The 211,284-nt window shown below is 48.5% G+C and overlaps 13 protein-coding genes across 25 annotated transcripts; 6 read left to right on the top strand and 7 right to left on the bottom strand.

Annotated features, from left to right (window-relative positions):
- Positions 1 to 224: 224 nt before the first annotated feature.
- On the bottom strand, positions 225 to 7,873 carry LOC141943739 (transmembrane protein 209-like). The gene is made up of 10 exons (XM_074869395.1): positions 7,742 to 7,873; positions 6,260 to 6,399; positions 6,085 to 6,143; positions 5,197 to 5,328; positions 3,987 to 4,225; positions 3,429 to 3,623; positions 3,187 to 3,301; positions 2,998 to 3,095; positions 1,206 to 1,279; positions 225 to 717 (listed from the first exon to the last, which is right to left on the bottom strand). The coding sequence occupies exons 2-10, from the start codon at positions 6,394 to 6,396 to the stop codon at positions 663 to 665; spliced, it is 1,104 nt and encodes a 367-aa protein (XP_074725496.1). The 5' UTR covers positions 6,397 to 6,399; positions 7,742 to 7,873; the 3' UTR covers positions 225 to 662.
- Positions 7,874 to 13,888: 6,015 nt separating this feature from the next.
- On the bottom strand, positions 13,889 to 21,515 carry LOC141943740 (transmembrane protein 209-like). The gene is made up of 10 exons (XM_074869396.1): positions 21,406 to 21,515; positions 19,924 to 20,063; positions 19,749 to 19,807; positions 18,862 to 18,993; positions 17,652 to 17,890; positions 17,093 to 17,287; positions 16,851 to 16,965; positions 16,662 to 16,759; positions 14,870 to 14,943; positions 13,889 to 14,381 (listed from the first exon to the last, which is right to left on the bottom strand). Exons 2-10 carry the CDS (start codon positions 20,058 to 20,060, stop codon positions 14,327 to 14,329), a joined length of 1,104 nt encoding a protein of 367 aa, XP_074725497.1. The 5' UTR covers positions 20,061 to 20,063; positions 21,406 to 21,515; the 3' UTR covers positions 13,889 to 14,326.
- A 6,377-nt stretch (positions 21,516 to 27,892) lies between these two features.
- Positions 27,893 to 34,915, bottom strand: LOC141943741 (transmembrane protein 209-like). The gene is made up of 10 exons (XM_074869398.1): positions 34,858 to 34,915; positions 33,374 to 33,513; positions 33,199 to 33,257; positions 32,311 to 32,442; positions 31,101 to 31,339; positions 30,537 to 30,737; positions 30,301 to 30,415; positions 30,112 to 30,209; positions 28,436 to 28,509; positions 27,893 to 27,947 (listed from the first exon to the last, which is right to left on the bottom strand). Exons 2-10 carry the CDS (start codon positions 33,508 to 33,510, stop codon positions 27,893 to 27,895), a joined length of 1,110 nt encoding a protein of 369 aa, XP_074725499.1. The 5' UTR covers positions 33,511 to 33,513; positions 34,858 to 34,915.
- A 346-nt stretch (positions 34,916 to 35,261) lies between these two features.
- On the top strand, positions 35,262 to 69,273 carry LOC141943915 (carboxypeptidase A2-like). Its single transcript, XM_074869637.1, has 12 exons — positions 35,262 to 35,299; positions 58,532 to 58,620; positions 61,966 to 62,047; positions 62,937 to 63,071; positions 63,858 to 63,956; positions 64,559 to 64,660; positions 64,830 to 64,931; positions 65,684 to 65,794; positions 66,159 to 66,249; positions 66,638 to 66,837; positions 68,156 to 68,240; positions 68,971 to 69,273. The coding sequence occupies exons 2-12, from the start codon at positions 58,556 to 58,558 to the stop codon at positions 69,156 to 69,158; spliced, it is 1,260 nt and encodes a 419-aa protein (XP_074725738.1). The 5' UTR covers positions 35,262 to 35,299; positions 58,532 to 58,555; the 3' UTR covers positions 69,159 to 69,273.
- On the bottom strand, positions 38,661 to 51,958 carry LOC141943914 (transmembrane protein 209-like). 2 transcript variants are annotated; one of them, XM_074869635.1, is made up of 15 exons: positions 51,805 to 51,958; positions 50,322 to 50,461; positions 50,148 to 50,206; positions 49,260 to 49,391; positions 48,038 to 48,276; positions 47,469 to 47,673; positions 46,683 to 46,858; positions 45,930 to 46,001; positions 44,877 to 44,973; positions 44,098 to 44,223; positions 43,554 to 43,651; positions 41,513 to 41,627; positions 41,324 to 41,421; positions 39,647 to 39,720; positions 38,661 to 39,157 (listed from the first exon to the last, which is right to left on the bottom strand). In XM_074869635.1, the coding sequence occupies exons 2-15, from the start codon at positions 50,456 to 50,458 to the stop codon at positions 39,103 to 39,105; spliced, it is 1,683 nt and encodes a 560-aa protein (XP_074725736.1). In that variant the 5' UTR covers positions 50,459 to 50,461; positions 51,805 to 51,958; the 3' UTR covers positions 38,661 to 39,102. The 2 variants fall into 2 exon arrangements, with proteins under 2 accessions (XP_074725736.1, XP_074725737.1); XM_074869636.1 differs by lacking the exon at positions 51,805 to 51,958 and adding an exon at positions 50,638 to 50,696.
- Positions 69,274 to 71,912: 2,639 nt separating the features above from the next.
- Positions 71,913 to 77,059, top strand: LOC141943657 (carboxypeptidase A1-like). Its single transcript, XM_074869307.1, has 11 exons — positions 71,913 to 72,016; positions 73,187 to 73,268; positions 74,003 to 74,137; positions 74,293 to 74,391; positions 74,898 to 74,999; positions 75,080 to 75,181; positions 75,319 to 75,429; positions 75,659 to 75,749; positions 75,909 to 76,108; positions 76,700 to 76,784; positions 76,872 to 77,059. Exons 1-11 carry the CDS (start codon positions 71,913 to 71,915, stop codon positions 77,057 to 77,059), a joined length of 1,299 nt encoding a protein of 432 aa, XP_074725408.1.
- Positions 77,060 to 77,853: 794 nt separating this feature from the next.
- LOC141943746 (carboxypeptidase A1-like) lies at positions 77,854 to 81,595 on the top strand. The gene is made up of 11 exons (XM_074869405.1): positions 77,854 to 77,933; positions 78,159 to 78,240; positions 78,462 to 78,596; positions 78,683 to 78,784; positions 78,922 to 79,023; positions 79,101 to 79,202; positions 79,345 to 79,455; positions 80,282 to 80,372; positions 80,734 to 80,933; positions 81,178 to 81,262; positions 81,408 to 81,595. Exons 1-11 carry the CDS (start codon positions 77,869 to 77,871, stop codon positions 81,593 to 81,595), a joined length of 1,263 nt encoding a protein of 420 aa, XP_074725506.1. The 5' UTR covers positions 77,854 to 77,868.
- A 3,212-nt stretch (positions 81,596 to 84,807) lies between these two features.
- On the bottom strand, positions 84,808 to 97,003 carry CEP41 (centrosomal protein 41). 2 transcript variants are annotated; one of them, XM_074869638.1, is made up of 11 exons: positions 96,924 to 97,003; positions 96,279 to 96,342; positions 94,502 to 94,549; positions 90,318 to 90,379; positions 89,175 to 89,244; positions 88,571 to 88,712; positions 87,455 to 87,606; positions 87,055 to 87,122; positions 86,366 to 86,480; positions 85,992 to 86,207; positions 84,808 to 85,516 (listed from the first exon to the last, which is right to left on the bottom strand). In XM_074869638.1, exons 1-11 carry the CDS (start codon positions 96,954 to 96,956, stop codon positions 85,377 to 85,379), a joined length of 1,110 nt encoding a protein of 369 aa, XP_074725739.1. In that variant the 5' UTR covers positions 96,957 to 97,003; the 3' UTR covers positions 84,808 to 85,376. The 2 variants fall into 2 exon arrangements, with proteins under 2 accessions (XP_074725739.1, XP_074725741.1); XM_074869640.1 differs by lacking the exons at positions 86,366 to 86,480; positions 87,055 to 87,122.
- Positions 97,004 to 97,208: 205 nt separating this feature from the next.
- MEST (mesoderm specific transcript) lies at positions 97,209 to 106,100 on the top strand. 4 transcript variants are annotated; one of them, XM_074869646.1, is made up of 12 exons: positions 97,209 to 97,266; positions 98,131 to 98,285; positions 98,909 to 98,988; positions 99,436 to 99,513; positions 99,935 to 100,071; positions 100,420 to 100,478; positions 100,737 to 100,777; positions 101,163 to 101,233; positions 101,790 to 101,891; positions 104,151 to 104,227; positions 104,748 to 104,811; positions 105,281 to 106,100. In XM_074869646.1, exons 2-12 carry the CDS (start codon positions 98,132 to 98,134, stop codon positions 105,396 to 105,398), a joined length of 981 nt encoding a protein of 326 aa, XP_074725747.1. In that variant the 5' UTR covers positions 97,209 to 97,266; position 98,131; the 3' UTR covers positions 105,399 to 106,100. The 4 variants fall into 4 exon arrangements, with proteins under 4 accessions (XP_074725747.1, XP_074725745.1, XP_074725746.1 ...); XM_074869644.1 differs by having other exon boundaries at positions 101,231 to 101,322; XM_074869645.1 differs by lacking the exons at positions 104,151 to 104,227; positions 104,748 to 104,811; positions 105,281 to 106,100 and having other exon boundaries at positions 101,790 to 103,108.
- Positions 106,101 to 106,787: 687 nt separating this feature from the next.
- Positions 106,788 to 128,790, bottom strand: COPG2 (COPI coat complex subunit gamma 2). 2 transcript variants are annotated; one of them, XM_074869642.1, is made up of 24 exons: positions 128,686 to 128,790; positions 127,447 to 127,499; positions 126,615 to 126,695; positions 125,656 to 125,727; positions 124,404 to 124,483; positions 123,495 to 123,570; positions 122,973 to 123,065; positions 121,740 to 121,826; positions 120,534 to 120,691; positions 119,724 to 119,857; positions 118,945 to 119,012; positions 118,133 to 118,321; positions 117,175 to 117,270; positions 116,534 to 116,777; positions 115,206 to 115,281; positions 113,348 to 113,451; positions 112,335 to 112,460; positions 111,556 to 111,618; positions 111,297 to 111,436; positions 110,762 to 110,933; positions 109,674 to 109,771; positions 108,804 to 108,942; positions 108,308 to 108,406; positions 106,788 to 107,312 (listed from the first exon to the last, which is right to left on the bottom strand). In XM_074869642.1, exons 1-24 carry the CDS (start codon positions 128,720 to 128,722, stop codon positions 107,182 to 107,184), a joined length of 2,616 nt encoding a protein of 871 aa, XP_074725743.1. In that variant the 5' UTR covers positions 128,723 to 128,790; the 3' UTR covers positions 106,788 to 107,181. The 2 variants fall into 2 exon arrangements, with proteins under 2 accessions (XP_074725743.1, XP_074725742.1); XM_074869641.1 differs by having other exon boundaries at positions 109,674 to 109,792.
- A 22,878-nt stretch (positions 128,791 to 151,668) lies between these two features.
- Positions 151,669 to 159,783, top strand: LOC141943748 (uncharacterized). Its single transcript, XM_074869410.1, has 9 exons — positions 151,669 to 151,688; positions 151,733 to 151,829; positions 151,933 to 152,257; positions 157,674 to 157,874; positions 158,012 to 158,086; positions 158,758 to 158,991; positions 159,165 to 159,194; positions 159,465 to 159,522; positions 159,647 to 159,783. Exons 1-9 carry the CDS (start codon positions 151,669 to 151,671, stop codon positions 159,744 to 159,746), a joined length of 1,140 nt encoding a protein of 379 aa, XP_074725511.1. The 3' UTR covers positions 159,747 to 159,783.
- FBH1 (F-box DNA helicase 1) lies at positions 159,226 to 191,915 on the bottom strand. 5 transcript variants are annotated; one of them, XM_074869651.1, is made up of 23 exons: positions 191,055 to 191,239; positions 190,732 to 190,900; positions 189,878 to 190,264; positions 189,049 to 189,213; positions 186,472 to 187,043; positions 184,991 to 185,115; positions 182,596 to 182,731; positions 182,157 to 182,347; positions 180,343 to 180,462; positions 178,605 to 178,696; positions 175,047 to 175,215; positions 174,154 to 174,382; positions 173,212 to 173,299; positions 172,459 to 172,545; positions 171,239 to 171,375; positions 169,000 to 169,099; positions 168,704 to 168,825; positions 166,896 to 166,971; positions 165,548 to 165,745; positions 164,908 to 165,033; positions 164,193 to 164,299; positions 163,201 to 163,335; positions 159,226 to 161,968 (listed from the first exon to the last, which is right to left on the bottom strand). In XM_074869651.1, the coding sequence occupies exons 3-23, from the start codon at positions 189,888 to 189,890 to the stop codon at positions 161,849 to 161,851; spliced, it is 3,108 nt and encodes a 1,035-aa protein (XP_074725752.1). In that variant the 5' UTR covers positions 189,891 to 190,264; positions 190,732 to 190,900; positions 191,055 to 191,239; the 3' UTR covers positions 159,226 to 161,848. The 5 variants fall into 5 exon arrangements, with proteins under 5 accessions (XP_074725752.1, XP_074725749.1, XP_074725748.1 ...); XM_074869648.1 differs by lacking the exon at positions 191,055 to 191,239 and adding an exon at positions 191,815 to 191,915 and having other exon boundaries at positions 160,516 to 161,968; XM_074869647.1 differs by lacking the exon at positions 191,055 to 191,239 and adding an exon at positions 191,772 to 191,806 and having other exon boundaries at positions 160,516 to 161,968.
- ANKRD16 (ankyrin repeat domain 16) lies at positions 191,912 to 210,625 on the top strand. Of its 3 annotated transcripts, none has more exons than XM_074869654.1 (9): positions 191,912 to 192,019; positions 193,882 to 194,229; positions 196,243 to 196,463; positions 200,909 to 200,951; positions 201,970 to 202,078; positions 203,711 to 203,872; positions 206,971 to 207,049; positions 209,510 to 209,697; positions 209,947 to 210,625. In XM_074869654.1, exons 2-8 carry the CDS (start codon positions 193,892 to 193,894, stop codon positions 209,668 to 209,670), a joined length of 1,113 nt encoding a protein of 370 aa, XP_074725755.1. In that variant the 5' UTR covers positions 191,912 to 192,019; positions 193,882 to 193,891; the 3' UTR covers positions 209,671 to 209,697; positions 209,947 to 210,625. The 3 variants fall into 3 exon arrangements, with proteins under 3 accessions (XP_074725755.1, XP_074725756.1, XP_074725754.1); XM_074869655.1 differs by lacking the exon at positions 191,912 to 192,019 and adding an exon at positions 193,191 to 193,782; XM_074869653.1 differs by lacking the exon at positions 191,912 to 192,019 and having other exon boundaries at positions 193,828 to 194,229; positions 209,974 to 210,625.
- The last annotated feature ends 659 nt before the right edge of the window (positions 210,626 to 211,284 follow it).

Below are 211,284 nucleotides of genomic sequence, written 5' to 3' on the forward strand. Positions count from 1 at the left end.
CGCAGAAAAACCCGCAAAAAAAACGCAAAAAAAACCAAACCCCCCCAAACCACCCCAAAACCCAAACCACCCCTAAAAACCCCCCAACCCCCCCCCAAACCCCCCAACCCCCCCCCCAACCCCCCCCAACCCCCCCCCAAACCCCCCCCAACCCCCCCCAAACCCCCCCAACCCCCCCCAACCCCCCCTTACCCCCCCCCATTCCCAAGGGTTCCCATCGGCCCTCGGTCCCCTCTGGCGCCGGCGGCTCCTGCCCTGCCCAGATCCCTGGGCCCTTCCTCGCAGCTGCGCACACCCTCGGCAGGGCCCGGCCAGCCCCCGGAGGCAGGGGGGGGTTAGTCCCGGCATCAGTTCAACTCGGTTCTGCGGGGACCCAGAACGGAACAGAAACGGCAAAAGGCTTTGAAACAGGAGCCCTTGGGGCGAGGAGCCGGGAAGAGAAAACCCGCCGGGGGTTTGGACGCGGGGTCGTCCCGGCAGCAAAACATTTTAAATAATATCGTCCCCAAACCCGCCCGGGGAATGCCCAATGCTTCCCCTTCCGCCCACAAAATCCAACTGAAATGGTCCATTTTCGTAGTCAGTCCGTGTCAATCCACAACGGAACGATGCTGCTCGGTTCCTCTCGCCATCGTTCCTCGGAGCCGCGGCCTGCGGGGATGTTACTCTCCAAAAATCCACAGGACGTTGACACCGGATAAACCCAGATTGACACGCCTGCAGAAATGAACAGGGTCGGAGTGAACGGCACGGAAATTTAAGCGTCTCTTTCAAATACTACATGAAAAACTATCCTTCGTGCACCACCAAAAACCCAAAAAACCCACCGAAACCACCAAAACTACAAACAACCCCCCAAAACCCGCCAAAACCACAAAAAAACGCGAAAACCACAAAAACCCCACCAAACCCCCCCCCCCACCAAGCACCTGTTTCAAACATTCAATGAAAAACTCCCCAGGGGGCACTTCACCGCGCAGCATCGGGCTTTGCCGTGACTCCAGCGCGGCTCTTTGAGGCCGAAGCGGAATCTGGACGTCGCTGGTCGCTCCCACCCGTTCACATTTCTCCGATTTTACGAAAAAGCCGCGACCGTTGCAGACGCGAAGGTGGTTTTAGCCCCGTTCCCGTCCCCCCGCTGGAGCGGTTCCAGCTCGACGAGGAGCCTCGCGGCAGGATGTTCCCCTCACCCCGGCACTGCTCACCCCAGCATCCCCGACTCCTTGGTCTTGATGATGTACAGGAACATGAGCAAGGTGTGGAACAGGTTGTTTCTGCCCTGAAGCCACAGAGAGAGAAAAAAACTTTGAAGTCAAGTCCCCGAGGAGAAATCCCAGCGGGATTTTCAGGCGGAGGAAGCGGCCGTTGAGAAAGCCACCGCAAAATGGCCTCACGGGGGGGCTGGCGGCGTTTTTGCCTTCATCCTCGGCTCTTTTCAGTGAGAGAAATACCAGGAAAAAGACCAAACGTGGGTTTTGGCTGGGTTATCACCTCTAAATACTTGACGTGCTGGAGGTTTTTGGAAAGCAGAGCAGGGGTCGATCGAAAATTAAAATTCACTGGAGAATTTTGCTAGTTTGAGAGCGGAAGCTGCGCTGGGGCTGTGCGTGTGGTGGGGTTTTGGGGGTTTTGGTGGGTTTTGGTTTTTGGTGTCCTTGGGTTTTTGGGTTTCTTGTATTTTTGAGGTTTTAGTGGTTTGTTTTTTTCAGGGTTTTTGGTGAGGTTTTGGGGGTTTGGGGGGTTTTGGGGTTTTTTGGAGTTTTGGGTTTTTTGTATTTTTGAGGCTTCAGTGGTTTGGTTTTTTCGGGGTTTTTTGGTGGGGTTGGGCGGGTTTTGGTGGTTTGGGGGGTTTTGGGGGTTTTTGGAGTTTTTAGGGGTTTTGGGGGCTTTGGTTTTCTTTTGGGTTTTGGGGTTTTTTGGGGTTTTGAGTTTTGTTTTTTGGGGGGTGGGGGGGGGGTTTCGGGATATTTTGGCGGTTTTGGGTATTTTTGGATGATGGGGTTTTTGGGGGTTTTGGTGATTGTTTGGGGGACATAAAAAGGCCTGAACCTTAGGCCTCAAACCAAAGCCTGACCCACAGGCCTCGCACCAGAGTTGACTTCTGAGTGAACCTCCCGACAGCACCCTATCCGCATGAAATACGACCAGATTTCCTCTGAAAACTAGATAAAGAATATCTCTTTTTGGACCCTAAGCCAGCTGTTTCCTACAAGACAGGAACTCCTCGGATGCGCCCCGGATCCTGGCCAGATCCGGGATGCGCCCGAGTGAAGCCGATCTACCGGATGTTTCCACGCCCCTTTTTTCCATTTTAATAGGATTTGTTTGTTAAACTGTATAAAAGCAGGACCCTCAAACAAAACTGAGCCCGGGAAGAAGGGAGGGGTGAGGGGAGGTGTTTTGTAATGCTTCTCTCTGTCCCAGTCTGCCTGTTAAGTGTTGGGTTTGTGAGTGTTTGAATCAAAGCGATGTTCTTGTTCTCCTTCCCCTAACGAGTCTGGGGTTTTGCCTGTTTTAACGGGTGAGGAAACCCCTCCCTGTCCTCATCTCAATTCCTGAGCCTTTTTGTTTAAATTTTTCTCCTTCCCAGCGCTGAGGGGGAAGGAGCGAGTGAAGGGCTGCGTGGAGCTTAGTTACCCTCCGGGCCTAAACCAGGACAGAAGCTTCCCCCCAGGATTCTTAGGGACAAGCCCCGGGTGACAACACACATCAAGGATTACGTGATGTGGTATTTTAAAATAAGTTGTTAGAAAACAAACAAGAGGAAGCTACTGCCTAGGTATGTATGGACCTTAAACAGATACTAAATCTACTATTCAGGAGCAGACTAAGTACAACATCATGGTCAAAGGCCAAGCTAAGGTTTACTGCCTGCACTGAGCCAGCCTAAGTGTCAACAGTCAATAAATGTGGCTAAATTGAGAAAAAAAAAAAGCCCCAAATCAGACCCCAATCAGATTTCCTGACAGCCGGAGGACACCGCTACCACCACCGTACCTTGGGCAGGTTGTAGACGTGGCGCCGGTAGATCAGCTCGTGGTGGGGCGGATTGATGCTGCTCTGGTAGATGCAAAATACGTTTTCATTCGAAGTGTCTGCAAGTGAAAAGTTCCAAAGGTGTCGGGGATTTCAAGGGTGCTGACGTGATCCCAGAGGCCAAGGGCAGCTCAATGTGAGCGCCGGTACCTGGTTTATCCGGTGTCTGAATGAAGTGTTGGGAAGTGAAGGTTTTGCCGTCGGGATATTTGGGGTGAGGCGGCAGCCTGGAGTCGAGGTAAGTGCAGAACACGTGCGTGACGATCTGGAAAAATTAAAACAGTCCTTTGCGACTTGTCTCATCCATAAAAGCCAATCTCCGATAAACCCAACCCCTTCTCCTGACCAAGCTTTTCCGATCAAATCAGTTTGGTTTTTTTACCTAGTTGAACTCTCTGCTGCTTCTGTTCTTCGTTCCGAAGGAAGGTGTGCAGTGCCTTGAGGTCTGTCGTATAATCTTCTTCGCCCGTAGGAGAATTACACAGACCGGGGGAAGAGCAGTAACGAGACCTTAAGCTGCTGCTTTCCACTGGCCCAATGCCAGTGGGGGACGGTGACCCGCTAGGAGAGCAGCTGCAGCTGGAAACCTTGGGCAAATTAAAAAAAAACGCTTGTATCACATAAAGAAGACAGAATTCCACCTTGATTTGTAAATGACATGAATATAAAAGACTCTTGTTTGGGGTTTGGGTTGGGTTCTTTTGGTCTCCTTTGCGCTGACAGTTTGATTTCTTGTTTTTGCTTTGTTCCGAAACAAACCAGCTGCTCCAACCCAATGAGGTGACACGAGGGAAAAAGGACAGATCCCGATAGGACAAACTGAGATCTGCTTTGCCAAAGGAGCAAAGACACACACAGACAACTCTCCGCTGGCTGCTGCTCCCCTTCAGCGGCACAGGGCACAAAGCACAGACCCAAACCGTACCCTCGGGAGCTGGCCTGGTCCTTACCTGACTGGAGCTGCTGCCTGGGGAATAGGTTCCAGCACCGCCGTAAGCAGCGCTGGTGCTTGACAGAGCCTGTCGTTGAGGGCTGTACCCTGGGGTACAACCGGTAGTAAACTTTGGACTGGCGCTTGGGCAGCGGGACGGGCTGGAACTCAGCACACTCTGGCCCTGGATCGGAGGAGAAGGTGTCAGAGACGGGGCTTTCTTTGCCGCCAGCTCACGCGCTGGAGTTGTTTGTACCGCTGCAAGGAGGAAAAACAGAATTAGCATTGTGGATGCAGCAGCCCCAAACTCTCCTCCCCCCTTCAAACGCAGACACAACGCTATCTTAAGGCAATTTAAAGAAGATGCTAGAAGGGACGCTAGAAAAACCAGTGTCCCTACAGAACTCCGCAGTCAAGCCACTGACAGAAAAAAAGAGAAGACTGAGACACAGGACCACAACTCAGCACGAATCCTGCAGCTTCAGATTTCAGTTCAGTGTTACCAGGCACCTTGCGTAACCCAGGGGGGTTCTCTATTCCATCAGCTCCTCCACCTGCCTACTCTGGGCATCTTTAGGCATTGAATGTCTTAATTTATCTCTGCAAATAAACACAGGAGATGCTTGAACCTTGTTGTTGCAGCATTATAACCACCTGCTGCCCATTTCCTAGGGGCAGACCAGCAGAGTGCAATACTACCGTGCTAGCATTTTGCTTTTGGTCTATTTACCTTGTCAGGCTCTTTTCAGAACTTTGCTTGGATCTTCAAAAGCTTTATGAGCGTCCACTCTCTAGGCTCATTTTCTGACGAAGGTCTGTCTGCCCCTCTCATTTGGTTCTCGTTACCCAGCGTGACAGCAGTAGGACATCAAAATAAAATACAAACCTGCGCTCTCTGCCTTGCTCCTAGTTCCATGGATAAGTCACAAATTCCTTGTCACACCTCACAGTGTTCAAGTCTCTCTCTGCCCTTCAGCAGCCGCTCTCATCCTGCCCTTGTTCACCGTCTCTGTGTTTGTTTCCCCGCCAGTTCTCCCCACAAACACTCATCAAATTATCACTTGACACTGTGAATTTTAATAGGCTGCAGGTAATTCAGTTCACCGCTCCTGTCAGATGAGGCCATTCAGAACTCACTCCACTAAAGAATCCCACCGCTGAGAGAGACACCATCTTGAAACAAAAAAGAAGAACTAAAAAAGATTGCCGGAGATGTTTATTGCACCCACCTGCATTCTGCAACCCCAGCAGGGTCTGCTGGCGAGGACTCATGACCAAGCTGGTCGGTGCCACCGTGTATTTGAAGTACACCCAGAAATCAAATAAGGCATTCAGGCTGAACAGAGATGCAAGTGCAAGTTCTAGAAGAAACAGAGAAGTTTTTACTGTAGCTTGAGCGTGGGGAATAACAAAAGTGGGTTGTTTGCAAACATGGGCATATGCCTACTACAAACAGGTCATTATTAGTGCTGTCAAGAAGTACCAGTTTGGGCAATATCTAAGATTTCTTCACCTTTTTATGTAAGAACCTTCGGAGATAATTTTCCTTTCTATATTGAGATTAATTTATACTGCTACAATTGAATTTTTAAAGACAGACAGTCATTTTCCAAATCTACTACAATTAAGTTTCACAGTCTTTCTCAAAAACCATCCTCTGTCAAATCATCTGTCACTCATCTCAGGATTTTTCTCCTCCTCTTGCTTCATCCTCTAATCACGTTTGATGCAGCTGGCTTAGAGTCTGCTCCTCCGAAACAAACTTTAATTCTTGTGAAATGCCATCCACGCCCACGGTACGACACGGCAGTAAAATCTGCCGTGTTCCCCAAAGCCTCACTCCACACATTAAACAGATTTAATGCACCAAGTAAGTTCTCCATACCTAAGAAAGCTGTTAACACTCCTTACCTGTCACTAAAACGGAAGAAATTCCAAGTTTCAAGGGAGATGGCAGAAAGCAAACCAAAGTTTTGGTTTAAATTTAAAACTAACAAAAAAACCCAATTTAAAAAAAAAAAGAGCTGGTTTAAAGACCACCTCTCCAGCAATAAAACTGAACAAGTGAATAAAAGAAAAGAACCCTGAAAACTAATTTAAATGCTGCAGCAACTCACCAATATACCAGAGTGGCCAGTATGTGATGTCGTAATAGGAGCTTATGAGTTTTCCAGACCTGAGAAGAAAACAAAGAAGTTATCCTTTTGCAACTATTCAGTCCCAGGAAACATTCAGGCAGATACAAAGGAGGAGGCTTTGCTTGTTTGACTCAGATGTAACAAATTAACGTACATTTCAGTATAGATCATGCCTGCGAGAGACACATTAAGGAGCCCCCAGGCCAAGACCACTTTCCGGGCTTCCATCTCCTTCCTCATCTTGACGGCCCTGTCGATGACGGAACTTGCTGGACTCTGCTCTGCTGCCATGATCTGCAACAACAAACACAGAGAAATGACAGAATTTGACAACTTTTGTACAGTAAGACCCTCAGTCAGCACACGATTAAAGAAAAAACAGCAGTAGTCTAAAACAGACTATGTAAATGGACTTTTCCTTTAGCCAGAGTCATGTTTAGCATATTTAAAAAAAAACAGATTCTTTTTACCAGGAAAAATAGGTCATATTTCTTCAATGAACTCTACTGTCAGCACTGTCACCTCATCACCTGACTTTTTCTTCTAGTCCCATCACCAAAATATGCGACTCTTCCTTCCTGCCACTCACTGAAAAACTTCTCACATCATTCTGCACTAGATGGGAACATAAAGAATTTGCTTTCTGGGACAAATACTGCACCTTTACATTACTGCCTTCTTACTGGTACAACGATTCAACGGTGAAATAGTGAACATCAGGATTACCGGGAGAATTCTACAAGAGCACATTGCCTGGTAGGTTTTTTGACAGGTTTTTCACACGCTTTCAGCCCCAAGACTTCCCTTCCCACGCTGACAAATGGAGCAGCCCTGAGCAGAGATCCTCTCCCCGACCCTCACACTCCCAACCTCTCTCCCTGAACCACGTCCTCCTGCAGAAGCAGAAGCTGCACTGTTAGGACACTGAAATCAAAGGGACATTTGGTCCCTTTCTACTCGCTGAGGGGGGCTGGCTGTGGGGTGTTCACCTCCAGACTGAACTACGTCCTGCCCCGTCCCCTGCCCTCTTCTGCTAAGGCACAGGCATGAGGGGAGGCCTCACCCTGACACCCCAGCAGGCGCTGACCCCAGGGCCACACAGGGAGGTCCCCCACACCTCCCCTTGCCCCAAACCCCCCAGCTTCCCCCCACGCCATCCCCTCTGCCACACACAGCCCCAGCTTCCCACACCCTCGGCACCTCCCCCCCAGCCCTGTCACACACAAACAAGTGCCACAGCTTCCCCTGCCACGCACAGGGACCCTCGGGGCTCCCCCTGCACAGACCCCACTGTCACACGCAGGCAGCCTCCACAGCTCCCCCCAGACACCACCCCCCCACACCACCCCGGGGGGGTCTCCACAGCTGCCCCCACTGTCAGAGAAGCTGCCTCACGGCTCCCCGCAACCACACCTCACCGTTACACACCGGCAGCCCCACAGCTCACACCGCCCTCACACAGAAGAGGCCCGACATGTCCCCCCCATCCCGACCCCTGTCTCACGGAGGTGGCCCCGCATCCCCCCCAGTCCTGACCCACCACACACAGGCGGCCCCAAATCTCCCCCCTCAGACCCCCCCGACCCTGTGCAGGCCCCAGGCGCCAGGCGGTGCCGGCGCGGGGCAGCCACAGTACCTGCCGCAGAGCTCGGGCTCCGGAGAGGTGAGGAGACACCCCCTTCCCCTCAGGCAGCGCAGGGGGTCCCCTTTTTCCAGTCGAGACGGAGGCGGCGGGTGCCGGCAGAGCGCGATCCTCACACCCCTCAGAGCCGCCGGCCGCCCCGGCTGCGCCTGCGCGAGTGTCGCCGGGGCGACCCGGGCTGCGTAACACGGGGGGACGCGGAGCCTGTTGCCGTGGAGACGGGGAGGGGGGCGGGACCGCGGGGAACGCTCGCGCCGCGGCCATTGGGCGGGGGCGGCCTTTTGGCGGGAAGAGGCGCGTGAGGCGGGCGCCGGGGCCGCCGCGTTGGCCGCGCTGGGGAGAGGGTGAAGATGGCGGGGAAGGGGTGAGCGGCTGGCTGGCTGTGCTGGGCGCCCTTGCTGTGGTGCAGAGCCACATGTTGCCGTGCTTTTGCTGAGGTATCTTTATAGCTAAATGTGCTGGTTGTTGGCTAGGGGGAGAGTTTTCTTCACAGTAGCTAGTATGAGCTCGGTTTTGGATTTGTGCTGGAAACAGTGTGGATAACGCAGGGATGTTTCAGTTATCACTGAGCAGCTCTTACACAGAGCCGAGGCCTTTTCTGCTCCTCACCCCACCCCACCAGCGAGTGGCTGGGGGTGCACAAGGAGTTGGGAGGGGGTGATACGGAAAATCCGGTCGAGGAAGAACTCTCTAAGACTCAGAATCAGAGTATTAGAAAGCAGGCATTGTTTATTACAGCGCTGGGTGCACGGGGGATTGCTCCTCCACAAGCGTGCACCCCTTGGAGCGAAAAGCGGCTCCTTTCTATAGTGTAAAGCGTTTACCTAGTCATTATAATTCCGAGAATAGGGAGAGATATTACAATCAGTTTTGAGAAATCACTGACATAAATGCCGCCCCAAGTCCCTCTCCGTTGCGCCTGCGCAGTGGCTCCTGGTGGTCTTGGGCGGGGGTCTGCAGGATGAAGATTGAAGATGCCTCCTCTGCCTCTCGTGACTTTTCACCTAGTTAGCATTTCTATAGTCATGACAACTTAGCCTTCGTTGAGTCCCCATTCCTTATCTTGGGACTCAGTAGTTGCAGCTCCTTCCTTATCTCCAGAGCCCCTCCTGCTGAGAGCCCGCCCTTTTATTGCGTTATCCCGCCTGACCAGTGTCTCTCTTCGTTGTCTTGCATCCGTTTTGTTAAGGTTCCTCACTTCAGGGGCACAGCCGGGACAGCTGACCCCAACTGACCCAAGGGATGTCCCAGCCCATACGGCGTCATGCTCAGCCTGTAGAACTGGGGGAAAAAGAAGGAAAGGGGGGGACGTTCAGAGTGATGGCGTTTGTCTTCCCAAGTTGCCGTTACGCGTGATGGAGCCCTGATGTCCTGGAGGTGGCTGAGCGCCCGCCTGCCCATGGGAAGTGGGGAATGAATTCCTCCTGACCTGCCACGTTAACGGGTGAAGCATCGCTACAAGTCTTCTCTCACGTGGGGTACGCAACAGATTTCAGATTTCTACAAAATATTACAGAATTAAACCGCACTCATGCCACTCCATCTGCATTTTTCCCCTCTATCCATTAGAGCAAAGGAAAACGAGACAAGGTGAAAGGTTTTCCTTGCATTAGAAATTGTTGGGTTAAGGCAGACGTTTGGCTTTTTAAAAAGAATACAACAAGAGAAGCATCTCAAGGAGATCCCCACCTGCCAGGCTGCTCCTGTAGTTATCTGACAGACATTTCAGAGGAGTCTAAGAGCCCGGCCTAAGGCTAAGATGTGCAATTGCATTTTTGGGATCGACGCAACGTCCAATCCCCAGGGAACCCCACTGACTGCAACGGGATTATCTGTGGAAATGACGCAAACAGGATTTTACCATGTTCCTCAAAAGACTGACAGGCTACTCCCTCCAGAAAACCTCTGCTGAAAGGCAACCCGCTTTAAGCTGTCGTATCAAGACGGCTGCGAAAACTTACAGAGGGGTCGGTGGGCAAGTCAGTGTACCACTTGCGGCCTTTGAATTCCCCTCCTCTGTTCTGGGGGGTACACAGTGTATTGGGGTACCCAGGGAGCAGGGTACATGGTATATTGGGGGTACCCAGTATATTGGGGTACACAGAGTATTGGGGTACCCAGGGTGCGGGCTACACAGTACATTGGGGTACACAGTGTGTCGGGGTACACGGTGTATTGGTGTACCCCGTACCTTGAGGTACACAGGGTGTGTGGTTTATGGGGGTGCCTGGGGACCAGGCGCAGGGTATTATCGGGGTGCAGAGTTATGGGGGTGTGCAGGGACCTGGGCCCCGGGGCTGCTTCTAGAGAAACACCCAGGTTTAGGTCCAAAAAAAGAGAATTTCTGCCCATCAAGAGCCTTTTGCAGGCGAGTAACGGGGTACAGCTGGGGAGGGGGGAGGCGGGGGGTCAAGCCCAGCTAAACCCGGTTCTTCCAAGTCCCCCCTTGGTACGGCGATGGATTTAGGGGTGCTGAACCCCAAGAAAAACCCAAACGAGCGTTTGCTAAAACAAACTCCTTTAATACAGGGAAAGCCCGGCGGCTTCCGGGGGAGACAAGAATCACCAATAACGGTCGGTTCACACCAATAACCAGCAGCTCCCCCGGCCCCACAGAGATAAAATACAGTACAAAAAATACATTTTCTCATCCCAAAACACGTGGGGTTCCCCGCCCCCGCTGGAGTTCTCACAGCTTTTATGTACAAATGGGGGGGTTTTGGCAGTTTACGACTCAGAGACCTTCAGCATGGGGGGGGGTGGTGGTTTAGTCCCTGCTGGGGTCTGAGACCACGCGGCCGCTGCCCCTCCCCCACAAAGGGAGTGAAAGGCAAAGCCCCGGGCTGAGATAAGGAAAGGTTTAATACAACAGTGCAACAGCAACACAACAAACAACAACAATAACAATAACAGTGATAACAATGAACAGAGCAAAATATCTACCAATACAGCAGTGAGAAGCGCGATGGCACAACACACGTGTTAACCGACCCCTCTGGCTTCCGCGCCAGGATGTGATGTCAGTCCCAATGGTATCTGAGTAACCCGTCCCAATGGTATCTGAGTAACCCGTCCCAATGGTATCTGAGTAACCCGTCCCAATGGTATCTGAGTAACCCGTCCCAATGGTATCTGAGTAACCCGTCCCAATGGTATCTGAGTAACCCGTCCCAATGGTATCTGAATAACCCGTCCCAATGGTATCTGAGTAACCCGTCCCAATGGTATCTGAATAACCCGTCCCAATGGTATCTGAGTAACCCGTCCCAATGGTATCTGAATAACCCGTCCCAATGGTATCTGAGTAACCCGGCTAGAGCTCCCCCCCCACTGCGGGGGAAACTTAACCCTATCCTGGCTAAGCCAGGACAGGAGGGCTTATGGATTTTTATTCCCCTTAATATTTTTTTTTTTAAACCATACAATTCTAAAGCCTTCATTTGCCAGAATTTACAAGAGATTCTCCTCTCCCATATATAAAATATAAAAATACTTTTTTGGCAAATATTGAACAATTCTTCTTTGAAACAAACCCAAGTAGGTTTTTTTGCCCCAAAAAGCCTGCGGGTTTATGGAGCCCGGGCTCCTGCCGAGGTGCTGCAGCTGCGTGTCAGTCCGTGAGGCTCCCAAATCAGAGGTTATGAGCCAAAAAGCCAGTGAAAAGATCACTGGAAAGGTAAAGGAAGGGCAGAGCTGTGGTTGTACTGGAGGCATGGGCCAGGGCAGAGCTCGCAAGGCTGCCAGAGGTGGATGGTGGGCTTACTTTGAACAAAAAATTTTAAAAAATTTAACCCCCCCCCCAAAATAAAAAAATTAAAAACCCCAAAAATAAACCCCCCAAAAACCCCTAAATAAAACCCAAAAAACCCCACAAAAATCCCCAATCCCCAAATCCAAAATACTGCAAAAATCCCTCCAAAACACCAAAAAACAACTGAAAAACCCCAAAACACCAAAAAAACAAAAAACCCAAATCCCCCCCAAAACCAAAACACCCAAAAACCTGAAAACCCCCAAACTCCAAAACCCCCCAAACCCCCCAAACCCCAACCCCAAACCCCCCCCCACCCCAAAACCCCCCAACCCCCCCAAACCCCAACCCCAAACCCCCCCCACCCCAAACCCCCCCAACCCCCCCAAACCCCCCAAACCCCCCCAAACCCCCCAAACCCCCCCCACCCCAAACCCCCCCAACCCCCCCAAACCCCCCAAACCCCCCACACCCAAACCCCAACCCCCCCAAACCCACCAAACCCCAAAACCCCCCAAACCGCCCAAAAAAAACCGCAAAAAAACCCGCAAAAAAGACGCAAAAAAACCGCAAAAAACCCGCAAAAGACGCAAAAAAGACGCAAAAAAGACGCAAAAAAACCCGCAAAAAAGACGCAAAAAAACCCGCAAAAAAACCCCGCAAAAAAGACGCAAAAAAACCCCGCAAAAAACCCGCAAAGACGCAAAAAACCCTACAAAAAAATCTCCCAAACCCCTGTAAAAAAACCTCCCAAACTGCGGCAAAAAAACTGTAAAAACCTGCAAAAAACCTCCAAAAAACCTGAAAAACAACCCGCAAAAAAACCACGGAAAAAAACCTGTAAAAAACCCACAAAACAACCTGCAAAAAAACCCGCAAAAAAATCTGCAAAAAAAACCCTGCAAATAACCTCCCAGACATCGGCAAATAAACTGCAAAATCCTCCCAAACCTCGGCAAAAAACCTGCAAAAAACTGCAAAAAAACACCCGCAAAAAATGCCCGCAAAAAACCCTGCAAAAAGCGCACAAAAATCCCGAGCAAAAACGCACAATAAAACCCCACGTAAAAAAACCCGCAAAAACCGCAAAAAAACGCGCAAAAAACCCGCAGAAAAACCTGCAAAAAAATCTGAAAAAAACCCTGCAAAAAACCCTCCCAAAACTCGGCAAAATACCCGTAAAAAACCGCGCCAAAAAAAGCGCAAAAAACCGCGCCAAAAAAAAGCGCCCAAAACTGGGCCAAAAACCGCGCCAAAAAAAACCTGCGCCAGAAAAAAAACCTGCGCCAGAAAAATAATCTGTGCCAGACAAAAAAGGTGCAAAAAAAAGGCGCAAAAAAGGCGCCAAAAAAGGCGCAAAAAACACTGCGCCGAAAAAAAAAGGCACCAAAAAAAAAGGCACCAAAAAAAAAAGGCACCAAAAAAAAGGCACAAAAAAAGGCACCAAAAAAAAAGGCACCGAAAAAAAAAGGCACCAAAAAAAAGGCACAAAAAAAGGCACAAAAAAAAGGCACCGAAAAAAAAAGGCACCAAAAAAAAGGCACAAAAAAAGGCACCAAAAAAAAAGGCACCAAAAAAAAGGCACCAAAAAAAGGCACCAAAAAAAGGCACCAAAAAAAAAGGCACCAAAAAAAGGCACCAAAAAAAGGCACCAAAAAAAAAGGCACCAAAAAAAAAGGCACCAAAAAAAGGCACCAAAAAAAAAGGCACAAGAAAAGGCACCAAAAAAAAAGGCACAAAAAAAAGGCACAAAAAAAGGGCACCGAAAAAAAGGCACCAAAAAAAAAGGCACCAAAAAAAGGCACCAAAAAAAGGCACCGAAAAAAAGGCACAAAAAAAAGGCACCAAAAAAAAGGCACCAAAAAAAAGGCACCAAAAAAAAGGCACAAGAAAAGGCACCAAAAAAAAAGGCACAAAAAAAAAGGCACAAAAAAAGCGTCAAAAAAAAGGCACCGAAAAAAAAAGGCACCAAAAAAAGGCACCAAAAAAAAGGGCACAAAAAAGCGCCAAAAAAGGCGCAAAAAAACACCGCGCCAAAAAAAAGGCGCAGAAAAAAGCGTCAAAAAAAAAGGCGCACAAAAAAAAACGCGCCAAAAAAAAAAAGGTGCCAAAAAAAAAAGGTGCCAAAAAAAAAAGGTGCCAAAAAAAAAAGGCGCAGGAAAACGGCGCAGAAAAACCCGCAAAAAAAACGCAAAAAAAACCAAACCCCCCCAAACCACCCCAAAACCCAAACCACCCCTAAAAACCCCCCAACCCCCCCCCAAACCCCCCAACCCCCCCCCCAACCCCCCCCAACCCCCCCCCAAACCCCCCCCAACCCCCCCCAAACCCCCCCAACCCCCCCCAACCCCCCCTTACCCCCCCCCATTCCCAAGGGTTCCCATCGGCCCTCGGTCCCCTCTGGCGCCGGCGGCTCCTGCCCTGCCCAGATCCCTGGGCCCTTCCTCGCAGCTGCGCACACCCTCGGCAGGGCCCGGCCAGCCCCCGGAGGCAGGGGGGGGTTAGTCCCGGCATCAGTTCAACTCGGTTCTGCGGGGACCCAGAACGGAACAGAAACGGCAAAAGGCTTTGAAACAGGAGCCCTTGGGGCGAGGAGCCGGGAAGAGAAAACCCGCCGGGGGTTTGGACGCGGGGTCGTCCCGGCAGCAAAACATTTTAAATAATATCGTCCCCAAACCCGCCCGGGGAATGCCCAATGCTTCCCCTTCCGCCCACAAAATCCAACTGAAATGGTCCATTTTCGTAGTCAGTCCGTGTCAATCCACAACGGAACGATGCTGCTCGGTTCCTCTCGCCATCGTTCCTCGGAGCCGCGGCCTGCGGGGATGTTACTCTCCAAAAATCCACAGGACGTTGACACCGGATAAACCCAGATTGACACGCCTGCAGAAATGAACAGGGTCGGAGTGAACGGCACGGAAATTTAAGCGTCTCTTTCAAATACTACATGAAAAACTATCCTTCGTGCACCACCAAAAACCCAAAAAACCCACCGAAACCACCAAAACTACAAACAACCCCCCAAAACCCGCCAAAACCACAAAAAAACGCGAAAACCACAAAAACCCCACCAAACCCCCCCCCCCACCAAGCACCTGTTTCAAACATTCAATGAAAAACTCCCCAGGGGGCACTTCACCGCGCAGCATCGGGCTTTGCCGTGACTCCAGCGCGGCTCTTTGAGGCCGAAGCGGAATCTGGACGTCGCTGGTCGCTCCCACCCGTTCACATTTCTCCGATTTTACGAAAAAGCCGCGACCGTTGCAGACGCGAAGGTGGTTTTAGCCCCGTTCCCGTCCCCCCGCTGGAGCGGTTCCAGCTCGACGAGGAGCCTCGCGGCAGGATGTTCCCCTCACCCCGGCACTGCTCACCCCAGCATCCCCGACTCCTTGGTCTTGATGATGTACAGGAACATGAGCAAGGTGTGGAACAGGTTGTTTCTGCCCTGAAGCCACAGAGAGAGAAAAAAACTTTGAAGTCAAGTCCCCGAGGAGAAATCCCAGCGGGATTTTCAGGCGGAGGAAGCGGCCGTTGAGAAAGCCACCGCAAAATGGCCTCACGGGGGGGCTGGCGGCGTTTTTGCCTTCATCCTCGGCTCTTTTCAGTGAGAGAAATACCAGGAAAAAGACCAAACGTGGGTTTTGGCTGGGTTATCACCTCTAAATACTTGACGTGCTGGAGGTTTTTGGAAAGCAGAGCAGGGGTCGATCGAAAATTAAAATTCACTGGAGAATTTTGCTAGTTTGAGAGCGGAAGCTGCGCTGGGGCTGTGCGTGTGGTGGGGTTTTGGGGGTTTTGGTGGGTTTTGGTTTTTGGTGTCCTTGGGTTTTTGGGTTTCTTGTATTTTTGAGGTTTTAGTGGTTTGTTTTTTTCAGGGTTTTTGGTGAGGTTTTGGGGGTTTGGGGGGTTTTGGGGTTTTTTGGAGTTTTGGGTTTTTTGTATTTTTGAGGCTTCAGTGGTTTGGTTTTTTCGGGGTTTTTTGGTGGGGTTGGGCGGGTTTTGGTGGTTTGGGGGGTTTTGGGGGTTTTTGGAGTTTTTAGGGGTTTTGGGGGCTTTGGTTTTCTTTTGGGTTTTGGGGTTTTTTGGGGTTTTGAGTTTTGTTTTTTGGGGGGTGGGGGGGGGGTTTCGGGATATTTTGGCGGTTTTGGGTATTTTTGGATGATGGGGTTTTTGGGGGTTTTGGTGATTGTTTGGGGGACATAAAAAGGCCTGAACCTTAGGCCTCAAACCAAAGCCTGACCCACAGGCCTCGCACCAGAGTTGACTTCTGAGTGAACCTCCCGACAGCACCCTATCCGCATGAAATACGACCAGATTTCCTCTGAAAACTAGATAAAGAATATCTCTTTTTGGACCCTAAGCCAGCTGTTTCCTACAAGACAGGAACTCCTCGGATGCGCCCCGGATCCTGGCCAGATCCGGGATGCGCCCGAGTGAAGCCGATCTACCGGATGTTTCCACGCCCCTTTTTTCCATTTTAATAGGATTTGTTTGTTAAACTGTATAAAAGCAGGACCCTCAAACAAAACTGAGCCCGGGAAGAAGGGAGGGGTGAGGGGAGGTGTTTTGTAATGCTTCTCTCTGTCCCAGTCTGCCTGTTAAGTGTTGGGTTTGTGAGTGTTTGAATCAAAGCGATGTTCTTGTTCTCCTTCCCCTAACGAGTCTGGGGTTTTGCCTGTTTTAACGGGTGAGGAAACCCCTCCCTGTCCTCATCTCAATTCCTGAGCCTTTTTGTTTAAATTTTTCTCCTTCCCAGCGCTGAGGGGGAAGGAGCGAGTGAAGGGCTGCGTGGAGCTTAGTTACCCTCCGGGCCTAAACCAGGACAGAAGCTTCCCCCCAGGATTCTTAGGGACAAGCCCCGGGTGACAACACACATCAAGGATTACGTGATGTGGTATTTTAAAATAAGTTGTTAGAAAACAAACAAGAGGAAGCTACTGCCTAGGTATGTATGGACCTTAAACAGATACTAAATCTACTATTCAGGAGCAGACTAAGTACAACATCATGGTCAAAGGCCAAGCTAAGGTTTACTGCCTGCACTGAGCCAGCCTAAGTGTCAACAGTCAATAAATGTGGCTAAATTGAGAAAAAAAAAAAGCCCCAAATCAGACCCCAATCAGATTTCCTGACAGCCGGAGGACACCGCTACCACCACCGTACCTTGGGCAGGTTGTAGACGTGGCGCCGGTAGATCAGCTCGTGGTGGGGCGGATTGATGCTGCTCTGGTAGATGCAAAATACGTTTTCATTCGAAGTGTCTGCAAGTGAAAAGTTCCAAAGGTGTCGGGGATTTCAAGGGTGCTGACGTGATCCCAGAGGCCAAGGGCAGCTCAATGTGAGCGCCGGTACCTGGTTTATCCGGTGTCTGAATGAAGTGTTGGGAAGTGAAGGTTTTGCCGTCGGGATATTTGGGGTGAGGCGGCAGCCTGGAGTCGAGGTAAGTGCAGAACACGTGCGTGACGATCTGGAAAAATTAAAACAGTCCTTTGCGACTTGTCTCATCCATAAAAGCCAATCTCCGATAAACCCAACCCCTTCTCCTGACCAAGCTTTTCCGATCAAATCAGTTTGGTTTTTTTACCTAGTTGAACTCTCTGCTGCTTCTGTTCTTCGTTCCGAAGGAAGGTGTGCAGTGCCTTGAGGTCTGTCGTATAATCTTCTTCGCCCGTAGGAGAATTACACAGACCGGGGGAAGAGCAGTAACGAGACCTTAAGCTGCTGCTTTCCACTGGCCCAATGCCAGTGGGGGACGGTGACCCGCTAGGAGAGCAGCTGCAGCTGGAAACCTTGGGCAAATTAAAAAAAAAACGCTTGTATCACATAAAGAAGACAGAATTCCACCTTGATTTGTAAATGACATGAATATAAAAGACTCTTGTTTGGGGTTTGGGTTGGGTTCTTTTGGTCTCCTTTGCGCTGACAGTTTGATTTCTTGTTTTTGCTTTGTTCCGAAACAAACCAGCTGCTCCAACCCAATGAGGTGACACGAGGGAAAAAGGACAGATCCCGATAGGACAAACTGAGATCTGCTTTGCCAAAGGAGCAAAGACACACACAGACAACTCTCCGCTGGCTGCTGCTCCCCTTCAGCGGCACAGGGCACAAAGCACAGACCCAAACCGTACCCTCGGGAGCTGGCCTGGTCCTTACCTGACTGGAGCTGCTGCCTGGGGAATAGGTTCCAGCACCGCCGTAAGCAGCGCTGGTGCTTGACAGAGCCTGTCGTTGAGGGCTGTACCCTGGGGTACAACCGGTAGTAAACTTTGGACTGGCGCTTGGGCAGCGGGACGGGCTGGAACTCAGCACACTCTGGCCCTGGATCGGAGGAGAAGGTGTCAGAGACGGGGCTTTCTTTGCCGCCAGCTCACGCGCTGGAGTTGTTTGTACCGCTGCAAGGAGGAAAAACAGAATTAGCATTGTGGATGCAGCAGCCCCAAACTCTCCTCCCCCCTTCAAACGCAGACACAACGCTATCTTAAGGCAATTTAAAGAAGATGCTAGAAGGGACGCTAGAAAAACCAGTGTCCCTACAGAACTCCGCAGTCAAGCCACTGACAGAAAAAAAGAGAAGACTGAGACACAGGACCACAACTCAGCACGAATCCTGCAGCTTCAGATTTCAGTTCAGTGTTACCAGGCACCTTGCGTAACCCAGGGGGGTTCTCTATTCCATCAGCTCCTCCACCTGCCTACTCTGGGCATCTTTAGGCATTGAATGTCTTAATTTATCTCTGCAAATAAACACAGGAGATGCTTGAACCTTGTTGTTGCAGCATTATAACCACCTGCTGCCCATTTCCTAGGGGCAGACCAGCAGAGTGCAATACTACCGTGCTAGCATTTTGCTTTTGGTCTATTTACCTTGTCAGGCTCTTTTCAGAACTTTGCTTGGATCTTCAAAAGCTTTCTGAGCGTCCACTCTCTAGGCTCATTTTCTGACGAAGGTCTGTCTGCCCCTCTCATTTGGTTCTCGTTACCCAGCGTGACAGCAGTAGGACATCAAAATAAAATACAAACCTGCGCTCTCTGCCTTGCTCCTAGTTCCATGGATAAGTCACAAATTCCTTGTCACACCTCACAGTGTTCAAGTCTCTCTCTGCCCTTCAGCAGCCGCTCTCATCCTGCCCTTGTTCACCGTCTCTGTGTTTGTTTCCCCGCCAGTTCTCCCCACAAACACTCATCAAATTATCACTTGACACTGTGAATTTTAATAGGCTGCAGGTAATTCAGTTCACCGCTCCTGTCAGATGAGGCCATTCAGAACTCACTCCACTAAAGAATCCCACCGCTGAGAGAGACACCATCTTGAAACAAAAAAGAAGAACTAAAAAAGATTGCCGGAGATGTTTATTGCACCCACCTGCATTCTGCAACCCCAGCAGGGTCTGCTGGCGAGGACTCATGACCAAGCTGGTCGGTGCCACCGTGTATTTGAAGTACACCCAGAAATCAAATAAGGCATTCAGGCTGAACAGAGATGCAAGTGCAAGTTCTAGAAGAAACAGAGAAGTTTTTACTGTAGCTTGAGCGTGGGGAATAACAAAAGTGGGTTGTTTGCAAACATGGGCATATGCCTACTACAAACAGGTCATTATTAGTGCTGTCAAGAAGTACCAGTTTGGGCAATATCTAAGATTTCTTCACCTTTTTATGTAAGAACCTTCGGAGATAATTTTCCTTTCTATATTGAGATTAATTTATACTGCTACAATTGAATTTTTAAAGACAGACAGTCATTTTCCAAATCTACTACAATTAAGTTTCACAGTCTTTCTCAAAAACCATCCTCTGTCAAATCATCTGTCACTCATCTCAGGATTTTTCTCCTCCTCTTGCTTCATCCTCTAATCACGTTTGATGCAGCTGGCTTAGAGTCTGCTCCTCCGAAACAAACTTTAATTCTTGTGAAATGCCATCCACGCCCACGGTACGACACGGCAGTAAAATCTGCCGTGTTCCCCAAAGCCTCACTCCACACATTAAACAGATTTAATGCACCAAGTAAGTTCTCCATACCTAAGAAAGCTGTTAACACTCCTTACCTGTCACTAAAACGGAAGAAATTCCAAGTTTCAAGGGAGATGGCAGAAAGCAAACCAAAGTTTTGGTTTAAATTTAAAACTAACAAAAAAACCCAATTTAAAAAAAAAAGAGCTGGTTTAAAGACCACCTCTCCAGCAATAAAACTGAACAAGTGAATAAAAGAAAAGAACCCTGAAAACTAATTTAAATGCTGCAGCAACTCACCAATATACCAGAGTGGCCAGTATGTGATGTTGTAATAGGAGCTTATGAGTTTTCCAGACCTGAGAAGAAAACAAAGAAGTTATCCTTTTGCAACTATTCAGTCCCAGGAAACATTCAGGCAGATACAAAGGAGGAGGCTTTGCTTGTTTGACTCAGATGTAACAAATTAACGTACATTTCAGTATAGATCATGCCTGCGAGAGACACATTAAGGAGCCCCCAGGCCAAGACCACTTTCCGGGCTTCCATCTCCTTCCTCATCTTGACGGCCCTGTCGATGACGGAACTTGCTGGACTCTGCTCTGCTGCCATGATCTGCAACAACAAACACAGAGAAATGACAGAATTTGACAACTTTTGTACAGTAAGACCCTCAGTCAGCACACGATTAAAGAAAAAACAGCAGTAGTCTAAAACAGACTATGTAAATGGACTTTTCCTTTAGCCAGAGTCATGTTTAGCATATTTAAAAAAAACCAGATTCTTTTTACCAGGAAAAATAGGTCATATTTCTTCAATGAACTCTACTGTCAGCACTGTCACCTCATCACCTGACTTTTTCTTCTAGTCCCATCACCAAAATATGCGACTCTTCCTTCCTGCCACTCACTGAAAAACTTCTCACATCATTCTGCACTAGATGGGAACATAAAGAATTTGCTTTCTGGGACAAATACTGCACCTTTACATTACTGCCTTCTTACTGGTACAACGATTCAACGGTGAAATAGTGAACATCAGGATTACCGGGAGAATTCTACAAGAGCACATTGCCTGGTAGGTTTTTTGACAGGTTTTTCACACGCTTTCAGCCCCAAGACTTCCCTTCCCACGCTGACAAATGGAGCAGCCCTGAGCAGAGATCCTCTCCCCGACCCTCACACTCCCAACCTCTCTCCCTGAACCACGTCCTCCTGCAGAAGCAGAAGCTGCACTGTTAGGACACTGAAATCAAAGGGACATTTGGTCCCTTTCTACTCGCTGAGGGGGGCTGGCTGTGGGGTGTTCACCTCCAGACTGAACTACGTCCTGCCCCGTCCCCTGCCCTCTTCTGCTAAGGCACAGGCATGAGGGGAGGCCTCACCCTGACACCCCAGCAGGCGCTGACCCCAGGGCCACACAGGGAGGTCCCACACACCTCCCCTTGCCCCAAACCCCCCAGCTTCCCCCCACGCCATCCCCTCTGCCACACACAGCCCCAGCTTCCCACACCCTCGGCACCTCCCCCCCAGCCCTGTCACACACAAACAAGTGCCACAGCTTCCCCTGCCACGCACAGGGACCCTCGGGGCTCCCCCTGCACAGACCCCACTGTCACACGCAGGCAGCCTCCACAGCTGCCCCCAGACACCACCCCCCCACACCACCCCGGGGGGGTCTCCACAGCTGCCCCCACTGTCAGAGAAGCTGCCTCACGGCTCCCCGCAACCACACCTCACCGTTACACACCGGCAGCCCCACAGCTCACACCGCCCTCACACAGAAGAGGCCCGACATGTCCCCCCCATCCCGACCCCTGTCTCACGGAGGTGGCCCCGCATCCCCCCCAGTCCTGACCCACCACACACAGGCGGCCCCAAATCTCCCCCCTCAGACCCCCCCGACCCTGTGCAGGCCCCAGGCGCCAGGCGGTGCCGGCGCGGGGCAGCCACAGTACCTGCCGCAGAGCTCGGGCTCCGGAGAGGTGAGGAGACACCCCCTTCCCCTCAGGCAGCGCAGGGGGTCCCCTTTTTCCAGCCGGGACGGACGCGGCGGGTGCCGGCAGAGCGCGATCCTCACACCCCTCAGAGCCGCCGGCCGCCCCGGCTGCGCCTGCGCGAGTGTCGCCGGGGCGACCCGGGCTGCGTAACACGGGGGGACGCGGAGCCTGTTGCCGTGGAGACGGGGAGGGGGGCGGGACCGCGGGGAACGCTCGCGCCGCGGCCATTGGGCGGGGGCGGCCTTTTGGCGGGAAGAGGCGCGTGAGGCGGGCGCCGGGGCCGCCACGTTGGCCGCGCTGGGGAGAGGGTGAAGATGGCGGGGAAGGGGTGAGCGGCTGGCTGGCTGTGCTGGGCGCCCTTGCTGTGGTGCAGAGCCACATGTTGCCGTGCTTTTGCTGAGGTATCTTTATAGCTAAATGTGCTGGTTGTTGGCTAGGGGGAGAGTTTTCTTCACAGTAGCTAGTATGAGCTCGGTTTTGGATTTGTGCTGGAAACAGTGTGGATAACGCAGGGATGTTTCAGTTATCACTGAGCAGCTCTTACACAGAGCCGAGGCCTTTTCTGCTCCTCACCCCACCCCACCAGCGAGTGGCTGGGGGTGCACAAGGAGTTGGGAGGGGGTGATACGGAAAATCCGGTCGAGGAAGAACTCTCTAAGACTCAGAATCAGAGTATTAGAAAGCAGGCATTGTTTATTACAGCGCTGGGTGCACGGGGGATTGCTCCTCCACAAGCGTGCACCCCTTGGAGCGAAAAGCGGCTCCTTTCTATAGTGTAAAGCGTTTACCTAGTCATTATAATTCCGAGAATAGGGAGAGATATTACAATCAGTTTTGAGAAATCACTGACATAAATGCCGCCCCAAGTCCCTCTCCGTTGCGCCTGCGCAGTGGCTCCTGGTGGTCTTGGGCGGGGGTCTGCAGGATGAAGATTGAAGATGCCTCCTCTGCCTCTCGTGACTTTTCACCTAGTTAGCATTTCTATAGTCATGACAACTTAGCCTTCGTTGAGTCCCCATTCCTTATCTTGGGACTCAGTAGTTGCAGCTCCTTCCTTATCTCCAGAGCCCCTCCTGCTGAGAGCCCGCCCTTTTATTGCGTTATCCCGCCTGACCAGTGTCTCTCTTCGTTGTCTTGCATCCGTTTTGTTAAGGTTCCTCACTTCAGGGGCACAGCCGGGACAGCTGACCCCAACTGACCCAAGGGATGTCCCAGCCCATACGGCGTCATGCTCAGCCTGTAGAACTGGGGGAAAAAGAAGGAAAGGGGGGGACGTTCAGAGTGATGGCGTTTGTCTTCCCAAGTTGCCGTTACGCGTGATGGAGCCCTGATGTCCTGGAGGTGGCTGAGCGCCCGCCTGCCCATGGGAAGTGGGGAATGAATTCCTCCTGACCTGCCACGTTAACGGGTGAAGCATCGCTACAAGTCTTCTCTCACGTGGGGTACGCAACAGATTTCAGATTTCTACAAAATATTACAGAATTAAACCGCACTCATGCCACTCCATCTGCATTTTTCCCCTCTATCCATTAGAGCAAAGAAAAACGAGACAAGGTGAAAGGTTTTCCTTGCATTAGAAATTGTTGGGTTAAGGCAGACGTTTGGCTTTTTAAAAAGAATACAACAAGAGAAGCATCTCAAGGAGATCCCCACCTGCCAGGCTGCTCCTGTAGTTATCTGACAGACATTTCAGAGGAGTCTAAGAGCCCGGCCTAAGGCTAAGGTGTGCAATTGCATTTTTGGGATCGACGCAACGTCCAATCCCCAGGGAACCCCACTGACTGCAACGGGATTATCTGTGGAAATGACGCAAACAGGATTTTACCATGTTCCTCAAAAGACTGACAGGCTACTCCCTCCAGAAAACCTCTGCTGAAAGGCAACCCGCTTTAAGCTGTCGTATCAAGACGGCTGCGAAAACTTACAGAGGGGTCGGTGGGCAAGTCAGTGTACCACTTGCGGCCTTTGAATTCCCCTCCTCTGTTCTGGGGGGTACACAGTGTATTGGGGTACCCAGGGAGCAGGGTACATGGTATATTGGGGGTACCCAGTATATTGGGGTACACAGAGTATTGGGGTACCCAGGGTGCGGACTACACAGTACATTGGGGTACACAGTGTGTCGGGGTACACGGTGTATTGGTGTACCCCGTACCTTGAGGTACACAGGGTGTGTGGTTTATGGGGGTGCCTGGGGACCAGGCGCAGGGTATTATCGGGGTGCAGAGTTATGGGGGTGTGCAGGGACCTGGGCCCCGGGGCTGCTTCTAGAGAAACACCCAGGTTTAGGTCCAAAAAAAGAGAATTTCTGCCCATCAAGAGCCTTTTGCAGGCGAGTAACGGGGTACAGCTGGGGAGGGGGGAGGCGGGGGGTCAAGCCCAGCTAAACCCGGTTCTTCCAAGTCCCCCCTTGGTACGGCGATGGATTTAGGGGTGCTGAACCCCAAGAAAAACCCAAACGAGCGTTTGCTAAAACAAACTCCTTTAATACAGGGAAAGCCCGGCGGCTTCCGGGGGAGACAAGAATCACCAATAACGGTCGGTTCACACCAATAACCAGCAGCTCCCCCGGCCCCACAGAGATAAAATACAGTACAAAAAATACATTTTCTCATCCCAAAACACGTGGGGTTCCCCGCCCCCGCTGGAGTTCTCACAGCTTTTATGTACAAATGGGGGGGTTTTGGCAGTTTACGACTCAGAGACCTTCAGCATGGGGGGGGGTGGTGGTTTAGTCCCTGCTGGGGTCTGAGACCACGCGGCCGCTGCCCCTCCCCCACAAAGGGAGTGAAAGGCAAAGCCCCGGGCTGAGATAAGGAAAGGTTTAATACAACAGTGCAACAGCAACACAACAAACAACAACAATAACAATAACAGTGATAACAATGAACAGAGCAAAATATCTACCAATACAGCAGTGAGAAGCGCGATGGCACAACACACGTGTTAACCGACCCCTCTGGCTTCCGCGCCAGGATGTGATGTCAGTCCCAATGGTATCTGAGTAACCCGTCCCAATGGTATCTGAGTAACCCGTCCCAATGGTATCTGAGTAACCCGTCCCAATGGTATCTGAGTAACCCGTCCCAATGGTATCTGAGTAACCCGTCCCAATGGTATCTGAGTAACCCGTCCCAATGGTATCTGAGTAACCCGTCCCAATGGTATCTGAATAACCCGTCCCAATGGTATCTGAGTAACCCGTCCCAATGGTATCTGAATAACCCGTCCCAATGGTATCTGAGTAACCCGGCTAGAGCTCCCCCCCCACTGCGGGGGAAACTTAACCCTATCCTGGCTAAGCCAGGACAGGAGGGCTTATGGATTTTTATTCCCCTTAATATTTTTTTTTTTAAACCATACAATTCTAAAGCCTTCATTTGCCAGAATTTACAAGAGATTCTCCTCTCCCATATATAAAATATAAAAATACTTTTTTGGCAAATATTGAACAATTCTTCTTTGAAACAAACCCAAGTAGGTTTTTTTGCCCCAAAAAGCCTGCGGGTTTATGGAGCCCGGGCTCCTGCCGAGGTGCTGCAGCTGCGTGTCAGTCCGTGAGGCTCCCAAATCAGAGGTTATGAGCCAAAAAGCCAGTGAAAAGATCACTGGAAAGGTAAAGGAAGGGCAGAGCTGTGGTTGTACTGGAGGCATGGGCCAGGGCAGAGCTCGCAAGGCTGCCAGAGGTGGATGGTGGGCTTACTTTGAACAAAAAATTTTAAAAAATTTAACCCCCCCCCCAAAATAAAAAAATTAAAAACCCCAAAAATAAACCCCCCAAAAACCCCTAAATAAAACCCAAAAAACCCCACAAAAATCCCCAATCCCCAAATCCAAAATACTGCAAAAATCCCTCCAAAACACCAAAAAACAACTGAAAAACCCCAAAACACCAAAAAAACAAAAAACCCAAATCCCCCCCAAAACCAAAACACCCAAAAACCTGAAAACCCCCAAACTCCAAAACCCCCCAAACCCCCCAAACCCCAACCCCAAACCCCCCCCCACCCCAAAACCCCCCAACCCCCCCAAACCCCAACCCCAAACCCCCCCCACCCCAAACCCCCCCAACCCCCCCAAACCCCCCAAACCCCCCCAAACCCCCCAAACCCCCCCCACCCCAAACCCCCCCAACCCCCCCAAACCCCCCAAACCCCCCACACCCAAACCCCAACCCCCCCAAACCCACCAAACCCCAAAACCCCCCAAACCGCCCAAAAAAAACCGCAAAAAAACCCGCAAAAAAGACGCAAAAAAACCGCAAAAAACCCGCAAAAGACGCAAAAAAGACGCAAAAAAGACGCAAAAAAACCCGCAAAAAAGACGCAAAAAAACCCGCAAAAAAACCCCGCAAAAAAGACGCAAAAAAACCCCGCAAAAAACCCGCAAAGACGCAAAAAACCCTACAAAAAAATCTCCCAAACCCCTGTAAAAAAACCTCCCAAACTGCGGCAAAAAAACTGTAAAAACCTGCAAAAAACCTCCAAAAAACCTGAAAAACAACCCGCAAAAAAACCACGGAAAAAAACCTGTAAAAAACCCACAAAACAACCTGCAAAAAAACCCGCAAAAAAATCTGCAAAAAAACCCTGCAAATAACCTCCCAGACATCGGCAAATAAACTGCAAAATCCTCCCAAACCTCGGCAAAAAACCTGCAAAAAACTGCAAAAAAACACCCGCAAAAAATGCCCGCAAAAAACCCTGCAAAAAGCGCACAAAAATCCCGAGCAAAAACGCACAATAAAACCCCACGTAAAAAAACCCGCAAAAACCGCAAAAAAAACGCGCAAAAAACCCGCAGAAAAACCTGCAAAAAAATCTGAAAAAAACCCTGCAAAAAACCCTCCCAAAACTCGGCAAAATACCCGTAAAAAACCGCGCCAAAAAAAGCGCAAAAAACCGCGCCAAAAAAAAGCGCCCAAAACTGGGCCAAAAACCGCGCCAAAAAAAACCTGCGCCAGAAAAATAATCTGTGCCAGACAAAAAAGGTGCAAAAAAAAGGCGCAAAAAAGGCGCCAAAAAAGGCGCAAAAAACACTGCGCCGAAAAAAAAAGGCACCAAAAAAAAAGGCACCAAAAAAAAAAGGCACCAAAAAAAAGGCACAAAAAAAGGCACCAAAAAAAAAGGCACCGAAAAAAAAAGGCACCAAAAAAAAGGCACAAAAAAAGGCACAAAAAAAAGGCACCGAAAAAAAAAGGCACCAAAAAAAAGGCACAAAAAAAGGCACCAAAAAAAAAGGCACCAAAAAAAAGGCACCAAAAAAAAGGCACCAAAAAAAGGCACCAAAAAAAAAGGCACCAAAAAAAGGCACCAAAAAAAAAGGCACAAGAAAAGGCACCAAAAAAAAAGGCACAAAAAAAAGGCACAAAAAAAGGGCACCGAAAAAAAGGCACCAAAAAAAAAGGCACCAAAAAAAGGCACCAAAAAAAGGCACCGAAAAAAAGGCACAAAAAAAAGGCACCAAAAAAAAGGCACCAAAAAAAAGGCACCAAAAAAAAGGCACAAGAAAAGGCACCAAAAAAAAAGGCACAAAAAAAAAGGCACAAAAAAAGCGTCAAAAAAAAGGCACCGAAAAAAAAAGGCACCAAAAAAAGGCACCAAAAAAAAGGGCACAAAAAAGCGCCAAAAAAGGCGCAAAAAAACACCGCGCCAAAAAAAAGGCGCAGAAAAAAGCGTCAAAAAAAAAGGCGCACAAAAAAAACGCGCCAAAAAAAAAAAGGTGCCAAAAAAAAAAGGTGCCAAAAAAAAAAGGTGCCAAAAAAAAAAGGCGCAGGAAAACGGCGCAGAAAAACCCGCAAAAAAAACGCAAAAAAAACCAAACCCCCCCAAACCACCCCAAAACCCAAACCACCCCTAAAAACCCCCCAACCCCCCCCCAAACCCCCCAACCCCCCCCCCAACCCCCCCCAACCCCCCCCCAAACCCCCCCCAACCCCCCCCAAACCCCCCCAACCCCCCCCAACCCCCCCTTACCCCCCCCCATTCCCAAGGGTTCCCATCGGCCCTCGGTCCCCTCTGGCGCCGGCGGCTCCTGCCCTGCCCAGATCCCTGGGCCCTTCCTCGCAGCTGCGCACACCCTCGGCAGGGCCCGGCCAGCCCCCGGAGGCAGGGGGGGGTTAGTCCCGGCATCAGTTCAACTCGGTTCTGCGGGGACCCAGAACGGAACAGAAACGGCAAAAGGCTTTGAAACAGGAGCCCTTGGGGCGAGGAGCCGGGAAGAGAAAACCCGCCGGGGGTTTGGACGCGGGGTCGTCCCGGCAGCAAAACATTTTAAATAATATCGTCCCCAAACCCGCCCGGGGAATGCCCAATGCTTCCCCTTCCGCCCACAAAATCCAACTGAAATGGTCCATTTTCGTAGTCAGTCCGTGTCAATCCACAACGGAACGATGCTGCTCGGTTCCTCTCGCCATCGTTCCTCGGAGCCGCGGCCTGCAGGGATGTTACTCTCCAAAAATCCACAGGACGTTGACACCGGATAAACCCAGATTGACACGCCTGCAGAAATGAACAGGGTCGGAGTGAACGGCACGGAAATTTAAGCGTCTCTTTCAAATACTACATGAAAAACTATCCTTCGTGCACCACCAAAAACCCAAAAAACCCACCGAAACCACCAAAACTACAAACAACCCCCCAAAACCCGCCAAAACCACAAAAAAACGCGAAAACCACAAAAACCCCACCAAACCCCCCCCCCCACCAAGCACCTGTTTCAAACATTCTATGAAAAACTCCCCAGGGGGCACTTCACCGCGCAGCATCGGGCTTTGCCGTGACTCCAGCGCGGCTCTTTGAGGCCGAAGCGGAATCTGGACGTCGCTGGTCGCTCCCACCCGTTCACATTTCTCCGATTTTACGAAAAAGCCGCGACCGTTGCAGACGCGAAGGTGGTTTTAGCCCCGTTCCCGTCCCCCCGCTGGAGCGGTTCCAGCTCGACGAGGAGCCTCGCGGCAGGATGTTCCCCTCACCCCGGCACTGCTCACCCCAGCATCCCCGACTCCTTGGTCTTGATGAGGGACAGGAACATGAGCAAGGTGTGGAACAGGTTGTTTCTGCCCTGAAGCCACAGAGAGAGAAAAAAACTTTGAAGTCAAGTCCCCGAGGAGAAATCCCAGCGGGATTTTCAGGCGGAGGAAGCGGCCGTTGAGAAAGCCACCGCAAAATGGCCTCACGGGGGGGCTGGCGGCGTTTTTGCCTTCATCCTCGGCTCTTTTCAGTGAGAGAAATACCAGGAAAAAGACCAAACGTGGGTTTTGGCTGGGTTATCATCTCTAAATACTTGACGTGCTGGAGGTTTTTGGAAAGCAGAGCAGGGGTCGATCGAAAATTAAAATTCACTGGAGAATTTTGCTAGTTTGAGAGCGGAAGCTGCGCTGGGGCTGTGCGTGTGGTGGGGTTTTGGGGGTTTTGGTGGGTTTTGGTTTTTGGTGTCCTTGGGTTTTTGGGTTTCTTGTATTTTTGAGGTTTTAGTGGTTTGTTTTTTTCAGGGTTTTTGGTGAGGTTGGGGGGTTTGGGGGGTTTTTTGGAGTTTTTAGGGGTTTTGGGGGCTTTGGTTTTCTTTTGGGTTTTGGGGTTTTTTGGGGTTTTGAGTTTTGTTTTTTGGGGGGTGGGTGGGGGTTTTCGGGATATTTTGGCGGTTTTGGGTATTTTTGGATGATGGGGTTTTTGGGGGTTTTGGTGATTGTTTGGGGGACATAAAAAGGCCTGAACCTTAGGCCTCAAACCAAAGCCTGACCCACAGGCCTCGCACCAGAGTTGACTTCTGAGTGAACCTCCCGACAGCACCCTATCCGCATGAAATACGACCAGATTTCCTCTGAAAACTAGATAAAGAATATCTCTTTTTGGACCCTAAGCCAGCTGTTTCCTACAAGACAGGAACTCCTCGGATGCGCCCCGGATCCTGGCCAGATCCGGGATGCGCCCGAGTGAAGCCGATCTACCGGATGTTTCCACGCCCCTTTTTTCCATTTTAATAGGATTTGTTTGTTAAACTGTATAAAAGCAGGACCCTCAAACAAAACTGAGCCCGGGAAGAAGGGAGGGGTGAGGGGAGGTGTTTTGTAATGCTTCTCTCTGTCCCAGTCTGCCTGTTAAGTGTTGGGTTTGTGAGTGTTTGAATCAAAGCGATGTTCTTGTTCTCCTTCCCCTAACGAGTCTGGGGTTTTGCCTGTTTTAACGGGTGAGGAAACCCCTCCCTGTCCTCATCTCAATTCCTGAGCCTTTTTGTTTAAATTTTTCTCCTTCCCAGCGCTGAGGGGGAAGGAGCGAGTGAAGGGCTGCGTGGGGCTTAGTTACCCTCCGGGCCTAAACCAGGACAGAAGCTTCCCCCCAGGATTCTTAGGGACAAGCCCCGGGTGACAACACACATCAAGGATTACGTGATGTGGTATTTTAAAATAAGTTGTTAGAAAACAAACAAGAGGAAGCTACTGCCTAGGTATGTATGGACCTTAAACAGATACTAAATCTACTATTTAGGAGCAGACTAAGTACAACATCATGGTCAAAGGCCAAGCTAAGGTTTACTGCCTGCACTGAGCCAGCCTAAGTGTCAACAGTCAATAAATGTGGCTAAATTGAGAAAAAAAAAAAAGCCCCAAATCAGACCCCAATCAGATTTCCTGACAGCCGGAGGACACCGCTACCACCACCGTACCTTGGGCAGGTTGTAGACGTGGCGCCGGTAGATCAGCTCGTGGTGGGGCGGATTGATGCTGCTCTGGTAGATGCAAAATACGTTTTCATTCGAAGTGTCTGCAAGTGAAAAGTTCCAAAGGTGTCGGGGATTTCAAGGGTGCTGACGTGATCCCAGAGGCCAAGGGCAGCTCAATGTGAGCGCCGGTACCTGGTTTATCCGGTGTCTGAATGAAGTGTTGGGAAGTGAAGGTTTTGCCGTCGGGATATTTGGGGTGAGGCGGCAGCCTGGAGTCGAGGTAAGTGCAGAACACGTGCGTGACGATCTGGAAAAATTAAAACAGTCCTTTGCGACTTGTCTCATCCATAAAAGCCAATCTCCGATAAACCCAACCCCTTCTCCTGACCAAGCTTTTCCGATCAAATCAGTTTGGTTTTTTTACCTAGTTGAACTCTCTGCTGCTTCTGTTCTTCGTTCCGAAGGAAGGTGTGCAGTGCCTTGAGGTCTGTCGTATAATCTTCTTCGCCCGTAGGAGAATTACACAGACCGGGGGAAGAGCAGTAACGAGACCTTAAGCTGCTGCTTTCCACTGGCCCAATGCCAGTGGGGGACGGTGACCCGCTAGGAGAGCAGCTGCAGCTGGAAACCTTGGGCAAATTAAAAAAAAACGCTTGTATCACATAAAGAAGACAGAATTCCACCTTGATTTGTAAATGACATGAATATAAAAGACTCTTGTTTGGGGTTTGGGTTGGGTTCTTTTGGTCTCCTTTGCGCTGACAGTTTGATTTCTTGTTTTTGCTTTGTTCCGAAACAAACCAGCTGCTCCAACCCAATGAGGTGACACGAGGGAAAAAGGACAGATCCCGATAGGACAAACTGAGATCTGCTTTGCCAAAGGAGCAAAGACACACACAGACAACTCTCCGCTGGCTGCTGCTCCCCTTCAGCGGCACAGGGCACAAAGCACAGACCCAAACCGTACCCTCGGGAGCTGGCCTGGTCCTTACCTGACTGGAGCTGCTGCCTGGGGAATAGGTTCCAGCACCGCCGTAAGCAGCGCTGGTGCTTGACAGAGCCTGTCGTTGAGGGCTGTACCCTGGGGTACAACCGGTAGTAAACTTTGGACTGGCGCTTGGGCAGCGGGACGGGCTGGAACTCAGCACACTCTGGCCCTGGATCGGAGGAGAAGGTGTCAGAGACGGGGCTTTCTTTGCCGCCAGCTCACGCGCTGGAGTTGTTTGTACCGCTGCAAGGAGGAAAAACAGAATTAGCATTGTGGATGCAGCAGCCCCAAACTCTCCTCCCCCCTTCAAACGCAGACACAACGCTATCTTAAGGCAATTTAAAGAAGATGCTAGAAGGGACGCTAGAAAAACCAGTGTCCCTACAGAACTCCGCAGTCAAGCCACTGACAGAAAAAAAGAGAAGACTGAGACACAGGACCACAACTCAGCACGAATCCTGCAGCTTCAGATTTCAGTTCAGTGTTATCAGGCACCTTGCGTAACCCAGGGGGGTTCTCTATTCCATCAGCTCCTCCACCTGCCTACTCTGGGCATCTTTAGGCATTGAATGTCTTAATTTATCTCTGCAAATAAACACAGGAGATGCTTGAACCTTGTTGTTGCAGCATTATAACCACCTGCTGCCCATTTCCTAGGGGCAGACCAGCAGAGTGCAATACTACCGTGCTAGCATTTTGCTTTTGGTCTATTTACCTTGTCAGGCTCTTTTCAGAACTTTGCTTGGATCTTCAAAAGCTTTCTGAGCGTCCACTCTCTAGGCTCATTTTCTGACGAAGGTCTGTCTGCCCCTCTCATTTGGTTCTCGTTACCCAGCGTGACAGCAGTAGGACATCAAAATAAAATACAAACCTGCGCTCTCTGCCTTGCTCCTAGTTCCATGGATAAGTCACAAATTCCTTGTCACACCTCACAGTGTTCAAGTCTCTCTCTGCCCTTCAGCAGCCGCTCTCATCCTGCCCTTGTTCACCGTCTCTGTGTTTGTTTCCCCGCCAGTTCTCCCCACAAACACTCATCAAATTATCACTTGACACTGTGAATTTTAATAGGCTGCAGGTAATTCAGTTCACCGCTCCTGTCAGATGAGGCCATTCAGAACTCACTCCACTAAAGAATCCCACCGCTGAGAGAGACACCATCTTGAAACAAAAAAGAAGAACTAAAAAAGATTGCCGGAGATGTTTATTGCACCCACCTGCATTCTGCAACCCCAGCAGGGTCTGCTGGCGAGGACTCATGACCAAGCTGGTCGGTGCCACCGTGTATTTGAAGTACACCCAGAAATCAAATAAGGCATTCAGGCTGAACAGAGATGCAAGTGCAAGTTCTAGAAGAAACAGAGAAGTTTTTACTGTAGCTTGAGCGTGGGGAATAACAAAAGTGGGTTGTTTGCAAACATGGGCATATGCCTACTACAAACAGGTCATTATTAGTGCTGTCAAGAAGTACCAGTTTGGGCAATATCTAAGATTTCTTCACCTTTTTATGTAAGAACCTTCGGAGATAATTTTCCTTTCTATATTGAGATTAATTTATACTGCTACAATTGAATTTTTAAAGACAGACAGTCATTTTCCAAATCTACTACAATTAAGTTTCACAGTCTTTCTCAAAAACCATCCTCTGTCAAATCATCTGTCACTCATCTCAGGATTTTTCTCCTCCTCTTGCTTCATCCTCTAATCACGTTTGATGCAGCTGGCTTAGAGTCTGCTCCTCCGAAACAAACTTTAATTCTTGTGAAATGCCATCCACGCCCACGGTACGACACGGCAGTAAAATCTGCCGTGTTCCCCAAAGCCTCACTCCACACATTAAACAGATTTAATGCACCAAGTAAGTTCTCCATACCTAAGGAAGCTGTTAACACTCCTTACCTGTCACTAAAACGGAAGAAATTCCAAGTTTCAAGGGAGATGGCAGAAAGCAAACCAAAGTTTTGGTTTAAATTTAAAACTAACAAAAAAACCCAATTTAAAAAAAAAAAGAGCTGGTTTAAAGACCACCTCTCCAGCAATAAAACTGAACAAGTGAATAAAAGAAAAGAACCCTGAAAACTAATTTAAATGCTGCAGCAACTCACCAATATACCAGAGTGGCCAGTATGTGATGTCGTAATAGGAGCTTATGAGTTTTCCAGACCTGAGAAGAAAACAAAGAAGTTATCCTTTTGCAACTATTCAGTCCCAGGAAACATTCAGGCAGATACAAAGGAGGAGGCTTTGCTTGTTTGACTCAGATGTAACAAATTAACGTACATTTCAGTATAGATCATGCCTGCGAGAGACACATTAAGGAGCCCCCAGGCCAAGACCACTTTCCAGGCTTCCATCTCCTTCCTCATCTTGACGGCCCTGTCGATGACGGAACTTGCTGGACTCTGCTCTGCTGCCATGATCTGCAACAACAAACACAGAGAAATGACAGAATTTGACAACTTTTGTACAGTAAGACCCTCAGTCAGCACACGATTAAAGAAAAAACAGCAGTAGTCTAAAACAGACTATGTAAATGGACTTTTCCTTTAGCCAGAGTCATGTTTAGCATATTTAAAAAAAACCAGATTCTTTTTACCAGGAAAAATAGGTCATATTTCTTCAATGAACTCTACTGTCAGCACTGTCACCTCATCACCTGACTTTTTCTTCTAGTCCCATCACCAAAATATGCGACTCTTCCTTCCTGCCACTCACTGAAAAACTTCTCACATCATTCTGCACTAGATGGGAACATAAAGAATTTGCTTTCTGGGACAAATACTGCACCTTTACATTACTGCCTTCTTACTGGTACAACGATTCAACGGTGAAATAGTGAACATCAGGATTACCGGGAGAATTCTACAAGAGCACATTGCCTGGTAGGTTTTTTGACAGGTTTTTCACACGCTTTCAGCCCCAAGACTTCCCTTCCCACGCTGACAAATGGAGCAGCCCTGAGCAGAGATCCTCTCCCCGACCCTCACACTCCCAACCTCTCTCCCTGAACCACGTCCTCCTGCAGAAGCAGAAGCTGCACTGTTAGGACACTGAAATCAAAGGGACATTTGGTCCCTTTCTACTCGCTGAGGGGGGCTGGCTGTGGGGTGTTCACCTCCAGACTGAACTACGTCCTGCCCCGTCCCCTGCCCTCTTCTGCTAAGGCACAGGCATGAGGGGAGGCCTCACCCTGACACCCCAGCAGGCGCTGACCCCAGGGCCACACAGGGAGGTCCCCCACACCTCCCCTTGCCCCAAACCCCCCAGCTTCCCCCCACGCCATCCCCTCTGCCACACACAGCCCCAGCTTCCCACACCCTCGGCACCGCCCCCCCCCAGCCCTGTCACACACAAACAAGTGCCACAGCTTCCCCTGCCACGCACAGGGACCCTCGGGGCTCCCCCTGCACAGACCCCACTGTCACACGCAGGCAGCCTCCACAGCTGCCCCCAGACACCACCCCCCCACACCACCCCGGGGGGGTCTCCACAGCTGCCCCCACTGTCAGAGAAGCTGCCTCACGGCTCCCCGCAACCACACCTCACCGTTACACACCGGCAGCCCCACAGCTCACACCGCCCTCACACAGAAGAGGCCCGACATGTCCCCCCCATCCCGACCCCTGTCTCACGGAGGTGGCCCCGCATCCCCCCCAGTCCTGACCCACCACACACAGGCGGCCCCAAATCTCCCCCCTCAGACCCCCCCGACCCTGTGCAGGCCCCAGGCGCCAGGCGGTGCCGGCGCGGGGCAGCCACAGTACCTGCCGCAGAGCTCGGGCTCCGGAGAGGTGAGGAGACACCCCCTTCCCCTCAGGCAGCGCAGGGGGTCCCCTTTTTCCAGCCGGGACGGACGCGGCGGGTGCCGGCAGAGCGCGATCCTCACACCCCTCAGAGCCGCCGGCCGCCCCGGCTGCGCCTGCGCGAGTGTCGCCGGGGCGACCCGGGCTGCGTAACAGGGGGGACGCGGAGCCTGTTGCCGTGGAGACGGGGAGGGGGGCGGGACCGCGGGGAACGCTCGCGCCGCGGCCATTGGGCGGGGGCGGCCTTTTGGCGGGAAGAGGCGCGTGAGGCGGGCGCCGGGGCCGCCACGTTGGCCGCGCTGGGGAGAGGGTGAAGATGGCGGGGAAGGGGTGAGCGGCTGGCTGGCTGTGCTGGGCGCCCTTGCTGTGGTGCAGAGCCACATGTTGCCGTGCTTTTGCTGAGGTATCTTTATAGCTAAATGTGCTGGTTGTTGGCTAGGGGGAGAGTTTTCTTCACAGTAGCTAGTACGAGCTCGGTTTTGGATTTGTGCTGGAAACAGTGTGGATAACGCAGGGATGTTTCAGTTATCACTGAGCAGCTCTTACACAGAGCCGAGGCCTTTTCTGCTCCTCACCCCACCCCACCAGCGAGTGGCTGGGGGTGCACAAGGAGTTGGGAGGGGGTGATACGGAAAATCCGGTCGAGGAAGAACTCTCTAAGACTCAGAATCAGAGTATTAGAAAGCAGGCATTGTTTATTACAGCGCTGGGTGCACGGGGGATTGCTCCTCCACAAGCGTGCACCCCTTGGAGCGAAAAGCGGCTCCTTTCTATAGTGTAAAGCGTTTACCTAGTCATTATAATTCCGAGAATAGGGAGAGATATTACAATCAGTTTTGAGAAATCACTGACATAAATGCCGCCCCAAGTCCCTCTCCGTTGCGCCTGCGCAGTGGCTCCTGGTGGTCTTGGGCGGGGGTCTGCAGGATGAAGATTGAAGATGCCTCCTCTGCCTCTCGTGACTTTTCACCTAGTTAGCATTTCTATAGTCATGACAACTTAGCCTTCGTTGAGTCCCCATTCCTTATCTTGGGACTCAGTAGTTGCAGCTCCTTCCTTATCTCCAGAGCCCCTCCTGCTGAGAGCCCGCCCTTTTATTGCGTTATCCCGCCTGACCAGTGTCTCTCTTCGTTGTCTTGCATCCGTTTTGTTAAGGTTCCTCACTTCAGGGGCACAGCCGGGACAGCTGACCCCAACTGACCCAAGGGATGTCCCAGCCCATACGGCGTCATGCTCAGCCTGTAGAACTGGGGGAAAAAGAAGGAAAGGGGGGGACGTTCAGAGTGATGGCGTTTGTCTTCCCAAGTTGCCGTTACGCGTGATGGAGCCCTGATGTCCTGGAGGTGGCTGAGCGCCCGCCTGCCCATGGGAAGTGGGGAATGAATTCCTCCTGACCTGCCACGTTAACGGGTGAAGCATCGCTACAAGTCTTCTCTCACGTGGGGTACGCAACAGATTTCAGATTTCTACAAAATATTACAGAATTAAACCGCACTCATGCCACTCCATCTGCATTTTTCCCCTCTATCCATTAGAGCAAAGAAAACCGAGACAAGGTGAAAGGTTTTCCTTGCATTAGAAATTGTTGGGTTAAGGCAGACGTTTGGCTTTTTAAAAAGAATACAACAAGAGAAGCATCTCAAGGAGATCCCCACCTGCCAGGCTGCTCCTGTAGTTATCTGACAGACATTTCAGAGGAGTCTAAGAGCCCGGCCTAAGGCTAAGATGTGCAATTGCATTTTTGGGATCGACGCAACGTCCAATCCCCAGGGAACCCCACTGACTGCAACGGGATTATCTGTGGAAATGACGCAAACAGGATTTTACCATGTTCCTCAAAAGACTGACAGGCTACTCCCTCCAGAAAACCTCTGCTGAAAGGCAACCCGCTTTAAGCTGTCGTATCAAGACGGCTGCGAAAACTTACAGAGGGGTCGGTGGGCAAGTCAGTGTACCACTTGCGGCCTTTGAATTCCCCTCCTCTGTTCTGGGGGGTACACAGTGTATTGGGGTACCCAGGGAGCAGGGTACATGGTATATTGGGGGTACCCAGTATATTGGGGTACACAGAGTATTGGGGTACCCAGGGTGCGGGCTACACAGTACATTGGGGTACACAGTGTGTCGGGGTACACGGTGTATTGGTGTACCCCGTACCTTGAGGTACACAGGGTGTGTGGTTTATGGGGGTGCCTGGGGACCAGGCGCAGGGTATTATCGGGGTGCAGAGTTATGGGGGTGTGCAGGGACCTGGGCCCCGGGGCTGCTTCTAGAGAAACACCCAGGTTTAGGTCCAAAAAAAGAGAATTTCTGCCCATCAAGAGCCTTTTGCAGGCGAGTAACGGGGTACAGCTGGGGAGGGGGGAGGCGGGGGGTCAAGCCCAGCTAAACCCGGTTCTTCCAAGTCCCCCCTTGGTACGGCGATGGATTTAGGGGTGCTGAACCCCAAGAAAAACCCAAACGAGCGTTTGCTAAAACAAACTCCTTTAATACAGGGAAAGCCCGGCGGCTTCCGGGGGAGACAAGAATCACCAATAACGGTCGGTTCACACCAATAACCAGCAGCTCCCCCGGCCCCACAGAGATAAAATACAGTACAAAAAATACATTTTCTCATCCCAAAACACGTGGGGTTCCCCGCCCCCGCTGGAGTTCTCACAGCTTTTATGTACAAATGGGGGGGTTTTGGCAGTTTACGACTCAGAGACCTTCAGCATGGGGGGGGCTTATGGATTTTTATTCCCCTTAATATTTTTTTTTTTAAAATCATGCAATTCTAAAGCCTTCATTTGCCAGCATTTATGAGAGATTCTTCTCTCCCATATATAAAACATCAAAATTGTTTGGCAAATATTGAACAATTCTTCTCTGAAACAAACCCAAGTAGGTTTTTTTGCCCCAAAAAGCCTGCGGGTTTATGGAGCCCGGGCTCCTGCCGAGGTGCTGCAGCTGCGTGTCAGTCCGTGAGGCTCCCAAATCAGAGGTTATGAGCCAAAAAGCCAGTGAAAAGATCACTGGAAAGGTAAAGGAAGGGCAGAGCTGTGGTTGTACTGGAGGCATGGGCCAGGGCAGAGCTCGCAAGGCTGCCAGAGGTGGATGGTGGGCTTACTTTGAACAAAAAGTTAAAAAAATTTAAAAACCCCCCAAAAATAAAAAAACTTAAAATACACCAAAAAACCCCCAAAATAAACCCAAAAAATCCCCAAAATAAAACCCAAAAAACCCCACAAAAATCCCCAACCCCCCAAACCTCCAAATCCAAAAAAGCACAAAAGTCCCTCCAAAGCACCAAAAAACACCCGAAAAACCCCAAAACACCAAAAAAACAAAAAACCCAAATCCCCCCAAAACCAAAACACCCCAAAACCTGAAAACCCCCCAAACCCCAAAACCCTACAAACCGCCAAAAACCCGCAAAAAAGATGCAAAAAAAAGCCGCAGAAAAAGGGCGCAAAAAAACCACCGCGCCAAAAATAAGGCGCAAAAAAAGGTCAAAAAAAAGGTGCCAAAAAAAAAACCATGCCAAAAAAAGGCGCCAAGAAACACCGCGCCATAAAAAGGCGCAAAAAAGGGGCGCAAAAAACCCGCAAAAAAACCCAACCCCCCCCAAACGACCCCAAATCCCAAACCACCCCTAAAAACCCCCCAACCCCCCCTTAAACACCCTCAACCCCCCCCCAAATCCCCCCCTTAACCCCCCAACCCCCCCTTAAACCCGCCCCTTACCCCCCCTTACCCCCCCCCATTCCCAAGGGTTCCCATCGGCCCTCGGTCCCCTCTGGCGCCGGCGGCTCCTGCCCTGCCCAGATCCCTGGGCCCTTCCTCGCAGCTGCGCACACCCTCGGCAGGGCCCGGCCAGCCCCCGGAGGCAGGGGGGGGTTAGTCCCGGCATCAGTTCAACTCGGTTCTGCGGGGACCCAGAACGGAACAGAAACGGCAAAAGGCTTTGAAACAGGAGCCCTTGGGGCGAGGAGCCGGGAAGAGAAAACCCGCCGGGGGTTTGGACGCGGGGTCGTCCCGGCAGCAAAACATTTTAAATAATATCGTCCCCAAACCCGCCCGGGGAATGCCCAATGCTTCCCCTTCCGCCCACAAAATCCAACTGAAATGGTCCATTTTCGTAGTCAGTCCGTGTCAATCCACAACGGAACGATGCTGCTCGGTTCCTCTCGCCATCGTTCCTCGGAGCCGCGGCCTGCGGGGATGTTACTCTCCAAAAATCCACAGGACGTTGACACCGGATAAACCCAGATTGACACGCCTGCAGAAATGAACAGGGTCGGAGTGAACGGCACGGAAATTTAAGCGTCTCTTTCAAATACTACATGAAAAACTATCCTTCGTGCACCACCAAAAACCCAAAAAACCCACCGAAACCACCAAAACTACAAACAACCCCCCAAAACCCGCCAAAACCACAAAAAAACGCGAAAACCACAAAAACCCCACCAAACCCCCCCCCCCCCCCAAGCACCTGTTTCAAACATTCTATGAAAAACTCCCCAGGGGGCACTTCACCGCGCAGCATCGGGCTTTGCCGTGACTCCAGCGCGGCTCTTTGAGGCCGAAGCGGAATCTGGACGTCGCTGGTCGCTCCCACCCGTTCACATTTCTCCGATTTTACGAAAAAGCCGCGACCGTTGCAGACGCGAAGGTGGTTTTAGCCCCGTTCCCGTCCCCCCGCTGGAGCGGTTCCAGCTCGACGAGGAGCCTCGCGGCAGGATGTTCCCCTCACCCCGGCACTACTCACCCCAGCATCCCCGACTCCTTGGTCTTGATGATGTACAGGAACATGAGCAAGGTGTGGAACAGGTTGTTTCTGCCCTGAAGCCACAGAGAGAGAAAAAAAACTTTGAAGTCAAGTCCCCGAGGAGAAATCCCAGCGGGATTTTCAGGCGGAGGAAGCGGCCGTTGAGAAAGCCACCGCAAAATGGCCTCACGGGGGGGCTGGCGGCGTTTTTGCCTTCATCCTCGGCTCTTTTCAGTGAGAGAAATACCAGGAAAAAGACCAAACGTGGGTTTTGGCTGGGTTATCACCTCTAAATACTTGACGTGCTGGAGGTTTTTGGAAAGCAGAGCAGGGGTCGATCGAAAATTAAAATTCACTGGAGAATTTTGCTAGTTTGAGAGCGGAAGCTGCGCTGGGGCTGTGCGTGTGGTGGGGTTTTGGGGGTTTTGGTGGGTTTTGGTTTTTGGTGTCCTTGGGTTTTTGGGTTTCTTGTATTTTTGAGGTTTTAGTGGTTTGTTTTTTTCAGGGTTTTTGGTGAGGTTGGGGGGTTTGGGGGGTTTTTTGGAGTTTTTAGGGGTTTTGGGGGCTTTGGTTTTCTTTTGGGTTTTGGGGTTTTTTGGGGTTTTGAGTTTTGTTTTTTGGGGGGTGGGTGGGGGTTTTCGGGATATTTTGGCGGTTTTGGGTATTTTTGGATGATGGGGTTTTTGGGGGTTTTGGTGATTGTTTGGGGGACATAAAAAGGCCTGAACCTTAGGCCTCAAACCAAAGCCTGACCCACAGGCCTCGCACCAGAGTTGACTTCTGAGTGAACCTCCCGACAGCACCCTATCCGCATGAAATACGACCAGATTTCCTCTGAAAACTAGATAAAGAATATCTCTTTTTGGACCCTAAGCCAGCTGTTTCCTACAAGACAGGAACTCCTCGGATGCGCCCCGGATCCTGGCCAGATCTGGGATGCGCCCGAGTGAAGCCGATCTACCGGATGTTTCCACGCCCCTTTTTTCCATTTTAATAGGATTTGTTTGTTAAACTGTATAAAAGCAGGACCCTCAAACAAAACTGAGCCCGGGAAGAAGGGAGGGGTGAGGGGAGGTGTTTTGTAATGCTTCTCTCTGTCCCAGTCTGCCTGTTAAGTGTTGGGTTTGTGAGTGTTTGAATCAAAGCGATGTTCTTGTTCTCCTTCCCCTAACGAGTCTGGGGTTTTGCCTGTTTTAACGGGTGAGGAAACCCCTCCCTGTCCTCATCTCAATTCCTGAGCCTTTTTGTTTAAATTTTTCTCCTTCCCAGCGCTGAGGGGGAAGGAGCGAGTGAAGGGCTGCGTGGGGCTTAGTTACCCTCCGGGCCTAAACCAGGACAGAAGCTTCCCCCCAGGATTCTTAGGGACAAGCCCCGGGTGACAACACACATCAAGGATTACGTGATGTGGTATTTTAAAATAAGTTGTTAGAAAACAAACAAGAGGAAGCTACTGCCTAGGTATGTATGGACCTTAAACAGATACTAAATCTACTATTTAGGAGCAGACTAAGTACAACATCATGGTCAAAGGCCAAGCTAAGGTTTACTGCCTGCACTGAGCCAGCCTAAGTGTCAACAGTCAATAAATGTGGCTAAATTGAGAAAAAAAAAAAAGCCCCAAATCAGACCCCAATCAGATTTCCTGACAGCCGGAGGACACCGCTACCACCACCGTACCTTGGGCAGGTTGTAGACGTGGCGCCGGTAGATCAGCTCGTGGTGGGGCGGATTGATGCTGCTCTGGTAGATGCAAAATACGTTTTCATTCGAAGTGTCTGCAAGTGAAAAGTTCCAAAGGTGTCGGGGATTTCAAGGGTGCTGACGTGATCCCAGAGGCCAAGGGCAGCTCAATGTGAGCGCCGGTACCTGGTTTATCCGGTGTCTGAATGAAGTGTTGGGAAGTGAAGGTTTTGCCGTCGGGATATTTGGGGTGAGGCGGCAGCCTGGAGTCGAGGTAAGTGCAGAACACGTGCATGACGATCTGGAAAAATTAAAACAATTCTCACTTTAGTGTCCTTAAAAATACAGCAGCTTTCTTGCCATAATCTCAGGTATTAGTTAGTTTTTGTAATTGCAACGTTGACTCAACCCCTGTGTGTTCAGGAGCCTGAGGCAGTTTAACGCTTAAAGCGGAGATTTCAACGGGCCCGGCACGCCACGGCCGTGAAGGCCGGTTTGTTTTTTCCAGTAAGTGAAACAGCATCAGTCACAACACTAAGAACTGATGCTGCGCGTCAGGAGCTCGGTTCCCCCATGAGCAACTCTCGCTGCATCCTGCAGAATTTGGCAGAGTCATAGATTTAGCAGATTTAGGCCATGAACTCCAAGCAAATTGTTTTAGCCACGGGTTCTGTGCTAGCTGTGAGGATTCGGCTCAGAAGGGCAGATGAAACCAAATTACAGCAAATCTCTTCCCTCACAAAGGCCAAACAAAAATCACTGGAAAAACCTGAGCTGGCCACGAGTCTTACTGAGAATGCCAAAATTTGGAAATAAAATCCTAAAACAAGTATCCAGAAAACCACGCTGCAGCCTGCTATTGGTGGTTTAACCCTTCCCAGGGAGTTCTCAACATTTTATGTGAGCAACATCACCCAATTATCTGTAATCTGATACTTTCTGTGTTTGTTCTATATAACGGGATCTGTTTCACATAAAAAACAAGAGTTTCTCTGGGCTAAACGGCCAAAGTCTAAAGAAATCTGGGAGATGCACCTTGGATAGTATAGCTTTGTATTACCTGCAGTGTGATCAACAAAAATGCAAAATTGTATTTTTTTTGTTATTCTTACAGTAATTGTTTTGAGTAATTTAATGTCAGAACTTCATGGCAAGTGTTTCTTTTAATCTCTTAGATCAGAACTTCTTTCCCAGAATTCCTGGAAGTTTCATTGCAGGGTGCCCTCCTCTGTCTCATGATCTTTAAACACTTTTGAGCTGCTCACCCCGCTGTGGATCAAGACACTGAGAGTTGCTCTGTGGCCAGTCACTATCAAATATTTAATCATCTTCAGAAATAGAAAATCAAATCCTATTTCAAGATGGATTTTGTACAACTTCAGCTTCCAAGCAACTGACTCTTGTTATATCTTTGTCAGCAAAGCTGTGAAGCTCTGACATTCAGATCTCCTGGGTTTTATTCTCCCAAGTAACTGAAAATCTCTTGATAGTGGGGAAAAAATAAATAAATCACCCTAACTCGACTTTCAGATACAGAGTTCAACTGAAGACTCACACTGTAAAGCTTCTTTTTTCCATGAATTCAATTTCCATTCATTTCCCTGAATTGTTCTGTGGTCTTCCTTTTAATACTTTTTATCACCTCAGTTGAATTTTCAAGTCATTGTTTACACTGAGGTGCTGTTCCTCCTGACCTGCCACGTTAACGGGTGAAGCATCGCTACAAGCCTTCTGTCACGTGGGATATGCAACAGATTTCAGATTTCTACAAAATATTACTGAATTAAACCGCACTCATGCCACTCCATCTGCATTTTTCTCCTCTATCCATTAGAGCAAAGGAAAATGAGAACAGGTTGAAAGGTTTTCCTTGCATTAGAAATTGTTAGGTTAAGGCAGACATTTGGCCCTTTAAAAAAAATACAGCAAGAGAAGCATCCCAAGGAGATCCCCACCTGCCAGGCTGCTCCTGTAGTTATCTGACAGACATTTCAGAGGAGTCTAAGAGCCCGGCCTAAGGCTAAGATGTGCAATTGCATTTTTGGGATCGACGCAACGTCCAATCCCCAGGGAACCCCACTGACTGCAACGGGATTATCTGTGGAAATGACGCAAACAGGATTTTACCATGTTCCTCAAAAGACTGACAGGCTACTCCCTCCAGAAAACCTCTGCTGAAAGGCAACCCGCTTTAAGCTGTCGTATCAAGACGGCTGCGAAAACTTACAGAGGAGTCGGTGGGCAAGTCAGTGTACCACTTGCGGCCTTTGAATTCCCCTCCTCTGTTCCATCGGAATGAACTCATGCATCCTCCCTGAGAAAGCTCTGCAAGCAACAAGATTTATGCAGTTACTGGGGGTTGAAAGTGCATGAAAGCAGAATTCTGTGCTAGTTTCAAGGGCTTCATACATGTTTCCGGTGTAGAAAACAGGAAAAGTTCGGCTAATGAAATGCTTGTAAAGATGGTAATAGAGGGAGGTAAATTTACAGGATAATTTCTATTTTTAGTTAATGAAGAGATTAACTGGAGCACTTTGCACCCTGAGCATGCAGGAGGGAAATGAGAAATAAAGCTTTTAAAAAACATTCCCAAAGTTACATCCAAATCTCGCATCATTCCATCGCTATAAAAAATTGCGAAGAAACATCTCTGCTGCTGCTCTCATCCCCACCATGACTCTTCAAACACGTCCGCTGAAGGAACATCTGACACCACCAACACTTGACTGGTCACGGGAGAGTTTTAAAGTCAGTCCGGTGACACCACGTACCTTTGATCCTCTCAACCAAATACTCCTGGTTTGGGGTAAGATCCAGATACTGCACGAGAGCGTTGAGGGTTGGAATGAGTGGAGCTTTAACGAGCGCTGCCTGCTTCAGACTGCTGATGCTGGCTTCTGCAAGAGAGGAAGAGCCAGCGCAGGTCAGCCCCGAGCACCACAGGACCCCCAAGCACCTCCCATGCCATGCGTTGCTACAAAGAGCTCCCCTTTCTGGTGCATCACTTAAAGTCCTAGAAACACTGACCATCTGACACTACCCCAAACACTCATTTCAATTCCAATGAAGTAGCAGATGTCGCCTTTACATCACAGAATAGAAAAACTACAAGGAACCAACATCGACTTTGAAGAGCAGAGGGAGAGTAACAAAGTGGGGACAAGAGTGGCACTGACCAGTTTTTCTAGAGGCATCACAAGAGCTGCGGCTCTTGAGGAGACGCAGCAAAGAGCCCCCAAAAGGTGGGTGTAATTTAAATGCAGCCTATCAAATCCACTTCTCGGTTAAGGACATATGGATTTGAAGCAAGAAGAGAAGCAGTTCTTTCAGAATTGTATAGTGACAGAAAAACCAGAACTGGAATTTATCAGAATTTTAAAAACCAGTTTTTTAAGGAAGCATTTGGAAACAGCCGTAGTAGTGAAGACAGTGAGACTTTGTAGGGAGACACTGTGAATTTACAGCACACTAAATGGGGCTGGGGTGGGGGGGTAAAAAGGGGTGGGGATGAAAGGGGGGTGAAGACAGGGGCTCCAAAGCCTCATCCTACCTCCGATCTGCAACTCCGGACACCCCATTCTTCGCAGCTGAGTGCTCACAGACTCAATCTCCTGGACAAGTGGCACTAGAATAGTCTCATTAATCCACTAGGAAAGAAAAAGGTGAAAATTCAAGATGTCAGAAGCAAGAAAAATGTTTAAAAAACCCCAACCTTTAGCTTCCATCCTACTAATCATCACCGTTACAATCACAAAGAAGCTTAACAACAGAAATACTGAAGCCAACCAAGGAGAAAAGTAATTAAATTAGAATATCAAGTTAGGCGGAGTTTAAATGACTAATACTTTCCAAAAGACCAGAAAATTCAATATAAAAATGGACTAAAACATGTAAAAGACCTAAAAGGTCTAAAAGACTAGAGGTCTAAAAGACCAGAAAATCCAAATAAAGGAGTCAGGAAAACAAATCTCTAGAAAGTATCAGATAAAGCTTTTCTTTCTAAAGCTTTTCTGAACAATGAGGAAATGGGTGTTATAAAGTACAGCCCTCCAACCATAAAGGGAATTTATACTTTGATGAGGCCACTCCCCCTCACAATTGTTTGAGGAAATCAAGAAGCTGATAAACACTATTTTGTGTGGGATTTGTATGCGACAGCAGTTGGGAACTGAAGCGTGCTGGCCCTGGGTTTAGGAACAGATGCTCAGGAATCTGGCATGGATCTCATACTCATCTTTGCTTTTCACCAATCTTACTAAAAGCCAAAAAACCACACAAAACACACAAGCAAAATTATATACCTGATAGATGCTATGACTGATGGGGCAATTCAAAGCTAGATTTACTAATTATTTTGCCGTTGTGCGCAATTAAGTTTCCCCTGCTCTAGCAATTCCTATTTCTAAGATCAAGGTTTTTTATTTTGCTTTTATTATGCTGCTCAGGACAGTCAGAAAAAACCCAACCTTTGGGTTGGAATTTTCCACACTTTGAGCCCAGGAGAGTGAGTTAGAAATACTGCAGAAATATCAATTTGGGTTACAGCAAGGAAAACCAGACCTCACCATAGAGACGGGACGTCTTGTCCTAAGACGGGACTTACGTTTCTGAACTTTGCGGTCCAGGAATCCATGTGATCAAGGAGCTGGCGGTTCATCGTCACCCGTGCCCAAACCTATGGAAAGGTTTATTAAGCACATGTAGGAACTTAAGAGAACACCAAGAGTTTTTAGGGTCTGTGACAATTTCTGATACGAACTACATCATTCAAATCGCATTTTTCCCTTATACATCTGCTGGCTGTATCATGTGACTTCTACAGCAGCTTCACATACAACGCTCTCACTCTCCAGTCACGCTACAATCATCCTGCATGAGTCCAAATTCAGTTCGAAGCTCTCTGCTCTATTAGGACAAAATTGCTCTGAACTGTAGGAAGTTTCATTAGGTTAACGTAGGAAATAATCGATCAAATTTAATTGAAGCCATGTGAATTGTATTCCTTGGCATCAGACTTCTTTCAGACGCAAGCGTAAAGGCTTTATGCTTTATATCCTCCAGCTGTTCCACTGGGTTAAATACAGATCCGTTTCAACTCCATTTTTAGATCAGAAATGTATTTTATCCAGTGTAAGCCTTGCTCTCCAAGGGAGAAATACTTTTCCCACTACAGTTCAGAGTTTGAAATGGCCATTTACAGTGACAAGAAGCCTTGCAAGCTGTATGAAGACAGCTCAGTGCTAGAGGATTTCTCTCTCCCACATTTTTGATGCAGCTCAAATCCAAACCTTTGCACAAAGCTGTGTACTTTAGAGCCCCGGTTCTCTCTCCTGACCACTTTTGCTGTGGAATTTACCTCTTCTGCAGCCTGTTTCGAGCTCAGATCAGCTTCATCCTTGTGTGCTGATGGTGCCTGGGACCTGCAAGCCAGCTGATACTGGAACTTTCTCAGCATCTGTGCGCAGTCGGCTATGGAACGGCTGTAGTTCCAGAAAGTTGGGCTGGTGGAAGGGGAGCTGGAATCCGAACTTCCTGAAACAATTCGTTCATTAAAAAGTCACTTACAATTATTGCCAGGAAGTTCTCGAAGCAACAGCACAGGCACAGTAGGTCAGTATGTGAAAGCTTTGACAAGAGACACAAACTGCCATGAACACTGAGGTCAGTCTGCAGAAACACCGATTTCACCCCGATTGTCCCAATCCAGGACAAAAACTGCCTGCAGGTAATTCACCCCCCATATCTGAAATGCCCCCTCCACAAGATATCCCTCTCATCACACGGCGACAGAGCCCAGCAGCTTATCACGGGCCACTACAGCCAACAAATGCCACAGAGACAGTCTATCAGCACACGTTCCCATCCGATCCCCAGGAAAACTTTGGAGGAAAACTTTCTGAAGATCCTAAGCCACAGAGACAGCTAGAAATCACACCCTAATCACTCAGGAGAGGACTAAACTAGTCAGCAGCCACTTTTACCAAGGTCACAGGCGATTACCATAAACGAGTTAGGTCTATTTACTAGTAAGATGACGCCGGAATCCTCTGTGACTTTTTTCATCTGTAAAAGCCAATCTCCAATAAACCCAACCCCTTCTCCTGACCAAGCTTTTCCGATCAAATCAGTTTGGTTTTTTTACCTAGTTGAACTCTCTGCTGCTTCTGTTCTTCGTTCCGAAGGAAGGTGTGCAGTGCCTTGAGGTCTGTCATATAATCTTCTTCGCCCGTAGGAGAATTATACAGAACAGGGGAAGAGCGGTAACGAGACCTTAAGCTGCTGCTTTCCACTGGCCCAACACTAGTAGGGTACGGTGACCCGCTAGGAGAGCAGCTGCAGCTGGAAACCTTGGGCAAATTAAAAAAAAAATGGTTGTATCATATAAAGAAGACAGAATTCCACCTTGATTTGTAAATGACATGAATATAAAAGACTCTTGTTTGGGGTTTGGGTTGGGTTCTTTTGGTCTCCTTTGCGCTGACAGTTTGATTTCTTGTTTTTGCTTTGTTCCGAAACAAACCAGCTGCTCCAACCCAATGAGGTGACACGAGGGAAAAAGGACAGATCCCGATAGGACAAACTGAGATCTGCTTTGCCAAAGGAGCAAAGACACACACAGACAACTCTCCGCTGGCTGCTGCTCCCCTTCAGCGGCACAGGGCACAAAGCACAGACCCAAACCGTACCCTTGGGAGCTGGCCTGGTCCTTACCTTACTGTAGCTGCTGCCTGGGGAATAGGTTCCAGCACTGCCGTAAGCAGCGCTGGTGCTTGACAGAGCCTGTAGTTGAGGGCTGTACCCTGGGATACAACCGGTAGTAAACTTTGGACTGGCGCTTGGGGAGCGGGACGGGCTGTAACTCAGCACACTCTGGCCCTGGATCGGAGGAGAAGGTGTCAGAGACGGGGCTTTCTTTGCCGCCAGCTCACGCGGTGGAGTTGTTTGTACCGCTGCAAGGAGGAAAAACAGAATTAGCATTGTGGATGCAGCAGCCCCAAACTCTCCTCCCCCCTTCAAACGCAGACACAACGCTATCTTAAGGCAATTTAAAGAAGATGCTAGAAGGGACGCTAGAAAAACCAGTGTCCCTACAGAACTCCGCAGTCAAGCCACTGACAGAAAAAAAGAGAAGACTGAGACACAGGACCACAACTCAGCACGAATCCTGCAGCTTCAGATTTCAGTTCAGTGTTACCAGGCACCTTGCGTAACCCAGGGGGGTTCTCTATTCCATCGCCTATCTCATCAGCTCCTCCACCTGCCTACTCTGGGCATCTTTAGGCATTGAATGTCTTAATTTATCTCTGCAAATAAACACAGGAGATGCTTGAACCTTGTTGTTGCAGCATTATAACCACCTGCTGCCCATTTCCTAGGGGCAGACCAGCAGAGTGCAATACTACCGTGCTAGCATTTTGCTTTTGGTCTATTTACCTTGTCAGGCTCTTTTCAGAACTTTGCTTGGATCTTCAAAAGCTTTCTGAGCGTCCACTCTCTAGGCTCATTTTCTGACGAAGGTCTGTCTGCCCCTCTCATTTGGTTCTCGTTACCCAGCGTGACAGCAGTAGGACATCAAAATAAAATACAAACCTGCGCTCTCTGCCTTGCTCCTAGTTCCATGGATAAGTCACAAATTCCTTGTCACACCTCACAGTGTTCAAGTCTCTCTCTGCCCTTCAGCAGCCGCTCTCATCCTGCCCTTGTTCACCGTCTCTGTGTTTGTTTCCCCGCCAGTTCTCCCCACAAACACTCATCAAATTATCACTTGACACTGTGAATTTTAATAGGCTGCAGGTAATTCAGTTCACCGCTCCTGTCAGATGAGGCCATTCAGAACTCACTCCACTAAAGAATCCCACCGCTGAGAGAGACACCATCTTGAAACAAAAAAGAAGAACTAAAAAAGATTGCCGGAGATGTTTATTGCACCCACCTGCATTCTGCAACCCCAGCAGGGTCTGCTGGCGAGGACTCATGACCAAGCTGGTCGGTGCCACCGTGTATTTGAAGTACACCCAGAAATCAAATAAGGCATTCAGGCTGAACAGAGATGCAAGTGCAAGTTCTAGAAGAAACAGAGAAGTTTTTACTGTAGCTTGAGCGTGGGGAATAACAAAAGTGGGTTGTTTGCAAACATGGGCATATGCCTACTACAAACAGGTCATTATTAGTGCTGTCAAGAAGTACCAGTTTGGGCAATATCTAAGATTTCTTCACCTTTTTATGTAAGAACCTTCGGAGATAATTTTCCTTTCTATATTGAGATTAATTTATACTGCTACAATTGAATTTTTAAAGACAGACAGTCATTTTCCAAATCTACTACAATTAAGTTTCACAGTCTTTCTCAAAAACCATCCTCTGTCAAATCATCTGTCACTCATCTCAGGATTTTTCTCCTCCTCTTGCTTCATCCTCTAATCACGTTTGATGCAGCTGGCTTAGAGTCTGCTCCTCCGAAACAAACTTTAATTCTTGTGAAATGCCATCCACGCCCACGGTACGACACGGCAGTAAAATCTGCCGTGTTCCCCAAAGCCTCACTCCACACATTAAACAGATTTAATGCACCAAGTAAGTTCTCCATACCTAAGAAAGCTGTTAACACTCCTTACCTGTCACTAAAACGGAAGAAATTCCAAGTTTCAAGGGAGATGGCAGAAAGCAAACCAAAGTTTTGGTTTAAATTTAAAACTAACAAAAAAACCCAATTTAAAAAAAAAAAGAGCTGGTTTAAAGACCACCTCTCCAGCAATAAAACTGAACAAGTGAATAAAAGAAAAGAACCCTGAAAACTAATTTAAATGCTGCAGCAACTCACCAATATACCAGAGTGGCCAGTATGTGATGTTGTAATAGGAGCTTATGAGTTTTCCAGACCTGAGAAGAAAACAAAGAAGTTATCCTTTTGCAACTATTCAGTCCCAGGAAACATTCAGGCAGATACAAAGGAGGAGGCTTTGCTTGTTTGACTCAGATGTAACAATTAACGTACATTTCAGTATAGATCATGCCTGCGAGAGACACATTAAGGAGCCCCCAGGCCAAGACCACTTTCCGGGCTTCCATCTCCTTCCTCATCTTGACGGCCCTGTCGATGACGGAACTTGCTGGACTCTGCTCTGCTGCCATGATCTGCAACAACAAACACAGAGAAATGACAGAATTTGACAACTTTTGTACAGTAAGACCCTCAGTCAGCACACGATTAAAGAAAAAACAGCAGTAGTCTAAAACAGACTATGTAAATGGACTTTTCCTTTAGCCAGAGTCATGTTTAGCATATTTAAAAAAAACCAGATTCTTTTTACCAGGAAAAATAGGTCATATTTCTTCAATGAACTCTACTGTCAGCACTGTCACCTCATCACCTGACTTTTTCTTCTAGTCCCATCACCAAAATATGCGACTCTTCCTTCCTGCCACTCACTGAAAAACTTCTCACATCATTCTGCACTAGATGGGAACATAAAGAATTTGCTTTCTGGGACAAATACTGCACCTTTACATTACTGCCTTCTTACTGGTACAACGATTCAACGGTGAATAGTGAACATCAGGATTACCGGGAGAATTCTACAAGAGCACATTGCCTGGTAGTTTTTTTGACAGGTTTTTCACACGCTTTCAGCCCCAAGACTTCCCTTCCCACGCTGACAAATGGAGCAGCCCTGAGCAGAGATCCTCTCCCCGACCCTCACACTCCCAACCTCTCTCCCTGAACCACGTCCTCCTGCAGAAGCAGAAGCTGCACTGTTAGGACACTGAAATCAAAGGGACATTTGGTCCCTTTCTACTCGCTGAGGGGGGCTGGCTGTGGGGTGTTCACCTCCAGACTGAACTACGTCCTGCCCCGTCCCCTGCCCTCTTCTGCTAAGGCACAGGCATGAGGGGAGGCCTCACCCTGACACCCCAGCAGGCGCTGACCCCAGGGCCACACAGGGAGGTCCCACACACCTCCCCTTGCCCCAAACCCCCCAGCTTCCCCCCACGCCATCCCCTCTGCCACACACAGCCCCAGCTTCCCACACCCTCGGCACCGCCCCCCCCCAGCCCTGTCACACACAGACAAGTGTCACAGCTTCCCCTGCCACGCACAGGGACCCTCGGGGCTCCCCCTGCACAGACCCCACTGTCACACGCAGGCAGCCTCCACAGCTCCCCCCAGACACCACCCCCCCACACCACCCCGGGGGGGTCTCCACAGCTGCCCCCACTGTCAGAGAAGCTGCCTCACGGCTCCCCGCAACCACACCTCACCGTTACACACCGGCAGCCCCACAGCTCACACCGCCCTCACACAGAAGAGGCCCGACATGTCCCCCCCATCCCGACCCCTGTCTCACGGAGGTGGCCCCGCATCCCTCCCAGTCCTGACCCACCACACACAGGCGGCCCCAAATCTCCCCCCTCAGACCCCCCCGACCCTGTGCAGGCCCCAGGCGCCAGGCGGTGCCGGCGCGGGGCAGCCACAGTACCTGCCGCAGAGCTCGGGCTCCGGAGAGGTGAGGAGACACCCCCTTCCCCTCAGGCAGCGCAGGGGGTCCCCTTTTTCCAGCCGGGACGGACGCGGCGGGTGCCGGCAGAGCGCGATCCCCACACCCCTCAGAACCACCGGCCGCCCCGGCTGCGCCTGCGCGAATGTCGCCGCGGCATCCCGGCTGCGCAGCACAGAGGAGGCGCGGCCTGTTGCCGTGAAGACCGGGAGGGGGGCGGGACCGCGGGGAACGCTCGCGCCACGGCCATTGGGCTGGTGCGGTTTTTTTGGCGGGAAGAGGCGCGTGAGGCGGGTGCCGGGGTTGCCATGTTGGCCGCGCTGGGGAGAGGGTGAAGATGGCGGGGAAGGGGTGAGCGGCTGGCTGGCTGTGCTGGGCGCCCTTGCTGTGGTGAGAGCCACATGTTGCCGTGCTTTTGCTGAGGTATCTTTATAGCTAAATGTGCTGGTTTTGGCTAGGGGGAGAGTTAAGTTTTCTTCACAGTAGCTAGTACGAGCTCTGTTTTGGATTTGTGCTGGAAACAGTGTGGATAACGCAGGGATGTTTCAGTTATCACTGAGCAGCTCTTACACAGAGCCGAGGCCTTTTCTGCTCCTCACCCCACCCCACCAGCAAGTGGCTGGGGGTGCACAAGGAGTTGGGAGGGGGCACAGCCGGGACAGCTGACCCCAACTGACCCAAGGGATGTCCCAGCCCATACGGGGTCATGCTCAGCCTGTAGAACTGAGGGAAAAAGAAGGAAGGGGGGGAAGTTCCGAGTGATGGCAGTTGTTTACCCAAGTCACTGTTATGTCTGATGGAGCTGTGATGTCCTGGAGATGGCTGAGTGCCACCTGCCCATAGGAAGTGGGGAATGAATTCCTTGTTTTGCTTTGCATGCACATTTGGCTTTTGCTTTACCTATCAAACTGTCTTTATCTCAATCCACAAGTTGTCTCATTTTTACCCTTCTTGTTTTCTCTTGCATCTGACTGGGGGGGAGTGAGCAAGTGGCTGTGGTGCTCAATTACCAGCTGGGCTTAGACCATGACACTAAATTGACTACACATAGTAGTATACGTCAGACTGCATGTTGCCAAGGTCACAGTTAAAACTTTAAGAGATTTTGGGTCTCTTTGCATGCTGTACAGGTGTAACTTCTTATTTCTGTTCTGAAATGCTGTAAATGAAGAGGGTTGTGTGAATTGCATGCTAAATCAGTATATTTAGAATGTTTCACCTGAGGTAAAGATGGTCCCACTGGACAGGGTGGCTTCCAGTGGCCTGCGTGACTTAGACAACTGGATGGTAAATCATGCGACATTGTCAGTGTGGTGACATACTGACTTGTCTTGGTGACATTTTCATGTAATATGTCCTTTTGGGGCAAAAAGTGCAGGGTATGACAGCAGATGGGAAGAACTGGGAGGTAGCAAAGCGAGAGGAGCTGGACAGGGGAGCTGGACCTGGCCTGGGGAGGCATATTGAGCTTAGGTGGCTGCAACAGCTTGTACAAGACAAGGGCAGCAGCTCTGCAAAAGAAAAATTATCTGGGATATTCTAATTATCTGGGATATCCAACCTATTTCTTACTTTTTTCCACTCTGCTTCTAGTTTGGTTAAATACAGTAACTTTCAAGTTGCCCCACCATAAAGGCTGGGGGAATGTGTTATTCCTTTATAAAAAGCTGCTTATAGGAAACATATGGTAATAAAAATAGAGTTGGAGAAAGGGAGGAGACTAAGCAGGGTGAAAGTTGGTTTGATAGATCCACACCAATGGGTGATTTTGGTTGGTTTGAAAGTCTCTTGACTGACTCGCTTCCTAAGCGAGGGGATGAAAGCAAGAAAAGCAATATTGATAATATTGAGATAATATTGAAGGACTGTTTAGAAGTTCAAAGTAGGCTTTTTGTCTCAAACAGCTATTTGAAGATGGGGTGAATGGCTCTTAATCAGTTACAGAAGAAGAGTAGTCTTGTTTTGGTGCAATTCCCAGCCTTGACACGGCTTGAGTGGGAGGAGGTGAATCCCATGCAACAACTCCCAAAGGCTACGGACCACAGGACTGGAGGGCACTCCAGCCTTCCCTGGATTGCAGCTGGAGGACTTACCGGGCAGAAAAGAGATCGCTTTGTGATGCCCTCCTACCTGCCGACACATCGGGACTTCCTGAGGTGGTTGACTGGACAATGTGTTGCTGAGGGGCTGCTCCAAACACGGAAACGCTTGCCCCTTGGAGAGGGGACAGCCCCGTGTCCCACGTCCAGCGCTGAGGCTCCATGGGAGACCCTTTTTGCTCACTTTGGTGGTATTACTGGCAGAATCACACCTTGCTCTCTGGTGCTAGTCAAAAACCAGATGAGAAGGAAGAGGATGAGGAAGGCTTTGGGGGGATCAGAGGAAAGATCCTGCTCTGCTCCTGCAGTGGCATTTTGATTATCTGTCTTGTCTGCTGTGCTGGAGTAAGACGTTATTTAATTCTGTGTTTTCTGCTGACACCTGCTGGCCCTTAGCAGAAGGTTATTGTGGGCCTTCTATGAAACTTTCCTGCCTAAAGGTCCTTCACAACCTTGGAAGTTGTTATTATATATAACTATCTCATGGGATGATGTCACTGTTAGAACCAGTCTTTAATCTCTAATGGGTAACTGACTGTATCTCTCCCTGTACCCTTCCCATCCCCTTCTTGTTATTACCAACTACAATTAATCTGTGTGCTTTCTGTCCTAAAATGCAAAGCAACAACGTGATCTGGTGGAGTGTGTGGTGTGTTATAAACTGCTGTATGACTCAAAGATGTGAAATCTAGGGACAACCCTGAAAAGTTGAAGGTCTTGATTTGCTAATTTAAGGATATTTGAGTTGGAAGCAAGTAACTCCACTGCAGTCAGTGTTACTACACAGGCATACAGCTGCAGATTTTCCAGAGACGTCATAACGAGGGTTCTGCTCCTAAAATGATGTCAGTCATGCCTTCAAATGGTGAGCCACATTCTGAAATCCCTACTCATTCTTTATCCAGGGCATTCCCAAAGTGTCTTGCAGATTAGGAACATGGAAATAATCCATTACTTACAGAAATAATAGTTCTCTCACCAGTAATCCAAAATTAATTGTGTTATAGCCAATTAACTTTGATCATTCAGGAGATGACTTGCCAACAGAGCCCTTTGCCATGTCAGCGTTACAGGTCTAGCTCGAGAAGATGAGAAAAGAAACATTTTCACCCAAAAGGTGAAACACGTATGGGATTTCTGAGGAATATGGGGTTGTTGAGAGTCTCAGTAGAAATGGTGAAGGCGTGAGGGATCCCTTCCTGGCTGTGTTTTCCTGGGGCAGGGGCTGGCACTGCTCCTTGTGCTGTAGCTGTGTGAGAACCAGTCAGTCCCAGAGCTTCTCTCACAAACTCACGCATGGAGTGAGAATTATCATTATATAAGGAATTAATGTTTATACGTTGCTCTAAGTAACATCATATGTACAATGTCATTTCCCTGAAACAGATCCTCCAGAAAGTCCAGGATAAAAGATTATGTTCTGACGAAAGGAAGAGCAATTCTAAAGGTAAATATGAGTTTTCTTAAGCGTAAGGTTTAAAAAAACATTAAAGAAAATGCTTGAGACCCTGTGAGAGAGCAGGAGGTGATGCAGAATGGATGTGGAGAGAGCAGAGGGAACAAGTGGGGCAGCAGGAGCACAAGGAAAGCTCAGTCCAGCACGGGTTGTCTCCCCTCTCTTTCCCTTTCCTACTGAATTGCTGAACATTTATTTGGAGAGGATGGGAGGTAAGGGGGACAGTGGGCTCGAGCTCAGGCATGCTCTGTGGGTATGGCAAGGACAGAGGCTGCCTCTTTCCTAACGGGGACAGGAGAGACTGCTATGCTGTATCTTGGTTGTAAGAACCTTTTTTAGGCAGGGGCAATAACAGGGGCTGCAGACGTTACAGAAGAGGAGTGACTCCACCTAAATTTGATGACTTTTGAGGCCTTTCTAGTTAGCGGGGGGGTGTGTGTGTGTGTGTGTCATATCTGTTCTGGCCCTCTGCCAATGACAGCCCAGGCAAACTGTCTGTACATCAGTACACCAATTTTAAGCAATAAAGTTTGGTTCACCAGGGTGTTTGTGATTCATTGTACGATCCCACATCCTCTTAGGAGTCTGCAGAGAGTATGTCCCACCCTGTCCACCTTAGTGTGCCAGGGCCCTGCGACCGCTAATTGCCCTGACAGGGCTGATGTGGGGCCCCCACCCACACACCCTCCGCCCCTTGGCGTGGGAGCTGCATTTAAGCTGAGGCCGTTTGTTTTGGTCCTTGTTTGAGCTGCTGTGGGTGCACGGTGGACTTGGGCTTGTAAGTTCTTGACATCCTGGCCGCAGACCTGCTGTGTGACTGTGCATTTCCCTGAGGATCTGGATTGTGGTTTTTCCTGGTCAGTGCCACCAGACCTGCTCCGCTCCTCTCGTTTGGGTCCGTGCTGCTTGTGGTGAGCTCTCTACCCTTGCTGCTTTGCTGTCACCTTTGGCTTCTGGCTTGCTGTGGCAGTGCACCCCTGCTCTTGCTGCTCCCCAGTTTGCTCGGGTGTTTTGGGATCTGAGCACCGCAGAGGCTTCTCCCATAGGGCAGGACTTCTCCTACAGCGCTTCCTCTGTGGTTCAAGGCTGATCTCCAAACTCTGCAGGGCCTTATGGCTATAGCGGGAGGTCACAGTGCTGCAGGCTCCTGTAGCCCCTTCAGTGGGGATTAGTAGGTACAAAGGTTTGGGTTTAAATGCAGCTCCTTAAACACAGTGGGTGGAGGACCCGGATGAGACTGGTCAGGGCACTTGGAGCTCTTTAGACCCTGACATCACGTTTGGCGGGATCTCTTGGCAGCCTTTAAATCCATGCGGGATGTAACATGAGTAATGAAGCAAGCTATAATTTTGCCTCAAATTAAGTCCCTCCTTCCTGTTTTCAATGAGTGAATCCACAGGAGGTGGTGCGGACAGTCTGCTGGTTCTTTATGAAATGTTGAAGGCCATAAACTACGGGTGGGATTTGACTTCCACCAGAATCACTGTAGTGCTAGAAGCAGGAAATTCTCATGATGGCTCCTGTCTCTTAGGATAAACTCGTGTTAATCTGATTTACACTGAGGGGAGTGGAGATCTTGTTTCCCAAGGACTGGGTTGGGTTAAACCTCAAAGACCTGGCGACTTGCAGGAACATACCTCCCTGCAGAGCGTATGTTCTCCAGTGTGCCCCCAAGATACAACAGTTGCAGGATGACTAATTCCTATGTATCAAAAGAGGCAGAATCCTTGCCTGAGGCTCTTTTTGTTCCCAAAAACATGAGGTCTGGCCTTACAAAAGACTTGCTTGGAGTCTGCTATGAGCACATGACAAGAAGCCCCTGCCCTGACTGCGGAGGAGTAGGGTGGGAGTGGAGATAATGAGAGGTTTGGCACAGGTGAGAGCTTCCTCTGGGGATTGTCAGAGACTTCCTTCCTCTCCTGAGGTTGATTACAGAGTGGCCGAACCATCTCCCTTCTGTCCCGTGGTAGTTCGCAGGAACTCCTTCTGCAGGTATTACGGCAGAGTCAGCACCTGGCTCTTCCTCAGTAACATTTTTAATGGGATGAACAAAAAGTCTTATCCAACAGCCCTCTGGCTCTACCTGTCATTCTGGGACAACCTCAGCTGGGTGTTCCCATGACCAAGGGCAAGAGAGATGGTTCCCAAAGCTCAGGCAGGAGACTGCCCGTCGCTGTTACTCCTTCAACGTCGATAACAACAACTCAAATATCTGGGCGTGGAAGGCGAACAAGATGGAGGCTATTCCCTGTGAAGCAAGACGTAGACTGAGTCCAGCACAAGAGAGCTACTGGATCAGGGAACAGCCCTGTGGGCATTGTAAAGCTGAGGGGACCCGGCTGTTCCAGCACTTCCTTAAACCTGTGTCACCTCTTCCTGAGGAGGATATTTTGTTAGAAGAGAAGTCTAGCAAGCCTGTCCAAGGAGGAGGATCTAGCTGCAGAGTTGAGCTCCTCTAAATTCCCGTTCATCCAAGGCTTTTTTCTGCTCTTACTATACAACTCGCTTTCATGTGAATCTTGCTGCAACCTTAATTTGCTTGAAACACCAGCTGGCTGGATCTGTCTGGAACCATCCCAGCTGAAGACTGGCAAAGTGCTGGTAATTTCAATAAATATATTTAAACTCTCTGCCTTATATCTAGAACTGTGTAATTTGTATATAAGAGTGAATCTCTAGCATGGCCTCAGAGACAACTTGTTGCATAGCAGGCAGGACCCAGCGTTCATCCTTCAAAACAATCACTCGTGTTGAGTATTTTTGCCGGATGAGACTGCTGGCTGCCTCTCTGTAACAAGGAGTGCGCTACTAGAAATCTATCGGAGGAAAACCGATGACTGAGAGTCTACTGGTAGAGCTCCTCACCCCCAGTAACAGCTGGGATGACATTCAGTTTGTCCCTGTTTTTCTCTATCTAAAAAAATGTGTAAAAGGACACTGAGGAGCTTTGAGGGCAAAGCTTTGAGAATGACTCCTCCCTTACAAGTTCCAATGTGTCAGTGGAAAATATTTTTTTGGAGGTGAAATTGGCCTCCTATCTGTTGATTGCCTTGAAAGATCTGATAAATGTGAGAATTTAGTCACATGAAATACAGATGTGTTTTATCTGCAAAAGGGTTTCTTAACAAGTCCTGTATAAATTCACCTTTGCTAGGCTGAGTTGAACTTCACATCAAACATGAAGCTGATTTTGATCTTCAGTGCCCTCTTCGGGGTTTCCTTGTGCCTGGAAACTTTTGTTGGGTGAGTTATGCTTTTGTGGAAGACCTTTCATTTAAGGCTGTATTATCCAGTTGTTATTTTTCATGATCTTAACTTTACAAAATCTGCTTGGGGCACATTCTTTGCTTTTTATGACTGACTTCGTCTTGTTGCTTTGGTACGCCAGTATTTGAAGGAATCATAGAATCTCAGAATGGTTTGGGTTGGAAGGGACCTTAAAGACTGTCTAGTCCAACCCCCCTGCCCTGGGCAGAGACACCTTCCACTAGCCCAGGTTGCCCAAAGCCCCGTCCAACCTGGCCTTGAACCCTTCCAGGGAGGGGGCAGCCACAGCTTCTCTGGGCAACCTGTGCCAGGGTCTCACCACCCTCACAGGGAAGAATTTCTTCCTTAGATCTAACCTAAATCTCCCCTCTTTCAGTTTAAACCCGTTCCCGCTCATCCTATCCCTACCCCCCTGATCAGGAGTCCCCCACCCCTTTCCTGTAGCCCCTTTCAGTCCTGGGAGGCCGCTCTAAGGTCTCCCCAGAGCCTTCTCCAGCTGAACCCCCCAACTCTCTCAGCCTGTCCTCACAGGGGGGTGCTCCAGCCCCCCGAGCATCTTCGTGGCCTCCTCTGGCCCCACTCGAGCAGGTCCGTATCCTTCTGCTGTTGGTGCCCCCAGAGCTGGACCCAGCACTGCAGGGGGGTCTCCCGAGAGCGGAGCAGAGGGGGAGAATCCCCCCCCTCGCCCTGCTGCCCACACTGCTCTGGGTGCAGCCCAGCACACGGGTGGCTTTCTGGGCTGCAAGTGCATGTTGCTGGCTCACAGTCAATTTTCCACCCACCAACCCCCCCCAAGTCCTTCTCCTTGGGGCTGCTCTCCATCCCCTCCTTGCCCAGCCTGGATCTGTGCTTGGGATTGCCCCGACCCATGGGCAGGACCTTGCCCTTGGTCTTGTTGACCTCCATGAGGTTTGCATGTTCCACCTCTCTAGCCTGTCCAGGTCCCTCTGGATCCCTTCCCTCCAGCGTGTCACCGCACCACACAGCTTGGTGTTGCTGGTGAACTTGCTGAGGGTGCCTCAATCCCATTGTCCATGTTGCCAACAAAGATGTTAAACTGGTCCCAGCCCCTGAGGATGCCACTCGTCACTGCTAGAGAGGGAACCCCTCTCTACTTTCATTTGGGTTTTCTAAGGAGAAGGGTCTCGCTGTGGAGTTGAGCCCCTAAATTCATGTTCACCAAGGCTTTGTCTTGGCTTTGGCTGTACCTAGGGAGCAGTCTCAAGCCTTGATCCAGAGCTGAACCTCTCTGCAAAGCTTGAGTGTTCAGTTAGACAGATCTGGTCTGGCACAAAGAAAGAGCTGAAAGACCAGAACCTGGCCTTGGATCAGAAAGGTCACTAGCTTCCCTTTGTTTTTGAAGATTCTAATTTCTCTTTAAATACTTAATTCTCTTCTCAGCCTTTCTAAATACATCTGAAGATGTAAGGATTAGGATTAAGAAATAATACACATAATTTACTAAAACCCTAGGATTTGTAAAGCCAGGAGAAGCTATTTTGATTATTTAATCTGGGCTCTGGCATAATGTAGACTGGATTCTTGTGAATTCATTCGTCAGTCGTGTCCAGTAGCTGTGGTTAATGAGCCTCATCTCCTCTTTACAGAAGAATCCAATTCAGAAATAAAGTTTATGGTGGTGGAGAATCCAATAATAAGTTATTAATGTGGTAAAGTGCCTTTAGTGTTGATTTAACTTGGTTCAACAAAAGAGTCTTACACCTCACCTGCCCTGACTCAAGAACCTGGTATTAATGAGTGTCTCTTCTCAGCAGCTGAGGCCACGCTAGTAAATAAACATACACATAACTGAGCTCATATGCAGAGTCCCTTGTTTACCCTGTCTTAAGATGTGTTTTCCAATTCTGCAGTTATTCATGTCGATTTGCTCTGAGTTGTCTCCATTTTTCAGTACTGTTTGCAGCGGGTGCTGGCAGAGCAGCTGGGCCACGTCAGAATATGGGACTCCATGGACTTTTGCTCTGGCTCCAACAGTGGCCAAAGGCAGATGCCTAAGGAAGAGAATGAAAACAAACACACCAAATGCTTTAACCACCAAATGTCCTTTGTAAATGCAGCGTTAAGCTCGGCTCGCTTGCAGTAAGCCCCAGGCTATACAGCTAAGGAGCACATTGGTGCTTTTGCCGACAGCATTGATGCTGGGCTGTACTTCCGACTGATTAATCATTGTGGCTCCGAGGTTTCCTTCAGAATCCCCCCTGGTTTTGTCATTTCATGAAAGCATTAGGTGGGAGGGACCTCCAGAAGTTTTCATCCACCCTCCTGCTCAGCACAGGGCATGGAGCTGTTTCCCTTGCTATCATCTACCCCTACAGAGAAGAATCCCAGAATCATTCAGGCTGGAAAAGACCCTTGGGATCATGGAGTCCAACCATCAGCCCTACAAAGTTCTCCCCTACACCACATCCCCCAACATCTCATCCAAATGACCCTTAAACGCACCCAGGGATGGTGACTCCACCCTCTCCCTGGGCAGCCTATTCCACTCTCTGACCACAAACAAGAGTTTGTCCTTTTTTTGTAACTCCCCTTCAAGCAGTTGTAGGCTGCAGTTAGATCAGCCTGAACAAGCCTGAGCTCATCAGCCTGTCCTCGTGGTACTGTTTGCTTGTACCTATTTCACCAAGCAGCCTGGAACATCGTGTATTTGAACGGGATATATGTTTTTAGTGATCTAAAAACTACGTAGAGACTGTATGTTGTGATCACTGTACGTTGTACAACGCACGGTCTGAGTTAATCGTGGAGGTTATCTCTGTAACCGGCAGTGAGATACTTCCAGATGGTGATTCATTGCACCTGGAATGGTGCAAGCCACCCTCTGATGCTATCACCTTCTGACAACACAGGGAAGTTTGTCAACAGTCTTTGACTAAACCGAAGAAAGGTGAAATTAATCCCGTATTTAGGAGTTGGTTTTCTTTGTTGTATAGTGCTCCCCACTATACAGCATTTGCAAACTCAACCAGAACATTTCTTTCTGTAAGATGTTGACAAAAAATAACTAATTGATTCAAGACTGATCCTTGTAAGCATTTAAAAACTCATCCACTTGATGTCTTGTTTATGATGAAATCTTAAAAATTGCCATTTAACTAGTTACTAATCTAGTGCACATATAACAGGCTGGCCCTGCAGGTGGTTGGTTGAACTCTTGGGTGACACTAAGTCAGCTGCATTGAAGAAGCCTGTATGGTAACATCCAAGTAACGACCCACGACATTCATGATCTCAGTAACGAGCTTGTTCAACCAGACCCCTTTCTGAGACTGTTTCTGAAGAGTTACTGATTTATTGCAGGCACCAGGTTCTCCGAATCAAGACAAAAAATGAGGAGGAGGTTAAGGAGTTACAGCTTTTGGAATCGCTGGAACACCTTGAGGTATGTTATTACCACAGAGACCTTTTTTTAACATTTCAGACTGGGGTGGGGCTTTTCAGGGTAGGACTTTGCATCGCATTTAAAAGGTTCGTACCATATTGTGGCAGCTGCCATAAATAAATTTGCTGTGTCAATACTTGGTGTTTGATCTGCCAGTTCTAGTACCACCGTGGTATTCAGGAGTGTCTGCAATTAAATTAAAAATATTTTTCCTACTGGATTTACAGTCATATTTGAACTGATCTGCTCTTAATCTTAGTATCAAAAAGCTTGTCTTGAAAGTGGGGATGCTAATGTTTTTGTACTTGTCTCCCAGCGTTGTGGGAGGAATTTATTAGTCTACACTGTATTGAAACAGCGAAAGACACTATAAAATTCTATGTTATTATTGTTCTTATTGTCATTGGTGAGAATTTTTATTACCACTTTCTTTAAAAATATTGATTTGAATAGTATAGAAATGAAAATTTAGAAAAGCCCTACCAAAGGACAAATAAAAGGAGAAATAAACCCAATGGCTTTCATATTATCTAATACTGTAATACAGACCTTTTCTTGAAACTATTTCTGGTAAAAGGGAGAACAGTAAAATAATCATTACAGAAGACTAAAATTTCCTCTTGCTTGTATGACTGAAGCTCTGAAGTTGGTGGAAATGCTGACTTTAGCCTCCTGCAGACATTTGTTATTTTTTTGTGGGTTTGTCATGTTAACTGATACAAGGTTGTGGTGAGGCCACGCTAAAGAATGGAGCGTGCTGTACACATGGTGGGGTGCAATACTGCAGGAGTCATTCCATTTGGGAGAAATCAGCATTTCTAAAGCTTTAGAAGAGCTGTTTGCAGAACACTTTCCCCAAACCAAATCCATTTTCCTTTCTCTTTTTCAGCTTGATTTCTGGATAAATCCCTCCACCCCTACACTCCCTGTGGATGTGCGAATCCCCGCTAACAGCCTCCAAGAAGTCAAAGCCTTCCTGGAGTCCCATGGGATTGAGTACTCCATCCTGATTGAAGACCTGCAGGTAGGCAATGCCATTGGCACATATTTAGCTTTCATATTCTTTGGAAACAAATCATGATTCACAATCTGGCCTCTTTCATTAACATGGACTCTTCTATACTCTGCTTTCCATGAGGTCCTGCCCTTATTTTTGTGGTCTGTGGATTAATTTCTCAAAGATGATCTGTGGATCACAGCTGCACTGGGAAGCTGTGGAGATCTGCAGATGCTCTCTGAAACCGTGTTGAATAGTGACATCAATAAACTCATCTGCTCCACGGGGTTCTTCTGATAACCCCTGAGGAATTTTGTGTGGTCTTTTGGCCCCAAACATTTGGGAATCACAATGCTAATGTTACTCATAATTCAGTAAACTGTGTGAAGAGTAGTTCAGGATCATAATCTGAAAGAACTGTACAACAGCATGTGAGAGAAAAGACACCCACTTGAGTACTAATCTGACATTTCTTCATGAACATTAATCCCCAAATAGCATCTAAATTAGCATTAAGTCAGCAGAAACACTGCTTCCCTCCGCAACCCCCCCCCCCCCCCCCAAGCTTTCCAACGCTATTCTTGTTCATCTTAAGAAGTGTTTAAAACCCAATGCTGACCATTTAAACTCTGATATTCTTGCCCACTTTGCTACAGATACATTCAGCAGAAGCATCAGTTTGCTTCATAGCTGTGGGAAGTTTGGGGCTGGAGTCAGTATGCAGCACCACCATTTTGTTATTGATGATAAACATTTGGTCAGCAGTTTGCAAATTAAGCAGGATGTTATCAACATTTGAATGGCTTCTTTTAGGTTGTTCTTGATAAAGAAAAGGAAGATATGGCCTACAATCAACAGAGGGATCGCAGCAGCAACAGCTTCAACTATGGGACTTACCACTCTCTAGATTCCGTGAGTACCTCAGCTCTGGGGGAAGAGGATTCTTTTTTGCTGCCCTTTTTTCATGCTGTCTTCAATTAAACATCCTATATTAGGATCTAAAATGTATTTCCAGCTTCTTTTGGCACATGGTTTTGTTTTTAAATGTATTAATTGTGTGGTCAGGATAATGAACCAGCACTCTCCCTGATGGTGTTGGAACAGGCAAGTGTTGGTCATATGTTTTTATAAACTCTTCTGCAGAGTTCTGCTAAAACCCTTCCTAAAACCCTCAAAAGAGATTGAGAAATAAATGAATCTTGAAATAGGGAAATACAGGAAACCGGTAGCTATCAAGCAGAGCAGAGGGTAAGGTATTTTTATTACCAGAAGTTCTTAAAGAGGGTTTTGAACTTATTCCTGAAATAAGTAGATCTTGACGATACAGCAGTGCTTCCTTCTTCTTTGTGACGTTAGGAACAGCACTGACTACACCGACATAAGGTGGGATGGGGCTTTGAAGGGATCGCAGTAAGGAAGGCAAAAGGAAAGAAAAGTAGATTTCATCAGGTCCTACAGTTGTTCTAAGTGGTACGATACATAAACGTAAATGGCACCATGACTTTTCATTTCAGATTTATGCAGAGCTGGATCATCTTGTGTCTGAGTACAGCGACATTGTCAGTAAGCTCCAGATCGGGCAATCCTATGAAAAACGGCCTTTGTATGTGCTCAAGGTACAGAATATATCACAGAATGTGTGCCTGCCTGTATGTAGACATGTACTAATATACACGTGCATTATAGATACAGCACAATTCAGGCCAAAGCATCCCACTCTATACAGGATGTTCTTGACTAAAAGCCGTCAGTGAGAGTTTTAAAACTTTCTGTTTTGTTTGACAGTTCAGCACTGGAGGAAGCAACCGTCCTGCAATCTGGATTGATGCCGGTATCCATTCCCGAGAGTGGGTTACCCAAGCGAGTGCAATATGGATAGCTAGAAAGGTAGCTTCAGCAGTGATTAATTTTCTTTTTTTGTAATTTTAGCAATGCCTCTGACAATTTAAAAGTATACCACACCTGTATGCGTTTAACCAGCTCTGCTAACTCTCCTTCACCCCTCTTAAAACACAGCCAACTCCAGAGAGAATATGGCAGTTGCCTAGACAAAGAATTGAAAACCGCTGTGTGTTGTTAGAGCAGCTGGGAGAGGTTTAGGTAGACAGAATGTACTAGTCCAGGTGAAATTGTTGAGGACTGCAGGGCTGATAGTTATACAAATAACCCAGGACTTTGAGATTAGTTTGCTGCTTTGGTCTGCTGTCACAGAGAAACCCTGTGTGGTTGGTTACCTTCTACAAAAGTGCCAAAACTTCCAGCTCTGTATAAATGAGCATTTACATTCTGCTGAAAATGGTGAGGCCACGAGAGAAGTGCAGCACAGTTGTATGTTCCCAGCCTGGCTAATTCATCTCAATCTTAGTGCCGGCCTTTGCCCATTCTCTGGGACACGCGGGAGAAAATTTTGTTGCCCTCTCCCATTAACTTCCTGTCTTCAGAATAAAATATTAAAACAGATTCATTGCTCTCTCCAAGCTCGAAGTCTAATGAGGAACAGTTATGGCCAGCAGATAATTGATGCTTCTTGTTTGCCTGCCCCAGAAGCCAGACTTGCCTCTGTACCTGGCTGTTAGAGCGTAACCATGCGTGAAAGAAATCTACTGATAATCACGGTGTGCTACACTGTCTCTGCTTAGATTGCATCCGACTATGGGAAGGATCCATCCATCACCTCTCTGCTGAACAAAATGGACATTTTTCTGCTGACAGTCACAAACCCTGATGGATACGTATTCACTCACACCACAGTGAGTAGGCATGCTCTGTGTCTAAGCTGGTTTAGAAAGCTGTTGTGCTCTTCCAAGTGAACAATAAATGCCAGGGATGTAGGCTCTGAAAGTCCATTTCTTAATGCTGTACAAAGGAGTTACAAAAGATACTAATTCGGGCAGCCAAAGATACTAATTGTCCAACCCATCTTAACCCCCTGTAAATTCACCAGCCCTTTGATTTCTGTCCATTGGCCCATCTTGGCAGACAGCCCATCGGAAATAATCTTAGGCTTGCGCCTAGGATCTCTTCCTGGTGAATGGCAACTATTTCTGGGTAGCAGTTTTAATGCAAGGACTCAGATTTGCTCCTTTTCAAAGCCATTGTGTGTGTTTGTTGTAGAATCGCATGTGGCGGAAGACCCGCTCCAAGAATCAAGGCAGCGTGTGTGTTGGAGTTGATCCAAACAGGAACTGGGATGCAGGTTTTGGAGGTAGGAAGAAAGTTTCTGGATTCTGGCTGTCACTAAGAAGAAAGTGCCCTTTCACCTTATTGGATCCTGTTACACAGGACCAGCAGTTGCCTTAATATAAGGGAGTCAGAAAGAAAATGGTCAAATAGGATGGTGGCTGTCTTTTGTAAAGATGATTTTGTATGGATTAATTGCCAGTGAGCACAAGATGAAGGCAGTAATGTGTAGAAGTTTTTTACTTGAGTATTCATGCTCTGTTGCTGCTCTTTGAGCATTTATCAGCATTTAAGGCCTTGCCTTTGGCTGAAAACCTGTTCTTAGGAAAGCTTGGCTTTGTGTTGGTCTGCTCTGACCTTTCGTGAATGCCAGTTCTTACAGGTTTGCCTTTGTTCCCTCTTTGCACCAACAGGTCCTGGAGCCAGTAATAATCCCTGTTCTGACTCTTACCGTGGGCCCAGTGCCAACTCAGAGGTGGAAGTTAGATCCGTTGTCAACTTTATTAAGAATCATGGAAACATCCGGGCTTTCCTCACGCTCCACAGCTACTCTCAGCTTCTGATGTATCCCTATGGCTATAAGTGCACTGAACCGGCAGACCACGCCGAGCTGGTGAGACAGAATGCCTTGACTTTAGCTTCCTCTGGTCTATCCAGCTGGCTTTTTATACTCAAGGATTACAGTGAGATATCAGGATAAAAACAAGAGGGTAAACTCTGCCATCCATAACTAACCACCCACGAGAGGGAACAAAATCCCAGTGCAATGCCACGCTGTTAAAAGAGAAACCTCGGTCATATGCGACCATGTGCTGTCCCCACCCCTTCTCAGCCCTCTTTGCTCATCCATATTTCCCTTTTCTTTAGTGACAGCATCACAGCTGTGACAACATCTTTGAGGCGATAAGGATCTCATGATCGTAATTCAAATGGCACAGACCTCTGGAGGTCTCTAGTCTAACCGCTGCCGAAAGCAGGCAGGCTGTGGAGTCAGAGCTGAATTTAAAGCTGATTGGGTAGCTTAGAGATTTGCTCAGCTGAGCTTTGATTAATTGTTTTGATTTGGTTTGCTATTTCTAAAGACAAATCCCACAGCTTCTTCAAGCTCACCCCAAAATTTCCCGACTATTGTGGGATTTTCTTTTTCCCTAACATCTAAATGCAATTTTCCCCTGTGTGCCTGTTTGGTGCCACTCATCCTTTTGCCCTGCTCCAAGAAGAGCCTGGCTCTGTTTTCTCCACAACCACCCGTTACATCATTGAATTGAGCACAAAGCTGATCACTAACTATTGGAAGATCTCCCACTGCCTTGGGATCTTCTGGTATCTCTTGAACCTTCTCTTGACGAGACAGTGGGTGAGATAAACCACTGGATGATCAGATATAGAACCCGCTGGGATGAGTCTCCTGAACCAAGGGACAAGCAGCAGGACAAGAGGGAATGGCCTCAAGCTGTGCCAGGGCAGGGTCAGACTGGCTCTTAGGAAGGATTTCTTTGCAGAAGGGGTTGTTGGGCGTTGGAATGGGCTGCCCAGGGCAGGGGGGGAGTCCCCATCCCTGGAGGGGTTGAAGAATCGGGTTGACCCAGTGCTGAGGGATCTGGTAGAGTTGGGAACGGTCAGGGTGAGGTTCATGGTGGGGCTGGAGGAGCTTCAAGGGCTTTTCCAACCAAGATGATTCTGTGATTCTGTGAATTCACTTACAATGTCACTTCCCCAAAATACTGTGGAGACTGTGAGCGCTGTCACTAGTATTAGTGATTGAGAAATGGATTGATTTGACACTTGTTTATTGGGGGGGTGAAAGATTGGAGATTTTGTGAAAGACTCTGGAGATTTCCCTGAGAATGGTTCAATCTGGCACAATCTTAACATTTAGCCTCATTAAGTGTGGCTACTTCCTGACTTGTCCTTCATTTTCTCCTCTCCAGGATGCCTTGGGAAGAGCTGCTGCCAGTTCCATCCGCTCTCTGTACGGCACCACCTTTACAGTGGGGAGCATCTGCACCACTATCTGTGAGTATTTTGCTAGTCTGAGCTTTTATGGGCTGGCCCAGGCCAACAGTTTTGGGCCCCTGACTCCAAAAAGGCTATTGAATGACTTGAGCGTGTCCAGAGAAGGGCAACGGAGCTGGTGCAGGGTCTGGAGCACAGGTGTGATGGGGAGCGGCTGAGGGAACTGGGGGGGTTTAGTGTGGAGAAGAGGAGGCTGAGGGGAGACCTCCTGGCCCTCTGCAACTCCCTGAAAGGAGGGTGCAGAGAGGGGGGATGAGTCTCTTGAGCCAAGGAACCAGCGCCAGGCCAAGAGGGAATGGCCTCAAGCTGCGCCAGGGCAGGGTCAGACTGGCTCTTCGGAAGGATTTCTTTGCAGAAGGGGTTGTTGGGCGTTGGAATGGGCTGCCCAGGGCAGGGGGGGAGTCCCCATCCCTGGAGGGGTTGAAGAGTCGGGTTGACCCAGCGCTGAGGCATCTGGTGGAGTTGGGAACGGTCAGGGTGAGGTTCATGGTTGGACCGGAGGATCTTCAAGGTCTTTTCCAACCGAGACAATTCTGTGATTCTGTGAACAGTCCCTGTCCCCCCACCAGGGTCTCTCCCTCTTGGCAGCAGTGACATCACCAAACAACCATTGGAGCTGAGCGTTCGCATAAAAACCTAATACTTGTCCCTCGTGGCTATAAAAAGTAGGACAGCAGGACCCAAATCAAGCCTCCATTCACCCCCCGGCTCTTTGCCTGTTCTCTTGCAGACCAAGCCAGTGGAGGCAGCATTGACTGGAGCTACGATTACGGCATCAAATATTCTTTCGCCTTTGAACTGCGAGACACGGGTCGCTACGGTTTCCTCCTGCCAGCCAGCCAAATCATCCCAACTGCAGAGGAGACCTGGCTGGGTCTGAAAACAATCATGGAGCACGTGCGAGACAATTCGTACTAAAAGCTGGGGTGGGAATCAGCTGGACTGCAAGCCCATAAATCCTCTTCCCTTGGCGTGCTTGCGACTGCTGTAACGATACGGCACCCAGCTGAATAAAACCCCTCTGTGCTTTCCTCCCGCGGCGATACGTGTCTGCACATAAAAAACATTTAATGCTCGTCTTGTTCGCTGCATCTCGGTGTGCGTGGTAGACCCTGCAGATTATTTTAAGACACGGTTGTGGTCCGTCTCAACGAACCACGGTAGGAACAGGGATGAGGAGGAGCCCACCTTACACTCCGGTAGTGCCCGTTGGCTGTCTAGAGGAAGGGAGGAATTTCTGTCCAGGCAAGAATTTCTTTTTTTTGTGAGTAACAGCTCCATGTTGCTGCTCTTGTCAACCTGGGGGCTCTGCCAGAGCTTCTGGGGGCAGAATGCGCTGCGGTGGAAGGCCTGATGTTAAGCAGCATAATCCAGGCTGTGAGACTGATTAATGTAATTTCCTTTAACAAGCCTCGGGATGCTGCCAGGTCACTGGCCACTGGTGGGAGGTGGGGTCTCCTTGTCTAATATATTTGTCCTGCCCTTTTTTTCCCTCCCAGCTGTGCTCGGCGGGCACGGTTAGAGGGAGGATGGTGGTGGGAGGATGCCTGCTCTCACCCAGCACAGCCTATCCCCATCCCTCAAGAACCTGCCTCCCTCCTTCTCTTGTTCCACCTGCTAATTTCTTGGGGATTAAGCACAAACATCTCGGGGTGTGCACACAGAGATTAATCAGAGATTAGCAATCCCTGCTGTTTTGCAGTCATTATTGAGTCTAAACCAGGTTTATCTCCGTGTCCTGTGCTCCCCCTGGCAGCTGGGGAGTTACCCACTGCTCTGTCAGCTCCACCTCAGAGCAAACACACCTGATGCAGCCGGTAAAATATTAGTTCAGACTCAAAGGCTGCAGGGCTGTTGGCCAGGGAGGGAAGGTGAAGGTGGGTTTAGTTTTGGGTTAAGTGTAGGTGTTTTGGGGTGCGGGGCAGCCCATCCCCTTCGCTCATGGCCCTGTTTGGTGGCACCTGCTTCCCAAACTGACTCACCCTTCCAAAAGGGATAAAAACACCCCTGGGAAAACCCCGCTGACGGGCGAGGGCGCGCGGCTGGCTCGTGGACCTGGCCAACTTGTTGCCACCGCTGCGCGGTGGGCAGGAGCTGCAGAGCCCGAGGAGCCTCAGCCGGGGTTGTAGACCCATGGCTTTGAAACTTTGTCCAACTGTTTGCGTCTTGAGGCCACCTGTGCCCAATTTGGGGGCTTGGTGATGGCTGGAGCCAGATTTTGGACCCCTGGCACTGAAGAGACCCAGAGCAAGTCCCCACCAAGAGGGACGGGAGTGTCCCACGGTGGGATGCTGAGGGAGATGGGCTGGAGGGACCTAACAGGGGACCTGCTGTCCCTACGAGGAGGTTGAGAAAACAGAGCCAAGCTCTTTGCTGTGGCTTCAGCTGAAAAAAGAGTGAGCCAGGCTGGGTGTAGGAAAACACTTTTCCACCAGGAGTGAAAAACATCGATGGACACATTGCTGAGGGGTTGTGGAGCCTCCATCCTCGGAGGACTCCAAAACCCGACGTGGAGGGACCTGGTCTGCCTCCAGAGCTTGACCTTGCTTCAGCCAGGAGGTCGGACACAGCCCTCCTGCCACCCCTCCCCAGGCTGCCTCAGCGAGGAGGATCCCCGGCACCATGTTCATGTTATAAAACTGTGACAGACCCCCGACCGTGGCACCTTCAAATCCCACTGTCGGTGCCACCAGAAAGACGACCCGATTTTAATGGGGAAAAAAAAACCCAAAACCAAACAGATGTCTGCTAAAATACTGACCAAGATGATGTCTGCCAGCCCGGGAACCCGGCCCAGGAACCCGGAGCATCCTTGACGAGCGCGGGCGGGAGCGCGGGGGCATCGTAGATAAGCACCCGACAAAGGCGCTGCTATAACCTGCGGAACAAAGACTCTGCTATAACCTGCGGAACAAAGGAACCACTATAACAACTGCCCTAAGACAGCAGAAATCAGCAACGGCTGCTCCAGGAGCTGCCGACCTGCGCCCACTCGTGTAGCAACACGAAAGATGTAAAAATAACTCGCTTCCGACCCCAAAACGAACCCCTCTTTCTCTGAGCATTACCCCCAGGTGAATGTCCTCGCCGGGGACACGCGATGCCTGTCGTCTTTGAAGTGAGGCTTCGTCCATCATCAGCTGGCCCCGCTCCAGGGAGAGGTTTGAGGAACAGCGCTGGTAATAATTGGAATATTTGGAATTTTATATGGAGATAGGTGTGTTAGAATTAATCATAAATATATATGTATATATACTTAATTTGCTGCTAGGAATTTTGTAGCAACTTGTAATAGACAATTGCTTTACTAATCATAATTGACTTATTAATAGTCATCTCTAATAAATTAATTCATGGAAACAAAGGGCCGTGTCCTTGCGTACTCTGGGGTCCTCCGACCGTGGGTTGGGTGGTGACCGTGACCACGACACCTCACGCCAACCTTGGCCACGCAGCCTCCCCGGCTGCCCGCAGCAGGACCCGAGCCGTTATCAGATCCTCCCTAATTTGGCTGCTCTTTTATTGACTTTGCCAAATAAAACAAACATTTGGGCTCACGGGAGCCGTTCCTGGCTTATCGGTTTGCTGCTGCCGGCTCTGCGGGGACGGCAGATGTGGCCTTGGTGAGAAGGTCCGCGGGTGCCCCCAGAGCACTATATAGGGGGGTTAGAGATGCCCTCGGGGGCTGAGGTTCCTCTGCGTCCTCTCGCCATGAAGATCCTCCTGCTCTTCGCCGCCCTCGCGGCAGCCGCCCGCAGTGAACAGCTTTTTGTGGGGTGAGTCCTGCCGAAAGCGGGGCGGGGGTGGTGGGGGGACAACATCCTGACTGGGAACCTGGGGTGGGAGATGCCCGGCCCCGGCCGCTCTCCTCTGGGTGACATCCCGAAGGAGGGAAATGCGGCAGCTTTTGCTGCGTGGACAGAGGGAAAGATGCGGTTTCAGCCCAGCTTTGGGGGTGCTCAAAGCCCGAGAGCAGCACCCCGAGCTTTGCCAGGGGAAGGACTGGCCCAAGCTGGGGAGACCTCGCTGCCGGAGGAGAGCGTTTCCTTCGCTGCCGGCCCTGGGCGAGCCCAGCCCGGCTGGGGGAGAGAAGATATCGATATCTTAGATATGAAAATATCTATCCATATATTAGATATTTATATATCAGTATATATTTATATATCAACAGGATATATTGATATATTAGATATTTTTATATATATTGATATATTAGATATTTGTATATTGACAGAAGATATTGCTATATCAGATATTTTCATATATATCAATATATTAGATATTTATATATCAACAGAAGATATTGATATATTAGATATTTTTATATGTATCGATATATATTTATATATTGACAGAAGATATCAATATATTAGATATTTATAGATATCAGTATATTAGATATTTATCAACAGAAGATATCATTATATATATAATCTAATATATATAATATATATAGTGTATATATATTAGATATATATCTTTATATATTAGATATTTATATATTGATATATTAGATATTTTTATATATATTCATAGATATTTTTATATATTGATATATTAGATATATATTGGCAGAAGATATCAATATATATTTATATAAATCTCAATATATTAGATATTTATATTTATAAATTGGCAGAAGGTATTGATATATTAGATATTTCCTAACATTTTGGGAGCTCTTGTCATCAAAGGAAGGATGGAGACCACCTCGGGCTGTGTGGCACTTGCTCTTTTTCCCATCGCAGCTGTTCTAAACCCGCATTTTTCGCTCTCGCCACCAAACCTCCACCAACTGATGCACTGTCCAACCCAACCGAGCCAGCGTAGACCTTTCACAGCCTCCACCCGGGTCGTGATAGGCCCATGCCAGAGCTGGAGGCTCAGCTCCTTCCCCCTGGCCCGGGAGCCCTCCCGCAGGTGCTGATGGCTCTGCCTCCCTGCAGGGACCAGGTCCTCCGCGTCACGGCCAGCGATGAGGAGCAGATCACCCTGCTCAGGGGGCTGGGCGAGCGGGCGGAGCTGCAGGTGAGCTGCGACGGGGCCCCGCGCGTGCCCTGCTGTACAACAGAGACCCTGGTGACATCCAGGGCTCCCTCCTTTTGACCTCCCATCCAATTTTCCTTCCCGTTTTGGGTACGTGTAATTTATAACAATATAATATTTAGCTTGGGGCACCTTGAGCTCAGCTCTCCTGTTTCATATGAAGCAGGAACACCCCCAGCCACTGCAGCATCGTCGTACGCAGGCTGAGCATGCAGATCCAAAATGTCATTGCATTTTTTTGGGCTCAAATGATGACGTAATTACAACTCTGCTCCAGCTGCGTTTGCCCTGCTTGATGTGTGGGGTGGATCCCGGTGAAAAATTTAAGCAGTGGGAGCAGCAAGAGAGAGAGACGGGTGGTGGGGAACAGCATCTGCATCACAAAGCTGACGTCAGGAGTTACCTCTATCGAATTAAAGAGCAAACCGGGCGCGCAGCGACCCTGGTGTCTTGCCACATCTGCTCCAATCACAAGCACTCATTGGTCAGAGGGACGTTTGCAGCCAACAAGCTGAAGGATGTTTCTGTAGAAGATCCACTGAGTGAGGCAGAGGGACCCTGACCCATCCTGGTAGCCCTGCATGTCCCAAAACTTGCCCAAAGATCATTTCAGATCCCTCATGGGAGACTTACAAGCCCCGTCTTGGTCCTGGGGAGCTCAATGGATGAGCAGCAGCATGGGATGAGGCCAAACTCTCTCCTCTCCTTCACACCAGGTTGACTTTTGGCGCCACCCCACTCGACCCGGCCACCCAGCTGACCTGCGGGTGCCCTTCCACAGCCTCCAAGCAGTCAAAATATTCCTGGAGTCCAATAGAATTTCCTACAGCATCATGATCGAGGACGTGCAGGTAAGGGCTGCAGTGGGGAGTGGGATGAGCTCCTGCAGTTTAGTCCCAAGAGAATGTCCAAAAAGTTGGAAACCATGAGGAGATGAAAGAAAAACCCAACAAGCCCCTGCTCCTTCCAGCCTGTTTGATGTTTTGTTTTTTTCCCTCCTCAACAGGAGTTATTGGATGAGGAAAAAAAAACCATGATGAAGTCTAGGAGGATGGAGAGAAGCACCAGCACATTTGATTTTGCCTCCTACCACACACTAGATGAGGTACTTTTTGCTCTGCAGAACATTCACTTTGTCTCACTGGGGGTCATGCTCAGCCCGTGCCATGGTTGCATCCATGTGGTGACGTTCGTGGTGGCAGGTGAGACATCCCGGGACACGTTTCTCCTCCTTGGGTGAGCCAGGAGACCGGGCGTCCCTCCACGTGCAGCATGGCCTCTCCTGGCATCTCCCCACCTCAGTGGAAGACATCTTCAACTTAATTTTGGAGGACAAACCCTGTGCTTGGAGCCCAGTGGGTGGCTGATTGAGGCTGTGATGGTTTGGGGGGATCTCAGAGATTTTTTTCCCCTCAGAGCTTTTGCAAAAACCTTTGTGATGTGCACCTCCCTGTTCGCACAGAGGTCCAAGCACCTGGTCTTCTCCAGGGAAGCACCAGGTTCTTCTCCAGGGAAACTCTGTGTGTTGCATCTGGTTGCTGGATACCCTAAAAACCAAAAAAAACCCCAAAGCCAGGGTGAGACTCGTGACCCAGCAGCTCCTCCTTTCAGATCTACAACTGGATGGACACGCTGGTGGACGATCATCCCAGCCTCGTTAGCAAGATCCAGATCGGGCAAAGCTACGAGAACAGGCCCCTGTATGTGCTGAAGGTGGGTACGGGGCGGGGCACCCTCGTTTTGCCCAGCCCTGGGAGGGCACAGGGCTGAAATCCCCCTCTCTCCCTGTCCAGTTCAGCACTGGGGGATTGAAGCGGCCGGCCATCTGGCTGGACACGGGCATCCACTCACGGGAATGGATCACCCAAGCCACCGGCATCTGGACGGCCAACAAGGTAACCACGTGCCCTGGGAACGTGGGACCCCCAAATCTTACCCCAGCCCTTTTTTAACACCTCCCCACGGCACCGCTTGGTTACATCCCTCATCCCTGAGGGGCACCGACGCCGCTCTCGCTCCCCTCCCTGTGCAGATCGCCACGGAGTACGGCCGGGACCCCTCTGTCACCGCCATCCTGGACAGCATGGACATCTTCTTTGAGATTGTCACCAACCCCGATGGCTTCGCCTTCACCCACAGCTCCGTGAGTGCAGGACACTGTGGGGGGTGGGACACACTTGTCCTAATGCTTGTTGCTGGCCACGTTTTTTGGGTGGGGAGGGATGTTCCTTCCCATGTGGGATGGTGAGGGGGTGGAAGTGGTCTCCTGCCATCCTGGAGATGCTTGGGCAGGAGGGGACCAGCTGTCCCCCCCAAGGGTGTGGGATTCACAGCCCCGCAATGGTCTTGCCTCGCACCCCCTCTGCTCTTAGAACCGCATGTGGCGCAAGACGAGGTCCATCAACGCCGGCTCCTCCTGCGTTGGTGTGGACCCCAACCGAAACTGGGACGCTGGCTTTGGAGGTGAGAGCCGGGCCACCAGGTCCCCACTCTGGGCAACGCTTGTGCCTCAAAGCATCAAAACTTCCTGCTAGAGGGGAGAAACTTGGCGGGGGGGGGGGGGGTTAGAAACCCTTCCCGGGGGCAGCCTCTCTGTATGGTGCCTCCTCCGCCATGCCCCAGGCTCCGGCTCCAGCAGCAATCCCTGCTCCGAGACCTACCACGGCCCGTACGCCCACTCCGAGAGAGAAGTAAAAGCCATTGTGGACTTCATCCGCAGCCACGGGAACGTGAAATCGGTCATCTCCATCCACAGCTACTCCCAGATGCTGATGTTCCCCTACGGCTACAAGACAGCACCTGCACCCGACCACCAGGAACTGGTGAGATGGCCCCAAAATGTAGACATGGGGCTGTGAGCACCAGCCTTGCTGGAAAAGTCAGGTGGGATCAGCCCAGGATCACAGAATCATGTCGGTTGGAAAAGCCCTTGAAGATCCTCCAGTCCAACCATGAACCTCACCCTGACCGTTCCCAACTCCACCAGATCCCTCAGCGCTGGGTCAACCCGACTCTTCAACCCCTCCAGGGATGGGGACTCCCCCCTGCCCTGGGCAGCCCATTCCAACGCCCAACAACCCCTTCTGCAAAGAAATCCTTCCTAAGAGCCAGTCTGACCCTGCCCTGGCGCAGCTTGAGGCCATTCCCTCTTGTGTCACTTGTTCCTTGGTTGTATCCCCTGCTCCTCTCGTTAGGTGCAAGCTGTGCATTGAAGCTCATCACTGTGTTCTAGGAGGGAGGACAAGTGCAAGATGTACCTCCTGTCCACCAAAAATTAAGGGTGGTTTGGGGAAAAGCAAGAGCAAAGGGGGTGGGAAAGGATGCTGGGCTCTAGACCCCACTGCCCCGGGGTTTCTGCTGCCCCAAGGTCCTGGTCCACCGAGTCTCAACCACTTTTGGGCTCTCCCTTGCAGAATGAACTGGCTAAAAAGGCCGTGAGCGACTTGGCTGCTGTGTACGGGACGAAATACACCTACGGCAGCATCGTGGACACCATCTGTAAGTGTCCCTTCCTCATCCCTCAGGGTCGTGTGCCCCCCAAATGCCCAGCATTGGGATCCCTCCTGTCCCTTCCTCTCCCTCTAGACAAGGCAGACGGCACCACCATTGACTGGGCCTATGACAATGGGGTGAAATATTCCTTCACCTTTGAGCTGAGGGACACAGGGCGCTACGGCTTCCTCCTGCCCAGCACCCAGATCATCCCCACCGCTACCGAGACCTGGCCAGCGCTCCTGGACATCATGGCCTACGTCCTGGAACATCCATACTGAACCCGGCACCTCCCCCTTGTCTCAATAAATAATCCTGGAAATTTCATGGTTTAAGGCTGGTGCCTTTATTTTTTCATGCTAGACTTCAAAAAGCAGTGAAAAACGTTTCCCAGCCCTGCAGGTGTTTATTTTCCCACCTTGTGGCTTCGGCCCTACAAGTCCCCATCCTTTGGGGCCAACAGCCCTGAAGGACTTGGGGTGGTTTTTGGGCAACAAAACCCAAAGTTGTGGGATTTTGGGCAGTATGGCTCCATCATCCCTCCCCCAGGGACATCGGGCCCCCTCAGGGCCGTCGCTGGGTGCAAAGTGTTTTCAGAAATTTCCTGGTTTATTTTTGCCACCTGGGCTGACCGTCACCCACTCTGACCTCTGTCCTGTGCCAAACTTTAAACCAATTTCCCCGCCACCACCGTGGCCACGGTTTAGGTATCCAGCTGAACGAGTCCTCCCCCCTCCCATCCACCCCCTGAGAGAATCTGCATCTCACACTTTCTGGCCCCAAATTTATCCTCTTCTTCCCCGCCGCAAACACCGTGGGCAGTGGGATTTGGGCACCTCCCTGTGACTCACCGACGGCCCCGGCCAGTTCCTGGGACAGGTTTGGCCGGGACTGGGAGTGCCGTGGCGGGGTGGGGGGGGGGATGGCAGGGCCTGACCTTGGCAGGTGCCAGCCGGAGCCTTCCCACGGCCCTGGGAAAGGGGACAGCTGGGGGGGGGGGGGGGGGGCGGGGCCAGGGGCCACCATCCCGATGGGATTTAAGAGGCCCCGGGGTGCTGTCAGGACACCAGACAGACTCTTTCGGCTGACGATGAGGGGCCTCGTGTTGTTGGCTGTGCTGGTGGCAGCAGCCGCTGGCACCGAGACTTTTGTTGGGTAAGGGGGGGGCTGGATGGTGGTGGTGGGGTGGCCGGGATGGGGACAGTGGCACTAGTCGGGGCAGAAGGAGCTGGTTCAGTGCTGAGGGGGCACAGACCCCCCCTTGGGAAGAGGCTCAGCGCAAATCCCCAGGGTAGGGGGGGAGATGGATGGGGGTTAGGCTGGACCCACGGAGGTCGGAGCTTGGCCCTGCCACCCCCCCAGCACCCCCTGACCCCGCAGGCACCAGGTGCTGCGCATCATCCCCACCAGCGATGAGGAGCTGCAGAAGGTGCAGGAGCTGCAGGACCTCGAGGAGCTGCAGGTACTGGGTGTAACGAGCAGGGGGGGACTTTTGGGGACACCCTCTCCACCAGCCTGTGTCCCCCCCAAACCACACTGTAGAGCAGGGATGGGTCTGGGGGGGGCTGGATGTGGGATGATGGGGACCAGTTGGGGAGAAACAAGACACAAGCTGGTACAGTGAAGCGGGGGGGCGGCCCAAGACGGACTCTGAACCCCCCATCTCACTTTCTCCTCCTCCAGCTGGATTTCTGGCTGGCACCCCGTGGCCTCGGGCACCCGGTCGATGTCCGCGTGCCCTTCCCCAGCCTACAGCCCCTCAAAGCCCACCTGGAGGCCAACGGCGTCTCCTACTCCATCATGATCGAGGATGTGCAGGTCAGCGGTGGCGGAGGGGAGGTGGGGAAGATGCAGGGGGACGGCTCAATGCGGGACAAGGGCTCATCCTGCCCCATGTCCCCCAGGAACTGCTGGACCAGGAGCAGATGGAGATGCTTCGTGGCCGGCGCCAGATGCCAGTCACCACCAACACCTTCAACTATGCCTCCTACCATACCCTGGATGAGGTGAGAAAGCACAAAATTTGGGGTATTTTAGGCATTCTGGAATTGCTCTTGTAAAGCCCTTTTGCTCCACATGCAGCAAGGGCAGGGGGTGAGCTGGGAGTGACACCACACCCCCCCCCCCCATCCGTCTCCCCCAGATCTACACCTTCATGGACCTGCTGGTGGCTGAAAACCCCAACCTGGTCAGCAAGCTGGAGATTGGCCGGTCGACGGAGAACCGCCCCCTCCACGTGCTCAAGGTGAGGATTTGGGGTTTGTGGGGTGACCGGAGAGGGGCCAAGGACAAAACCAACCCCCCAGTCTCTGCTCTTTCCAGTTCAGCAAAGGGGGTACGAACCGTCCGGCCGTCTGGATCGACACCGGCATCCACTCCCGCGAATGGGTGACGCAGGCCAGCGGGGTCTGGTTCGCCAAGCAGGTACGGGCACCTCCCGGCCACGCCCTACGTCCCCAAAGGGCCACAAGGTCCTGCAGCCACTGTGGACACTGGGTGGCTGACCCCACGGAGGGGATGGTGATCCAGCAGTGCCAGGGAGCCCCAAAACCACTGTCCTCTGTAGATTGTCCTGGATCATGAGAATGATGAAGGTCTGGCCTCTGTCCTGGACAAGATGGACATCTTCCTGGAGATTGTTACCAACCCTGACGGCTTCGCCTTCACCCAAACCCAGGTACCAGCCCAGCTTTCCTCTCCTCTCCTGTATCAGCACTAGCGTGGCCAGCACGGACAGGGAAGGGATCTTACCCCTGGACTCGGCACTGGTGAGGCCGCCCCTCGATGAGTGGGTTCAGTTTTGGGCCCCTCACTCCAAAAAGGCCATTGAATGACTCGAGCATGTCCAGAGAAGGGCAACGGAGCTGGTGCAGGGTCTGGAGCACAGGTGTGATGGGGAGCGGCTGAGGGAACTGGGGGGGTTTAGTGTGGAGAAGAGGAGGCTGAGGGGAGACCTCATGGCCCTCTGCAACTCCCTGAAAGGAGGGTGCAGAGAGGGGGGATGAGTCTCTTGAGCCAAGGAACCAGCAGCAGGCCAAGAGGGAATGGCCTCAAGCTGCGCCAGGGCAGGGTCAGACTGGCTCTTAGGAAGGATTTCTTTGCAGAAGGGGTTGTTGGGCGCTGGAATGGGCTGCCCAGGGCAGGGGGGGAGTCCCCATCCCTGGAGGGGTTGAAGAGTCGGGTTGACCCAGTGCTGAGGGATCTGGTGGAGTTGGGAATGGTCAGGGTGAGGTTCATGGTTGGACTGGAGGATCTTCAAGGGCTTTTCCAACCGAGATGATTCTGGGATTCTGTGATTCCCTGGCTCCTACATCCATGCTGGATGGGGCTGGGGAGCAGGCTTGGGGTGCTGGTCATTGTGGCCCCTAAAAGATCAAAGCCTCCTTGTCCCCGTTTCCATGGGATGGGAAGGGACCCACCACGACCTGTTAAACTGCCCCAGACATCAGGTGCTGGTGGACCTCCAGCCCCAGCCACCAGCTGAGCTGGCTCTTCCCTTCCAGAATCGCATGTGGCGCAAGACCAGGTCCAAGCAATCGGGCTCTGCTTGCATCGGTGTGGACCCCAACCGCAACTGGGATGCAGGTTTTGGAGGTCAGAGCTCTCGCATTTGCTGTCCGGGGTGGAGGTTCTGAGGCCATTTCTGGTTGAGAAAGATCCACTGCTGTCCCCTGGGGAAGGGATGGGACTTGCTCTCCGTGGCAGAGACATGGGTTTGGGTTCCACCAGGGTTTTGGTGTCCCCTAGTGACCAGTGTGGTGGGGACCACAAGTGAAAGCCATCATACAAACATCTAGGAGGAGCCCCAAGAATGGTCCTCACTGGCCACCAAGCAGCTGAGGGGTGGGAAAAGCTCTCAGGCTTGGAAATGGAAAAACCTCTTTGTCCGTGTGACTCTCTGAGTCACCCAACCAAAGCCACCAAACACCCAGATTGTGTTTTCATTTCTCCACAGGGCCTGGGGCCAGTGGAAACCCCTGCTCGGAGACGTACCACGGACCCTACGCCAACTCGGAGCCCGAGGTGAAGGCCATCGTGGACTTTGTGAAGAACCACGGGAACATCAAGGCTTTTGTCTCCATCCACAGCTACTCCCAACTCCTGCTCTACCCCTACGGCTACACCAGGACTCCAGTGCCTGACCAGAAGGAACTGGTAGGGCTGACAGTTTGAAGGGGGCTGGGATGATGTGAGGCTGCTCTCCTCCTCCAAGGAGGAGCAACCTCCATCATGCCCCACAGAGGGGGCACTGGCAAGCCAAGAAGACCCCCCAGGCCAAGGATATTGAGCTTTGGCATCCTTTTTGCCTGTGGCACAAGTGAAAAACCTCTCCCGCAGGTTATATCCTGCAGGTTTTTCCTTTCTTTGGCTCATCTTTCTCCCTTCTGTGTGTTCCCAGCATGAGGTTTCTGCAAAGGCGGTCGCAGCTCTGTCTTCTCTGTATGGCACTAACTACAAGTACGGCAGCATCATCACCACCATCTGTAAGTAATGGGGGGTGCAGGAGGGGTTCTCCCCAAAACAAACCAAAATCACTCACACCTTGGCTGAGACGAAACGTCCCATGAAATCCCTGTGCGACACCGAGCGACCGACGCCTCGCGTTCCTTCCGTTGTTTCCCCCCTCAGATCAAGCGAGCGGAGGAACCATCGACTGGACATACAATCAGGGCATTAAGTACTCCTTCACCTTTGAGCTGCGGGACACGGGGCGTTACGGGTTCCTGCTCCCCGCCAAACAGATCGTCCCGACTGCCCAGGAGACGTGGTTGGCGCTGAAGGTCATCATGCTGCACGCGCGGGACCATCTGAATTAGCTGTGGGGAGGAAAAGAACACAATAAATAAGTGTGAAGAAAGATGAGAAATGCCTTTTGTTGTTTTCTCTTTTGTCTAAATCACATCAGAAAGCTTTTTTGGAGGCTGACTTAGCGCTCCTGTGGGCGGCAGCCAACATAAACAGCGCACGCTGGCCCAGTGGCCCGAAAAGGGATTTAAAAGGGCATGAAAATAGTGGGACACAAAAGGAAGGTGCTTGTTTTCCCTCTGCTCTGGCAGAGGATGGAAGGGGAAAAGGTTCAGTTTGACACTTACTGGGCAAAGCAGAGAACTCGGACACCGCTGTGGCAGCAGGAGGGGTGTCCCCTTTCCCCAGCCCTGCTGGGGTGGCTCTGGGACGTGAGGCAATCGGGTTAACACGATTTATTCTGCGTATTTTCGTGGTTGAACACTTGTGGTGCTGGTTGAAAGGTCCCTCCTCACCCTCTGCTGGAGGAGGGAGCCAAGCTCCTGCCAGGTTCCAGCTTCTGCAGGTGCCATGCCACGCTCTCCGTTAGCTGTCAACACTCAAACTGAAAAGAAGTGTTCAGCCATATGGTGGCATTCACTTTTTATTAAATTAAGCAATTAAAACTCCCAGACTCCATAGAGTTTGACTCTCTTCTCCAAAAAAACACCAAGTCAAAAGTCCAAAACCATACAAAACCATCAAGACGATGGGAAAGTACATTCAGTTCTCCCTTTGATGCCCTGGATTTGAAGGATCTCAAACAGCTCAGACCAGTTATGTCCATCTGTTTCAGGAGGTTTTCCCGTAGCCCAGAGCAGCCAGAGATTTCAGATCCATCTCCCACAGCTGGATAGCAAAATCAAGACTTAAGGTGACACACACGACCCCCCACATCTCATCTCCATTTTCAGACAGAGGCATTTTATATTTGCTTACAACTTTAACAACATTTCTGCATGCTCACGGAGTTGAAATACCCCCTACTCGCACACCAGTGGGACCCCGTGTGCTGTACTGGTCCCTGTCTTTCAAACACACAATAAACGATTCTCTTGGCTCTCACCTCTCCTGTGCACATTCAGTTAAATCAATTTTTCAGGCAAGCTACCATCTGAATTATGCAGGAGATGCTCCTTCGTTCAATGTTTTTATTTCATAAAAATGGAGGTGCCGTACGGAGCAGGAAGGAGCAGCAGACTCAGGGCATCAAGCTCAGACTATGCAGCTGCGTGAGCCACGTTTGTATGTTCAAAGCTAAATGGGGTATTTCTGCCATGCTTCAGTACCAAACTCCTCTGAAATCTTTATTTAGCTTTTATTTATTTTATTAGGCCACCTAAAAGTGTTGCCACTAAAGCCCCCAGAGGTGAGTCAGCTGCCCAAGGCTGTGAGTGAAGAAGAGTGCAGACAAGAACCAGGTTTCTACAGCTCCTGCTTTAGGCTCAGACCATTTAAATAAACACTTTTTTCTTAAGAAGTGATGCTGCCGTTCCACAGAAAGCCAACTGGTCTGAGCTAGGAGGACAAGCTACTTCATTCAAAACAAATACACCTACAACTAAACCAACAAGAAGTCTTCCAGTAATGTGATCGAGTAGGAAGGTGAGAAAGCAGAGCAGTAAGACTGTGAGATGCATCCAGCTTCCTAGGGATGGGCTGAAATAAGGCACAACCAGACCCGTTATCTTCAGCTCTGACCAGCCTGACTCGCAGTGTGTATAAATTAGAGTTGGTTTGTACAACTTAAAGCATCCAAGGACCTCCTTGGGAAGCTGGGAGCTTTAAGTTACCTCTCTGCCATCAGATTTTGTTACATATAAAAATATATTTGAACACACAGGGGCATTCAGCTCTTTGAAGTACTTTGGTACATTTTAAATGCTGGCTCTGCCTTATATCCCTTGATTTCTCCCTCATTCTCCCTCTGGGGGATCCTGACACCGCAGCAGAGGTTTGTGCTGATCACCTCGCTATTCTCTGGAGAGGACTGAGGTTACAGCTCTCGTCAGAATGAGTCCCCATATCGGCCCTCCTCTGATTTAAGACTCATGGAGACACAATAAATTTGATAAATGCACTCAGGGATGTTGAGCCTTAAACTGCAAACTGGAAATTACATACAATTTCTCTCACCTTGCCCTTTCACCAGAATTATCCCCTGATGATCTGCACCACAGGTGAATTTTGGGGTCTGTTGAAGATTACTTGTCTACTTCAAAAAGGGGGAAAAAAAACCCAACACCAAAACCCACCAAGCCACGCACAAAACCCACAAGACCAAGAAGCCAAAGCTGAGCAATACCTTAGGTAAAGGCTAGAGAGCAGGACCTCTCCGTAACTACCTACAGTGTCTCTAGTAGGAAACTCTGCTTTGTCACTGGGTAGATTCAGATGATTTCTGGGTCACCCAGCCAATACTGGTGTGCTGGAAGCACGGATTTGCTGAAAGCTGTGATACTTATTGTCTATGAAATCTTCACACCCTGTTCTGTTACCAGATTCATGGTCCCTGCTAGATTTTAGGGACCCTGGTGAGAGGGCAGAAGAAAATTTCCCTTCAGTGACCCTAACCATAAAGAAGCTACTCAAAAAACACTGGCAAGGGCGTAACTGGGAATAAATTTCCAGCCTCTGTCAGGGACTGGAACTGCAGAGCTATTTGCTGCTCCACTGAGGAACACAGTTTGCCTCCAACTATCACAAAAGCATTTTATGAAGCAAAATGGTGTTCTGTCTCCTAACCTCGACTTGCAGCTGCCTGTACGATGGTGAGGGAAGTCAGCTTTGTCAGCAGAAGAGTGACTGGTTCCTCCACGTATGTCAGAGTTTTCTGCAGCTCCAGTGACCAGCAACCTGCTCTGGCAAGTAGGAAAAGGAGCAAACCAGTGGTACACAGTCAAACTAAAGAGACACTCTGCCTGCACACCAAGAAGAAGGGCACAACTGATTTTGCCCTAAGACATGTCAGCTAAAACCCAGCTAAAAACCTGCATCTGGCAGCCTTACTCTCTCATTTAATCTCATTTAGAACCAAAACCACCACACAGTAGTTCTCCGTAGCCACAGCAAGGAACAAAGCAGAAAAAGCACAGTTAGAAGGCAAACCTTTTAGGCAGTAAAGGAAAAAAAAAAGCGAGAAAACAGTTATTGTCTCCTCCAGCTCACCTTTAAAAATACAGAATTGTTTCACACACTGTCCATGAGTAAACACGACTGTCAGGTTACAGTGCTACGCTGGACATTATTTCCAAAACCAACTTTATTACAAATACTTCTGTTCATTAACATAAATTTAAAAAAAAAAAAAAACCTCACGGAATCCTCTCTTCAACATTTTGGCAAATTGCTGAACGTCTGTATCTCTGCTACAAAACACCAGGGTTTTTGTCCACAGATGACTTCTGGCCTGTTTACTTTCACGTATGTTCTCCTGTTCGCACAGTCCGTGGTTCCGGGCGCAGCACGGGGAGAGTGTTTGTTACAGACATGAGTTCATTTGTCTGAACTACAAGCTGGGCAGAACCATTTCTACTGGTCGCAGGCTTTACTACCAGTATCCTCCCTCCTCTACAAAATCAGTGATATCAACTCTGTCCTGACACTGCACCTAAAAGTCAGCCTTGCCAAAGTGACCCCGTTCCTGCTTCTACAAAACGTCAACTGTTCCAGCTGCCCCAGCCTTACCCGAGCTGCCATTTATATATCACTGCTCCTTTTCTCTGCAGATTCCTAAAATGACAAATAGGCTGCACTGCTCGGGGTTCCCAGAACCTGGACGTTCAGGTATTCAGCGGAAGAAAACACGGCTGCTTATTTCCACGGCCTGTTCTGGAAGCTGCTCCTGCTGAGCGAGCGGGCAGTGAGGGATCCCACGTTGCCAGCGGTGCTGGGGCTGCTCCTCACGGTTGTCACCTTGGAATCGCGGCCTGAAGAACCACGGCTGAGACGGCCTGTGGAAAAAAAAAACAACACAAAAACCACCCAAATATCAGAAGCTGTGTAAGTGACTGAGCACAAGGACACACAAATGATCTGTTGGTCTTCGTCGGCTCTCCAGCTCTCACTGTAAATATACAGACCCATGAATAATTCAGTGCGGGGTTCTGGGCAGTCTCTATCTAGCTGTGCAGGCTAAGAATTTGAAAAATTTATTAATCACCAGTAAAAGACATTTAAATATAGAGGGCAGAATGGTATATGCCCACCGTCAGCAGGCCCAGGATTTTGCCCTCATGTAGCTATATAAGATTTAAGTCCTCTGGGACTGGCATAGCACAGGTTTTGATGGATCTTCACAGTCAGTTTAGAAAAAAACTCTCCCTCTCCCAGCAGTGTCATGGAAAGAATATAGAAAAGCAGAGAACTGCTGCAGGGCAGGCTCAAGAGCTAAAGAAAGTGGCTGCAGCATTTGTCCTGGAGTCTTACTGGCAGTGTCTGAAGGAATGCGTTCCTCTTCCAGGTAGTACTTTATCTTTTGTAGATCATCTGCAGAAAATCTCCATTTATTTTCAGCACGTGCAGGTGGCACTTTGGGAGAGGCCTTTTTACGGGCAGATCCAGTGGGAGCTGCCACCTGGCAGGACACGGGGAATGAGCCGGTGATCAGACCTTCTGGGATCTTCTGTGCAAGGACCTTCAGGCCTGTAGACGTATAGATCACAAATTTTACCAGTCACAAATAAAACACTCAACAGAGCTGAATATCCAGCTTTTTTCAATCTCCAGCTCACTCAACCCTTGCTCTCCGCTCTCGACCTACCCACCCGAGATCTCAGGGAGTCCTGCCCATCCCCACTTACCTCCAGATAACATGAACAAATTCTCAAAGCCCCTCTCACACATGGTTGTTGCAGCCTGGCTCGCTAACCTCTCATCATTGTCATACAAAATGATAATTTTTCCATGTGCATTTTTCTGATAGGTAAAAGAGCTAAGGATTAACTTGTGATTGGTTAGTAACAGGCAATAGCAAGAAGCACCTTCGTGTACAACCTCCCCTCTTCCCTGCAGGCCTCACAATCTAACAATCTGGGAAATTATCAGCCTAATCTTAGCTAATAATCCTCTTTCTCTCCTCCAGAGAAAAGCCAATCCTCATCAAGGTGCTGAGAGGAAGTGAAAGGATTTGATCAATGCATCCCTCAAGAAGCCCAGTGCTCCAGCAACAGCAGGGGACGGGTGTCCAAGTAATACGGCTTTGCCTTCAGCAGCCAAAATCCCAAGAAAAGCCAAATTCAGGCAGCTCCCGCTGGAGTCAAGAGGTGTTGACAGCCTTGAGGAACTAGAATCCAGCATCTGATGGTGGCAGTGGAGCCACACCAGGCAGTCACAGCCAGTGCAAAGGACCTCCCCTCCCACCCTCTTGAAATCCCCAGATTTTGGTGGTTAAACGTTGTCCTGGTCACAGCTCTAATTATTTTTGCTCCGATTGTTTTTGGAAGCCCCCACCAACATCCCCCCATTCCAGCACTTTATACATAAAGGATACATATTCCAGAATACTATTTGTATATGGGTTCATGGTTCTAGACAGCGTTGCAATAGGGTAGGAATAAGCTGCAGAGGAGAAAGGGAAAAAAAAAAAAAAAAAAAAAAAAAGAGAGAGAAAATTCATACAGCAGCTAAACACCTACCTGGAATACAACTGACACAGACTTGTTAGAGTGCAACAGACCTGAAAACCCACTGAATAAGGGATTAACATTAGCTTGGTCCCCTCATCTATCTTCCAGGAAAGATGGGTGTACAGGATGAGTGCTGAGAGCATTCTGCACCCAAGTGGTGTCCCAGCATGGGGGAAAAAATGAAGCCAGCCAGAAAACAACACAAAAAGCTGAATATATGATCCCAGTTGACACTGGGCTGCTGTGGGATTCTGGCCTCCTCACCTCCAATAATGTGACACTGGTCGTACGCATCCCGGTCTCGTACATCCAAAAGCAGGAAGGGGCAGTCGGGATAAGGCATGTCTTTAGTCTGAGTGTCCACTTTTTTTGGAGTGTCCTTTTCTATATCCAGTTCACCAACGCCACTTATCACACTACAAGAGGAAAGAGGAGGTTATGGCACAAAAAAAGAAAAGGTCAGAGTGATTTTCCATCAAATGTTTCAATAGCCCATTTATGTTCCAGTCCAGCCAGACACCACATAAAAATAGAGAGACTATTTCAGGCTTTCCAGTACGTCGTAAAAGACTGATTTAATTTTTATCAGTTTAAAAAATAAACAGAGCACAGCTTTGCTACGTGAACATACTGTACTCTTTTGGATCAGTCAAGTCCAGGAGTTTTATTCAATGTCTTAAGTGACTCTGAGGTGAGGGAGAATAATTCTAAGAAGCTGCCAACATCGATATCTCAGCAAGTTAGACACAGTAAATAACTGTCAGTGCTACGCAGAGGATTTCCATTTCATCACTAAATTGGATACAGGACATGAACTGAAACCTCCAGATACTCTCAGTGGTCACTAAACTGAAAGCTTTGATACACGATCGTCAAGCTTGTCAGGCTTGTGTCTCAAGTCTTCTGTTAACATTTGCACAGGTACAGCAAGGGAAGGGCTGAGACAAAGCTTCCTCTTAGTGTCTTCCTCATATCTCTGACCTTGACTGGCGATGTAGTGGGTTTGGAAATTGGACTCTTATTCTCAATCATGGGACAATCCATTAAGATCATCAGTAAAGCACATTAGTTTCCCAGAGCAGTTCATAACATGGATTCTTGAACTCAGGGAGCTGGATTGAATTGCACAGACATATTCCCTCGTCAGCCATTTAGACAATCATCTGGTGGCCACAGTGTTGGGTTACAGCCTCAAACCAAACTCATTCAGACAGGAAAACCTGCCAACCCTCTCTCTCGCTCGCATCCTTGGACCTGCAGAATCAGGCTTGAATGAGAAATACAGTATAAAGTCACTTAGCAGCAATTTAAAATAACTGGCTGGGTAAAAATAATTGTCTTGCTAAGACAGGGAGAAAATTGAGTATTATTATCAGGCACCTCTGCAGAGTGGACCGATAGGATTCCCCAGCTCCTGTGTTGTTTATGAACAGGACTGGACTAGGTGTCCCATCGGGGCTTCCTTTCCCGTTTGTCCCTGCTGTGACTTCAGCATCTGCATCTGGAGCAGCAGAATCACCATCTGGGGAGAGAACAGGGTACAAAGAGTTAAAACGCTGCAGGAAACAAACAAGCAGGTTTTAAGCCCAGTTTCTATTCTTAGAAGAATGTGTGTCTCAAAGACAGCCTTACCTTCATCCTCTTATAAGGATGACTTACTGAGAGCCTCATATTAAAAATAATAAAGAGCCATATTATTTTTAAGGGCTCAAAATCTCATTTTATGAATTCAAGAAAAACATAATTCTTGATATCTACTGACTTACTACAATAAACTCAGCAGCAAGAGGCCTTTCTTATCTGCAAGCCTATCTGTTTTAGGAGTGTTTCTGGTCCCAAAGTGGAATGCCTGCAGGCCACAGGTTATTTTTCCCTCCTGATTAAAAGACTTGCTGAATAGTCAGCTCTGTCTGTCAGGACACAGTTCACCATACGACAGTGATCTACAGCTCCTTCTCTTTGTGCTTACAATAAATACTGTTACCTTCCAGCTTGTGGATCTCCTCATTTGTCACTTCTAAGGTTTCATCAGATAGAGAGGCAACCTGGATGACCTGCAGGAAACAAAAGCAAGCAACCATACCTTGATACGCATGAACCAGTGTCAATGAAAGACAGCAGGGATCAGCTTAAGGAAAAACAATCCTCAACCCAAAACACATTTAACTCAATGCAACTTCTGCTGGACTTCAAGGTCACATACAAGTGCATATATGATGGCAAGTGTGTCCTTTTATTAAGCAGAAATTGTAGCGGAAAAAAAAAAAAAAAGCTCAACCTTAGAATAAACAGATGTGCCATGCTGGCAATATCAAATACCAGAATATTTTCTGACCTTTATGAAGTTCAGTCACTGAAACATTTCAGAGGATACACTACACTGGCTAAAATCACACATGGTTAACTGGTCTGTGAGAGCAGAGCTGGGATATTCACGTACTAAATCAGTTCATCACACCAGTGAGAGTCACAGGACTGGTCTTAACAATCCAGGGGAACTAAAGATCTGAGTCTGCAGAAACCCACTCCAATATCTGCAGGTTTAACCTTCCCTTTCCTTCCCTCCTTTGAAGACAGCTTGTCTTTTTCTAGTTTTCACTAGTTTTCTTGAACCAACATTTAAGCAACACACAGCTATTTATTTACAGATCAATTTTTCCATTTTTAAATATTTTGATTCATTACTTTTAATTTAAAAAAATATCCAGAAAGCCTTGAAGTCACAACTTTCTCATTTTCTGCAGTTAAACCTGCTATTAGGGAGGGCTTCAGTCTGTGACTACTTGACACAAAGCTCGATGAGATCAGATTTGAATGCTACTTTACACAGCCCTTTTCTGTCATAAGAGGCTTGAAGATCCTCTTAAGGCAACAGACAAAAAAATAGGGAGAAAATTTCAAAGACAGGGTCACTACAAACTTCAATTTGCAACTAAAAGCATTTGACTACTCTGAAATCATTGGCCTGAATGGTTTGCTTTAATTAAGGGAAATCTGTGAGGGCAGGAAGAAGCCAGTACAGAAGAATTACAGACTAAGGCTACATCATAGAAAGCTTTAGACAAAGCAAAAGTGCTGTTCATAAAAGATAACAACTTTCAGAGGCCAGAGAGGGAACTATACATACCAGCTGGGCAAAAGTAGTCACTTTCAGCCTTTTAAACAGCTCATCCTTTTTATATCTGTAATCTTCAAAAACAAAACAGAAGAGGACAATGTAAATTTTTAATTAAATTCCCAGCTTTTGCAAATACCAGGTAATGGGCTTAGTCCCAGCTATTCTTCTCCAAGGCAGGATTTCTGGGCACTAAGCTTGTGCTGAAGGATGGGAGCAGCAAACCTGAAGACTTTGTGAAAAGTAATACCAGTTATAGAGAGAGATCTTGTCCAGATACAATTAAAGTGGAGAAGGAAGATTTAGTTGCTTTTAGCCTCAAACGTGCATCACTTTGTGTTTTCTGTTCTTGCTGGGGGAAGGAAGCAGTTTCGTGGATTTATCACCTCGTCTGCTGTTCTTTGAAGCCTGCTACAGTCGCAAAGCCTCTTAAACCAAAAGATTTAATTTACTTGAATTTTTAAATTTGTGTAAGTTACAGCCGAAGCAGAGCACAGGGACACTGTATCTCAGACTATGTCTTTTCAAATACTAAGCTAAACATGTATGTTTAATCTTACCGATTAAAATGCTCCAGGTTTTCTTACCTTATCTGACAATTAAATTCTAATTCCTACAATTTGCTTATATGGCTACTTAAAGGAATGGATAACTGACAGAACAGCAGAACAGCATGGATACCAGCTTGAAGCACACATAATTGCTACGGAGAAACTGGACTAATTAAATCTTAAGCCTGAAGACAAAGCTTAGGTAGCAAGAAAACTGAGAGGTCTGTTGGAACAACTGACAAACAACCAGAGCAGAGATTAACAGTGCTAAGGAAGCGATGACAAGGATGGAAGTCTGATTGCATACAGATACTCGAGATGCATAAACACGAAGAAGAGAGAAGCTTTCCAGTGTGAAACAAAAGGGTGTATGGAGTAAGAGAGAGAAGCTAAGACGAGTATCAGTAGGAACATCTTGATATGAAATAGCCTCCCATGGGAAGTAATGGAAGCCTCATGCTTTGGGAAATTTACAGCTAGAAAGAAGATAGCAGAGGAGGGGGGGAAAAAAAAAAAAAAAAAAAAAAAAGATCAATCCTGTGCTGGCAGGGTAAGGCAAAGATGATCAACAAAATTCCTCCTGTGTCAGGCACTGCAGCTGTAACTGAGTTCTGCCTGCAGCTCCTGAAGCCACGCTCTAATGAATCTAAGCTCTCTCAAAAAATAAAATTGCTTCTCCTTTCTTTTCCTCCTTCTCCCTTACTAGGCTCCACCTCTGAAGTCATAGATTTTGATTCATAAAAAAAGAAAAACCCTTTGCATTTTTCTAACAATTTAGATATTCCAGACTGGTCCCTCTCCAGCTGTTCAGCTAAGAGGGCTAACAACGGAGTGCAGGACCTTTAGCAAATCCAGCCAGTTAAGCAATTCTAAATCCTCTAAAACCATCTGCTGAATGCTCCATTAGCTTAAACAAGGGAAGATGGGGGAGAAGGGGGAAGGGCTCCAATCCACATTCCTGTAACCACCACACAAAAAAAATTACTGCAAAATTAGCTTATGGAAACTCTCAAGCTGACATGTGTTTAGAGGAGCCGTCACGCGAACGCTGGAGGCTGAGATTTCTTCCCAATATAAGCGGTGATCACGCGCTTCCTGACAGACATTCTGTTCGGACAAGATTCTCCCTGTAGACAGTCAATGGACACATTACGGTCGCAGGACAGACACAGAGAAATTGTGAGCTTTCAACTCTGTTTTTATTTATTCCTATCCTTTCCTCTTAAATATACTTCCTGAAGAGGGAGGCCAATTAATTTTCAGCATTCAGAGCAAGCAGAGTTCCCAAATTCTTCAACATCCTACCCTATATCATTTTTATTAGGCTGCAAAGCAAGTGCCTTCTTGCTACTCCACAGCTTGTCTTAGAAAAAAGGAGCCCATCCAAAATACCCCAGTGCACTGCAGTGTGTTCTATGCCTTTCAAACCACGGGTCTGAAGTACAAGACCTGCACATAAACTAGATTTCAGAACATCAGTTAACTTGAAAATGACCTTCACTGTTCTGGCAAACCCACCTGGTTTCAAGCCTCAAGCTCAGATTGCTAAAGCCTCCCTTTACGACTTGGAAATAACAGCAAGAATTATCTTTTATACAGCCCATTTCACCTGTCTGACACAAAACCCTCACGTAGCCCATGTCCAAATGGTTAAAACTCCCCAGCCACGGACAAAAAGAGCCCTTCAGTCATGTGAAGGGCAAGAAATAAACTTAATTTAGAAGGACAAATAAAAGCAACAAAGCTCATGAAGCGCTGAATGTCTATAAACACTGACAAAGCAGAACCATTGTCACAGTGCAGATAAAAAACAAATGCTGGTTTCCACCCACCTCAAGCAAAGATTATTTATCCCAAAACAAGCCTTTATGACCTAGACCTTGCCTTTACCACCCAAAATTATTTCTATCAACAAGAAAAACCACAGCATAACTGTTTTGTTATTACAAAGCCTGACCTGGAGCAGACCAATCTGAATGCTTGTGCAAGCCTCCCAGCAGTTATAAGAAATTTCAGAAGTGTTGCTTCCAACTACAAAAGCAACACAACGTACCTGCTTCTGTCCTGGAAGATCCATTCGGATTTTCTGACATTTTTTGCTTCGGTGAACTGGTCTGAAGCTGTAATTATTCTGTATTCAAGGATGCACTTCTCACAGCTTCAGAAATGAGTGAAGCAACGCCAGAGAAAAGGAAGAGACTTGATGTCTCTCCTCAAGTCAATCCTCCAAAGGACAAATCATCGTGGTTCCGGCTCTCTTATCATTTTTGATTCCACAGCGCGCTCGGGGTATTAAGTCCCACTCTCTCACGTTACACAAGAGACAGAGAGTTGCCTGTGCTGGGTATTTAAAGTTGTGTCCAAACAGTATCATCTATCCATGAGAAATCAAGGGGGAGAAGTTTCTAAACTGCCTGGGAACACAAGGTGTCTATTCAGCCCAAATATAATGAGAAAGTTTCTACCGGACTCCAGAACCACGATTAAACAAAAGGAGTCCTGCCTGAAACAAAACCAGATTCACAGCAGAGATTGAAAACCAACTAGACCCATACAACAAGATTTTCAGCACAGATACAAAGCGATGGCAATCCAGTGTTAAGCACTGAAATCTTAGTCAGTCAACACAGGATTTCGGAAAGCAAGGTCATTTCTCTTTTGATTTTCCCCAAAGACCTGCAGTGTTTAAAAAAAAAAACAACCAACAAACAAACTGGCAACAAAGGACCATTTTGCACAAAGCTGAGCACAAATATATTCACGTGAGAGATTAGTGACCTCCCTTACAGTATGAACACTACCACCTCAGAGGAACACAGTGAGTGGGTCTAAGACTGAACATTTAAAATCCTAATTAGTCATTAACGGGGACGATTTTTCTTTCACATCAATAAATGCAGCTTTTGGGTTTAATAGCTTTCCTGGCTCTCTATGTGAAAATAATCTGGACAGTAGCTGAAAATAAAGTAGTAGAACATTAGCTTTATCAGTAATTTCTTAAAAAAGCCCATTTTCAGTGGGAAAATAGACTGAAATAAATATGAGTTAGGCTTTCATTAGCTTGAACAACCCAAAGTCCTCAAAACATCAGTGTTTAGTTCTGGTGAAGTTAATGAGTTACATAGGAATGAGCTCATCTTTTTCCTACCTTTGAGTATTCTGATAGAAATCTAAGTATGCGACAATTATACAAAGGTAAAGGATCTCAAGTTGTTACCTAAAAGTGAAATAAAATCTCAGAAGCGCAGTCTGAGTCTTCCCAGATGAGTCTAGTCTAGTTTCTTAGTCCAGAAAACCTCTTCCTGTCTGGTTTCCACTCAATAACAAAAATTGCACAAAGAAGGATCTGGAAAGACTCCTAGATCTGCCTGCCTGGTTTCTTAAGTTAAATCTGTAAAGCACTGTGAGAGACAGAGAAATAAGGCGCAGCACAAAGTGGAAGGTGCCCAGCAAAGAACCAACCATCTTTGTATCCTGCTGCTGCGTGTTTCTACAGTTCATCCCTGAAAAAGGCTGTGGGCACCATCGGAGTGGAGATCTCCAAGCAAACGGAGGGCCTGGGATTCAACCCCCTGTTCCTCGATGCTCCTTCAGTTTGGAACTAACTCACCGCAAGTTACATTCTGCTCCTCTCCAGATACTCACTTCTTTTGATCTCTTCCAATTTCTCAGTGTATTTTGTTAAACTGTTTCCTGTAACCAAAAAAAAAAAAAAAATCAGTTCGTTACAATTTTTTAATTAGTGATTTTCTTCAGTGCTATTAAGACCTAGATTTTTTAGGGGAGGAAAATATCAGACTATGATTACAAGAGTTTGTTGTAGATCCTCTTTCACCATGACAATACAAGGCATCCATAAATCAAAAGTACCACGATTTTCCTCTTCGTGCTTTTCTATCGCAAGGAAGGCCGAGCTAAATAGCAAAGTCAGTCAAAGGGCTTGCAGGACTCCGACTGCCAACCGCCTCTGGGAACGGGCAGTGGTCCAGAGGTTAAAGCCTCCATACTGGAGAGAGGAAGTCACTGCAAACGTTCATGACCAGAGGAGCTCAAATCTTCTACATATACCCACAGGCGCTGCTTCAGTTTTTCTACAGAATGCACTCGAGTTTTATTTTACAGGATTTTCAGGGAGGACTACAGAATATCCACACCCTGCTACTCACAGAATCACAGGATGGTTTGGGTTGGAAGGGACCTTAAAGATCATTCAGTTCCAACCTCCCTGCCACGGGCAGGGACACCTTCCACTAGCCCAGGTTGCCCAAAGCCCCGTCCAACCTGGCCTTGAACCCTTCCGGGGAGGAGGCAGCCACAGCTTCTCTGGGCAACCTGTGCCAGGGCCTCACCACCCTCACAATAAAGAATTTCTTCCTTGTATCTCATCTAAATCCACCCTCTTTCAGTTTAAAACCATTCCCCCTCGTCCTATCCCTACCACCCTGATGACAAGTCCCTCCCCCCTTTCCTGTAGCCCCTTTCAGTCCTGGGAGGCCGCTCTAAGGTCTCCCCGGAGCCTTCTCTTCTCCAGCTGAACCCCCCAACTCTCTCAGCCTGTCCTCACAGGGGGGTGCTCCAGCCCCCCGAGCATCTTTGTGGCCTCCTCTGGCCCCGCTCGAGCAGGTCCGTGTCCTTCTGCTGTTGGTGCCCCCAGAGCTGGACCCAGCACTGCAGGGGGGTCTCCCGAGAGCGGAGCAGAGGGGGGGGAGAATCCCCCCCTCGCCCTGCTGCCCACACTGCTCTGGGTGCAGCCCAGCACACGGGTGGCTTTCTGGGCTGCCAGCACACATTGCTGGCTCACGTTGAGCTTCTTGTCAACCAACAAGAATCAGAATGGCGTTATTCCAGAAAAACAGCCTTCCAGTTTACAAGTTCCACACCAAGCCCTCTCTACTCAAAAGCATAAGTTGTTTTGACAATGCTTTGGAGAACAAAGTCATCGCCTTCAGAAAGTCACTCCTTAAAACTCAGTACACTACAGCCCTCTCTCTAAGGGAGCTAAAATCAGGACCTTGGTATTCAAATCCTACCTCCAACATGCTGCTTCAAGCACAACTGGGGCCACACTGTCACTTTGCCAACATTTTTATGTGGATACTATAAGCAGAGATTACTGGATAAAATTGAACCACTTTAACAACAAAAAATCCCCAAAGACACCCCTTAAGTAATTATCTTGAATGAAACCCTTGTCAAGGTATTAGTTTATACAAGAAAAGCCCACATACAGAAACTCCAAGATCAGTAATTCCTGTGGAAACTGTCACAACAGAGACATCACAATCGCAATGCAAGTTCTGACATAGCTCCACAGTATCTGGGGTAAAGTAGCTCAGGACAGAGGCGGTTAAGAGATTCATCATATTTCTGTATACTCCTACATCCACGTTTGGTTTTTTTACCCTACAACGATTTCACTTACCAGTATCAAGGCGGGTTTTTATATGTTGGTATCTGGGATTCTGAGGGATGCGCCTGGTTAAATACTGTTTTAAAAATGAAAATATAAGAGGAAGTCAACATACAGTCATGTATTTGTTTTAAAGGCAAAAAAAACCCCATTAACAGAAAAGGCAATTTGAAGAGCTCTCAGAGACAACAAAAAGAGGAGCGAGACCACAGGCATCCTCTCAGACATCCTCTGCTCTCAGGCAGGACGACAGACCTCTGGATCTCCAACTCTGTATTAAATCCCCTGCCAAACCGCCACTTTAGAGCCTCAAAAGGCAAATTTCTCTCCCCTTCTGTCTCCACCCGCAATTCACCCTGAGCACGCCCAGCTCTAGGGGCCCCAGGAAACCTCCCGCCCGCTCCGAGTAACGCCTCTGGATGCTGCACTGGCCCACCGAGGCCCCCGAGAGCCGCCCTCCCCACCCCCTCAACCCTCCGGTCCCCACAGCAACCCCCAGAGACGCCCCGGCCGCTGGAGCCCCAGAGCCCCATGGGCCACCCAGGGCTGCCCCCGTCAGGAGCGGAGGCCGCCGCCGCCGCTCTCTGGCCCGGCCCCCCGATTCCCGCCGCCCGCCGGCGGGAGGGTGACGGCGAGGGGAAGGGTCCCTCATCCCACCTCCGGGTTCCCGATACTCCTCCTGCTCGACATCTTCCCGCAGCGGAGATTCCTCCCCGCCGCCCCCCTCTTTCCCTCACTCCCGCCCGACCACCCGCCGTCCGCTTCTGGCGTCCCACCCCGCAACTACCCTCGCCCCGATTGGCCGCCCGTCGCGCCGGCGGCCAATCAGGCGCCGCGTAGGGGGCGCGAGCGGCTGACAGCGCTAAAGCGTCGCCGGGCAACCGGGGACGCCGCGGCTGCACGCGCCGTGACGCGCGGGGAGCGGGGCGGGGCGGCGGACGGCGCATGCGCGGGGCGGGGCCAGTGCCGTGCCGGCGCGCGGCCGAGGTACCTGAGGCAGGTGAGGCGCGCGCGGTCCCGCCGCCCGCCCCGCGGCCCCGCCAGGCGCGGAGGCTCCGCCCACCGCCGCCGAGGGGTGGGGCCTGACTCCCTCAGGGCAGGGGGCGCGCGGCAGGGAGGGGGGCGGGGGGCGTGGCCGGCTGAGGGCGAGGCTTGGCCCGTGGAGAGGCGGGGCTGGGGGTGAGGGGGCGGGGCTTGTTTGTGTGGGCGGGTCTTAGCGAGGGTGTGGCCGGTGGGCGGGGCTTTAGGGCCCCCCCATTTCTGTTTCCCTTTGACCACCAGCCCCAGGTTGGGGCCCACGTTCCCCCTCAAACCCCCTATGGGCTCATGTGCACCTCCAGACCCCCAGTGGGGCCCACGTTCCCCCTCAGAACCCCAGTGGGGTCACACACCCCCTTAAAACCCCTGTGGGGACCATGTCCCCCCTCAGACCCCATATGGGACCATGTCCCCTGTCAGAACCCCAGGGGGGCCCATGTCCCCCCTGAGACCTCTTATGGGGTCCACATTCCCCCTCAGAACCCCAGTGGGGTCACACACCCCCTTAAGACTCCTATGGAGCCCATGTCCTCCCTCAGACCCCCAGTGGGGCCCACATACCCCCTCAGACCCCTAACCTTTACTGCAGAGACCACTTTCATGGACCTGCCAGCCTGGGGATGTGCAGGTTATGGGAATGTGGGGGTTTGGGGGACTTGGAGGTGGGTTATGTTGATGTGGAGTTGGGTTATGGGGACATGGGGGTTATGGGGGCAAGGAGGTGGGTTAGGGGCACATGGGGGTTATGGGGACATGGAGGGGGTTAGGGGGACTTGCGGGTTATGGGGCAAATCCTGGTAGACAGGCGCCTCACTCTCTCCCGCAGGATGAAGGAGTTGTGGGTGCAGGTGGGGCTGCTGAGCGTGCCCCTTCTCGCCGTCTACCTGCACATCCCACCCCCCAAGCTCTCCCCAACTCTCCTCTCCTGGAGGTCCTCCGGAGGCTACTTCACCTACAAGGACCAGAACATCTTCTACAGAGGTGATGGGGCTGCACCGAGCCCTGGGGACACCTCATCCATCTCGGTGGGGAGCGGGGCTGGGGGCTCTGCTCCTCTCGGTGGCCCTGGGGATGTCCCCAAGGCCAGGCAGGGAGATGGAAAATCCCTCCCAAAACATAATGGCTTTAAGGGGAGCTGCTGCATGGACCCAGGTGCAGTGTGGCTGTTCATTATCAAAACGTTTTAATTGAGTGAAGTCATGAAGGTTGGTCCTTGTGCACCAGTGTCAATATCTTGGTCTTCATAGGGAAGGATCCTCTGATGGGTCACAGCAAGGAAAAGATACCAAAAAACCTATTTGCTGGAGTGGTTGTCACCCAGTGTAGCAACTTAAGTGTAGCTGCAATTAATTTGTGCTAAGTAAAACCTTAGTTTGCATTAAGTAGCTGGTGCCAGAAGCTGCAGTGGCTCATCTGGCCGGGTTTCCAAAGCCACGCTGGCACTGGGAAGCTTCTGTGTGAGTCAAACCCACGCTTGGTTTTGGGGGAGCAAAGGGAAAGGTAACACCGAGCTGCTGGTTGGGCTCGAACAGCAACACCTGTCTTACAAGGGAGGAAATTGGGGGGGGAAAAGCTGACCCTGAGGTGCCTCGTTCCCTCCTCAGATTCAACCGGTGCTGTTGGCAGCTCCGACATTGTCGTCCTCCTACACGGCTTCCCAACCTCCAGCTACGACTGGTGCAAGGTGAGGGGAGTGAGTGCACGGGGGGGTTGGATGCCAGCAGGAAACCCCGTGGTTTCTCCCTCTTGGGGATGAGCAGATGGACTCGGGGCTCAGCCCGGAGAGGGAAATGCTCCAGAGGAGTTTCTGCTGGGGGCACCACTGTGCTCTGGGATAGCAGCCCTGTTCCTCTCCCCATGCCTTGCACAGGAGCCGAGCTTTTTTCACATTGCCCTTTCCCACACTCCAGCTCAAAGCAGGAGAAAAAGACCCACAAGTATTTCTTGGCTTTTTTGGGGGATGGTCTTGCTGTTTATTGGGAAATTGCAACCTCCTGCTGTTTTCTTGGAGCTGGAAGGTGCTGTCTGGGGGAGCGGCCGGGAGCATGGCCATCCATGGCTGTGCATTGCCACAGACTTTTCCTCTCTCTGCTCCCATTAGCTATTTTTTTTTAATGCATTTCTCTTCCAGATCTGGGAAGGGCTGACCCAGCGGTTTCACCGGGTGATTGCTCTGGATTTTGTAGGATTTGGTTTCAGTGACAAGCCTGTAAGTAGCCTGGGAAGAGGATTTTTGCAGTCACTTTTGGCCCAGAGGTTGTTCTGCCGTGCCAGCATCCCCGGAAAATTGGCGTTTGCAGTCCAGTTTCTTCTCCCATTTACATCTGGAAAAGGAATAAGACATTATAGTAGCAGGGGGGATGAGGAAGGTGCATGGTGGAGATTGGCTCTGTCACCACCTCACCTTTACTTGGGTTTAACGTGACTCCCAAGCACACCTTGACCCCTCTGGGGCATGGGCAGTGCTCCCATAGGCTTGTGGTCATAACTGCTGGCCCAGGACATCCCAACTGCTCTGTCCGGGATTGCAAACTACTGGTCTCCACCCCGTATTTCTCCATTTGGGTGTTTATTCTGGAGTTTGTGGGCTCAGGCTTTCACTGCGGCTCCTCTCCTGCTTTGCTTCACAGAGGCCCCACCGCTACTCCATCTTTGAGCAAGCCAGCATCGTTGAGGGGCTGGTGCATCACCTCGGCCTCCGCCACCAGAGGATTAATCTCCTGTCCCACGATTACGGGGATACGGTCGCACAGGAGCTGCTGCACAGGTCACTGCAACCACTGATGCTCTGGCTGCTCTTTGTTGTGTCCCCATCAAGGCGATTTCCAGCAGATAAGTGAAAGGATGTAGCGCAGAACCCCCTTTTCCCTGTACCTACAGCTGAACGAAGGCTGAGAGGTCTCAGGACACATCCATGGTGGGCAGATCTGAGGCTCCCATCCATCAGATCCCAGCTGCTAGGATGTTTAACTTCCCTCCCGAGCTCCTTTTTATCAAGCCAGGGACAGCAGGGGAGCAGAGATGATCTGATACTGTTAATTTGACCTGCTGGTCGGTCACTTCTTGGAGCCTGTAGGTCTAATTGTGTTTCACATTCTTCTCTTCTGTCGCCCAGGTATGAGCACAATAAAACTGGAAGCATCTTGATCAACAGCCTATGTTTATCCAATGGAGGTGAGGTTTGTCCGGTGTTGTGGGGTGGGTGGGCTGGGAGGGATGGGGATCCACAGGACAGGATGGCCTTCCCGTCTGAGAAAAAGCACCACCCAAACCCCAAGCGAATTGCAATTAAGGTGCTGTAATTAACCAGCAGCATCAGTCCTGGGGCTGCCTGTGCCACCTTTCATGGCACCATGAAGACGGGGAAGAGACTGGGAGATGCAGAGCAAAACACTTGTAGCGCTACAACTCTGTTCTTTGACATCCTTCCAGGGATTTTCCCCGAAACGCACTACCCCCGGTTCATCCAGAAGGTGAGCTGCTACCCCCTCTAGTTGTACTGAATCGCCCCTCGAGCAGAAGGCTGACTCTGTGAGTTTGGGGTTTTACCTGCCTCAGATACCTGCTGCTTTTCCCGCTTCGGTAATGGCACCTGAGCTGCTCACAGGCATCGTTAGAGGTGGTGGGGAGAAGCAGGGGCTGTCAGGGTGCGGCTTATTGCATCCAAATATCCCAATAATCACCCCTTGAAGCGCTGACGTCTCACCGCCAAGAGTTTGTGTACATCTTGAGGGTCAGGGCTGAGCTGGGAAACTGCCGGAATATGGGGAGCCAGGGGAAAAGCCCTCTGAGGAGGCAGGATTTACCCGTCTGTATGATACCGAGTAGTGCTGTTTCTTTTTTTCCCTTCTGCCCAAGATCCTCAAGGATGGGGGTTTGCTGTCCCCCGTCATCACGCGGCTGATGAACTTCTTTTTCTTCTCCAGAGGGTGAGTCTCCGTGCTGCTGGGTGCAGTCCGTACGGGGGATGTGAGCCAAGCGGGGAGGGGACCAACCTAGGAATTAGGGTATTTGACAGGTGAGCGGTTTCCCTGGCACTGTCCCAGGAGAGATTTGCCCCTGGATTTGAACGACCTTGATCTTCTGGGCCATTCCCTCTCCATGTTGGCAAAGCGCTTCAGCCTAATAATAAACCACAACAGCTTTTCACCATATGCTGAAATCTTTCTCTCCCACGAGTATTGGACTCGTGCCGGTTACAGAGGCAATGAAAACCCTAATCACATACGGCACGCGATCAGATACATAGTTTTATCAGATGTTGCAACCCCTTTTTTTTTTTCCAAAAAGCCCTTTAAACTGGCCAAGTCCAACACTGGGTGCCTTCGGGGGATGATTTACAATGCTGCGCTTGCACCCACGTTTCACAGTAGAAACTAGAAGCGCTCAACTGGGTTTTTTTGCCTTTGGCTAGTTTTTGAGTTGTCTGCTAACACGGCTGCTGCCGTGCCGCTCTGAACTCTTTTTTTTTCTTTTTCTTTCCAGGCTTGGGGCTGTCTTTGGGCCCTACACGCAGCCTTCGCAGGCAGAGTACTGGGACATGTGGACAGTGGTGCGGACCAACGACGGCAATCTCGTTGTTGACAGGTATGTCACTGTTAATTGCTGCCTGAGCTTAGTTTTACACCCATGGCATCCCTCTGTTTGCAGGCAGAGCCATGCAGCAGCTCGGAGGTTACCAGAGCTCAGCCAGGTCCCTGGACACTGGCACCCCAGAGCCTCCAGCTGCTTCTGCTGGGTCTGGAATCATCATCACACCCCAAAAAAGAGCTGGGCGGTGATGCAGGAGCAGGGATTCTTGCTGGGATGGTGCAAGGCAGGTAAACGAAGTCAAATCAGGAGGATCTGAGCCTGCACACTGGGAGAAGGACGACGCTGGAGATGTACAATGTGGGGGTTTTTTTCTCCTTTAGAAGTTAGGGGCTTGAATCTGTCGTTTTTATTAACAACTGGAGCTAAATCTGGTTTTCTCCAGTTTGGGATTTTTGGCAGGACCTCAGGCTGGTGGTTGTGAGTTCAGTATCCCCATTCAGTGGGACCTCTGTGTCCCCTTCTCCCCCAGCATACAAACTCCTCTCTCCTCCCACCATCTTCAGACAAATCCCAGTAAGGACCAGACAGCTCAGCCTTACCCAAGGGCACTCATTAATTGCCTTTTGTAACGAGGGATACATGCCCAAGCCCAGCAATGGCTACACTGGCTGACAAACTGCCCCTTTGGCAAGTCACGTCGTGGCAAATTTTTGCTGTGTCACCTTTGTTGGCAGCACAGACCTGATGGGAAGCTCAGTGCCAAAATATCTCCAGCCCTTTAAATGCCATGTGTCAGAGTATCAGTATGTTTATTTAGTGTAGCTTCCCATCCTTGGAAGGCTTTTTATAACCCAACTGACTTGAACCTGAGGTTTAAATTGTGAGCCTCAGCCCCCGAGAGCTGTGCTGAAGCGAGGAGTCACCACGTTGCCAGCTGGGGTGAGGAGACAGGCTGAGGAGCTGTTAGCAGTTCAGATTTTCACTGCAAGACCAGACCAGTGCAATTTCCTCTTCTCCTGCATTCCTCCACGCTGGCTCCTCTTCTGCGGGGCACTGAAACGGTTTCAGAGCCGCCGTGATGCCTGTGAGCATGGGAGCGCCCAGATGGTGCTGCCTCTCAGTGGCTGATTTCTGCCCTGACCATTTGTAGGATCTGATTGCAACCCTCCTTTTAGCCCTGCTGCCCAAGCAAAGCAGCACGAGGTTTGTTAAGGGGTAAATCAACCTTTTGGTGCTCATTTGCTGGCTGACTGCAGCTCACTGTGACTCACTCACCAGGCTGGAGCATGGGCTGAGGCCAACTGGAGGAGTTTTACTAAGGCCAAATGCTGGGTTCTGCCCTTGGGCCACAACAACCCCCAGCAGCGCTACAGGCTTGGGGAGGAGTGGCTGGAGAGCTGCCAGTCAGAGAGGGACCTGGGGGGGGATTGATAATGAGCCAGCGGTGTGCCCAGGTGGCCAAAAAGGCCAGTGGCATCCTGACTTGTATCAGCACGAGTGTGGCCAGCAGGGACAGGGAAGGGATCTCACCCCTGTGCTCGGCACTGGTGAGGCCGCCCCTCGATGAGTGGGTTCAGTTTTGGGCCCCTCACTCCAAAAAGGCCATTGAATGACTCGAACGTGTCCAGAGAAGGGCAACGGAGCTGGTGCAGGGTCTGGAGCACAGGTGTGATGGGGAGCGGCTGAGGGAACTGGGGGGGTTTAGTGTGGAGAAGAGGAGGCTGAGGGGAGACCTCATGGCCCTCTGCAACTCCCTGAAAGGAGGGTGCAGAGAGGGGGGATGAGTCTCTTGAGCCAAGGAACCAGCGGCAGGCCAAGAGGGAATGGCCTCAAGCTGCGCCAGGGCAGGGTCAGACTGGCTCTTCGGAAGGATTTCTTTGCAGAAGGGGTTGTTGGGCGTTGGAATGGGCTGCCCAGGGCAGGGGGGGAGTCCCCATCCCTGGAGGGGTTGAAGAGTCGGGTTGACCCAGCGCTGAGGGATCTGGTGGAGTTGGGAACGGTCAGGGTGAGGTTCATGGTTGGACTGGAGGATCTTCAAGGGCTTTTCCAACCGAGATGATTCTGGGATTCTACGATTCACTGCATCGTCCAGCACAAAGGTTACGACAGTTCACCCCCTTTTTTACAACGCCGTGGCGTTTGACTGGGAGCAGAGGACACAAATTTGCTACCATCTCAGCTGGGAAGGATTCAAACCTTATCCTCCCATCTCCCCAGACTGCAGGTTGTTTCTCCCTTCCTAAATAAAGCCATTTCCAGGCTGTGCAACACCTCGAGGCACCGTCTGCTGTATAACAACAGGTTTCTCTTCAGTATTTTGCAGTACATAAACCAGAGAAAGAAGCACAGAGACCGCTGGGTTGGGGCTTTGATGTCCACCTCTGTCCCATGTGAGTAGGAATCCATTTTCTTCGATTTACTGGTTGGGATGTTGGGAATCACCCGCCTCGCCTGCAGGCACTGGAAGGTGGTGTTGGCTCCTTCCACTAATGATGAAGACGACGTGGCTCAAATCCAGTTTGTGCAGGGGGTAACAAAATTCCCTGCTCTTGTTTATGGCTCAGTTACAGCGGAGAGTTGTGAAATTATTAAAGTAAGAGGAAAAAAAAAAGAGTTTGTTCCACGGAGCCTCCAGTTTCTCCAGCCCAGGCAAGCTGAGGTGCTTTTCAAGCTCAGGAGAAGTTGCAACCACTCAAGGCAAGTTTGATGTTTGCAGGAGGAGGGTTGGAGGCTGAACTTGACCCCCAGGGCAGAGAAGCAAGAGCCCCTTTGGCAGCTGGTTTGCTCAATGCTCTGCTGAAAGCTTCCTGAGCTCCATGCGAGGGGGGAACATGTCTGCAACAGGTCTCCTTGGCTTGGTTTAGGGATGTCCTTGGGTATAAAAGCTCTGTCTGCGCTTCTTTCTTGCAGTGCATCTGATCTACGGGCCCCTGGACCCTGTGAATCCACACCCAGAGTTTCTTCAGCTTTACAAGTAAGACAATACCTGCCACAAAGTGGGAATATGCAACGGGGCTTTCATTTTGAGGGAGATTTTGTCTTGGATTTTTCCAAAAAAACCCCAACAAGGCTGTTTTTAATTCCCCCCCCTAACCTGCACAGCCACGCGATTCAGCCAGAGAAGCAGTTTGGAAATCGCTTCCCCATTTTAGGCACCAAAAGTCACAATTCTCAAGTCAAATCAGTCATGCATTTTAAAACCGCATCAGACTGAAGTAAGATTTATTGATTGAGGGAGTCTTCTCTTCCAAACTAACCTGAAGCAAATCCACCACTTGGAAGAGTGATCAGCTGTAGCCGCTACAGCCTTTTTTGTCCCAAAACCATGCTATGAGCAGAATCCCAACTGTGTGAGAGGGTTCTGTCCTCCTCACTGGTAGCACCTGGGTGGTTGTGGGCCGAGTGGCAGTTCCTGTGCTTAAGCTGCTGCGTTCTTCCGACAGGAAGGTGCTTCCCACGTCCACGGTATCTGTGCTGGATGACCACATTAGCCACTATCCACAGCTGGAGGATCCGACAGGCTTCCTGAATGCGTATCTGAACTTTATCAACTCCTTCTGAGCTGCTGCAGCTCGGTTCTCGCTCTCTGTTTACAAATCAGGCTTTGTGGGCAGGAAGAAACCTTAATTTTATCTCCAGATCCAACACTCTGCACTAACACCCTAATCTCTGGCTGCCAAACTGCTGCATTTTTGCAGTTAAATCCTTTGAGCACCATAAAACAGCCTGCAGGGAGGCACGGACAAAACTGTCGGCCTAAACAGAGTTACAGGATGCTGACAGCTCTTCCAGCCCTGCGCTCTTGCTTCTCGAGCAGCCTGTCTCTATCTTTAGAGCCAGGAGGGCTCAAGGGAAAACAGGGGCACCTGAGGGGAGGCAGAGCACATATATCAGCCCCAGGATTCTTTCTTGCCTTCATGGCCAGGCTACGCTGCACACCACAGGTAAAACAGGACCACTAGCAGCCACGGGTTGATGCACATATTCCCAAGATGGATGCCGGTCTGTTTTTTGAGTTGCTGTGCAGGCAGTTGAAATGATATCCCTCTGCTAAGTGTTGTAATACTTGGCCAGCTTGGCAGGACTGAAGAATTTAAAACTGAGTTTGCCTACACTAAATACAGCAGGAGAGCTGGATCTGTAATCCCTCAAAATACAGGCAATGATGCTCTGCACCCCTAAAGGGGCATTTAAGCAGTCATTAGGTCTTCAGTAATCTCTTTTTAATGGCCAGTTACCCAAAGGCAAGCTCTAAACCTCACTTCCTGCATTTCTCTAATTTTCAGCAAGCAGAGCTGCTCACCGACAGTCCCAGGGGTGTTATTACCTCAGGAACTTCGCTGAAGCTCGGCTGTAGCGAGTTCTACCAGGGCAGGCTCGTCCCTGTTTCACTAGAGCAAGCTGAATATATAACACTGGCACTAGCAAAAGCCAAGCTGTTCTTCTGAGCAATAGCTACGCCAGCCACAGGGATCTGGGACGGGTGTGTAAATTAGCATTAAAATAGTATTCCTGCCTTCCTTCCTCACCCTGATTTGATAATTAAGAAACACCCAGTTCATCAGAGATGCAGAACTTCCCTCACAAGAAGTCACCGCAAGGTCCCTCCTTCCCCTTCTCTTCCCAACTTTTGATACAGGATGTTTCACGTCTTTGAGCCCAGGAAGAAGCTGCCCTGTTGTTTGGGATTATCTGACATAAGGCTCAGAGAATTGAAAATGCCTTGATAGGGGAAGTTTAATCTCTCTCTCTGTACATTGATTTTTCTGTACAGAAGAGAGGAGACAATCATGAAGCTATTGTAAATTTGCAGGTTGGCAGACTCTGCAGGTTTTGTGTGTTTTTTAACTGCTTATGTTTGAAATTTTATAGCATCCCTTTAGGAATAAGGGGCTTCTGCTGAGTAAACAGCCATTATGGGCTATTTTTTCTGTACTGAAGCAGACAGAATTAGAACAAAAAATTTCTATTTTATTAACAGTAATTCATATGAATTCCACCACTTGGACCAGTGTTTATTTTCTGTTAATAAAAATCAGTTTTGACAAAAGTCTGATTCCATTTTCTTACCACCTGCATCTTTTATCTTCCCTGCTCTACTGCAAGTGGCCAGAGATGCAATAAGTTAGACGGGAATGTGTAAGTGACAACGAGGGAAGGGACACGGGAAAGGCTCAGCACCAGCCAGTCACTATTGCCACTACTGTAACATCATACAAAATATTTACCAAATTGAGGAATAAAAACTACATGCAGAAGGACAGACAGGCTGCTTGATATCTGGTAAAATACCCAACCAGTGCTTGCAGAGGAGGTTTCCACCACAGTCGACGTGCTGTAAGACTCAGCCTACGGAAGCCAGGATGACATCTACGGGCGTTTCTTCCTTGCTCCTAACTGTCACCTGCATGGTGACCCCGTCTCCCAGCGCAAGCCTGGACCTCACCAGCACGTCGCAGCCGCCTCTGTATACACCTGGGGACAAAGCAACAGTTCAGAGATTACTTTAAGAGTGGCTCAGTGATCTAGGCCTAACCCAGGAGCCAACAACTTCGTGAGTCCAAGACAGATTCAGCCTACGGCCAGTTGCAGAGAGGGGGAAAATGACAAAAAAACCCCCCAAATCCCAAAAATCCCCTGAGCTCTTGAGGTCAAGACTGATGATAACATATACTGTCCTAATGAAACAGACCTGCTGGAGGGCTAGGCTGATTTAAATAGGTAGAAACCAGAAAGTGGCTAGCTGAAGCTCGCTTCTGGTTTGAGAAGGCAACACATACCGTAATTCTGCTGTGCCCTCGCCGTTAAGGGAGGAATAATCCTCCTACACTTCTACTAGCGGGCTTGGAAGCAGCGCTCCTGGAGGTAATTCAGAGCCCAAGTCAAGCCACCTCCAGTCCCACTTCAACACCACTACACAGACAGACCCGGGGTTACCAATTCTACCTCTGAAATAAATTAAGATCTGACTCTTCTGTCACGCTCACGGCGGTTTTGTTTTAATAACTGCAGCAAAGTTTTGTAGAGCACTTCACTGCCAGGGATTGCACAAAACTGTAAGCTTGGACCACAGGCACCAAACAAGAACTTGTGGGTACTGTGGGCCAATTCAGGATGTGTCTCTAGTGATAGGAACTTGAAAACAAGATGGTCCTAGGAACCCCCTTCTGAGATAACCTCAGGCAAGGAGTTTTGTTACATGTCTGCTCTGGAAGTTCTTCATTCAGAAGATTCACTACTATTCCCTTAAATAAAATACCTCAATTCCAAGAGACACAGCCTAGTCAGAGTACACCCACGACAGCGGGTTCCAAGTTAGCACCAGCTGCATTCAACTCGCTGGTTCACCTCAGCTTTCTACAGAGAAAAAAACTTCTGAAATAAGAGCAGAAGGTCCTAACCCATTTCCCTTCATTAGTAAAAATCTGTGGGGACATGGAAACATCGAGTTCAGTAGTGTGAATACTTACCAGCTAAGTAGAGCGTGTGAGAATTTTTGTTCTCTGGCACTTTATCTGATCTCTCACAAGGCTGCATGCCCAAGAACTTGATGATGTTATTGACAGCTTCTGCATTAGAGATTGAAAAAGAAAATGACCTCCAGGTTGGTGCCAGGCTTTCTGTCAGAGCTAGTTTGCAATTAAAGACATTCTCTAAGCACCCATTAACCATTTTCATTCATTATCTTGATTGCAGCCCCACCAACACACCTACTTGCCACGTCCATCCTGCTGTTTTAACAGCCCAGGAATGCAGCCTGACCTTCAACCAGCCTCAAGCAAGAGCACTGCCAACCTTCCGCTCACGGTAATCCCAACATTGCAACACAAAAACTTGCTGCTGGGACATAATGCCACGACGGAAGGCACCAAATTCTCCTCCTACCACACTAAATATATCCTCAGCATGGCAGATTTATGAGGATTACTATGTGGGTCACCAATAAATGAGGAGAGATCATCTCACCATCAAGGGTTTTAATCGAACTAAGTGCAAAGGTTTCTTCTTTCTCAAAGTCATCTCCCACTTCTTCCCACGCAGCTGCGAAGTTAGGCTTTAAAACCTTCTGAATATGATCAGACACGGTCACCTCCAAATCTTCCAACTGACAGAAAAGCAAGGGAGATTTTTCAGCTGCCAGTTACAGAAATGATCCTCATCTTAGAAAGAAAAAGACAGACAAAGAGAGACAGCAGCGTTTTGCCAAGACGACTCTGGCACGCCTGGCTTTAATTTCAGAAGCACACAATAGCATCTAAAAAGCAGAGAGGAAAAACAGTATTTATGCTGGTCATCTGTAAAACTTAAAAACATTTACACAAAAACATCTGTGAGACCAAAGAAGCGCAGAAAATGGGGCAGTCACTTTGTGAGTTAAAGCCATTTTAAGCCCATACTGGGCATCTGAGGAGAGATTTTTCAGAATCCAGAAGGAGCCTTTACTTCCTCCAAGCCCAAAAGACAGGCACTTTCCTGAGATCTGACTTGTATTTCAGTGATTGAGAACACAAACACAATAAACAGAAGTGCAAATGCTTGGGGTGGAAAGATTGGGCCACAGTTCTGAAAACAGACTGGAAGTTCTTCCTTCCTTCCTGTCTGTCCCCACAAATCTTATCTCCACAGAGCACTAAAGCTAAGCTAACTTTTGGCAGAAGAAAGGTTTTGGGGAAGGATCTAAGTTACAACTACAGCATTTTGGAAACGGAGTTTCAGGCAGGCCTGTCATTCTCTCCTACTGGCTTCAGATCTGGAAGGAAACTGTCAGCCCAATGGCCATGTGTATTCAGAATCAGTGACAAGAAAAAAAAAAAAAACAACAAGTCCTGAACTTACCACATATTCATCGTCATAGCCATCTTCTTCTGGCACGCCTGTGTTTGGGTCACAGTCTCGAACAGTGAACTTCATTGTGCAACTGAAAGTACAAGCAACTGAGGGAGGAAAGAAAAAGCCTGTATAGGTTAGTGGTGCAATTTCTTCTGCTTGAGCCCTCGCTTCCCGAAGAGAGACCGGAAAGAACGTACGTTAGCTTTGCCCCAGAAGATACAGACGTGGCCGTGGTCAGAGCACTGTGCAACTTCTTATAAGATCTCCCTCCAGACTTTAAGACAGCGGCCAAAGGAGGATCTCGGGAGTATGCCATAGTGTAACAAGCACAGGCTCACTGACTCGCAGAGTGCTGCGGCGAGATTCACTCAGCATTAGCTACCAGGAGAAACTCTGCAAGGGTTTCTGACAAGTGGATTACGATCCAAAACCACAGTTCAGGGAATTTGGACTAGTTCTAATCTTTCCTGGTATTAAAGCAATAACCAAGAAATCCACCTGCTGACAACCTGAGTCATCTTAAACCAACTGCAAATCCAATGGAGTTTCTTTTTAAGTGTGAATAATAGAAGTAAGAAAGGGAAGTTTTATGCCCAAGAATATCCCTTATTTCTACCTTTCATAGCTGTTTCTAAATCTCTAAAGAGAGGAAAAATTGCACTCATCAAATATGTAGAGGCCCAAACTACTAATTTTTTTTTCCATTTGCATTTTCCTTTTACTGATGTTGTTCTTGAATACTACCAACAAACACCAGTGTTTTCAAATGTGCTCCTGTCACTGATTCAAGGTAGTAAATTCTGTTTCCTCTCTTACCTGCATGCTCTCCAATCTTCTTTAACATCCCATTTTTAATCATCCAATACCACTCATTATTTTAAAACTGCATGTATTATTTTGTAAAAAGCATATATACTATTTTGCACAAACACAGGTTCTATAGAAAAACCAGCATGTCACACATGAGGAAAAACCCGTGCTAGAATCTCAGTATGCGCTTGCCAAATCTCACACCCTAAACATTTTATTCTGTGTTCTCCAAAAGTTTCATTTGAGGGATTTGTCGTGCAGAACTACTCCCTCCCAGCAGATACCTGCAGTGGGGTCATCCTGGGGAATCTGGACAAGGGTGTAACACATGCCCGGCTGGTTGTAAGCCAGGCTGGGCGCTGGGATGCAACAGATCACGTCGTAAGCGTCTGACGGCTCCATCTGCACAGTGACTCTCTCTAACAGCTGATCATTTAACGTGTTTGTGCAATCAAACTGCAAAAGAAGAAATTGAAAAGGACTTGAACATAGAAGAAACAATTCTAATCAAGAATTTTCCCCCAAATCAGCTACAGTAGTCCACAGCATACATCCTGCACGTTTGATCAAGCCTGCTGTTCTCACTGAACAGCTTTTCCCTCCAATTTCACTGGAATTCTTTAACAGATGGGATCATAACCCCCATCCTTTTTTGACTGTTGAGGCAAGTGGCACACGCCCTCTTAACTCAACCTTGCAAATCCCTTCAGAGAAGCTGTCCTCTCCAGGGCAGAGCAACAACACTGCTTACACTACACCCAGGCATCATTAAGGCCCAACTCCTATTGCACCCTGGCAAAAGCGTGTAACGTCTCTCACCTGGAAAACGATGTGATTTGTGAACACATGTTTAATACAACGAACAAAATACTCTGTTTCCGCTTCTGTGAGCTGCACTGGTTCTGAAGACTTGAATAACAGACCCAAGTTCTTAAACTCTGGAATGGCTGCCAGTTGTTCTGCACAGAAAGGAAAAAAAGATGACAGACACTTAGTGACAGCCTTGTTTATTGGCCACAGACCTGTGGCCAATCCTCCCAACAATTCAAGCGCTGGAGACCCACTGATCTTCTCCTACCTTGAAATATGTCCTGACGTGAAGGAGCAACTTTCTCAGGCTTGCTGGTCACTAGGGCAATCTCTGTGATGAAAAAAAGCAAAGATATTGTGCTGTCAACTACACCATGCAGGAGTTTCAAATGTTGTTCTATTTCCACTAGAAATTCCTTAACTTGTAGTGTTTCACACATTCTGCTGCAAACCATTGCCAGACTGGTTCCTCACACACACACACAAAAATATCTTTTCTGCAAGACAGTATTGGATTGTAAGGAAAGAAGAGGAGAGATGTTTGAGTAATGATGAAGAAACCACACTTTAGTCCAGAATAGCCAGCAAAAGAGCTGGAAGAACAAGGGGAAAAACAAACCAAATCAAAACAAACCTTTTCTTAAAAAGTTGCACAAAGTCAAAATGCAAGAATTGCGCAAGAACATGGAAGAAAGCCAGTAAAGTGACTAAGCGCTTCTGGAATGTACTATTTTCAAATATTTATGAACTAATAAATTCTGATTATGTACAAACTCCTCTCTGGAAACAAGATCAACAAAAGAAATAATGACATTCTTGCCAATCCATATTTCTTTGGAAGAAGGCTGTCTTCCTTTATCTGTGAAGGATTGGGTAGGCTTGCTTCTGCAAAGCCAGTGACACCGTAACCTGTGGGGCTGAGCCACCTCCAGTCTTGGCCTGACCCTACGAGGATGGCAGCCAGTTTACAGACATCAAGTGTCATTATGGCAACCTGAACGCTTAGAGCTGCACCTACAGCTTATTTAAATGAAGCCTGAGTGTTACCTGCTTTCTGTTCAAAGATTGGTGCAGTAGCCAGTGGAACTGTTTTCATATCAAAAGGTTTGTCAGAAGGCTCCAGGGTATACTGGTGCAGGGCTTTCTCCATCCCAGGAACAGAGACGGTCAACCCTGCAAAGCAGAAGCACAGGTAGAAAAAATTTTAATAGCAGCAACTGCCAGAGGCCTCCAGGCACTATGATACAGGCTTCCCAAACGAACAGTGCAAATTTTGGCTTGCCCACTGCACCAAAAGCAGTAAGATGGCAGAGTCTGAAAAAAACTTATCTGTGTCTCATTACCTCCCTCAAGATATAAACCAGGAATATTATTTAAACAGCTCTTCTCTGTAGTCTGTCTGTTGGTTCACACTGCAGAGAAAAGCTCTAGTGAGGAATCTATCAGCTAGATAGATATGGTTTGGACTTTGGCTAATAAAAAGCTGGTAGAAGCACTTAAATTTCTCAGTAAACACAAAACACACATGCTAAGTACTTCAAGATACTGGATAGAATAAAAAAACTGCTCTGAAGATGACACAGGAAGTTGCCATTCCAGAAGGTACTGCAGTCTAAGCAGTCCACTCAGGAAAAGTCCTCTTGCAATAGTCTTAAATATGTTAAATATTCTGCTTGCATGAACTTTCAACTACAAGCCATAAAACATTTTTATAGCCCATTCTGGCAACAAGATTGCCATCCTCATTTTATAATGGAGGAGGCGGAGGAAAGATTAAGAAAATTGCTCAAGTGAAGGAAAAGGCAATGATAAAAAAAGTCCAACCCATACTCCTGCTCCACTTCCTAGAAAATTCTTCCCATATTTTGCTAAATCTGCCATTCTCAGTTAGCACAAGTGCTTTGCAGATTTGCAGGCTTGGGCCAGAAAAACCACACAGTTCTGTCCTTTCTAGTTATTCTGCCTCAAGTTACACTACAGAAAACTATTCTTACGGCAGCAAAGCCCACCCGTAACACAGGATGTGAAATAACAGCTCAGGCTTCTTTTTTATTACTGACCGTTAAAAATATAGGCAGCATTCAGTGCTATCTGTCTCTGCTGCAGTACGTTCAAGTAGAACGTTGCTCTGTCCCGAACTTCGTCATCACTGTCCATCATGCATCTGTTTTGGGGAACAAGAGGACAGCAGTCAGCCAGCTCAGTGCTAAAAACAGCACCAAAAAGATTGGACTCGATACTGCAATGAGAGTCTGAGCTCCCTCAATAGATTTCCAAATTATGCAAAAAAGGTGTTCGTACAACACAGTAATTGAAGTTTATATGCAAGCGTCACATCAGAAAACTAAGATTAAAGGAGGTGTGTATGTGAATTGCTAACACCATGCACCCTTGCTAAATTATAAAATATACACCTGCATTTTATGGCTAGTAATTCCAATAGGCACCATATGGTTGCACCTTTCCTTTTTTTTTTAAAGCATTCTTCCACAATAGAACAAAAGCAGAAGAAACACACAGATTACAAAAATAAACATGTTAAGGGTGCTTTCTATTTCAGCCTGAAAAAATGGCTGTGTGCTCGAGTTTTTCAACTATAGCAAGTGGTTTATATAGAGAGAGTCCCTCTCCTTCCTGGCAACTTCCCTCCCTCCCCACATCGCTCAAGTCACTTCTCACAGTTGTAATTCGCTTGCGCGTACATTGAGGTTGCCTTCTGCTCAAGCAGTTCATAATCTGAATTATTCTTCTCCCCACAGAAGCCAGACATGGCACAGGTTTACACCGTAGTGACAAGAGAAATGAAGAACATGGTATTTATGGTACCGACAATTTAAGGAGGCTGAATGGTTTTAACAAGAGACACGAACCTGTGAAGTGGTAACACCTGAGATCACTACTCAACTGTACACAGAAGCTATTTATGAGTAACATGGAAATACATTTTCTTGCTTCAAGGGATGCAAAAGAAGTACTAAACTACTGCAGATTTATTACCCACTGAGGAATGTTCTCAGACCAGATTACAGAATCATAGAATCATCTCGGTTGGAAAAGACCTTGAAGATCCTCCAGTCCAACCATTAACCTCACACTGTTCCCAACTCCACCAGATCCCTCAGCGCTGGGTCAACCCGACTCTTCAACCCCTCCAGGGATGGGGACTCCCCCCCTGCCCTGGGCAGCCCATTCCAACGCCCAACAGCCCCTTCTGCAAAGAAATCCTTCCTAAGAGCCAGTCTGACCCTGCCCTGGCGCAGCTTGAGGCCATTCCCTCTTGTCCTGGCGCTGGTTCCTTGGCTCAGGAGACTCATCCCCCCTCTCTGCACCCTCCTTTCAGGGAGTTGCAGAGGGCCATGAGGTCTCCCCTCAGCCCCCTCTTCTCCACACTAAACCCCCCCAGTTCCCTCAGCCGCTCCCCATCACACCTGTGCTCCAGACCCTGCACCAGCTCCGTTGCCCTTCTCTGGACACGCTCGAGTCATTCAATGGCCTTTTTGGAGTCAGGGGCCCAAAACTGAACCCACTCATCAAGGGGCGGCCTCACCAGTGCCAAGCACAGGGGTCAGATCCCTTCCCTGTCCCTGCTGCCCACGCTATTGCTGATACAAGCCAGGATACCATTGGCCTTCTTGGCCACCTGGGCACACTGCTGGCTCCTGTTCAGCTGGCTAGCAATCCACACTGTCAATTACCATTAGACATTTTCATGATTAATCACATCTTTCATTTGCTTATCTCCAGCAGTGCTGCGCTCCCTCCAGCCAGGAAGGAAAGACAGAAGACAACCAGCCATCTCCCAACTCCTCACCTGACAACCCCAGTGCAAGTTCTGACCCAGTCTGACCTTGCTTCTGTGGAGCCAGACCACCCAGTGTCACCAACAAACTCAGCACATGCCCAGCCATACCCACTCACCTTTGCAAAAGCACCAAGATGCTCGGAAGAAGATTCTCGTTCTGGGCACCAAACTTTGCTAGCGCACTTACAGCAGCTAGAGAAGAAAATGGGAAGATCTCAGAGGTGCTCAAGCGACAGGCAAATACATTCTCACAGTCAGATTCAAAGCACTGTGCGTACCATTGTCCTGAAGTTCCAATTTACACAGTTTCACTTCCACACCATAAACCTTCTAGTTATGGAAAGACTAAACTACTTCTATATTCTCAAACGGAAATAGTTTTGTGGCAGGGAAAAACAGAACAAGATCAGCTTAACAGCCCTGCAACTCTGTTCTGAGAGAACTCTCTATCAGATAAGGTTAGTTCAAGCTCCACAGCTCACTGCAGTTATCAGCCCCTCTGCCATTAGCTGTAGCTCACACCCCCAGAGAAATCTGTTTTCCACACACAAGGGTGAGGAGTGTCCAGTGGCAACCAGGGCCAGACTGCACCCTGTGACTTTGTAAGGAGTTGAAACCCCTCAGCAACCACTCAGAGCTGCCTGCCCAAACTAATCTCATTTCAGCTCAGCATCAGCTTGAAGAAATTCCATGTATAGAAAGAAGAAAAAGCTCTATAAGGACGTACAAGCTTATGGCCTTGGCAGTTAAAAAAGAATCCATGTTTTCACAATGACAAAGTTTCTAGACAGTGTACGCTCTCTGGGGGGTGCTCTTCATGTGCTCCTAGGTCACAATTAGGAAACTGTGACCAAAAATCAAATGCAATCTGGATCATACTATATTTGTGAGCTTGTTTTGCTTCCTCTCTCCCAGTAGTACTTCCTCTTCTAACAGGCAGGAGATCAAGCTGATGCTGACATCCCTCCAAATTCAAGCCTCAAGCATGAAAATAGGCTGAACACCCTAAAGGGTTTGTTGTAAAGGCTCCACAGGAAGGAATTATCAGTCTGCAACATGCTTCCAAGGAAGAATCCTTGTCTTGTGGGGGGAGATTTCCATGGAGATGATAGACTATAGCAGACAATTCTGTTAAATAGGGAACTAGCAGCATCCCCTCCTCATGTATTACCTCCTGCCTTCTAGGAGACATACAAAGAAGGGACTAGAAGCTAATATATTGCTTATGTTCTGTGAAGCAGGACCACCAAGGGCTGATGCTAAGATGATATGAGGAGTTTAAACACACTGCAGGATAAAAAAAATTATAGCTAATGTACAAAGATCTAGCTCTTCACAGTGCCTGTGGAGCAACCATCGTCTCTCATCCCCAAACTCAGTTTTGGGCTTGAAATTTCTAGCAGAGCTCAGATATGAAACCATCAAGCATTTGAGCTGAACTTACCGGCCCTCACAGCCTCGTTCTCCAGCACCACCCTGTTGAATATGAAGCGGATGTACTTGGACGGGGACGGAGTCCTCGGCCCCTCTTTCCCGAGGAGGTGCAGGATCTTTGTGGCTAGGACAGTGTGTTCGCAGTCTTCAATGAACTCGCAGAGGTGAGCCAAGCCTGATTCCTTACTCTCAGGATTCTCCTCGATGATGCTGATTATACAGTCCACAATGGCTCGCTTGTACTCAAAGCCACCCTGGGAAAGGGAAATCAAGGACACTGACCTGGCAGGCAGAGCTCAGACCGCAGCGCTGCTCAGTTCCCCTCACGCTTCAATTAATTCTTTCCATTGAGGAAAAACAAGCATTTGTACATAAAAAGAAAAGAGAAGGAGTGCTGCATGACCAAACAGGGTCTTCCCAGTCCCCCCTGACCCATACAGGCACATCATCTGAGCACCTCTTTAGCCCAGGTTTTGATGTACCGGCTCTAATTCATAAGCACATTTCAGACAGGTCTGACCCACGAGATAAACAAGGTCTTGGCCATCAGTCAGGCCCCATCACTGCTGCGCACCGACAGATGACAGAAGAGACCCTTCCTATCATCAGAGCTACCTGTCAATAACTGCACAAAGAAAGTTTCACACATACATCATCCCTGAGCATGTTGGAGAGGAAGGTCATCATGACGCTGTGCTTCCGCGGGTACTTCTGGCACAAAGCACTGATAGCCTGTACTACCACTACCTGCAAAATGACAGAGAAGGATGTTAGTCATGTGCATTTATTTTTCTATGAAAAACACAGGCTTCTCACTATCTCAAGTTGTCACCTTGGTAGATTAAATTCCTGTAGAAGGATAAAACCAGGCAGTGCACTGTCAGCGTGAGTGTGTTAACAACCCTGGGCTAGCACGCTGCAAGACCTGGCTCTGCTAGAGGGATTGTATTTAGGACAGACTACGTTAATTCAAAGGCCTCCCCTCCCTCCTTCTGCCCAGTGATGATCCTCACCTAAGCCTACCTTAACTTGTTGCATTTTGTCATTAAAACTCTTTGCAGTTTTAAACTTGCCTAATACTTATTTCCTTTTCTCATAAAATCAAGAACTTAAGACCGCTGTACACTAGTGGACATTGACTTTGTAGAGACATGCTATGCTCCTCAAGGTAACTCCATGGTGTAAAAGGGACAGCTACAAGTGAACTACCATCCTTAACCAAGTTATTACCCCAGTTCATAGCAATTAAATTTGACAAACTAGGTAGAAATTTACAGCTCACACTGTTTCCTAACTGTGTATCAAATTGATCAGAAGAGTTAAAATCCCTCTTCCTCTCCAAAGAGGCAACCAGAAGGCAGTACAAGGTTTTGCAGGACACTGCACAGGAGCCAGGAATCCACAAACGACATTTATCCTTTCTTGGAGTGATGGGAGGAAATGACAGAGTCTAAGTTGGAAAGCAGAGGACTACACCTTTGGAATTTCAAGCTGGCTTTGCTCTATCCGACTAACTCACTGAAGTATTAACAAATGGGAAAAGCTTCATAAAAACAAGAATGGGAGAAAAACCTGCAGCTGGAAAGAGCAGAGGCCTCCAATGCCACACCTTAAACTCATCTGATATTTCTGACACGAAGGAAGAGATCTGTTTCATGAGCCTGTCTACACTGCTCTCACTGCCTGTCTTCAGCAGCGTGGTGATGGCGAGGGTAGCGATACTGCGGTTGGAGTCAGTGATGAGGTTTTCCAGGTCCAGGTTGCAGGCGGTGACTGCAGATGGATGCTTCATGGCCACCTGTAAAGGAAACGATTCCAAAATTATACAGGGGGGTAATAACATCCTACAACTCAAAGTTTTCAATGGGGCAAGAATTAAATCCATTTTTTATTTGTATTTTTTCTAATTACCGCTCTGTTCTGTAAGGATTGCAACTAAACCTACATCATATGACTGCTGGCAAGATGCCATCAAAGCTCAGGTTCTTTTGTTTCAGCGTTTCAAATGAACTGTAAGTTACAGCTCATGGGTTTGACAGTCACAAACTGCTTCCGTTGCGGTGTGCAGCTTTGAAATCAGAATGTTATCTCCTTCACACACGTCCTATTCACACTTTTTGTAGTATTAAACATCTGGAACTCTGCTTCCTTACAGCTGAAAGCTCACAAGTTATCCAATCACAGCTTGGTATAGCCCTGTGATCCAGAAATGAACAAAAATAGCTTGAGTGTAGAAAAGATTTCTGTCACACCGTGAGATCTGGCATGGAAAAGGTAATTCTCCAGCATGGAGTATTTCCAAATACAGTAATCACCAGAGCAGTCGCTCTACTTTAGGTAACACAGCATTAGGCACTGAAGTCTGGCCTCCTCTGAAGCTCAAATATTTATGCTTGTTTAGAGGGTTTTGGAAACACTCACTTTATTAAGGGTCCGTACAGCTGCATATCTCAAGACAGGTTTGGGAGAACTACAGAAGAGCTGCAGCACTGAAAAAATTTAAAAAAAAAAAAAAAAATCAAAAGAAGTAACTCACAACAAAACATTACAGAGTAGACACTGTTTAACAAAACCCGGCTCCCAGTACTGCAATTCCAGGCCCCTGTAATGTCTGGGGAGCAGAAGGCGAGAGCCTTCCAGGTGAGGAAAGGGAAATTGCCTTGTGCCAGCACTTTGATATTGAGAGGTGCAAATAGTTTAGTCTGAATTCACCACAGAAAACCAGATACGGTCTTTTTCAAAGAAACGGAATAGAGAGGAAAGTCTAATGTATCCCATTTCAGCTACGTGCTGCTAAATATTCATGCAGCTCCATCCATAATTTATCACTCGCTCCACAAGCAAGTTAAAAATAACCTCCCATTTTTCATCTTATATCAATAATAGGTGGTTTGTGTAGTCGCCTGTGGCACATCTGTGCTCCTCTACCTTCCCTCCCACCCCAACTTCCTGCAGCTGGAAGAAGGCAAGAATCGCCCCGTGTCACCTCTAGAGCCCATTCTCTAAAGCTCTGGATGAAATGAGGAAAAGGGATCAATGTGCTTGGAATCCAGAAAGGGATCCAAAAAACCCCTAACCTGGGAACAATCAGAAAATTCAGATTTTGAGCCCAGTATTTTAGTTATACTGTACTGTCTTTGATGTGCTTTACCACCCTTTTTTTCAGCTGCATTGGTGGTACAAAGGACTCTGTGACCAACCTGAAACAGCCGGCGCCAGCTCCCGGGCTGTGCAGTTTGGGAGATGGATGATTGCAGAAGCAGCTTCGTAAATAACCATTTCATGCTTATTCCGCAGACAGCTCTCAATGAAGTCAAAGAGTGGACTTTCATGGCTACAAACAGAAAACATTTCACAGCGTGATGCTGAATTACATACAAACCACTAACAGGACACTTCTGAGAACTGGACAGAAAGCACAGCTAATGTACCAGCTTTCAGGTTTCCTACACCACCATATCGCTCGACTCATACCTGAGCTCTAAATTTGCTATTTATTATTATTCTATTCATCTTTACATTATCTTCTTCAAGCTAGAAATGCTGCATTCTAGAAATAAATACATTACTATTAATCACGTATCACAAAAATCCCCATTTGATAAGAGAATTTTATCAGGAGCTGATTTTCTCAGATAACTATACCCTCCTCTGCTGGTATGAGAGATCAGGAGAGATCCTGTGGTTTATATCCCCACAATATAGGTAGATCCTTATTGCGTTTGGAATGCATCTCGCTAGACAAAGTATAAAACATCTCCAGAGATTATTTTGCAGTTTTAATCCTACTCTCAGCGAAATTTTGGTGGTGTGGTGCCAAAACAAAAATCCAAACTCTGCCACACGTACCACCACTCAGTTCAGTCTAGCATTCTGCTTCTACCTGCTTTTTATTTTTAACACTGCAGTTCTGTGTGTAGATTTCCACAAACTTTAAAAAACGCAAATTTCCTAGCTACCATTTACCTCAAACTATAATTAGTTTTTGTAATTCACATGCTGCCTCTTACCCCTCTTCAGTTTCCTTCAAGAGTTTGCTTGCAATTCGGATCAGCATGCAGTAGGCAAACTGGGATTTCAGTCCAGATTTAGTGAATTTATTCAGCATCTTGGAAACCGCAAGGCGATCATTTTTTCTAAGGTGATAGAGCAGCCCCAAAGCATGATACTAGGAAATCAGAAACAGAGATGTGCAGGTATTGAATACACACTGCAGTTGGGAAAGCCAGGATGTAAGACATAAGAGGGCTAATAACCGCTGCTTCCTAGCAGAAATACCTTCTAACCTCAAACGAGCTGAGTTTCCTGACAAGTTACAAAGATCTGCAATATTTCCTTCCCCTTCCTGTCCACCAGAAGAGAGCCTCAACATATTTGTGAAGATCAAAAGATCTACAAAGTTAGTTTACTCCCTTTTCTCCCCATTGTGTCAGAACTGCAAAGGCTTCAGCTTACTAAATTATACTGCACGATAACGCTTGCATTTCTAGTACACTCAACATCCCAAGGCCTTTAAATGACAGCTGACCTTACAAAAATTCTCAAGGCATTTATGGTGAAAGTACAAAAGGAACATTTCTAGTCGCTTACCAAGTTGTTTTGGGTTTTTTTTCTGTAAGACTGATTCGCAGTAAGACGTAATGAAGCTGCTAACTGGGCAAGAACAAAGCTGATTTTACAGACTTGTTTCTGATCGTTAGCCTGTAACGCTGACTGAACATACAGAATACTTTCATTTCCATAACTTTGGAACATTTGTGCAAAGATTTTGCTAATACGGATATCTTACTGATATTTGGGCTAATCTCTGTAGCACATGGGTCCTGTAGCACGTGGCAAATTTTCTGAAGCCAAGACATGAGATGCCGATGTTCTGGCAGTCAGTGAGATAATTTAAGTGTTTTGAAAATTCAGATTCAAAGCCCTTCTGCAACTACTGTGAAACAGTCAGCAGCATCCCAGCTATCCGAAGGTTAGCAGGGAAAGGGCAGAGGACTGCGCTTAAAGAGCCAGCTCTTAATTACAGATCTTGCACTGGGATCATGGAGAAACTTGTAATTTTTTGAAACAGTTGTTTCCCTCAAGTCACAATTCTTGTTTTTAAAAGAATAAGGGAAAAAGGAAAACCAGTTACTTTTTCTAAGGTTATCTTAAGAACTCACAGAGTACCATTAAAACCCTGTAGAGTTTCCTGGGGCAACCACCCTCAAACATACCTGCACCATGATGTTGTCACTAGAAGCTGCTTCTTGAGCTTCGTTGATCCACCGTTTGACTACGTCATAACTGATCTTCATCATATGCTGGAAGAAGCCACAAATTGAGACTGCAGACAAACTAACATTAGAAGCACAGTGAAGTACCATGAGCCTTGTTTTCAGTTTTAAAGTTTACAGACTTGGAGACGAGCTGGGGCTTTGCTGCATACTACAGGTAACAAAGAATAACTCTCAAATATATGGTTTGTATGGATGCACTTGTTTCAATAAAGAGAATCAAAAACTCTCCGAGTTACTTTTATGTTCAAACAAGACAGAAGACAGTACTAGGACAATTCACCTGCCTATGGTTGGTCCAGCAGGAAGACTTCAGCTCTCAGTGTTAATACAACTTTGTTTGCACCCTCAGGGCCCTAACATAGGCTCTACTCCACCTCATCAGCTGGACCTCTTGTCTCCTGCTCCGCCTTCTCGATTTACCAGTGCAGCCAGTCTCTTTATCCTATGCACCCATAAACCACTGGTTTTTTCTTACATTGCAGTCTCAGACTACCATGCTTTCACTATTCTCCTCTTTAATAAAAATATTAATCTAACAAGATCTTTCCCAGCTTTTTCTCATAAACAAGGGAGCAGAAAAACAGTGACCTTCTTCATCTTGCCCTCCTACTGCATATCAGCAAAAAGAATCTTGAATTGCAGTCTTATCAGAGCAGCAATTCCATGGATTTGTTTTTTGCAGAGCACAAGGCAGACTGCTTTTATTGCCTGTTACAGAACTCACACGCTCTTTCAGAGTCATCAGTGTTAGTTCTACAGCACAGAACAGGTTGTTTCTACTCACTCTCACCAAGCTGATAAGCACTTTCACAGTTATCAGTGTGCTTCATTTTCCAAACCAGACAAGGCCACTCCCCAGAGAAATTAATGTTCTACACCAGCTGCATAAGGAGGTGACTGAGCGTTTTGCACTTAAAGTTATTATAACTGATGTACTCTAAAGCAGGAGAATGTTAAGGAAGGAGTTTGTGAAGGCAGTCTGCTTGAGAGGAAGGAAACTCCACTACTATTTTTTGGTTATTTTTTCTGTGAGGAGATGAAGTAATCTCAAAGGAAATGGATATGAAGAAAGAAAAAAACAAAGGCCAGGCAGAGTTATAAATGCAGCGGACTAGTCTTCCCAGCCACAACACAATGCACAGATTTACAAGAATCTACTGCTTTACTTACTAAGGAAGACACCAGTGCAGAACTAGACACACTGGGGACTTTGTCCACAATGGCTTGCTTCATGTATCTCTCAATGGCTTGTAACATCGTACCCTGTGAAAGGGAAAAAGAAAAGTGTTGATACTTTGGAGGCAGAGCATAAAAGCAGTAGAAGGCAAAAAATATACACACAGCACATTCAAAAGGCCCTCAGAAAAAAACTTGTGCTAATTCTGAAAAAGCATAGTTCTGCAAGGGAAAGGAGTACCAGCTGCACAGTCCTGAAGGTTCAGTGACGGGATCCAAGTCTACAGCAAAGCAATCTCAGATCAGAAACCAGAGCTCCGAAGCTCCTGTCTTCTAACTCCATGTTTACAGTGCTACAGCTCCACAGAGCTCCTGATATCTGCAGAGGGCTTCAGCGCAGTCCTCCCTAAAGCAGCAGTTCCATTACTACTATAAAAATACACCCTGCGAGAGTCATTTTTCTATTTTAAATGCACTCATCATCTCTCCCACAACAGTGATGTGATTTGTACTTACATCGGTGATCCTGCAGAGCGCTCTGATGGCCGGGCCTCGGTATACATCCTCCTTCCCTGTCATGTCTTTGGTCAAACTAAAATAATCAAAAGACACCCTGTTAACATTTCTTTAGTGTCTTGATGTCTTGATTCTTTTGTGACAATCACCTCCTCTCATTTAGCTGTTCTTCCAGCTGTTACCACATAACTGCTAAGCTCTAGTATTGGCTAGAAACGACCTCTTAATAATTAGCTGTTTGAAAATTATTAACAACAGATTCTGTGGAAATACAGAACATTACAAAATGCATAGTCTGTAATATTGCTTTGCCATAGGCCTGGTTTACTTAACAACAACACTAAGAAGGACAATGGCTGAGCTCATTGTAACACACAAAATTTTGGTTTAGATAATAGTGAAGTTCAGTTTGCTGAACAGCTTTAAAAAAATATAAAATAAAACAATTGCTTAGTACAAGCCACAGACCCAATTTTTGCCCTCGCAACAACTGTAATGTCTATTCTGTAGCCAAAAAAATTGATATTCAGTTGAACTGAACTGAGCTTTGCTCTGCTCTTCCCTAACTGCTCTGACAGCGAAGTGAAACAGAAATCACAGCCTAAGCTTTCACAAAACCATCAAGCACCAAGAATTTAAAGAAACCAAACAAAACCAAGAAAACCAAGCAGCAACCGACTGATAAACTGCAGGCAAGTCTCTTGCTTTTTTTAGAAAAGCCTAATAACACAGGAGGAAGAAATTAACACTTCATATGGTGACACATACTCTGTATCATGGAACAATTTGTCTTCCCTTGCTGTATCCTTTAGCATAATTACAAAAAACCACAGCAGCTAAAACAAACACATTAAGATGGAGCTACTTATTTCAGAGCTCCAGTATTGTGTTTTCTGTAGGTTCTATTACCTGCTCGTGACAATGATGACATCCTCAGAAATATTGGCCATCTCTTTGATAGTAAGGTAACACATTCTTCTAAGGGTTTGCTGTGAAAGTGTATTGCAGAAAACCATTAAACTCCACAGCAATCATGAATAAACACTTCCTATAAGTTTTAAAAGTTAATTAGAAGTTAAATATTAACTTCAAAAATTAAATAAGCTTTTAAATAGGGCATCCTCTTTCCCCATTTCTATACAAAGCTACAAGCACACAAGTAAAACCATGTTTGGAGACTGGATAACAGCCTTACTCCCTGTTATCAAACAAACCAGGAGAAGAATAAGAGATATAGATCTTATAAAATGGTAAGACCAAAAAATAAATCCACATGTTAATTATGAAAGAAGTGATACATCATGTCTGTATGCAGAAGCCTCCCAATTATCAGTTAAAAGCTTTAAAAATAACTTCCTCTCATCTATTTGTTACCGTAAAAGAAAAATAGAAATATGCAAAGAGCACTGGCACTTTAGTTCTTTGACAGCAAATGATGTATTTACACTTAAAAAAAAAACCAACCTACTTTTTAAGATGTGGATACGAGAAAGGCCTCAAACACCGTACTTCAAAATTTTCATTCCACCTTTAAACAGTTACACATGCAACTTTCCTCAGCCAAATCTCTAAAAACCTGAAGTGCTAGTTCGTTTTTAACAAAAATTAATGAGACACTTCCCCGAGTTCTTACACTGTTTGAAAAAGAGATCAGAGAAGGACTTTACATTGGGGAAAGTCCAAAGTTTAATCCAGCATTTTTAGGATGTTCTCATCCCTCGACTCCATGCTGATTCATCAGTAGAGCAAGTTGTTCTAGGGAATAGCAGTATTTGATCTACAGGCAACTTTTAAATTCTATTTTGAGTTGAGCAGATGGGGGTTATTTGCAAGTGTAAGAAACAGTCATAAAATTATCCCGATTTGTATATTAATATACCAATTTGCATATTAAGTGATCACTCACATTCTTTACAACAGTAATTCAACTCAAAAAAAAACAACAAGCAACACACCACCAAAACCAACCTGCAGAAGTAACCATGTTATTATTCAGTCATTTGTTTCCAAACCATGAATTACCTTCAGCAAGTACTTTGCATGCAGAGCTTATCCTCTGAGGTATTTGCCTCACCCTCCTCCCACATCCCAATATCCAACTGTTTTGTCATTACTGCAAATCCAGACAAAACCAGGGAAGCAGCAAGTTGTAGGTACTTACATCATTAGATTGAAATAATCTGGTCATTGCAAAAAAAGCTTCTGTGGCTTCAGTGGTTCCAAAGTGTTCACCCTGAAAATAGCATAAAAGCAGCGAGAGAAAAAACACCATCATTATCGAGCCACCTCCACCTTTCAGTCCCCACTTGCAATACCTACTCAGACACAAAGAATCTTTTCTCTGAAGACTTTTTCTTGTGCGAGAAACAGTCCCTCCCTCACCGTGTGTCTCCTGAGGAGTACATGCCAAGTTTACCCCTATTATCTACTTGGTTTCAATATAAATGCTCTTCACAGTGGTACATAATGTCTGGTAGAATAGTTTGACAAGTAGCCTGTGTTCCCTCTTTTGACAGTGTATTGGCAGTTGTTTTTGTGTCGTGCTTGTTAACCAGAAGGATCCCCTTGCTTAGAAGGGATCTGCTTAAAGATGACTGGTGCCAATTAAGATTGAAGAGCATAGGACCCCCCCCAATTGATTGTAACTCTATGTTAAATACTGCCTGACGTGCAAGAAACCTGATCTGTGTGGATACCTAAAGAAAATCTCCTTCCTTATGACGCTTCCAACTTCTCCCCAAACGAAGACATCTTCCACTTCACCACTTCCTGGCCTATGTTTTTACCTCACCTCACTTATTCCTACTTTAACTGGGCAAACACAAGTGGCTTTTGAATTGCACAGTGCTGTGGTGATCACAGACCAACCAGCAGCTCTCACTTGGCATGCAGAAAAAAAAAAAAAAGTCTTAAAAGCTTCAATGACACATACCTCACTCGCCTTAGTGGCAAAATTGGAAGGGATAGCATAACACTACAGCAAAACCACTCCATTTCTGATGTCTGCAAAAGCTACTTCCCAAATCTGACAGGAAGAGGTATAAGACTTTCACACGGACAATTATCAGAAATTAGCCTCAGGAACATTCATTCTGGCTGGGAAGAGATGATAACAGTTACCTGGTTCAGCAAGTAAAGGATCTTGGTAAGGATGTGCAGGCATCTTCGTGGATTTATAGGGGTCTCATTAAAGATACGTGCCTACAAACACACAGCATAAATACCATATTACAGTGTAACCCAACAATAATAATTTCTCTTTCACCATAAAAAAGTAAAGCAATTTGTTTTCAACTAAGCAGCTTATAACTTTTTTCATTCTAAAAATGTGTCCCAACGAGTGTACTCCTGTCATTCGGCTCATGCATGTTTAGTTTGCTGGATGGGCAGCAATCTGAACAAAGGACAATAACTTGGTTTACCATCTGGAACGAGCAAAAATAGTTTAAAATAAAAGTGTAACAACTTAATTCTTTCTGTAGCATCTGTAGCCCAAACACTACATAGCACTAGTCTGCAGGAACACAAAATTGCAATTACTAAGTTCTTACTTATAGCTCTTTGCACCCACCAAAATTTCCCATTATTTAACCACACGTTCACCTCATCATTTGCAATCATTCTCGGAGTACACAAAGAGAAGCAGGAAAACCTGTTACACTGTACGTCGAACGAGCACAGGAAAACAGGCAGACCACCTCTTCAGAAAGAGCACACTGAGATCCTGCATGTCCACACGGAAGGCAGAAGCCACATCTAATCTAATTACCATAAACCCCTCAGAGTAACTTGATATGCACTTAATTTACATATCCTGTGATTTTAAACTAACTATACGAATTTAGCCATTCACATTTTCCAAGAGTTGCACTGTAAAACTCCCTTAAGCTGCTAACGCTTCCTGAAGGAAAAAAAATAGAGTTAAACAGTATTAGACTATGATGATTCATACCTCCTGAAGTACAGCACTCTTCTCCAAATGCTGGAAAGGATTAGAGCCACTACCTGAGGAACAAAAAAGACCTCAAAATTAGGGAAATGCATTCTTCACAAAACCCAACAGAACTGAACATGCAGGAACAGCCCCTAAACTTTATAAAAACACCTCAATGCTACCGTGACATTCCTCTTGGAATAACTGATGTTCTCCATCAACAACTTTGAATTCCCTTTCTTAAGTTGTATATTCAGAATTACAGAAAAAAAAAAAAGCAGTGGAGTACTTGCAACATAGCTGGAAAGTGAGAAAGAAGAAAGGAAATTTGTCTTAATACTCTCTTTACATAAAACTATTTACTTGTTTTTTTTCCTATTTTTATTCCTTCAGGCACAGAGCACTGAAGACATCAGGACAGAGCTAAGTATCAGGATCTGAAATAGAAGTATATCGATCAATGCACCACTAAAACAGGCTACTCAGCAAACAAAAAGAGCCTGGCTGCTGCATATCACAAAATCGTTAATACTAGACCATACTGTAACTTCTCAGCCTTTTAACAGCCCAGATCCAGCCGCTGAGAGTAGTTAATTTCTTGGAAATGACACTTCTCTGTCAGCAGCATACAGAGACCAGCCTTCTAATCCACATACACAGCGAAACCACCTCTCGGAGCCACCGTTACAGACACATAAATCCGTCCAAACCCTCGCTACTGCTTCTGACCCTCTTCCTCCAGCAGTAATTTTTCATTTTCAGTTCTCACATCCCAAAGACGCAACCACTCCTGACACACAGTCCAAACCACAAAGTCTTGCGTGTGGGGACGGCTGCTGTCCCGCTACCGGCCAAAGGAGCGGACCCCGATCAAGCCCTGCAAGCACCGCTCCTCCTCACCACACAGCAAGGGCGGGAAAAGGCTACCAGCTGCAGCCCACAGGCTTGCGGGGAACCGGAGCCCTCCGAGCGTGGCCTCAAGGGCCCGGGGCGGGCCCTGCAGCCCGCGGACCATCCTGAAAGGACGAGGGGAGGCTCCAAGGGAGGCCAGGGCAGGGGAAAACAGGTGGAACCTTCTTTCTCAACGGTCGTTACCCCCCCTCACCTCAGCGGCCGTTACTCCTTCCCTCACCTCAGCGGCTGCTACAGGCCGCAGCACACGCTGAGCGCCAAACGATCCCTCCCCTCAGGGCCGCACCGCCATGCCCCCCCCCGAGCCCGCCCCCGGCTCCCTCCCCGCCGCCGCCAGCCCCGTACCGGACTCCTCGTCCTTCTTGTCAAACTTCTTAATCATGTCGCCGCCGGTCGCCCCCCTCCCTTGGAGCTGCACCGCCGCGGGAGCTCCCGGCGGAAGGTCCGCCTCCCCACCTCCATCTCTGCCATCTGATTGGGCTGCGGTGCTGTCACTCAACTCTCCGAGCACCTAGGTGGGGCTGGGCGCCATCCGTCCCTTCAAGCCACGCCCCCACCCCAGCTGCTGAAGGGGCGGGGCCGAGCCGAGGTGAGGGCGCGTCTTAAAGGAGCCGCGCCGCCATTTTGTGAGGGGGTGCTTAGCGTCACAGAATCCCAGAATCATCTGGGTTGGAAAAGCCCTTGAAGATCCTCCAGTCCAACCATGAACCTCACCCTGACCGTTCTCAACTCCACCAGATCCCTCAGCACTGGGTCAACCCAACTCTTCAACCCCTCCAGGGATGGGGACTCCCCCCCTGCCCTGGGCAGCCCATTCCAACGCCCAACAACCCCTTCTGCAAAGAAATCCTTCCGAAGAGCCAGTCTGACCCTGCCCTGGCGCAGCTTGAGGCCATTCCCTCTTGTCCTGGCGCTGGTTCCTTGGCTCAAGAGACTCATCCCCCCTCTCTGCACCCTCCTTTCAGGCAGTTGGAGAGGGCCAGGAGGTCTCCCCTCAGCCTCCTCTTCTCCACACTAAACCCCCCCAGTTCCCTCAGCCGCTCCCCACACTGACTGACTGTCAGACAGACGAAGCATCTGAGCTCCTTGGTAAAAAACCAAACACACACTTCAGCCACCAGCTCCCCTGTGAAGGGAGAGGCGAGGAGCCTTTGCACAAATGCTGAGGTGTTTTGGCAGCAATGGTAGCGCCTTGCTGCTTGCGCACTGAGGAGGCCACTGCTTCCCTTCTCCCCGTCCCTTCTAAGACAAAAGGTAATGGCCTCAAGTTGCACCAGGGAAGGTTTAGACTAGATATTTCTTTCCAGAAGGGGTTGTTGGGCATTGGAATGGGCTGCCCAGGGAGGTGGTGGAGTCCCCATCCCTGGCGGTGTTCAAGAGTAGGGTCAACATAGCGCTGAGGGATGTGGTGTAGTTGAGAACTGTCAATGGTTGAACTAGATGATCTTCAAGGTCTTTTCCAACCTAGATGATTCTGTGATTCTAAAAATTATAAAGCTAAAAAGGAGCTGTCTTAAGTTAGTAACACCTCAACAAGGTCCTTCTGAAAGATGGAGAGCAAACAGCCTCCTTCATGGTGTTGGGACCCTCGATAAACCCCAGGGATGATGTGGATCCCCTGTCATGGCACCATTTCCCACAGCAATGACCGACCTGTGAGGTAATGGAGGGATTTATTGGGTTGTAGGTGCTGCTGAGCCACTCGGCAGCTGCCGTCCATGCTGGAAGCCATCACTGCCAGGCAAGGGGATGACACGGTGGGTCTGGAGAAGGGCAGAGAGGGACAAGGTGAAGGGAGGTTGCTGCAAGTATACTTGAAATTACAAGACCTCCTGACCTTGTTAGCGTATAGAAACCAGTAACACTATTTTTATTTTTCTATTTTACTGCAACGTATATAACTTCATTTATATTCTTTTCCTAGCTACCCCCTGTAGTCTTACCCATTTGTAAAATATCTTGAAACCTGTAACTCCTTGCCTAGTGGGGATAAAACAAGCCTTGGACAGTCCAGTAAACTCCCTGAATACATTCCTGACAACAGGAATGTAAGAATGCAAGATAAGCGCCTGAGAAGATGCCAGCGTCAAGATAAGCGACTGGAAGCCAGTTTAAATTAACCACCTTGAAACAAACAGGAGCTGAAGGACAGATCAGCTATTGCCATGACCATACGTGGACACAGGAAGCCCAAAGTTCAACTAGCAGACAGTGTGAGGAAGACTACGTGGACCACCATGGGAGGGAGAAGACCCTCACTCTGTTTTTACTACGCATGCTCAGACTATGTAAATGAATTCTGAGAACCCATTAGCATAAGACTGCCTTTTCCAGGGAATCTGATGAATATGTCTGCTTTTTGTGTATATTAGAGCATTTTGGGAGTAGTCGGAGCACTTATGGTGGAGCGATCTCCAGTGCTGGCCAGCGCTGCAATAAAGAATACCTGCTTAACAGTTATACTCAATTCTGACTGTTGAGATAACCTCTTTGTTTGAAAGGGTTCTGGTGGGCAGGTCACCATCTCGCCTCGTGGTTGGGCCAGCACCGGGCCTGTAAGAAAGCACATACACTTCCTCAGTGAGGTGGCCCCCGTATGGCCAAGTTTCATGTCAGAGCAGTCTCAGGTGTGTTATTTGGGCACGTTTCGGGGCCAGCTGTAAAACTGGCTCCTTACCTCAAGTGCCTGCTTCGTGAAATGGCTGTGAGGGCTCGCCTGCCTTTAGTCTGCCTCTTTTCACACTTACTGTGTTGCTTTACAGGTAGAAGATTGACAGAGTGAGAGATGGAGATACAGAGCACTGTATCTTTGGCTAGGGGTCCACCTGCTCCTCTTAGTATGAAATGAGAAGCCTAACTCTTGTCAGAAATACTGAGGGAATGGATCAGGTCTTGGGATTGAAGATGAAGCAGTACCAAGCATGGAGCTTGGCATTTACAAAGGGGAGAAGTGGAGAGCCCCGTGTAAAGAGAAGAGCTGTACTGAAGAGCAGGTGTGAAGGAGACGCTTTGATAATTGTGACATTAGGTTCTCGTTGCTAAATTAGTTTAAGATAAATTAGGGGAAGAGGCTGAGAGGAGACAGCAACACTGAAGCAAACAGGATGGAAGGAGAAAGAAAAGGCAGTGAGCGTATAACTGGTTGTCCCGGTAAAGTATTCAAGATGTCATGTCACACTTTACCACACCTGTGATGTGCTCCTGTCTCATCATCTAGGAAGCGTTGGCCCATGTGTCCATAAAGGTTTAGCTTAATCAACTTAAAAATAGATTTGTCAAGCTGATGTGGCATCTTCACATGTAAAAATCTTGAGCTATCACATGGAGTTCTGAAATGGAGACCAGTGACGTAAGGGATGATATGTATGGGTTCCTGCTGCTGGATGTGTGGAGGGTGAATTGCCACACGGGTTTATGATGACTACAGCTGCCAGAGCAGGTTTTATTCAAGAGGCTGAGAGGTGTCTTCACCACCACAGTCAAATCTTTAGTGACTGCCCCATCCCTGGAAACATTCAAGGTCAGGTTGGACAGGGCTTTGGACAACCTGATCTAGTTGAAGATGTCCCTGCTTATTGCAGGGGTTTGGACTAGATGACCGTTAAAGGTCTCTTCCAACCCAAACTATTGTATGATTTTATGATTCTGTGATTGCAGCTTTGCCACAGATGGATGGGGAATGATTGGTGGACTTCTGTAGATCTTGTAAAGAGAGTGGCTTGCAGTAAGCTGGAAAAGGAGAATCTTTTATTATGCATTATTACCCATGGACTGGAGTAGAGGGTACCGATGCTATGTCTCACCTTCCCCACACTCGCTGGTCCTCCTCCCAAAGAGCTAAACGTTGATTTCTGTTTCCTTCTGACTTAATAAAATCTTTGCAGTAGGTGGTGGCTGAGTGCTGGATATGTTCAACCCATCCTTCTCTCCTCTTTTCAAGGAATAATAACTTCCTGCTTGGTTTAGGTAGTGGAGTTGTGGATACTGCCTTTCTTTTTGCTTCTCAGCAAAGGTTTTTGAGAACTGTGCTTCAGCCTCAAAATCGCTGTCTTTGGAGAACCCAGGATGTGAAAGGAAAACTAGACTCAGGAAAGCAACCTGAGGTCCCAGGGGTAGCTTTGTCTTAACTTTATTATGCTTCTGAGTACTTAACAGCAGCAAATCATGCTAATAACAAAACGGACAGCCCTTTTCATGGGTCAGGGAGAATAAGGCAAGTGGGTATTGCACGACCCTGAGTCCTGTTTCTCAATGGACCAGGACTAAAGCAGACTTTCTGGTGTCTCTGCCAACCCCAACTGCTGAAATGGCTCCATGGCTGTTGATGTAGGGTGAAGCAAAGCCCCTTACGTGTCCTCCTCCAGCTACTAAGTGCCCTAATCCAGCTATTACGCTGCTGGTTCCAGAGAGTGAGATTTAATCTTGGGCTCAAATACCTGTACTGTGCTGGGGGAGACTCCCATCAGAGCCCATCTGAGCACCATTTAAAACCAGGAATAGCTGACATGGTGGCCCAGGAGAATGGACAGCACAGGAGGGTGAGAAGCCATAGAAATACACAGGCTAAAACATCTGTGCAGGATTGTTCTTATCAATTAAAACGAATCTTAATCACCATTGAAAAACACTCAAAGAGCTTCCTTTTTCCCTTGCATTTAGAAGAAGCAAATCATAGCTTTGCTACCCGCTTTAGGTCCCTTTCTTAGTCTCAGATCAAAGTTACAGCTCAAGATTCTTGCTAGTGCTCTGGCAGAGATTATGTAGTAAAGGAAAGGGTTTCAACTGCATCTAAAGATAAAATGTTTCCCAGCCGTTTCCCCAGGAAAACCTATCCTTGTCTCTATCAGCTCCTTCCGTTGTGTCTTCATCAAGGGAAAGTGAATCTGACTCTTGGGAACAATTCTCTGGAAGAGAATGGATAATTAAACCAAACTAGATATACTGAGGCAGGTTGAAAACATCAACCCTAACACATGAGATAAGGTCTTGGCAGTTGTTCAAGGTACTATAAAGAGGTTTTGCACCAGAAATGAGGAAATGTGGATCAGCAGGGTGATTCTGTGTGAACGTAAAAATGGAGTAACTGCTGAAGGAGAGAAACAATGGAGGCCAAAGAGGCTAAGCTGTAGGGAAGGCATTAAGACAGCCATCCTAAGACATGCAAATGTGTTTTTGGAAACTATCATGTGAAGCTAGCTGAGATATGTAAGTAAATAACACATTTTTAGTTGTTTCTTTGTTGTTTTCTGATTTGCTGTTGTAGTTCTGTAGTTTCTCTTTGCTGGCATAGAGTCCAAAGCTCAGTTTTAAAGAAAAATCAAGGTCTCTGTGTAATTCAACAACACTGAGGCTGGAATTGAGCTCACCTAACTTCATCTAGCTCAAATTTAGGCATCTAGTCTGAGGTGGTCATCCAGATTTCTTCTGTATTGAGTAGAAGGTGAGAGAGGGAGAGAGAGGGAGACATTGCACATGGACAGAGCGTCCCATCGAGAGGTGGGAACACAGCTACAGGATGCCTCTTCCTGGACCTCTAAGCTTCCTCTGTAATCCAGTTTAAAATTAAAGCCTTACGTCAGAGGTGGCCATAGTTACATTAGATGACTCCTTCACTTAGACATGAGAGACTGAAGGCAGCTTTTGCCAAACCCTGCCCACGTTCCACTGTAGCCCCCAGTGCTCTCCTTGTACAGTGTTTGCTCACAGGGCTGGTCTCTCCCCCCCGACCACGTAGTCTCCCTGAAATGTGTTTGCAGGCCTCAGCTAGCCATGGCATGCTGTCCTCTCTGTTGACATTGTCACATGCTTTTGTCACTCTCCCTGCCTGAAAGACTATATGCAAACAAACAAATAGACCCGGACATGAGTGAAACACCAGGCTCAGCACTGTTCCAAGCAGTCTAAACTCTTGTTATCTCCTTTTGCACTCGGGGAATGGAAGAACATGATAGCACAATGTGCTGGCAGTCCTGCAGGAGATGAAGGCATTAGGCTTTGTTATGATTATAACCCCTTAAGTAATGGAACTGGCTTTGCTGTTTTATTTATTTTTTCTAATCCTGGGTGTGTTTATTCCATGTTATCTGCATATGGCTGGTAACAGCAGCTGAGCTGCCCAGCCAAGGCAACGATGCAAAGGTGAAGGCAAACAGCAAAAACAGGGTGGGAATGGCTTGTCCTTGCAGCGCCACTGAAGTCTCTCAGACTTTGACCCTACAGCCAGCCAGAACTGAACCTGAACTAAACCCACAGTCCATGGGTATGGTTTCTTGTCACGTTTAATACAGTTTCAGTGTGGGGCACCCCGAAACCCACATCCTCCTCCCACTTCTAACTGCATGCTCTAGATGATTCCATTGTATAGCAAAGCTGAGGGATCCGCTTGTTGATCATGGGAAATGGACCCAGTGGATATGATTTGATTTCTGTTAAATCATTGGCGTGATCTGCTGCACTCAAACCCAAACAGTCATTGGCCCAAAGTTCAAAATTAACATCCTAGCGCACTGAACGTCACTGCCTTCCGTAGAGCTGTGACTCTCCAGCCCTCAACAGACCTTCCTGATAGTTTAAGAATTAAGCTCGTTCCTTGTGTATTGATTAGCTGTGGAGCATTTTACCATTCCAGGTCGCTTTTTGATGTAAAACGCCATGTGATTACAATTCAGCTCGAAGAGATGATTGTTTGTTACAATCAGTGTTGTCTTACCGTGGTTGAACAGTGAAGATGTGACCATAACTGCCACGCATCTCCTGCAGCTATCGAGATGCATCGCTGTTGAATGGTGTAAAGTCTCCAGTACCAGGACAAAAAGTAGGGCTGAATTAAAAGAGCCAGCTCCATATATCCATTTTACAATTACAGAAGTAGGAGAACTGCCCTCTTACACCAACCTTGAGTTGCCTGGGCCCACTTTTTTGCTGATGGGATCACCTGGAGAGACTCCTGTCTCCAGCAGAAGCGCACACAATATGAGAAGTGTGGAATGGCTGGAAAACAACGGACATATTATGAGCGATCCAGACCGAGGGGCCTCACTGTAACAGCAAGCTGCAGCTGTGTTCAAGGACATAAGCAAGGACGAGATAGATTGAGAGACTACATTCCTGGCCAAAAGATAAAGAAGTTGGACTGTCGAAAACAGGATGCCTACCTAGTGGGAGAGCAGCGCATGGACACCACACCGGGACCAATCATAGAGGGCAAAAGGGGGCGTGAACAAGTAGCTTTAGCCTATTAGCAATAAGATAGCGGCGCGTGAAGCTTGTGATAGTGTATAAATTGCTGTGTATCCTTTAATAAAGTGGCATCAACTTGATCACATTGGTCGTATAAGTTGTGTCTGGGACTTCCGCGTCAGCAGAGAAGAATCACCCTCACTCCAGCACGCCAGTGGTCACCAGTTGCAGTGATTTCCATAGCTGGGCTGTTGTGTTTAATAGGCATTAATGTCTCTCTTGTGGAGTTGTCTAGGTTGTATTTGAACCAGACTGTATTTATCTGTTACAGCTGTTCTTCAAAGGATGCCATGTAAGGGCTTAGGCACTGCATCTGCTCCAGCTTGCCTGCTGGAGTAATATTTTATCTTGAAGGAGCATGAGTTATTTTATTATTGTTTAGTCTGGAGAAGAGGAGGCTGAGGGGAGACCTCATCGCCCTCTACAACTCCCTGAAAGGAGGGTGCAGAGAGGGGGGGGATGAGTCTCTTGAACCAAGGAGCAAGAGACAGGACAAGAGGGAATGGCCTCAAGCTGCGCCAGGGCAGGGTCAGACTGGCTCTTAGGAAGGATTTCTTTGCAGAAGGGGTTGTTGGGCGTTGGAATGGGCTGCCCAGGGCAGGGGGGGAGTCCCCATCCCTGGAGGGGTTGAAGAGTCGGGTTGACCCAGCGCTGAGGGATCTGGTGGAGTTGGGAATGGTCAGTGTGAGGTTCATGGTTGGACTGGAGGATCTTCAAGGTCTTTTCCAACCCAGATGATTCTGTGATTCTGTGATTACACCCTCCATTACACTGGTGAAACCATCTCCCATGGCTGGCAGATCAGCGAGGTTTGACCTTGGACCTCCAGACAGCAGTATAGGTGTCACCTGAGCTAAAGAAAAAATGCCTCAAGGCCTGCTCTGCCAGTCCATTTTCTTTTGAAGGTTGTACTCCCAGGGCACTTTTTTTAGTTTTTAGAGGTATTTTTTCTTCTTATGCAGACTCAGTGGCAACAGCAACTTTAATGAGATGGAGTAATGTGAAAATATAACCCACCCCTCGTTCGGTCACACTGGGGAAGGACCATGACACATGCTTTCATCCACAGAAAAGATCTGTAAAATGAAAGTTCAGTGCTTGGTATGTGTCAGCCCTGTAGCTGCCTGGGACTGGACAAAGTGTCCCTGTACTGAGTACTGTGTCCTAAAAGGTGGTGGTTTAGTATCAACAGCGACATTTAAGATGCTTCTGCTTCCAAATGAAGCAGCAATAATAGCTTCTCAGAGCTCGGATGTTAATCCACTGCTGTAGCCAGCATGTTTGCTAGCAGAGGAAACAGTGCTGCCTTCTCTTACTGCATTGGGAATGTTGGCATGCTCCTTCTCATGCTGTAAGGAAAATCTTTCCATGCTTGTCACCTCCAGGGATAAGATGAAACCAAGGCAATTCGTTAGCAAACATGGTAATCAAAGCCTGTATCCTGCTAAATACAGCAGCACTGATCTCTGCAGCCACTTTAGACTGAAGTGATAAAATGTTAGGTCATGATTCCATTTATAAGCAACTATCTTTTCAAAGTTGGACTTTTCTTAGTATTTTAGTAATTCAGTCATGAAAGAGATCTTAATTTCATCACAGTTTCCTGACTTCTGCTTATAATGCTGTCTCCTTACCTTTACAGGGGATTTTTCACGAGCAAGGATGTTATACTGTTGCATGGTAATGTGCAGGTATTTATACTTAACCATGGTTCTTTCATGGGCCACTGAGGTGCAGCCGATTTTGATCCAGAAGATTTAATAGTAGAGACAGTAATTTTGAGCAAGAAACAAAGAGCAGAGTGGCCATTTCTGGAATGTCCTTCTCAACTACTCAAATGGGAGCAAAGCCAACTTCTGACATTATTACTTTTTCCTGAAGAATTCTCAGAGAATAAGTTAGGAAAAAGGTAGTTGTTGTCCAGTTAAAAATACAAATAGACTGGAGTGGTGGATGAATTAATTATTTTTCCCCAGAACTGTGAAATGTATGCGAAAAAAACAATCTAAAAAGTGTCGTGAATACAACAGAGTTACTTCAATCATCTGTTTTTCCTTTCCCACACTTTGTCTTTAATATTTTTGGCTGTCCTAGGCATCTCCAGTCCAGACAACTGTCTTGCCTTACATTTTTAAATTGTGAAAAATGATTGGCAGTGCTGCAAAATAGTGTGACGTAGAATCTCAAACACCATTTTATATAACTACTCGAGTGATTTAGAAACTTCTCTCCCACCAAGAGCTGCAGTACACTTTATACGTTTTGCCAAATGGGAGATGTTTGCTGCATTCAAAGACCCAATGGCTTTCAAGAATTTATGTCCGTTAGGGTGTTTAGAAGTTTAGGAAACTTCACTGTTTTGTGAGGAGCTGGCATTTCATTAAACTCCTTTTCTTCCTTCCATGTTGCAGTTATTCTCCTTCTCGGCACAAGTTCAAGGCAAGATCCAGCTGAGAAAGCTGGAGATGTGTCACATTTCTGGTCACGGGAGAGAATCACAGCTGTGGGTAAGCCATGCCAGAGGAACTGCTACCATGTACGTGGGGTCACCAGCATTCCCTTCCTTGCCTCTCTGACATCTGTACTTTCACTGCCAGGACATCCACTCACAGCGTTAATTAAAATTGGCAAAGACGGAGTGTTATTACTAATGTGATACTGTTTGAAGTGTATGTAAGTGTGACCAGCAGAAGCAGGGAGGTGATAGTCCCCCTATGCTCTGCACTGGTGAGGCCACACCTGGAGTGTTGTGTCCAGTTTTGGGCACCTCAATACGAGAGAGATCTCGAGGGGCTGGAGCGAGGGCAGAGGAGGGCAACGAGGCTGGGGAAGGGCCTGGAGAATAAATCCTGTGAGGAGAGATTGAAGGAGCTGGGACTGTTCAGTGTGAGGAGGAGAAGGCTGAGGGGAGACCTCATCACTCTACAGCTCCCTGAAAGGACGTTGTGGAGAGGTTGGTGCTGGTCTCTTCTCCCAGGGAATTAGTGACAGAACAAGAGGGAACGGCTTTAAACTGCAACAGGGGAGGTTCAGACTGGACATGAGGAAAAATGTTTCCCAGAAAGAGAGGTGAGAGAGTGGAATAGGCTGCCCAGGGAGGGGGTGGAGTCCCCATCCCTGGGTGTGTTTAAGGGTCATTTGGATGAGCTGTTGGGGGATGTGGGGTAGGGGAGAACTTTGTAGAGTCGGGCTGAGGGTTGGACTCGATGATCCCAAGGGTCTTTTCCAACCTGAATGATTCTGGGATTCTGTGTAAGTGTAGGCAGAGGTCAAAAGATGCGGGTGGCTGCTAATTGTACTCCCTTTGACAGCAGGGCAGAATTAATCTTCCTGAATGCTGGGTGTCTCAGAGGTAGGCATCCTTTTGGGCTTCATTTTTAATGGAAAGAAGAACGTAGTTTCAGAGAGTAATTTATCTGAGACAACTGTTCTGGGATAAGTTCACTCAGCAAATCCCAGGTTGGTTGCTGACGGGGTCTGAGATGTCTTCAAAGGGCTTAAAGGCTGCTGTGCACCCCCTGCTCTCAAAAGCTTGGGTAACAAAGTACCCCATGACAGAAAGTACAAAATGAGCTCTAATAGGACCAGGGGGAAAAAAAAAATATGTATGCATGCTAAATAAAAGATTGCAAGTGTTGTACAGAACCTTGAGTTGAATTACATGCAGCTGCAGCAAAGGAAGAAATCACTCTGAGGAATACTCCCTTTAAATAGCTTTTATTAAAATAAATTAACAGTATTTCAAATCTTAGCCAAAATGTTCTCAATATTTTATTCTTTTATTTTCCTTATGCTGTGATTCAGCAATTAGTAACACTGGAGCTGTTCACTGCTCCATTATCAGCAATACAAATATAACTTGAATTAAGTGTAAACTAGTATTCCTTTAGCCAACACTAGTATTATGCTTTTGTTCCCTTTGCTGGCTGGGCAGAGCAAACAATATTTGATCTGTCATAGGGCCAGCACATACATGAGGAATCCATCATCATTTTTTCAATCAACTTTAATCTACAGATGGAATTTATGTTGGGTCAATGCTTTGCAATGTATAGTTGTAGTAAGGTTTCATTCAGGTCAAAAGCTTTCAAGATATATTTACTTAATAAACCATGGGCATAGAAACTCTATATTTCTTTGTCTTGTGAAAGCATATTAGAGCTGCTCGGAACAAATTATTGAAGCTTAAGATACAAGTGACCCTGCAAGGCTACTCTAGGTAGTATTTTCTGTGTTGGCCTTAAAAATTCTTAAAAATTGGCCCAAATTTTAATATGTGCATCAGCAAAGTATTACCCTGATGGGCAAGAAGGCAATTTAACAATGCTGCATAACATTGCCTCAGCATCCTCTTGCCCTGTTACAGTGTGTAAAGGAACAGTAGTTATGTATAAGTGTTTCCACAATGCAACTTCTGCCTTTGTGTTTTTGTGGAGTTTTCTGCATAGATTGTGATGGCAGAACTGTGGGATTTTAGGAGTTAACACTGATCACCTAAGGATGAATATGGCTGTGCTAACAGCCTTTGGTTTTGTTCATACTGTCCAACCCATTCTTACCTATATCCTCTCTGATCTTGTGAACATTCAAAGGGAATGTGAGAGGGTTGGATATTAGCATAGTGAACTTACAAAAAGGAAAGTTTCACCCATAGGAAAATGTGACTGCAACTTCTGCACAACTTCTGGCTGTTTTACAAGGGGAGTTGCTGCTCTCTGTACCGAATAACTTCAAATCTGGAGCAGAGACACTTTTGGAACCATATTTAGGCACCTCTCTATATCTTTAGACACTTCAATGCTTTAGAAACCCATCCTAGAGACCTCATGTCCTGGGAAGTTAACATTCATTGTTAATATGATCAACTATTACTCCTTGAAGCTCATATTCTGATTGTGTCACACAAAAATATGCTGTCCAGCATCTTGCTTTCCCCCATCCTTTCCAAACTTTCCCCCTCTCCCTTCACCATCACCAGTGACAAATAATATTATATCTGTCATGAGGAAACCTCAATCTCCACCCAACCTCACCCCACATTCTGCATTCAGATTTTGCCGCTTCTGACCTCTCCCCATAGTCAATATCCCTCCTTTTCTTTCTAATCCCATGGCTAAATTCTCTTTTAGTCCCTTACTGTCTTCTGCTTAGACTGCTGTACCATCACAACCTTCCAGGATCACTCATTGAAAAGACCACTCAAGTCAAGATGCCCTTCCACCACTTTCACTGTCTTCCTACATGCTCTTACATCAAAAATACATTTCTCACCCCCACTGCATTTGTCTTTTATAATGCTGCATATTATCCAGTCCTCTCAGCTTTATTTTCCCATTTAAAAGTGTTTCACCGGTCGCTCTGATCCCTTCTTCATGTGGTCTCTGGGTGCTGTAAGACAGTTGCCAAGCTCACCTGCTAGGCTGTCTGCTTAACATGTTTTCTTGATTTGTTCTTAAAAATAAATAAATGCAATTTTGCTGGTCGTCTTTTCCAAAGATCTATTTGGTTTTTATACAACCCATCTGGCTATCTAGAAACCATCCAGCAGGCAACAGTTATATTACCAGTAAAGCTAAGTTGGTTATCAAAACCTTCTGGCACATCAAACCGCTCCCGATGGGTTTGATTTATGCAATAAAACACATCCTTTCCCCTCAAACACTGAATTAAAAATGCAATTTAAGTTGTCAGTAGGCTTGCAGTTTGTGGCTTCTTGCTTTCTAGGTGCAGAATAAAAAAGGGAGTTTCTGGATGCTTCCAGAAGATTTCAGATGGAAGCCAAGAGACATTCTTGCAACCTTTCCAGCAGAGCGGTAGAACATGTCCTTCCTAGAAGAGCAGTATGATGGTGTCACGGAAGTGGTAACAAGAGGAGCCATCTGGGAGGCAGCCAGAAGGGTTGAGCGTAATACGCTGCAGCTGCTCTGGCTTTGCTAACATAGCAGGACCAAAGAGCTTAATTTCATAATCCAGTGAACAAATTAGGAGAGTGGAGTCAAAACAACCACGAATCTGTTTGAAAGTCCCAGTGGTAGGTGGTTTGCCATCAGCTGGGCAGTTAGGACTGTCGGAGCTGTGTCATGGTGGCAGGTATCTATTTATCCAGTTTGATATCCCAAGAAATGTCAGATGGATCAGCCTCAGAGTGTCCCATCTGCTCTCAGGTCCCTGGTAGTGGCTGTAAGGAAGAAGATGAGCCCTGTAAAAGGTCACGGTGGGTAATCTGTTCCAGGAACAGCCCTCATTTCGGTCTCTAGAAAACTAGAGACTTGTTTAAACCTATACCGTAGGTCTACTGTTTTGGTTGAAATGTTTCTCTTTATTTCTATCCACAGGCAATGCAGTAAAGTGACCAGCTGGTTTTGTGGGTAGGTTTTTATCTGTAAGGAATTCTGCTGTCTAGCAGTGTGTTGTGTTATGTGTCTTTCCCTTTCTGAGCCTCTGCATTTATTACTTTCTCTTTCAATTTGGTGTGCCATGAGACCTTTGTGCCATTCCTGACAAACACATGCTTTCTCACAGTCGTCTCTGATGTTTTCAGAGAGTTTTTCCATATCTCCGAGATTCAAAATTGCCGTTCTCTACATTTCCCTGAGCTCACATGGTCTGCAAAATGGGATGACTAATACCGTCTGCTAGTTAACAGGGAACAGAATTGTTTTTCAATCACGTAATTAATTCAGGGGGATTCCACTTAATATTTCTGATTCTAGTTTTCCATACTATCCAGAAAACACACATTCAGAAGCTGCATTCTTTCAGCTGAAAGCTTGAATTAGTGTTCAAGCATGATTAATTTGTCCAGATCCCCTCATACCATGCTTGTTTTCATGTAACTGTGTACAGTCTTCTGCAGAGTGTTGCAATAAAAGTTGTTTGTTTTCTGAGCAGTATAAACAGCAACAACGAAGAGGGGTCCTTGGTCTCTGAAACAGGGATGGGCATTTATATTTATCTCCCTACTGTCATTGTGGGACGTGCTGCTGGCTGAAACTATGGGGTGGAGTTACCCCATAAATAGTTTATTATAGGTGGGGAGGGAAAGAAGAAAGTGCTTGCAGTCTATCTAGGTGTTTATAGGACTGAGACCATATGATATAATGTGGATACTCGCTTGTTTACAGGGAAACATCAAGTATATTGGGTCACAGCATGTCTTAATTCTCATCCTAAAATCCCACTCCTGCAAAGTGTGGTGGTATTGGTACTTTTCTGGAGGCTACTGTAGCTCCAGCAGCAAGATCCTTGTTTATTAGACTCTGTCATTGATATTAATCCAGTGAGCGCTTAAATGTCTCTTTTAAAATATAAACTACTCCATTTTGTGAAAGATATGGGCAACCTTCCTTCTGCAAGGTGGGAAGTTGCAGATAGTCACCATTAGCTCCTGCAGTTCTCCCCATGAATGAAGAGGGAATTGAGAACTCTCTTCCCAATTAATTACATCCAACGGTTTAAGAAAACAGTGTTTGAAGGGGCAGTTGCAGGCCAGCCCAAGCTTTGTAGATCTAAGTCTCAACATCAGCTAAACACCAGGCAGCTGGCAGGACAGAGCAGAGGGCTTCTTTCCATATTTCCAAGCAAGTCTCTCTGAAGTGGTGGCTACAAATAGTTAAATACCCCTTCCTCTTTGTCTCCTTACAAAATGTCCCCAAGAAGTGAGAGAGGTAGTTGGTATTTTTTACAAAACTACATCTTGTCTTTTTGCTCATGCGAAACTCTAGTAGTCAAAACATGAAATAATTTGAAATCTTTGCAGATATTTTCTAATCCTGACTGGGACATCAAATGGAAACCAGTTACATCATATCCAGAAAGTACAAATTTTTCCTGCAGACTCCAAAGGAATTGAAGGCAGTTGGGTCAAGTGGGATTATCTTTATTGCTGGTGTGTAAAGCGGGGTGAGATGCATCCTCCTCTGCTAGTAGACTTGCAAAGTCATTGACTTCCTGAGCTATTAACAGGCACAGCACAGTTTTTGGTGAGTATTGGCACCTAGTCAAACTTCTTCAGCAACCGATTCCCCACATGAGAGCCTGCGGGTAAGGGAGGAAATCTGTGTGTAAGACCAGTGTAGAGCAACTCTCAGAGCTGGAGGGATGTGGTTTTAACCCTCGATTCAGGTAATGTGGGAAAAGAAAAGTTATAGATGTCAACAAACAAAGACATGGTACTCCAAAATATAATATTTTGGGTTATTTTTTGTGCCTAATAAAACCCCATGATATATGTACATGAGCATTCATCTTTTGAAAACAACCCCACGTCCTTGCATCTTACTGAAAGCTAAAAAATTTTAAGAATATGGATAGTTTGCAAGACTGGATTCTTCACCATGACAAATAACTTCTTCCTATTATATAAACCATTCCAATATAATTTTTCTAGAGTGATTGTTCCATGGCTCAGATTTTAATCTATTTTGCCTACTTACACTATAATCACATCTGCGTGGCACTAACCCCAGAAGAAATGCCTGCTCTGTTAAATATCCTATTAAATTATAATGAATATTAGCGTATTCATTTTTAATCATTTTTATCTTGGCTTCAAACAAGACATCTCATTCCAGAAAGTACAGATTCATACAAAATAAGTCCAGTCTGGGGCTTTTCCCAAACTACTGCTCTTTGCTGCTGCTGTTTTCAGAAATCCATGTCATTCCTTGTCTGAAACCTAGTGCTCTGCAGCAGTTCATCGCTTCATCTCTGAATTTAATTCATTAATGTGACTTTGCTACCTCAAGCTGAGATCCTAACTCCAAATACTTCATTGCTGGGGGTAAGAAAGAGGGGTTTTTTTTGTATCTTGATGTTACTAAAAGGTTTAATAAGCAAAGGGGGAAGATGTAAACAAGATATGCAGAAACACAAATCCAGCGTGCAAACATAATGAGGCCAAAGACAAGAAACAAGCCTCATTACTCATGCTAATTAATGGGCTGTCAAGATACTACAGGTGACCTGGGACTTTGTGACTGGTGTGGATTCGAATCCTCAGGTCCTGGGTATTGGGGGGGTTGGTGAAACTGCAAATTGGTGAAGACATGTGCAGGGGAAGAGGATCAGGGAGTAAAAAAGGAGGAATCTCCAGAAAAGGGTAAACAAGGGGTCAGTTGGGTGTAAAACAGGGATCGTCACTGTGTCTGATGGAACCCTGCGCCTGGTCACCACAGTCTGTCTTCCTATCAAACCCTTTCTTAATTAGCTCTCTGCATAATCTCACATCTCAGGGGTGAAACGTGTTTAACCAGGAAAAAGTCTGCTCTTTCAGAAGAAATTCCTCACTTTAACCCCTCCAGCTTTATGCTTTCTCTTGCTGTTCACTCTAATGGCAACTTTTAATCTCATATTTACTTCTCTGGATCTACGCAGAAGCCCCTGACTCTGCCTGGCTGCTCAGGTTTAGCACCCCGGAAACCCACTTCACCTTCAGTTTTGGGCCCCTCACTCCAAAAAGGCCATTAAATGACTCGAGCGTGTCCAGAGAAGGGCAACGGAGCTGGTGCAGGGTCTGGAGCACAGGTGTGATGGGGAGCGGCTGAGGGAACTGGGGGGGTTTAGTGTGGAGAAGAGGAGGCTGAGGGGAGACCTCATGGCCCTCTACAACTCCCTGAAAGGAGGGTGCAGAGAGGGGGGATGAGTCTCTTGAGCCAAGGAACCAGCGGCAGGCCAAGAGGGAATGGCCTCAAGCTGCGCCAGGGCAGGGTCAGACTGGCTCTTCGGAAGGATTTCTTTGCAGAAGGGGTTGTTGGGCGTTGGAATGGGCTGCCCAGGGCAGGGGGGGAGTCCCCATCCCTGGAGGGGTTGAAGAGTCGGGTTGACCCAGCGCTGAGGCATCTGGTGGAGTTGGGAACGGTCAGGGTGAGGTTCATGGTTGGACTGGAGGATCTTCAAGGGCTTTTCCAACCCAGATGATTCTGCGATTCTGTAATACTTTATATCCTTGTTGCCGTTACTGAAGTTGTTACGTGTTGAACCCAAGTCAGATGAGGTCGCAGTTACACCTCTGAATGACCTTCAGGAGAAGTAGCATCTTCTTAATCCTCTTCTGAACCATGGTGTGGAGGAAGGATAAGAATATACTGTACGAGAACATTTAATAACTACCTGGGGTAACGATACAGCTCATAGGCTACTCTATCCTCCTTACTTGCGTACCACTACTTATCCAAAAACATGGTGTAGAGAGAACCACCTATAAATACTAAGCTTGGACCTCTTAGCTGGTTTCTTCTCAGCATCTCTGCAACCCCCAGCAGGCCTTCAGGAAAGGCGTTGCTGTGGGAAGGCAACACCTTCAGTGAGGACATTTGTTACCAGTATTTATTTTCTTATAATGAAGAGAGGAAAGCAACCATCCTCCCAGCAAGGACAAGCTGTGGGTGCTTCCCCAGGAGCAGGGGCCATCTTCCTCCAGCCCCCAGCAGCAACAGGGTGTTGCTGCCGTGCTCCCCACGCTGGGCTTTTCCCCCAAACTCAACGTTAAGCTTGGCCATGGTATCAGCCACCAGCAGACAGGAGAAGATTTGTAAAAGAAAAACCAGCCTGCTCAGAAACATGGCTTTTTGCCCCAGCTTTTAGTCTGCTATAACAAGCTATTTCCTTCAACTGCTTGTAGAGGTCAATGAGAATTTCCCTACGTTCATTACAAGGGGGAAAATGTTGTTTCCTTTCCAGTGATGCAGCACCATTTGCTTTGCACAAGGCTTTTAAAGTCAAGATTTCCAACTTACCATCATTTACAGCTTTTGATAGCAAACAGAGGCAAGCTTAATACTACAAATATCAGCTGTAAAGATGAATGTACAGAAGGAATTTTCCCTACAATGTGACACAACCTGCCTACAATTTGTTATGCTGTTTAGCAGCAGACAAATGACATTATGCACAATTTTTTTTTACTGTGGGGAAAGGAAAAAGGAAACAAGGCCCATGTGTTAGACATTTATGTGCTCCCAGTGATGTCAGAAAGAGTCATACAAATCTTCCATCCTCCTTTTCATGATCAGAGAATAAAAAAATGTGAGTAGAATTAATTTTGCTTTAAGAGAAGTAACATCTGGGGATGTTATTTGCAGGCAAAAGGGGTTGTGTCCAAGCCTTCAGCTGGAAATTTTAGAACCTCATGTTTCCTCAGTGGCTGTGATTGTGGTTATTTGTTCTAGTATAAGTAACTCCTGCCTCCTAGGATCTGATTTAATAGCATAAAATAAAGACTTGTTACAAAAATCTACTAGTTCTCTTTGAGAAAAGGCCACAGTGCTTCTCACCAATGACCTCATAAACTGAGAACTGAAATTCCCAAAAGTTAGGAAACCCAGAAGTTAAACCCCAAAGCAACTCCAAGGCAGAAAACCCCTTTTGTGGTTTCATCAGTGCTTCCCCTCTACTTCCATCACCCCAAATGAAAAAGGAGCTGTATTAAAAAAAAATCACAGCGGAGATCCCCTGTGAGGCCCTAAGCTGCCCCACCCTGCCTCTTGCCTGGCTCCAGCTGGATTCCTTGGCAGCAAAGTCACACTGAAACTCCAGCATGGAGCAATTTGTCTTGTCAAGTTCAGGAGCAGCTTTCAGAAAGGCAGGATCCTCTCCAGCCAGATGCTGCAAATGCAACATGGGCTCATCATACCTGTCATCAGGGTGTCCCACCGGGCAGCAGAACCACTCCATTTTGACCAATTCTACCAATTTACATTCAAAAAATGAAGTTTTCAATGTGCATCAACACGTAACAGCTACAGCAAGCATAAGCGTGGTGTATTTTAGCTTTTACGAGAAAATGGCTTTGCCTACAATGCTAAGTACTGGATCGTCTTCTTCTTCTTCTTTCTTCTTTCTTCTTCTTCTTCTTCTTCTTCTTCTTCTTCTTCTTCTTCTTCTTCTTCTTCTTCTTCTTCTTCTTCTTCTCCTTCTTCTTCTCCTTCTTCTCCTTCTTCTTCTTTTTCTTCTTTGCCTCCTTCTTCTTCTTCTCCTTCTTCTTCTTCTCCTTCTTCCTTTTCTTCTTTGCCTCCTTCTTGTCTTTGTCTTTGTCTTTGTCTTTGTCTTTGTCATCTTCATCATCCTCATCTTCATCTTCATCTTCATCTTCATCTTCATCTTCATCTTCATCTTCATCTTCTTTGTTGTCTTTGTCTTCGTCTTAATCTTCTCCATCTTCATCTTTTTTCTGTTCTTTGCTTTCATCTTCATCTTCTTTGCTTTCATTTTCATCTTCCTCTTCTACTTATTATCATCATAATTATCATTATCATTCAGCATGTTTAGCTTTTAAAACTCATCTGTAACACCCATCGGATAAGGTCTTTTGCATTTATAGTCTCCTGGTGGAAAGCAGTGTCAGGTCAACCTCATTTAGGCCCTGCAGGTGTAGGTCACACTTAGTTTTGCCTCTCGAAACCCTGCACCTACGTTGAGCATTTGCATTCCCCCCAGCAGGGATAATTATTATCACAGCACCAGAAAACCAGCTGCTTCTTTCGTTAGAGGCTCAATATTTTTGTAGCTCCCATAAGACAAAATGTTAGCACTGTAATTTCTTTCTGGATAAGGAAAAAACTCCATCTCTTTTTTTTCAGGGCTGCATTTTCCCAGGTGCCTCTAAGCACAGTGAGCAGTACCACTTTTTTGGAGTCTGGGGCAGTGACTGCTTCTTGCCTGAACTGGCTAATAGTAGGTAAGATAAAATTAGAGCTGGGATGCCGACTTGATGGGAAACCATTCCAGTTTGCAAACCTCAGCTTTACAAATGGTTTCTAACAACCTTTTGTACTTAACGTATACAATTAGCAGGGATGAAACATACACCCAAGTGTTACTGTGAGATAAGAACATTTTGTGGTGAACTCATATCCTGGGTGGGTTATATGCGCTCGGCATGGGAACACTTATATAAGAGATGATAAGAAATTAAATAATTCCTGGATAAATCCACAAAGGAAAACAAAAGCAGATGAATTATTTGGTCTTGTACTGTTACGCTGTATAAGGCATTATTTTGGTTGCTCTTAACTGGAAAGTAAGCCCAAAGGAACATTTTTGCCCAGGACAGAGATTGCTCCTCATCCTTGGTGCTGATATCTTGAAACAAGCAGTTTGTCTCTCTTTGAAGACACTGGACTGATCTCTAGTCCTGGCCTAGAATCCAGCTTTTCTTACCCAAAAATCCCCAGTTAAAGAGTCATAGGCAATAACACAACCCTTCCATATGCTACATCCAAGGAGAAACAACCAAAACCCCAGCAGAACTCCTCAACCACTTCTGCTCAACCTTCCTAAAAGCAATACATGGTGAGATGGTGGGGGATAGCTCAACCCAAAAATTGTTTCTGAGATGTTCAAAGCAATTGAAAACAGACAACTCTTAAACTGTTAGCTTGGACGCAGGATGGCGAAGCTCTTTGAAAATACAGAAGTACTCAGCCCTTGGTTATCTCCATGTCCTACTGCGAGGGATGCTTTAGGATCACATCCTTGTCTTGATGCATGGGAGAGGGATGAGGTGGGAAGGATCCTTTGGTGCCGTGTGTTGGGGGACAGGGCACAAAGGGCTCCCCAAGACAGGGATCAGGCAGGGCTCAGCAGGGCGATGCTAGAAATCAGCTGGTTTTTGTAGAAAGACTTCCTACTGAAAATGTGCTGTTCTCAGGCATTGTAAGTCTCCAGTTTGGCCGGTATAAACACTCACACATAGTTCTGCTTATCTTATTGAAGATTAGCATCCACAGAGCTTGTTTTTACAAGGATAAGGAGTCAACCAAGAGCTTATAGGTCAGGATTAAAGGGAGGGCAGGAACAGAGGACATTATAGCAGGGGTCTGCTACAGGCCGCCTGACCAGGAAGACCAAACAGATGAGGTCCCTCTATAGACAGATAGGAGCAGCCTCATGTTCACAAGTCCTGGTCCTCATGGGGGACTTCAACCACCCAGATATCTGTTGGAGGAACAGCACAGCAGGGCATAGGCCATCCAAGAGGTTCCTGGAAGGTCTTGATGATAACTTCCTTCTCCAAGTGATAGAGAAGCCAATGAGGAGAGGTGATGTGCTGGACCTTGTTCTCACCAACAAGGAGGGGCTGGTGAGGAGTGTGAAGCTCAAGGGCAGCCTTGGATGCAGGGACCATGACATGGTCAGCAGAGCAGCCCCGAGTAGAAGGACTTGGGGGTGTTAGTGAATAGAAAAACTTGACTGTGAGCCAGCAACGTGCACTCACAGCCCAGAAAGCCACCTGTGTGCTGGGCTGCACCCAGAGCAGTGTGGGCAGCAGGGCGAGGGGGGGATTCTCCCCCCCTCTGCTCCGCTCTCGGGAGACCCCCCTGCAGTGCTGGGTCCAGCTCTGGGGGCACCAACAGCAGAAGGACACGGACCTGCTCGAGCAGGGCCAGAGGAGGCCACAAAGATGCTCGGGGGGCTGGAGCACCCCCCTGTGAGGACAGGCTGAGAGAGTTGGGGGGTTCAGCTGGAGAAGAGAAGGCTCCGGGGAGACCTTAGAGCGGCCTCCCAGGACTGAAAGGGGCTACAGGAAAGGGGGGAGGGACTCGTCATCAGGGGGGAGGGATAGGATGAGGGGGAATGGTTTTAAACTGAAAGAGGGGAGATTTAGGTTAGATCTAAGGATGAAATTGTTCCCTGTGAGGGTGGTGAGGCCCTGGCACAGGTTGCCCAGAGAAGCTGTGGCTGCCCCCTCCCTGGAAGGGTTCAAGGCCAGGTTGGACGGGGCTTTGGGCAACCTGGGCTAGTGGAAGGTGTCCCTGCCTGTGGCAGGAGGGGTGGGACTAGACGGTCTTTAAGGTCTCTTCCAACCCAAACCATTCTGTGATTCTATCGCAAAAATCCTCACCCAGAAACAGGTATGACACGACTGGGTTTTATATGACTTTTGAAGGAACGCTTGGAGAAGGGTAAAGTCTTCGCAGACTGTATTTTCTTTACCAAATCCCAGTATTACTACCCTCAGCTATTTCTTGTGTAAACTGCTTGTGAACTCTAACCTGCTGACTGATTTTCATTACACTGATCATGTGAAATCCCAGCCTGTCCAGAGTACATAGATTAAAAAGTGTGCTTAATCAACAGCTATTTAAACACGGAGCCCTGGGCATCTGGGATATCACTTAACTGGTACGTAACTGGTGCAACATTTTCATCTCTGTGAACGTTTCTAGTTGTGATCCTCAGGTGTGTGCACCTCGTTCTCAAGGTTTGCAGTCTGGTACTTTAGAAAGTTGCTTTTTCTAAAATACACTTGGCAGGACCAAGTGGTTTGTCAACTGGTTGCGCCACCATCAATGACTTCCCTCGGTTTTAGGGGAGGTTAATGATCTCCTTGCTGGGCACAGGGAGAGTTTACCTATTTCTCACGATGAATTGCTAACTGTCCATGAAACGTTATCTTCCAAATAACCCCTTTTCTTCCCTTTTGTAGTTATTGTGAAGCTATTTTCCAATACTCATTGCCAAGACAAAAAGACCTGCAGTCAAGAGGAAAAGGAGTGAGGCAAAGCCAGGAGTCCACCAGCAAGGAGCCGTAGGGTGGTTTTTGGAGGATTTGTTGTGAGCAGGCTCTGTGGGAGCAGTTTTTGGAGGATTTGCTTAAGCAGGCCCTGTGGGAGCAGGGTGGCCCCAGACAGGCAGCAGGTTTGAGTCCAACCGCAGGAGCTCTGCAGATCATCCAGGGCCTTGAATTTTGAGGTTTCCCTGGGGACCAGCAAGCTCCAGCTCCAGCATTGTGATATCTGCACCTCCAGATCCCCCCTCCAAGGGCAATTGCACCCTCCAGGGCACTGCATCCCCCTGGTACCCCATCCTCCCCACCCCCACTACCACATCCTCCTACTCTTAAATTTTTTTTATTGCACCCCCCAACCGAGTACCGCAGTGACCCCCCGGGTATTGCATCACCCCAGGTGCTGCTTTCTCTAGGGGTATCGCATCCCCCCCTCCCTGGGCATCACATCCCCTCTCACCACTCCTCGGTATTGCACCCCCTCTGGGTATCTTCCCCCCCCCCCCCCCCCCCCCCCGGTATTACATCCCCCTCCCCCAGGTATTGCATCCCCCCCAGGGATCTCATCCCCCCCCGAGGTGATGAATCCCCCCATCCCCCGGTATTGCATCCCCCCCCCGGTATTCCATACCCCCCCTCCCCAAGGTATTACACCCCCCCGGGTAATGCACCCCCCCTTCAAACCCCTGGTATTGCATCGCCCCTGGATATCTCCCCCCCTCCCCGGTATTGCACACCCCAGGTATTCCCCCCCTCCCCTCCCCCGTAATACATCCCTCCCCCCCGGGTATTGCACGCCCCCAAGCATCTTCCCCCCGCCCCCCCGGTATTACATCCCCCTCCAGGTACTGCATCCCCCCGGGCATTGCACCCCCCCTCGGGTACCGAATCCCTCTCCCGGGCATTGCACCCCCCCGGGCTCCCCATCCCGGCAGGACCTCCCGGTCACCCGAGGCGACAAGCGAAAGCGAAAGCGAAAGCGCTTCGAGCCACGCCGGGCATGGCCGGTGTCGGCGGCGGGCGGCGGCGGGGCAGAGCCGCGGAGCCTCCGCGGGAGCCCTGAGCCCCCCGCCCGGCCCCGGGGCCGCCGCCGTCCCATGGCGGGGCCGCTGCTGCCGCTGCTCTGCGGGACCGTCGCCCTCCTGATGCCCTGGGTCGCCGCTGATACCGGTAAGTGGGGCTTCGCAGGGCTCCTCGGCTCGCCGCCGGTACGCCCGCGCCCTCCCCGGTGTGACAGAGCTGCGCCCCGGGGTGATTGAGCTGCTCCCCGGGGTGCCCACGCAACTCCCTGGGGTAGCCGAGCTCCCACTCGGGGTCTCCACGCTGCTCCCCGGGGTGCCCACGCTGCTCCCTGCATGCCCACACCTCTCTCTGGGTGACCCATGCCCACCCCTGGGGTACCCACACTGCACCCTGGGGTACCCTCGCTGCTCCCTGCATGCCCACCCCTGGGGTACCCATGCACCCCCCTGGGTTACCCATGCTGCACCCTGGGGTGCCCACGCTGCTCCCTGCATGCCCACACTCCCCTGTAGGTGCCCCATGCCCACTCCTGGGGTACCCACACCACTCCCCGGGGTGCCCATGCTGCTCCTTGGCATGCCCACACCCCTCTCTGGGTGACCCATGCCCACCCCTGGGTTACCCATGCACTCTCCTGGGTTACCCATGCAGCATCCTGGGGTACCCACGCTGCTCCCTGCACACCCGCACCTCTCTCTAGGTGCCCCATACCCACCCCCGGGGCACCCATGCCCACCCCCAGGGCACCCATACTGCACCCTGGGGTGCCCACGCTGCTCCCTGCATGCCCACACCCCCCTGTAGGTGCCCCATGCCCACTCCTGGGGTACCCATGCAGCACCCTGGGGTACCCACGCTGCTTCCTGGGGTGCCCATGCTGCTCCTTGGCATGCCCACATCCCTCTCTGGGTGTCCCATGCCCACTCCTGGGGTGCCCACACTGCTCCCTGCATGCCTACACCCCTTTCTTGATGCCCCATGCCCACCCCCAGGGCACCCACACTGCACCCTGGGGTGCCCAGGCTGCACCCCTGTGTTCCCCTTGCACCTCCCCAGGTGCCCCCCTCCCTCCCCATGTGCCCACACCACCTCTCAACCAGCATCCAGGGAGGCTGGGGGTGATTTTTAGGGTCCGTGTGATGGACCCACGGGAGCTGCATCATTGTGGGATTTCACCCTGGGTGGGGTCTGTGGGTTTTCCACGGGATTATGACTTGGCCACGGCTGAGCATCGCCACTGGACCGGGAATGTCGCATTGTGTCTCGCCTTTCCAAAAGCACAAAACCACAGAATCATTCAGGTTGGAAAAAACCTTGAAGACCATTGAGTCCAACCGTTCTCCCAGCACCAAGCCCAGCACTAACCCACGTCCCCAAGTGCCACGTCTACGTGTCTTCTAAATACCTCCAGTGTTGATGACTCCACCACTTCCCTGGGCAGCCTGTTCCAGTGCTTGACAACCCTTTCAGGGGAGAAATTGTTCCTAATATCCAACCTAAACCTCCCCTGGTGCAACTTGACGACATTTTCTCTCATCTTGTTGCCTGTGGGGAGAAGAGACCGACCCCCACCTCACTCCAACCTCCTTTCAGGGAGTTGTAGAGGGCCATGAGGTCTCCCCTCAGCCTCCTCTTCTCCAGACTAAACCCCCCCAGTTCCCTCAGCCGCTCCCCATCACACCTGTGCTCCAGACCCTGCACCAGCTCTGTTGCCCTTCTCTGGACACAGCAGCTTCAGGAAAAATCACCATCATGGCTCAGCATGGACGGGGAGCCACTGGCTGCAGCAGCAAGACCATGAGGAAATACTTAATTAACTGAAAATACGGGAATTGTGAAAGATTTATGTGGAAGCGCAGGAAATAGCACTGGAAGGGACTGCAAAAGTTCGGGATGGCTTTAGCTCTGTCCCTTCTCCTGGCTCCTGTCTGCTGTCGAAGCTGCAACGCCCTAGAAAATGAATTTATTCCTATTTCCAAACAGCTGGTGGGGGCAGTGAGGGCTGTAAACTGACTGCAGTGGAAAAAACAAGGCAGAAGAGCTGCAGGCACTGCCAAATGCATCTCAGGAACGGGCTAAAAATATTTCCCTGAAGGCAATACTCTCCCACAGCCCCAGCCCTGACCTGCAGGCATTCCTGGTAGCGCTGATGCAATCAGGACCGTTGTGTGAGGCAGAAAATGTGGTTATCTGGGGTGTTAGAGAACAAGAATAATATTTATCTTTTTCAATTCAGTTGATGGATAATTCAGGAAGTGCCACAGCCCCTCTGTGCCGGCCGTGCCGATGCATCCCACAATGCTGATACTGGGCATCACGTCCTCTCCTGCTTTCCATCCCTGGCACAGCTGGTCCATTGTAAATATTTTTCAGTTAAACTATGAAAAAGTTGTATTTATTTCTGTGATTTTGGTGTTTCTCATGAATTCTACCATTCTTGGGCACAGACTCTTAAAATTTCTCTTTTCTCCACTTTTTTTTTGGCTTACGGTTTTTAAACTGCTAGCGGAAAATGAGCAGTGTTCTGGCCCTTTTGATGATAATTTTCTAAGAAAAATAGTCAAGTTTTCCTGATGTGGATTCTCTGGTGTCTAGTTGTGGTTGTGCAGCCCCCTGCAGCCCCGTGAAGCTGGAGGGGGACATCTCCACGACGTGGGATGACAGCACACGGCAGCATCTCCATCCCAGGACTCACCCTGGCCACATGCCTGGTGCCTGTGTGGTTTGTCCCAACGTGCTGGGACAAGCTGACCCTCTCCGGCATCATTTGAGGTCGCTGGTGAAGAAAGCCAAAAAAACCAAACTGAAAACATGCGCTTAATTCATGCCAATACAAAAAAAAAAACCTGAATAATGCGCACGTGTGTCAACCTGGAAATTTAATAACAGTGGGATGCAGGAATTCGGATGGAAATAAGGCAGCTGGAGGTATTTTCCCAGGAAGGCTGGTACCCGGCACCATGGTTTGGGAGGTCAGTTAATGATGCGATGAGTTTTTGAGCATCAGGGCTGATATGTCAGTGGGAAAACTCAACCACAAAGCTCAGAGAGAGCGGAGACAAGTGGAGAGATGCTTTTGGCCATCCTGGGAGAGTCTTGTGAACTTTTCCTTGCATTAAATGGGAAAATAGAAGGCAGATGTGGTTTTTTTTCTGCGTGCAAGTCTCTGGCTGGTGCCCAGATCCAGGGGATTTTATCAATCTGCTTCAATAAAAAAGCAAATAAGAGAGGGAGAGGTTTGTTACCGCAGATCTTGCTTGGAAGCAAGAGTTTATCACGGTCACGGCTCTCCCCATCCATCCATGTTTACACTATTTCCAATTCAGTACAAAGGTATAAAAGCAAACGTAAATCTTGGCCACACATCTCCAGGGTTGTAACAGCACCAGAAATCTGAATCCCTAAAGATTTCCTCCCCTCTTCCCCCTTGGCACGTGTTTTGTCTCAGCAAACGAACTGAAATCCGTGCAGTGATGGTGTGAGATGCTGGGGTCGTGATCCTGGAGAGCAGAGACACCAGGGTCTTGTCATCGAAGGACTTGGGCGTTTTTTGGAAGAGGAGATTATTTTACAATCAAATCAACCAGAAAAAAAGTGCTTCAATGGGATTAGGATGACAAGATTAGGTTTAAAAACTGAAAGACGTAAATGGGCCTCGCATGTCCTTGTTTTTTTGATGTTTCTGGCTGGATTTCTTGCTGCACTCCCTTCGCAGACTTGGCTGCAGGTTGTCTTGGCACTGGAAGGGCTTTTCATTTCTTTTGTGGCACGGCTTCAGGTCTGGCGACGTGTGAGGGCATTTCAAAATGGCCCATGGCGTTTCCTCGAAACACTCCCAGAAATTTTGCTGCCACCTTGAGAGGAGGCTGAGAACCAACGTGCTCAGCACACACGTGGCTGCCACATCACTCGTGCCCTCTGGGCACGGCGGCTGCAGCTCTTTGGGGTGACCCAGGGGACATGCACGGTCCCACCAAAACGGGGCAGCCCCCTGCCTTGGGATGTTCTGGGGATAGATAACGGATTGGGGCAGGAGATTTTTAAGATTTTTATCTCCAGGTGTTTTGGGTGCCTGGGGGAGCACATTGTGTCCCCACTGCCACCATGCTCCTGTCCCCATTGTCCTCCTGTCTCCACCGTGCTCCTGTCCCCATTGTCCTCCTGTCCCCACCATGCTCCTGTCCCCATTGTCCTCCTGTCCCCACCGTGTTCCTGTCCCCACTGCCATCACACTCCCATCCCCATCACCAGTGCATTCTCACCCCTAGTGTGCTCCTGGTGTCGTTCTGTCCTGGCCATGCATTGACTTGTCCTGGCCGTGCATCACATCCTGGCTGCACATCACTCCATCCCAGCCATGCATTGCTCCATCCCGGCTGTATATATTATTTCTTTGCAGAAGGGGTTGTTGGGCGTTGGAATGGGCTGCCCAGGGCAGAGGGGGAGTCCCCATCCCTGGAGGGGTTGAAGAGTCGGGTTGACCCAGCGCTGAGGGATCTGGTGGAGTTGGGAACGGTCAGGGTGAGGTTCATGGTTGGACTGGAGGATCTTCAGGGGCTTTTCCAACCGAGATGATTCTGTGATTCTGTGATTCTGTCTATTGTTCCATCCTGGCTATATATTGCTTCATCCTGGCTGTGCATCGCTCCATCCCGGCCATACATCACATCTTGGCCATGCATTGCTTCATTCCGGCCATGCTTTGCTCCATCCCAGTCGTATATTGCTCCATCCCAGCCATGCATTGCTCCTTCCCCGCTGGGGACCACTCCAGCTTGGCTGTAAGTTGCTTTATCCCCGCTGTGCGTCTCTGCATCCCGGCGCTGGAGCGTCACCTCTCCGCAGCGATGCGTGTCAGGAGACAGGAGCTGGCAGCGGCCGGGGTTGTGGGTCCAGGCATGGGCACGGTCTTGAGGCAACGAAGAAACTTTCTCCATTGCACCAGAGAAAAGAAGTGAAATTCTAACATCCTCTTGTGAAATCGACCTCAAATCAAGGCCAAAGGGGAAGCACAAAAGCCGTAACTCACAGGTCATCACTGCCCCATCGCCTGGCCACGTGATGCTCAGATTTCAGCTGCCTCCAGGGCTGTGGGCTGCAGCGTCCGGGAGGGAGAAAACCCCAGGGAGTAGCTGGAGGAATCACACAGCGCCTGGAATTCTTCATGTCCAGCTGCAAAATGAGCGGAGAAAAAAAGAGGGCGGTGAGCGCAGCTGAAATGCAGCAACTGGGGGCAGGATGTCGCCGGGACGGTCGCTGCAGGGGAATGAAGTTCTGTAAAAAGTCTTCAGCGACCAGAGGAGCTGCTCTAAGTGACCACAAATGTGCCAGAAATGGAGCTTTCCCCTTCTCCGTCCCCCGTGCACAGGCACAACCAGCTCACCGCTGTCTTTTTGCAGGCTGGCTGAGGCTTTCCCAGCCCCGGGGCAGCACTGATACTCCATTCCCACCCCCAGGCAGGATTTGACCCCCTCTGGGTGCCGCTCAGCACAGCGAGCTGGGGCCAGAAGGTGCTTAATCTCCCTGAATCTTTTTTTTTTTTTTTTTTTACCCTCTCCTCCAGCGCCAGTGCGATGCAGCCGCCCCAAGGACGTGGCCAACGCGCACATCGACGTGGACGACAACGTGCTGCTCAACACCCGCCTGCGCTACACCTGCAACCCGGGCTACAAGCGCAAAGCCGGTACCTCCAGCCTCATCCAGTGCATCCTCCCTGAGGGGTCCAGCGAGCCCGACTGGACCCAGACCACGCTGAAATGCATCCGTAAGCCCTTGCTCGGCAGCTGGGACGTGATGGGGACTGGGGTCGGGGGACACCTCCATCACCGGCGTGGCGGAGGAGGATGAGGGGTGGCCTGGGTGCTGTTCTTGATGGTGTTTCCACGTTGTGTCTTCCCAAAGGGGACCCAGCTCTACCTCCACAAACACCCAGCCCTGAGCTCCCGACCACGCTGCACACCGAGAGGACCGAGAGGGGTGAGGAAGGGGCAAACGCAGCCCATGGGGGGGTTGGTTTGGGGCTGCTGTGACCGTCGTCACGGCAAAACCACCACCGCCATGGTATGGAAAGCAAAGTATTTGAATTGCATGATTGAGGAGCGGCTGAGGGAACTGGGGGGGTTTAGTCTGGAGAAGAGGAGGCTGAGGGGAGACCTCCTGGCCCTCTGCAACTCCCTGAAAGGAGGGTGCAGAGAGGGGGGATGAGTCTCTTGAGCCAAGGAACCAGCGGCAGGCCAAGAGGGAATGGCCTCAAGCTGCGCCAGGGCAGGGTCAGACTGGCTCTTAGGAAGGATTTCTTTGCAGAAGGGGTTGTTGGGCGTTGGAATGGGCTGCCCAGGGCAGGGGGGGAGTCCCCATCCCGGGAGGGGTTGAAGAGTCGGGTTGACCCAGCGCTGAGGGATCTGGTGGAGTTGGGAACAGTCAGTGTGAGGTTAATGCTTGGACTTGATGATCTTCAAGGGCTTTTCCAACCTGGATGATTCTGGGATTCTGTGAATTAATTCCATTGCATGAAATGATGCCATTTTGTAGCTGTATCGCCCCTGCCTGAATCGGGCACCAGGCTGAGCACCAAAATAACAGCACTGCCTGGAGCATGCCTGACCGCAACCTTAAATTGAAAGGTTTTACACCATTTCCCCCAGCAGGATCCACTGATACCAACCCGACCTCCAGCCCCTCTCCAGCAGCAGCACCCGGGCTGCCCGGAGCTGCCAGCCAGTCGCCCGTGCCACCAGCCCCTGATGGGCCACCACCGGAGCTATCCATGCCACCGGAGACGCCCCCAGCACTGGAGACACCCACACCAGGAGAGGGGACAGCCCAGGGGACATCTCTGGGGACAACCCCACTGCCCCCCACCCCTATGGACCACGCTGCAGGTCAGGCTGCCTCTCCCACCAACAGGGCTGGTTTCAACGGGCAAAGACTCTTTTACTTTTTCAATACATTTTTCCCTTGTTTCCAACCCTCTCTTTAGTGAGGGTCCCCCCAGCCTCCCTCCTTTTCCTGGCTTTGCAGCTAAAAAAAATCTCAATTTCTCTTTACTTTTCAGTTTCCACCTGGATCCTGGCCCCTTCCATTGGTAAGCCGGGCATAAAGCTTATTTTAGCAAGCAGGGTCTTGTTTTCTTTATTTTTTAGCCTAAAAGCTCACCTTGGGGCTGTGGGAGGTTTATGCCGTGGTCGAGGGCAGTGCCTCCAAGGGAGGAAGGGTGCAGCACCCAAATTTCTTCCCCGGGGTGGGGAGGGCACCTTGTGAACGTGCACAAAGCATTTTCAGCTTTTTGGGGAGCTGTTTGGTCCCTCGGCTGTGCATTGGAAGATGCTTGTGACGAGCCAAATCTCTTCCGCAGGGCTCTCGGTGCTGGTGGTCGCTGGCATCGTGGCCTACTGCTGCTGGAGGATGAAAATGTAAGTGTGTCGAGCCCCATGAGGGCTTTCCACCCCGGTGATGAGTTGTCCTCAGTCTCTGCACTTTCCTGAAAGCCAGGAAAAAGGCCTTTGGGTGCTGTTGACGCTCCTCTCCCCTCTGCAGGCGCGTGAGGCCGGACTACGCGGCAGTGGCCATCCCCATGGTGGCTCGCGCTGCTGGGAACGAGGAGATGTCACCACCCGGTGTCTTGCCCACGGGCTGAGCACCCACCACCAGGCAACTTGGTGCACCCGCCAGCCCGGAGGATGCTTGGGGCTCCCACGGAAAGCTGGATGCTTCCCCAAGCGGCGGTGGCGCGTGGCAGAGCGCATCCCAGTCCCCAGCCGCCCTCCGCACTGGAGCATCCTTGCCCCAGGCACACGCAGCTGCTCTTCCCAGCGTGAACAAGTGACTTTTGTGGGTGAGACTGCTCCAGCACCCAAAGGTGAGCGGGTGGGTGAGCCCTGCGAGGACCCCAGGGTGGTCTGGAGGTGGTGGGTGTTCTGCGTCGGGAGCTGGAATTCGGAGGAGGTGGTCCTGGGGGTGCTGGTGGGTGGCAGGGAGTGAGCTGGAGATGTTTGGGGTGCAGGGAACAGGGTTTGGGTGCTGGGGGGTGAAGCTGGGCTGCTCTGCCCTGAGTAGCACCCATTCCCTGGGCAGGAGCACAGCCAGCTGGACACCAGCCCCAGCCCTAGAGCTGTTTTGTCCCCAAAGTGCCCCCAAAACCCAGAAAGCAGCGCTGAGCATCCCTCCACCGCGTCCTCACCCCCTTCCTGCTCTCTTCCAGCCAGCCACTGGTACTCCCTTGACCACAGCCAAGGGGGCCGGCGCTGTCCCGCCGCGGTTGGCACCTCGTCCATGGCTCAGGGATCCTTCGGAGGCACTTTCAGCGCCAACCCCAGGTGCCCACCGGCTCCGGCCGCTCGCAGGGGACCACAAGCAGGAGCGATTTCACTACAGACACTGACAAAGACTGAAGGCAATAGCACAACTTCGGAAATATTCTTCTGTATTTTCCCTTCGTCCATTGTTGGTTGTTATCCACTCGTTTCCCCCTTGCTACAGAACAGGCAGCTTTATACTGATGCCTTTTTACATATAAATGTGTATATATTGTGTATAATAATTGTGTATATAATTGTGTATAAAGCAATGCACACACAGCAGTTGATTTTTTGTCTGGGCGGGCGATGCGGGGAGGCGAGCGGGGATAGACAGGAGCTGGGGTGGGGTGAAATCCATCTCTGCAGCAGCGAGGGCTTTGTGGTTACACCCAACGTTCACGTCTGGGCTAAAGTTCTGCCCGTGTTTAGGTGAGCGGAACAGAGAGAGTCTTGCTGGAGTCGGTACCTCAAAAGTGAAAGGAGAGGCAGGGAAGCGGCTGCCCTTCAGTGAATTAACTGTGGAAATCAACAGGATGCACGAGCTTCCTCCAGCACACACCGCTCACGGCTCTGGGCAGATCTCTTCTGAAATTGTTTCAGTTTTGATCTCCACATGACACAGGCTCTGGTACAACGAGCCATGGTGTCTTCAAACGGAGAGCGTAAGCCACCATCTGATTTACAAGAACCATTACGCTGCGTGAACCACTGTGATGGTTGGTAAATAAGAGCAACCCAAGACGACTCCTTAACAGAAGGGAAGAGGAAAAAGAAAGCACTAAGGCTTTTTGTTGTTACAGATTTAATTTCAGCATTAAAAACGCTCTCCAGTTTGTCTCTGAATTAGACTGAAACCAAACCAAAGCAGTTCTTCAGACGCTGCCTCTCTCTTCCCTTATGGTTTGCTGCAGGGAGAAGGGAAACAGAGTTTGGGGAAACCCCTTGGCTGCCAAGTAAGGAAATTAATTCAGCTGGGAGAGATTAATAAAAAAGTCCATTTTCTGGGATTGAAGTGTTTCTTTGGGTACTTTACTGTGTTGCATTTTCTTTTCCAGTAGACCAGAGGGATTTTACCGAGGATGACATCATGGAATAGGCAGGGATAGCCTGGCAGTTTGGTCACTGGAGGTGTTTTCCTGGTGACAAAGGTAATGGAGGGGTAATGCTCAAAAAACCCCAAAACTGTCCCGTCTGATACAGTTTATATGGTGCATATTGTTGCATGCAGAGATGCAGCACTAGCCATGCCCAGCAGCTCTTGGAAGGCTGGAGAAAAGGTCTCACACCTTGCAGAGAGCCTGGAGGATTCCTCTTGGAGTTGGTCCAAAATCCTGCTCCAATATCCACCCGATTTTGGAGCTGGGATGTGACATCAGGCCTTGTCCCGCAGCCAGGAGGGCTCTGGGGTGCAGTCAGGTCTCTGGGGAGCTGGAAGGCTTCGTTAAAGCTGGGTGGGCTGTTCCTGAAACGCTGGGAGAAAGGTGAGCGGTGCCAGAGAGCCAAAGCGCTGCTGCGTGCAAGCGTGGCAAAGGTAGCCACCTGCATCCTTGCTGCCATTGCTCTGGGGAGGGAAAGAGAGGAGATTTAAGAGAAGAGGAAGGCTGGAGGAAGGCTTCCAACCTCAGGCAGAACACTCTCACATCCGTGGAAGAGAAAAAGCATTTCCTGCCATCTCCTTTGAAAGGAAATCCCTTAAGGGACAGATTGTTCAATAGCTGCAACAACTAAAATGTGCCTGTGGTGGTTTTTGCTGGTGAAGGACAAGGCTTTGTCTGTCTCTGCTGCTGATGGCTCTGAGCTAGGGTTGTTTAGTCTAGAGCTGGGCAGGGTTTAGTCTGGAGAAGAGGAGGCTGAGGGGAGACCTCATGGCCCTCTACAACTCCCTGAAAGGAGGGTGCAGAGAGGGGGGATGAGTCTCTTGAGCCAAGGAACCAGCGGCAGGCCAAGAGGGAATGGCCTCAAGCTGCGCCAGGGCAGGGTCAGACTGGCTCTTAGGAAGGATTTCTTTGCAGAAGGGGTTGTTGGGTGTTGGAATGGGCTGCCCAGGGCAGGGGGGGAGTCCCCATCCCTGGAGGGGTTGAAGAGTCGGGTTGACCCAGCGCTGAGGGATCTGGTGGAGTTGGGAACAGTCAGTGTGAGGTTAATGCTTGGACTTGATGATCTTCAAGGACTTTTCCAACCTGGATGATTCTGTGATTCTGTGGTTCTATGAGCCATCTGCTCTCTCCTGTCCTGGACACGGAGCTCCCACCGATTTACCGTGTGTTCAGTGGGGGAGCTCAGCCTTCACCGCACCCTCTGGGCAAGGATCCACCCCAGCGCCAGAAGGTGGGATCAAAGCTGAAACTGGACCCAAAAGTCAGATTGTCACTGGGGTGAGGGGTGCTCTGCTAAGCCCACACAGATGTTCCACGGCCTCAACAGAGGCTCTAAGAGTCGGATATGGGATCTGACACAACAAAACCCCCAAACCGTCCCCACCTGAGGCCACAACTAGTCTCAGAAGGGAGGTGAAGGCATGAGTTGATCTGTGGGAACTGCAACACCACCTCGAAGTGGGAAGTGACCCCCAATTAGGAGCCGGGGCTGTGAGCAGAAGCAAAGGGCCGGGGAGCCGTGGGCTATGGGACGCTTCCTGCTCACTTCCACCAAAGCTCAACACTCAGGATGTCCCTCCCTGGTGCGACAGCTCAGAACAGTCACAGCACACAGCTGCCCCGCAAGCCACTGGAGCGGCTGGTGAAGGCTCCTGATTCAGAAATGTGATCTCAAAAGCCCGGGGAGGGGACGTACGTGAGTCAAAGGCAGCTTCTTCACAACCAGCCTGGAGTTGGGCTGTAGCGTTCCCGTACACTGTGGCACAGAACAAGCTATAGCGGCCCTGTCCTTTGCAGCCTCACTCATCAGCTCCACTCGAAGGAAACCCTCCTAAGAAACAAGAAAAAAAAACAGGAACAACACCACTCAGAAGGAGCTGAGATACTGGAACGGGTTGTTTCATATTTTTATTTACCCCCTGGGAAGTGACTTGCAACATTATTGTTTTTAAAATACAAACCAAAAGATCTCCAACCTCCTGGTGACAAAAATCAAGCAGAAAACAGCAGCAGCTCATGAGGAAGTGAATAAGAGCTGGAAACCACTGCAGACAGAGAAAAGGGAACCCACACGCTTGCACTGAGATAATAAGTCAGGTCCTGCGGAAGACAACACCCAAATGCAAGGACTGAAAATATAAGCAATGCTGCAACCTTGTGTCTTGCTGCTGCTGAAATCACGGTATGGAACAGTGTGAACTGAGGAAAAAATGTGTCCTCAGCTATTTTGGTCTATGCCAGCACAAGCCAGGGCACAGTCCATGCTCAGCATAAATCTTAGGATCAAGCTGAATCTTACTATAATCTTCTTTTATGCTTCTCTACCAAACACCCCTCCTCCAAACATAATAATCGGAGATGAGCAGATTTTATGGGTAGTGGGTGCCGACTCTCCCAGCACTTTTTTAAATTGACAGCTGCCCATCCTGCCCGAGACATCATCACTTGCAGAGCTGCCTCGAAACTCCAAATCCTAACGGGATTCCCAGCAGCGTGGCTGGGAGTCTGCCCTCCCTGGATGTCTGCTCTGCCTCTGGAGCACTCACACAGAGGCTGAGGAACTGCTGCAGTTCACAGGCAGGGGTGCTCAGCCAGACCACACGCGACGGTGGCTTGTTTTAGTGCAGGTATCAGGACCCTAAATTACCCCACTCGAGGATTTGCTTACCTTGGAAAGATTTCACTTACCCCAGCCAATGCTAAAAGGTATTCCAGGGACTTTGACATTAGCAAACACTTCTTTGCACGTGTCACTGCTACATAGAGCAGGTTCCATTCATCCTCAGGATACATGTCTAGGGTGGAGAAAAGACCATGCATAGCTTTAGAGAACAAGAATGAACAGCTCTGCCATTCTACTAATGCTTCAGCTAGTATTTCTGGGAGGTGCTGCTCCGGGAGAGCATGAACTTGCAGAGCAGCACAGCTGTGCAGCACCCTCCTGCGTTTGCTCTGCAGTTCCTGCCACCACCGACAGCTCCTGCCTCATTCCATCTTCCTCCCTCAAAGGCAGGACTCTACACGCCTAGAGAAGCAGCTCACTGCTATATGTTTTCCCACCTCCCAGGCACAGGTTTGGCACTGGGGGAGCTTCTCAGCCTCTAGATTCACTCTGCAAGCTCCTCTCTGTTCACTGGGAAGAGACGGGCTCTTCCAAAGCATGAACTGTGGCACTTAAGCAAAGCTCAGTCTTTCCCAAGTGTGGAGTTGGTCTTTCTCTGTTGTTAGACAGCTACGAGCTCGACTGCAGGAATATTCCCCTACCTCGCTGTGAAGGAAACTACAAGATCAAGAATCACTGGCACATGCCACCACCGAGAAGCTCGGGGGACAAGGGCTGGCAGCACGCTTTGCTTTCCTGCTTTCAGAGCAGGCTGGGTACCACACACAGCCGTTCCCTTACCGATACTGAAGTTAGTTACTCTCTGGTGATTGCCACTGCGAGATGGCACTTTCACAAAGTCATCTGCAATCAGCACCGTATCAAACTCCAGACCTTTGGCTTGGTGGACAGTACCTATTATATAATCTGTAACCCGTGCACGTGGGGAACGAGAAGGAAAAATAAGGGAAAAGATGAGTCATCACAGCAATAATGGTATTTTTAATTTCACGAGGCGCCAAGTCAAATGAAATTATTTCATTCTGCATTCATTTCACTTCTCCCCAAATACAAATCAGAAGCAAAGTACCTCCACTGGGAATCTAGACTGCTGAAAACAACTTCCCTGCCAAGGAAAATACCCGGTTGGCAGCAGCCTGAGCCTCAGCCCCAACTCCCAAACAGGAATTCTCTTTATCTGATGAATTTTTATCGTGATTGCTTTGTCCCTTCCCCAAATTTTAGTCAGCAAGTTGCAGGGCAATTCCAACAGGACTCCCAAAAAGCAGGACAAAGTCCTAGGGCTTTCCAACTGTAGGAAATAGTTGACCGACTTGATCCAAACTTAGTCTTTTTGCAGAACAAGGTGGATTCAGCACTGAAGCTTGATTGAAAGAAGACCTGAATTTGCTCCCCTATCAAAGACACAGCTTGGCTTTACCTGCCGTAGCTTGTTGTCGCACATGGCTGCTCCGAATCTTCTGCACGAGCTCAGGGATCCGCTCTCTATATTTCTCCACTAATGCAATCTTCACTTCCAGATCTTTGTCATCGATGCGCTCTGCATACTCCCTGAAACCGATGAAGCCCTCAGTTTCTTCCCATTTTTTGATAAAGGAGTCCTTTATAACAAGATTTGCTGAAAAAGAAAGTAGCAGATGACATGAGTTTATTTGACAGACACATATAATGGCATATTTAAATTCTAATCAAATTTCAAAGTATTAGGGAAGGCAAGCGTGGGGCAGTGGATGGATTGTTGCTGTGGGATGTCAGGGCTTGGGATATACTCCTCGCTCTGTGATCGGTGGGTTTTGCTCAGGATTTTTTCTTTACTGATGCAAAACACCCTCAAATGCTTTCATGAGAGTGGGTAGTTTCACAAAACAGCTTCACTTTGAGATGCAGCACTGGTGTACGATGGAGGGTACAGAAGTTTAAGGAGCTCAGGAGAGAGCGGTTGGCAAACATGCCCCGAGCTCACCCATTTCTAGAGCACGTGTCCTAGAAAGTCTTCACAACCTTCATCCCCAGAGATATTCAGAAATCGAAGGGAAAAGACTCTGAGCAGTCTGAAAAGTTTCTAACATGACTTCAGAGCAGCTGGAGCCAGGGCTCAGGGCAGAAACAGCCCCAGGGCCCTTCCAACCTGCGTTATTCTCTCTTTTTACCCCGTTGGCAAGGAATTTTCCTGGTAGCTCACCTTCCAAAGAACCAGTAACAACACCCATATAATCAATCACTTGTGGCAGTTCAGTAAGTCCTTTGTTTGTCTCTGTGCCCCATATATAAGCTATATATAACAATACTTGTCTACAGCTGCCATAAAATTTTAAATGAATGATTTACTTCCTAAATGATATCCATCAGTGAAAAGAAAGCATGTCATAGAGGAATCAGCACACCAGGTTTAAAAACAAAATAGGAAAAGCCTAAGAAAAATGAAAAATGAAGTAAAATCAGAAAACATAGCAGAAAAAAATCCCAATTTATGAGTTTACTGGGCTCTTGCCCTCAACATAAGGCATCGCAGCAGAAAGCTGGGGAGGACCACATGACACAGGCCCCACAATTTCAGCATTTCTGGTATTAACACCAGCCACTGAAGCAGCCAAAATAGCACAGCCCATGACACTACCATTGAGAAGTCAGATTTCAACAGATAACTGCATGAGGAAATACAAAATAAAACACCAAGAAGCGTGTTGTTTTCCATCACTGCAGCAAAAACTAAAATGTCTCTGCTGCTGGAGGGAGGATCACAGGGAGAAGGGTGAGGATGTACTCACCTTTTTTCCGTTCATCTGCGGGTTGACTGAGTTTCCAAATATCGTGAATTCTCTCCAGGCCAAAACGGTCAAGCCCCTAAAACAAACAACAATTCATCTTAATATACAGGAGTAAAGGTGCTGTCTAGAGTTTCTAGATAAGCTAGCAGGGCCTGGTGGTTAGTGGTGGTGAGAGGGAGGGAAAAAGAGAAATGTGCTGAAGATACAGGGCTGGTTTCCTGAAATCTCTGGAGCTGTAGCACAACCAAAGGCAGCTGAAAAAGCAATGATCCAGCCCACTCTGCGGACAGACAGACAGAGAGAACAGCAACTGTCTGAATGGCATTATAACAGAGCTACGGCAGAATTTTACATTCAAAGTCTTTTCAAAGAAGAAAAAAATTCTGTAATTTTGGGTTTTGGTCATTTTAGCTTCCAAAAGCTGCATATTGCTTTGTTAGAAAGAACTTTAGAAGTTTGTTGTGCCATAAATGCTGCTGGCCTACTGACTCCACGTTGTTCCATGGCAAAGCCAGCTCCAGGCATGACTGCATCCTCTTTCCTGAAGCAATGGGCCACCAAAATGAAGATAAACTTGCTAAGCTGACTGTAAATGTTTCCCTTTCAATGTTAAACTGAAACAAAAGGCTTTGTTTCGACAATTTTTACTTTCAGGAATTATTTTTCCCCCTTGTTTCCCAACTCAGTTTGTTTTGTTCCATCAAAAGAAGTGTCAGTCTGAACTTTGCCTTATTCCACATTGCAAAGGCAGACGAGGATTTTGGTACTGGGTAGACAGTTCAAACATTCATTCCACTGCAATATGCAGTTTCCCAGTGCAAAAGAGAAATTAAAATATAAGCCTAAAATTCAAAAGACCAGGCTCTTGCTCAAACACATTCAGCACTAGGACAACTGTTCATGTGCTTCTATGTTTCTGGGTGCAGAACAAGATCTCAAATTAAATCATAGGTATTGATGATTCAGAGTCTGAAGACTAATGATTCCTCTGAGGCTTTTGAAATGTGGAGCCTTATTAAAACCTCCCTGCCATTCAAGCACACAAATTTCTGCAGACGTGCGCACACGCACGCTCTCCTTCAGACACGTGGGTGCCTTTTGCCAATGAAAAATCAGTGCAAACCTCAACTGTTGCTCCCTCAAGGGGTTAACATTCACCATTGCTGAAAATCCCTATTTCCCTCACCAAAAAGGCCGGTGCACCAATTTTCCTGAGTGTATCAACACAGGGACCAGACCATCACAGGACTGGAAATTAGTAATGAGCACAGCACAGCCCTCTGTGGCATCCACAAGCCCAAAGGTCACCTTCAGCTTCAGCCATTGTCTTTGTCTCTTAAGAGAGCTTGAAAAATTGCTTTTTATACTCAGCCTGCAATTATTTTGATTTCCCTAATGCAGGAGCACTGTGCCACTGCTGGCAGTCAAAGGCAGTCAGCAGTGCTCCATCTAATGCAAATACTTGCAGCGACTTGTTCCAGCCATATATCACCCTGCCCCTGCCCCAACCCCATCCAGCAGACAGGAGCTGCTGCCCGCTCATCTGAGCCTGATGAAAAAAAAAAGAGATGAGCCTAAAAAGGGATCACCTGCACCGATCTGAGAACAGCTGCTCCAAAAAACCTCTTCCCCAGCCACAACAGATTGCTGCTTTCCTCCTTGAATATTGGTTTTTAAACCTGGGTGCTACAGACAGCAGATCAGCCACACCTATTTCAAGCCACACGTAGGTGTCTCTGCTACAAGTGCTAACAGGTTTGGGGACTCGAGGTTGGGATGTGAAAGACACGTTGGCAATCTCCCCTTACCCCAATCACGTGTATTTTAATTGGTCTCTCTCTTCCAGTAAGTCTCACAGCGTCCTCGAACACGTTAAAATTGCTCCGTGATAAGATTGTTATCTTCCCTTCCATGCTGCCTCTCACATCACCTGCATGAAGAAATTCCCAGTTAGCCAGGGCAGTTAGAAAGCAGGTTTAGAAACCCAAAGATCTTCATAAATCAGGATTAATCCTGACACGTTTTGTTTATTATGCAGTGGCTCTGTAACTCCCAGTCACTGAACAGAGCTGACTGAGCCGAGAGATGCACTGACACGACTTACCCTTTTGGTTTCCACCCACTAATGTCTTATTCCTGATCCCCTTGCAGACATCCAGAATGGTTGCTCCAACGTAAGCTATTTCAGGACCAAATCTGAAACTCTATGTGGAAAAATAAAGGAAACAGCAGGAAAAGAAGAGGAGCTTGTTAGAACCTACAAAAGTATTACTATATATGGAACTATACAATTCCCACCAACCTTCTGGCCAACCTTTCTCTTAGAAAAAGCACCCAAATCCCCCCCAAACTATTCCTAGAAAGCCTGGTCACTCTTACATCCAAGACAGTAGGAACTGTGCTGTGAGGTGGGACTGTCATACAGGGTAAAATGTGGTTTCCAGCCTCTCCACCCCAAGAGTGGCCACTGCCAAGACTCTTTCCCAGTAAGTTAATGGGACATGGCATATTTGTTCTGCAGCAGGGCAGGGGGTGGAGGTCGTGGGAAAAGAGCAGCAGAGCAGGGCTGGGGGTTGTTCCTTGTGCTTTCCTAACCTGTAGATCTGGGGCCAACAGTCAAAGAATCATGAGGTCAAAGTCCTAATCAAGTTTCCCTAACACCATGATTAAAACCCACCAGTGCCTGGCTGAGCACAACACCTCCACCAGCAAAGAGAAGCAGAAAATCTTGTTACCCACAAAAACTCCACAAGTGAGCTGATGCAAGGCTAGTCCCAAGACTTGTCCCAAGATGTGCCACCACAAATAAAGGCAGTCCCTGGCCCCTGCCCCTCAGCCAGGCTGACATAGTGTGAGGGGAAAAGGCAGCTCAGGTGGATGAATGTTTTGGTGGCTGTTCTGGCTTAGGAGCTGGTTGCACTGCAGCTTGTGTCACTGGTTTAAACTGATTCATTCTGAAGGATTCCTTAGCTGTGAGAATTGTGTAGTCATGTAGCTAATGACACTAAAAAACTAATCAGGGTGAGCTTTCAGTTGGCACAGCAGCAGGTTAGGTAATCCAGCCTGGAGACACAAGTATCACTTGTGCTGAAAGAAGGCAGAAGCTCTATTCCAGGGCAAACTCAGATCAGCTGAAGCTACTTGTGAAAATTACTCCCTTGGCAGACAAACAGGGCAGGAGATATCACAGACAAAGGGATGTTGGTGGGAGAGAGGTGGCAGTCCTGGAGTTTGTACAGAGCCAGAAAAAAAGATTGTGTGTGCAGCCAGCAAATATGTCACAGAATCACAGAATCATCTAGGTGGAACAGCCCTTGAAGATCCTCCAGCCTAACTATGAACCTCACCCTGACCGTTCCCAACTCCACCAGATCCCTCAGCGCTGGGTCAATCTGACTCTTCAACCCCTCCAGGGTTGGGGACTCCACCCCTGACCTGGGCAGCCCATTCCAACGCCCAACAACCCCTTCTGCAAAGAAATAATTCCTAAGAGCCAGTCTGACCCTGCCCTGGCGCAGCTTGAGGCCATTCCCTCTTGGCCTGCCACTGGTTCCTTGGCTCAAGAGACTCATCCCCCCTCTCTGCACCCTCCTTTCAGGGAGTTGCAGAGGGCCAGGAGGTCTCCCCTCAGTCTCCTCTTCTCCACACTAAACTCCCCCAGTTCCCTCAGCCGCTCCCCATCACACCTGTGCTCCAGACCCTGCACCAGCTCCGTTGCCCTTCTCTGGACACGCTCGAGTCATTCAATGGCCTTTTTGGAGGGAGGGGCCCAAAACTGAACCCACTCATCGAGGGGCGGCCTCACCAGTTCCAAGCACAGGGGCAAGATCCCTTCCCTGTCCCTGCTGGCCACGCTATTGCTGGTATGAGCCAGGATGCTATTGGCCTTCTTGGCCACCTGGGCACACTGCTGGCTCCTGTTCAGCCGGCTGGCAATCACCGGCCCCGGGTCCCTCTCTGACTGGCAGCTCTCCAGCCACTCCTCCCCAAGTCTGTAGCGCTGCTGGGGGTTGTTGTGGCCCAAGAGCAGAACCTGGTGTTTGGCCTTAGTGAAACTCCTCCAGTTGGCCTCAGCCCAGCGATCCAGCCCATTTTTCAAGCCATATGTCTTCCAAGCCACATGGCTTTCCTAGCGATGGGATCACTCCACTAAGAGGCACAAAGGAGCTCTGCAGTGCAGGGTGTGAATGGCAAAGCACGCCACTAATCCAGGCAACGCACCACTCCACGGTGACCAACTCAAGAAGTTTGGCTGTTAGATGCCTTCTGAAAAGGGACGTGAAACATTTTCCACTGCATTAGGGATCTGCCTGGGAAGGGACAGCAGCAGACCCTCATCTTACCTGCGTGAGGTAGTAGACATGGGTGTGAGGAATGGTGTAGAGGGTATTGACGGCACCCCGGAAGCTATAGATCTTCTGGTGAGGGTCTCCTACGAGGATTACGCCACATGTCTGTGACAGTACAATATCCATGATGGCTGCAGGAAAACATCAGAGCATTACGGAGGAGCCTGCTCCTAAACCAAGAGTGAACTGTACAGTGTCTTTTGCCTGTACAGAGGCAAGATCTCTTGCCTGGTGACTCACAGCATTTAAGAAAGGGTCAACACAGCTGCAGGAGACAACAGACTGGGGAGAAGCAAAGGGAAGCGTGCAGTTGACTGGGAGCTCTACAAACATCCTCCCACTATTTCAGACTGACGGTATTTTTTCCTGCCCAGCAGCTTAATCCCACCCTTGGGAGCCCAGCACAAAGCTGCCACCCATCCCCAGTGACCCGGGCACGCTGCACGTGTGCGCAGTGGCTCAGTGCACACCTCAGCTCTTCGGTTCACTTTGACCAAGGCTCAGTGATGCTGGCAGACCAACCGCTCGCATCGCACGCAGCTGCCAAAGCACAGCCAAACCCTCATGAGACCAGGTCTCCAGTGAGTACAGTTGCTCTGAAGAAGCCTTTCAGCTGGTTTAATATCCACTGCAAAGACCAGGCCTTCTTCTGCCCCACTTCTTTTGCCCCTCAGCACACAGTTCCCTTCGCAGAACCGATTCAACTTGCTTTGCAACAGAGAGCTACTCCCCATATCCCTGGCAAAGAAAGCCAGCAGCTTTCTGCTGGGTGACTCAGGAATCCCCAGGGTGGAGCAAGGAACAGGAAAGACTTGCACCCAGTGCTGGGGTGGCATGGAGCAGCTCTGCTGTTCCGATAGCTGAACTATTTAATGTCTCGCCACTCTTGTAATAAACCATGTCCTTGACTATGCTGGTGTTCTGTTTTTTCTCTGTTAGCAGCAAAGCAATAGCAAATGGGTCTGGAGGGCACATCTGGATGCCCAAAGCAACTGAAAGCAACCCCTCAAACTGCTGCACTCTTGCAGCCTGCTTACAAGCTGCCTTGCTGAATTTGCAAGGATCTGGGACCAAGCACCAGAGCAGTTATAATGTTACAGCTGAGGGGCAGAATTTTTTTGATTGTGCTACTTCTCACACACCCCTGAGCACACAAACGTCCTCTCTGTAAAGTGCTTAGGAAGGTTGCAGCTCTGTCTCCCATCACCACTCACCCGGAGTGCAGTCCTGTGCTTCATCAACAAAAATGGCATCATATCCTGAGAGCTGAGGCTTGCTGAGCTGCCAAAGTTTCAAATACCCTGAGAGAAAGAACGAGGCATGTCAGTGAGAGGGTAATTTTTTCATCGTAAAACACCATGATCTTTAAAACATGTCTCTTTTTTAAAAAAAAAAAGTTTCTGGCCCTACTTTTTGCTTGGAATTTGCATGACTTTTGGAGGGATTGCAAAAATCTCTGTTGCTCCCAGATGTTGCTCTATCTCCTTTGGCTGTAGGAAGGATGAAAAAACCACTCCCAAAACAACCTGACTGCACTGGAGGAAGGCAGCTATGTTGATGACTCCAAAACTCTTAATGCACAAAGAAAATGACAAAGAAGATTTTCCCCAGTGCGAGCTACCTCTGGCACTATCTGCACACATGGTAAGAAGCAAGACGAAAGGACATGCTGGCAGCAGCAAGGAACACTGTTAGCACTTGTTTGCCCACTGTCTCACCCATTATTTCCAGGATTTTGCTGCCAGTCACACACATCTAAATAGTTCCACCATTTTCTGAGGAAAAATGAACAAACTACCAGCCTTCAGGACTGTTTTGAGCTCCCTGGTGAGCCAGTGGCAGGAGAACAGAAATTTTATACTTTTTGATGCTCATTCCTGGTGCACAGCCAGAAGTAAGAAGCACGAATCCATTTAGTTTTCTACTACAGCTCTTTATCTGAAGGCATTTGATATGTGTACTCTTACCATCACAAGTCATCTTGTATTTCTTCTCTACATCTTCATCCAGCTTTTTCATGTTGTGCCATATCTCTTTGGCCTCTTCCACATTGATCTAGAAAGAGAAAACAGAAGGGTCTGGATAGATTGTTTTGAGCAGAAAACCAGTCCAGGCACAGCAGATCTTGAAAGGCTTCTCTGAAGCCTTTCTCCTCCTACTTCTCTTCTGTGTCACCACCAGTTAACTTCTCCTTAACACTGTCTTTTCCAAAGGCAGCCCCTGAAAAGAACATTGCTTTGGCTCAGCTCTTAGGACCCTGTAATACTGTCTTAACTTCTGCACATTAACACAGACTTTGCATTTATTTTGGCTTCTCTGGACAGCTTGCAAGGTGCTTAAAGGTATTTAATATTTTGAGGCCGTGAGTTCATTCCCTGCCAGCAATAACGACTGCAAATTGCATTTCTGCTGGCTGGACTGGATCTGATCAGGTGTGATCAGTGAAAAGCAGAAAGGCTAATTTTCTCCACAACTCCAGCCCACGTTGTTTGCGATGTCAGTGCTACTTTAAGTGTTGCTAAGATGTCTGTACTCTAAATGAGAATTTTTGGGTTTGGCTCCGCATATCAAAATGACTACAAAAATGTTTATTGTCTTTTCATATAATATCACAGCGCCGTTCAGGCACTGATATAAATACATGCAATCTCTTCTCTCTTTTCCTTGGAGGGAAGAAACATCTGCACTGAGCAGAGACAGTGATAATCTCCTCTCTGCAAACCAGCTGTGCGAACAGGGAGAACAAACAGGCCCCAGTTCCTTTTTATTTGTCACCAGAGGAAAAAAATATTTTGACAGTCAGTTCTTACAGCTGAAGCACAAATACCTGTGAACTATGAGAGATGTGGGATAACTACAGCCCCTTCTAAACCTTGCAGTCCAAGTCTTGCTTCATCTCAGATACCCACCTCCTTTTCTATGTCACTGACAAGTTTTCTCGCACCATGAGTATTTTTGAACCAAACAGGAGTGTGTTCTTTGCAGATCTCTTCATCTGAAGAGGCAAAAAAGTTTCCAAGGGTCTCCGAGACTGTTTTCCCTCTTATAAACAGAGATTGTCCCTCGCGGTTCTGGATAAGAAAACTGATGGAGAAAACTGACATCTTGTGGAAGTTCAGCTTGCCTTTTTCTTTATAGCTGCACCACAGATGACAAAAAATAAGAGACACATGTTGAAACACATACGAAAAGCCTACTGGAAAAGCAAGCTTGCTTTTGCTTATGTTGCACACTGACACTTGCAGAAGCTCTGTTTTATACACCCACTTTGACGAGGTAATGGAATATCTTTAAAAACTGCATATATCTATCCTGGGGGAAGCACAAACTTATTAATATTATAGATTTTATAGATGAAAAGTCGAGCCAGAGAGGTATTTTCATTGTTTACCCCTGCAATTACAGAATGGTTTCAGAGCCAGGTAAGTGGATTCCCCTCTTCTTCCAGGTCATATCTCATTTTCCCTTCTGTCTGCAGTTTAGATGGCCAGAAACTGTATTATTAGAACAAGTCAGGTTAAGAAAACCCCTCCTCTGCTAAAGAAAAGCAGCATTTAGAGTGGTTGTACCACTGAAGTGTAAACGGGAAATAGGAAAAAGCCATTCTTAGTGGCTTTTCATCTCCCTGTGAAGTGCTTCTTGGCTACAAACACGGGCAGGATGAACAGCCCCCACACCAGTAATGGGGTTTATGTCAGCAGAGTCTATGACAGACCAGGTAATGAGACTGTTTCCCCAGGCTCACACAGATGCTAAAATCACTGGCCCATCCAATCTGAAGGAATCTAAAATCCCCACTCACTGTTTGCCGACACTTCCAAATGCTAACGAATGGAAAGTCTTGCACGTAACGTTTCTGGGGAAGGCACTTTTTCCCCTGTCTGCAGCAGATTTGTTAAACGTCACGTAAAGGAAATTCAGATCAGCAAACTTCTCTGCGTACTTGATCAAGGTTGTGGTCTTTCCTGTACCTGAAGAAGTAAACAATAAAGCATCCAGAGTCAGGAATGAATGAATCCACCCACCTCTCATCAGCTTTACCTTCCCCCTCTTGCTGTCCTAACTGCAGAGCAGGGCTATTTGCAGCTAACAGGAATTTATTCACTGACTCACAGAATCACAGAATCATCTCGGTTGGAAAAGACCTTGAAGATCCTCCAGTCCAACTGTGAACCTCACACTGACCGTTCCCAACTCCACCAGATCCCTCAGCGCTGGGTCAACCCAACTCTTCAACCCCTCCAGGGATGGGGACTCCCCCCCTGCCCTGGGCAGCCCATTCCAACGCCCAACAACCCCTTCTGCAAAGAAATACTTCCTAAGAGCCAGTCTGACCCTGCCCTGGCGCAGCTTGAGGCCATTCCCTCTTGGCCTGCCGCTGGTTCCTTGGCTCAAGAGACTCATCCCCCCTCTCTGCACCCTCCTTTCAGGGAGTTGGAGACGGCCAGGAGGTCTCCCCTCAGCCTCCTCTTCTCCACACTAAACCCCCCCAGTTCCCTCAGCCGCTCCCCATCACACCTGTGCTCCAGACTCAACTGAAATCAGAAGCTGTGGAGCAAAGCAGCTTTGAAAAATTACAGTCTGCAGCCTGAAAAAAAAATTATTTTATCACCCAATATTCTAGAAGTCTGAGCAGACGTGAAGAGACTGGTTCTCTGAAAGACAGCTTGGTAAATGAAATGTTAAAATTTCTCTTTTGAATGATTCATGAGCTCATTTCCTTGTAAGATCTCTCACTAATGCTGCTCTCCTTTACTCCAGTTTGCTGCAGGACAGTACTGTCCACACCTCATAGCAAAGCTGCCTCACTCGTGGAGTACCAATCACAACAGAGGCCTGAGACAAGAAGGGCACATTTCCTTCTTTGCCCTTTTCCATACCCTCAGCGATGACACAGTGCCAGCAAACTTTGCCACCTTGCTGTTCTCACTCCTCCCAGATGACTCGTGAATGTTGGACAAAGCAGGTCCCAGCACAAATCTCTGCAGGACTCCAGTGGTTACCACTTTCCGTGCAGAAAACTGACCATCTGTTCCTACTTTTGCCTCCCAGCTTTTAACCAACTGTTCACCCATGAGGATCCTTCACCGTTTTGCCTGGTGTGGTGGGTTGACACTGGCTGGATGCCAGGTGCCCACCAAAGCCGTTCCATCTCTCCCCTCCTCAGCTGGACAGGGGAGTGAAAATATAACAAAAGGCTCATGGGTTGAGATAAGGACAGGGAGATCACTCACCAATTACCATCAGGGGCAAAACAGACTCAACTTGGGGAAATTAGTTTAATTTATTACCAATGAAATCAGAGTAGGATAATGAGAAAATAAAACCAAACCTTAAAAACACCTTCCCTCGACCCCTCCCTTCTTCCTGCGCTCAACTTCACTCCTGATTTTCTCTACTTCCTCCCCCTGAGTGGCGCAGGGAGATGGGGAATGGGCCTTGTGGTCAGTTCATTACAGGTTGTCTCTGTTGCTCCTTCCTCCTCAGGAGAGGAGTCCTCACACTCTTCTCCTGCTCCAGCGTGGGGTCCCTCCCAATGGAGACAGTCCTCCATGAACTTCTCCCACGTGAGTCCTTCCCATGGGCTGCAGCTCTTCACGAACTGCTCCAGGGTGGCTCCCTCAGGGTCAGACTGCTCCTGCGTGGGTCCCTTCCACGGGGTCACAAGTGCTGCCAGCAAACCTGCTCCAGCCTGGGCTCCTCTCTCCATGGGCCACAGGTCCTGCCAGGAGCCTGCTCCAGCGTGGGCTTCCCATGGGGTCACAGCCTCCTTCAAGCATCCCCCTGCTCTGCCATGGGGTCCCCCATGGGCTGCAGGTGGGTCTCTGCTCCCCCGTGGACCTCCATGGGTGCAGGGCACAGCGGCCTCACCATGGGCTTCAATCTCTGCTCTGGCGCCTGGAGCACCTCCTCCTCTCCTTCACTGACCTGGGTGTCTGCAGGGTTGTTTCTCTCACATATTCTCACTCCTCTCTCCACCGCTGTTGTTCCACTCCCATTTTTTCCCCCTCTTTCTTAAATATGTTATCCCAGAGGCACTACCACCACCACTGATGGGCTCAGCCTTGGCCAGCGGCTCTATCAGACACAGGGGAAGCTTCTAGCAGCTTCTCACAGAAGCCACCCCTGTAGCTCCCCTCTTCTGAAACCTTGCCACACAAACCCAATACACCTGGTACAGATATTGGGCTCGCTGGTAAGATTGTTCCCACATCTCCCTGTAACTCCACTGCCAAGGCAGCTTTCAGCAAGAATTCACGCTCAGCTATTGCACTGCTTCACCCTTGAGTTCCTTTGCATCTCCTGGGTGACACAGTCCAGATCATGGAACGAACAGTACCAACTCATATTTCATCCACAACTTTTCCCAGGTGAATGTGAGACCGAGCCTCTGGTGGACACCCTAAAAAGAAGGATCCTGAGGCTGGTCTTTTCCAAGACCCTCTATGAGGAACAAAACCGCAGAAACACATTTAGCTTGTTTGTGACAGCGTCGTTCACTCTAAGGCACCCTTTGCACTGCAGTTAGCTAACAGGTGCTCTGGCAAATATCCTCATCCACGCATTCGAAGAAGAATTACGAGTCTTCTATATTTTTTGCCAGCAGCTCCTCAAACTCTTTTCTGCCCTGACTTGTTGTGGTTACACGTAACCTCTCAGAGTTCATGAATGTTCCCTTGTTTTTCATTTGGACATGGTGAATTTGTACAGACAAAAGAAACCAGTACTGGTGGCTTCTGCACTGTGGTGCTTAACTGTACATGTCCTTTGCAAGGCTATTTTGGCAGAGAGCACACATTAGCTCTGAGCCCCCAGTGTGGTGTCTTTAAAACTCTCTGCAGGTGGAGGGAGATGATTTACTTTTCCATTTCTTTTTAAATAGGCTCCCTCGATTTTATGCAATTCCCCTTTTCAAAACTGTATGCAAGTGCAGAAGTTTTCTTGGGTTGTGGTGCTCCTACAGGGATGTTAAATCTAAACAAGTAAGAGCAACTCCGTCTAGTGGCCTGTAGACAACAACACTGAGAAACAGGCTCAGCACACGGCTCAGCAACACATGAAGAGTTGCTTCTCCTCTCCTGGGTTCCCTGACAAGCTGCTCTGAGCAGTCATCGACAGCACCCAAACACTCGGTTTCAGTATTCAAATACGACATTTACCCAGCTTGCATGGGAGTAACCACCACCATGCTTCCCATTCCTATTTCTCTGCAAAGCTTGCTCTGATTTTTTGTACTGATTAAAAGTAAGGTTGATCCTCCTGGCATGCACACAGTTCCTCAGACAGAAGAAGCAGGGAGGGAAGGAGCAGAATTAGAAGTTTATACATTCATTCTTACAACAGAAGTTTTGGCTCTTACCAGCAAATGCTATAATTTTCACTATTTGACCACGCTCAATTTTGTGATTCAAAATCCTCTGCTGTTCATGGGTCAGCTTTACTTCAGAACAGCTATTAAAATCAGAAAAAAAAACAGAACGAGGAGTTAAGAAAATAAATCCTCCCACATAAAACAAACACATCAACTAGCAGCAGAAGGCAACCAATGAATAATTGATCCCATCCCACAAGCAGGAAGGTGGCACTGGAGCAACTTGGTTGTGCAAATGAGAAAAACAGGGAATAAGAAGAGATGTGAGATAGCAAAAATAAAAAGTAAACCTTGGGGAAGGTTACATAGAAGAAGATCTACTCAAGGGCCCTTCATCATGCTTTAAAAATGAATTTGGCACCCCGGCTCCTTAGGCTTATTGAAAACAGTGATTTGGGGTTGGGGTGTTTTGTTGCTTTCGAGAGCGTGTACTTTAAATTGCTCTCTGATTTCTCAGCATGTAGGACAGATCAATTATCCCTGCCTCTCGGGGGAGCTGAGAGCTTTGATTAACATTAAGAAAGGCATTCAGTGCTTCCGGCTGGAGCGAAATTGTTTTATTCATAAAGGTCTGAAACCTGTAATCAGCCAACAGTGTGAACCATCTCTTTGCACAAGGTCCTCCCCGATACCACGCATAAGGGCAGAAAGCCTTGTTTAAGTATCCTTGACATTTCACAGCTGGCAGTTAGATGACTGCCCCCAGGATGCATCTTTTACTGAACAAGAGAAATCTGCTTAGAAAAGGACTTCAAATGGAGGGGTAGAATGAAAGGGCTGGGAAAACAAGAAGCAGTGAAACCCAACATCTGCTTACCTTTTTGTTTTTTTTTTTTGTTATGACCTTTCTCATTGCTGTACCTTGGATCATCGGTGATTTTGTTGGATTTATCTTTGGTAAACCTCTGTGGTGGATGAAAGCACCACTATTCCCCTTCTGTAGGTCAGGATAAGGAAACTAAATGACTCAACCCAGGCTAACTGCAGCAGAAGGGGAACCAAGCCTGGATCTCCACAGGCCAGGAAAACGTTTCACTCCTTACTGTCCTTTCTTTCTAGGCAGCAAGCTACCAACCAATGCTAATTTATAGCAGCTATATATATATAACAGCTAATATATAAGTTATCCAACAGAATCAAGAGAAGAGGAGTCAAATCAATATCCAGTGGCTGGTATCTTGTTTCCTCCCGTGCACAGAAAGCTGCGTTCATAAACGAACAGCCACATTATTTGCACTACAGTAATGTCACCAGCAAGCCAACCTCCATTTTGGCTGACTGCAGCTTGCATTTCTCGGGGAACAGGCTGTTTTAAAATTAAAGCAGGCACTCTCCCCTCCTTCCAGAGCTCCTTATCCATAGGGAGAGTGGTGATTTGGGAGGGGATCTGGGGGTGACGTGGGCTCTGTGAAACTTCAGTGGCACTGGAGTGCACAGAACTGTGTTCCACCGATACATAGACTCATCAGTGAATGATGGCTTAAATTCAGTCAGAGCTTGGCAATTCAATTTTTACAGATTTAAGGCCTGATTCTGGTTTTCCTCTGAGAATTCAGGGAGAATATGGTAAGGAACAGAATAAGGTTTTGTACTAATCCTTATGGATCTTAAGAGTCTTGTCAACCAGCCCCTGCCATGAAGTGTTTGCTCCCTCTCCAAGGTCCAGCACTTCACCAGGGCCCTGCGTACTTAGGTGCACTGCTCAGATCACCTAAAATAGCATTACCCGGACCATAAGTCTTGTCTGCAGCGTGTTGCCAGTGTTTCCTCTTCCTCTTCTATTGTCTGCATGGTTACAGAAGCATTTTCCATCAGATACAGGCAGTAGAAAATATTGTAATGGATCCTGGTAGAAAGGACAAAAGAGAAACCATCATTGAGAAATCATCAATAACAAATTAAATGTCTGCAACAACCTAAAAGACCACTAATATCTTGAATACTTCTAACAGAACAACTCACAAAGCCCCAAGCGCTCAGGGAGTTGCAGGAGACAGTATTAATATTTTAAAGTGCAGTTAGTTCTACCTTGAAAAGTGATTGCAAAGGCACCCCAGGGACAGCTCTGTTTGTGGCCTCTCCCTCACTCCTGCCAGGTTTGTGTTTCAGGGTCTGCCGTGCAAACATAACCTGGGATCACAGTCTACAGGATCCTCTTGCTCTCCTGAACCACTATTAGCAACTGAGTCTGGGGGAACCTGAGAGAGAATCTGGGGCTAGTTTAGGCCCCTAAAGTGAAGCAGTTTCATCAACTGTCTTATGATGATTTTATACAAATGTGTTAGCTCTGACAATACTTCATGGTGCTTTGTTACTGCACAGAGAGGAGCACAGCTACTCTGAGGCTTTAATTACACCAGCAACAGCTGGTTTAAAATTAAACTCGATTGTACAGCAGGGTTGACACCACTGTGGTTTTACCTCTTGTACTGCAGCTTTGTTCCTGTTCCTGCCACCCCAGGCCACACTCCAGGACAGACTTCGTGTCTCACATTAGGTGACCTGCATGCTCAGGCAGGAGCTGCAATAGGTATCAGACAGTTCCTTGAGGACAGGTTTCCTCCTTCTGCCCTAGATTACAAACCTTGCAGGATTTGAAGAGATAATGGCAGAAGAGACGTGGTCATTCCTATTTCTTCTGGTCTAGATTGTTCAAGGAGGTGGAAATGGGACGTGGGTGACTTTGACCACGAGCTCTCATTGTTAGCAAGTGACTCTCTCTGCCACATCTTCAGCAGGTGTTTACTCAAGTTAATGACCTTAGCCAGCAATTATCAATCACTAAGAGGCCAAACAAGCATTCTGATTTCCCTGGTTGGTAGCCTGAGCACATGGCCCATGGCTAAGTAAGCAGAGGATGAACTCTTCTCCTGTGTCTAGCACAGGCTGGACTATACCTCACAGAGGGCAGCTTACAGAACCATCTTCTTTCTGGTTATAGATTCATTTTCCAGTGCAGTTCCTTTCCAGTCTCCTCATAAGAAGAATTTACACCTGTCCTTAACCCTTATCTCATCCTCACTGCAATTCTGAAGCAACCTGTGGGCTCTTACCTGAATTACCAGGTACCTCTGTGACCAAAAGGCACAGGATGGATCACTACGCACGTGCATCGGGAGGCCACGGGACTTGGAGTATCATTTCAGAGGAGTGAAGTAAATAACCGGTCTCAGGAAGGTAATAACCGGATTAAATTGTTGCAGCTGATGTGTATCTATTTCTAATCAGAAAGTTTCTATAGTTGCTTTAAAACCTGCTTTTGTTGCTGAGAAAAATTACTTTTCTTGAACACTATCTCCTGAAAAACAAGCGGACTATGAAACAGTCTAGGAATTAAAGCAGATCTAAAGGCAACGCTCCTGAACGTTCTGGCAAAAAGCTAGGGTAGTGCACACTGTTCCTGATAAACTGCACACAATGAGGAATCAGAGAGCCCTAAACAACAGGGACACAATTGCTCGTGAGCAAATATTCACTGTATACATTACATATCGCCATGGCTAGAAGGAGGCAGGCAGGAAGCATCTCCCCACTCCCTACCTGTTAGTGATCCTAACGTTCCTGTCTGTCATCGCGTAGAGAAACGTCGCTATGCAGTAAAGCGCCTCCGTCACGTCCACAACAGAGAGGGTAGAGGAAGGTCTCTGCAGACACGCCATCAGCTTTTGGATGTCGCTGACGCCATCGGAGAAAAGCACCATGACTGCAATTATGGCCCACATGTTCTCAGGCTGGTAGAGGCAACAAGAAGAAAGAGAGAGGAAAAAGCTTTGAGCCTTCAGGAGCAGGGAAACCCTTCTTCAACACTGAAAAAACACTTAGGCCATGGTGAATAGTTAAATCCTCTTCAGTCACTCTGAATAGTATCAAATAACACCCCAAAGAGAAAACCTGTAGACGCAGGAGGGCAGATATGACCTCACAGCACCAGCAGTTGTTAAACCTGTTCAATAAACCAATTAATAACTGTTAAACCTACCCCCGTCCTGCTCCGTAAACGTGGCAGTTTGTTGACCACGCAGACTTCAGCCTTTGAGAAGAGGTGATGACTCTTCAAACACTGGAGAACCGCGCTGGGATCTACTTTCTGACTGGTGGGTATGGTAGACACGTACCTGCGCAGAACGGGAACAGCAGCATTTTTCACTTACTCTCCAAGTAAATAATGCCTTCTCCACAGTACCATCAGTCAGGCTGCAGCAAGTTTAAACTATGCCTTGCTGTGTGCCCCACAGATTTGACCAGATGCATTCAGCAGCGAGACCCCAAGGTGCTGAACTTGGATTTCCAACCCATTCTTGTGCCGAGAGCGATTTAGACAAGTAATTCCCAGTTCTCTTACACAGACATGTGCTTAAATACTTTCCTGCATCAAGCCCTTAGTCTGCAAGTTCCTTCTGGCTGTCTCAAAGTCTTCTTCCAGAAGATGGATCCACCTCGCTCCTAACCCAATTTGACTCTTCTATTTGCACCATCTAACTGCCATACAAAATTGCTCTCTAGACTACAGAGGTCTGAACAGAGCACTTGTTTTTATCGGGGATCTTGGGTTGGGCTTGCTGCTGAGCTGTGATAAGTCAGTGTGGGTCCAGCAGAGCAGCCTTTCAGGAAAGGAAAAGAAGAAAATATGTTGGAGATGGGGGGGACCAGGAAGAAGAGTTCAAATCTCACACCATCCACAAGATACTTGTATTTGAGCTAAACCCAGAGATGCTGAGTCTCTCTCAGACCCTGGGTGATCAGGAGATGGAAAAACAGTGCTGACGTGACAGATCCTGAAATGTAAAGGGATGTTAAAAGACGCTTAAACTGAATCTCACTCTCTCTAGCACGGTCACCCTGCAAGAAGCAACCATATAACATCTCCCAAGCTTGTTGTCAGGTGCCAGAAGGCAGCAAGGAACAGGACAGCCCAGTTGTTTGGTTTTTTTTATTTTGTCTTCTAATGTTTGTCTTGGAGCTCCTGGCAGCTCCTCTCAATTGCTGTACTCTGACATACAGATCCATCTCCAAAACCTTCATTTGAGCTTCCAAATCCAGCAGCTGCTTGCTGACACCCTCTTGCTCAGGCTCTCCTCACCTCTTTCCTCCTTTGGTGCAACAAGCATCTCCCTGCCCTCCAAGAGGCAACACCATCCAAGTCAAAAGGCCACCACCAAGACTGTTCTTCTGCCCCCTCTTCCCAGAGCATGTTCAGCTTCTCCATCTCCTCAGACAGCAGTACAAGGCTGTCCCTGCCCCGGGCTTTGCAGCCTCTGCCTCACTTATCCATCACTTCTCACTTGCTACCAAAATCACGGAAACTGCAGAAGGGACTTTGGGAGCCAACTGCTCAAAGCAGGGATGACTTCAAGGTTTGGTTGTTTGTTCAGCTGAGGTCTGAGCATCACCAAGGAGGGAGATTCCCCACCTCTCTGGGCCACTTTGACCACTCTCTTAATATCTAACTGGATTTCCTATGCTGGAACTTGTGCCCATTGTCTCTTGGCCTCTCTTGACCACTACACCTCCAAGAATATCCTGGCATTGGGCTCTGTACAGCCCTTCATTAGGCAGGGGAAGACAGCAATTAGATCCCCTTTCCACCTTCTCTTCTCCAGATTTCATCCTCTACTTGTACATCACCTCAAATACTGGGTTCAGTTTTGGGCCCCTGACTCCAAAAAGGCTATTGAATGACTCGAGCGTGTCCAGAGAAGGGCAACGGAGCTGGTGCAGGGTCTGGAGCACAGGTGTGATGGGGAGCGGCTGAGGGAACTGGGGGGGTTTAGTGTGGAGAAGAGGAGGCTGAGGGGAGACCTCATGGCCCTCTGCAACTGCCTGAAAGGAGGGTGCAGAGAGGGGGGATGAGTCTCTTGAGCCAAGGAACCAGCGGCAGGACAAGAGGGAATGGCCTCAAGCTGCGCCAGGGCAGGGTCAGACTGGCTCTTAGGAAGGATTTCTTTGCAGAAGGGGTTGTTGGGCGTTGGAATGGGCTGCCCAGGGCAGGGGGGGAGTCTCCATCCCTGGAGGGGTTTAAAAGACCTGTAGATGTGGCATTTGGGGACATGGTTTAGTGCTGGACTTGGCAGCATTAGATACGGTTGGACTCAATGATCTTAAAGTTCTTTTCCAACCTAAATGATTCTATGATCATGTGCTCCAAACAGAACAAGGAGGAGGGAAGGGCAAGTTTTTTACCTATTTCTAGAACCCTACTAATGATTTCTACTGTTAAAATAATTTCCCCTTCCTCATCTTCCTGTACATCTCCCACCTGTTTAAAAGACAAACCCATTTCTCTCCTGGTGATCCACAGGATAAAAATGGAAGACCCAAAGTAAGGAAGGTCTGAAGATCTACAGGTACAAAGTCAGGTCTTGAAGTGGACTCACCTGATCAGCCCAAATACACATCCTTCCTGCTCCTCTGTTATGGCACTGAAGACCTGTTCAACTTTGCGTAGGGCTGTGTCCTCCTTCATTAGGTACCGATGGTACAGCTTCTTCCAAGGAATGAACTAGAATGTGAAGCACATACCACCATCTTTTATCTCACAGCACTGAAAAATAGGTTTCTTCTGGCAATAAGCTAATCAACGTGACTTCCAAAGAAGACCTGGAGTTCAAAAAGTCCCCGTAGCTTGATGGAAACAGGTACCTAGCACGAGATGGGGAAAGAAAGAGGAAACAGAGGAAAGAGAGAAAGCCTGCAAACATGTCTATAAATGGCTGGTTTTTCTAGACTGATGGAAACAGGGTGATGCTGGTTCAGTTTCAAATGTCAAAGCATTAAAGGAATGGGGATATTTTCAGCACTAATGCACAGATCTGCTCTGAGCGGGGTCTGAGTGCTTAAAATCCATGTGTCCATGAAGCCCTAACCTCCCACAGCCTGCTGTTTGGACTTCTTTGGTAAAAACAGACAGGGTGCTGCTTTTTAGGCTGTGTTATGAGGTGAAGAGCAGATTTGGGAGATGACTTGAGCATGCTGAGCATTCAACATACACATTTTCTACGCATCCTTCTAGCTCTTCAGGCTCAAGGCACGCACGCTGTGCTGACAAAGCAGAGGGCAGGACACCTCCTGCATTGTGTCCAGCCTTACCCATCCGAATTTATTGGAAGGGCATGAACAAGAACTTGAACCCCCGCAAAAATCTGGGCTGCGATCAGTCCCCCACCACTCAGACTCAGGCTGAGACAGCCTCTTTGTACAAGCTGAGTGTTTCCAGTGTGAACAGTGAGTGAGTCTAGCGGTGCCAGTTGTCTCTGAGCCACCTTTAACCGAAATGCAGAGATCCTCGCTGCAGCCAAAACAACTGCCAGTGGGTTCACGACTGTTTGTACTGTGAGGGCCTTGACTGCAGATGAACAAAGCTCCGTAAAAACAGAGTTAAAGTCCTCTCTAAACCTGTTTGACTACAAGAGGCACCACACATACAGGGAACACACACACAGTGACGTACACCAGCCACGAGAGGACACTGCCCAGTTTGGTAGCCAAAATTTCCTGCATGATCCTTGTTGGAAAAAAAGGCTGCAAGGAAAACAGTGAAGGGAGATTTTGTGGAGTCTTACAGGATGCTCTCTTTCCACGTATGGGAAGAATGCATAAAGGGAAATTACTCCAATATTGATCTCTGATACAGGTTGGCATCTAAAGATGCCACTGTGGTCCAGAAGACCAAAAAATGACAAAAGACCTCATAAGAGAGGATTGTGGGCATTAGAGAACAACAAAGGGATTTAAAGGAACAAAGAGAGACAGACACAGCATGGATAGTCCTACAGCAACACTTGCAGCTACAAGACTAAGACAGAACAGAGCAGTTTGAGAAGGGACAGGCTCAAGTCAACATCACAGCAGTCCTTACCAGTGGATCACTGATGATGTCCCTCCAGCAGCGACACACCAGGCTCAGGTTCTGGTATAGATCCATCACTGGTAGCAAAGCAAAGATGCTCCTAAGGACTTCAACAGGCAGCTTGTCAATACTTCCCCGGGGTACTTCCCAGTTCCGGGTCCCCAGGAGTCCATAGTGTGCATCAGGGACCGGTTTGATTTCCATAGCATCAAGTTCCTGCTTGATTTGGCTGCGTTCCTGCTTGATCTGGCTGTGTTCTGGATGAACCACCACTGGCTTCTTCTCAGGCTCACCCCACAAATCATGCTCTGTCTTATGAACGCCTGCAGCTGCAGCGGACAGAGGCTGTTTTCTGGAGCTTTCCCTGGCAGTTGGTACAAGGTCCTTGTCCTCCAGAAAGGAGGAGGAATCACTGCTGATCTCCATCACAGTGGAGACACTGCTGAAGGAATCATCAGGCTCACTGAAGATGGGATCCAGTAGCTCTTCTTTGATTCTACTATTCTTCGTCCCACCGGCACCTACTTCTTGTGTCTGAGAGATCTTGAAGTAATCAGTGATGTTCTTCTGCTGACCTTGGCCTGCAGAAAAGAGGAAGAGCATGAGTGAAGTCAACAGAAACAAGCGCAAAGTGCAAAGCTGCTAACTGAGCTAACAAAGAGACTAGAGGTTTTGCAAGGTGCTAGTTATTTCCACAGGGTTCCTCACAGATGTAGGAGCTTACTACAGGCGAACTGTCCTCCTTCACATCGCTTCTCTGGCAACCTACAGAAGTCAACAGAACAACATTCATCTCTTTGCACTGTCCACATAATCTGGGCACTGTCAAAGTATGTCTGACACCTCCACCAACTTCTAGAAAAAGATATAGTCTGTATAACAATCTCTCAGATGAACAACCCTTAGCTAACATAACACAGCTGACGCGTGTTAAACAGAAACATGGCTGCACAATAAATTCCATGGGAGATATTTCCACTAGCCAAGGAAAGAGAAATAGGAAGGAAACAAAATGCGAGACTTGCGTTGTTGTGGTGTGACTCAGACTGAGGTTGGGCTCCCACTGGTTATTTATTGTTCTTAACCCGGTGAATGAGAAACACACTAAGATTTTAGAAAAGCTTCAGGTTTTAATTACTGCTCTTCATCATGAGAAGGTCACAGCGTGAAGTCTCCAGCAGGCTGCTCCTACCACAGTATAAGAGAGACCAACACCTTTAAGAGGATAAACAGCCATTTCTTGCCAGATTCTTCCTGGTGGCAACGTCAAAAAGCAGCAGAGACCATAAAGGAAACAAAACTTGGCAAAAGACTGCTCTCAGCAGCCTCTCCTTTCCTGACTGCCACAGTTCACATAGCACACAGACTAAACTTACCAGCGCTGATAGGATTCATTCTGTCCAGCTCCTAGTCTGCAACATATCTTGATGCTTAGCTAAGAGGCAACTCAAGAAGAACAAAATCACAAGCAGCTACTGCTGATTTTAACACATTTTCTTTCTGGACGCTCGTGAAGGCATAGCTTAAAGAGGTCTGATTTGCAAGACACTTGCTGCTTAAAAAGAACAGCTTCCCTGCTAATGTTCGAGTCCAGTATCCTAAAACCTGCAGCATCTTAAGATTACTAGATTTTTTAAAGTGAGATAGTCAAAGATATCACTGATATGAAAATGGAAAAGAAAAGTATATCTATGAGCACAGAGTCAGGGACTCTGGTGTCTTGTCCTGGCTCACCAGCAGATGTTCTCTGTGAAGCGAGTCACTTACACCAAGGTAGATTCCCAAGCCTCCCAGGGAAACACCAAAATGCTCCTAAGTCTCACTTTTCCACAGTGACCAAGGCACTCAGGAGCTCAGGAATAATCCAGGATGTTTTTTCTTTGCTTTCTACCTGTCTCCTTGCCCACACATGTGTGTAGTGTCACTTGTCGTTACACGGGTTTTGAGGCTTGGCCTTTAACCCTGCACCATGAGCGACCTGAAAACAGCTCTTTCACTTTTAGTTTGAGCCCTGAACCCTGTTGTCTGAAGATTAGCTCAAAGTCCTATCAATCTCAAAAGCACTCTGAGGCTTCGGCGCTTTTGGGACCCATGCCTACGAGTTGTGTATCACAATGTTTCCCACTCCTAGGGAAGTCGAAGATCATTAATATCTGTTAAGTGCTCAACAACACTTTTGCAGTCTTATATAACTAGACGGCTCATTATTATTTAATAATTATCCTAAAGAGCATCTAGAAGCAGGAGTCACATCATTAATAGTCCCTAATTGCAGAAGCTGTAGCGTTCCTCAGGGAGAGCTGCTGTTCTCCCCAGGTAGTCTCAGACAGCTCAGTGATAGAGATACAGAGGCATTTCTGGTGCGAGGAGAGACTAAACACACATGCGAAGCCAAACCCACTTCCCCGTAGAGGGAAATAGTCAAGGTATCTCTTTTTCTTGCCACTTGGCTTTGTGGAGGCAGAGATTAAGCCCAGTTTTGCCACGCGCCTCTCAAAATCAACCAATTTCCCTTTTGTTCCACACCACGTTAGCATTTTTTTCCCCCAAATCCCTCAGCCTTTAAAGTGTTTGTAATCAGTGTACCTCCTCGCTGTCTCCGTGTCCGGTGGGTGGGATGGAGGCCCTGGTTTACATCTCCTCTACTATGTCTTTGACTCAACGGCTGCGTCAGGGAGGATGAACCTTCTGCGCTCCGTGCCAGAGCTTCGCAGTCATCGGCCGTGAGGTGTGTTTTTTTGAATCGCTTTGCTGCTTTGCCAACACACACACACAAAAAAAAGACCCCCCAAACCAAACCGTTAGCAAACAACGATGTACGATCCATGCCTTCAACAGAGGCATAAATACAGTTTCTTTTCAGAAATTTTATTGGGCAGTCCCAGTGTTTCAGCCAGGAGTTTCTCTGAAGAAATCACAGCAGAAAGTGATACAATTCTCTGGTGAGACGCTAAGGAGGGCAACACATCATGTCAAAGCAACACATCTGCAGTCACTGCAACAGCAACTGCACACCGCGGGGGTCCCCACTCCTCTGCTGTACAAGGCTTTGGACCAAAAGAGAGTGATCTAAAATCAGAATCTGTGCAAGTTTTGTGGCTTTACAATACTGTGACAAGGAGGAAGCAGATAAAGGCATTCGTATAAATGCAAAATATCATTAGGAGGATGCCGAGGAAGCCTGCGGAAGCTGAACTGCGCAACCCCCTGCGAGAGACAACAGTGATATGCCCGGGGAATGTCAGAACCAGCATTCAAACACATAAACTCTTGCAAACAGATCCAAACTGGGATCCTCCATTAAGGAGGAAGCCCAACCCACTCACACCACAGCTCTTCCCTGCGAGAAGGACGTTTCAGAAGCAGCAGAAGCAGTTCAGAAACTAGCTGAAGAGTTATTTTAAGAAAATCTTACTTGAGAACTCCATGAGCTCCTCTCCGTACACGGGGCGGCAAGTAGAAAAATTGCAAGCAATGCAACTTGCTTCTACCAAAAATGCTCACAGGAAATCTGATACCACGGCACAGTATGGGCTTCTTTCTGATAGGAGAATTATCAGCAAAACACTGCTCAGGCAGTTTCACTTTTATTTTATTACTGCACCATGCTGCGGAGGATAAACTCCTCTAACATGTTTATGGCAGCCACAAAAGTAATCATCTGATCTTGTACAGCAGGATCCAAGGGTCAGTTTGTTTCATTATACTGCTTCCTCCTTTTCATCCACATCAGCTCGACAGAGCGACGTTAAAAGCACCCACTGAGCTCCCCAGGGAGGCTGTTTTCTAACATCCCATGTTCCTAAAAACACAGCAAATGGGGCAAGCTGAAGAAAAAAAGCAATGCAAGACAGTCCCATGACACTTAGGGATGGGGTTTAGTCATGGACTTGGCAGGGTTAGGTTTACAGTTGGCCTCGATGATCTTAAGGGTGTTTTCTAACCTAAATGATTCTATGATTCGACTTAAAAATGCTATTTCTCACTTGAAATTGAAAAGTTTTTTGGATTAAACAGCACAAATCATTGAAGCACCCCAATTCTCTTAAGCACATAGTCCCAGCAAATGTTAGAGCTGAGGTACCAGCTCTGTGCCCATTCCTGAAGCTGTCGGACACGGAAAAGTCTCACGTGAGATCAGATGTAGGATTGGGGACAAAACCTCTGCTCCCTCACCCCAGGACAGCAAAACCCCAGACGTGCCAGGACCATGGCACGGGGTTCAAATCCAGAAACCCAACACAAGAAGATAACCTGCTCAGACTTCACCTGCATTCATCTTTTCTCCTTTTTCCCAAGATTTTCGATTGGTGACAGCGGCAGACACAAAAGTGCTGAGCAAAGGTTGTGTCGCAGGGTCCCGTCACGGTTTATGGCTTCGATCACATAAGGAACATGATGGGGAGCGGAGCTCATCAGCCACGAGAAGACACTCCAGCTGTGAGGTGAAAGGATCAGCCGTGAGCAGCAGCCACAGAGGACAGGGGAAGCTCCAGGGGGACGAGAAATATTCGGGAGGAGAAGGTCAGAGCTGCTCCCCGTCCCCCCTGTCATCTTGTTTCCAAACCTTTTCCCTACATGGATGCACTCACCTTGTGTCCCTCAGCCTGGCACCCACACAGGGAAGCCCCCAGCAACCCAGGGCCCCCCCAGGGCTAATCCACACTGGCCCAGAATGGCCCCCCCATTGCCAGCCCCTGCCCCAGGCCCGCTGCCTCCATAGCCAAGGGCCCTCCTCCTCTGTGCCCCCCATTGCCAAAGCCCCCCACTGCCAAGGGACCCCCCCATTGCCAAGCCCCTCTCCTATTACCAAGGGCCCCCTCATTGCCAAGGGTTGTCCCCCCCAATGCCAAGAAGCTCCTTCTATTACCAAGGTCCCTCCCACTGCCAAAGGTCTCCTCATTGCCAAGGCCCCCCCCCCAGTGCCAAGGGTTCCCCCCAATGCCAAGGGCCTACCCCAATACCAAGAACCCCCCCCATAGCCAAGGTTCCCTCCAATGCCAAGGGTCCCCCCCAATGCCAAGAAGGCCCCTCCATTACCAAAGTCCCCCCCACTGCCAAAGCCCACCCCCCAGTGCCAAGAACCCCCCTCAATGCCAAGAATCTCCCCTATTGCCAAGGCCTACCCCCAATTCCAAGAAACCCTCCCCCATTGCCAAGGCCCCCCTCAATGCCAAGGTCCCCCCCCAGGACCAAGGGAGGCCCTTCTCCAACCCCTTCTCAGCCCCGGACCCCCCTGCTCAGCCCCCCCGTTGCTATGCCGCCCCCCCCCCCGTTGCCAATGGCCCGCCCCCGGCCCAGGTGCTCACTCCGCGCCATTCCGCCGGCCACGCCCCACCCCGCCCCTCTGACCAATCACAGAACGCGCAGGGACCCGGCGCTGTCCAATGGCGCAGCTCTTCCGGGTTCGGACGAGCCTGGGGGTGGAATGACGCTGTGAGGGCCGAGAGAAACATTCCCGGAGTTTGTTTACTGTCTCCTTCCCTGTCCCCTGGGGGTGACATCACGCCGCCGCGTAGTGCCACGCGTGACGTCACGCAGCCCCAGCAGAGCGCGGGTGGGTTTGAACCGCCGGGGAGGGTCTTGTGCAGGGACCCGCCACGACGTGGGCTGAGGCGGGGGCGGGGGGGGAAATGTGGCGGGTCCCCAGCCTGAGGGAGAGGCGGGTTCCTGGTATTGCTGAGGGAAAAGGGAATTTCTGGTTTCCTGAAAGAGAAGGAAGTTTGTCATTTTCCGGAGGGAAAAGGAAATTGGTGGTTTTCTTGAGGGAGGGGCTGGTTTCTGATTTTCTTGAGGGAAATGGAAATTTCAGCTTTTACTGAAGGAGATATCATTTTCTGAATTTCCTAAAGGAAGAGAGAATTTCTGGTTTTCCTGAAGGAGAGGCTGGTTTCTGGCTTTCCTGAGGGGAAAAAGAAATTACTCATTTTCCAGAGGAAAAAAGAAATTTCAGGTTTTCCCGAGGGAAGGGGGAATTTCTGGATTTCCTGAGGGAGCAACTGGTTTCTGGTTTTCCGAAGAGGAAAATGAATTTTCTAGTTTTCCTCAGGGGAAAGGGAATTTCTGTTTTTCCCAAGGGAGAGGCTGGTTTCTAGTTTTCCTGAGGGAAAATGAAATCTCTGTTTTTCCTGAGGGAGCAGCTAGGTCCTTGTTTTCCCAAGGGAAAAGGTAGTTTCTGATTTTCCTAAAGGGAAAGTTGTGATTTTCCTGAAGGAGTGGCCTGTTTCTGACAATTCCTGGTGGCAAAAGAAAATTGCTGGTTTTCTGGAGGAAGAGGCAGGTTTCTGGTTTTCCTGAGTGAAAAGGAATTGTCTATTTTTCCTGAGGGAAAAGGGAGTTTCTGTTTTTTCTGAGGAGGAGGCAGGTTTCTGGTTTTCCGGAGGGAGAGTCCTTTTCCTGGTTTTCCTAAGGGAAAAGAACTTTTTTTTTCCCCTCAGAAATGTCAGGTTTTCCAGAGGGAGAGGCTGGTTTCTGGTTTTTGCCACAGGAAAGTAAATTGCTTTTTTCTGGTGGGAAAAGCTTCTGTTTTTCCTAAGGGAAAAGGAAATTTCTGGTTTTCCTAAGGGGAAAGAGATTTTCTCTTTTTCCTGAGGGAGAGGCCAGTTTCTGGTATTCCTGAGGGAGCAGGAAATTTCTGTTTTTACTGAAGGAGAAGTAATTTTCTGGATTTCCTAAGGGAACAGGAAATTTCTGGCATTCCTGAGAGGTTGGTTTCTAATTTTCCTGAGTGAAAAGGAAATTTCTGGTTTTCTGGAGGGGAAAGAGAATGTCTGTTTTTCTGGAGGCAGAAGCCAGTTCTTAGTTTTCTTGAGGGAAAAGAAAATTTCTGGTTTTCCTGAGGGATAAGGGAGTTTCTGTTTTTCCTAAAGGATAGGCCAGTTTCTGGTTTTCTTGAGGGAAAAAGACATCTCTTGTTTTCCTGAGGGGAAAGGGAATTTCTGTTTTTCCTGAGGGAGAGGTCAGATCCTGGTTTTCCTAAGGGAAAGGAAATTTCTTGTTTTCTGGAGGGAGAGATCAGTGCCTAGTTTTCTCAAGGGAAAAGGAAATTTCTGGTTTTCCTGAGGGAGAGGCTGGTTCCTGGTTTTCCTGAGGGAAAAGGAAATTTCTGTTCTTCCTGAGAGAGGCTGGTTCCTGGATTTCCTATGGGGAGAGGAAGATTCTGGTTTTCCTGAAGGGGAGACTGGTTTCTGGTTTTCTGGAGAGAGGAGGAAATTTCTGGTTGCCCTGAGGGAGAGACTGGTTTGTAGGTTTGCTGAGAGAAAATGAATTTTCTGTTTTTCTGGAGGGAGAGGCCAGGTTCTGTTTTTCCTGAGGGAAGAGGTAATTTCTGTTTATCCTGACCCAGGGAGTAGCCATTGTATTCATGTTGTTTGAAGCCATAATCCTGATTTTTTTTTTTTTTTTGCTTCTTTCTACCAGATCTCTAGCCATGGCGGAGGGGGAGAGGCCAAGGCCGCTCCTCCGGCTGGTGCAGGAGGGACGGCTGGACCTCCTCCGGGACGAGCTGCGGCCGGACGACGCGCTGAGCCTGGCGGCGCAGAGCCAGCGCTACGGGCGCTCGGGGGACACGCTGCTGCACCACGCTGCCCGATATGGGCACCGTGACATCCTCACCTACCTGGTAGAGTCACTGGGGATGGATGTTGAGGTGTTCAATAGCGACTACAAAAGACCCCTCCACGAAGCGGCCTCCATGGGCCACGGGGAGTGTGTCTCCTACCTCCTGGAGAGAGGCGCGAGCGTAGATTGCTTGAAGAAGGCAGACTGGTAGGTCACTGGTTTGCTTTGCCATGGGGCAAACCTGAAAAGGGTTTGGATGCAGAAGTGGGAACGTGATTGCAGGAGCCGTCATTTAGAATCATGGAATCATAGAATGGTTTGGGTTGGAAGGGACCTTAAAGATCATCTAGTTCAACCCCCCTGCCCTGGGCAGGGACACCTTCCACTAGCCCAGGTTGCCCAAAGCCCCGTCCAACCTGGCCTTGAACCCTTCCAGGGAGGGGGCAGCCACAGCTTCTCTGGGCAACCTGTGCCAGGGCCTCACCACCCTCACAGGGAACAATTTCTTCCTTAGATCTCATCTAAGTCTCCCCTCTTTCAGTTTAAAACCGTTCCCCCTGGTCCTATCCCTCCCCCCTGATGACGAGTCCCTCCCCCCTTTCCTGTAGCCCCTTTCAGTCCTGGGAGGCCGCTCTAAGGTCTCCCCGGAGCCTTCTCTTCTCCAGCTGAACCCCCCAACTCTCTCAGCCTGTCCTCACAGGGGGGTGCTCCAGCCCCCCGAGCATCTTCGTGGCCTCCTCTGGCCCCGCTCGAGCAGGTCCGTGTCCTTCTGCTGTTGGTGCCCCCAGAGCTGGACCCAGCACTGCAGGGGGGTCTCATGAGAGCGGAGCAGAGAGGGGGAGAATCCCCCCCCTCGCCCTGCTGCCCACACTGCTCTGGATGCAGCCCAGCACACGGATGGCTTTCTGGGCTAAATTCCAGCCCTATCACTGATTTCCCCCTGTTTATCGTAGAAGTTGTAAATTACTTCTTCAGTAGCAGATCCAATTTAAAAGCTTTCATCCACAGCTATTCGTTCTTCCCTGCTCTGCTGTTTGATGGGAATCAATGATACTGATTCATATTTTTGTGTCCCAGTCCTCTGAAATAAGAAGATAAAAAGTAAGTTGTACTCCTGTTTCCCCCCAGCAAACAGAGCTTCTTAGGTCAGATTTGCTATTGATATAATAGCAACAGCCTCAAGAACTCAAGAAACAACTGTTTTCTTCAGGGCTTTTGTTTGTCTGCCACATGAGTAACACATAAGCAAATGATGAGGGAATGAGAATCAGGAATGAAAAATAAAGCCTAATCCACAAACAAGCAGCAGGCCTGATTAATGTCAAATTTTATTCTTGGAGAGGGAGATTTCTGTGTACCACCTTGCAAAAGAAAGCCCAGATTCTTCCCAGCTCACAAATTAAAGCTGGGGGAGGTTGTTTTGAAGCTGAACTAACAGAAATACAAAGGCAGCATCCCAGTCCTCCTAATTCGAGGCTGTGCCAGCGTGGTGCTGACATCAGGGGGAGCAGAGAGAGGCAGAGATCTCACGAGCTCTTTGCAGGCATGTGTGCGAGCCTGGTTTTGTGCGATAGGCCTGCAGTACCCTTCCATCCACGGATTAAAAATGGGGAGCTGCGTGCTTGCTAGTGCACGTCCCAGCCCTCGGACAAAGTCTCATTTGCATTGAAAATACACACTGATCTGGGCACTGTGTAGAAACGGAGCTGCAGGAAACATGGAGCTCCAGGCTCAGCTCTACCCCAGCAGATGCAGGTCTAATCTTTTCTTAAAAATCTCCATCACTGGAGATTTTATCTCCCTTCTCAGTACTCTCTTCCTGTCCTTATCTGTCCTTACAACTGGAGCATTTTATGCTTTTAAATATCAAAGGTTGTCCCCAAACATGTGAAACGGGACAAGCAGTGCTGTAAAATCTCACGGGTCCGTATGCAGCGCGTGGTGAGCCTCAGTCAAAGCATCCAAATCCAGGTGAGGTCATAAATTTAGCCTTGAGCTTGGAGAAGGTCTTCACCCTTAGCCAGCAAAGTTTCCTGCTACCTCAGAGTGGTTTTAGCACATCAATTTTCCTTCTGGCTAGCTCACCACAGCTGGCACTGAGCTACTGTGTTTTATTAGACAGGCCAGTTGGTGCTACAAACAACTTTAAATCCTGCTTCAAGCTCAGACATTAGAACAAAAGTCTCTCTGGTTATTCTGTTTGTCTCCTCTTTCTTTCAGGACTCCCCTAATGATGGCTTGCACTAGGAAAAACCTGGAGGTGATCAAAGCTCTCGTGGAGCATGGAGCCAACCCGCTGCTGAAGAATAAAGATGGCTGGAATTGCTTCCACATCGCGAGCCGGGAGGGCCATCCCCAGGTTCTCCGGTACCTGCTGGACGTGTCCCCAGGAAGCTGGGACACGGAGAGTGCGATAAAGAGAACGCCTCTGCACACAGCAGGTAAAAGAAGGTCCCGCTGCCACCAAACGGGTTGGAAGAGAAGAGCAGGCTGTGGCGGCAGCGGAGAACAGAAAGGGGCTGTTGTTTCAGTTCAGGTTTAGTTTGGAGAAGCAAAGTGTGACCTATTTTGATACGAAACCACAGGGAAAGAGTTATGGAAATGAAATGAAAAGAGGCTAGTGGTGGGCATTAGTGGGAGCTCACCTCTCAACTTCGGACTGCTAACGGTGCTTTGACACTCGGTTTTACTTGCTTTCAGATAAATAAACAGCAAGAATTAGGCTTAATATTTCTTAATGATGTGCCAAAGACTGAGCTTATGAGGTTGGAGAGTCCTCAGTTCCCACTTCACTGGATTTTCCCTGTACTGGGAGCATGTTTTTGTGGTACGTAACAGTTATTTTCTCTTGGGAGTGGTGCATCCATCCCAGGAGCTGACTTTGGCCTCCTTGGACGAGGGTGTTTGTCTCCACCTCTGCCTCCCTGTGACAGATATGTCCAAGCTCCCATGGCTCAGACCACGTTGCAATACACTTTTCCTTGCTGGCGTATAAAGCTGCGAATTGCACGTGGAAAATCTGCAAGGCTCCAAGCACATCCTGATGTTTTAAAAATCCTAAAAGTGGCAGAACTGCTGAGAGTCACCTTTTGGGATCTGCCTGTTGATGGACATTTTTACCAGTTTGGTTTTTAGCCTTGTCTTCAGTTTTTATAAGAGACATGTCTCTCAAAATGATACATTTTTGTCTGAATGCTTGGTGGGTTAGGTCATTATGGCAGATCTGAAGAGCTGTAGGGTCTCTAAGCATAACTTCCAGAAGAAGCATCACAGGTTTTGGTATTCTCTTGCTCTTAAGAAGGTAGTATCTAGTGGTGAGAAATCCAGAGTGCCTTTTTGCAAAGGACAGCGTCTGCTGGCAATACACAGGGGCTGTTGTTAGGGTTGGAGCCCACTGTCTCCGATTTCCCTTCTCTGCCCCTTTCATTGGTTTAAAAGGACATAGAAAGGGAGTGAACTGCTTTGAAGAACCACAGACGTCATCAGGCTTGGTGGGAAGCAGAAGGGCACAGTTAGCTGAATGGTGACCCAGAGGCAGTTTGGATTTGGTTTCTGGCTCTCTGACTTTTTCATCCTTGAGATGCAATGATTCATCTTGATTTATGAATGATTCACAAGGTGTGTCTCAAGTTAAATTTTCCAAGTCTTAATAAGTTGCATGGCCCAAAAATCCGTTAGTGCAGAATTAAGTTTGTCCTGCCACATGTCCTTGCTGCTTATAGAGTATCAGGTCTGGTTGCCCCCAGACCCATGCAAGCCAGGCAGTGCAGATAAAGCGTGGGCCTTCCCAGAGCTTAAATCCCCTTAACTCTGCTCTCCAGAGATTCAGTGAGAGTGGACGATGAAGAGAGAGTGTGTGACACCAAGTCAGGGTGCTGTCGTGGAGCAGGCTCGGGGCTGGAGGGTGGTGGTTGATGTGAATCCGAAACATTCCCCATCCCTGAGTGGGGATTAGGCTGAACGTCCCAGGGCTTGGCTGTGTCTCCGCAGGAGGGATGAGTGTGGGGAACCACCACTCAAAGCTGCGACTACCTAAACTTGTTTCCCAGATGGCTTGTATCAGCAGAAGTGTGGCCAGCACGGACAGGGAAGGGATCTTACCCCTGAACTCAGCACTGGTGAGGCCGCCCCTCGATGAGTGGGTTCAGTTTTGGGCCCCTCCCTCCAAAAAGGCCATTGAATGACTCGAGCGTGTCCAGAGAAGGGCAACGGAGCTGGTGCAGGGTCTAGAGCACAGGTGTGATGGGGAGCGGCTGAGGGAACAGGGGGGGTTTAGTCTGGAGAAGAGGAGGCTGAGGGGAGACCTCCTGGCCGTCTCCAACTCCCTGAAAGGAGGGTGCAGAGAGGGGGGATGAGTCTCTTGAGCCAAGGAACCAGCACCAGGCCAAGAGGGAATGGCCTCAAGCTGCGCCAGGGCAGGGTCAGACTGGCTCTTAGGAAGGATTTCTTTGCAGAAGGGGTTGTTGGGCGTTGGAGTGGGCTGCCCAGGGCAGGGGGGGAGTCCCCATCCCTGGAGGGGTTGAAGAGTCGGGTTGACCCAGTGCTGAGGGATCTGGTGGAGTTGGGAACGGTCAGGGTGAGGTTAATGCTTGGACTGGAGGATCTTCAAGGTCTTTTCCAACCAAGATGATTCTGTGAAATAATTTAAGAGGGATTGACTCTCCGGAAAGACCCGAGGTACTGTGAGGAGACCCCTTGCTGTGCTGTAATTAATCTGTTGGGTGTGTTGCTCCTTGGCTGTCATTTCTGTTAATTCTCCAGCCCTCAGTAGCCGCTGGTCCACCACCCTGTGCTCATCAGCAGTGACAGTCCCAGCCCAGGGGCATTGGCTGCGCCTTAGTCCTTGTGTTTGACCTGGGAATGAGAAATAGCTGATGAGTTGTTTGATGTTTCAGGCTGGGCAGCGAGGAGCAGGTTGCCTGAATGAGAAATGGCTAATCCTCATTTATTCACGCTTTCTCCTGTCCCTGCTCAATCCCAGGACTTGTGTTTCTGAGTCTGGGCTGGCAGACTTGGGCTTGCAGCCCCCTCTCAGCCCCCTTCCCGCAGCGGGGTGGGTGTTGGGTTGGGATCTGGGGGTTGAGGGTTTGGGGACAGGGTCAGGAGCAGGGTGAGGACTGTCATGAGGAAAAGGGGTGCTTTTGAACTTGAGCTTAAAGTCTCCTCCTGGCCTTGGAAAACTTGGGATATGGGGGTACAGATAGCGATGGTGGGATCCAGTGCCCGGTTCTCACTGCTTCATAGAGGTGTCTCCACCTCTGTGTCTCCTCCTATGTTTGACATTCACCGTGGCAAAGCCATCGAGCCATGATTTGGGTGGATTTCTGTTCATTTTACTGATCCAGGTTAGACCTTGGACCACACATGGGCAGAGCAGCAGCTGGTGCGGGAGCAACTGGGCAGTGGGAAGGGCTGGAGCTGCTTAAACCCCCTTTGCCCCCAGCATCATTTTAAGCCAGGACGATGCCAGCAGCTGCTGCTGGGTGGGTGCTGGTGCCAGCACCCCACGCACGCCACCATGTAGCCCACTTAGACACAGCTCCTGAGGCTCCTGAGCAGGGGCGAGAGGCCGGAGATGATGCTGGAGCTGCAGGGGGAAATCGTGTCCAGATGAACCGCTGTCTCAATGAGTTTACATCCCAAGGGTGTGGATATGAGCACATTAACCCGTGACCGGTCCAGCTGCCTTCCTGGCACAGTTATCCCTGGAGAGATGATGGGTAATTTTCTCCCTCGTGCAATTTTTTTTTTCGGGTTGATTCCTTAAGCTTTGCTGCTTCATATATCCGTAGCCTGAGGCAAGAGAGCGGGGGAGATGTAATTAGAGGAAGTGGAGTGCAACAGTGGATCCGAGCGCTGCAGCTTTCTTGTGTCTCTGTTGCTGTTAAAGGATGTAATCGTGTTGCTTGGGGTGTTTTTTCTTCACATAGCTTGTTTTTTTGTTGTTTTTTTTTTTTTAAAGCCTCCATTTCAAAAATCCTTTCCACAGTGTGGCTCTGCCTGTGTTTACATCAGGTCAGGTGAAGGGGTGATAAACGGGCAGCGAGCAGAAGCAAACGACCAAGATCTGGGAGGATGGGAACCCCTGGTTGGGCTTTTAAAGAGCATCTATTGTGCAGCTGCGTCTGAAGGTTATTGCTGGTAACACACATTTGTCAGGGGTTGTTCTTCCATCGCACAGAGTAAATAGCCTGGTGTAGCAGCTCCGGGCTTTGTTTGATTTTTTTTTTTCTTTAACGTATTTAATTTGTTGTGCAAAATGACCTGCAAAAAAACAAAGCCAGGTCAAGGCTGTCCTTACGTTGCTGTAATACGATGTGGTTTAAAAAAATAAAGAGAGAATATTTCAGTGCACAATGTCCAGATCCTCCCCCACTGTTGTTGTTTTTCCTCTGAGATGCTGTCTGGGTGAGGATGCTTCATTAGGATGATGAGATGGGAGTGATGGGTAGTTCAAGTGGCTGAAGAGGGGTGGAAATGCCATCCAACTATTCACCAGCTCCCTGCTTTGTGTTGCTTTTGCTTCTCACAGATTTCACTTCAGGGATTAACAAATACTTGCAAAAAAAAATCTTTGTGTCAGCTTAATTGCATGTACACTCTCACACATGTAGTCTGCAGGTAGAGGCATACGGTGCCTTATATGTATGCCTTTTCCCTGTTTTATCTGGTGTTTTCCTATAGGATCAGGGGAAGGGAAGGCTTGAGATATGGAGACAATGTTTTAATTACCAAAAAAATAAAAAGCTTTGAATTTAAAGCCTCTTGGAACCCCTTCCCTCCTCATGAATAAGCCAAAAGGGTCAGAAACCTGATTGTGTTTCACTGTAGGCGAATGATGGCATGAAAACATGAATTAACTGTGGTTTTTCTCTCTCTCTCGTAGCAATGCACGGCTGTTTTGATGCTGTGGAGCTGCTCCTGGAGCGGTAAGCAGGCTTCCTCCACGCTCTCCCCCGCCTCGCGTTCACTGCCCGGACACAAAAGGGTGTTTATGCCGTTCGGGAAGCCCGGTTGCACAGCTGCCCTGCATTCGATCCTGAAGCTGTCTCGGTTTCCTCCGGGTTTTTTTACAGCTGGTTTAGGGGCCTTGGAGACAAGGACGCTCTCCGGATGGGCTCCGACTTTGCTATGACATAAACCCCAGTTATATAACTCCGCTCTTTTTCTGTGCTGATTCATTCCCCAATGTGTCCGAGGCCTACGTTAACAACAAAACAGTTTTCTGACAGCTTGGGTGCAGCTCCTCTAGGCTGGACTTAGCCTCCAGGCTTTATTTTCAGGCTGTGCTCCTGGGAGATGGCTGTGAAGTGGCTTTAAATCAGTGTGTGCCCAGTCATCCTGACCCTGTTACCTTCCTAACCAGTACTGGAGCACCTTTCCCTGGGCATCGCAGCTGCTGCTAGCCGCAGCCCCTGTTAGCCAACTCATCCCAGCCCTGTTAATTCCTGTCCATGCTTGGCCTAGCATAAACAGAGCCCTGAGATTTGAGCCAGGCTTTCAATTTTAATTTGGTCTTCTCTGTTTCAGGGGAGCTTTAACCTGGGGGAGACCTGTGGGCTTTGATTCTGTATGTGGTGTTGTTACATGAGGATGTGGTTTTCCCCTCTGCCAGCGCAAGGCCTGTGCACACCTTACCCCTTCCAGAGATCCTCTGGTTGGGCTACAAGGGAAAGAAATATAAATGATGTGTAGACCCTTGGCTTTTGTGCAGCTGAGCAAGCTGCACCGGCTGAGTACCAGATCTCTGACCCCAAAAGCCCCCACAGACCATACCCCAGGCCAGAACACACCAAAAGAGGTTTATGTGTGGTCTGTGGACAGGCTTTATATGTGCCATTTCCGATCCCGTGATAGTTTCCTGCCCTACCAGTACAAAGCAGGTAGTGCCATAAGGATTTTCAGAGCCACCAACAACTCTGTCCTGGCTTTTGTCTTCTCTTCCAGGTGCCAGTACAAGCCCGACAGCAGAGACAAATGTGGAGTCACTCCCTTTATGGATGCTATCCAAAACGGGCATGTCAACATTGCCCGGCTGCTCTTGGAAAAACACCAGGTAGGTGCCAAAAACCTCACCTCCCTCCTCCAGGACCTGACTGAGAACTGCCAGGGCAGGTAAGCCACGTGTTCTCCGTAACCATATGGTAAAGAAGCAAATTCCCAAATTGTAAAGAAGTGAATTGTGGAAGAAGGCAAATTCCCCCTGGAGATGAGCAAGATTTTGCCAGGGAAGGCCACCAGGACGCGGCTCCTGGTGAAGATATCACCCTAGGGTGGGGATACGTCCCCGTAGCTGGTGAAGGGGGATGGGGACACAAGGCAGTGGCAGGAGGGGACGGGACTTGCCCAGCGCTGCAGGGGCAGCTGTGCCAAAGCCAGGACCAGCACTGGGGAGTGCCAGGGCTCAGCATGGAGGGTGGCTGTGCTGTGCTGGCAGCAGCTCATCTCTGCCCTCCCTCTCTCGTGGCAGCTGCTGCTTCCGTGTTATCTCCCAGTAATCTCCAATTTCCTCCCAACATACACGGTGTAACAGGAATGTCATTAGAGCCAATTGTGGGTAGCAGGAACTAGACCACTGCATTATTTATTGACTGCTGAATTGATGTGAGGTGGTTGGAGCCCACCTAATGGCTGATTCTCAGGGAGGTGGGGTTGTGTCTCCCTTCTCACCTATTTTGCCCTCGTTTTGCCTCTCCCCTCCGCCAGCTCCGGTGTTCATTGGTCACCGTGCCAAAGTGCTGCACCTCGCTGGTCTGGCAGAAAGCTCGTGTGGCAAAACTCAGTGAATGGGTTTGTTCCACGCTGGCAGGTTGAGTTGGCCAGCTGAGCCACCAGCGTGGCACAGAGTGGGCCAGGGAACGTGGTATCACACTTTTCCAGATCACAAACTTTGGATTTAATCAGCTGTAACACGTAGCCTCAGCCAGCAGAGATGGTTTGATGCCCAGGTTGTGTTCGTGTACGTAGATACTTGTTGACTTCAGGAGACGTTCGTGTGCTTGGCTTTGCTCATCTGGCCCTTACAGGATAAAATATTTGTGAAGTTTGCTTACGTTTGTAGTCTCACATTTCAGGCAATGAAGATGGAATAGTTGATTTAATTTCCTCGTTGTGGTGCTTTGGCTTATTGCCACGAAGCAGCACTGGAAACACTAATGGCAGTGTTGCTACCTTCTAGGTTTTTTAAAACCATGAGTCAGGCCCACTAGATTTCAAGAGGCTGGATTATATCCTTTAAGATGAGTGCATTGTGTATTACTTCCGTTACCCTTCTTGATTTTATGTCTTTGCGGTTCATTCAGACTCACAGAAGAGATCTCATGAGGTCATCCACCCATCTCCCTCCCTCTACCTTCATCCAAGTTCTTCTCCACCAGCGCAGAGGTTGGAGATGGGGTTTTTCCTGCTGCTTTAAAGAGTTGAAACCCATCATATGTGCTTCAACTGAAGAGAGAGAGGGCTTGGTGGTTTTTGGCACTAGTTTTACTTATCACTTGAAAAACTCAGCAGAGAGCTGGCTCTGGTTTGCGAGTTACGGTGCTACCAACTGCACCAGTCCTGCTGCTGACATCATTGCCATCACCATGGCTGTGGCAAGCAGACATCATTCTGCTTTGGACTGGTGATTATCCTCGAAGGTTTGGCCAGGCTGTTCATTGCTTTCCCTTTCCCTCCTTTCTCATTCCAGGCCTGTCCTTCAGCTGTGGACGCTCTGGGCGCTCAATCTCTGCACCGGGCAGCCGTTACGGCCCAGGATGAATCCATCCAGTTCCTCGTCTCCGAGCTGGGTGTCGATGTCAACGAGAGAGTGACGGCCCTCCAACTCACAGCACTGCACTACGCAGCCAAGGTTTGTTCCTGTTCCCAGGCTTCCTCTCTCCAAAGTCTTTGCCAGTTGGTGTGCTGCAGGCTGACATCTAAAACAGGCTGTTTTCAAGGGAGGATTTACATTCCCAGCTCATCCTCTGTCGCTGCTCCTGGCCAGTCCATACCCTGTTTAATGGTTTTTAGGCCCTCATTAAGTATGTCCAGCTCTCTGCAGATGGTGGTATCTGAGTTGCTCTGTTCACCACCCTCCTGCCCACGCCACTGACTGTGCTGCGGCTTAGTAAACCCTCCTGCCTGGCATGTGGCTGAGTGGGATCGTGCAGGAGCAGAGGCGGGTGACAATAGGGCCCAGCTCCTTTGCCACATGTCCACTTGGCCGTGCTGTGGACAGGGCTTGACCCACACTTCTGGTGAGCATTACTCTTCCAGCCCATTGCTTTTGGACCAAAGTGCAATACCTGAAGGGAGTCCACCCTGCTAATTACTGGGAGCTGTCGGTACCAGTAGTTCATGAGCTGTGACAGTTCTTCACCAGCGTCTTCTCCCTCGCTGGGCAGAGGAGACATGGATGAAATCCTGCTCAGATTTCTTCCTTTGTCTTTCTTCAGCCCTGGTGGCTTGGCTCCCAGCGGGTCAGTAGCCAGTCTCCATGTTGGCAGCTTGCTGGACAGAAGATGGCTGATGCGCTGTGAAACAGCAACAGTTTGTCCCAGTAGGCTGGATTCTGGCCTGCCCATGGCCAGACGTGAGAGAGAGGAGAGGTGGGAAGGCGGAGGGAGCTCCCGGGTGCTTATCTATGTCCTTCGCACAGGAGTTGTTTTGAATTCCAGGCAGTGAGAGTCGTTTTGAGCTTTCTCCTCCTCCCATCTCACGCCTGTGCGGTTGGGCTGTGGGTCCTGCAACGCTCCCTGCGAGCACAGAGCAGATCCCAAAAGCCTCATGGCTGACTAGGATCCCTCCTGCTGCCTCCCTTCTGCTTGGTGCTGGCGCACCACAGTGTGCAGCATGCTGGCAGTCAGTGGCAAGAGAAGGTCCCTGCTCAGATCCCTGCTTGTTAAACCTTGTGAGCTTTAACATGCAGCTCTCAGAGCCCAGTCTAGACTTGTAGTGGGAACGAAACAGCATCCCAGCGCCCCGCTCCCTACAAAAGCATCAATGACACTTACTGGGAGTGCTGGCAACAGTATTCTCCTCCAGCAGGACCCAGCCGTGGCATTTGCTGGCTCCCACAAAGGAGGCTTTTCTCCCAGCTTCCCTTCCTCATGCTCTGAGAAACCATGTTGAAAGCCCTTTTGGTTGCCAAGGGTACGTTTAACAGCAAGGCTATTGGGGAATATAATGTGCCTTGGAGAAGATCCCAGCTCTGTCTTGGCGAGCGGCTGATTGGGGAACGATTTGATGGGTTTCTCTTCCTTCCCGAGGCTCAGTGTCACTTTATATTTACAGCATCATTTGTTTGGCTGGTGGGTTGGTTTTTTTCTTCTTTTCTTATTACTTTGCATTTATAAATACATGAAAATCAAATTACGCTTTCAAATCAATTTGCTGCCAAGGCTGTGGCAGCTAAAGCAGCTCCTGGCTTGCTGTCTTTGCCACTGAGAGGGGGTGTTCATGCAACAGGGAAATGGGAGTCTTGAGCAGGGGGGAAGATGCTACCGAGTCGTACGATAATGGGGGGAAAGGAGTGGGTGGTGGGGATAAAAATAAGAGCCTTCCATTCTCATGCGGCACGACAAAGACTAATTCATTGCACTGAAAAAGTAATTACGAAATCAGGCGTGTTATTTAGGGAGAGAGGATTTATTTACAGAGAAGCTTGTGCAGAGAAGAGGGGTGTGGGGGCTGTATTGCATTTTCCCCTGTGGTGTTTAAAATTGGCTACCAGCAGAGGAAAGATAGAGGCTGCTGTGGGTCGTGACGGTGTGGAAGCGTGGTCTGCGTCTCCTCGCAGGGCGTTACAAATACTGGGAGTGATCCTTTAGGAAATGCTGCAGGCAGATGCGCGATAGTCCCCATCAGCAACAGGTTCTGCTCTCGGAGCTGAAATACACCTCAGGAAGAGCAATTCTAGATCCCTGTGGTACTTGGAGTGGATTTACGGGGTGGGAAAACACACGGTGTTTTGCTGACATTTAGTCCTTTTAACAAACAGCCAGCTGCCAATTACGAAAGGAAAGTCAGGGATCCTACAGCTCTGTGACCAGCTGAAGTTAAAAGCAATTTAATTGAGTTACTTGATTGAAGGTGAGGACTGGAGAGGCAAAGGCAAGATTGGTTGACAAATTAGTACACTAATTTGCAATTAAGGAACATCTTTAGGTTGTGTCACCCGGTTGCCAGAGGTCGTTTGGTATTAACTCCGCCGCAGCCACCGGTAAAGGCAAAGCCGCTGCTCGGAGCTGATCTTCCAAATTCCTCACGCCTCAAGGTCCTGGCTGGGCAAGGTGGATCTATTGACCATGATTAGGAAGATCCTGTGGGATCTACAGCTGTCAAAAAGCAGCTCCACCTGCCTGGATCTGGACTGGGTTATCTTATCACACCTTCCCTGCTGAGGCACCACTCTGTCTTTTGTACTACCACCACCAGAGCCAGCTCTGTGCTGTTGCTTGATTTTTAAGCACTATTGGTCCTAATTGAACACTTTTGATTTTAAACCATTGTGTTAAATGTTTGCAGAGAGAATTATGCTCCTGGGATGCCTCTTGCTGCTTTTTCAGCCTCTGGGTCGAAATTGTTGCCAGGGAAATGCAAGGTGTGCAGACACGCTGACCCAGGGCCAAGCTTCAACTCCCCTCACAGGCTGGAGAAGGTGCCTGGTGGCATCTCTCTGGCCAATTCCTGTGGGCTGACGGACCCGATCTGCACTGCCACAGACAGCCAACCCTTATTTCTAGCCCCTGTAAGGTCCTCTGGAGCCTGAAGGAGCTCCTGGTAGCCCCAGATTTGACTGTGAAAGAGCGAATTCGCATCTGTGCCCTTCCAGGTGTTGTATGCAGTCAGGGACAGATTGCTTGCGGCCTCCTTTCTTTTCAGGCCTGTGTTATTTCTGCTAAATGCAAAGGGGAGAAATTGAGTGGAGCTGGTTGTGAATAAATAATCCTGTGCTCACTGCTACAGGAAGGAAACACGGGCACCATCCAGACACTGCTGTCCCTCGGTGCTGATGTCCACGCGAAGGATGGGAAGAAGCGTTCCGGTAAGACTGCCGAGCGATTTGTTCACCCTCTCTATGACAGTGAGAATGTGCTTTAGGAACAGGAGCCCAGCCTCCGAAGCAGCCCGTGCTGCGTCTGCTCAGTGGAGCGTGCAAGGAGATGCCAGATGCACGTATGCAAAAGGCTCTTGGAGCAGCATGACATGTGAAGCCTGTTTTTTTTTTTTGGGTGGTTTTTTTTTTTTTTTTAGCTTTCATTCACTGTGTCTCTTCCTGCTGGACTTTCTGATGTCTAATGGCGTGGTTGAGCCTGCGCTGGGGCTTTTCTCTTGGGGGAAGAACAGAGATGCTAATTGGTGTTTCTCTTTACCCAGCTGCTTGTTTTGAATGAGACTTTCAGGAGCGTACTGTCTTTGATACGGCTGCCTCGCCATCAAATTTGGTTGAAATTAGGCAGTTTGAAACGGTTAGGGTAGGCAGACAAACACAACGATTGCACAAGCTCTTAAGCCTCAATTCCATAGCAAACCACCTAGGAATGGCTTATGAGCAAATAATAACAGAGAGCTTGAACGTAAATAGAGTTGCTATAGTAATGCCAGTGAGTTGGCATTCCCAGCATGAGAGTCTGAGGCATCTCTTGCACCACCATCTCTCTCTCTCAAAAAAAAAAGTATATATAAATGGTTTCAGCCATTGCCAAAATTGGCAACTTACCCAGTCTTTGGGTTTGCTTAATAACACGCTTCAGTGACGAGCATCTCTCTCTCTCTCTCCACCCCCTCAGTGAGTAAAGTTGAGCTTTGCAGAACTCGTCCAACCCTGGGACATTTGTGGTGGCTCCTCGCGCCCGTCAGCTGCGTTGTGTTAGTGTCACTGCGTCCTGGGGAGCTTCTCACCCACATTCTGCTCCTGCAAAGTGTCCTGCATGGATTATCCCTGGGGATCAGGATGCTCCATGGTTAACATCAGCCTGCAGCAGGAGCTAACGACCCTCAGTGTAGAAGATACTCACCCCTGTGCAGGATTAGGCCAGGATAAGGTGGCTGGCTCGCCCTGCTACACAAGCCAAGTGTAACAGGACTGCCTAAGTGTGCTGGAGCCATGCTGGATCGGCGTGCTGGCTGTCAGAGGGGTCTGTGGGATGAACTGGGGCTTGGGTTGGAGTATTGCAGCCGCCTCCTGTGGGATGCTCCTTGCTGCATGCAGTGCACGGAAACTTCTCTCATTTACTCCGACCCTGGCGTGAGCTGGCAGGGAGCCCCAGCCCAGAAAGGACCCCGCTGACATCCAGAGTAGTTTCAAGCCCCTCTTGGGCACATCACTATTAAATTGACCTCAAACACAGAGCGATAAGAAGCCTGGAGGCCTTCTGCTCTGTCCCACAGCCTCCCCCTCCTGCCGTGGGCACGCTCTGCTCACAACTCAGTCAAAACAAAATCACAGAATCATCAGGGTTGGAAAAGCCCTTGAAGATCATCCAGTCCAACCATGAACCTCACCCTGACCGTTCCCAACTCCACCAGATCCCTCAGCGCTGGGTCAACCTGACTCTTCAACCCCTCCAGGGATGGGGACTCCCCCCCTGCCCTGGGCAGCCCATTCCAATGCCCAACAACCCCTTCTGCAAAGAAATAATTCCTAAGAGCCAGTCTGACCCTGCCCTGGCGCAGCTTGAGGCCATTCCCTCTTGGCCTGGCTCTGGTTCCTTGGCTCAAGAGACTCCTCCCCCCTCTCTGCACCCTCCTTTCAGGGAGTTGCAGAGGGCCATGAGGTCTCCCCTCAGCCTCCTCTTCTCCACACTAAACCCCCCCAGTTCCCTCAGCCGCTCCCCATCACACCTGTGCTCCAGACCCTGCACCAGCTCTGTTGCCCTTCTCTGGACACGCTCGAGTCATTCAATGGCCTTTTTGGAGTGAGGGGCCCAAAACTGAACCCACTCATCGAGGGGCGGCCTCACCAGTGCCAAGTCCAGGGGTAAGATCCCTTCCCTGTCCCTGCTGACCACACTATTGCTGATACAAGCCAGGATACCATTGGCCTTCTTGGCCACCTGGGCACACTGCTGGCTCATGTTCAGCCGGCTAGCAATCAAAACAACCCAAATTGTCTTAAATACTCCAAAACCTCGTTAGCTTTGGCTCAACCAGGTTAATCCTGCTTGATGGATTGGAGGGACTAGTAATCTGTGAGGGGGACACAGGGGTAATAGCTGGGGTAAACCAGGCTGACAGCTCTCCTACCAGCATGGCTGGGTTTGGAAGAGGACACATTCCCTGCTTGTGCAGGTTTAGTCATCCCGTTGCTGCTGTGGACATGCCCGGTGGCGGCAGCTTGAGCCCTGCTGTGCCATCCCACGGCTGCTTGGCTGCATGTTGCCACTGGGAAAAGTCATCCTTCACCCTGGCTGCGTTTCCTTTGCTGAGAATCCAATGTTTGCCTCTGAGGCCAAACCCTCCAGGCAGTCTCAGCTCCTGTCTCGACATCTTGTCTCCCCCACAGCCCTGCATGCAGCGTGTGCTGGGCAGCAGGCGGAGGCTGCACGGATCCTGCTCCACGCTGGGCTGCAGGACGCCCCGGATGGCACAGGCACGCTGGCACAGCAGCTCGCAAGGAAGCCAGACGTCCTCCGGGTTTTCCAGGAAACGAATGTCAGCGCGTGAGACCAACTGGGAAAAAAGAGAAGCATGGTACGTTAGTTATCGCTTAATAACTATTCAGATTTAGGTGAACACCTGTTTAAAACGATCGGATTTTTGCCCAAGGATTGAGCAGAGAAACCAAGCTTGACACTTGGGAAGTACATTTGGGAGAAAACTTATTTTTAAATAGGTTTATCTCAAAAAGATAATGGATGTAATGGTCTGGGCTGTCACGTTCCTGTACTGACCCCATCGTTGTAAATTTATGGCTGTTCTTCTTTCACTTCCAAATTTCAGGGCTGAACTTCATCTCTTCTTCTGCAGCACCCAGCACATCCAAACAGCTGAGGCCACGGCTCCCTGAAGCATAACCATCCAAGGAAAGTGCCCGTGGGCCACTGCTCGATGACCTCTGGTGACTGTGTGGCTGGAACTGGCTGGAGCCTGCCCAGCTCTTTGCTGGGATGTTTCCATACAGTGGATATCCTCAAGGAGAAGATACACCTGGATCGTTGAGTTTTATAGCCCTTAATGGACCTGCTCTCCACAGATCTCTTAAGTTGCTTTAAGTGGCCACCTCCTTGGGTAGCCCCTGAGAGAAGCCGAGTGCGGTGCGGTGTGAGTGAGCCCTTGGTGACTCTTCCTTCATCAGGTTTCAGCTGCAGAGGACAAGTGTAGGGAGTCTTCAAGCTGCATCAACCTCTTACGTCCTTTTTGTGGCCCTGGCCTGATCCCAAAGCCCTCTGAAATCAATAGTAAGACCTCAACCTTGCAATGGCATCATGGGTCTTTGGATCAGACTGAAAAAGAGGTATTTGTTATTCCAGACAGTCTTGCTTGGCACTTCTCACCACTGATGAACTTTATAAAACAAAAAAATCTGCTTTTTGAAGTGTATAGGGAAATGGCTTAATATTTCATGTAGTCAGTAAGTCTCTAACAGCCCAGAATACACATAAAGGTAAGAGCTGCTGTAGCTGTTTGGTTTATTTGTCTGTGTCTGGAATTAGAAATATGGTTTTGCATAGAAACACGGCACTCCCCTCTCTATATGTAATGTCAAGACGTAAAAAACAATGGGATTCTGCGGCTCTGGCGATAGCAGATGCTAAAATCAGACACGTCTATAACTGAGCAAGCAAACAAGTTTTGCTCAGCCCCAGCTGTGGTGCTCACGGCGTGGTTTGGTGCCCGACCCACCCACGTGCTCCCGGGTGGGTTTAAGACGATGCTGAGCTTCTGTTTGAGTGAGAAATTCCCCCCGCTGTGGTCCCTGGAGCAGAATTTGCCGTGATGATCCTAAGCCAGAGCGACGACGGTGCCACGCTCCTCTCGAGTTCAACAGCCTTTAGAGCAGGGTTAGGGCCTCCTCCCCTCTGCCAGCTCGCGTTGCGTGAGGAGAGGCAGCGCGCTTATAAAAATAATTTGGGGGGGTTCAAGAGGGGGCTGTAAGCCGGCAAGATGGGGAGAAGCAGAACTCAGTAGCATCTTAAAACTCTTCCAAACATGCCTGCAAAGACCTGCTTTTTGCCGGTCTTACCCTGTCTTGTTTCTCCATCTGTGAAGGAGATTCTTCTCCATGAGGGAGGAAAAATGAATTAATGCTGGAAGCTGCTAACGGTGCAGGGTGGTGGG

This window comes from Strix uralensis, chromosome 5 (genome assembly GCF_047716275.1).
Source record: "Strix uralensis isolate ZFMK-TIS-50842 chromosome 5, bStrUra1, whole genome shotgun sequence".
Lineage (NCBI taxonomy): Eukaryota > Metazoa > Chordata > Aves > Strigiformes > Strigidae > Strix > Strix uralensis.

Coding starts and splice junctions, on each gene's coding strand:
- LOC141943739 (XM_074869395.1), bottom strand. CDS start 6,396: ATGGCAGCAGAGCAGAGTCCAGCAAGTTCCGTCATCGACAGGGCCGTC. Junction 3,096..3,186: donor TCAGACACCGGATAAACCAG/GTACCGGCGCTC, acceptor TTTCACTTGCAG/ACACTTCGAATGAAAACGTA. Junction 718..1,205: donor AAGGAGTCGGGGATGCTGGG/GTGAGCAGTGCC, acceptor TCATTTCTGCAG/GCGTGTCAATCTGGGTTTAT.
- LOC141943740 (XM_074869396.1), bottom strand. CDS start 20,060: ATGGCAGCAGAGCAGAGTCCAGCAAGTTCCGTCATCGACAGGGCCGTC. Junction 19,808..19,923: donor GGCATGATCTATACTGAAAT/GTACGTTAATTT, acceptor TTTTCTTCTCAG/GTCTGGAAAACTCATAAGCT. Junction 14,944..16,661: donor ACGTCTACAACCTGCCCAAG/GTACGGTGGTGG, acceptor CTGTGGCTTCAG/GGCAGAAACAACCTGTTCCA.
- LOC141943741 (XM_074869398.1), bottom strand. CDS start 33,510: ATGGCAGCAGAGCAGAGTCCAGCAAGTTCCGTCATCGACAGGGCCGTC. Junction 32,443..33,198: donor CTGGCCACTCTGGTATATTG/GTGAGTTGCTGC, acceptor TGTTTCTTCTAG/AACTTGCACTTGCATCTCTG. Junction 30,210..30,300: donor TCAGACACCGGATAAACCAG/GTACCGGCGCTC, acceptor TTTCACTTGCAG/ACACTTCGAATGAAAACGTA.
- LOC141943914 (XM_074869635.1), bottom strand. CDS start 50,458: ATGGCAGCAGAGCAGAGTCCAGCAAGTTCCGTCATCGACAGGGCCGTC. Junction 46,002..46,682: donor CGAAACAGGCTGCAGAAGAG/GTAAATTCCACA, acceptor ACCTTTCCATAG/GTTTGGGCACGGGTGACGAT. Junction 44,974..45,929: donor GGACCGCAAAGTTCAGAAAC/GTAAGTCCCGTC, acceptor TTTCTTTCCTAG/TGGATTAATGAGACTATTCT.
- LOC141943915 (XM_074869637.1), top strand. CDS start 58,556: ATGAAGCTGATTTTGATCTTCAGTGCCCTCTTCGGGGTTTCCTTGTGC. Junction 58,621..61,965: donor TGCCTGGAAACTTTTGTTGG/GTGAGTTATGCT, acceptor GATTTATTGCAG/GCACCAGGTTCTCCGAATCA. Junction 63,957..64,558: donor CTTACCACTCTCTAGATTCC/GTGAGTACCTCA, acceptor TTTTCATTTCAG/ATTTATGCAGAGCTGGATCA.
- LOC141943657 (XM_074869307.1), top strand. CDS start 71,913: ATGCCCTCGGGGGCTGAGGTTCCTCTGCGTCCTCTCGCCATGAAGATC. Junction 73,269..74,002: donor GCGAGCGGGCGGAGCTGCAG/GTGAGCTGCGAC, acceptor CCTTCACACCAG/GTTGACTTTTGGCGCCACCC. Junction 75,000..75,079: donor GGCCCCTGTATGTGCTGAAG/GTGGGTACGGGG, acceptor CTCCCTGTCCAG/TTCAGCACTGGGGGATTGAA.
- LOC141943746 (XM_074869405.1), top strand. CDS start 77,869: ATGAGGGGCCTCGTGTTGTTGGCTGTGCTGGTGGCAGCAGCCGCTGGC. Junction 79,203..79,344: donor GGGTCTGGTTCGCCAAGCAG/GTACGGGCACCT, acceptor TGTCCTCTGTAG/ATTGTCCTGGATCATGAGAA. Junction 80,373..80,733: donor CTGGGATGCAGGTTTTGGAG/GTCAGAGCTCTC, acceptor ATTTCTCCACAG/GGCCTGGGGCCAGTGGAAAC.
- CEP41 (XM_074869638.1), bottom strand. CDS start 96,956: ATGTCGAGCAGGAGGAGTATCGGGAACCCGGAG. Junction 88,713..89,174: donor GGAGATCCACAAGCTGGAAG/GTAACAGTATTT, acceptor TTCTCTCCCCAG/ATGGTGATTCTGCTGCTCCA. Junction 87,123..87,454: donor CCAGTGTCACATTATTGGAG/GTGAGGAGGCCA, acceptor TCTCCTCTGCAG/CTTATTCCTACCCTATTGCA.
- MEST (XM_074869643.1), top strand. CDS start 98,132: ATGAAGGAGTTGTGGGTGCAGGTGGGGCTGCTGAGCGTGCCCCTTCTC. Junction 98,286..98,908: donor CCAGAACATCTTCTACAGAG/GTGATGGGGCTG, acceptor TTCCCTCCTCAG/ATTCAACCGGTGCTGTTGGC. Junction 101,323..101,789: donor GGAATTAGGGTATTTGACAG/GTGAGCGGTTTC, acceptor TTTTCTTTCCAG/GCTTGGGGCTGTCTTTGGGC.
- COPG2 (XM_074869641.1), bottom strand. CDS start 128,722: ATGATTAAGAAGTTTGACAAGAAGGACGAGGAGTCCG. Junction 123,066..123,494: donor CGCTCTGCAGGATCACCGAT/GTAAGTACAAAT, acceptor TCCCTTTCACAG/GGTACGATGTTACAAGCCAT. Junction 112,461..113,347: donor TGCTGCCTATATTTTTAACG/GTCAGTAATAAA, acceptor TCTGCTTTGCAG/GGTTGACCGTCTCTGTTCCT.
- LOC141943748 (XM_074869410.1), top strand. CDS start 151,669: ATGAATCCCCCCATCCCCCG. Junction 158,992..159,164: donor CCCTATGGACCACGCTGCAG/GTCAGGCTGCCT, acceptor TTTACTTTTCAG/TTTCCACCTGGATCCTGGCC. Junction 159,195..159,464: donor GATCCTGGCCCCTTCCATTG/GTAAGCCGGGCA, acceptor TCTCTTCCGCAG/GGCTCTCGGTGCTGGTGGTC.
- FBH1 (XM_074869651.1), bottom strand. Junction 178,697..180,342: donor AGACAAGACTTATGGTCCGG/GTAATGCTATTT, acceptor TGATTTTAATAG/CTGTTCTGAAGTAAAGCTGA. Junction 173,300..174,153: donor TCAGTGACATAGAAAAGGAG/GTGGGTATCTGA, acceptor TTCTCTTTCTAG/ATCAATGTGGAAGAGGCCAA.
- ANKRD16 (XM_074869654.1), top strand. CDS start 193,892: ATGGCGGAGGGGGAGAGGCCAAGGCCGCTCCTCCGGCTGGTGCAGGAG. Junction 194,230..196,242: donor TGCTTGAAGAAGGCAGACTG/GTAGGTCACTGG, acceptor TCTTTCTTTCAG/GACTCCCCTAATGATGGCTT. Junction 207,050..209,509: donor GGATGGGAAGAAGCGTTCCG/GTAAGACTGCCG, acceptor TCTCCCCCACAG/CCCTGCATGCAGCGTGTGCT.